Source organism: Schistocerca nitens, chromosome 6, assembly GCF_023898315.1.
Source record: "Schistocerca nitens isolate TAMUIC-IGC-003100 chromosome 6, iqSchNite1.1, whole genome shotgun sequence".
Taxonomy (NCBI): domain Eukaryota; kingdom Metazoa; phylum Arthropoda; class Insecta; order Orthoptera; family Acrididae; genus Schistocerca; species Schistocerca nitens.
In genome coordinates this window covers 131,602,769-131,891,126 of record NC_064619.1, presented here as the reverse complement: position 1 = coordinate 131,891,126, position 288,358 = coordinate 131,602,769, and positions in this window count along the sequence as shown.

The window sequence follows — 288,358 nt, the reverse complement described above, 5'->3', positions numbered from 1 at the left end:
ATTTCTTTTGCGACAGACGATGAGTTGTGTAACAGCTGTTATCACACCATTTGGACTTTTCGAAATTTTGAAGATGCCATTTGGTCTAAGCAATGCAGCACAGGCGCTGCAGCGATTTATTCATAGCATTTTGAATTTTTTGCCCGTTGCACATTCCTATTTAGACGATACTCCTTTTGCTTTAGCATCACGTGAAAAATATATAATGCATGTGTAACTGCTTATTCAATGATTGGATAAGTATCTTAATGAAACTTCCTGGCAGATTAAAACTGCGTGCCGGACCGAGACTCGAACTCGGGACCTTTGCCTTTCGAGGGCAAGAGTTCGAGTCTCGGTCAGGCACACAGTTTTAATCTGCCAGGAAGTTTCATACCAGCGCACACTCCGCTGCAGAGTGAAAATCTCGTTCTGGAAATATCCTAATATTAACGTGGGAAAATGCATTTTGGAGAGAAAGAGATATCATTCTTGAGTTATGTAGTATCACATCTAGGAATTTCGCTATTGAAAATGAAAGTGAAAATAATCAAGGACTTCTCTCCTCCTAAAACAGAAGCAGAACCAAACCATTTTTTACGATCGATGAATTTCTACGTACGAACGCTACCACATACTGCATAAATCGATCAGACTTTGCTTAACGTGTGCAACAACTCCAAGAGGAAGGATAATCACTCTATTATATGGACAAACGAAACAGAGAAATTGTTGAATAAATGGAAAGAAGAACTAGCTATTGTAACTTAGCTTTCTCATCCCTCAACAGATCTTCCCCTAATTTAATGGTTGATGCTTCGGACTATGCTATAGGTGCTTCTTTACACCAACTACGTTCCTGAACCACTTGCGTTTCTATCCAGGTCTCTCATCGATACACAATGTAGCTGTAGTACCTTCTACCATAAATTGTTGGCACCATAAATTGTTGGCAGCATGTTCGGCAGTCAAACATTTTCGTTATCTTTTGGAAGGCAGAGAGTTCACAATATTTACGGATGATAAGCCATTAACACTTCCCCTTAGCAGCGCCCGGACGAAGCAACACTCAGCTAACTACGTCCTCTGGAATTTCTCAGTCAGTTCACCACAGATATTCCGTACCTTCTTGCAGGTGGGAATATTCCTGCTGAAACATGTCCCAGTGTTCGCAGACATCAGGTTAATAGCCAGCATTTCATACAAAGGCACTGCAAAAGCACAAAGCAGTGACCCAGAACTGATCAAAGTGAAGAATTCAGACTCTGGTTACTTAGTTTTTGCAACAATATTGTTTCCCTATGGATCAGAGTTATTTCATGACAGTTTTACAGGTAAACACAGGCCACATATTCCTCCATCCCACCGACAACATGTCTTCCGTACACTACATGACTTGGCTCACCGTGGTATCAACGACACAGTATACTTGATTTGACAGCTTCATTTGATTGAAACACGATATAAAGCTCTGAACAAAAACATGTGTTCGCTGTCAATGAGTAAAAATTTCATAACATACAACCAATGCTTGTGATGCTTTCAGTGAAGCAGACAGTCGCTTGTAGCATTTAAATGTTTATCTGGTGGGACCATTACCTTGCTCTCAAGGCTTCACCTATTTCTTAAAAATGATCGACAGGTTTACACGTTGGCCAGACGCAGTTCCACTGAAAGACATCTCTGCAAAAAGTATTTCCAGCACTCTTTTATTATCATAGATCGCACATTTTGAGGTTCCAGAAATCTTCACCACCGGTGGAGGACGGCAGTTTAAATGTGAATTTTTCAGTTACCTCACAGAGGCCGCAGGAGTATACCACCTCAAAACAAATGCTTGCTAACGATCTTGCCGGATTGGTAATACCGTTTCCCGCCAAATCAACGAAGTTGAGCCCTGTCGGGCTAGCTAGCAGTTCGATGGGTGACCATTCGGTCTGCCGAGCGCTGTCGGCAAGCGGTGTGCACTCAGCCCTTGTGAGGCCAAACTGAGAAATAGCGGCTCCGGTCTCGTAAACTGACATACGGTCGGGAGGGCAGTGTTTGAACACATGACCCTCCATATCCGCATCCAGTGACGTCTGTGGGCTGTAGATGACACGGAGGCCGGTCAGTACCATTTGGCCTTCATGGCCTGTTCGGCCGGAGTTTAGTTTTTAAAACAACTGATACCATACAGCGTCAAACGGGAGAGCTGGACGGTGGTATCATAACATCAACACGTCATTAAGAGCTTGAGTTTCTGATGACTGGGTTGACAACTTGCCAACTTAATGGGTCTCCGTACCTATATGATTGCAGAATATAACACCTTCACTGCAGGAATGGCTTATGGCATGACAACTGAACATCCAGCCGATTTATTTGATTCTATATCAGTGGAATGTTACATTCCAGACTTCATTTTCAACTTGAAGCTGCAATCGGCCTCGATTAATCCAGTTAATTTTCGACATCATGCTACGATGTCTGTCTTCACCCATGCCGATCTCATGACCTCTTCACATGTATTTATAAGACGTGTTTCGTAGAGAAAACCTCTACGACCTATCTATGGTGCACCATATCCGGTACATTCACGCTCTGAAAAACATTTTGTTACTCAAACACCTGATGGTGAGAAGAACAGCTCCATCGACAGACCAAAGCAAGCCTTCCTGCTAAAGGATATTGATTCCGTATAACCTGTGTCAACGCCATGCAAACAACCAGCTCCAGTCATCAAAATTCCTGAGTGTCATCAAACAACCCAACGAGCTACACGACGTACCGCGCACGTCCCATAGAATTCCTCAGCTGTGTCATTGGGGAGGGAGTAATATGTGGCTGTAAGAGACATGCTGAAATGTAAATTCTGTAGCCGGCCGAAGTGGCCGAGCGGCTCTAGGCGCTTCAGTCTGGAACCGCGCGACCGCTATGGTCGCAGGTTCGAATCCTGCCTCGGGCATGGATGTGTGCGATGTCCTTAGGTTAGTTAGGTTTAATTAGTTCTAAGTTCTAGGGGACTGATGACCTCAGATGTTAAGTCCCACAGTGCTCAGAGCCATTTTTAAATTCTGTAAAGTTTATGGATACACATTGGGGTACTTAGTCTTTTCTTTATCTCTTTTTATCGTTTTCATTGCAACGATTACTAAAAATTTAAAAAGCTGTATTATATTTGCATTCTTGGTAGTTTCCTTTGTGTGGTGGGAAATGAATGTTCTTAATAGGGACCACATTAGCTTACTGTTTTAAGACCTGGTGCATTTGGCCTATTTTATATGTTCCAACTCAAGCAAAAAACTTATGGTTCAATTCTTAATTAAGTTCTTAGCAGATTTTTAAGCACGAATCCGTTATTAGTGAAGGAATAAATCTGTACGCCGCAGGGCGTTTAGTTGACCCAATAATGAAAGATGTTTAAATCTGATAGTCATTTTCAAGATAAAACCGCTTTGATTGTAAGTATTTATGAGCACGACCTGTTTCCCATCATTTTAGCTGCATCTTCAGCAGCAATCTGAACAGTGTAATAGACAACAACTCATGTAAGACATGAAACGTGACTAAAAGGAGGAGATATATTGGATGAACATATAAAATCAAGTCACGCTCTGATCAAAAAAGAGAATGGAAATACCCAGTGATCACAATCAGGAAGTTTTCGCTATGTAGCGGAAGTCAATTGTAAAATACCATGAAACAACGTAGAACCCTCCTGTGACACCTAAACAGGATAAAAGCTAAAATAAGAACATCCTACTAACAAACTATCTGGTAAGTAAAATATTATTAAATTGTACTCACCAGGACTACCAGCACATGGTGAGCTAACGGGCCTCCATTTACCGTAAAAGTTATCAAAAACCGGCCGCCTATGGTCATCTATGGTATTATATAACATTAAATAGCACCAGTCGTTCATTTGCCTAAAAAGGATAGAAAAACATACTGGTAAAGACCTACGTTACTAAGTGTTACATTGTAGTTCATTCCACAAAAAAATCCAATATAAAACATTTGAAGCCTAGCACAAAACTGAAATAAGGCTAAACAAGGCTGAATATCGTGTCGTACTCACCTTAATCGGCAGAACGCAACCCATTGCAAAGCTAGATGGCAAAAGGCTCAACTTACAACCGCAAGTGCGCGTTTGAAGCGGCGGAAACGCCGTACAGCGTCATGCAGAGACGGGTCATGCGGATAGCGTATGCGCATCCGCGGACAATTACACTTGTAGAACGATGGTTCGGCTGACTGGAAAGCTGGTCGATCCTATACAATGTGTTAAAACCAACGTAAATTCATAAAAACTATCGTAACTGCGAAAGTTGTTCGTAGAAAAACAGCACACTCATGGTTATAGAATGGTTCAAACATAGTAGACAGTAAAACTTCTAAACTATGTCATACAGCATTAATTTATGCATCAGCTAGGATGTAGACAAGCGTAATGCGCTTTACAGGGATCGTGGTCGATTTAAAATGTAGTACAGGGATGAAAACTCCCATGATGAGGTCATCATATTTTTATAAAATACACTACTGACCATTAAAATTACTACATCACGAAAATGACGTGCTACATACGCAAAATTTAACCGACAAGAAGAAGATGCTGTGATATGCAAATGATTAGCTTTTCAGAGCATCCACACCAGGTTGGCGCCAGTGGCGAAACCTACAACGTGCTGACATGAGGAAAGTTTCCAACCAAATTCTCATACACAAACAGCAGTTGACCGGTATTGCCTAGCGAAACATTGTTGTGGTGCCTCATGTAAGGCGGAGAAATGTGTACCATCACGTTTCCGACTTTGATAAATGTAGGATTGTAGCATATCACGATTGAGGTTTATCGAGTCGCGACATTGCTGATCGCGTTGGTCGAGATCCAATGACTGTTAGCAGAATATGGAATCGTTGGGTTCAGGGGGGTAATATGGAACGCCGTGCTGGATCCCAACGGCCTCGTATCACTAGCAGTCGGGATGACAGGCATCTTATCCGCATGGTTGTAACGGATCGTACAGCCACGTCTCGATCCCTGAGTCAGCAGATGGGGACGTTTGCAAGACAACAACCATCTGCACGAACAGTTCGACGACGTTTGCAGCAGCATGGACTATCAGCTCGGAGACCATGGCTGCGGTTACCCTTGACGCTGCATCAAAGATTGGGGCTCCTGCGATGGTGTACTCAACGACGAACCTGGGTGCACGAATGGCAAAATGTCATTTTTTCGGATGAATCCAGGTTCTGTTTACAGCATCATGATGGTCTCATCCGTGTTTGGCGACATCGCGGTGAACGCACATTGGAAGCGTGTATTCATCATTGCCATATTGGCGTATCACCCGACGTGATGGTAAGAGGTGCTATTGGTTACACGTCTCGGTCACCTCTTGTTCCGCATTGAAGGCACTTTGAACAGTGGACGTTACATTTCAGATGTGTTACGACCCGTGACTCTACCCTTCATTTCTGGATACAGAAAATGTTCGACTGCTGTCCTGGCCAGCACATTCTCCATATCTCTCACCAATTGAAAACGTCTGGTCAATCGTGGCCGAGCAACTGGCATCTCACAATACGCCAGTCACTACTCTTGATGAACTGTGGTATCGTGTTGAAGCTGCATGGGCAGCTGTACCTGTACACGCCATCCAAGCTCTCTTTGACTCAATGCCCAGGCGTATCAAGGTCGTCATTACGGCCAGAGGTGGTTGTTCTGGGTACTGATTTCTCAGGATCTATGCACTCAAATTGCATGAAAATGTAATCACATGTCAGTTCTAGTATAATATATTTGTCCAATGAATACCCGTTTATCATCTGCATTTCTTCTTGGTGTAGCAACTTTAATGGCCAGTAGTGTAGCATCCAAAACGAAACTGGTACAAACAGGTTACTATACACAAAATTATCGTGGGAAGACAATAGCGGCTTTTGGATGAAAGATCAATTCTATCCCCTGAATTATAGAAGCGTCTAAATGGGATGATACATGGTAGTAAAAAACACAGTAGAACATAGAGAAACAGAAACCATCTAACCATTGGCATAAGTAATGTTTAAACGCTGATGCAGTCGAAACTGGCTAATAAACCACGATGTCTAAGTTCTCCCTGCCCTGTCTACTTTTCTCCCTGCCCTGAATACAAGGTTTTCTGCTTACGGTAAATTTGATACGTTATATGGGTAGCTCCCTTGTCTTTCCTGTTCCTCAGATCTACTTTTCGCCGTATTTGTTAATAGTAAGACATAATGGCTCTGAGCATTATGGGACTTAACTGCTGTGGTTCAAATGGCTCTGAGCACTATGGGACGCAACAGCTGTGGTCATAAGTCCCCTAGAACTTAGAACTACTTAAACCTAACTAACCTAAGGACATCACACACATCCATGCCCGAGGCAGGATTCGAACCTGCGACCGCAGCAGTCACGCGGTTCCGGGCTGAGCGCCTAGAACCGCACGGCCACCACGGCCGGCCTTAACTGCTGTGGTCATCAGTCCCCTAGAACTTAGAACTACTTAAACCTAACTAACCTAAGGACGTTACACATATCCATGCCCGAGGCAGGATTCGAAGCTCCGACCGTAGCGGTCACGCGGTTCCAGACTGTAGCGCCTAGAACGGCACGGCCACTCCGGCCGGCTAAGACATAATCCAAGATGTTATATGTGGATGCTGATGAAAAACCTGTAGGTTAACATTTGGCACAGGAGTGAAATTATCAGATACCTTACTACGAAAAGAGGTGCACTTACAAAAGGAGGAAAAATTACAATCTTGTGAGGTTTTATATTACATTTGTAAGTTCACAGCACTAATAAGTCTCCCAGACGAAGTCGGCATTAAATTTACACTATGCATAAATGAAGTTGACTGCATAATATAAGCAGAATTTACATTCGATTTACGGAGTTTAATGCTAGCGGGCAATCACGATAATAAGATGCAAATACTAGATTAGCAGTGCACCGTGCTCAGTCACTTGGCGAGCATTTATTCTGTTTGCGGAGACCGTACTGCACGGTGCAGCTACCAATTACAGCTGAAATGCCAGCCAGCGCGGCTCTCCCGCGGCCGAGTGCTGATTTGAGACGCCGTTTATCCGCTTTGTCGTCCCGACCCACACACGCCAGTCAGCTTAGGTTGCTGCTGACACGTTCCTTTCCGTTACCAACAAAATTAATGCTGTTTATGTTCATGTCCTAACAGTTACTTTCACACTTCAGAACACAGGCATATTCTGCGTGTAAATGCGGACGAAACAATGTCTGGATTGTGCAATAATTTATTAGGCACATGGTAATGAAATTCCACACAGATTTTAGACTAAGGAAAAAGGAACAAAATGAATAAAATGCAAAAAGTTCTGGGAAGAAGAATGCTATGTGATAGAAATCAAAATTAAGGATGACACAAAAGAAGAAATGAAAAAAGAAATATATTTGGTATGGCAAACAACGGAGACATCGGCATTAGAATGATACAGACAAAGTACAGCACCTTTAATAGTGTCCAAAACTGACATGAATTCGAGGACAAGTATCGGAATGTGGAACACAACATTGTCTTAGAATTGTAGTAAACTTGGAAAAGTAGCAAATGGAATTATTTAAGCAGCAGTCGCGAAAGCTGTCGAAAATTGAGTGAATGTGTAAAATGGGAAATGAAAGGCTATTGATCAGTGAAGGAAGGCAGGAATATTAGGTTTTACTTTCCTTTCGTCAACGGGCTTGGATTGGGGAAGAAGGAAGAAGGGTCTTAATTAAGCCCTTTCAAAGTAGTAGCCTGGCATTCACCTTAAGCGCGTTAGTTAGTTGCGGAATTAAAAAAAAAATGATCATGCTGGTTGGACGGTGATTATAACCACCATTCTCACGAGTCAGAGCCGAGTGATTTACTAACAGAGCAGAAGATGGAAGGGAAATAAAGTTAGGATTCGATATTCCGTTAGGATCGTTCGAGTGGGAATACTACCTCGCCTAGATCAAGGAAAGAAGAAGAAAATGTCCCTGTCGAGTCAGAGGGACTGTAGAAAACCACAGAAATGGATATGGACAGAGAGGATTTTGAACCTCACTGGCACCGAATGGAGGTCCTTTGTGATATATGTGACGCTTCACTACTCTGTAGGGCAACATCGGTAGGAACACGAAACGTTTCTGCACATATTCTCCATCAAAAATTCAGACGTAACAGTACAACCTGTTGATGACGAGTAACAATTTATAATTTGCGTGGTAAAAATATTGAAGCATCTGAAGATATGGTCGGACGTCAGTGTAACTTCGTTCACGTACGAACGTAAAATCTGAAGTTATACAAATAATTAGAGCTGCAGTTCTTCGTGATCAGAATCTCAAAAATCTACAAAACTGGTGATCGTTTACAGAAACTCAAAATTTAGGGCGGACTTCAGTGCGAAATGCTTGTAATAGTTTCCACAACGAAACTTTGGCTCGAAACCTGGCATAAAATCCAAAGACAGTTTGGTCGTATGTAAAGTATGCTAGCAGCAACACACAATAAATGCATTCTCTGCGCGATAGCAATGGAAATACATCGACGACAATGATTCTAAAGCAGCGTTACTAAACACAACCTTCTGAAATTCCTTCACCAAAGAAGACGAAGTAAATATTCCAGTGTTCGAATCGATAACAGTTGCCAGTATGAGTAACATAGAAGTAGATATCTTCGGGGCAGTGAAGCAACTTACACTGAAGAATCAAAGGAACAGATTCACATGCCTAATATCGTGTAGGGCCCCCGCGAGCACGAAGTGCCACAACACAACGTGGCATGGACTCGAGTAATGTCTGAAGTAGTGCTGGAAGGAACTGACACCATGAATACTGCCGGGCTGTCCATAAATCCGTTAGAGTATGAGTGGGTGGAAATGTCTTCTGATCAGTACGTTCCAAGGCATTCCAGATATGCTCACCAACGTTCATGTCTGGGCAGTCTGGTGCCCAGCGGAAGTGTTTAAACTCAGGAGAGTTTTCCTGGAGACATTCTGCAGCAATTCTGGACGTGTGAAGTGTCGCATTGTCTTGCTGAAATTGCCCAAGTCAGTCGGAATGCATAATGGACATGAATGGATGCAGGTTATCAGACTGGACGCTTACGTCCGTGTTACCTGTAAGAGTCGTGTTAGACGTATCAGGGGTCCCACATCACTCCAACTGCACACGCCGCACACCATTACAGAGACAGCCTTGCTGACATGCAGGGTCCATGGACTCATGAGGTTGTCTCCATACCCGAACACATCCGTCCGCTTGATACAATTAAGAACGAAACTCGTCCGACCGGGCAACATGTTTCCAGTCATCAACAGTCCAATGTCGGTGTTGACGTGCCCAGGCCAGGCATAAAGTTTTGTGTCGTGCAGTCATCAAGCGTACACGAGTGGGTCTTCGGTTCCGAAAGCCCATACCGATGATGTTTCGGTGAATAGTTCGCACGCTGACACTTGTTGATGGCCCAGCATTCAAATCTGCAGCAATTTGCGGAAGGATTGCACTTCCGTCACGTTGAGCGATTCTCTTCAGACGTCGTTGGATCCGTTGTTGCAGAATCTTTCTTCAGCCGCAGAGATGTCGGAGATTTGATGTTTTACTGGATTCCTGATGTGGACGGCACACTCGTGAAATGGCCGTACGGGAAAATCATCACTTCATCGTTACCTCGGAATTGCTGCGTCCCATCACTCGCGTGCCGGCTATAACACCAAGTTCAAATTCACATAAATCTTGATAATCTGCCATTGTAGCAGCAGTAACCGATCTAACAACTGCGACCGACACTTGCTGTCTTGTTTAGGCGTTGCCGACCGCAGCACCGTACTTTGCCTGTTTACATATTTCTGTACTTGAATATGCATGCCTATAACAGTTTCTTTGGCGTTTCAGTGTAAATCACTTAATAAAAGCAAGTCTTCTATTCCAGACTGTATACCAATTAGGTTTCTTTCAGAGTATGCTGATGCAACAGCACTATACTTAACAATCATATACAGATGCTCGCTCGACGAAAGATCCGCACCAAAAGACTGGAAAGTTGCACAGTTGACACCAATATTCAAGAAAGACTGTACGAGTAATCCACTAAATTACAGGCCCACATCATGAACGTCAATATGCAACAGGATTTTCGAACATCTATTGTTTTCGAACGATATGAATTAACTAAACAAGAACCGTCTATTGACACGGTCAACACGATTGTAGGAAACATCGACCTTCTAAAACACAACTAACTCTTTACTCACAAAAAGTGTTGACTGCTATTGACAAGGGATTTCAGATTTATTCCGTCCCTCTAGATTTCCAGAAGGTTTTCGACACTGTACCTCAAAGGCAGCTTGTAGTCAAGTTACGTGTTTATGGAATATCGTCTCAGTTACGCGACTGGATTCGTGATTTCCTGTCAGAGAGGTCACAGTTCGTAGTAATTGACGGAAAGTCATCGAGTAAAACAGAAATGATTTCTAGCGTTCCCCAAGGTAGTGCTATAGATCCTATGATGTTCCTTACCGGTATAAACGATTTAGGAGACAATCTTAGCAGTCGTCTTAGGTTGTCTGCAGATAATGCTGTCGTTTATCGTCTAGTAAAGTCATCAGAAGATAAAAAAAATTGCAAAACGATTTAGTAAAGATATCTGAATGATGCGAATATTGGCAGTTGACATTAAACAATTAAAAGTGTGAGGTTATCCTCGTGAGCGCTAAAAGGAATCCGTTAAATTTCGGTACACGATAAATCAGGCAAATCGAAAGGCCGTAAATTCAACTAAATACCTAGGAATCGCAATTACAAAACAACTTTAATTGGAAAGAACACTCAGAAAATTTCTGCATCTACATCTACATCCATACTTCGCAAGCCACCTGACGGTGTGTGGCGGAGTATACTTTGAGTACCTCTGTCTGTTCTCCCTTCTATTCCAGTCTCGTATTGTTCGTGGAAAGAAAGATTGTCGGTATGCCTCTGTGTGGGCTCTAATCTCTCTGATTTTATCATCATGGTCTCTTCGCGAGATATACGTAGGAGGGAGCAATATTCTGCTTGACACCTCGGTGAAGGTATGTTTTCGAAAATTGAACAAAAGCCCGTACCGAGCTACTGTGCGTCTCTCCTGCAGACTCTTCCACTGGAGTTTATCTATCATCTCCGTAACGCTTTCGCGATTACTAAATGATCATGTAACGAAGCGCGCTGCTCTCCGTTGGATCATCTCTACCTCTTCTATGATCCCTATTTGGTACGGATCCCACACTGGTGAGCAATATTCAAGTAGTGGGCGAACAGGTGTACTGTAACCTACTTCCTTTGTTTTCGGATTGCATTTCCTTAGGATTCTTCCAATGTATCTCAGTCTGGCATCTGCTTTACCCACGATCAACTTTATATGATCATTCCATTTTAAATCACTCCTGATGGCTACTGGTTCAAATGGCTCTGAGCACTATGGGACTCAACATCTGTGGTCATAAGTCCCCTAGAACTTAGAACTACTTAAACCTAACTAACCTAAGGACATCACACACATCCATGCCCGAGGCAGGATTCGAACCAGATGCCTACTCCCAGATAATTTATGGAATTAATTGCTTCCAGTTGCTGACCTGCTATATTGTAGCAAAATGATAAAGGATCTTTCTATGTACTCGTAGCACATTACACTTGTCTACACTGAGATTCAATTGCCATTCCCTGCACCATGCGTCAATTCATTGCACATCCTCCTGCATTTCAGTACGATTTTCCATTGTTACAACCTCTCGTGCGAACCAAAATTGCGTTTTATTGCCAGAGCACTTATAGGATCCAACTGATCTACTAAAGAAACTGTCTACACTACGCTTGTCCGTCCTCTTTCGGAGTAATGCAATGCGCTCTGGGATCCATACAATGTAGGGTTAACCGAGTAAATCTAGAAAGTTCAAAGAAGAGCAGCACATTTTGTAGTATCGAAAAATAAGGAAGAGAGTGTCACTACCACGATACAAGATTTGGGGTGGGGATCATTAAAACAAAGGTGTTTTTCGTTGTGGCAGAAACTTCTCAAGTAATTTCAATCACCAACTTACTCATTTGAGTGGGAAAATGTTTGTTGCTGCCAGTACTGAGACAAGGCTAGTTCAGGCCCACTCTGAATTGTTGCCAGATGTATCCAACATGGCGGTGATGACGTCAAGCAAGATGGCGGCGTGTGGACTTGGCAACCGTGCATGACATTATTCAAGATGATGGCTATGACGTCATTCAAGATGGCGGATTTTGGTGGGAAGTTTTAATTTGGGAGGGAAGATAGGCCACTTGGACTACCTCCACTAACCTAAGTCACCCGACCGCCACTTCTTCCTATGAACTGGTGCCAAGTTTGAATTTTGGCACCGGCTGTCGTGGCTGAACGGTTCTAGGCGCATCAATCTGGAACCACGCTGCTGCTACAGTCGCATGTTCGAATCCTGCTTTGGTTATGGATGTGTGTGATGTCATTAGGATAGTTAGTTTTAAGTAGTTCTAAGTCTAGGGAACTGATGACCTCAGATGTTAAGTCCCATAGTGCTTAGAGCCATTTGAACCATTTTTTGAATTTTTGTAGTAAGCAAGGGTGCATTTGCGTCTCTCTACTAAGCTAAGAAAATGGCGCGAAAGAAAGGACACTTGTACTAACCTCAGTCACCCAACTGCCACCTCCTCCTAAGGATTTGTAGGAAAAGTACTTGGACATAAGTCTTTATTTAAACAATTTCATGGAGTAGGGCCGTCTTGTGTGCTCACCACGAGGTCTGGACTCCAACTGACTTAGTACACAGCGCCACCACCAGAGGGTCCGAATATTGGCAGTTGGCATTAAACAATTAAAAGCGATGGCGCAAGTACCATTATCCAGTGTGTTCACCACAAGGCCTGGACCTCGTAGCATCAGCAGAGGTCACTGTCATCCGATTCGTGATGTAACCCGAGATGGAGGGGGTAAATGGCGGGGAAACGACTCTGCTGGTGCTGAACATGAGTTTTTATTTTGCAGGCAGTGTCTCCACCACGAGATCTAGACTCCAACTGACCTAGTACACAATACTGCCACCAGAGGATGCTGTCATTCCTCCTGTGATGTAATCCAAGATGGCGAACTGGGGTGGGGGGGGGCGGGATGATGGGAAAACAATTCTCCCTGTGCTGGACATGAGTCTTTATTTTGCAGGAAGTCTCTACACCACAAGATCTAGAGTCCAACTGACACAGTGCACAGTACTGCCACCAGACAGTGCTGTTATCCCTCCTGTGACATAATCCAAGATGACTGTCTGGAGGGGAAAATGACTGAAACTGCTCTGGGCTGCTGGTGAGAGTAAGGAAGGAGTGTACTCTATTTATTTTGGAACATCTTATTGAGGTATCGAGTATATTTATCACACTGATACAAAACATACGCTCTAACATGCTTGGGACCATGTCACACAGCCCACAGACCTGTAAAATACTTCTAAATAACGCTCTCCAGACAAGCAAACAACTCATAAATTAACGAAATAATTTCAGTACACACTCTCAAACTCCTCCTAAATAATGCAGCAACAGTGATGTGTAGACATGCTCAGTACCCGTAAACTGTCCAAATAACGCATAACCCAGCCTACACACCTGCTCACAGAGTAATGCAATCAATGCGTGCAAGCACCCTCTGCGATCCCCGGTCCCGTTGGAAGTGACGCGGCCATTAGATGTCAAACCACACACAGACGCCCGTTTAGGACCGCGCACACTGTCACAACCTCTAGCCTCCCTTGGACGCAAGTGTAGGTTGATTCCATTTCGGAGTATACATTTACTGTCATATACTGACATCACAGAGCTCCAAAGCGCGCTCCTACGAGACGCTTCTGGGCAGCACGTGTCTTTACCGTTGATGACAGAGTAGCACAGGGCGCATTGCTCCCAATGTGACATGAGACGTCATTTAACCCTGCTGAACAGCCCAGTGTGGCTGATGCAATGCCACGAAGTGCACGCTTGTAGCTACAAGCCTTCACAAACGCATTTAACAAGATTCTCAACCTTATACTGATGTCACATCACTATGTAAAAAATAACAGCCAAGTCGACCTCTAGGGAACTGTATAGCATCCCAGAAATAGTTAACGCTGGCTTTCTTGATGTCTCAGCTTGTGTGCACGGAAATTCTTATCCTAACAGAACCTGTTTTCGAAAATTACGCAGAATAACCCAGTCCATCACTTGTTACCTTTCCTGCTTTCGACACACACAAACGTTCCGTCCGCTATGTAGAGGCTCCTGTATCCCAGCACAAACGATGTGAGTGATCAAGCATTATGATTGGCTCTTATCGAATTTACCCGCCGAATTACTGAGGCCGCCGGTATCGAAGCACCATCCACCTTTTCTTTCTGGGACTTTCAGAGGTAAAATTATTTTTGCACGGAGCGCTAAATTGCATTGACAGTTAAACCCGCAAAGTTTTCTATGGAGACTCACAAGAATATTGGAAGCCAGGAAGATATTTACCAGTGTAACTATAATGAAATATTACATTTGCTGCTACAGTCTGGCACCGATCGATGTACAGATAATGTCTCCTCTTGACGACTGTGCTTCTCGAACGAATGTCAGTATCTATAGCGAATATAATTTTCCACATAAAAAATCTCTCTCATACCTTCGCGGTTATCGACGTGCTGAATGTATACCTCCCTCACGATAGGACACAGGGTCATCCTCTCTAGTCATGCCATAACATAAACCATAGTAACTTTACACTGCAATATATACAAATTTTACAAAATGTAAGCCACAGTAAGTTTATAACACAATATATACACATTTTACACAAACAGTGCAGTTGTCTTTTACATCTGCACAGCACCCAAAAAAGTTATCGTATGCCTACACTGACACCGGCTATATGTCACGATGATCCCCAGTCCTAGGGAAGCACCATCAGCCTTTTCTTTCTTTCTACAGACAAAAGACTTTCAACGGCAGTAAACTATTTTTCACTGATCACAATATTGCACCATATATAACGGCAGCAATCCGTCCGAATTCAGTGGCCTGTTGGAGTGTAGGAAAGTATGTGAGTTAACTTTTGCCATCCTCCAGACGACTGAATAGCGAGATAATACTTAGTATGTGTCGGGAGGCATTCGCGATCAAGTGGAAATTTGAGAAGATTGTGTATGGAGGTGCGTTTGCGCTGGACCATTTGTCCCTCCCATGTAAATTGTTCAGTTGACTGCTTCTGCACATTTCGCGCCTTTATTTAGTTGAGTGAAGATCGGATGTGGTGTGTGCATCTAGTATGTGGAAGACACATTTGCCTGTTCTCTAGACGTGGGAAAGACCTTAGTTGGCTTGTAAACTATAGGGATGATTTGGAATCTGTTACATCACCGACTTCGGAATTCGAGAGTGGAAATATCAGTTTCCTCTGCTTGTTTCTAGTTACTCAGTAGTTTGCAGCATGCTGCACCTCACTAAAGTTTGGGGTTTGTAGAGAAATAATTTCCGGTCTATACCTTGGAAATTATGTTGCGCTAGCGATCGGTAGGATGCAGCCTAGTGCTTGATAACGAAAAGTACGGCGAAAATGATATAATATTATGGCGAACCACGCGAAAATTCATGTGTTCTTGTAATTCCCGAGTCTGGAGATGTGCGTAGAAAATCGAGCAAGGAAGCTTCAGAAGGCATTTAATCTCAGATTGCTGTTCCAGGGCTTGCTTAAAAACGTGATCGCTCCATGTTCTGTATGTCTTCTTGCAGCATCGCGCGGTGCACTATTTCAAGAGATACCGGCCACTTAATTCAGATAAAGTGTGAGGTGGCTGGCGACCGTACACAGGACGCGGAGCAAACGGCGCGGGTGCACCAGGGCGGCGCACCTGAACTCGTAACTCGCTGTGCGGCCGGCGGCCGGCGGCCGGCTGCGCCTACGCATGTAGACACGCAGCTTATCGGCGGCCGTGACGGACGACCAGGGGGCTCAGCAAAGTGGGAGCACTCAGCAAGCTGTGAGCGTGCCGGACACGTGTAGCGCGGCCGCCGCTGCCCCCAGAGGGAGGTGCGAGGCTGCCCGCAGATAAGCAGACACCGCCGGGCACACACCGGTACATAGCTCCTCCATTAGGGTCGGCGGGGGTCGATCCAGCCCTCGCTCCGAGCCTGCTGCCGACGTGACCTGCCCCAGGTTTCAGGAGGCAAGAACGGACAAAAATTACAGTCGATAAACACAAAATCCCTCGAGACTCCTCTAGTGTATCTCTACAGCGTGCACAGGGTGAGTCAAAAAGACGCTACAACTTTGGAATGATACAGAAATTTATTGAGGTAATGGTAAAGGAAACAAAAGGACAGTTCGCAGTCGGTATTAAAATCCATGGAGAAGAAATAAAAATTTTGAAGTTCGCCGATGATATTGTAATTCTGTCAGAGACAGCAAAGGACTTGGAAGAGCAGTTGAACGGAATGGACAGTGTCTAGAAAGGAGGGTATAAGATCAACATCAACAAAAGGAAAACGAGGATACTGGAATGTAGTCGAATTAAGTCGGGTGATGCTGAGGGAATTAGATTAGGAAATGAGACACTTAAAGGAGTATATGAGATTTGCTATTTGGTGAGAAAAATAACTGATGATGGTCGAAGTAGTGAGGGTATAAAATGTAGACTGGCAATGGCAAGGAAAGCGTTTCTGAAGAAGAGAAATTTGTTAACATCGAGTATTGATTTAAGTGTTAGGAAGTCGTTTCTGAAAGTATTTGTATGGAGTGTAGCCATTTATGTAACTGAAACGTGGACGATAAATAGTTTAGACAAGAAGAGAATAGAAGCTTTCGAAATGTGGTGCTACAGAAGAATGCTGAAGATTAGATGGGTAGATCATAAAATTAATGAGTAGGTGTTGAATAGAATTGGGGAGAAGAGGAATTTGTGGCACAACTTGACTAGAAGAAGGGATCGGTTGGTAGGACACGTTCTGAGGCATCAAGGGATCACCAATTTAGTACTGGAGGGCAGCGTGGAGGGTAAAAATCGTAGAGGGAGACCAAGAGATGAATACACTAAGCAGATTCAGAAGGATGTAGTTTGCAGTAAGTACTGGGAGATGAAGAAGCTTGCACAGGATAGAGTAGCATGGAGAGCTGCATCAAACCAGTCTCAGGACTGAAGACCACAACAACAACAACGTTATATGTGTCACTTTGTAGCAAACAACCTCAAGTTCCACATAAAATGTCAAGTGTCATTATGGTTCGATGTGAGTACCATTTGTGATGAGGCAAGCATCCCACACGTAATCAGTTTTTTCCCCACACTCGTTGCACCAAATCGGGCGTAACTTGTGCAACGGCAGCGTGGATTCGACTTTTCAGATCGGCTTAATTGTTTGGTAGGGGAGAAACGTACACATGGTCTTCAATGAAGCCAAAGAGGAAAAATGCTGTGGTGTCAAGACTAGGGAGCGAGGCGGCCGTGTGATTGGTCCTTCACGGCTAAGCCAGCGACCTAGTAAGCAGTTATCGAGGAAACCTCGAACTTCAGTGAGGAAATGATGTGGTTCACCGTCTTGCTGGTAGTAAATCATCCCCTCTCCGTCATTTTCATCGATCTGTGGAATTAAAAAGTTTTCAAGCATATCCAGATATACAGTACCAGTAACACTTTTCTCCCTGAAGAAGAAAGGACCGTAAACTTTCAGCTTGCTAAAAGCATAAGTCACATCAACTTTGGGGATGTCACGAACGTGTTCCGTGATTGCACATAGATTTTCTCTGCCCCACATTCCGCAGTTGTGGGTGTTGACCATGCCATGATACGAAATGTTGATTCATACCTGAATATTATTGTGTTCAGGAATGTCTCGTCACATCTAACCGATGCATTTCCACACAAAATTCTCCACGAGAAATCTTATCTGCTTCACTAATGTGCTGTGCTTGTGTGAAACGGTATCGCTTCAAACATAAACGTCTACGTAGAACTCGCCAAACAGTCTTTTGTGGAATGCTTTTTGCGAGACGCTAGCTGCGTTGATTTTTGTGGACTGCGGGAAAATCTCACCCTAACCTGTTCGACATAATGATCAACACGCGGGCGACTTGGTAATTTATCATGCCGCAGTGAACAACCCGTCTCAGCCACAAAGTTCTTGTGCCAAGGGTAAATTTTAGGCCTGCTTTGAAGTTCTTTACCGTATTCGGTGCGAAATTTACGCTGAATAGTTACTGCAGAGTTCGTTTCATAAACCCAAGCGATCACGCTCCACACCAGTGAAAGAAGCCATTTTAACTGTGCACTATTCTGGCGCTCCTGGTGCCGGAATGGTGAACTGATACACTATGTGAATCAAACTTGAGCGTGCTTGCTACAAAATTACACATCTACCGGTTCTGTAAGTTATCTTAACCAATATCTGTATCAAACCAAAGTTGTAAAGTCGTTTTTCACGCACCCTGTACTGTGCGCCATATTTCATACGATATGGTAAAGCTTTAAATTATCACATCGAAAACAAATTTGCATACTAAAGTTTTAGCTTGTTAGCAGGTACATGTCGGCAGTCTTTGTATACAGTGAAATGTCCGCGCCACAGCACCGTAGCACAGTGGTAGAGGAGCCAAAATAAATTTGTGCAGCCCACTGCCAATCTGTAGTATCGTGCGACAGCTCTTTCTCTTCAGCAGTCCATGCTGAGTTAATGGCAGCGACAAGAAATAGAGATAATATTTTAAGGCAAAGAGAACACCATGACGACAGATTTGGGGACTAAGACAGCATCCCCTGTTCTGTCGTGGGTACTGCTCACCTGTGATTAGCTGGTTGACATTCCTGTAGCTATCACCCCCATAACAATTATCAGCGAGACCTTTTAAAGACAGATGAGTTGTGTGCCAGTTTGGAGCAATGGGTTGTGCATCTTGGCTTTTGTGGGGACCAATGGACAGAGATACTGGGGACTTCATCTTGGCCTTTGAAGGGGAGTCCCTGTCTCAAAAGATGAGTGCAATGGTGTATTAATGCGTTGTGAGACCCTACCTTCATCTTCTCATGCTGTCCTTCAAATGAATGAGGTTCATACACATGTCTGTGCATTGTTACGTCAGTCTCATCCGTAGTGGTTGTGGGAGTCAGTTCACATGAGCACCCCTTGTGCCCCTCCCAGCCATCTGTGTCAACTGTGGGGAACATCATTCCCATTGTTCACCAGACTTTACCAGCTTGGAAAGTGAAAAGAAAATTCAATGATATAAGACTCCTACATACATACAAGGTTCAATGAACTATGGTCCCTGCTGTACAGATGCAGTCGTTGGTAACCATCGCTTGAGATCTCAGTCACGTTCGTTCTTTCACCAGTGAGACATTTTTAATCGATAGTGATTCCCTGAACAATCTTCAGGCTATCGACCTATGTGACACCCACTGGTTGTAAGTACCCAGGAGCTCCTTTCCGAGCTCCACCAATGTGGATGGTCGGTCGTCTTCGTCTGGACCACAGGTCACGTTCGGATCCCAGGAAGTGAACGTGCTGACTGGTTGGCCAGGCTGGCTACTATGATGCGGACTTCGGATATAGGTTTACCGGAGATGAACCTTTGGTCGACTCTGCGCCATCACTTGTTGGAAGCTTGGAACACGGATCAATGTGCCCTGTTTCCTCTTGAAAAACCGCGATCAATGAAGGCGATCATGACCACGTGGATTTCTTTCCTTCGCGCTCCTTGCAGGGAATCTACCATTCTCTGTCGGCTTCACATTGGCCACACCTGTCTGACCTATGGCCACTGTCAGTATAGTGTCTTTCTGACCGTGGCCCACATTCTAGTGGACGGCCCCGATTTGGCCACATTACGGCGAAACATTAAATTTACTGACACGCTCCCTCCATTGTTAGCGAACGACGCCAAAGCGGCTTATCTGGTTTTACATTTTACCCGTGAAGGTGGTTTCTATTCCTCTCTGAGGTAGGACAATTGGCCTCGCCAGTCGCTCGAGCCATTGCAGGGGTGTCGCTTTTTTTTTCCTTTCCTGAGATTTCATCAGCCCGTCTGCGTTTTTAGTTTTCTTGCGGATGTAGAAGTTGCATCTTCCATTGCATAACATGTCTTTCTGACGGTGGTCCACATTATAGTGGACTGGCCCAACTTGGCCACCTTACGGCGAAACATTAAACTTGCTGACACGCTCCCTTCGGTGTTATCGGACGACGGCTTATTTGGTTTTACATTTTACACGCTTTATGGGTGGAGCAACTAACTCCCTTTCACTTCATCCTCCTACCCCTCTGTCACTTCTTTTTGCTTTTCTCTCTTGGTTTGATTGATTCTCGGTTACAATCGGGTTCATCAGCATGTATATTCTGTGCCCTTTTTCCCTTTAGGACTTCTTCCAGCTTGACACACATAGGTTGGAGGGTCTGATGACCTCGTAGTTTGGTTCGTTTAACCCCATCATTCCAGTCCAAGTATGCATTTCTCGGGTTTTTCCATATTTTTGTCCAGTCTCTGATTGTGACTATTGGGACTAGTAAAATATTCGGTGTACGTAAGTATTTCCAGTTTGTGAATGCCATGTAGACCTTAAGCACAGTCATGGGCAGCAAATTCTGAATTTACGTAGACTGATTTATGGACTCCGCATCTGGTTGATCACACACATACGTGTAGTGGAACTCAAAATCCAGTTCTAGAAGCCGGATTTCAGTTTCGACAATATGTTTCCGACTCCGTGTAAACGTTCTATCTCATCTGAACCGTGATTAGTTTTGTCAGGTCGTCAGCTACTTTTTTAAATGAGAATGAAGCTGTGTCATCTGGAGTGAAGAAACACAGAAGAACTGGACTGACTATGAAGCTATTAATTTCATTAATTTAGTTGAGAAGAAGAACATTTCCTTCCATTTTAGAACAAGACTGTTGAAGGCAGATATATTGTCACGTCGTAACGAAAACTCTTGGACAGAGAGTTCAAAAATGGCTCTGAGCACTATGGGACTCAACTGCTGTGGTCATCAGTCCCCTAGAACTTAGAACTACTTAAACCTAACTAACCTAAGGACATCACACACATGCATGCCCGAGGCAGGATTCGAACCTGCGACCGCAGCAGTCGCGCGGTTCGGGACTGCAGCGCCTAGAACCGCGTGGCCACCGCGGTCGTCGGACAGAGAGTGCTGCTATTTATACAAACATAGAATATTTCAGAATATACAGCCATTACAAACATAAGATATTTCGAGAACTTCAGAAATATTATACACAAAATAAGAACTGGAGGTCGGGCTTGAACTGGCGCCTGCAGCACGCCAGCCAGCGACGCTAACTACTACGTCACACTGTGTGTACAACAGTTCGGTACAGTATTCACTGAATCAGCAAAATCTGAGTGCTAGGCAACAACACTGTATCTTGCGATGCAGTCAGATTTATAAATTTCTATACAAGGTTTCGGTTTTAGCGGCAAAGGCTCTTGCACGCAGTCCATGGCTGGTGACAGAATACTCGCCGATTCTATGCATTAGCCTAAAAATACGTTTGTAGACATTGTAACCTTCAAAACGTTGGAGCGTAATGATGTTCGACCAGTTATCGCTTCGCGCTTTTTTCACAACTCGCGTGATGTGGGTGGGTCTAATAAAACTTTTCGGGCGCATTAATTTTTTAAACATCTTTTCTCGAAGGTTTTGAAACTCATTTTCCTTAATATACTTTCTACCCCTCCTCCCTGATATCTATACGTTAATCGTACCCTCTTTACATTAAAAATGTTTCAAATGTACTGATATTCACTTCGCGGTGCTCAAGAAGTCGGGGTGGCTGGTTTACAGACACCATTCCTGAAAACAAATGACGCTTGGAAAACTGATACTTGATTGGGATATCAAAATCATTTCCTGTCTTATACGTAAACCGGACAGCGAAAATTGTCTTCCGAAATATCGATTTCTTGTTCCGCAAGTTGTTTTTCACGCAAACGTGGTATCACCAACAGTTTAACAATGAAATTCCAAACGCGGTAGGAAGTCGTGAAATATTGGTGCTTGCACCTTCTGCACGCGGTACACGTGTAGGCTGCTCTCCTGCAATGCGCGCCTCTGCGTCGATGTGGCGTGTAGCTACAGCACTGTACACGAGTACTGGTTTACTACACCTTTCCATAAAGGTATCCTTAGCGTCCGATGTTCTCACGCGACGCTTGCTTGCTAACGTGCTTAACACGAAGACTCTGCCTTTCTCGAAGGCTGCCAATAAAGTGCAGCAACGTTACTGCGGTGTGACTGTTTTCTTCTAGAAAACCGAAGATCGTAGAGTCTCCTATTCAGCCGTTCGCATCACCATAACCCTTTCTCATGTCAGTGAGCTTAAAAATTATTAGTCCACACTGGATACAAAATGCAACGTGTAACAACAACAACGGCTAAGACATACTGAAGGCAAAGAATCAGAACATCTGCTAGCTGCGATGTGACTAGTGTGTGTTGCGTACGAGACCAGTGCACTTCATTCATCCTTATAGGACGTAAACGACGGACTACAAAGAAATTTCTTTCTTGACCAACAAATGATGCGCTGCCTGAGACCTGTGTTCCTCTGAAGTTCACCTGGCCTTATAAGATCCTGTGTATGAGGATTTTGATACCGTTCCTCACAAGCGACTGTTAATCAAATTGCGTGCGTGTGGAGTATCGTCTCAGTTGTGTGGCTGGATTCGTGATTTCCTCTCAGAGAGGTCACAGTTCGTAGTGATGGACGATAAATCATCGAGTAGAACAGAAGTGATACCTGGTGTTCCGGAAGGTAGTGTCATAGGCCCTCTGCTGTTCCTGATTTACATAAATGATCTAGGTGATAATCTGAACAGCCCCCTTAGACTGTTTGCAGATGACACTGTAATTTACCGTCTAGTAAAATCATCAGACGATCAATTCCAATTACAGAATGATCTACAGAGAATTTCTATATGGTGTGAAAAGTGGCAATTGACACTAAACAAAGAAAAGTGCGAGCTCATCCACATGGGTACTAAAGGAAATCCGATAAAGTTTTGGTATACGATAAATCGCACAAATCTAAGGGCTGTCAATTCAGCTAATTACCTAGGAATTACAATTACGAGGAACTTAAATTGGAAAGACCACATAGATAATATTGTGGGGAAGGCGAAACAAAGACTGCGCTTTGTTGGCACAACACTTCGAAAATGCGACAAACCCACTAAGGAGACGGCCTACGTTATACTTGTCCCTCCTCTGTTGGAAAATTGCTGCTGTGTGTACCAGGTAGGATTGATGGAGCGCATCGAAAAAGTGCGAAGAAGGGCAGCTAGTTTGGTGTTATCGCGCAATATGGGTGACAGTGTCACTGATATGATACACGAGTTGGTGTGGCAGTCACTGAAACAAAGGTGGTTTTCTTTGCGGCGACATCTATTTACGAAATTTCAATCACCAGCTTTCTGTTCCGAATGCGAAAGTATTTTGTTGACACCCACCTACATGGGGAGAAATGATCATCATAATAAAACAAGAGAAATCAAAGCTCGAACGGAAAGATTTAGGTGTTCCTTTTCCCCACGCACCATTCGAGAGTGAAATTTTAGAGAAGTAGTATGCAAATGGTTCGCTTAACCCTGTGCCAGGCACTTAAGTGTGAATTGCAGAGTAACCATGTAGATGTAGATGAAGATGTAATTTAGCATACGTTTCAGTCTGATTCTCTTCTAGATTCTTATCAAATGGAAGTGTATCACCTCATGTTTGAACGGTACGATGTCAGAACAATACAATTAGTCAAGAAGTAACTCAGCCTACAGATCAGCATAATTTAAGTACAATCTGAAAGAGCCACTAAATTTTCTGCAGATCAATTCTTGTGTATTCTGATATCCAGCTCTTTGGCATTCCCCAGGCGTACTGCTCGTCCTTCCATGTGACTACATGGATTACATCTCCTTTTCACGAAATAGCTGTCGTATGAGAGTATCGTCAATGGGGATAATTTAATATCATTACCACCAGCACCCTCGTCCCTTCGGTCTCTCTCTCTCTCTCTCTCTCTCTCTCTCTCCACGATGTCCATCTCTTTCACTCAGTGAGTCCTTGTGGCGCTGTGGCTCGATTTTACGAATTTGCGTCTGGCTTGGTGGGTACTGAGATAATTGTGAATAAAAATGACTATACGTGTTATATTAAATGTAGTGCCATTCATCCATACTCCCTGCAGCTAACTCATAAACGTAATTCACCAGTTCGAGTCCCAGTCGTTAAAGAAAATTTCGTAATTAAGGCCCGTCCGCTAAAAGGAGTGTACAATTTCTGAACGTTACAGTCATCAGACTGTGCGCTAAGGCCCTCGCTGACACCCCAAACGTCTCCTCATTGGTCTTGTGAACGAACCTGGGGCTATAGATAGTAATCCATCTGCAGGGGTGGAACTCTGCGGTGTGTTTCTAACTACTTAATTCTATTTTCGTTGGCTATGTCCTATCCTCCCAGTTGAATTGATTTCTATACCCATAAGACCATAAACACAACTCTGCGAAGAACAAACGCTGCTGTATACTCGAGCCAGTAGCATACGTGATAAATTCTTCACAAGCTGATGGAAGAGAAACAATCTACAATAGAATCTTTGCACAGCAACAGTTTCGGAAGCGTCTCTACAGTTCGTCATAGGTGTAAGGGCTAATCTAGTAAATACTGTGTTTCACTACGCTTTGCAGCTATACGTTTTCTAGAATTCCACTCTCATGGCTGACTCTAGCAAGTATGCAATTGGCCCACACAAGCAGGCAGTCAAATTCTGGGAGTTTTCCCAGCATGGTCACAGAGAGAAATCTAAAAGTTACTCGATTTATATCCAATTGAGCATTCAGTAATGCAACAGCGAACGCAGCAATATTATGAAAAATGTTATTTTAGTATTAATAATTATCACTTGATTAATCTAGTGAAAGTGCACGTTTCGTGTACCTCTAGGTACCTACTTACAATCATCGTGCACTGAATGTCTATGATCACTTTCATTTGGTTACATCAGTACGTTGTTCTTCCCGAATAGCAGTTTTGTTTCGAAAGCGCCTGACATAGCTGTACAATCTCTCCATTTCCCTTCTATCCTTCCTAAGGTTTATCCTAACACACATTGTACATCATACATTTTTCATGAATTTGTTCTATTTCAAGTGTCTGGACGGATGCCCATTCTGTAGTTACAGCTGTGATTTAATTTACGGGAGAGAAGTTGTGTCTAGCATCTGCCAGTGAATCGTGTAAATTCTGTTGTGTGTTTTTTGGTATTTTAACTATTTTTGTTTTATTTTCTGAGTCACAAATTGGGTACCACCCACTTATTAGCGTAAATGAGCGTGGAAAATCGTCTAAAACCGTGCTCAGGGTGACCAGTGCGCCAAACTCATATTCATTGACATGCTGCGAAGATTCTATCCTTGTCTGGGTCAACTCTACATCTCGCAACCTGGCACACTGCGCACTAAACTGTATGAGTATGTATCTCACTGTTTTCTTCTCAATACTTTATCACAGCTGTTGTATTCCTGGTATGAAAGAGCAGTTTGTAGTAAGTGAAAATACAGACAACACCGAATAGACTAAAACGAAATCTAACCACCCAACCCGCCACAAGGGTGCTATAACCTGATTTCCCACTGCCATCTACTTGTCCGCCGGGCAACAAGGACCTGGACTGAGTTAGGTAACCTGAATATAATCGTGAACTACTTGCCCATATTTCCAGCACTCTGTAACTAAAAAGAAACTCTTATTTGATACTGTGAGGTAGTGAGCCTGCAGTTACTCAAATCATTTAATTACTTTTTCAAGAGTGAATCCATTAATTTAAATTTACTTTGTATCACATGCAGAAAATAGTAACATTCTATCAAAATTCTCTTCTTTCCTCAGCACCTAGTACAGTTCACAGTCAAAATCCTATTCACAGTTCAAGAAGTTCTGTCTCCAGCAAACGTCAGTTGGGCCTGTCGGGAAAACTGTAAAGTTCAGCCCCGTAGAAGTCATGCGGTTTCTGAATGCGACCGGCACACCTAAACCTTTCTAAATGGAGGTAAATGTTACCGTCTAATATTCAGTCTTGTACAGTGCGAATCAAGTATGGTCAGTTTCTCGCATTAATAATTCAATGTATCTCCGTATATCACGACGCAGTAACAGAGTGACACTTGCTGACCAAATGCAACATGCTGCCCCTAAGTGCTGCTATTGCCCCTGCCGCTGCTCCCCTACCAGGAGGACTTTCTGTGTCCTACATCTACATCTACATCTACATTTATACTCCGCAAGCCACCCAACGGTGTGTGGCGGAGGGCACTTTACGTGCCACTGTCATTACCTCCCTTTCCTGTTCCAGTCGCGTATGGTTCGCGGGAAGAACGACTGTCTGAAAGCCTCCGTGCGCGCTCTAATCTCTCTAATTTTACATTCGTGATCTCCTCGGGAGGTATAAGTAGGGGGAAGCAATATATTCGATACCTCATCCAGAAACGCACCCTCTCGAAACCTGGCGAGCAAGCTACACCGCGATGCAGAGCGCCTCTCTTGCAGAGTCTGCCACTTGAGTTTATTAAACATCTCCGTAACGCTATCACGGTTACCAAATAACCCTGTGACGAAACGCGCCGCTCTTCTTTGGATCTTCTCTATCTCCTCCGTCAACCCGATCTGGTACGGATCCCACACTGATGAGCAATACTCAAGTATAGGTCGAACGAGTGTTTTGTAAGCCACCTCCTTTGTTGATGGACTACATTTTCTAAGCACTCTCCCAATGAATCTCAACCTGGTACCCGCCTTACCAACAATTAATTTTATATGATCATTCCACTTCAAATCGTTTCGCACGCATACTCCCAGATATTTTACAGAAGTAACTGCTACCAGTGTTTGTTCCGCTATCATATAATCATACAATAAAGGATCCTTCTTTCTATGTATTCGCAATACATTACATTTGTCTATGTTAAGGGACAGTTGCCACTCCCTGCACCAAGTGCCTATCCGCTGCAGATCTTCCTGCATTTCGCTACAATTTTCTAATGCTGCAACTTCTCTGTATACTACAGCATCATCCGCGAAAAGCCGCATGGAACTTCCGACACTATCTACTAGGTCATTTATATATATTGTGAAAAGCAATGGTCCCATAACACTCCCCTGTGGCACGCCAGAGGTTACTTTAACGTCTGTAGACGTCTCTCCATTGATAACAACATGCTGTGTTCTGTTTGCTAAAAACTCTTCAATCCAGCCACACAGCTGGTCTGATATTCCGTAGGCTCTTACTTTATCAGGCGACAGTGCGGAACTGTATCGAACGCCTTCCGGAAGTCAAGAAAAATAGCATCTACCTGAGAGCCTGTATCTAATATTTTCTGGGTCTCATGAACAAATAAAGCGAGTTGGGTCTCACACGATCGCTGTTTCCAGAATCCATCTTGATTCCTACAGAGTAGATTCTGGGTTTCCAAAAACGACATGACACTCGAGCAAAAAACATGTTCTAAAATTCTACAACAGATCGACGTCAGAGATATAGGTCTATAGTTTTGCGCATCTGCTCGACGACCCTTCTTGAAGACTGGGACTACCTGTGCTCTTTTCCAATCATTTGGAACCCTCCGTTCCTCTAGAGACTTGCGGTACACGGCTGTTAGAAGGGAGGCAAGTTCTTTCGCGTACTCTGTGTAGAATCGAATTGGTATCCCGTCAGGTCCAGTGGACTTTCCTCTGTTGAGTGATTCCAGTTGCTTTTCTATTCCTTGGACACTTATTTCGATGTCAGCCATTTTTTCGTTTGTGCGAGGATTTAGAGAAGGAACTGCAGTGCGGTCTTCCTCTGTGAAACAGCTTTGGAAAAAGGTGTTTAGTATTTCAGCTTTACGCGTGTCATCCTCTGTTTCAATGCCATCATCATCCCGGAGTGTCTGGATATGCTATTTAGAGCCACTTACTGATTTAACGTAAGACCAGAACTTCCTAGGATTTTCTGTCAAGTCGGTACATAGAATTTTACTTTCGAATTCACTGAACGCTTCACGCATAGCCCTCCTTACGCTAACTTTGACATCGTTTAGCTTCTGTTTGTCTGAGAGGTTTTGGCTACGTTTAAACTTGGAGTGAAGCTCTCTTTGCTTTCGCAGTAGTTTCCTAACTTTGTTGTTGTACCACGGTGGGTTTTTCCCGTCCCTCACAGTTTTACTCGGCACGTACCTGTCTAAAACGCATTTTACGATTGCCTTGAACTTTTCCTGTGTACTGAATTAAAATATCAACTTGGTGGGCTTTGCCTGTTGGATCGAGTGTGTCTGTATTCTTTCTTCCTCACTTGTTCTGGCTGTCCTTACGATATTTTGTGGTTTTCTTTGTCTTCTTCTTTCACCATGTGACTGACACGCCACGTGAACTTGCTTGCGAAAGCGTGTACTTGAACTGTGTGCGAAAATGTTTTTTGACACTTTGCTCCCAGAGTTTTATTCCATTCACAGTGTTTGTCCCTGAGCGCGGTGCTGGAGCTGCTGATGCAGTCCCGGTGCGGACGGCAAACAAAACACTGGCATCTGGTCCGCCAGCGCACTCAACTCTGAGCTTGGAAAGGCCTTTCTTGCCGTATAAATTTCTAATTATTCTCTCAACTGGAATTATAGCTATTTTCTGATTTTGTTCAACTGTAGATAAATGTTTAAGGAATTTCTATTTATTTTCATTCTCTTTTCGAATGTGTATACATGATCGTAATGCGGTGAAACTCACCACTGGCATCTTACTATTCACTGACTAGCAGCCTAAGGAGGGTTACTCACTTTCACTAGCAGGAGTTTCTTTTGATTATTATTATTATTTCTTTTGTCCCAGCCTGCTACGATGGCATATCGTGTCCACATTCACTCTTATTTTTCTTAGGCGACGTAACCTTCTCTGAATAGTTTTTTTCCGTTATTTGAAATACACTCCTGGAAATTGAAATAAGAACACCGTGAATTCATTGTCCCAGGAAGGGGAAACTTTATTGACACATTCCTGGGGTCAGATACATCACATGATCACACTGACAGAACCACAGGCACATAGACACAGGCAACAGAGCATGCACAATGTCGGCACTAGTACAGTGTATATCCACCTTTCGCAGCAATGCAGGCTGCTATTCTCCCATGGAGACGATCGTAGAGATGCTGGATGTAGTCCTGTGGAACGGCTTGCCATGCCATTTCCACCTGGCGCCTCAGTTGGACCAGCGTTCGTGCTGGACGTGCAGACCACGTGGGACGACGCTTCATCCAGTCCCAAACATGCTCAATGGGGGACAGATCCGGAGAACTTGCTGGCCAGGGTAGTTGACTTACACCTTCTAGAGCACGTTGTGTGGCACGGGATACATGCGGACGTGCATTGTCCTGTTGGAACAGCAAGTTGCCTTGCCGGTCTAGGAATGGTAGAACGATGGGTTCGATGACGGTTTGGATGTACCGTGCACTATTCAGTGTCCCCTCGACGATCACCAGTGGTGTACGGCCAGTGTAGGAGATCGCTCCCCACACCATGATGTCGGGTGTTGGCCCTGTGTGCCTCGGTCGTATGCAGTCCTGATTGTGGCGCTCACCTGCACGGCGCCAAACACGCGTACGACCATCATTGGCACCAAGGCAGAAGCGACTCTCATCGCTGAAGACGACACGTCTCCATTCGTCCCTCCATTCACGCCTGTCGCGACACCACTGGAGGCGGGCTGCACGATGTTGGGGCGTGAGCGGAAGACGGCCTAACGGTGTGCGGGACCGTAGCCCAGCTTCATGGAGACGGTTGCGAATGGTCCTCGCCAATACCCCAGGAGCAACAGTGTCCCTAATTTGCTGGGAAGTGGCGGTGCGGTCCCCTACGGCACTGCGTAGGATCCTACGGTCTTGGCGTGCATCCGTGCGTCGCTGCGGTCCGGTCCCAGGTCGACGGGCACGTGCACCTTCCGCCGACCACTGGCGACAACATCGATGTACTGTGGAGACCTCACACCCCACGTGTTGAGCAATTCGGCGGTACGTCCACCCGGCCTCCCGCATGCCCACTATACGCCCTCGCTCAAAGTCCGTCAACTGCACATACGGTTCACGTCCACGCTGTCGCGGCATGCTACCAGTGTTAAAGACTGCGATGGAGCTCCGTATGCCACGGCAAACTGGCTGACACCGACGGCGGCGGTGCACAAATGCTGCGCAGCTAGCGCCATTCGACGGCCAACACCGCGGTTCCTGGTGTGTCCGCTGTGCCGTGCGTGTGATCATTGCTTGTACAGCCCTCTCGCAGTGTCCGGAGCAAGTATGGTGGGTCTGACACACCGGTGTCAATGTGTTCTTTTTTCCATTTCCAGGAGTGTAGATTTAGGCCCATGTAAATTTTTAGGAACCATTCCTTCACTGATTGAATTTATTAAGGTCACAACGGATAACGCTATGGTATTCTATGGGGCAGTCAGAGAAAGCTATGTACCGTTAGCTACACTTGAGCCAAGCAATTTGGATTTTAGGAGCGTAATCAACAATACTACAAATGTGGCTCTATATTTCGCAGGTTAACAGTAATCTTTTTGTATTTAATAGTTGTACAAAACATTCCTGGTACATTTATATATGATCCTATGGCTTTCTCATACGAGAATAACAAGTCACGTTGGCCTCAATCTGTAGAGTCCTGTGGGGTGGGAAATTGTGGTGAGCACGTGGTGACTGTTCATGTTTGTAACACAGACATTCACATGCATTAATTCACACGGCAAACAAAATGTCGACAGCATTTATTAGTGGGAAGAATTGTATGCACTTCGTGGCTGGCTCCGAGCAGAATATTGGTGGCTGCATATCTTTGCGTGAAGCGCTTGGAATCAAATCGATTCATCTTGCCGAATATACGCTCTGTACAGTTTTATAGATAATTTAAAATGTCCCGCACAAATTAAATAATACGACAGACAGTAACCTTTAAGACTTGGGCTGCGCTTTGAATCTATAGACCGCGTGGTCGCGCTTAACGGAAATCACACTATTATGACACTGATTAACTGAATCAAAAATTGTAACCAGAACCTAAATGGTAATTCAAAAATAGCTAGGAAAAGAAATTGTTGAGATTAACAATTTGTTATTGACAGATTCAAATAGTTTTTGTCCCTTGTTCGACACAGACGTTCTGAGGGAACGTCTGGTCGCTTACCTGCCTTCAGAACAACTCAACCTGTAATCTTCGCTCTCTCCGAACCGCCCGATGTGGAGGGGGAGGCCCATGACCAACCTCTGCTAGGAAAACGTTTTGCTTTACTCATCTTTGGTCAAACCCTAATGTTCCTGCTCTCTGCCTCCCACCACACCCTTTATGTTGGTAGAAGATTAAGAAAGCCACCACTTCTCTGGTTCGTCTGCTACTGCATTCAAATCATTGACACTTTACCACACACTTTCAGGAAGGGTGAGAAATGGAAATCAGGACACAGGACGTGAACATAATAATGGAAAAAAGAAATGTGTAGACCCATATTGATTCTAAAGGCATGCAGTTGTTGGGGCTGAGATTAATCAGTTGCGTCGCTCATATTTTTAATCACGTAACGACACCTATTGTGATGTTACAGCGGAAACGGAGTGATTTATCTGACATCCAAAAGGGCACTGCCATTGGCTTTCGCGTCAAGAGTGAAAGAATTTCCGAAATGACTAAGTTTATGAACTGTTAGTGTGTTGCCGTGCCGGCCGGGGTGGCCGAGCGGTTCTAGGCGCTACAGTCTGGAACCGCGCGACCGCTACGGTCGCTGGTTCGAATCCTGCCTTGGGCATGGATGTGTGTGATGCCCTTAGGTTAGTTAGGTTTAAATAGTTCTAAGTTCTAGGGGACTGATGAACTCAGAAGTTAATTCCCATAGTGCTCAGAGCCATTTGAACCATTTTTTGTGTTGCCGTGGTTGAGGAATGCCGTGCATGGCAGAATGGCGCTATCCAAAACCAGTAGTGAGGTAACTGTGGTGCACAGTGGGCAATAGATAACAGGGGTTAAGGACGGCTACGGAGACGCGTATGGGTGAACAGATGTGCAGCTGTTGAGCAACTGACCGCCCGTAAGAACCAAGGGCCACCAACACTGTCTCCTCGCCAACCGTTCAGCGCACAGTGCTGCATGTGGGCCTCTGCCTCAGGTACAAGGTTTGTGCACCCATGCTGACTGACGTTCACCGGTGAAGAAGGCTGGAATTTACACGCCAGTACTGCGTTTAGAAGTCCACTGAGTCGCGAAGGGTGGTCTTTTCAGGTGAATTATGTTACACACTCCATCGGACACATGGTCGTTGGCGTGTACGGCCCTGGAACAATCGTCTGGAGGGTCGAGGCCGGAGTAGGGAGCGTTATGTTCTGGGGAATGTTTTCGTGGCAATCCCTGGGTGATCTCGTCATTCTGAAAGGCACAATGGATGAACAGAAGTATGAATCTGTCCATTGGGACCACGTCCACATCTACATGCAGTTCGTTTTTCCTTGGCATGGTGGCATCTGCCAGCAGGACAATGCAACGTGTCACACAGCCCACAGCGTACGTGTGTGGTTCGAAGAGCACCAGTATGAGTTTACCGTACTCCACTGGCCACCAAACTCCGAGGATCCAAACCCAGTCGTGAATCCGTGGAACCACCTCAATCGGGCTCTTCACGTCTTGGATCCTCTACCATAGATGGTGAAAAAGTAAGTAACTGATTGTAATTTCAAAACTAATAGCCATAACTGTCAATACATTTATCCCGCTGTGAGAAGACGGTCAGTGCCTTAATGAAGAAAACAATTTTTGCATCTGTCTACGGAACCACGATTGGACCCAAGCGTTCACCTCTTTGTCCGAAGTAAGTCGGGCTATTCTGAGTACACTGCAGAAGTGTTCACTTGAAATTGGCTAACCCTTTATCACCTTATAACCAGAATATGGTTCGGTAATATCTAGATCATAGCTTAATTCCAAAGAGTAAGAAATGTCTTACTCTTAGATCCTAAACTTTTCGGATAAGTCTGAAAATATGAAACATAAGTTCCATAAGATGTTGTTATGTAAAAATCATTTATATTACAAGTTTAACTCCGTAGTTTCAAATTTCAGTGGATACGAAATCAGAGAAAAACAAAGTATTTTGTGAAGAATATGCAAAGTGCTTAACTCTACAGAATGTTCTACAGAATATTTTTACACAGAAATCCATATGCTGTTAAAATCTTAACTTCATATCTTCAGATTTCAGCCAATGTAAAACTCGTTTAAAACATTGCTGTTTGATGGAAAATATTGAAAGTAGGAGGTCCAAATTCAAGATTAATGAAATTTACATGTTTCTGACCCATCTCATTATCTAATTAAAAGATTTCCAATTATCAGATTTGTAGTAGGCTGTTGCACGTGACTATGGCTATACGCCCATATAATAGGGCGCGCGCTTGGCTTAGAGAAAAAGGACGAGAAATGGTGTAGTCGAAGCGTCAATTTCAACACCATTTAACGCTCGCAATCTAAACACGTTTTTACAGCTTCTTTTCCATTCGTCTGATTCATAGCTGGAGGTCCAATGTGGCTTCTTTGTATACGTTGAATACGATAGTTCTGTTTACGACGACTTGCTGATAAGTAATGGCTCCAAATTTTTTATGTGAAAACTCTTAAAGCGATTTAAATAAAACAAACGCTATTAACATTTAGCATCTTCATTCTTCATGTCCTGCAGCCCTCTGCCGCTAGAAGGCTCTGAACTGTAGTGTGTAACACGGCGGTGTGCATGAGAAACAGCAGACTGTAATCGAGTTTCGAATTCGAAGAGTTCCTCCACACATTAAGCACCCTCTGCTTCAGCATGACAATACTAAAGCACACACGAGCGCTGCGACGTCTAAAACAATCCGAAGCCTTCGTTCAGCGTCATCGATCATGCTCCATACATTTACATCTACGTCTACATCGATACTCCGCAATCTACCTCATTTCCTTACCTGTCCCACTCGCAGACAGAACGAGGGAAAAAGGACTGTCGTATCTCAGAGGTCTTCACCCGAGATATATATTGGCGGCAACAGAATCTTCTGCAGTCAGCTTCAAATACCTATTCTCTGAATTTTCTAATATTGTTCCTCGACAAATCTGGGCCGGATCCCATTTTCACCCGTTCCAAAACTTAAAGAACACATGCAGGCATTTCCCTTTGATCGTGATAAAGCAGTGCACTCGATTGGAGGTCGTGGCTCCGTCAACAAAGTCAGACATTCTTCAGTGACGATATCAACAAAATGGTATCCAGTTCGGAGAAGTGTGTTCATCACAAGGGGTACTATGTTGATAAATAAATATGGAGACATGAAGAATAAAGATGTAGAATGTTAATAACGTTTGTTTTGTTTAAAATTCTGTAGGAGTTTTCACATAAAAAATTTCGGATGCGTTACTTTTCAGCACCGCCTCGTAGTATGGGCTCGGTGTATTTGAGCGATATTCTAGGATAGCTAGCACGAGAGCACAGGATGAAATCTCCTTTGTACACTGATTCCATTTCCCTAGTATTATATGAATGAACCGATGTCTGCCGCCTGCTTTACCTGCGTTCGAGCCTATGTAGTCATTACAATTCATATCGCTACAAACTGTTACACCAAAGTACGAATTGACCGATTTCAACTGTCGCTCGTTGACACTATAGTCCTACGTTACTACGCTTTTTCCTTTCTTGAAGTACTCAGATATATATTTCTGAACAATTAATCACGTTGCCAGTCTTTGCACAACTTTGTATCCTAATGAGATCTGACTGAAAACTTGTGCAGTGTTTTGCAGACAGTACTTTATTACAGATGACTGCATCGTCTACTAAAAGTTAGAGGTTACTGTTAATATTGTCTGCAAGGTCGTTAATACACAACACAGTTCCCTGGGGAGCAGGTAAGCTTACTTCTGCATCTGACGACAACTCTCCATCCAAAAAATCCTAAACCCAGCCACAAATTTCACTTCATACCCCACATGATCATACTTCCGACTATGAGCGTAGATGGGGTACTGAATGAAATGCTTTTCAGAAATCGAGAAATAGTGCATCTACTTGACGTCCATGATCCACAGCTTTGAGGTTGGCAGGTGAAACAGCGCGAGTAGAGATTCACAAATCGATGTTGTCTGAATGAATCAAGAAGAAGATTGTGTAACATCAGAAATGCTGGTATAGTTTAATCCGAAACATTTTATAATTAAGGTAAGAACAATGTAGGCATGTATGTAGCAGCGACCTGTGCTAAGCTCTTTGCGTAACACTGTTGAGAGAGCACTACGCAGTTTTCCGCAAGCGCTGGGCGTTGAGAAAGTGCGTGCAACGGGAGCAGTAGCCCATGCCCACTGGTGGAAAGGATGGGGGGAGGGGGGGGGGGCGCTGGATCGCCCAATTACTTCTCCATTACCGCCGGAGATCTTAATCTGGCCACGTTCTCTTGCTACCTGCAATCAGCGCCGTCTTATCTCAGGTTTCAGCAGGCGGCTTCGCGCGGCCCGTTTCGTCCTGGAGCTGCTGACAACTCAGGGCTCACCCTGACTGAAGTACCATTTAAGGATCAGCCAGTCACGGCCGCCGTCACGGAGGTCCTTGCGTAAAGCCACGACTGGAGCACGTGTGCGGCCCCTTCACAGCATCTTTAATTTACTCGATGAAACAACAGTAAGCCGCCGCGAAAGTAATTTGCGCTTAGTTATTGGACTATCATGGAAAACATTTAGGTTTTAAGTTCTGTACGTACACTTGTTTATGTTATTTTTATTTTCATTTTTGAGTGGTCCTTATATAAAACTCATCACCGGAAACATATTGTAACACCCTGACCACTCTCTGCGATACGGTTTCAGGTTATTGTGTTGTGTAACTTTTTTTAAAATTCTCTTTCATATGTTCTTTGAACTGATTCGGAGAGATCGTAGGAACCTTTCTTTATAACAGAAGCACGCCTTCTCTCACGTGTTAGCTCCATATAATATTAGTAGAAAAAGCGGCTCAGGGATATAAATACAGCATTCTACAACCAGTTGAATTTAATAGTTAGTGCTAAAAACGACTGACTCATATTTTAAAGACGTAATGGATAACTCAGAAGGATTGTGGCGTACTCAGAGAAAGAAACGTTATAATTTAATTCAATTAGTATTTGGCATTTTGGCTTGGACAGTAACCAGATAATGTTCGTTTGGTACCAGCATAGCCTAATGATCTCTATTCCTTGGATTTTTAATGATTATTTAAGGATTTCCTTTCAGGCATTTTGACGCTGGGATGGTTACTCGACACAATGGGATTTGATGTTAAACGAGAACGTAACTAATTTAACATGGAAAAAGACAAATGACATCATGCATTATCAAAACTTTCTGGCGGCTTACAATATGACCGCTTGTTTTACGCTTGTTATAAACATTCTCGTGTCAGGAATATACAGGTACATGTATATATATGTTACATGAAGCACTCCGTCTTCAGGCCACGAGTGGCGTACCGGGACCATGCGACCGCCGTGTCACCCTCAGTGGAAGATGAGGATAGGAGGGGCGTGGGGTCAGCACACCGCTCCCCCGGTCGTTACGATGGTAGTCTTGACCGAAGCCGCTAATATTCGGTTGAGTAGCTCCTCAGTTGGCATCACGAGGCTGAGTGCACCCCGAAAAATGGCAACCGCGCATGGCGGCCTGGATGGTCACCCATCCAAGTGCCTACCACGCCCGACAGCGCTTAACTTCTGTGATCTCACTGGAACCGGTGTATCCACTGCGGCAAGGCCATTGCCACATATGTTACATAGTTATGATTAAATTAATTTTGACCAAAACTTGGCCACTTCCAGTGCGCTTTCTATTGCTTGTTGAAGGTCATCTTCTATACAAGAGACTGGACACAATCAACACCGAAGCATGTGCTGGACTGTCTGTTCTTCTCCACAGCCACACCGAGTATCATTGGGATCAGTGTATCTCCATTTTGCCAGGTTAACTTTTGATCTTCTAACTCCGGATCTCAGTCTGTTCAGGGACTTCCAAGTTGTCCGTTCCCTGTCATGGCCTGGAGGTAAAGCTTCTACAACTCTTTTCCCACCAGGGGGAAGGTAGGTCGCAGCCCTCCATAGCTCTACCCTAGCTTTTCCAGCAGTGGTTCAAAGTTCATTTGATGTCCTAAGAAAACTCTTCCTTGAATTCAGTCGTACTGGATGCGGTTCTACCCATACAGAGGATGAGTTACTTCGTGTTCCACTGCCTTTCTTTCCTTGTTCGCAGCTACCTCTCTTCGAACAAGTGGTGGTGCTATTCCTGCGAGGTGGTAAAACCATTTGACTGGAGTGGGTTTCAAGCAATCTGATATAAATCTTCAGGTTTCGTTGAGAGCTACATCCACATGTTTGGCATGAGTTGAATTATACCAAACAGGACAAGCATACTCTGCCGTAGAACAGCAAAGTGTGGTAGCAAATGTTCGGATTGTTTCAGGTTGACTACCCCACTGTGATCCTGCCAGTTTCCGTAGGAGATTGTTCCTGGTGGAGACTTTCGACTTGCATTTCATGCAGTGCTTTTTCAAAGAGTGAGGTCTATCAAGTGTCAATCCTAGTTATTTTGGAGTCTCGTAGTGTTCCAGTTCAACCTCCGATCATACTATTTTCAGCCTGCGAGTGGTTTACTTGTTTCTCAAATTAATAGCATACACTTGGGTCTTTGAGGAGTTTGGTTTAAGCTGGTTTGTGTTGTAGTGTTTGGATAGATCTTCAAAGGCATTCGTGAGGTTGTTCTTCACTGATTCAAAATCTGTGCTCTGGGTGGCTAGAGCGAGGTCGTCAGCATATAAGAAGCTCCTGGTGTTTGGGGCTATAGGTTGGTCGTTCGCGTATATGTTAAACAGAATTGTAGCCAAAAAACTTCCTTGCGGGAGGCCATTCTTCTGTAGTCCATTTTACGCTGGTACAATTTACAGTATTAAGACATATTTTCACTCGAAATTAAGTGGACAAAGGGATAGCAAATTGGGGATAGCATGTGGCCTATCGACTCGGACACACAAAGTTTGATACAAGTGCACTACGAAATGGCAACAAAGCAGAGAACTTTAATTAGAAAAACTAGATTGAAGAGATACATCGTCAGGCAACGAACATGATACAACGGCTGTGGTTGTAAGCAAGAAACACTTGAAATGGACCACTGATTTGACTAAAGCTTCCGTTTTCGTGTTCTGTCACGTGCGAGAGAAGGAAACAACTGCACAGTGACAACAGTTCAAAAGGTTTGGAGACTACATACATGTGGGTGAAGCCCATGTTATTACAGTACATCTATCGAAACGAAAATTTGCCAAATCGTTCAATAAACGCAATTCATACCCCGATCAAACACCGCACGAATATAATAATGGTTCACGGCGGAAACCCTGTATTGAACCCAAACATGGAAACATTGTCTGTTAGGCATCCGATTCCGGCCATCTTGTGCCGCGCACCCAATGAAATCCACCAAAATTTCGGACAGATACTTACCGTGGGGCGGCTTCAATGATGCGACGGAATTTATTACGCGTCTAATGACCGTGGTGAAGTCAGATGTGTGAACCACAATTAGACTCGTCGTAATACACAATGCAAGACACGTTGTACATAAAGAAAAGTTCATTAAATCTCCACACATCGGTTTCCAAATTCAGTACGTGATAAATAACATGATTTACACGCGAGTTAATGAAAGAAAGGCACAATCGGATGAATTTACAGAGGAGAAACTACCGCGACTGAACACCACATGGTCTCGCATAACGTAGGTCACATTATATCGTTTGCAGTGTCCCCAATTCAATAACCTGATAAAATTACCAACCCCTTTCCTACTTCATCAACAATAATAAACGTGATAAGGGAGTAAATAATCAGACTTAGCCACTAAACAAGCTATTCCGATACCTTTTATCATATCGTTCGACACAGGCGTTCTGAGGGAACGTCTGGTGACTTAACCGTTTTCTGGAATAGAGTCCAAGATGGCACACACAAAGACCTCTCCCTATCCAGTACATTTGATGGGGCACCCCGAATCACTGTCCCTGACCAACCCTTGCACACCAAACTGTTAACTTTTAGCTCACCTTTGACTTGACCAACGTGTCCCTATTCTTTGCCATGTACAGAGTGAAATTAAGTTGGCACAAGGTTGAGACTCCCTGCATATTCTAGCTTCGTTTGCTGCCGCATTCAAAACCCTTCATACTTTACCATACATTATAGGAAAAGACGAGGAGAGGAAGAAAGGACACCGGGCATGCACAAAAGGAAATAAGAGAAATATATTGAGCCATATTTATTCCACAGTCATGCTGGCGTACTTGCCATAGTCATCTGACAGGGCTGAAATGCCAGAGCACAAGCAGTTAACCACCCGCAAAACTGAATTTACAGCAACAACAACAAGGGAATCTGTGTATACAGCGTAAGAGGTATTAGCATGCCCTTCTCAGCTATGGAATGGCGCCGATTTGCTGTTGGCTGTTTGGTTGGTTTAAAAGGGGAGGGGGGGGGTCATCGGTCCCTGCAATAAGTAATGATATATAAAAAAATCTCTAAAGCTGGGAATTTCAGTGGGAGGTGTGCTCGGAATGTTCAGTTCACCAAGCGTGTATCATGAAAACATCTGGTTATCAAAAACCGGAAAGTTCGTGACTTTCTGCGAAACTATTCGATGGGAGACCACACTGCTTCAACTGAAGATTTCGACTTATTAACGGTGGAGCGTAAAAACAGTTGATCGTTGGCCTAACGTTTTTTATGCTAGTCATGACAGCATCGCCGATTATACAAGACTCTAACGAAAAAAACATGTACTCGTGAATGAAGCGAGAAACTTGTACCAGTGTATCTTGTTGAAGATTCTAATTGTGATAAGATTTATCAAAATGGTTCAAATGGCTCTGAGCACTGTGGGACTTAACTGCCCAGGTCATCAGTCCCCTAGAACTTAGAACTACTTAAACCTAACTAACCTAAGGACATCACACACATCCATGCCCGAGGCAGGATTCGAACCTGCGACCGTAACAGCACCACGGCTCCAGACTGAAGCGCCTAGAACCGCTCGGCTAAGAGTTATCCAAGACAAATATTTGCACGCTATGTTTCCTTATTGCTTTACTGGTAAAAGAAGCAGAAGCGTGTAAGATGAAAGACAAGCGTGATTAACGCACAGATTTGCCAGATGGTGCGATGTGACGCGAGTCAGCACACCGGTGGACAGTCGCGCGAAGGTCGCGTGTTACTACTGACGATACACGCGCTTCTGTCATTGCTGAGACGTACCCGCCATGACGTAATTCGTGTCCGTCAAAAGAACACTAGGTAAATTTCATGGTTACTGCGTGTGGTTTTCACTGACTGAGTGGCTGTCGCAAGGCACTTTGTTAAGTGAGGGGGCAGCCATGGCATAAACTCAAGGGCTGCCAATTATTTCACAGCCGCTGAACGGGTAAAATCAGTACTAATAAATAGGCAATGGAACCATGTGGAAGATAAAAACAAGGTATGATGCACGCTTAAAGATCAGTTGTGTATGGTGAAAATTACCTTAGCTAGAGACGGTGGGAGATGTTATACCTTTTATCTTTAGAAATTAATCAGTTCTGAACGTCTTACCTGGTCTTAACAGTGTCCTCTGATGTTATTTAAAGAGCACTATCGAAAGTAAGTATTAGTACGCTCTGTATAATGAAGCGAAATGTTGAGGGTTTTTTTTTTTTTTTTTTTTTTTTTTTTTTTTTTTTTTTTAGCCGGCCGGAGTGACCGAGCGGTTCTAGGCGCTACAGTCTGGAACCGCGCGACCGCTACGGTCGCAGGTTCGAATCCTGCCTCGGGCATGGATGTGTGTGATGTCCTTAGGTTAGTTAGGTTTAAGTAGTTGTAAGTTCCAGGGGACTGATGACGTCAGAAGTTAAGTCCCATAGTGCTCAGAGCCATTTGAACCATTTTTTTATGAGTTTTATGACTAAACAAATTGGCCAGATCGAAGTAGGGCTCGCGGACTGAGGGCTCGTACAAACTTAATTATGTATACAGGCAGTTCATCAACCCCGTGAATTGAAAATCTCGGCCGTTTTTACCTGTTAGCGGCTTCGATACTGCCAAGGCATCGGTATCAGGGATTTCAAGATTTTCGAGGATGTTTAAATTTCACTCCAGGAATACTACAAAGTCGTGCAGAATGCGGGTGACCATTATAATAATAAGCAGTAGTTTTCCATTCAGACTTACTGGGTCGCAATAATGAAAGTCAAAAATCAGGTGAGGCATGACTTTATTGCTCATGTGACTTGTGTCTGGAACGCATCCATCATCAGATGTCAATGTGCGAATACCCCACGTAGCTCTAACGTTTCAAGTTGTATGTGAAACAAACATTCTCAAATGTTTAGGTTTTATGTTTTGTAGGGGAGGGCTCACCATCATTTCACCCTTCTCCTTTGCACAGGAATGGTACGTGGGAAAAACGAGTGCCGGTATGGCTCTATATGAGCTGAGCTCCCGAGAGAGTTGGCAGAGTAGTAAGACACGGGACTTGCATTCGGAAGGACGCGGGTTCAGTGATAGATTTTCCATAATTTCCCTAACAGATGCAGTAAGTTGGCGTTGTTAAGAGGATACACGTGGAGGACGTCCCAGAAAAGGAACCATCGACGAAAACATCGATTAACAGGGCTATGCGGTGCTGGATGATTGGCATTTTAAGATGAATGAAAGAGATGATGGGATAGGGATAGCAGAAGACAGTGGATGTTAGAATTTATATGGACAAATCATTACGAAGAGCCTATGTGGAAGATTGGTACAACCCAAATCAAAAGCAAAGTTTAAAAAAACCGTGCCGTTTTGTTACCGTGTTTGAGGCGGAGGTCTAGTGTCTCACTTTAGAAACGGAGCAGACGTGAGAACAGTGGATGGCAGGCGGCGGACCTGAACCGGTAGGCGCGATGTGTGTTTCATCTGTTGGAAAGATGTCATTATTTTGTGGGGAATGCGAAGTGATTCTATCTTGTGCTTGTGCTCTCCATAGACCAAAAAAAGGCACAAAATCAAAATTACTGGAAATTCCGGCTATCAGTAAATACTAATCACAGAATCATGACTTAATCTTCGATGATCAAAAAATATTTCCATTGTTCACCCCGTGCTCAAGTAGCAGCAGCCATTTAATATTTTTCCGACCTTAAGTTAATAGGCTTGTTAAAAGTAGTGTACCGTAACTATTCCCTACCCGCTGTCCATTGACTCCTTCCTTTCCTCTTCATCGCATTCGTCTGTTATTTTGTACATATAACATATTAATCTGTGCCAGTACTCACTTGCGTAATATTTTGACCAATACATTCTTAAACTTTTATTCTTCGAGTATAAGATAGCATAACATTTATTTAATCATAGTTTCCTTGAGTATTACCCGGACACCTGTTAGTGGACATTAATATGTGGTATGTCCGCCCTCCGACTTTAATGAGAGCTTGCACTCTGCTCGGGTACTTTCAAAAAAATGGTTCAAATGGCTCTGAGCACTATGGGACTTAACATCTATGGTCATCAGTCCCCTAGAACTTAGAACTACTTAAACCTAACTAACCTAAGGACATCACACAACACCCAGCCATCACGAGGCAGGGAAAATCCCTGACCCCGCCGGGAATCGAACCCGGGAACCCGGGCGTGGGAAGCGAGAACGCTACCGCACGACCACGAGCTGCGGGCTCGGGTACTTTCAGTGAAATGTTTGCGGAGGAACGGCACACATTCCCCCACAACAGCTGAGACCAAGGAAGGTAGTGGAGTTGGATGCTGCGATCTGGTGCGAAGTTTACGTCGTTGTAACTCATCCCACAGATGTTCCATTTGGATCAGGTCGGGACTCTGGGCAGCTTAATCCATTTCACGCATGTTGTTACCCACAAACCATTGGCTCACAGATGATCTCATATGCACAGTTCCTCTACTGTACACAGCATACAATACTGTAAAATGTATTCGTACATTTCAAAAATAGTTCAAACGGCTCTGAGCACTGTGGGACTTAACACCTGAGGTCATCAGTCCCCTAGAACTTAGAACTACTGAAACCTAACTAACCTAAGGACATTACACACATCCATACCGGAGGCAGGATTGAAACCTGCAACCGTAGAAGCAGCTCGGTTCCGGACTGAAGCGCGTAGAATAGCTCGGCCACATCGGCCGGCCATATCTTTCACATTTAAGTATTTTATTAAACACAAAAGGGGTAGTACATCATAACCACCGAGCTATCTTAAAATCACCTCAAGAAAATACACTCAGTTCGGTAGTGGAAGGTAACGGGTACAGATACTCAGGGACAGTCATGTACAATTTTCCATAATTTTATATCATCAAGTAAATCCAACGAAAAAGGGCAATTAAGAAATTCGAGCAACAGAATCAAAGGCTACCACAGATGAACAACTGTATTTCTTTAAACTACGTACAGTTAAACATTAACTCAGATAACAATTTCTTTACGCCTGCAGCATTTTCCAGATGCGTATACAGACTAACTGCCGCATCCAGCAGCCCCAACGTGTTTCCTTCTCGGACAGATACCAATTATTGTACAGAATGAATCGCATTCTTCAGTGATCTAAACTACACAGAAAAGACAGTTATAATAAATGTCTAAAATACAAACAGCAACTAAATCCTTTTACACTCAAAAGAAAGGAACAGTGTTGTGTCGACAAGTGGTGCCGACACAGTGTTTTGAGGGGGCCGAAATGCACGCTAGAAGCGCACGAAGGATGGCGTGAGGTCTGAAACAGGACACGTAATGAATGCTATAAAGAAAAGTACGTAGCTGCGGAAATACTTAACTTTAATCCATCCTTGTGGTACATTGCTCTTGACGATACAAGTGAGACTCGTAAGATACATGCAATGTTACAAATGGCGCCTTGCTAGGTCGTAGCCATTAACTTAGCTGAAGGCTATTCTAACTATCTGCTCTGCAAATGAGCGAGGCTTCGTCAGTGTGCATCGCTAGCGACGTCGTCCGTACAACTGGGGCGAGTCCTAGTACGTCTCTCGAGACCTGCCGTGTGGTGACGCTCGGTCTGATCACTGACAGTGGCGACACGCGGGTCCGACATGTACTAATGGACCGCGGCCGATTTAAAGCTACCACCTAGCAAGTGTGGTGTCTGGTGGTGACACCACAAACAGCTTTCACAAAACACCATTGGTAAAAAAAAAGAAAATAAACAGTGAAAGATTTTTGGTAGTGTAATTTGAAAACTATTCAGCGGTACAACGGTAATAAAACAGACCTTAAATGAGAGGGCTATCATCCGTAATAAGTTTAACCCTTGTCAGTAGCTTCAGTAAACAAGGCTTTACCAATACTTGGCCAAAATACCAGAGCTAAAAAAATTGAATAAAGTTCCCAAAATATGAATTTCCCCTTTCAAAACTGTTTATAATATGTAAAAACATTGGCAAGGTTAAAGCTGCGTAGTCTTACACAGTTTAAAAACACAAACCAGTACCCATCAAAATGGATAATCAAAATGCAGAACGACACTCCGCCAAAATTAAATACTGAAGAGTTCGGTATACAACTTGAACACTAACGCTCCCAAAGGCTTCAGAGTAGTAAACAGTTAATCAGGGGTGTACATTAATACCAGAACTAGACAAGTGTTTGCTTACTAAGCTGTAAAGCTCACCGTTTCAAAAATGGTTCAAATGGCTCTGAGCACTATGGGACTTGACATCTATGGTCATCAGTCCCCTAGAACTTAGAACTACTTAAACCTAACTAACCTAAGGACATCACACAACACCCAGTCATCACGAGGCAGAGAAAAAGCTCACCGTTTATTGGTGTGCGTTTTCCCTTTTTTTTCTTCCTATGGTATTCTATAAACAATACGGCGGAATCCAACCAGATTAACAATTGACACGTGCTTTGCTTGTTGCGACTGTTGACCTTTAGGAAATCCAGACAGCACACTCAACAGCGCAAACACAGCTCGTAACCTCGCCGGAAAACTAGCTGGACCACCAAGCGTAACGCTTTCACCAATGCTCGGTTTATACTGAACACGTAACATGTAAAGCCTCTTTACTTTCGTGTGACACTGCGAATATATGCTACAAATAATGTCGCCGAGTTTCCTACCAAGGTAACACTGTGGCGACCACGCGGCATCTACTCAACATGCGAATAGCTCCCCTGCTATCCGAAAAGAGTCACTAACAGTGTCATTTGCTGTGGATGACAATCCCATTTGGCGGTGCGAGAACTGCCTTTTGTAACCTCATAGCTCGACTCAGCTGCGCCGTGCGGGGCGCCGACGAAAGTGTTGCCTAGAGACGGCGCTTCAGTATTTTTGAATATCGTTGGCGGATCGGCCTAGCCACGTAACACACCCTCGTACCCTAACACCACCCCATGCGCACTTCACTGTTGGCGTTACACGTGATGGCAGGTAAGGTTCTCTAGCCATTCGCCAAACCCAAACCCTTCCGCAGGACTGCCACAGGGCATTGCGTGATTCATCACTCGAAGCCGGTCGTCTCCAGTCATCCAGTGACGTCACTCTTTACCCCACCTCAAGCGTCGCTTAGCACTGGCTAGAGAAATGTGTGGCTTATGAAGAGCTGATAAACCATTGTACCCCACGCCTTTTATCTCTGTGCACAGTCAGTGTCCTATCTGGATTTATGGTAGCAGTTTGGAACTCACGAGTGATTAATTCTGTTGATTTCAGGCCATCTTTTACAAGCACTCTCTGCAATGGTCGATATTCCTCGTCCGTCAGTATATGATATCCACGAGATCTATGTTTATCAGTGGTTGAATTCACAGTCAAATCACCAACGGCCGACTCGGGTAGCTTTAGAGGGTTGAAATGTCCATGATGGGGCTGTTACTCAGGTCACAGCCTATGACTAGTGCTCCCACGATGTCAGTTAGCTGTCATCAACGACCCAGTACGCTGTTACTGCTTCTCTTCTGACTACAAAATGTTCCCCGTCTCTTTTTGTACTGGCAGGTCAACCTCTCATGACACCTAGTGGCAGTGCCACATTACATAGTGGTGTCCGGATACTTTTCATCGGATAATATATGTAGTAGTAAAAGGTCGGATATCTTTGAAAAACGACGTTTGTACAGCTATAAACTCACTCTGATGTGTGGAGTATGTCGTTAGCTTGCCTGAGGGTGGCCTAGAAATCCAAAAGCCGGTTTACAAAGAACTATAAAATCAATATCATTCAGCAACATCAACAGTGTTAATGCATGGTTTCGCGGCGATATGAATTAATAAAATTTTCTCGGGCTTCCGCCCGCGACTTGTGGTTAAAATCCCACGAGCTTTCGACTGAGCTCTCATCAGTCATCGTCAAGTGGTAAGCAGCTAACGCGGCTGGAAGCCCGAAAAAGTGTTTGTTTCAGTTTCTGATACGTCCATGTTCCTCCAAGTACAAACAGAATAGCCCACAAGTTATGTCTTGTAAGACATAGAATAACAACAGGCAGTGTTTTTGCTGTCAGTCTCGACCAAGTGAATGAGAGAAATGTGAGACAAAATCTAAATTGCAAAAACAAAAAAAGTATCTCATCAGGCCAGGCCAACGCATGTGCCCATAGAGGTACTTTGCACCCGAATAAATTGGAACCTGGAAAATGTATTGAATTCAACAAGTTGATCGAGGTGGCGTGTTTTATATCGTAAAGGATTTGCAACCGTTGGGGGGGATAGTGGTGATGACAACGTCCGACCATCTCATTTTATCTGTTCTACGGGTTTCCCCACATCGCTCAAGAAAAATTCCGTGGTGGTTCCTTTGGAAATGACACTATCGGTTTCCTTCTTCATCCTTCCGTCTCTAAGGACCTCGAGCGAGCGAGATGGCGCAGTGGTTAGCACACTGGACCGCATTCAGAAGGAAGACAGTTCAAACCCGCGTCCGGCCATCTTGATTTAGATTTTCCACGATTTCCCTAAATCGCTCCAGGCAAATGCCGGGATAGTTCCTTTGAAACTGCACGGCCGATTTCCTTCCCCATCCCTCCCTAATCCTAGCCTCTAATGACCTCCGCCGCGCGGGATTATCCGAGCGGTCTTAGGCGCTGCAGTCAAAGACTGTGCGGCTGGTCCCGGCGGAGGTTCGAGTCCTCCCTCGGGAATTGGTGTGTTTGTCCTTAGGATAATTTTGGTTAAGTAGTGTGTAATCTTAGCTGTTAAGTCCCATAAGGTTTCACACACATTTGAACATTTTTTTTAATGGCCTCGTTGTCGACGGGACGTTGAACACTGATCTCTTCCTCCACTAATGACCTCGTCGTCGACGGAAAGTTAAGCCCTCATCTTCTTTCTAATGGTTTTTACTGTATTCGAGAGGTTAAGCCCGTCGGAGGTAGATAGTTTGCTTACCTTCCACAACGTATGGAATATACGCACTGGAAAACTGTTGGGCGATTTAGTGGGAAGTACACGGGCATTTTCTACCAAAAAATATAAGTTTTAACAGACAGACCGAAAACTTGTTATGTTCTAGAATGAAATTTTCACTCTACAGCGGAGTGCGCGCTGATATGAAACTTCATGGCAGATTAAAACTGTGTGCCGGACCGAGAATCGAACAGGGGACCTTTGCCTCTCGCGGGCAAGTGCTCTACCAACTGAGCTACCCGAGCACGACTCACGACCCGTCGTCACAGCTTTACTTCTTCCAGTACCTCGCCTCCTGCCTTCCAAACGTTACAGAAGCTCTCCTGCGAACCTTGCAGAACTAGCACTCCTGAAAGAATGGATATTGCGGAGACATGGCTTAGCCACAGCACTTGCCCGCGAGAGGCAAAGGTCCCGAGTTCGAGTCTCGGTCCGGCACACAGTTTTAATTTATTATGTTCTATACGCAAGCGACACCAGCTGTGTTGCGTTTTCTGCTCTTTATCCAGCCAGTACGCAAACCTTGCCCTGCCGCGAGCAGTCTGCTTGGGTGACGTCATAGGGGCCGCAGTGGAGCCGTGCGCGCTCTCCAGAGGTCCGCCGGTGTCGGGCACGTACCATCCTGCGGCCAGACATGCTCCATCACGTGAGCGGCGGGGCCTGCTTGCAGCGCTGGAAAACTGTTATTTGGAAACATTATACGGATGCCCGGCCGCGCTTTCCTAACAGCCGTTTACTAGGCGAGACCAAAGGGGCAGCACCCAGCTCGTACCTGCGGCGTACGTGTTGTTAAGCACGGGTCACCTAGCAGGCGGAGTGTGGGGCTCTCTGTCGAGTCCAGCCACAGACCTGGCAGCGAAGAGAGATAATCAAGTCGTTACACCTGTTTGTACGAAGCGAGCACTTGTCTTCGGCCGCATGTTTAGCTGCCTCCCCTTAGCAGAGGAGCTGTTTTAGAGTGGACTACCGTATGCTCAGCAGGTACCGTCAGAGCTTGGATGATAGTCTACTTCTGGTGTAGCTACCCCCTCACAAAGTCCCTGTAGAAATCACGTATTTTCATGACAGTCGTGGGAAATTTTTCACTTACACAAATCAATATATCTTCTGTACCTTATTATTCCTACCTTAACTAAAGAAAAAAAGGGGCGAACCACGCAACGTAAACTGCAGTTATGGCACTGAATGCAGCAAACGCACTCCTGTGGGATGTGCAGTTCTAGGTTACAAATTCTCGAGAAAATTTGGTAGGGCGTGCCTATACATTTCCATAGTATTTTAAGATACACTCCTGGAAATTGAAATAAGAACACCGTGAATTCATTGTCCCAGGAAGGGGAAACTTTATTGACACATTCCTGGGGTCACATACATCACATGATCACACTGACAGAACCACAGGCACATAGACACAGGCAACAGAGCATGCACAATGTCGGCACTAGTACAGTGTATATCCACCTTTCGCAGCAATGCAGGCTGCTATTCTCCCATGGAGACGATCGTAGAGATGCTGGATGTAGTCCTGTGGAACGGCTTGCCATGCCATTTCCACCTGGCGCCTCAGTTGGACCAGCGTTCGTGCTGGACGTGCAGACCGCGTGAGACGACGCTTCATCCAGTCCCAAACATGCTCAATGGGGGACAGATCCGGAGATCTTGCTGGCCAGGGTAGTTGACTTACACCTTCTAGAGCACGTTGGGTGGCACGGGATACATGCGAACGTGCTTTGTCCTGTTGGAACAGCAAGTTCCCTTGCCGGTCTAGGAATGGTAGAACGATGGGTTCGATGACGGTTTGGATGTACCGTGCACTATTCAGTGTCCCCTCGACGATCACCAGTGGTGCACGGCCAGTGTAGGAGATCGCTCCCCACACCATGATGCCGGATGTTGGCCCTGTGTGCCTCGGTCGTATGCAGTCCTGATTGTGGCGCTCACCTGCACGGCGCCAAACACGCATACTACCATCATTGGCACCAAGGCAGAAGCGACTCTCATCGCTGAAGACGACACGTCTCCATTCGTCCCTCCATTCACGCCTGTCGCGACACCACTGGAGGCGGGCTGCACGATGTTGGGGCGTGAGCGGAAGACGGCCTAACGGTGTGCGGGACCGTAGCCCAGCTTCATGGAGACGGTTGCGAATGGTCCTCGCCGATACCCCAGGAGCAACAGTGTCCCTAATTTGCTGGGAAGTGGCGGTGCGGTCCCCTACGGCACTGCGTAGGATCCTACGGTCTTGGCGTGCATCCGTGCGTCGCTGCGGTCCGGTCCCAGGTCGACGGGCACGTGCACCTTCCGCCGACCACTGGCCACAACATCGATGTACTGTGGAGACCTCACGCCCCACGTGTTGAGCAATTCGGCGGTACGTCCACCCGGCCTCCCGCATGCCCAATATACGCCCTCGCTCAAAGTCCGTCAACTGCACATACGGTTCACGTCCATGCTGTCGCGGCATGCTACCAGTGTTAAAGACTGCGATGGAGCTCCGTATGCCACGGCAAACTGGCTGACACTGACGGCGGTGGTGCACAAATGCTGCGCAGCTAGCGCCATTCGACGGCCAACACCGCGGTTCCTGGTGTGTCCGCTGTGCCGTGCGTGTGATCATTGCTTGTACAGCCCTCTCGCAGTGTCCGGAGCAAGTATGGTGGGTCTGACACACCGGTGCCAATGTGTTCTTTTTTCCATTTCCAGGAGTGTATTTAGAAAGTTCTGTCCTCTACTACTTACTAGAATAGCAGCTCCGAGGCTACTGAAAACTGCGGAAGTGAATTAATAAGTTTAATATAAGAACGTAGTAGATTACATTTTTTATAAAAAACGAAATTTATCACCTTTTTCTCCATACAAGTCAAGGCATTTGGTCCATCGCGGTTCTAGTTAGTTTATTCCCTCACAAAAAACTTGTTTACATCACACCGTAATATTCGTTTGCAACACAGGTTGTCTCTTGATACGATAAAATCTCCTCACAGAGCTCATGTCATTGGGTGCAGTGAGGTTCTACACTACAGGCCATTAAAATTGATACACCAAGAAGAAATGCAGATGATAAACGGGTATTCATTGGACAAATATATAATACTAGAACTGACATGTGATTACATTTTCAAGCAGTTTGGCTGCATAGATCCTGAGAAATCAGCACCCAGAATAACCACCTCTGGCCGTAATAACGGTATCGATACGCCTAGGCATTGAGTCAAACAGAGCTTGGATGGCGGAGCAGGTACAGCTGCCCATGCAGCTTCAAAACGATACCACAGCTCATCAAGAGTAGTGACTGGCGAATTGTGACGAGCCAGTTGCTCAGCCACCATTGGTGAGAGATCTGGAGAATATGCTGGCCAGGACAGCAGTCGAACATTTTCTGTATCCAGAAATGCCCGTACAGGACCTGCAACATGCGGTCGTGCATTATCCTGCTGAAATGTAGGGTTTCGCAGGGATCGAATGGAGGTTAGAGCCACAGGTCGTAACACATCTGAAATGTAACATCCACTATTCAAAGTGCCGTCAATGCGTACAAAAGGTGACCGAGACGCGTAACCAATAGCGCCCCATACCACCACGCCGGGTGATACGCCAGTATGGCGATGACGAATACACCATTCCAATGTGCGTTCACCGCAATGTCGCCAAACACTTATGCGACCATCATGATGCTGTAAACAGAATCTGGATTCATCCGAAAAAATGACGTTTTGTCATTCGTGCACCGAAGTTCGTCGTTGAGTACACCATCGCAGGCGCTCCTGTCTGTGATGTAGCGTCGAGGATAACCGCAGCCATGGTTTCCGAGCTGATAGTCCATGCTGCTGCAAACGTCGTCGAACTGTTCGTGCAGTTGGTTGTTGCCTTGCAAACGTCCGCATCTGTTGACCCAGGGATTGAGACGTGGCTGCACGATCCGTTACAACCATGCGGATAAGATGCTTGTCATCTCGACTGCTAGTGATACGAGGCCGTTGGGATCCAGCGCGGCGTTCCGTATTACCCTCCTGAACCCACCGATTCCATATTCTGCTAGCAGTCATTGGGTCTCGACCAACGCGAGCAGCAATGTCCCGATACGATAAATCGCAATCGCTATAGACTACTATCCGATCTTTATCAAAGTCGGAAGCGTGACAGTACGCATTTCTCCTCCTTACACGAAGCATCACAACGTTTCACCAGGCAACGCCGGTCAACTGCTGTTTGTATATGAGAAATCGGTTTGGAAACTTTCCTCGTGTCAGCACGTTGTGTGAATGCTCTGAAAAGCTAATCATTTGGATATCGCAGCATCTTCTTCCTGTCGGTTAAATTTCGCGTCTGTAGGACGTCATCTTCGTAGTGTAGCAATTTTAATGGCCAGTAGTGTAATTACAAGGTGTCTCGAAAGGCACACTACACCTTCAGTGCGTTGCAGCACCCAAACTATTCACTATTCACACCATGTTTGGCTTATGTGAGGGCCAAATTCAAAAAATTCTGCTAGCGTGTGTTTCAGGTTGTCACGCATGAAGCATAATGACAACTGTTCAAGAAGAAGACTCAATGTGTGGAATGGTTTATTCAGGCCAGGTGGGACAAGCAGGTGCAAAGGAACTGTCAAACACGGTGTAGGAAGCAAGCGTCCTCGCCTTAATCGGTACGCCTGTGGTACAGGAATTTTATGCAGACAGGATGAGTTGATGTGAAGCCGACACATAACGGATGCGGTTGGCTTCTCAACGATCACCTCAGAACTCTATTCGGAGAGTGTAGCAAGAGCTGCATATCCCTAGAGCGACCGGGCACCGAGTCCTACGGAAATGATAACGTATGTATCCACATAGCTTGCAACTGTTGCACGCGTTGAAACCAGACGACAAGCCACAATTTATGCAGTTCGCTGTTGACGTTCTTCACCGTTTATAGCAGGGTGGAAATTTTCTAAACAATCTAGCATTTTCTGATGAAACAACATCCCACGTGTGTGATATAAACACAGTGTTCACATCTGGGGTACAATCAATCCGCATACTGTGTCAGAGGAAGTACATAAGAGCCTGAAAGTGAATGTGTGACGTTGTTCGATAGTGAATTGCATTGTAGAATCATTTTTTTCTCAGAAAAAAGCAAGTAATTTTAACAGTAACGTTGATGTGCTGTCGACGTCTCCAAAAATGGTTCAAATGGCTCTGAGCACTATGGGACTCAACTGCTGAGGTCATAAGTCCCCTAGAACTTAGAACTAGTTAAACCTAACTAACCTAAGGACAACACACACAACCATGCCCGAGGCAGGATTCGAACCTGCGACCGTAGCGGTCGCGCGGTTCCAGACTGTAGCGCCAGAACCGCTCGGCCACCAGCGGCCGGCCCGACGTCTCCGTTATCACAGATGGCTGATCGCCAGATCACAGACGTTTCCCAACGCCCCTCAACCACATCAAAGATTTAAAGAACTGAATCGTTGCTTCCCTTGCCACATATGTTGCAGCTACGTTGTGCTGAGTGTGAATGGAGCAGGAATACAGACCGGATGTCGTGCTTGCCACCAAAGGCGCACATGCTGAAACCGATGGTCTGAATATCGTAATTGGATTGGACGCTGTAACACATTAAAGCTGAACCTTGTCTTTTGCGACACCCTGCGTTTTATTTCCTCAGAAAATATTTGTTTTTTGCACCGCCGCATCATGGTTGTGTGCTGAGGAGCGTCCCTTGATTTGATAAAATTTCCTCACTGCAGGACAATTAATTACAGCGTATATGAGTAATGCCATCAAATGTGGTTAAACGCTGAACACCATATAACACACCTCTGTCGACACTAACTGGACCTGTTATTGACAGTCAAAAATCCATACCACAGCCTCTAACCTCTCCTTCCAAGCTGGGCAAGTTATGGTAGCTGGGGCAGCGCTGGGAAATATTGTTGCTCAAAAACCGTCCACGTGCTCGTCCTATCCCAACGCTAATGTTTAAACAACACATATGGTACAAAAAAAGGGAACACGCCATTTGGTTCCCCTTTCCACAGAGATTAAACGCAATCCTACGACGATGAGAAAGTCGGTCTGGAGTCCATTTAGTTGTCAGTAAGGCCCGAATATTAATGCCAAGTCATATATTTTTCCTAAACATTAGGGTGAATTTTACAACAATTTACGCACGAATTGAGGTATTGTAGTGTAGAAAAACGTATTTTTTATTGCGCATATAAAGTAGTATTAACAACTGTTTCAGTAATAGCTCATATTTCGACCAACGTTTACAATAACAGATCATAGTTTGATCAGTTTTCACCAGAAATTCGTGTATTTGTCGTATCTTTGAGGATAGGAGAATAAAAACATGAAAATGTTGCTCACAGGACAATGATTCAGGTGACATTGTCACAAATAAACTAAACAATCTGTACATAGCTTTATTTTTCAGGATTACAGTAGATAAGCAGCGTAACATATTGTAGTCGGTTCGCTGATGCAAGACATAGCTGCACAGCGTCAACAAAACGTTCTCGTAACCAATAAAGCCAGGTTCATACGTAATAAACTTCGCACATGTGGTCACACTGTTCAGTTTGAATAAAAACTCATTCTGATTCAATATGCCAAAGTAAAGTGCTCCAGCAGCATGATGTTGCGATATTTTGTTCTTCAGCGCTGACAGGAAAATAATATTTTGTAAACTATCTGAAGTTAAAATTAGTGCAGAAAAGCGCTTTAGTGTGCAACAACACTGTAATACCGCCAAACACAGCAGCTGTGTAGAGAAAAGTGCAGAAAATGACAGCAGACATTCTTTAAGGACTCGTTTGAGATGATGCTGATATGCAACATCCCACTAGATAAACTGAAGAATCCACAGTTGATCAGTTCTTGGAGAACTATAACAAATATCCAGTTACAAATGATTATACATTGAGAAGGAACTATTTATCCGTGTGCTACGAGGAGCTACTCAACAAAACACGAATTTTGTAAAATATAATCTTCTGGTTGGAGAAGTATTTATTTCCCCAGATCGCATGAGTTACACATGTGAAACATTAGTTTCGGCACACTTTCATTGCCACCTTAAACTCCGAAAATTTTTTTGGTTATATTTACAATAATTTTTCCACCGATTTCTTGCATTTTGAAGGTCTATGTAGACACATCTCAAAAGGTTTTGCATCACTCCGGTTCCCAGAACTCCTAAAGACAGGCGTTGACAATGGATATTGTATCACAGACACAGTCCCTTTGACTGTTCAGGCATGTCACTAAATCCGCCCAAAGGTGTAAACAACCAGGCATAAGCAGCGCCTATTAGACGGAGAAGGTCCGACAGCCGATCAGTTCCAGTCATTCCACCATGAAGGAGGTGCACGGCTCGTGTTGTCTGTAGTTCAACCATGCCTAGACGGTCAGTGTCTCGGTTCGATCGCGTCCGCATTGTTACTTTGTGGTAGGAAGGGCTCTCAACAAGGGAAGTGTCCAGGCGTCTCGAAGTGAACCAAAGTGATGTTGTTCGGACATGGAGGAGATAGAGAGAGACAGGAACTGTCGATGACATACCTCGATCAGGCCACCCAAGGGCTACTGCTGCAGTGGATAACCGCTACCTACGGATTATGGCTCGGAGGAGCCCTGACAGCAACGCCACCATGTTGAATAACGCTTTTCGTGCAGCCACAGGACGTCATGTTACGGCTCCAACTGAGCACAGTAGGCTGCATGATGCGCAACTTCACTTCCGATTTCAATGGCGAGGTCCATCTTTGCAACCACGACACCTTGCAGCACAGTACAGATTGGCCCAACAACATGCAGAATGGATCGCTCAGGAGTGGCATCACGTTCTCTTCACCGAACAGTGTCGCATATGCCTTCAACCAGACAATCTGTTGTGTTTGGAGGCAACACGGTCAGGCTGAACGCCTTAGACACACTGCTCAGCGAGTGCAGTAAGGAGGAGGTTCCTTGCTCTTTTGGGGTGGCATTATGTGAGGCCGGCGTTCGCTGCTGGTGGTCAAGGAAGGTGCCGTAATGGCTGAACGATACGTGAATGCCATTCTCCGACCGCTAGTGCAACCATATCGGCAGCATATTGGCTAGCCATTCGTCTTCATGGATGACAGTTCGCGCCCCCATCTACATCTACATCTACATCTATACTCCGCGAGCCACCTTACGGTGTGTGGCGGAGGGTAATTAGTGTACCACTATCTGATCCCCCCTTCCCTGTTCCATTCACGAATTGTGCGTGGGAAGAACGACTGCTTGTAAGTCTCCGTATTTGCTCTAATTTCTCGGATCTTTTCGTTGTGATCATTACGCGAGATAATGTGGGCGGTAGTAATATGTTGCTCATCTCTTCCCGGAATGTGCTCTCTCGTAATTTCGATAATAAACCTCTCCGTATTTCGTAACGCCTTTCTTGAAGTGTCCGCCACTGGAGCTTGTTCAGCATCTCCGTAACGCTCTCGCGCTGACTAAATGTCCCCATGACGAATCGCGCTGCTTTTCGCTGGATCATGTCTATCTCTTCTATTAATCCAACCTGGTAAGGGTCCCATACTGATGAGCAATACTCAAGAATCGGACGAACAAGCGTTTTGTAAGCTACTTCTTTCGTCGATGAGTCACATTTTCTTAGAATTCTTCCTATGAATCTCAACCTGGCGCCTGCTTTTCCCACTATTTGTTTTATGTGATCATTCCACTTCAGATCGCTCCGGATAGTAACTCCTAAGTATTTTACGGTCGTTACCGCTTCCATTGATTTACCACCTATGGCATAATCGTACTGGAATGGATTTCTGCCCCTATGTATGCGCATTATATTACATTTATCTACGTTTAGGGAAAGCTGCCAGCTGTCGCACCATTCATTAATCCTCTGCAGGTCTTCCTGGAGTACGTACGAGTCTTCTGATGTTGCTACTTTCTTGTAGACAACCGTGTCATCTGCAAATAGCCTCACGGAGCTACCGATGTTGTCAACTAAGTCATTTATGTATATTGTAAACAATAAAGGTCCTATCACGCTTCCTTGCGGTACTCCCGAAATTACCTCTACATCTGCAGATTTTGAACCGTTAAGAATGACATGTTGTGTTCTTTCTTCTAGGAAATCCTGAATCCAATCACATACCTGGTCCGATATTCCGTAAGCTCGTATTTTTTTCACTAAACGTAAGTGCGGAACCGTATCAAATGCCTTCCTGAAGTCCAGGAATACGGCATCAATCTGCTCGCCAGTGTCTACGGCACTGTGAATTTCTTGGGCAAATAGGGCGAGCTGAGTTTCACATGATCTCTGTTTGCGGAATCCATGTTGGTTATGATGAAGGAGATTTGCATTATCTAAGAACGTCATAATACGAGAACACAAAACATGTTCCATTATTCTACAACAGATTGACGTAAGCGAAATAGGCCTATAATTATTCGCATCTGATTTATGACCCTTCTTGAAAATGGGAACGACCTGCGCTTTCTTCCAGTCGCTAGGTACTTTACGTTCTTCCAGAGATCTACGATAAATTGCTGATAGAAAGGGGGCAAGTTCTTTAGCATAATCACTGTAGAATCTTAAGGGTATCTCGTCTGGTCCGGGTGCTTTTCCGCTACTAAGTGATAGCAGTTGTTTTTCAATTCCGATATCGTTTATTTCAATATTTTCCATTTTGGCGTCCGTGCGACGGCTGAAGTCAGGGACCGTGTTACGATTTTCCGCAGTGAAACAGTTTCGGAACACTGAATTCAGTATTTCTGCCTTTCTTCGGTCGTCCTCTGTTTCGGTGCCATCGTGGTCAACGAGTGACTGAATAGGGGATTTTGATCCGCTTACCGATTTTACATATGACCAAAACTTTTTAGGGTTCTTGTTTAGATTGTTTGCCAGTGTTTTATGTTCGAATTCGTTGAATGCTTTTCTCATTGCTCTCTTTACGCTCTTTTTCGCTTCGTTCAGCTTTTCCTTATCAGATATGATTCGACTACTCTTAAACCTATGATGAAGCTTTCTTTGTTTCCGTAGTACCTTTCGTACATGATTGTTATACCACGGTGGATCTTTCCCCTCGCTTTGGACCTTAGTCGGTACGAACTTATCTAAGGCGTACTGGACGATGTTTCTGAATTTTTTCCATTTTTGTGTCACATCCTCTTCCTCAGAAATGAACGTTTGATGGTGGTCACTCAGATATTCTGCGATTTGTGCCCTATCACTCTTGTTAAGCAAATATATTTTCCTTCCTTTCATGGCATTTCTTATTACACTTGTAGTCATTGATGCAACCACTGACTTATGATCACTGATACCCTCTTCTACATTCACGGAGTCGAAAAGTTCCGGTCTATTTGTTGCTATGAGGTCTAAAACGTTAGCTTCACGAGTTGGTTCTCTAACTATCTGCTCGAAGTAATTCTCGGACAAGGCAGTCAGGATAATGTCACAAGAGTCTCTGTCCCTGGCTCCAGTTCTGATTGTGTGACTATCCCATTCTATACCTGGTAGATTGAAGTCTCCCCCTATTACAATAGTATGATCACGAAACTTCTTCACGACGTTCTGCAGGTTCTCTCTGAGGCGCTCAACTACTACGGTTGCTGATGCAGGTGGTCTATAGAAGCATCCGACTATCATATCTGACCCACCTTTGATACTTAACTTAACCCAGATTATTTCACATTCGCATTCGCTAATAACTTCACTGGATATTATTGAATTCTTTACTGCTATAAATACTCCTCCACCATTGGCGTTTATCCTATCCTTGCGGTATATATTCCATTCTGTGTCTAGGATTTCGTTACTGTTCACTTCCGGTTTTAACCAACTTTCCGTTCCTAATACTATATGCGCACTATTTCCTTCAATAAGAGATACTAATTCAGGAACCTTGCCCTGGATACTCCTGCAGTTTACCAATATTACGTTAACTTTTCCTGTTTTTGGTCTCTGAGGACGGACGTTCTTTATCAACGATGATAATGTTCTCTCTGGTAAGCCGTCAGGTATTTTATCGTTTCGCCCAAGGGGAGGTCCCTCTAACCTAAAAAACCCCCGTGTGCACGCCACACGTACTCTGCTACCCTAGTAGCTGCTTCCGGTGTGTAGTGCACGCCTGACCTGTCTAGGGGGGCCCTACAGTTCTCCACCCAATAACGGAGGTCGATGAATTTGCAACCATTATAGTCGCAGAGTCGTCTGAGCCTCTGGTTTAGACCCTCCACACGGCTCCAAACCAGAGGACCGCGATCGACTCTGGGCACTATGCTGCAGATATTAAGCTCAGCTTGCACTCCGCGTGCGATGCTGGTTGTCTTCACCAAATCAGCCAGCCGCCGGAAGGAACCAAGGATGGCCTCAGAACCCAACCGGCAGGCGTCATTCGTTCAGACATGTGCTACTATCTGCAGCCGGTCACACCCAGTGCGTTCAATAGCTGCCGGAAGGGCCTCCTCCACATTACGGACGAGACCCCCCGGCAAGCACACCGAGTGCACACTGGCATTCTTCCCCGACCTACCCGCTATTTTCCTGAGGGGCTCCATAACCCGCCTAACGTTGGAGCTCCCTATAACTAATAGGCCCGCCCTCTGTGACTGTCGGGACCTTGCCGGAGAATCGGCCACTGGCCCAACAGGCGAGGCATCCTGTGGTGGCTCGGAAACGATGTCATCACCACTAGGAAGCACCCCGTACCTGTTGGAAAGGGGTAAGGCAGCTGCCACGCGGCCAGATCCCACCTTCGCCTTTCGGCCAGGCTCGCGCGAGCCCACCACTGTCCGCCATTCACCCTGGAGTGATGGCTGACCGGTAAGATGCTCACTGCCGGAAGACGCAGCGACATCAGGGGTTCCATGTGATTCCAAGGCCACCGAAGTAGGCATAGGTCTCACCACAGTTGCCCCAACGCCACTACGAGCCGACGCCTGCGCCTCGAGCTCGATGAGCCTAACAGACAGAGCCTCCACCTGCCCCCGAAGAGTGGCCAATTCTCCTTGCGTCCGCTCACAACCACAGTCCCTACACATGACTATGTTTACCCTACTCTATACGGTGACAAATTCCCAAGATAATCTTCTGATGAGCTACTCTGATAATCAAGAAACACTCACTGAAATACGAGACGCGAAAACTACGCTAGGTTTTCCCAGAAAAACTATTTAAAAGCTAAGCGCAGCAAATAAGTACAAAATAAATTTCTCTCCTAACGATCAAGAACTGTTAGTTTCTATGCAGAGCAGATAAACACAAATAGAATCCCTTCCTAAGTGGAAGGTAGTAAACAAAATGCAAAATAAACGCTTTATACAAACAGTACTCGCTGCTGCTGGTGCTCTCGCTCTGGCTGTCACAAGACAACTGCTGATTCAAGTGACTAGTGGCTAACGGCCGCGAAACAAACAAAAGACGGTTTTAGGGCGCTTTCTGTTCTAAACGATCAAGAAAACACTAAGAAATCTAACACGAAAACTACGTAAAGTTTTATCAAGAACTGTTAGTTACTATGCAGAGCAGATAAACACTAATAGAATCCCTTCCTTAGTGGAAGGTCGTAAACAAAATGCAAAATAAACGCTTTATACAAACAGTACTCGCTGCTGCTGGTGCTCTCGCTCTGGCTGTCACAAGACACATCTTGTGAATGACTTCTTTCAGGATAACGACATCGCTCGACTAGAGAGGCAATCATGTTCTCCAGACATGAACCATACCGAACATGCCTGGGATAGATTGAAAAGGGTTGTTTGTGGACGACGTGACCCACCAACCACTCTGAGGGATCTATGCCGAAATCGCCGTTGAGGAGTGGGACAATCTGGATCAAAAGTGCCTTGATGAAATTGTGGATAGTATGTCACGACGAATACAGGCATGCATCAATGCAAGAGGACATGCTACTGGGTATTAGACGTGCCGGTGTTTATAGCAAACTGAACCACCACCTCTGAAGGCTTGGCTGTATGGTGGTCCAATGTGCAATGTGTGGTTTTCGTGAGCAATAAAAACGGCGGAAACGATGTTTATGTTGATCTCTGTTGCAATTTTGTGTGCAGGTTCTGGATCTCTCGGAACCGAGGTGATGAAAAACTTTTTTGGATATGTGTTCATTTAATAGAACGTTTTTCAAGTATATGTGCTTTATATACCGTTAACATACATCTGTTTAGTGCCACTGCATGTGATGCGCTGCCATCCACAGAACACATAGAAATTTAACAGTAATACAAATAAAAATAAAGAGAATTGTGGAACATCCAACGTCAAAAGTATAATCAAACGTATCAGAAGTGGACATATCTCGCTGGAGCAGGTACATTAGTATCACGTCGTACATCAAACGACAAGATCATACACGTGGTGCGCATCCATAATAGCCGGTACTGAAATACATTTGTTATATGAAACACAGCTGACGGCAAACTGCACAGCAACACTCGACCGGACTGTATGGTGTTACGGAATTCAGCCAGATGGCAGCTGGCTCCTACTCAATAACCTGGATATCCTAATAGGTACATGATTCCCATGTTTGTACAATATAGACACTGATGACAGTACTCGCCGCTTGTAAGATCTTTTCTCTTATTAAGAGCAAAAAAATAACCGTTTCAGTTCGTTGCGAATAGGCACACCATTTTAAAAGCAGACAATCTAGGTCACTAACGCCTTTTCGAATCATCGTAAGATACTTTCAACAGATTTCACGACAAAAACCACAAGTGGAGTGAACAACACACGTGATTTTAAGGATGCATTTCGTTTCTGCTCCCAACAGATCATCAATTTACGTTTACGGAACGTTTATAATGTTTGGACTTACATTACCATTATGACAATAAAATACAGGCAGGGTTCGTACTTATTAACAAGTCTGACATACGGAAAAAACCTAAATACTACGGAGTTATACAATGTACGTCCATACCAGTTAACGTACTGAGTAACATGCTTTTAGAATGAGTACGAAAATATTTTCATAAGTAGAAGGTGTACAGGTATTGAGAATGCAATATCTATGGACCGTGCAACAGGTCAAACTATCAACATTGTTGATCAATATAATCCACAGGCAAAAGGGGGAAGGGAAGGGACTGGGAGGAGAGGGCGAGGAACTTGACAGGGAGAAAGAGGACAACGTTGTTAGAGCGTAGGACCGCATTTTGAAACAGCGCATCTCGAACTTAGTGAAAGTACGCAAGAGACCTACGATATGACATGTTGTATCATTTCAAGACATAATCGTTCTCGCTGTGTGCATACCAGCGTTGTCTCTATTAGCATAATCAGGTCTTAAGAACTCCCATGATCTGAAACCGATTCTGATTCAATATTGCAGACGCTTGGTACCCAACTGGACCTTGTACTGTATATTACCTATGTACGTTATGTTGTTCAACGGAGCTCTAATCACAGACTGGGTTTTGTGCAATATTAAATCCCAGCCTAGGTGAAAAAAATTTAATTGGAAGCAATTTAATTGAAAAGGGATTTATAGGTAGTGGCTTAGGTGGTACTGAGAAGTATCTGTCGTGATGAGAGCTGTATGTCCATATGTTATTTATGCAGATCTAGAATCTACTGTTTACAGACTAACCTCAAATCTCCACTCATTTCTACTTTATGCATATGCTCTATTTAAAGAAAGATGAAATGTTTCATCATTATGCCTAAATGGTTGTACACTCCTGGAAATTGAAATAAGAACACCGTGAATTCATTGTCCCAGGAAGGGGAAACTTTATTGACACATTCCTGGGGTCAGATACATCACATGATCACACTGACAGAACCACAGGCACATAGACACAGGCAACAGAGCATGCACAATGTCGGCACTAGTACAGTGTATATCCACCTTTCGCAGCAATGCAGGCTGCTATTCTCCCATGGAGACGATCGTAGAGATGCTGGATGTAGTCCTGTGGAACGGCTTGCCATGCCATTTCCACCTGGCGCCTCAGTTGGACCAGCGTTCGTGCTGGACATGCAGACCGCGTGAGACGACGCTTCATCCAGTCCCAAACATGCTCAATGGGGGACAGATCCGGAGATCTTGCTGGCCAGGGTAGTTGACTTACACCTTCTAGAGCACGTTGGGTGGCACGGGATACATGCGGACGTGCATTGTCCTGTTGGAACAGCAAGTTCCCTTGCCGGTCTAGGAATGGTAGAACGATGGGTTCGATGACGGTTTGGATGTACCGTGCACTATTCAGTGTCCCCTCGACGATCACCAGTGGTGTACGGCCAATGTAGGAGATCGCTCCCCACACCATGATGCCGGGTGTTGGCCCTGTGTGCCTCGGTCGTATGCAGTCCTGATTGTGGCGCTCACCTGCACGGCGCCAAACACGCGTACGACCATCATTGGCACCAAGGCAGAAGCGACTCTCATCGCTGAAGACGACACGTCTCCATTCGTCCCTCCATTCACGCCTGTCGCGACACCACTGGAGGCGGGCTGAACGATGTTGGGGCGTGAGCGGAAGACGGCCTAACGGTGTGCGGGACCGTAGCCCAGGTTCATGGAGACGGTTGCGAATGGTCCTCGCCGATACCCCAGGAGCAACAGTGTCCCTAATTTGCTGGGAAGTGGCGGTGCGGTCCCCTACGGCACTGCGTAGGATCCTACGGTCTTGGCGTGCATCCGTGCGTCGCTGCGGTCCGGTCCCAGGTCGACGGGCACGTGCACCTTCCGCCGACCACTGGCGACAACATCGATGTACTGTGGAGACCTCACGCCCCACGTGTTGAGCAATTCGGCGGTACGTCCACCCGGCCTCCCGCATGCCCACTATACGCCCTCGCTCAAAGTCCGTCAACTGCACATACGGTTCACGTCCACGCTGTCGCGGCATGCTACCAGTGTTAAAGACTGCGATGGAGCTCCGTATGCCACGGCAAACTGGCTGACACTGACGGCGGCGGTGCACAAATGCTGCGCAGCTAGCGCCATTCGACGGCCAACACCGCGGTTCCTGGTGTGTCCGCTGTGCCGTGCGTGTGATCATTGCTTGTACAGCCCTCTCGCAGTGTCCGGAGCAAGTATGGTGGGTCTGACACACCGGTGTCAATGTGTTCTTTTTTCCATTTCCAGGAGTGTATATACAATGCACAACGTTATATACCATAATAGTTTATGGGAAGAAGCGACATTAATCGTATTATGTGGTATTCTTGTGTTGATTTCAAAGTCGATGTTTAGGTTATGACAGGTGCCATTACAGCTTTTTATTGATAGCTGCTAAATTACGTGGGGGCGTCATGCCACTCGTGTCATACGGCAATGTCAGGCTGAGTCTAGCCATTTTCTGTTGCATGATACAGGTTTTAGGCGGCTACTGGTTCACGCTGCCTCAACTGCATTGTGATATTGACATATACTCTTGAATAAATTCAGTAGCTGTTTTTCCTAGCTATAACATATGCAGGACTACTACTACAATATAACGCTTATACAAATAAGGCTTCATTTCCGAAACAAACACCATATCAAACGGCTTGATATGCGTTGGGTATAAGTTATGACTGATAAAACACCAAACTCAATAATAAAAGGACATACATGGGCTCAGATACTTACTAATTATCGTAAAACCAAGGACGCAGAATGCACAATTAACTCCATCGCTACGGATGTGGTGCTTAGCTTTGTATGGTTCAAATGGCTCTGAGCACTATGGGACTTAACTTCTGAGGTCGTCAGTCCCCTAGAACTTAGAACTACTTAAACCTAACTAAACTAAGGACATCACACACATCCATGCCCGAGGCACGATTCGACCCTTCGACCGTAGTGGTCGCGCGGTTCCAGACTGAAGCTTAGCTTTGTAGTATTTAGATTTTCTGTATACGTCAGACATGTCAATAAGCACGAACCTTGTCTGTAACTTACTGTCGTACCGCTAGTATACACTTAGGTGAGGGGAGTCATGGAAATCTTGCTAATATCGTGTCGAACTCCTGTCTGTCCGGCGTTGTGCAGCACCTTGACGTGGCACGGAATCGGCATGTTGTTGGAAGTCCCCTGCAGATACACTGAATGGTGCTGCCTGTATAGCCGTCCGTAATTGCGGAAGTGTTGCCGGTGCAGGATTCTGTGCACGACCTGACCTCTCGATTACGTCCCATAACTGTTAGATGGGATTCGTATCGAGCGATGCAGGTGGCCAAATCATTCGCTCGAACTGTCCGAATGATCTTCAAACCAATCCCGAACAGTTGTGGCCCAATGATATGACATCATTGTTCGGGAACATGAAGTCCATGAATGGCTGCATATGTTCTCTAAGTAGCTGAACATAACCATTGATCGGTTTAGTTGGACCAGAGGACCCACTCCATTCCACCTAAACACAGCCCACACCATTATGACGCCATCACGTGTTTTGCACAGTGCGTTGTTGACAACCTGGGCCGTTAGCTTCACACTCCAAACCTACCAGTAGCTGATCTGACAAGGTATGTTTTCCAGTAGTCTAGGGTCCAACCGATAAGATCATGAGCCCCGGAAAGGCGCCGCAGGCGATGTCATGCTGTTAGAAAAGGCACTCACGTCGGTCGTCTGCTGCCATAGCCGATTAACACCGAATTTCGCTGCACTGTCTTATACGTTCGTCGTTTGTCACGCACCAGTTTCTGCAGTTATTTCACGCAGTTTTGTTTACCTGTTAGCACTGACAACTCTACACAAACGCCGTTGTTCTCGGTCGTTAGGTGAAGCACCTCGGTCATTGCGTTGCCCATGGTGATAGGTGCTGCCTGTAATGTGGTATTCTCGGCACACTCTTGACACTGTGGGTCTCAGAATATTAAGTTGCTTGACGATTTCCGAAGTGGAATGTCCCATACGAACGCGCCTAACTCCAACGACCATTCCTCGTTCAGTGTCTGTTAGTTGCCGTCGTGCGGCCGTAATCACATTGGAAACCCTTGCACGTGAGTCACGTGAGTACAAATGAGTGCTCCGCCAATGCACTACCCGTTGATACATCGTGTATTCTCGGCACACTCTTGACACTGTGTGTCTCAGAATATTAAGTTGCTTGACGATTTCCGAAGTGGAATGTCCCATACGAACGCGCCTAACTCCAACGACCATTCCTCGTTCAGTGTCTGTTAGTTGCCGTCGTGCGGCCGTAATCACATTGGAAACCCTTGCACGTGAGTCACGTGAGTACAAATGAATGCTCCGCCAATGCACTACCCGTTGATACATCGTGTATGCGAGACTACCGCCTTCTGCATATCTGCATATAGCTATTCTGTGACTTCTGTCACCTTAATGCACCGACTTTGTAAAGGTTGTGTAAATGTAAATTAATAGTCTGTTGAGGGCAGACGCGAAACGCCTCCCTAAAAGGCCTTTCCTGTCGGCGTATAGTCATTTCACCTATGATTCTTGAGTTTCTCCCGGCGTATTTGATAATCAAAATATCCACGGGTGTGCTGCCGGTCTATAGTGTCCAACGGGCACAATATTTCGGCGATCATACATGTCGCCATCATCAGGTGAACTGACGGACTGAGCTCCTGTCAACGTGCCGCCACGGAGATCCGTACGCTAAGGCTGCTCAGAGGGAACTGGGTTCGGTCGCGGCGGCGGCCGATTTAAATACCCTCCACCCGCGGCGCGCTCCCTCCGCCGTCCGCGCCCCGCGCCACGGTCGCGCGGTGCAACAGATTGCGACGGCGTCTGAGATGACGTCGGTGTGATGGCTCTGTCCGCCGTGGTCGTCACAACTATACGTTTGCTCGATTTACTCTTGATTAACCCGATCGCTGGTTCCCAAGCCTTGCTAAGATTATAGCCACAGTCACGGTTCACGAGGTCGTCATTGGTGCGAATTTCGATGGCCTCTCTAACAATGCTGTCCCAGTATCTGCACGTCTGTACCAGAATCCTCGTGCGGTCATACTCCATGGCGTGATTTTCCGACAAACAATGTTCAGCGACCGCCGACTTGCTCGGATACATCAGTCGAGTGTGCCTCTGGTGTTCACGGCATCGATCCTCGACGGTACGCATCGTCTGACCAATATACGACTTGCCACATTGACACGGAATCTGGTACACGCCGGCCTTCCTCAAACCGAGGTCATCCTTGGCGCTCCCCACCAGTGCACGAGTTTTATTTGGAGGACAAAACACAGTTCCGACCCGGTATTTCTTCAGAATGCGGGCGATTTTCCCCGAGAGTGCGCCTGTGTATGGAATAAATGCAGTGCCTACCTCCTCCCTCGTGACTTCATCCATCTCAACAAGTTGTGCTGCAGTGGTTGGGCGGAGAGCACGTTGAATCTGCCACTCTGAGTACCCATTTTTTCGAAATACAGTTCTCAGATGTTCCAATTCCTGGGGTAGACTCTCTGCGTCAGAGATAGTGCGCGCCCTATGTACTAGAGTTTTAGAGAGGCCATCGAAATTCGCACCAATGACGACCTCATAAACCGTGACTGTGGCTATAATCTTAGCAAGGCTTGGGAACCAGCGATCGGGTTAATCAAGAGTAAATCGAGCAAACGTATAGTTGTGACGACCACGGCGGACAGAGCCATCACACCGACGTCATCTCAGACGCCGTCGCAATCTGTTCCACCGCGCGACCGTGGCGCGGGGCGCGGACGGCGGAGGGAGCGCGCCGCGGGCGGAGGGTATTTAAATCGGCCGCCGCCGCGACCGAACCCAGTTCCCTCTGAGCAGCCTTAGCGTACGAATCTCCGTGCCGGCACGTTAACAGGAGCTCAGTCCGTCAGTTTACCTGATGATGGCGACATGTATGATCGCCGTAATATTGTGGCCGTTGGACACTATAGACCGGCAGGACACCCGTGGATATTTTGATTTCACCTATGGTTTTCATCGTGCACTCTTGAGAAATTATCTTATGATTTGTCGAAAATGCGTTAGTGACTTGCATTATCTGCTTTTAAATGGTGCAGCAAACTGACACGGCCACACGAATTAGTGTCGCTGACCAGAGTGTCTGGCTTTCTGTAGTGGGTTGGCGTTGTGTTGCAGATGTTGTTGTTGGCGTTGTAAAGGTTGGCGGGTCTGCAGAAATGGTCCGCCTCGCATGTGAATCTCTCTAGAGAGTAAAAAAAATTCGACATATCCCATTTTGTTTGAATCTCTGTGAAGCTACTATGGCCCGATGGGGTGAGCAGAGACTACGTCTTGCTGCTATTAACATATAGTACTTCATACATGCCTTAAGCAGACAGGGACTTCAGATTCTCTACCCCAACACGATCTACGTCATTTGCCTCGTGCATGTGTTACACACAGTTGCAGAAAGCGCGCGATCACATTACCCTGATGTGGCCAAATTAATTTCCTGTGGCAAGAAAATCTATGTAACACTCTGCTGCGGGTGCGGAAATCCAAGGAACTAGCACTTTCACTGCCCCTCCACCCTCTGCCTGTTCTTAAACGATAGGCTTCTCAGCTTAATGCTGCTGAATGTCACAACAAAATAAAGACAGTATTTTGTGAACTTGAAAGCGATGAATCAGGTCTTTACAGATACCTTGTCTGAAAGCTAGGCGTACGTCAACGCCAACTTTTCAGTGGTATCAAAAACAATACACGACTGCAAGCAGCTGGTACTGAAAAGTGTGAATCCTGAATATTGTGCAACATGTGCAGAGTATGTTAGGTCGAGCGCGTGGTCATGTGGCTGACAAGGTTAACAAAAAACTGCAAAGGGTTCTCCAGCGGAATCCTGAATATTCTATAATGTGCAAAATTAGGGTCGGTCTTTGTAGGAACGCCACAACATTTGAACACAATGAACTAAAGCTGGCCTGCAGTGACCTGGCCACCTTCAAATACGCCCCCATGACCTTCTGGGATGTGGAGTGGAGCTTTTCCAGCCACGAAACTATCCTCAGTGACAGTCGCAGATGTTTGAAAATGGAAAACATGAAAATGTACCTTGTGATCCAGTGCAACTCTGCAGAAACTGAAGATTGACAAGTCGTCTTAACTTATATAGAATACTTTAAAAGAGTGGTGTGCAGAAATAGAAACTTGGTTTTATTGTTCGGATGGCTGTTATTGTTTCACTGTACTTTGTGTTTTCTTTAGACACGTGCAGACACTTCAAAAATAAGTGCCAGTTACTTTCAAACACTGTAAATGCATATACTGTACTCACAATTTGTTCATAAGCAATTTTTGTAATACATAAAAGTATAGAAAAAATTATCAATAATGTTTTTAAACAGCCTTATATAAACTCATATTTTATTTTTAAGGTCACATTTATGTAAGTTTTAGGTCATAAACGTCGCATATTTCACTGTTTTTTAGGCCGCGAAAATTCGGGCTCTAGTTACCTGGTTAATAAATCATTGTAAATCTTTCTTATTACTCACCGGTGTCTGTTTCATCGGCAGTAGGCACAAACAGAAAGTGTAACCGCATAGTACTGCTAACATTGAATATTATAGACTCTTGTTAGCGTTATAACTGTATAACAGCCAGTACGTGAAAAGTAACTCATCGATTTTTTGTTGCACTGTGCTGCATGTAAATCTAAGGGAGGATACACTTTCGTCGAGACTTATCTAATGAATAACAGGTTCTGTAGCGCTGACCACCGTCATCATTTGCATCAAATATCATACTTTTCACTTGGCTACATTTATTGAAGATGTGTCTGCAATATTCCTGTCATAAAATGGTTAATGGTGGCCGTTATGGCGCTATAAATCAACAAACATCAGCCGTGGGAAACAGTATAAGCTAAGGAAGACAAAAAGACACACGTGTAAAATAACTTGCGCAACTATGAAAGTCCGTGTTTCAAGGACAGAGACACACAGATAAAATTTTAAAAGGATTAATTACAGAACGCAAAGAGAAGAATATCAAATCTCTCAACCAACAGTTGCGAAGTAATTACAGCCAATGGAAGCGCAGTAGATTCAGTAAAGAAAGTCATAAATAAATTTACACACTATCTAATCTTTTTTGCCGATGCCTCAAGTGAATCTCGTACTTCAGAATACAAATGATGGTAATAACTCTCTATTACTCGTCTGACCTAATTCGCACTTAATGAGAGATTAACAGAAACCGAATACATCGCGGGTGTACTTAAAGTGCTGAAACGAAAATTTCTTTTATTAGCACGTACACATTCATCTGTATATGCAGCTTTACTGTATGGTTAAATGATGATGGCGTCCTCTTGGGTAAGTTAGTCCCCCATTCGAATCTCCGGGCGGGGACTACTCAGGAAAATGTTGTTATCAGGAGAAAGAAAATTGGCGTTCTACGGATCGGAGCGTGGAATGTCAGATCCCTTAATCGGGCAGGTAGGTTAGAAAATTGAAAAAGGGAAATGGATAGGTTAAAGAAGATATAGTGGGAATTAGTGAAGTTCGGTGGCAGGAGGAACACCACTTCTGGTCAGGTGAATACAGGGTTATAAAGACAAAATCAAATAGGGGTAATGCAGGAGTAGCTTTAATAATGAATAAAAAAATAGGAGTCCGGGTAAGCTACTTCAAACAGCATAGTGAACGTACTATTGTGGCTAAGATAGACACGAACCTCACGCCTACTACAGTAGTACAGGTTTCTATGCCAATAGCACTACAGATGACGAAGAAATTGAATAATTGTATGATGAGATAAAAGAAATTATTCAGATAGTGAAGGGAGACGAAAATTTAATAGTTATGGGTGACTGGAATTCGACAGTAGGAAAAGGAAGAGAAGGAAACTTAGTTGGTGAATATGGATTGGGGGTAAGCCGCCTGGTAGAATTTTGTACAGACAGTAACTTAATCATAGCTAACACTTGGTTCAAGAATCATGAAAGAAGGTTGTATACATGGAAGAAGGATGGAGATATTGGAAGGTCTCAGATAGATTATACAATGGTAAGACAGAGATGCAGGAACCAGGTTTAAAATTGTAAGACATTTCCAGGGGCAGTAGTGGACTCTGACCACAATCTATTGGTTGTGAACTGTAGATTAAAACTGAAGAAACTGCAAAAAGGTGGGAATTTCAGGAGATGGGACCTGGATAAACCGACTAAACCAGAGGTTGTAGAGAGCTTCAGAAAGAGCATTAGCGAACGATTGACAAGAATGGGAGAAAGAAATACAGTAGAAAAAGAATGGGTAGCTTTGAGAAATGAAATAGTGAAGGTAGCAGAGGATCAAGTAGGTAAAAAGACCGGGGCTAATAGAAATCCTTGGGTAACAGAAGATATAATGAATTTAATTGATGAAAGGAGGAAATATAAAAATGCAGTAAATGAAGCAGGCAAAAAGGAATGCAAAGTCTCAAAAATGAGATCGACAGGAAGTGCAAAATGGCTAAGCAGGGATGGCTAGAGGACAAATGTAAGGATGTAGAGGCTCATCTCACTAGGGGTAAGATAGATACTGCCTACAGGAAAATGAAAGAGACCTTTGGAGAAAAGAGAATCACTTGTATGAATATCAAGGGCTCAGATGGAAAACCAGTTCTAAGCAAAGAAGGGAAAGCAGAAAGGTGGAAGGAGTATATAGAGGATCTATACAAGGGCGATGTACTTGAGGACAATATTATGGAAATGGAAGAGGATATAGATGAAGATGAAATGAGAGATATGATACTGTGTGAAGAGTTTCACAGGTCACTGAAAGACCTGAGCCGAAACAAGGCCCCGGTAGTAGACAACATTTCATTAGAACTACTGACAGCCTTGGGGGAGCCAGGCCTAACAAAATTCTACCATCTAGTGAGCAAGATGTATGAGACAGGCGAAATTCCCTCAAAGAGGAATATAATAATCCCAATCCCAAAGAAAGCAGGTGTTGAAAGATGTGAAAATTACCGAACTATCGGTTTAATAAGCCATGGCTGCAAAATACTAACACAAGTTCTTTATAGACGAATGGAAAAACTGTTAGAAGCTGACCTCGGGGATGATCAGTTTGGATTCCGTAGAAATGTTGGAACACGTGAGGCAGTACTGACCCTACGACTTATCCTAGAAAATAGATTATAGAAATGCAAACCTACGTTTCTAGCATTTGTAGACTTAGAGAAAGCTTTTGACAATATTAACTGGAATACTCTCTTTCAACTTCTGAAGGTGGCAGGGGTAAAATACAGGGAGTGAAAAGCTATTTACAATTTGTACAGAAGCCAAATGGCAGTTATAAGAGTCGAGGGGCATGAAAGGGAAGCAGTGATTGGGAAGGGAGTGAGACAGGGTTGTAGCCTCTCCCCGATGTTATTCAGGTATTAAAATCCATTGAGAAGAAATAAAAACTTTGAGGTTCGCCGATGACATTGTAATTCTGTCAGAGACGGCAAAGGACCTGGAAGAGCAGCTGAATGGAATGGACAGTGTCTTGAAAGGAGGGTATAAGATGAACATCAACAAAAGCATAACAAGGATAACGGAATGTAGTCGAATTAAATCGGGTGATGCTGAGGGAATTAGATTAGGAAATGAGACGCTTAAACTAGTAAATGAGTTTTGCTATTTGGGGAGCAAAATAGCTGATGATGGTTGAAGTAGAGAAGATATAAAATATAGACTGGCAATGCCAAGGAAAGCGTTTCTGAAGGAGAAAAATTTGTTAACATCGAGTTTAGATTTAAGTGTCAGGAAGTCGTTTCTGAAAGTATTTGTATCGAGGGTAGCCATGTATGGTAGTGAAACGTGGACGATAAATAGTTTGGACAAGAAGAGAACAGAAGCTTTCGAAATGTGGTGCTACAGAAAAAAGCTGAAGATTAGATGGGTAGATCACATAACTAATGAGGAGGTTTTGAATAGAATTGGAGACAAGAGAAATTTGTGGTGCAACTTGATTAGAAGAAGGGATAGGTTGGTAGGGCATATTCTGAGGCATCAAGGGATCACGAATTTAGAACTGGAGGGCAGCGTGGAGGGTAAAAATCGTAGAGGGAGACCGAGAGATGAATACACTAAACAGATTCAGAAGGTTGTAGGTTGCAGTAGGTATTGAGAGTTGAAGAAGTTTGCACAGGATAGAGTAGCATGGAGAGCTGCATCAAACCAGTCTCAGGACTGAAGACCACAACAACAACAACATGCAATTAATCTCATGATCTTTTATTCTCCAACTTTATTGTGTAAAATATCCCTTTCTGTTAATACATCTATTATGACAAACTATGTGATTCCATTCTGTTTTTGGCGAGTGTAAAATACTGTCTAGGTTGTAATTCAAGTAGTATAGCAAGCGAATAGTTTGGAGTGTTAAGGTTCCATGCAACATAAAACATAACACTTAATCAAGAAAAGACTATTTCATAAAAATTATCTGCAAGCGGTTCTTACGCGTTTCTTTTGAGACACGAAATGGACAAATTCATGTAAATGCAAGAAAATTATCAATGAATCTTTAATCGTCATATTTTTCCGTCGTTCCTTAGCTGTTTCAAAATTTCTGGAGGTCTGTTCAATCTTTGCAGCTAAATGAAAGGCGGTTAGTTCTTTGCTACACGCGTTTCTTTTCTTCTATTTATGAAACATCTTCAATAGTGTGTGATATATACCTGTACATGCATTATGAAGTAGTTGCGGGTGTGTTACTATTTTATGTTTTCTCGTGTTATTTTCTTGTTTTTCAAGCTGGAAACAACTTTTGCAGCACAAGTTTTGAGAGATTACATTTTAGTTACGAAAGATAACTTAATCTTGCGAGACTTGTAGTGCTGAAGTTGTTTCTAGCCTGAAAAAAGAGAAAATAACACGATAAAATGTAATATAGGAACATACCAGTAACTACTACATAAAGCATTCACTGTTGTTTTTGTGGTTTTCGTTCCAAAGACGGGTTTGATGTAGCTTTCCATGCATCTCTACCTTTGTAGGCCTCTTCATCTCCAAATAGCTCCTGCAACTTACATCTTTCTGAATCAGCTCACTGTATTCATTTATTGGTCTCCCTCTACGATTTTTACCCCTGACATTTCCCTCCAGTCTCTTGATGTATCAGAATGTGTTCTATCAACCGAACACTTCTTCTAGTCTGGTTGTGCCACAAATTTCTTTTCTCTCCAGTTCTGTTCAGTTCCTCCTTATTAGTTGTATGATCTACCCATCTGTAGTACAATATTTCAAAAGCTTCCATTCTCCTCTTGTTTAAACTGTTTATCGTCCATGTTTCACTTCCATACATGGGAACGTTCCATACGAACACTTTCAGCAAAGGCTTCCTAACATTGAAATCTGTATTCGATGTTAACAAATTTAGCTTCTTTAGAAACTTTTTCTTGCCATCTCTATTCTACATTTTATACCCTCTCTGCTTCGGTCATCACCGGCTACTTTGCTGGTCGAATAGCAAAACTCATCTATTACGTAAAGTGCCTCGTTTTCTAATTTTATTCCCATGCCATCAGATGATTTGATTTGACTATATTCCATTATTCTTGTTTTGCTTTTGTTGACGTTAATCTTGTATCTCCCTTTCAAGAGTCTGTCCATTCTGTTCAACTGCTGTTCCAAGTCTTTTACTCTCTGTGACAGAATTACAGTATCAGCGGCAAACTTAAAGATCCTTACTTCTTCTCCCTGAATTTTAATACCTAGTCAAAATTCTTCGAGATGGTATTTATTCTTTTTTTCCATTTTTCTGTGAAGAATTCGTGCTAGTATTTTGCAGCTATGTCTTATTAAACCGATAGTTTGATAATTTTCATACCTGCCTGAACCTGCTTCCTTTGGAGTTCTCTCGCCTGTATATCATCTACTCCCTGGGCCTTGCTTCGACTTAGGTCTTTCAGCGCTCTATCAAATTCTTCTCGCAGTATCATATCTACCATCGCATTCTCGTCTATGTCCTCTCCCAGTTCTATAGCACTGCCTTCAAGTTCATCTCCCTTGTTTAAGTCCTCTATATACTCCTTGCAGCTTTTAGTTTTCCCCTCTATGCCTAGGATTGGTTTTCCATCTGAGCTCTTGATGTTCATAGAGGTGCTTCTCTTTTCTCCACATGCCACTTTAATTTTACTGCAGACGATATATGTCTCCCAGTGATGCTTCTAAATCCTTCATCTGTTGTATAGTCGTTCCTGCTTATCCATTTTGCACTTCTTACCGCTACGGTCGCAGGTTCGAATCCTGCCTCGGCCATGGATGTGTGTGATGTCCTTACGTTAGTTAGGTTTAAGTAGTTCTAAGTTCTAGGGGACTGATGACCTCAGAAGTTAAGTCCCATAGTGCTCAGAGCCATTTGCATTTCCTATAAACATCATTTTAGACCTTTGTATTCCATTTCGACAGCTTCATTTGCTACATTTTTTATAATTTCCCCTCTGATTAATTAAATTTAATATTTCCAGTGTTATTCGAGGATTTCTACTAGGCCTTGTCTTTTTACCTATTTGATGTATAGCAAAAAAAAACTGCATTACATTTCCAGAATGAAATTTGCACTCTACAGCAGAGTGTGCGCTGATATGAGACTTCCTGGCAGATTAAAACTGTGTGTCGAACCGAGACTCCAACTCGGGACATTTTTCTTTTGCGGGTAAGTGCACTACCAGCTTTTTTTTTAATCCCATTTTCAATTGGCCATCACAGCAACAGGCCTTACATAAATTGCAAAAGTAATATTTGAACTCTTTACTTAAAATACAGATGAGTCAGACTGGTTACGTAAAAGACTGTACGAATAATATTTGAACAACGAAAGTGTCCACAAGGTCTGTACTGAAACAACAAGCGGTAAAATTAACCCCAGTACAAAATTAAATTACACAAAGGCAGCACAAATAGTGATAAATTAAAACCCCGGCTCACACCCTCTTAAAAAGTAAGATTGTACTGTGAACAGAGAGAAATGTTTAGGAATGTAAATTAGCTACCGGAAATTTTTAAAAAAGTAATATCAAATTAACACCGACCTAAGACAAATAACAAAAGGATCACTACGAAACAGCAGATAACGCCGAATGTTCGTTCAGTCTACACACTGCAGTGCTCACCAACCACGTCGAACGGGTGCCAGTGACTACGATTAAGGAATTCCACTCTCTCCGATAATTCTGTAGACATAAATAATCCGAGGGCAGTCCTCTACCAAACCCGAGCAACCTGCTTCTAGGGCGTCGAATAGTGCCGTCCGCTCTCTCGAATTAATATTCAATTACAGCCACTGCTCATAGCGTGCATGTCCCATTTGACTGCCAGCACTGGCCTTTGGAAGGCTGCCCTCCAGCTGCCGGTGGTAAAATATTGAGGACAAGAAGGTGATGGGGACCGGCGTTAAGTCGGCGCGGCAGAGCACGCGCATGCCCCACGGGAGACACGAAACGGGCCGTTGCTTAGCTGTAGGTAAAGAGGTTAATCACGCTTTCAGTCAGCTGAAACAGCGCACAGGTCAGTGATTAAAATATGATCTGAAAACATTATTTTGTATGTAAAGTACTGTGATGGTCCCGTTTGTGACGTATTTCATCAGTGCATAATGTCAAGATTGATTAGAATTTGTTACTGAATTTGGGTTGGCATGTCGGGAGGAGGACGAGCGAATTTTACAGACACACCATGTTTGCATTTTAATTTGATTTGCAGTCCTTGGCATTTTGGTAACAGACCTGAGCTTGGACTGCGACTGGTTTCGGAAGAGATTCTTCAAAGGTATTTTCGTTGTACTTCGCTACGTGAAAACGACGTCGAGGCTGTGGAATAGTACACAGTCCACTCATATTAATGTGATCACCGGCTATCTTCGATGTAAACGTGGAATAACTACTCACAGACGGCAATGACAGCACTACGGTGTATAAAAATGACGGGGGAACGCGGAAACATAGTATGCCGTAATGCGGAAACGGGGCGAGTTATCTGACGTCGGGAAGAGAATGATAACTGGCTTTCGGGCCAAGGTAGGAGGCATTTCTGAAACAGTTAAAATAGTAAACTTTTCTCGTGGCGCCATGGTTAAAGTATACCATGCGTAGCAAAATGGCGCTCTCCGAAATTAGCGCAGAGGTGTGTGTGTGCACCACGGGCCATAGAAGAGAGGAAAGAACGACGGCTGTTGGCTTTCGGGCCAAGGAAGGAAGCATTTCAGAAACGGCTATAACAGTAAACTTTTCGCGTGCCGCCATGGTTAAAGGATACCGTTAAGGGCAAAATGGCGCTCTCCGAAACTGGCGCCGAGTTATGTGTGGTACACCACGGACCATAGAAGAGAGGAAAGAACGACGGCTGTGGAGAGGTCCTCGGCGAATAGAAGTGCAACTGTTGAGCAACCGAGCGCCCGGTCTCCTCAACGGCCACTCAAGTGTGTAAGCCTGTAAGGGCTTCCACAGCAGCCGCCTGCTTCATGCACCCATGCTGACTGCTGCTCATTGACGACAAAGCCTGGAATTTGAACGCCAGTATCGCTGCTGAACATGGACTGAGTGACGACCAGTGACCTTTTCAGATGAATCACGTTTTATTCTCTATCGGACAGATGGCCGTCTGAAAGCTAATACCCTGCAACAAACTTCAAAAGACTCCAGGCCGGAGAAGCGAGCACTAACGTCTCGGGAATGGTTTAGTGGCATTTCCTGGGTCACCTCGTCATTCTGGAAGGCGCTATGGATCAACACAAGTATGAATCCATCCTTGGGGCCATGTCCACCCCTAAACGCAGTTTGTTTACCCTCGGCAAAATGGCATCAACCAGCAGAACAATGCCATGTGTCAACACAGCTAGTAGTGTATATAAGTGATTGGAAGAACACCAGGATCCCTTTGCCGTACTCCACTCCCACAAAACTCCCCGGATGTGAACCCAATCGGGAATCTCGGGGACCACCTCGACAGGGCCGTTCGCGATATGGATCCTCCCTCACGAAACCTAGCGCTTCCTAGAGAGCTACAACACTAGGAAGAATGACTTCTAGACTTTTGGCAAGCTCAATGTGTAGTATTCTTCTCCAAGATCGCCAATGATCACCATTGTCTCTGTTAAACAAAATCATCTCTGTTAATTGTCATTGTCTCTGTCAAACATCATTGCTCCTGTTAATTATCGTAGTTCTCTAACGTAAAGTGGTTATTCAGACTTCTGATAGGCGGTCACATTAATGCGACATAACAGTGTAATTTCGTACGCCGTATTATCAGGCGAATGCAGGGTACTGCTGTGTTAAAACGTCGAATGCATGGTTTTGCAGTGTTAAAACCGAATATTACTAAACAAATTACGCTCGTGGATTTGGAGTGTGTAGGCGCTGGAAGTTTAAAAAGTGAGAAGTCCTAATAAGAAAGGTGAACTATGTCAATTACATGCAGGACTGTATCGAACGGTAATTTGTTCTTCACGGCTGTATTAAGGAAAGACTAAGATTTTAAACATCGACTTTTATGTACGCAGCAGAAGTTCAAACAAACAGAAACTGGCTAATCGTCTGGGCCGTTCGCGCATTTTACCTCTTATTTTTCACTAGCTGACCCGGCGAACTTCGTACCGCCTAACAGTCAATGAATGTCGTGTTACCTTTTAGCTGAACTAATTTAGGCTTTGATGAACGTAATACAATGATACAAAACAATATTAATATAGATAGAAACATAAAAGTATTTTATTTTGATGAATGATGATGAATACATACAGAATGAGAATAAAAATTAAAAAAATAATAATAATTAAGTATTTCAAACACATGTCAGAAAAAAAATCATTGAAAACTATGTTGTGCAGGTTGGGATACACTCTGATTAATTCATTAATCGGATTTTCATTCAAGCACCTTGTGGTAAACGACATTCTTTGTTTTTTGGTCAGGCGCAAGAACAAATAATGCGGATGGTTTGCCGACACGTGAGCATGCCACGTACAATTGACCATGAGAAAAACACGCATTTTTTAGATTGAGGCCACAAATAGTCAAGGATTGGCCCTGTGATTTGTTGATCGTCATGGCGAAGGCAAGACGAATCGGGAATTGAATTCGTTTAAACTCAAAGGGCATATCTGTTGGGATCATCGGAATCCTTGGAATAAGAACTTCCTCATCTTTAAATTTTCCTTTAAGTATCGACGCGTGAATCACACTGCTCATCAGTTTTCTTATCACCAAAAGCGTTCCATTGCACAGCTTTGGTTGGTTTAAATTTCTAAGCATGATGACTACCGAGCCAACCTTCAGATGTAAATTGTGCGGTGGTAAACCAGGCACATCCAAGGAGTTCGAAAATTCAGTTGAATAGTTAGTGGCTTCTTCTTCGTTTGTTACACAGTCGATAGATTTGAATGAATACAGAGTACCTACGATTTGATTCTGAATTATAAAATTGAGGTCATCTACATATTTATTTTTAGCCGCCAAAATTGCTCACTCGCTTAACCATTCAGTATTTTTGTGGTTAGCAATGATATCCGGAAATACTTTGTTGATAAGCTCGTCTTTTGATGAGACGAAATTGCAAAAATTTGGAGGAAATGAAATCAAACCGCTCGATTCGTCAACAGGAACACGGCCATTACCGATAGTCAGCAATTGCTTCGAGAAATCATCAGCAGATAGATCGTTCAACAATGCAACTCTCATATTTACAGACAGTTGAAGTTTGTTTACATATCGCCACAGATTTGATGCTTTGAGGCAAGCGTTTATTTCGTCGGCAGCAGTAGATCTTGGAATTACTGGTAGTGTTTGTCGGAAATCGCCAGATAATAAAATCATTGAACTACCAAAACATCTCGAGTCATTGCGCAGATCTTTTAATGTTCGGTCTAGTGCTTCCAATGCGCGTTTGTGCGCCATTGTGCATTCGTCCCATATGATGATTTTTGATGCTACTAAAACTTTGGCCATTGCGGAGTGTTTCGAAATGTTACATGTCGGTTGTTCAGTAGTTTGAAGGTTTAATGGCAATTTTAACGCTGAGTGAGCCGTACGGCATCCGTCTAACAATGTGGCCGATATTCCAGAAGAAGCAATTGCTACCGCAATTTCGGATCTCGCACGTACAGTGGCCAAAATCAATGACATGAGGAATGTCTTCCCAGTTCCACCGGGGGCATCCAAAAAAAATAAGCCACAATTTCCATCATCAATTGCATTAATCAGTGTATCATAGACTTCCTTCTGCTTAGGATTCAACAGTGGTACATTCGTTTGAACTGATTGGATTAGTTCATGTGGATCATATTCACGTTCACGTTCCAATTCTCTATTAAATGCGTCATTCATTCCGCCATCTGGCGCTGGCATTCCTAACCTAACTAACAAACTGCGGCACATGAGGTAACACATATCTTCGATCAAGAGCAAAGCCTGGTTATGCATCTCCTCATTCGCCTCAAGATCGGGATTTCTTGAGCTGACACGAATTCGATATAAAATGTCTTCTGACATGTTATCTTTGTATTTGTTCCACAGGTCACGTGGGTTCGATGGGAAGCATGTCGAAATGATGATAGCAAATAATGTGCGTATGTGACTTGGAGATGCAGAAATAATTGCTTCAGCGATTGTCGTGTCCCAATGAGTATCGTTTTCAAGCAAATTCAGCTCTTGACATGCTGCACGAAATGTGGGGCACACTATACCATTAACAGTTCGTAGTGATTCAAATGATGTTGGCCCTCGAACATGTACCAGCAACAACCGCAAATAGAAACATTCATCATTCTTCGGATGAACTGTGTAAATACGACCAAGAGCATCAGCAGAACGCATATCTGGATGACCAGGAACTGCATCGCCTTGCTTCCGACGTTGAAATTTCTTCGATGTAGCGTTCCAAGTGTAATAACGTGGCATTTCCGAGTAAAGCAATGTTCGTGCGAACGGATCGTTTTGACAAATCGCAAAGAAACTGGTCAGTGTTGTCGCTGGAGGTGTTTCGGCACGTTGAGCAGCATTCGACGCTTTGAAATATACTCTCTGACCGTTCTCTAGATGCACCCCCAAATGTACAACAGTGGGATAACGTTCGTGAATAGGGAATGACAATATGCGCCAAATTGCTTCATTGCAGTTCACATATCAACCAACTTGATAGCGCGTGATTTCATCGTTGATATTGGATGTTTGGATACCAAAAACCGCCATGTCGCTTCCTTTCGTGACATATTTGCAAATGTATTTATTAGATTTGACCGAATTGCAATACTCAACATTACAATGTGCCTTGAATGTTTTGGAAAGAAGTGGCGAATATGGAACAATCCAACTGTTGTCAACTATGAAATCGTTTCCTTTCACTTTAGTTGTGATAGTTCTACCATTATCATCGGGCGATCGACGCCGATACAATGGATAACCATCGTTGCCTGTAATGGTCTCTGCCGTGAATTTTCGCGGATACCGTTTGGAACACTTGCCGTCGACCATGCACGGTGATTGGCGGTTGATAGTGCCACATGGTCCATGAATCATATTCGTGATTACAACATCATGTAGGTCTGGATCGGTTTCAGGAGCAGGAATCTCCGCACATATGATGTCATCTATTTGATCTGGCCGAATTCTGTTGAGAGGCACCCACTTGCCTTTCTCATACTGTGGCATCAAGCAGTCAGGCCTGCAAGATGGGTGGTTTGCCAAGCGAGTGGATTCTTCCTTAATTTATTGAGCAACATGAATTCTCGTATCTTACTATTTAGTTACAAATTATCCTCCTGCATGAATAATACGCAACGGAAACACGCATCTGACTAGCAGTGATTTATAGAACTCTGACTGCACACTACGCATTGGCAATACCACACTTACTTTTTGTCTTTGATTTAACGGCTTTTATATAAATTCGGGACATTATGATAACATACAATTTAATGAAAAAGGCCACCAATCTCTTTCTATTCACTATTTGATTTATTCCTAAACACACAAATTCTACAACCTAGAACAAAATCACAAGAGAAATTCCGCCCAGTGGGCATGGCTTTACGTTAGTGAATCTCTATACTATGGTCTCGTAATCTATTTGCCCCAACAGTGCACTCCCTGGATCGGATGGTGGATCTTTTATTATACCTCACACTTCGTCTCTCACATTCATCCTCACGAAACTTTCCTCCAGATCGAGCGATACAGAAGGAACAAGCATAACCCACAAATCTTTCGAAACTACCTTGCTACTCCCATGCAAAACACACATACCCAAATTACAAGACATACACATCACAACAATATGAAATATTACACAACGAACGGTTACAACTTCATCACTTTCCGCTTTCCCACTTCAATCAATATCTATCCATGTTTCACACGACACTGCCCCACTTTGTAATTTTACTTTCCTACTGTGAACTCTGGAGATAAACGCACGTCTTCCTGTGCAATGCAAGCCAAGTGGCGTTGCTGGAAAAACGGCCGACTCACCTTGATTCTCTCTCAGCGTTTAAATTTAGTGTCACACGGAATGATATTTCTTAAATACTTCAACTTATGATACACACGCTATTTCTTAAATATTTCAGCTTATTGTACACACGCTATTAATTCTTAAATATTTCAGCTTATTGTACACACGCTAGTATCTCAACTTATAACTACACGTGGTCTCATTGTGACCGTTGGTTTACTACAATTCCCTTAAAATTACCTGCCTCACTTTGTAATTTTCCCCACAAAAGTTCCTAGGAAAGAGAAATGATTAGTTTTAACTACTCTTAAATATTCCACATCCATACCATGCCTCCACACTTTCATTACGGAGCACAACAAAAAACAGGTCTTTACAGCAGAAGGTTCAGCGCCAGAGTGCCGAAACATGGCCGTATTCCGGTTCTCTCGCACCTCTGTCGAAGTGGGAGAAGCACCTTGCTACCTTATTGGTCAGCCCCATTTCAGACGCTCCAAAGCTCTGGTAACTTCCATCTCTTTGATCTCACCAAAGGTAGCCAAAGGATCGACTCAAAGATGATCATATATTCATTCAGTTACACCACACAGATCTCACCAAACTGGATGTAGGGATTTATGTTGAGGAAGTGCACATGTGATCAATTAAATAAATAAATTGTCATTCTTTCCCACACTGGTATCCGGCTTCGCTGTATTAATTGAAATTGAGCTACTTTTACACACAAAATGTGTTGTTCTGACAAGAATTTCGTACCTATTCTCAATGTTGGGCGGTACTGTACCCTTTCATCACCGGCTACCCATGCAGAAAAAATGGCACGGTACTATCCTTGCAATGCGAGGGTAGTTCCGAACATTTTTTTAAGAAAACTGTATTAAAACAAACGTAGCAATTCATCAAAATAACCAGGAGGAGACCTTAGCCCCTGGTGACCTCAAATAGACGACCAAATTATATTGTACTCTCCACAATCCGGAGTAACGTACACATACAAATATATAACAATCCACATGACAAATAAAACATCACATCATAGAAATGAAAAAATAATATTGAGATAAAATTTTGCTTTAGTTACTGGGATCTTCGTTACTTTTATGAGTAATCCAAATTTCAATAATTCTAAAACAAATTAAAAAAAATACTAATTGTACTCATGAAATTTTAAATAGCTCACCGTCCAAACACAGAGCAAGTAATCTGACATTCATAAATTGCACTGTAAAAACCCTTACACAGCAAAGTCTAAATACAAAACAAAATCAAGAAAAGAAAAAAATTTCGTACACTAGTTACACGTAGAATGTCAGGCTCCACACCATTACTCTAAAATATACCTCAAACCTACAGCGAAATAAAAACTGAGAAGAAAAACAATGAAATATACCACAAGTTACCTACTGGTTACGTAATATAGTTCGTCTAAGACATCATGTCATACCTCATTAACTATCATCACCTAAGCAATTGCCACAACTACTCGACAGTGAGTTTAGCCTTATCTTTGTCCATCAGTACAAATACCTGCTGCTGAGCTAGTCAGTTCATCAACTTTGATCAATACACGCAGTAAATAGTTTAGCAATAAGTGCTTGAATCCACCAGTAGCTCTCTTATCTTACTCTACTGTTCATTTCTCTGTTGTCACACATATAGACGACAAGAACTTGCATTTCGACTAGCCTTCGTTACACTTTAATGTGAAATGTCACCACTGTGATAATAAAAAATAAGTGGCTTCAGTCGAAACACCAACAAGATTATTACTATGCACGACATCAAAATACATCAGTTAATTCCGATATTTGTTGTGCAATGCAAACTCTTGTCCCCTGTGACAATCTTACTGATCAATGCTACATGAACCGCTACGTTAGTATTACGCCACTGGCTTATAATTAGAGCATCATTGTACCAAATATTCTAATAAACATGCTACGTGAACTTGATACCCCAGAACAGACAAAAAACAAACACTAACTATTCTAAACACAAATATTAACAAAATACAATTACGCTTGCTGTCCCTTCAGGAATGAAACATATAAAAAAAACATTTACACAATTGCAAATACATTATTCCCTATCTTGTGAGTCACACGGAAACATTTCATTCTGTGATTTTCTTGGGGTCAAAAAGTTGCTGATAGTTTTCCTAGAACCACTGTCTCGGTGTCAAAGCTCTCCCATGGTTACCCGGACGAAAGTCTTTGAGTCACTCAATTCGGCATTTTGAACACGCACTGAACAGTAAACTGTATCTCTCATTAAACACAAATGTCATAGTCACTCTCAGAGTACCATCCACACGAATCTGTTCGTCCAAAAAAGGGCCCTACAACTACTATTACCCACGGTTCTGTCCTTTCAGTTCATGGTGTAATTAAAAGTCGTAAGTTTCAACAAACAGCACTTATTCCCGCGCCAATTCAAGAAATGTCTCCTACTACAGACGCAAATGTCAATGTCCCACTCTAGTTTCTTGCCTTCATACAATAATTGTTCACCATACGACAACTGTCCTCTAAGTATACCAAGTGTCCCACATGCAATTCACAAAGCACACTTAACAAGTCACTGCCAAAAGTTTATGGATCCCACCGTTCAGTGGTCAAGACAAAACAAAACGATCGTCCTGTTTGCTAAAGACAAAATCTTTTCCACCACTCACAACGTGGAAACACCAGTCCTTCAGTTTCCACATTATGGAAAGTCGCAGTCATCTTGTTTCACGGCTCCACAGTCCAGTACAAGTTAATAGCTGCAGGTAAAAAATATGCTCGCCGGGCTCTGCCGCGCCTCGTCCATTCAGCAGTAGCGCCGCTGCGCGCGCCGTTGAGCAGAAGAAACCACCCGCTGTTGCCTCCGCGGGATACCTTCCCCAGTCGTAAGGGTGGCGGAACTCATGAATGGCCAGTGATACGTGCGTGTCGCCCCAGGCCATTGACCTGCTGTAGCGGGCGTGTGGAGTGTACCTCGTCCAACAATGGAGTGGGGAGTGCCGCGGCTGTGTCACCTGTCGCCATGGCGACGTCAGCTCGGCCCGTTAGCGGTATGGGCGTTACGACACCCAATTAGCCAGATCTTCCGTGCATCTCGCAACATTACAGACAAAAGGAAATTCTTACATTAAAATTATACACCCTAGTTTTCTACACATACAACATCAACATTTATCTCTTTTCTATAGACAGCCCACACTCGTGCTATTCATTGTACCTGTCGTCCCTCATACAAAACATGAAAGTGTAAAAAAATAAAGAACAAAATGAATAAGAAACAATCTATACAACTCATAATTACAATACAAAATAGTAAACTACTCTAACATCCTATCACAGTGAAAATATTAGAAACTGTTGATTCTCAAGCTACAATATACAATGAACCTTTGTGCTTGTGACAGACTGAAATTGAAACCCCTTGAAAGTGTTCTAACAAAAAAAAATGAGAAAATAATCTACACAACTCTCAATTACCTACCACAGGTTATTAAATATTAAACTACTTTAACATCCTAACACAATAAACATTTTAGGAACTGGTGACTCTAAATCTACAACATATAATGCACCCTTGTGCTTGTGACAGACTGAAATCAGTATCTCTTCACATATTTTACATTTCATTATATATAGCAACGTTTCTAGGACATGTATGAACCATCCACATGATGTCAGATCCTGACCTGCCATCGAGGTTCATCCCAATCAAACAATACATAATAATGTTTTAGTTACAGATCGGTAGCATCCCCTTTACAGGAGTGTGCGCATTGATCACACTACTCTACGACTCTCACTCACCAGACATCACACTTTCCTTCTCATTCAACCCATTAATACACTAACAGAATAGGTCTAGAAGTCAGCTAACCTTAACACCACCACACTCACGACAACATACCATACCTTTGCTCCCTTATACTCAACCACATAACACATGAAGCTGTTTCGGAGATAGCGTTCCAGTCTCCGAATTCGTCCTTTCACTCTGGCACCTCTTTACATCGGCTTACCTCTGCATTCGCTTTATGCTAAATCTCAACTTAGAATCGCGACATTTCATCTAAGAACAAAAAATACACAAATTAATCAACCTGCAAAATAACTGCACACATTCTTGGTACCGTTTTGATCAGTTATACTGGTACGAGGCTTCAACAACAACAAAAAATATTATTTTTGCCAAATAGCATATTTTATGGTAAGAATTAGATCTACACTTATATTACATCTTACGTCAGTATTTCACAACGTTCACCATCTGGGTCTCATACTCCCTTTACGTCCTTTCACATTGTGCAGTTGTCCTCATCTCTTCATTCGTATTTCGGCTCTCCGTCCGTCCATTACTCCATCATTTCCTGGTCTTCCTTCATCATTGGCATCAATCTCTATTGCAGCATACACAGGCCTCTCTGTAACATACATCTAAGACATCTCCACATTATTCAATTCTACTCACCTTTATTTACCACTGTTTCATCACGTCGAATCTCTCTTTATTAATCACACTGCTTCACGTCGCTTCTCCTCATATACCACCTTTATCCACTACTATTTATCACGTCGCTTCTCTATCTACCATCTTTATTCACTCATTAATCATCACGTCGTTTCTGCTTGATCCTTATTCATACGACAAAAATACGTACATACACCACTCTGTCGACTCCTGTTCATGACTCATTCGACCAGTCTGTTCTGTCATACTTCCTGACATCCCGCCTGAAAATTCTTATGTTCGATTTGACCCTGCACAACGTTACACACCACAATTAAATACACTGACTATCTACCATAAATTGCCTACCTTAGATCTATCCTTAACTTTTCCATAATTTGATGTTAGAAATGTGATGAAGCCCACGAGATTGTTTTCCCTTGATCGTCTCAATCAGTACAGCATTTTCATGTACAATCCGCCTCACTCTGAATGGTCCACTATGCACAATAAAGAATTCGCTAGTTAGGAATCTGTGCTTACACGAAAATTAAATGTGTGCCGAGAATATACAAGCTGGGAGAATTGGGCAGCCCAAGTGTTAGAAACTTAGGTGCTAGTGGCCTCTTTCACTAACACCAGATTCCGAATAACCATACACAGCACTTCATTATAACTGTCACCACGACAATGACATCAGATGGCATCTAATTTAAAAACTTCGATCACAATGTTTACCTCCTACATTACTTGTTTAGTATCTACAATAGTCGAATCACACTAATTCGACTGGACTCATTGGCATTATTACATAACAATTCTTTTACTTTACTGTTCGAAATAAAATTTGCAAATTTTACTGAGATACCAGCCTAATAGATTCCATTACTGGCGTTTTATTCTCTGATCAGAAGTATGGTATTTGCATTCCTACATATTAGTTGAATTTGTCTGCTACATAGACAATTTTCAGTGCCAGCTGCATGTGTTTTAAGAGCAAGATATTAAGGGCTGATATGTTGGATTAGTTTCTCCTATTCTTCAATCTATTACGACATGAAAGAAATGCCCGGATTCCATGCTCTCCTGTCATTCAGATAGTTTCTACCCTCGACACTATCTGACCTGTCTTCGTTCACGATATCGCTCTCATTACCCAAGTGTTGAAATGACGCGGAATCGTCTAAGCCTCTGCCTGCCATCGCTATACCTCTGCTCAATCTCACTGGCAACTTCGTGATACAGATCCTAATGAGCTCCCCAGTTTCGTATGGCACATCCAAATACCTGTTTCGTCTCAGCATTTCCTGATAGCACGACACTGGATCCCTTATACCACCTTCGTTACAATTTGGCATCATCAATATGCTTTGCTTAACCTGGTCCTGCTTACTTTTCGACCAGAATTCATTTAAAAACTTGTCACAAAACATCTTGTAGCTACTACAGTCTTTAATAACCTCCTGCATTTTTGCTCTAGCCTCGTCCCTCAAATGGTTACACACAAACTTCATTTTGAGGAGCGGTCCCCACGATGAAGGTAATGAATCTTGGAATTGAGACAGCCACAGGCATGGATGTTGGTAATTATCAGGATCCGGAAAGCAAGTGTACGTTTGTACCGACACGAAGTGCCTCCTACATTCTTCTTCCGCATCTATGTTTTCCGACCTTGGGCTATACCCAGTTGGGTTTGCCACCTGTTTTATCCGACACAACCGTTCTTCTAACTCTCTGAGTTCGTCTTCCTCTTTCTGCCTATTTTCGTTTTTTGAATTTATGTCACTCTCCCTCTGCAGTCTACCTGGTGGTGTTTCACCTTCGCTTCTGCACGCTAATTGCAACTGTGCTAGTTCTTCCCTATGTTTCCTATTTGTTTCTAATTGTGCCTCTTTAAACTGCAATAGCGATTGTATCTCCTCTTGGTCGGCATAAACCTCTCGCTGCGTACTGTCAGAGCCTGTTTCGCCTCTCATACTGATCTTTTCTACATCTGTGCTAATCGTATTCATTCTGGCCACTACCACCGCAACTTCATCCCTGTGTTTATTTAGCGCCATTTCCTGCCGTGTGACTTGAGCTTCTACGCCGTCTAATGCCCCTTGTTTATCTGCAAGTAAGTCCTCTACTATCTCTTTGATTCGCTCATCCGGCAACACGTCCCCACGTTCGGTAATATCGCTCTCTATTGCACTTACTCGTACCTCCAAATTATTGGTTTTTTCTTTCACAGCATCACATACTTGCTTTACCGCACCCAGATTCTTCTCCCCCTCATCTAACCGATTATTAACTGCGGACAGACGCTCATCGATAACTGTGTGGAGCTTCCTCATTGCCTCTTTATTTCCCTTATCCATTACCTCCAATCTTTCCTTATTTTCCCTATCTCTCTCCTTATTATCTCTATTGATTGCTTCTAATCTTTCGTTATTTGCTTCCAATTTTTCATTTATCGCTTTAGTCTCCCTACTCATTGCTTCCAATCTTTCTTTATTCTCCCTATCTCTCTCCTTATTATCTCTCACCAAACTCTGTAACAACTGTAGCATCATATCGTCATTTGCAACTTTCGACGCGCTCACCTCGTTCGCCTGTGAAACCGTAGCCTCGCTAAGAGTAGCTGCACTTTCACTGCATACCTGTCCTAATCTCGGCTCGCCCGCGTCGTCGGGAAAGGCCCCCGGTTGTGAGCAAAGCCCACCGCACAAAGGATCCCCTTGCAGCGGTCCACTGAACAATACAGCCTCTTCAGAGTGCCTGCCGTCCCCTCTCATTAACTCACGGTCAACACCTACTTCCTGCTGCACTGCTACGTTCACGCCAGAATCGCTATTCTCCATTGTGGCTACGTTTTTCGACTGCGACCTAGTTACTACGGACATTACGCAAAAAAAATTATACCACGATCTTCCAGCCTTGTACGATATGGCAATTAAAAAAAATAAAAGATCCTCACCAATCCAGAAAGAAATTGCAAACAAAAAAAAAATTTTACTTCTTAGCGCTATCACAATACATTCCATAAAAAAAATTTAACAGCAAACCCTAACAACAAAATATCCTAACCAATAAAATAATCCTGGCAACAAATTAAATATCCTGACCAATAAATAATCCTGGCAACAATTATCCTAACAATTAATAATCCTGGCAGGGTCGAAATTAATGAGAGGCACCCACTTGCCTTTCTCATACTGTGGCATCAAGCAGTCAGGCCTGCAAGATGGGTGGTTTGCCAAGCGAGTGGATTCTTCCTTAATTTATTGAGCAACATGAATTCTCGTATCTTACTATTTAGTTACAAATTATCCTCCTGCATGAATAATACGCAACGGAAACACGCATCTGACTAGCAGTGATTTATAGAACTCTGACTGCACACTACGCATTGGCAATACCACACTTACTTTTTGTCTTTGATTTAACGGCTTTTATATAAATTCGGGACATTATGATAACATACAATTTAATGAAAAAGGCCACCAATCTCTTTCTGTTCACTATTTGTTTTAGGCCTAAACACACAAATTCTACAACCTAGAACAAAATCACAAGAGAAATTCCGCCCAGTGGGCATGGCTTTACGTTAGTGAATCTCTATACTATGGTCTCGTAATCTATTTGCCCCAACAGTGCACTCCCTGGATCGGATGGTGGATCTTTTATTATACCTCACACTTCGTCTCTCACATTCATCCTCACGAAACTTTCCTCCAGATCGAGCGATACAGAAGGAACAAGCATAACCCACAAATCTTTCGAAACTACCTTGCTACTCCCATGCAAAACACACATACCCAAATTACAAGACATACACATCACAACAATATGAAATATTACACAACGAACGGTTACAACTTCATCACTTTCCGCTTTCCCACTTCAATCAATATCTATCCCAGTTTCACACGACACTGCCCCACTTTGTAATTTTACTTTCCTACTGTGAACTCTGGAGATAAACGCGCGTCTTCCTGTGCAATGCAAGCCAAGTGGCGTTGCTGGAAAAACGGCCGACTCACCTTGATTCTCTCTCAGAGTTTAAATTTAGTGTCACACGGAATGATATTTCTTAAATACTTCAACTTATGATACACACGCTATTTCTTAAATATTTCAGCTTATTGTACACACGCTATTAATTCTTAAATATTTCAGCTTATTGTACACACGCTAGTATCTCAACTTATAACTACACGTGGTCTCATTGTGACCGTTGGTTTACTACAATTCCCTTAAAATTACCTGCCTCACTTTGTAATTTTCCCCACAAAAGTTCCTAGGAAAGAGAAATGATTAGTTTTAACTACTCTTAAATATTCCACATCCATACCATGCCTCCACACTTTCATTACGGAGCACAACAAAAAACAGGTCTTTACAGCAGAAGGTTCAGCGCCAGAGTGCCGAAACATGGCCGTATTCCGGTTCTCTCGCACCTCTGTCGAAGTGGGAGAAGCACCTTGCTACCTTATTGGTCAGCCCCATTTCAGACGCTCCAAAGCTCTGGTAACTTCCATCTCTTTGATCTCACCAAAGGTAGCCAAAGGATCGACTCAAAGATGATCATATATTCATTCAGTTACACCACACAGATCTCACCAAACTGGATGTAGGGATTTATGTTGAGGAAGTGCACATGTGATCAATTAAATAAATAAATTGTCATTCTTTCCCACACTGGTATCCGGCTTCGCTGTATTAATTGAAATTGAGCTACTTTTACACACAAAATGTGTTGTTCTGACAAGAATTTCGTACCTATTCTCAATGTTGGGCGGTACTGTATCCTTTCACTGTCTACTAACCAAATTAGAATGTGAGCATGCGGTAGACCTCGTTTTTGCCATTCGACTGAATACATCCAGCATCGAGTAATCCCAAAGACGTGTTGCTTAACAATGTAATTTATTAGTGACCGAATTTTTTGCTTGAAAACCCGTGCGGTGATGTCGTGTCGATCACTTGATGTTTGTCCGGGAAGCAGCAATTGAATAATTTCCATCCATTTCGGATTACATGTAAATGTAATGAATAGATCTGGCCGACCATAATGACGAACATATGTCATTGCATCTTGCGCATATTCATGCATATGACGCGGGCTACCTGTGTGTGTCGCTGGTAAAATAGTCAATCGACCAACATTTTCTGAATCTCCTTCTGTGCTTATTGCAACGCGTAAATGAATATACTCTTCCGAACGCAATTTAGCTTGATTCAACCGGATGAAAGTCAGGCGCTCCGTTTCGATTTTAACGTACATATCAACGCAGTACTGTTGAAGGAGTCGACGAAATCGCAACAAATAATTGTCAGAATTTTCACGAATCATCAAACGATATGCGTAATAATTCATCGAACTAACCTTCTTGGTAGTTTCCTCACCTGAAACAAATACAGTAAAAATTGTATTTTAGAACCCCTAATAGGTTAACGACTCTTACAGCTACTCTCTACTAAATTAGGAGTGACAACTTTTTTTGTGTACCAAAAGCAAACAGAATAAAATGTATATCAAGTTAAAATGAAAACAATGATATTGATCTTACCATTCAATGGATTAATCATTTTGATATTAAAGTGATATACATCGTCTCCTTGCCAAAACATCAGCGGGTATTGTAACGTGTCATATGAACGGTGTGTTTCTTCTTTGTAGTTGCCCAGTATTGCGTCGTGTAAGCACAATATCACGTGTTTCCAAGTTTTCACCAACAATCAGGATTGCCACTTCATCGATTGTTGGAGCATTAAATGTGCGTTCATGTGTTCCAGCTGGTCTTTTATCTGCTCTGATTACAACTTTATAGTCATCACTTGGCATGCGCTCTAAAGCAGTCTTGAACAGCCTGACCAATGCATGATGTTCGTGAAGCATTTGCTGCAAATCTTGGAGAATTGCTCTTTTCGTAGCTGTGTTGATCCCTTGACGCCGGTCAAGTTGTTCTTCCATATTGCCCATGAAGTATATTTGCAAGAATTTGTGCTGTGCACCTTCAATAGGTTGCAATGATCCAAAGCGATGGCAAATCTGGCCTTGAATCTGTAAATTCAAAGTCATAGTTATAGTTGGATTTACAAACACTTTTTTTTTCAAATAATAACATACCATTTTTATTTTAGAGACAAATAAGAAATCTAACAAACTACATTCCAAATTTTTTTTACAATCATAGAAAATAAATTTTTTAACGTAAATTACCTTAAATGTCGGATTATATCCGTGTTCTTCGATAATTTCCGCCCCAAATGAAGTCATTTGGAAACAGACATTGTATTTTTGAGTGTTCGCTAGAAAATGTCGTGATTCTAGTGTTTCGCCATAAAGCAGGGAACGCAATGGCTCTGGTGGCGGGACCACTAATGGCAATGTCACTTTACCATTAAGGCAGCACAAACCAGGCGTTTCACCAGCAAACTTCAATGCGCCACAATGCTGGCAAACAACGTCCATTGGACCAATGCAAACTAAACGATGCAAGCTGTAGTCGATGGTACAATCATATCGAAACGCTGCTCGATTCAAATCAATACTTGAACCATTTCTTCTTGCACTTCGAAGATTATTCCTCTGTTCATCTGTACGAGAAGCTCGACGATTTCTCGTTTCTAATCTAGCCGTTTCACGGGCTGCCTCTCTTTGCTCTTGTGTTTGCGAAGCACGAATTAAGGCCCTTCTTTGCTACATCCTAACGCGGCGCTCTTCTCGGGCAATTTCTCGTTCTTCGTCAGATAATTGACTCGCGATATTCCGTTGCCTAATTGCATTACGGCTCCGCTGGGAAAGATTAGATCTTCTAGGACGCGGCATTTTTATTAATAGTAATACTGAATATGCACTCGCACAAAACCACATAAAACAATCGAGACATAGACAATAGCTTATCAAGAAAATATCAAGAAAAATCAAAGACAACCTATGAAAAGATATTTACACTTTTGTTAACTTGTAGAATAAATCTTTAATTAATTTAATAAATAATTTACACAAATTAATGTCTAAAACAAACAAATATAACAGTACCTACCTGAACTTTCGAGACATTTTACACAAAATAAATTTCTGAACGCACACATAAATAGTTGTTACAGTATTTGACAGGATTGGACAACAAATGTTTGACATGTAATAAACAAATGAGCATTTATTGAAATGATTAAGTATTCATTACACATTTCTGAACGCACGCGTAATATTTTTCAATCTTTTTTTAAAAAAAATACATGTAATAGTTTATTCATCCATTTTAAATAGTTTATGAACGCATGCATAAATATCAATCATTACTTACAGATTTTGACAAAAAAATTTGGCAGCTTCGAAACTAAAGAACTTTTAGGGAAAATAACGCATTTTTCAAGTATTCGTCAATTTTTCATTATTTTTAAGATGTATTCTGCTATTCGGATCGGAGACAAATCCAACAAATCAAAAACCATGAAAATTTTTATTCGTCAATTTTTCATTATTTTTAAGATGTATTCTGCTATTCGGGGCGGAGACAAATCCAACAAATCAAAAACCATGAAAATTGGTCCAGCAGATCTCGAGTTATAAGTGTTGTAACAAACCCGACTTTGTTTTATATATATATATATATATAGATATATATTATTATTATTTATTTATTTATTTTGCTTTAGGGAACATTGACCACACAGCCAGTAATAGTTACAGAGGTACGAAGTTATCATAAAAGCTTTGGCTTAAAGTAAATGACAGAGTAATTTTAGTTTAAGGATGACCAATATACTAATGAAATTACATTACCACAGCATGGTTCAAATGGTTCAAATGGCTCTGAACACTATGGGACGTAACTTCTGAGATCATCAGTCCTCTACAACTTAAAACTACTTAAACCTAACTAACCTAAGGACATCACACACATCCATGCCCGAGGCAGGATTCGAACCTGCGACCGTAGCGGTCACGCGGTTCCAGACTGAAGCGCCTAGAACCGCACGCCCACACCGGCCGGCCACAGCATGGTCTATTCTTATGAAATAACTGTACATGCTCTGTTAATATGTGCTTGGAACGTACGTACACTATTACGATACTAACCGTGTGTTGCCCTAAACTAGCACATGTCCGTCATTGATGATTTCAGCACGTTGCAAACTCTTGAAGGTATACCCCCATCTCAGAACTTCATCACTCCCAACTTTGATCTGCTGAATATGGGTATTAAACATTGGAAACACGCCTCTGCAAGGATCTTCCATTTTATCATCGTGTACTAGCGGTCATAAATTTTTTTCCAGCATCAGTGAGTCTTCGTCAGTCAAATGGTTCAAATGGCTCTGAGCACTATGGGACTGAACATCGATGGTCATCAGTCCCCTAGAACTTAGAACTACTTAAACCTAACTAACCTAAGAACATCACACACGTCCATGCCCGAGGCAGGATTCGAACCTGCGACCGTAGCCTCTTCGTCAGTCCTACGTGTGTCTAATCTGATATCTCTCCCGTCTTTGATCAAACTAAGAATCTTCTATGTTAATATGTATTTATGGCTTTGACTTTACAAATACTGAAGCAGAACATGAATCGAAGGTCATGAAAAGGGTTAAAAATGTTACCACTTTTGAGCAGGAATTCATTTACAGTTAAATATAAAAAACAAGGAAAAAATAAGCGATAGCTACGTAATGTAAACAACATACATTTTGGGAAAGCGAGGTATTTGATTGACAACATGGTAACAGCATTTGACAAATCATTCAAACTGAATAGAACTGCATTATCACTTATTTCATGAAGATAACTAAAACGGTAGAAAACAGTTAATGTTCATTAAGTAGTTTTTAAGTTCCAGGTGTTGGACATCTAGCTGAATTACTTCTCGCAGTCGTCTTCCGTATTAAGTCATTATACAAGAAAGCTCCACAAGTGCCTGTGTGAGTAATGAATAGCATTGGTACATTCGTTGGGAACCTACTTTTATGGTAGGAATGGCGATTCGTTACACACGTTATGGTTAATAGTGCAAGCTTTGGTTCATTAGTAATGAATAGCATTGGTACATTCGTTGGGAACCTACTTGGCTAATAGTACAAGCTTTGGTTCATTAGTCATAGCGGCTTAGATGACAAAGCACACTCATTTAGTGATGGGAAGAAATTTCAGTGTTGTAGTGTGCACTTTCTTGCAACGATCTTGACTGAAACTATCTTCCATTACGAACACGCACATTATAGAAACGAGTTCATTTTTAGGACAATTGCGTCTTATCGCTCAGTTCTTTAGTATGTCTATGAAAATGATGATATTTACGCGTATTCTGGAGTGTTTACATCAAATGTCCTAGAGAGAAACATCACGTCATGGGGAACAACTTTCGTTAGAGACAAAATGTTCGCTTAACGCTTCCGAGCGACACTAAATATCCTTCATTTTTCATGGTCCTGCGAGGCGAGATTACACAGAACATACAGAGTCCATAAACCAGGTGTAATACATACTAACCACCCTAGTAAACTGAAAGAGATATTTTCAACAACAAAACCGTAAGAATGAGTCCCTGGCCGAGAAGTGTCATCAAATACTTTTTCGCTAGCAAAATTTGTTCCCCATGACGTGATCTATCGCTCCTAGATGTTTGATGCAAAACTTTGAAACGCTCTTAATGCAAACAGTGTGTTAAAAAAGTATTGTATATTTTAAGAGGTATAGTATGTGCCAAAACAAGGAAGAAATGTTCAGTAAACAAGGGCTTTAAAGTGATACCTTAAGAGCAAGGAGCGCTTTTTCATCTTCACTGCTATGAAACACATTTTTTCTGAAAGCTGTTTGTTTGTTAAATTTTGAGAGGTGGTAGTATGGGCGAAACAATAAAGACATCCAGTGGTCTCCAAGCACTTGCTGAGTGGAAGACATTCGTTTCACATTAAGGAACATGAAAACCTGCTCATAGTTCTTAAGGCATGTATATCAGTGCCAATGATTACTACAAACGTATGTCTTTTTTTGGTTCAAACTATCACCTCTCAAAGTATGGAAAACATTTTTTTAACATTCTGTACATGAGAAAGACATCTCATTTGCTTAGTTCATATAGCCACGTTGCGTGTGATTATATGAAATAGATAATACTGTGGCTCAATAAAAGATCATACAATGATGTTAATGACTTATACGGATTCTCATCCTTCATTATGAAGAGTTAACATATATTCCGCATGGTGATTCTCCTCTTGAAGAATATCGACGTGAAGAATGTCCAAAAACTGCCTTCACTGTAACTGAAAACACCGACATTTTGCAGATCACAGTTCTCGACGAGCGTCACTTTAGGTATATAAAACAAGTGACGTCACATGCTTTTCAGAATAAATCTTGAAGTATATTTTACATGAATAATTAACTATGGCGAACCTTTGTGAAAGATGCTTTCCGTGTATGTTGAATATTCACCAAGGGCATAACCGAAAAACTAATACTCCTGCTACATTCTGACTGCTTCTACAGCGCACTGATAGATCTTGTGTGTTGGTTTATTGCTGTGGGTGATGTGGGACACGCAATAGCCACATTGTGTCACCAGCTACCAGAGTGTTGATTGTACCTTGAAAATCTAAACTGATTTCTTCAGAGTGAACGAAATTCTTCTTACTCATTTCTCGCAAAAGAGAAAACGATGACAGGGCAATGCTTTTCGGATTCGTTGTACCACTGAACGAGTGACGCCCAAGAAAAGAATTATTTGTGGACAGAGCGTGTACTAACAAACGTACGTACCCTCTTACATCCACTAATTTCCAAATGTATATGCATTATTTGCTCATCACGTTTGTACGACGTGTTGCTTGCTCCTCTCAGCGCGTACAGCCTGTGATGGAGATTTTTCTCGATTGTAAATTAGCGTAGTATCTTACTAGTCAAAGAGAGCGATGTTAATACTGTCTTAATGTAATAAGTAATTCACTGATTTTTTTATGTAGCTTCATAAGTCTTAAATTTCTGCATAAATATAAACGAATCCAATGTAATTTTTTAAATATCTGTTTTGCCGTGTTTCATGTAAATTCACATATACGTTCTGTGTAACATCACCTGCAATGAGGAAGTGCTGTGCCCTGACAGGTTAAAATTCTGTCTAATTTATTTAATTAAACATCGAGAAAGGAGACAGTTGACAGTGCGAGTGGGAAGCAAGAAGATGGACAGAGAGGACATGGCAGATGGTTATTGGGGACTGAGTTATGTTTTGCAAAACGGGAGTTGTTTCTTTGTCGTAATGACGTGATGGAAAGTATGGAGAGGAGACTCGAAGTACTCTGAGGGCGAGTAGCAGTTTTCGGAAGTTCAGCGGCGAGTGGAATGAAGAAGTTTCCAGAGATGGGTTATGGATTAATGTTACAGTGAATCACTGAATTTTACGACGAAACATTGAGGTTTTGAAATTTAAAGTGGAGGAGAGGGTTCGACGAGGGGGAGGTGGCGAAGAACAGAAGACTAAACACATATTTAACGACTCAAAAGATTTATCATGAGAGTAGCCTACTCGCGGAAGATCTTCCAGAACAAAGACAACGATACATCGAAAGAACAAGAATTGTGAGGATTTTCGTCTAAGAAATCCGGGGGTGTTGAACAATAGCAGAGCCTGTGCGTGGAGAAAGTAACAGCTTTGTATTTTGACTGAGAGAAGGGAAGAGACAGAGTAGTAAGTGACAATTAGGCGGTCTTTGTGATGGGGAGGAAAATCTTGGAACAGTGTAGTTATTGTCATAGTAACTGCTGTCAGAGCTTAGCAAGTAGCAGTTTTGAGAAGAAAAATGTTGAAATAAATAGACACCACGCCATGTAAATTAATCATTCCATGGACGCCAATTCTTGCAAATAAAACAAGTGTATATTTAGGAGCTCGCCCAACTTCCTGGATCTGTCACACCGTAAATCTTCTATCATTCTCAACGGCGGCCATTGCTACAGAGTCAGAATAGACGAAATACACGTACTCTACATCTCTGGAGCAGCTACGTTTACAACAAAAAAGCCGTGTGTTTAAATGTGAACTTAATAACACGCCACTGACAGTATTTCAATGAAGGTAATAATAATTCACACCAGGACTGCGTTAGCTATTCTCAAATTCAATAATAAAACCTATAGACTTTATGTTCTGTAGGAAAAGTTTTAAAATCAAGGAGCAGGTGCACTCCAGTGAAAAGCAAGTTATTTCTCTCAGCCAGTCACATTGCACTCCTGTATAAATAAAAGTAAATGGTCCCTGTCAAATATTAAAATTTGTGGAAAAGTAGATTTAGGTCGTCGCAGAGAAACAAGGGAAGACTTATGTATCTCGCTTTTTCCTAAAAGCCCCAGTCGGAAGGTAAACCATATTTTTTGACAATGATTTCGGAGTTTTCACTCAACGGAGATATTATCTCCTAAATTAATAGAGTTCTGTTGAACCAGTCATGCTCCAATTTCCCGTCATCCTCCAAGCCATTTTACTTTCTTCTTCTCTTAGTCTGAATTTGAGGTGAGGAAGTGTTCAAGAATGGGCGAGCAAAAAGTTTTTGTGACACAGAGATTATTACCGACAGGGCTTTTGGAATAAAGAGATCTCTATTCGACAGAGAAGTCAGAAAAAAATTTTATGGTGTAAATGCAGAAGATCCGGAATTAATCAGCCTTACACTTTCACAAATTTTGTCATTTGTGCATGCATCTCTCACTTCTTGCAGTGTAAGGAAGATCACTTTCTGCTTATAAGGAAGACCATTTTCCGCATCAAAGTATGTTCCGCCAGACAAATTCATGAGCCTAAATGATGAGAATTATTTAATTATCAGATGGCTTTCAGTGCGGGGAGTCTCAAAGGAGATGATAGATTCGCATTCGACGCAGCTCTTTTCATTGAAGCAGAGGGGTTGCATCTTTTCAGAGTTTAATTTGACGACTTACAAATCATCATTTGCCATAAAAAGAATAGTAACTCATACTCTGTCTCTCCTCAGTTCCATAAAACAAGTGGAAAAAGGGGGAGTCTCTGTTCAGACTTCGTGAAATATAGTCTTTTCAGAAGTTAAAGTATGGTAGCAGCCGTTCCCCACCCAGAAACGACCACCTCTACGATCGAATACCACTCGTTACCACAGGCAGGCCTACCTCCTTCCAGAATTCGAGTAAAATTCTCCAGAATCGCTCCCTTCAGCTCTTCATTTGAAAAGTAGCAGTCTCCACTTGATTCCCATAGCATTCCGCTACTGTCTACTGTTTCACTGGCTGAAGGACGTCCCCACCAAAAATATATCGTTGATAAGCTCTACAGATTTGATTTGCCTCAACTTGACCACTCCCCAGACTAAATTAATGCATTATAACAATGTTTAAATAAGGACATACCATAAACATTTGACACAGGTCGTGAAACAATGACAAGGGTCATTTACAGTATTTATAAATAAACCTTTGTTCATAAATACGAGGCCTGTTCAGAAAGTAAGCTCCGATTGATTGCCAAATTGAAACCACAGTGAACATCAGAAATGTTTTACTTGTAACAATTAGCTACACTTTTCAGCTACTTCTCTACGTAGTCGCCGTTCTGACTTAGACTTTTGTCATAGCGTTGTACCAACTTTTCAATAGCCTCATCATAGAAGGCAGCCGCCAGTGCTTTCCGCCAATTCTCCACGCTGGCCTACACCTCGTTGTCTGTGTCAAAATGTTGTCTTCAAAGACAGCGGTTCATGTGACCAGAGATGAAACTCAGGGGGAGACAATTGCGGACTGTATTGTGGGTAATCTAACATTTCCATTTGAAAACGATGCAGGAGCATCTTCATTGCCCCTGCAGAATGCGGCTGAGAACTGTCTTGAAGAAGAAACAGCACGACAGTTATGTAATGTTAGCTGCATAGCTTCAGGCGAAATTTCTCACCAGGCCCTCGTACTTGGCGGCAGACACTATTTTCTAGACATCTTTACGCACTCACTGCGAGCTCAGAAATGAGAAGAGCGACGTGATGCTAACTGGGGTTATACTAGAGACACTACCCACTACATCTGTGCAAAGCTTTATCGGATTTTCATAGTCGTTTCCATTTCGCGACCGATCGGGGCTTCCTTTCTGAACGCCCCTCGTAAATAAGGCATCATTCTTGAGCAAGTGAAGTCATGATAAACGAGAACAGATGGTCGTTAAATGTTGTTTAAACATCTGTTTATGCCTGCTTGTCAGAAGTGTCTTTTGACAGTTTTCAATAGTGGTGTCAGCTAAAACATGTGACTGACACTTTTTAAATTAACATGACTTTTTAATAGTATTTACGATCATCATTTAAATAAAGTTGCTGGGAAAATAGTGCACTGTTCATTAACTGACAATTATGACAATACGTGAGGTATTCATGTTGTATCATTTGCTGTGTAACAATGAAAAGTACGATTTTCTATCAAATACTTGCATACGAAAAAAGAATTAGAGGACGTCGTATGTCAACAAACAAAACAAAAACACCTGAGTGGTGTTCATGGATGATAGCTATTGTGCAATGCTATTATCTGAAATATCGTTCATTGAAATGGTATAAAGCATTTGAAAGTTGTTAATTCAGAGGTTTATTGAGACAACTTTTAGTCGTTGTGAAATACTAACTTCCGCAGTTTCAAAGGTACTGAAATTATTGTTGTGTCATTGGATGTACTTGTTGTTTTTGAGATCGCAAATGTATTCAAACTTCCTTTAATACTTGTCTGTAAATTATTATGGATTTCCAAAGAGCTGTAAAAAGCCATCTTTCAGCTTGTCTCACGCTCCGCCATTTTCTCTTAATACATTTTGATACATTTTCTCTTAATTCGGCCATAGAGACTGTTAATTGTTCTGGCGTAACCACAAGCGCCGGAACAAAGAGGCGGGACGCAAGAACAGAGAAGTCGGTGATGAAACTTTGGCCAATGGTGAGCGGAATTGTACCGCGCCGCGCCAAGAGCGACACCTGGAAGAGGAGAATATAGGCGCCGCTCCTGCTAACCTCGAGGCTCGGATCGCCTCAGAGTACTGACATTGGTGGAACGTATTTGCGGAGAGTGCTACAAGAACAACTAGTTATGATCCTTGTCAGTTATTTGTCTGGACTTTGACTATAGCAAAGACTATTCCTGTTCGCATGTTACTTTCGACGGCGATGTAACTGAAACGTTAAGAACTGTCGAATGATTTATAGAAACAAAACTACTAATGCTAATTGTCTGAATTGTTGTATAGCATTCTGTGAACGCTGCATCCCTTAGGTTATTAACTATGAGTGGGCAAGACTTCACATTAATGAACTGTTGTCACAGTAAAGTTTAAAGGTAGGGAGTAAATTAGAATCTTCATTTCCATTATTTGTAGTTCGCTTTAACTGACTTTCTTGAAAGATGCCCATTCTAGTCTCTATTTTGTACTGAGCCTGGTAGAGAATAATTACTGTATGTTCACTAAAGGTCTTTTTTATCCCCTACCGGTGCACCTGGGCATGCGTTTGGTATTTAGGGGGTTGATAAAGGTTATAGAGTTGCTATGTTTTGACCTCTCAGCGTTGGATTTTGTTTTGCAATCACGGTCGGCGTTCAGTGCTACCGGACAGTTTAGAGAAGCATCTTGATGTTTGGACACATGCAACAAATGTATTATAATGGTCAGCCGTCACTCCAGGCACCTTGGGCTGCGCGTATTCTGCAAATTAGTATTTTTTGGCAGCCCTGTTGTCATGGCCAAACAAGATGTTAATTGTTTTCCTCATTTAGATGAATTTGTAATTTTACTATTGCTTCTGTGGTTACTTCATTTGTTTGATTCTTGAAGGCTGCTGTTCTCCATGAAATGGTATTTTGATTGTTTAATAGTTTTAATTTATTTTACTGCGGTTTTACCTTGGCCGCAGTTATTGTTTTATGTAATGTCAAGTTGTTTAAATTCGGGGCGAGCTGTGTTCACTTGGACAGTTAGAAGGTTGCTCATGTGGAGCTGCTAAAATTTCAGTCCGCTCACTGTTTTCTCACACACCAAGGAAAAAGAAAATTTTTATCTTTGTTAAAGTCCGAAATGGTTATTGTCAGAACTTTTAAATTGTGAGTGTGAAGTAAAGGTGTCCTTCCTTTCAACGGTGACTGATGTTTCAAATTACTCCAGGTCCAATGCTCCTCCTTCACAGCATTCACCGGCGCCGATTCGATTAAATCACGGGATGTTTCAGCACGTTTCCATCGCCTGAACATGATTGCTTCTTCTTTACATGAATTCGGCAGTGAGGAAGGTGTTAACTAGATTTTCTTTAATTTCGACAAAAAATGTCAAGAAACCACGAACATAATCCAGCGTCGGGTGCCCACTGGCGGTGCAGTGCCAACGAACATAGAAACTCTTTTAGTGTCGGGAGAAATACAAGTGTACAGGTTCCTATACGATTTTATGTAGAAAGAACAAAAAAAAACACATTTTTAAACAGATTCCTCAAATTTTTTAAATTGTATTGTAATTTTCTCATTTTTTAGATTATGATGTAATAAAATGGTAAGTATGATTTTTCATTAAACCTTTGTAACCTCCCCACAGATAAATAAAATAATAATATTCTAATTTAGTGTAACCTCCCAACAGAAAAATTCCTAAACCTCCCAACAGTATAAAATATAATTACATCGTTCATATTCAGTATAACCTACCAACAGGAAAATCAATAATAAAATGTGACTAATCTCTCAATAAAATTGTCGCTCACTTATAACCTTTCAATAATGACTGTGAATTTAAACTGGTAAATTTAGAACGTCAGCAGTGCTGCGTCATGGCCCTCAAAAATCATTCTGAATAAATTGAAAAATCTTACCTCAATTAGGTCGCCGGATAAAGCATATATATCTGCTCCTATAAGAAAATTTTCTGGCACAGCTCAGTGCAATGCTGGCCGATAGATTTGTCTTATATAAAAAGAACAACTTATTTTTCCTTGCAATAATCGGGATGACCATGGATTGGAGAAATTAGTAAATTCTTTAAATCGAAATGAATGATTGCAAAAGTTACTTTTTATGAGAAAGATTATTATTAAGAGATTTTTTTTAACAGTTACTTGGGACTTGATACAACAATACTACATATGCGCGAGGCTGCTTTTACCTTATACAATAACGCTCTGGCTCCGCCATCGTTGCACCACGACCGGCCCAGCCAACTCGATACAACCGACTGCTCGCTAGCAACAACTTACTGCTACTGCTACACAGTTCCTACTGCAGTCAACACTGCTCTTTGGTCTCAGATTCTCTTATAGCTTACATATCGTAGGCAGCGCGTGAGCAATCCATCGAAATTACATCTGCTCGAGTGCACTAGCAAAAAATTCCTTAATCATGGACCTCTTACATAACCCTCCACTGGGGGGGGCAACAATTTGGCAGCGATGGTGAGTCAATTGGACTTGCCATGTGCAACCAATTTTTCTATAATCTGCTTAATTAACTAAGTCTCCAGTCACAGAGTATATACATCATTGATAAGTGCAGAACATATTAAGAAAGACAAAATGTATGTGCAATGAATACAAAATATATTAACAAATGACATAAAGTGCACACACACTGTAAAACTCTTTAGTATTTTTACAACAAATAGACATATCAAGGAGTGAAATAAAGTGCACACGCAGTGTAGGAGTCTTTAGCATTTTTACATAACATATCATGGAGTGAAATAAAGTGCAGACGCACTATAGAAGTCTTTAGCATTCTTACTTAACATATCATGGAGTGAAGTAAAGTGCACACACACTGTAGAAGTCTTTAGCATATTTAGGACAACTAATCTTATTAACAAATGAAATGAAGTGCACACGCACTGTAAAAGTCTTTAGCATATTTGGGGTAACTGATCATATTCACAAATGAAATGAAGTGCACACACACTGTAAAAATCTTTAGGATTTTACAAGAACTGATTACCCTAAGAAATGAAATAAAGTGCACACACACTGTAGAAGTCTTTAGCATATTTAGGACAACTAATCTTATTAACAAATGAAATGAAGTGCACACGCACTGTAAAAGTCTTTAGCATATTTGGGGTAACTGATCATATTCACAAATGAAATGAAGTGCACACACACTGTAAAAATCTTTAGGATTTTACAAGAACTGATTACCCTAAGAAATGAAATAAAGTGCACACACACACTGTAAAAGTCTTAAGCACATTTAGGACAACTGATCTTGTTAACAAATGAAATGAAGTGCACACACACTGTATATGTCTTTATCATTTTACAAGAATTTAAACGCACTGTAGAAGTCTTTACCATTTTACAAGAACTAGGAAAGGAATGGGAAGGATTGCATCATGGTTGTAGCACAGTAGGTTGCACGTAGCTGCACTGAAAGTCCATATCTTTCTACAGAAGCACAACACCAAGTGAGACAATCTGAAGTTCTCTTCCCTGACGTATTAATCAGTGTAGCCAAGACACTGAAATGTTGTATTAATATTCAATGTTATCATTTTGGTAGTACATTAGGTACACCAAACAGTAGGACCATAATAACATCTCCATCGTTCAAGGTGGTGGACAGCTTGATATGTCAACACCATATTGTTGTAGAATCCATACTCTCACATCAACAGAGAATTAGTGCAAAAACCAAATGTAGTGCTCCATGATCATGAGGATGGACAGGACAAACGGATATTGCAGTAATTTCTGGTAATTAGGTCAGAAGGTGAAGGACATTACGTCTTATGCTAGTCATCATAGAATTACACTAGTGTATCAACCGATTTGAATAATTATTGGCATTCATTGGCTATTTACACAGCATTTAAGTAGTATGTATGGAGTATTACAGAACATTATTCATAAGTCATCTCAATATCGTAATTATTGGCACTCATTGGCCAGTTACAAAGCATTGTTTTATGCATTATTCAGAAATCATCATTCACAACAAGAGTTAATTATTGGCATACCATTTATACATAATTCATATAATTATAGTAATCATTGGCATTCATTGGCCAGTTACTAAACATGTAGCAAGTATTGAGTATTACAAAACACTATTCATAACACATCTGATTGCAGTAATCATTGGCACTCACTGGCCATTTACGAAGTATTCATATAGTCTTACAAAACATTATTTAGTATTATTCACAAGTCATCATTCAAAACAAGAGTTAATTATTGGAATAGCATTAATGCATAAGTCATCATTCAATATTACTCAGAACTCATCATTCAAGTGACATAGGACATATTTAAAATGTAACACACTATAACTATTACTCAAGGTCTGTAGTCCAATAATACATAGATATAATGGATTAAATACAATAGAGAAATTTGTATTATATTTAGAACTAGAAATATATCTTAAACTGGTAGCATTATTTGGTTGTATACTGCTAATAGTTGGGACTGGTAATAATTTTTTTTTGTTTTGCTAGCAATGCATTGCTTTGGGATCGATAATTAATTGCTGGGGCATGAAAATATTTGCTTTTGACCTATTGCTGGAAATAAGGATTAATAACGTCATTCGTTAATAACGTCATTCGTCCCCCCATGAACCATGGACCTTGCCGTTGGTGGGGAGGCTTGCGTGCCTCATCGATACAGATAGCCGTACCGTAGGTACAACCATAACGGAGGGGTATCTGTTGAGAGGCCAGACAAACGTGTGGTTCCTGAAGAGGGGCAGCAGCCTTTTCAGTAGCTGCAAGGGCAACAGTCTGGATGATTGACTGATCTGGCCTTGTAACAATAACCAAAACGGCCTTGCTGTGCTGGTACTGCGAACGGCTGAAAGCAAGGGGAAACTACGGCCGTAATTTTCCCGAGGGCATGCAGCTTTACTGTATGATTAAATGATGATGGCGTCCTCTTGGGTAAAATATTCCGGAAGTAAAATAGTCCCCCATTCGGATCTCCGGGCGGGGACTACTCAAGAGGATGTCGTTATCAGGAGAAAGAAAACTGGCGTTCTACGGATCGGAGCGTGGAATGTCAGGTCCCTTAATCGGGCAGGTAGGTTAGAAAATTTGAAAAGGGAAATGGATAGGTTAAAGTTAGATATAGTGGGAATTAGTGAAGTTCGGTGGCAGGAGGAACAAGACTTCTGGTCAGGTGACTACAGGGTTATAAACACAAAGTCAAATAGGGGTAATGCAGGAGTAGGTTTAATAATGAATAGGAAAATAGGAACGCGGGTAAGCTACTACAAACAGCTTAGTGAACGCATTATTGTGGCCAAGATAGATACGAAGCCCACACCTACTACAGTAGTACAAGTTTATATGCCAACTAGCTCTGCAGATGACGAAGAAATTGAAGAAATGTATGATGAAATAAAAGAAATTATTCAGATTGTGAAGGGAGATGAAAATTTAATAGTTATGGGTGACTGGAATTCCAGTGTAGGAAAAGGGAGAGAAGGAAACATAGTAGGTGAATATGGATTGGGGCTAAGAAATGAAAGAGGAAGCCGCCTGGTAGAATTTTGCACAGAGCACAATTTAATCATAGCTAACACTTGGTTTAAGAATCATGATAGAAGGTTGTATACATGGAAGAACCCTGGAGATACTAAAAGGTATCAGATTGATTATATAATGGTAAGACAGAGATTTAGGAACCAGGTTTTAAATTGTAAGACATTTCCAGGGGCAGATGTGGACTCTGACCACAATCTATTGGTTATGACCTGTAGATTAAAACTGAAGAAACTGCAAAAAGGTGGGAATTTAAGGAGATGGGACCTGGATAAACTGAAAGAACCAGAGGTTGTACAGAGTTTCAGGGAGAGCATAAGGGAACAATTGACAGGAATGGGGGAAAGAAATACAGTAGAAGAAGAATGGGTAGCTTTGAGGGATGAAGTAGTGAAGGCAGCAGAGTATCAAGTAGGTAAAAAGACGAGGGCTAGTAGAAATCCTTGGGTAACAGAAGAAATATTGAATTTAATTGATGAAAGGAGAAAATATAAAAATGCAATAAATGAAGCAGGCAAAAAGGAATACAAACGTCTCAAAAATGAGATCGACAGGAAGTGCAAAATGGCTAAGCAGGGATGGCTAGAGGACAAATGTAAGGATGTAGAGGCTTATCTCACTAGGGGTAAGATAGATACTGCCTACAGGAAAATTAAAGAGACCTTTGGAGATAAGAGAACCACTTGTATGAACATCAAGAGCTCAGATGGAAACCCAGTTCTAAGCAAAGAAGGGAAAGCAGAAAGGTGGAAGGAGTATATAGAGGGTCTATACAAGGGCGATGTACTTGAGGACAATATTATGGAAATGGAAGAGGATGTAGATGAAGATGAAATGGGAGATACGATACTGCGTGAAGAGTTTGACAGAGCACTGAAAGACCTGAGTCGAAACAAGGCCCCCGGAGTAGACAACATTCCATTGGAACTACTGACGGCCTTGGGAGAGCCAGTCCTGACAAAACTCTACCATCTGGTGAACAAGATGTATGAAACAGGCGAAATACCCTCAGACTTCAAGAAGAATATAATAATTCCAATCCCAAAGAAAGCAGGTGTTGACAGATGTGAAAATTACCGAACAATCAGTTTAATAAGCCACAGCTGCAAAATACTAACACGAATTCTTTACAGACGAATGGAAAAACTAGTAGAAGCCGATCTCGGGGAAGATCAGTTTGGATTCCGTAGAAATACTGGGACACGTGAGGCAATACTGACCTTACGACTTATCTTAGAAGAAAGATTAAGGAAAGGCAAACCTACGTTTCTAGCATTTGTAGACTTAGAGAAAGCTTTTGACAATGTTGACTGGAATACTCTCTTTCAAATTCTAAAGGTGGCAGGGGTAAAATACAGGGAGCGAAAGGCTATTTACAATTTGTACAGAAACCAGATGGCAGTTATAAGAGTCGAGGGACATGAAAGGGAAGCAGTGGTTGGGAAGGGAGTAAGACAGGGTTGTAGCCTCTCCCCGATGTTACTCAATCTGTATATTGAGCAAGCAGTAAAGGAAACAAAAGAAAAATTCGGAGTAGGTATTAAAATCCATGGAGAAGAAATAAAAACTTTGAGGTTCGCCGATGACATTGTAATTCTGTCAGAGACAGCAAAGGACTTGGAAGAGCAGTTGAATGGAATGGATGGTGTCTTGAAGGGAGGATATAAGATCAACAAAAGCAAAACGAGGATAATGGAATGTAGTCGAATTAAGTCGGGTGATGTTGAGGGTATTAGATTAGGAAATGAGACACTTAAAGTTATTGAAGGAGTTTTGCTATTTGGGGAGCAAAATAACTGATGATGGTCGAAGTAGAGAGGATATAAAATGTTGACTGGCAATGGCAAGGAAAGCGTTTCTGAAGAAGAGAAATTTGTTAACATCGAGTATAGATTTAAGTGTCAGGAAGTCTTTTCTGAAAGTATTTGTATGGAGTGTAGCCATGTATGGAAGTGAAACATGGACGATAAATAGTTTGGACAAGAAGAGAATAGAAGCTTTCGAAATGTGGTGCTACAGAAGAATGCTGAAGATTAGATGGGTAGATCACATAACTAATGAGGAGGTACTGAATAGGATTGGGGAGAAGAGGAGTTTGTGGCACAACTTGACCAGAAGAAGGGATCGGTTGGTAGGACATGTTCTGAGGCATCAAGGGATCACCAATTTAGTATTGGAGGGCAGCGTGGAGGGTAAAAATCGTAGGGGGAGACCAAGAGATGCATTCACTAAGCAGATTCAGAAGGATGTAGGTTGCAGTAGGTACTGGGAGATGAAGAAGCTTGCACAGGATAGAGTAGCATGGAGAGCTGCATCAAACCAGTCTCAGGACTGAAGACCACAACAACAACAACAACGTCATTCGTCATGAGTCAGCTGTAGCAAGGTTATGAAACAAGTACAGTATATGTGATCACATTCATGAATGATACACAACTGGGTAAAGAAAATGCAAGTACTAGAACAGGTTTAATAACTAAGTGTTTATAGCATATTAATATCATGAAAAGCATCTCCTGGAAAAAATACAAAATGGATTATTGAGCTGAAAGAAGAAATGCACATTATGCTGAAAAGTAGTGAACTTCGAATTAACAAGTAATGAAATGTGTACTCAATATGTATGTACTCTAGCTGTCTTTCCCAAAACATTCAGTCATTATACTATGCGACATAAGACATGCTGTCAAAAGGAACTGCAACAAATACTTAAATAACTACATAGCATCTCTTAACTAATAGTAAATATATAAACTTCATCATTATTCTCATCTGCAAAGAAAAACTTCATTATTCATATTATCATAACTTCATCATTATCATCATCTGTCAAGAAAAACTTCATTATTCATATTACCATATTCTTCACACAACTATTCATCATCATTTATTATCATCTGCAAAAAAAATAGACACTTCATTATTCATATTCATATTACCATTTACTTCATACAACTATTCATAGTATAGAGTTTCTTATTTCTAGACTATTTCATCACTAAAATTAACATGTGTAGTTCTGTCTGACAGCTTGCTGAATCACCTCGTATTCTGAAAGAAAAATAATTAGTCAAGATGGCTATCATACGATGTGTACAGTATATTCTGGATAATGCTTGTTAATTCTGATCCCTTTACTCTTCATGACAAGATATTGCATCTTCTTTCGTTCATTCCGATGGTAAAATTTCCATTTCAGAGTAAACCACTGTGGTTTGTTTAATTTATTTCTTGTACACGTTATTGCTTTTTGAAAATGATGAATAAGGATTAATATCTTGCATTTAAATCATATACCCATTAGATAAAAACTAGTTTCTAGGGATACAACTAAGCATACAGTATAGCATGACAGGAAACGTATTATGTCAAAACATAGAGTGTGTTCAGGTGCAAAAAAGTACACACAGTCTCATAATGCAGTAGCCAAAAAAATGTAGAATAGTCAAGATATTGAGATATAAGGAAAAATGTCAGTCATCTGGTGTTTGTTACATCTTAAACATTTCATAGAGCATACAGACAAAAATTCTACTTTTGATAGGAAAACAATCATACATACATAAAAATGGAGAATGTGCACGGTCTGATATATAACGACAAGAAAGGCGACCTGCTAACCTTACCTTGCCGGGTACTTGCCAAGGAAAAATATGATAATCATCAGTAATCTGTCACATAGATAGAATTGCATAAGTGGTCATAAAATATGTAAGTTTATCTGGAAAAATGTGCACTGTCTGATGTGTAACGACAAGAAAAGCGACCTGCTAACCTTACCTTGCCGGGCACTTGCCAAGGAAAAATATGATAATCATCAGCAAGTAGTCACATAGATAGAATTGCATAAGTGGTCATAAAATATGTAAGTTTATCTGGAAAAATGTGCACGGTCTGATGTGTAACGACACGAAAAGCGACCTGCTAACCTTACCTTGCCGGGCACTTGCCGGGAAAAAAATATGATAATCATCAGTAAGTGTTCATATAAATATCTGCAAATGGCATTACAGTGTGATAAATCATAAAGTATGTTCATTCAATAAAGGGTTTAATATTGGAGACATGGTGATTGCCCTTGCTTTTTCTGGTTCTCAAAGTTTCGACGTGTACTACATTGGGGTGAGGAATGCTGCGAATTCTATATGGACCTGTGTATAGAAGTTCAAATTTACTGCATCTACTCTTTCCTCTGTTGGATAAATAGTGTGTGCGTATTAATATCTTCTGTCCTATGTGAAAGTCACGGCGTGTACAAACCTGTTTCTGCTGTCTTCTCCGGCGCTCCGCGGCAAGTTTGATGTTGTTGAGCGCAATGTCAATTATTTCATGGTGTCGTAGTCGATGAGATGTAGGAAAGGAGACTAATTCTTTAATTTTGTTAGGTTGTAAATAGGCTGTTTAGGTTTTCTTATTGGTAACGCCACGTAGCGCTCTGTATGAAAATCACTGGCTGTGCTGTGTGCAGTCTGTGGCTAGTTTGCATTGTTGTCTGCCATTGTAGTGTTGGGCAGCTGGATGTTAACAGCGCGTAGCGTTGCGCAGTTGGAGGTGAGCCGCCAGCAGTGGTGGATGTGGGGAGAGAAATGGCGGAGTTTTGAAATTTGTAAGACTGGATGGCGTGAACTGCTATATATATCATGACTATTAAGGTAAATACATTGTTTGTTCTACATTAAAATCTTTCATTTGCTAACTATGCCTATCAGTAGTTAGTGCCTTCCGTAGTTTGAATCTTTTATTTAGCTGGCAGTAGTGGCGCTCGCTGTATTGCAGTAGTTCGAGTAACGAAGATTTTTGTGAGGTAAGTGATTTGTGAAACGTATATGTTAATTTAGTCAGGGCCATTCTCTTGTAGGGATTACTGAAAGTCAGATTGCGTTGCGCAAAAAAAAAAAAAAAAAAAAAAAAAAAAAAAAAAAAATATTGTGCGTCACTTTAGTGAATGTTTGAGTACGTTCAGTTCTGCTCAGCTGTTTGAAAATCAAATAATGTAAGGGGTTTACCAGCGCAGTAATTCATTAATTTTTTTAAAGGGGATGTTTCAAGGTGGTTCAACATTTTTCAGTATAACAGTCGGAGATAGCATAGTAGATTCATTTGGTATGGAGTTAATTACATCCTGGAATGAGAGTATGTGTGTGTCCCAATCAATATGTTTTTATGGCATTATATTCTACATAGTTTACCAATTTCTTTCATTAGTCGTTCACAAGGGTTCGAAGAAGCGTGATACTATGATATATAGATCGGAGAAATGTTTCTAGCTCGTAACATACGTGTCCATATCGCAGATCGAAACTGTGGTCCATTATCGGAAATTACTTTCGATACATGTCCTACATGCAACAGAAAATGTTTTACAAATGCATTCGAAATAGATTTAGCAGTAGCTTTGCCAACGGAGTGAAGGTTACAAATTTTGAAGTGAGTTCAACAGCGACAGAGATGTAGCAAAAACCTCTGTTAGTTATGGGAATCGGACCAAAAATGTTTACAGCGGCCATGTGTCTCAATTTAATGGGTACAATAGGATGTAACGGAGGAATATGTGAAGTCGTGTCTGATTTAGCTTTCTGGCAGATTTTACATGACGCTAAAACTCGTCGTATACGTTTCTCCATGTTGGTAAAATAACAGTTCTGTCTCAGTATAAGAAAACATTTTCTGGCTCCATAATGTGCGCAACTTAAATGAGTATACCAAATTAAATTGTTAACAAGCTCGTCAGGAATACATAATAATCTATTGTTGCTGTCAGGGTGAGAGCGGCGAAACAGAATATTATTGCGTATAGTATAATTGTTTCTTATGATAACATTATTCTTATCTTCCCAAAGGCGTTTAATTTCTTTCCATACGTTGTCTTTGCTCTGCTCCTGTGCTATGTCTCGTAATGATGCCGAAATAAAATTTTCGAATGCAGCTTGTTGAATATACATGACGCTAGAATTTGCTTGGCAGAATTTGGTTGCGATGTCTTGCTGATTGTTGCTGAGAGAACGGGATAGTGCGTCCCCTACAACATTTTGTGTACTGGGAATGTGAACTATTGTAAAATTAAATTCCTGTAAATAAAGTTTCCATCTGCTTAATCTGTCGTGTGTAAATTTTGCTGAAAGTAAAAACTGGATAGCTCTATGGTCTGTGTAAACGGTAGTATGTCTTCCATAAAGAAAATGCCTAAATCTGGTAAATGCCCATACAACACATAATGTTTCAAGTTCTGTGACAGAATAATTGCGTTCAACAGGTGACAGAATGCGACTTGCAAAAGCGATGTTTTTAATTACTGTATTACCGTCTTCTTCAATTTCCTGAAAAATGTGTACGCCTAAAGCTGTGTTAGAACTGTCGGTGGCAATGGAAAAATTTCTAGTTAGATCTGGGTGTGACAAAAGTGGTGCATTCAACAAAGCATGTTTCAGATTAGCAAATTCAGAATGTGCTTGGCTATCCCAGGACCAAATAGCGTTTTTACCCGTCAGTTGGCATAATCTAGGGGTGTCTAAAGCAGAGTAATGAATAAATTTACGGAAAAAGTTAATTAATCCAAGAAAGCTGCGTAGTTGTTTCTTCGTCGTAGGTACAGTAATGTCACGTAAAGCTTGAAGTTTTTCCGGCTCAGGCGCAATGCCTTCTGCTGAAATTACATGTCCAAGAAATTTTATGGAAGTTTTGCGAAAGTGCGATTTGCTAATATTAACTGTGAGTACTTGTGCACGAAAAGTTTGCAACAGTTGTTCAAGAATCAAATTGTGTTCAGACCAGTTAGCTTCTGCAATAAGGATGTCGTCTACATACGTTGTGATTCTGTCTTTCATGCAAAAGTGTGTATCGGATGTCGTCAAAAGTAATAACATTTTCGTGAACAAGATTCTCTGTGTCAAAAGTATTGCTTGCGTTGCTGGAAGATGCAACCTGTACTGTATCTAGTCAAATTCTTTCCGACGTGCTGTTATTTGCGGGAGGATGCTGTGGCATTTCGACTATTTGTACTGTTCTGTTATTTCGTCCTGACGCATTAGGTTCGGGATGATACCTACTGCCTGGCTCATTCATGATAATCTGTTGTTGCGGATGACTTTGCTACTGGTAAGACCGACTGTTATTAAACGTACGTTGAAAATTGTGCTCATTACTTTTACGTCTGTCATGATAGTCATTTCTATACGGCGCGTTGCGATAGGAGTTGAAATGATGTGTTTTCTGTACATAGTGATTTCCTTGTTGATGTGCGGTACTATTTGATGGAGCCGACACTATACGTGTAGGCGGCGAAACATTAAAGCTTGGTTGACCTTGCACATTACATTGTTGGTTAGGTATGGTAACAGGCTGGTTTTGTTGCTGTTATAGGGAAAAGCGTCTATTGTTGCCAAACTGTCTTTGCTGTTGCTGATAACTATGAGGATACTGATAATTAAAATTTTTTCTGGTATTAAAATTATGCTGTTAGTTCTTCTCATTTCGGGAGTGTCTAATGAAAACTGTCGCTTTCGGTAAAACTTGTCGTATCAGGTTTTCTTTAGTCATTTCTAATCCTAGATAGATCGATAGTGGAAGAGTTGTTTTGATAGATATAAAGGATAGTAAAAGAGAAGGCAGCAGTGCAGAAAACTAAAGATGAAATAGCACTACTACGGCTCGGGGCCCTGTGCAGCTACGGCACATATTCATCGAAGTGTAATGAGGTCTCTTACGTGCTGCAAATAAATTTTAGTTTCTGCGTTACAGGCAATGCCGGTGAAAATTCAAAAGTAAATTGTTGTATCCAGTCCAATTCTAGTTTCTGCGTTACAGGCAATGGCGGTGAAAATTCAAAAACAAATTGTTGTATCCAGTCCAATGATAGTTTCTGCATTACAGGAAATGCCGGTGGAAGTGCGAAAGAAAATTGTTGTATTCAGTCCAAAGCGTGAATCTGTGTTCTGTCATTATTAAGCACTTTAAATTTCCTAACAGATAGAAAGTGTTTGTAATAAAAATTATCGTCTCTGTATGTCTGAGCAGGTTCAGGATTGCATGAGAATCTGTTTGTCTGTGTCTATTCGGATTCTAACTCACGTAGTCTCTGTAAATTACCCAAGTTTTACTGGCTGTGCGAGTGCGAGAAATATTCGGAATGTGGCGTATGCTGTTACGTGCTAGCGACTGAAATATTTTTCATTTCTGTCACTAAAACGTTCTTCAATTTGGCTGTTCTGTTGTTCAAATTTCTTATCGACTTTCACATCCAGAGTGCGTGGAAGTTCTGCTGACATTAATTTAAACTCGTCGCGTAACTGTGTTGCTTTTTCAGAACATTGTTCAGCGACTGCACTACTTTCTTCTCTAAGTAATTTCCTTGTGGCTGCATGCGTATAACGTAACTCTTCGCTATTATTCCTAGCACAAGCCTTAATTTCCTCACGTAATTGTTCTTTAGTATCATTAAAATGCACGGAAATAGCTGTAATCTGTTCATTAAGCTGTTCAATAGGGGTGTCAAGTTTTTCATTAATTTGTTTAAACGAACTGTCATGTTTTTCATCCGACTGTTTGAAACTTTCATCAAGTTGTTTGTTCGATTCATTAAGGTTGTCGTGTTTTTCATTCAACTGTTTGACATTTTCATTAAGTTTTTTTATAATTGTTGTCTTGTTTTTCATTAATTTGTTTGACATTGTTGCTTAGTTTTTCATTCCACTGTTTGAGATTTTCATTACGTTGTTTGAAATAGTTGTCTAGTATTTCACTCTGCTCTTTGAAATTTTCATTAAGTAGTTGTATCAATAATGCCGTAACTCGATCCATGCCAAAATTACCTGCTGTATTCTGTGCTGTGTGATGGTGTATGTGCATTTGTCACATTTTATGTAGAAAGAACCAAAAAACACATTATTAAATAGATTCCTCAAATTTTTTAAATTGTATTGTAATTTTCTCATTTTTTACATTATGATATAATAAAATGGTAAGTATGTTTTTTCATTAAACCTTTGTAACCTCCCCAGAGATAAATAAAATAATAATATTCTAATTTAGTGTAACCTCCCAACAGAAAAATTCCTAAACTTCCCAACAGTAAAAAATATAATCATATTCAGTATAACCCACCAACAGGAAAAGTGCGTAACCTATCAATAATAAAATGTGACTAATCTCTCAATAAAATTGTCGCTCACTTATAACCTTTCAATAATGACTGTGAATTTAAACTGGTAAATTTAGAACGTCAGCAGTGCTGCGTCATGGCCCTGAAAATTCATTCTGAATAAATTGAAAAATCTTACCTCAATTAGGTCGCCGGATAACGCGTATATATCTGCCCCCATAAGAAAATTTCATAATGTAACTGAGATGTAATGATTTATGTGAGCAGTCATTATTTCACCCAGAAGCCAGATATTGCATGGAGATCTGTGTTGAAAATTTACTTTCAGGCCCAAAAAGTAACCCCGATGAACTGGTTTTATTATTATTATTATAATTATTCGTTTAGTTACTGCTTTGATTTCATTATTATTATTATTATTATTACTACCCCAGTGCAGGTAATTGGGGCTTTAGCGGCCACAAGGCAGGAAAAATACCACTGGTTGAACTTAACAAATAGTAGCAAACTGAACGCAATAAATATTAATTAGAAGTCCAGGGAAGCTAACCAGATCCGCCTTCCCCAAGCACTCCACTCGCTGCTCCTCGCCTCGGCGACACTACGAGCAGCAACACGAACCAAGTCACTGGAGAATCGCAGGATCACACAATGGTGGAGGTTTCTCTACTTGAATCGAAATTCACTCAACTTAAAACTTGCAGGATCCGGTTTACGACGCGGTCGTGCACCCTCTTAGCCACCGGCCTTCAATCCGGCAGTCCATGCGCGCCGCCAGTGGCCCTGGTGTGTTCCCGCACTGTGGGGACCTGGCTCCTCCTGAGTCCCCAAACGAATTGCACACTGACACGACCCTGAAGAACCACGATGTCACCCGAAAGACAGGGCCACAGTTACTACATATCGATAACCGCCGCCGCTGCCACGAGCGGACAGGCAACACTTGCGAAAGTAAGTAGCGCCAATCAACACGAGAAGAGGACAAACAACTGCAGCCACGTCAAATAACCGGTATGGTCTGGCCTCCAACAGAGGACTGAAAGCTACAAACGCACCAACGCGAGCCGCAGCACACCTCAACCTCATCCGCATTACAGCTAGCAGCCATTCATCATACCAACAACAAATTTTGTCTAAATCACCTTATACCCTCCTGCATTTTGACACTTTACCGTACACTACAGCATCACAGCAAACAACTGCAGAGTGGTGCCCACCCTGACCTCGAGATCGTTTATTTATACAGATAACAACAGCGGTCCTGTCACTGCCACTCTTGACAATATCCTTGTCTCCGACATTCTGCCTTCTATTACTTCAGAAGTCTTCCAGCTAATAACGTAGCTCCAAACCTATTCCGTGTGCTCGTACTTTCGTTAAGACTCCGCAGTGGACAACATGTCAGATGCTTTTCGGAAATCTTATGTCGTACACTCACATAATATTCACCCGCTTTCTCTGCTGCAAGTGGTTGTTGCTGAACAGAAATGTGCTTTCCGGAGAAATGATTTTGGAATAATTACGGAAACTCACAGGACAAAAATGTGACTGAGCGACGTGACGCTGTGGCTAGCACAATGTACTCGCATTCGGGAGGACAACAGTTAAAACCCGAGTCGGGCCATCCTGATTTAGGTTTTCCTTGAATTCCCTAAATGGCGTCAGGCAAACGACGGGATGGTTTCTTAGACAGCGTACGGCATACATCCTTCGCCATCCTTCCCAAATCCGATGGGACCAGTGATCCCGCTATTTGGTTCCTTCACCCATATCAACCAACCAACAAAAATTTGGAAGGGTATTTTGCGTTTACTCGTCTAAGTTTTCCAGTACTTCACACGAACACTCTTCCACTTCCCGGTCATTAGAAACATCACAAACACACCACCCACCCATAAAAGTTCAACGTTGTTAATGCAGAGGGAATGAGCAAATTACCTTTACTTTCTCTAATGAGGCAATGTGTCACGTATCCGGCAAAGTGAATCGTCATGACGATTGTATAAGGCGTTCACAGCATTCTCATTTTGCACATGAAACGGAAAGAGTCGGGGCAAAGGTCAATGTTTGGTACCAACTGATGCGCAGTTGTATCATTGGTCCCTTCACTTTAATCGATTGTGCCGCAAACAGATGTGTTTACCTAGACTTGTTACAAGAGTTTGCTGTGCCACAATTGTAACACCTGGAACCGGATGTCATATTGCAGCATCATGGGGTCCCACTGGCTATTAAATTATCCGAAGAGGTAGATCAGACGAGATGGTCCAGTTTGATTGCCGCCACGATCCCCTGGCCTCTCACCACTGAACTTATGCCTGGGGGGTTTTGTAAAGTATCTGATGTACCAAACCAAGGACTTGAAGGCACACCTTCGCAATGTATCTGAACATGTCTCGTGGAGATCTTAAATAGTAAGTGGAGAGAAATGGAATTTTGACGGGATATTATCATTCCCACTGCGTGATAGTGCACAAATTGAAATGAATGAATGTCGAAGCAAAACTTCATGAGTAATATTATCACATGATGGAAACCATTTATTAATATCTAGAACAGTTCTCATGCTAATAAAGTTTTGAATTGAAGACTATTTATACAAACCTAGTATTCAAACTTTATCTGTATACTAATATTAACATTATTGTCTATAGCAAACAAGGTTGATACATACGAACATTACGACACTGAACATTTTTCGTCATTACGAACTAATACAAATACAGTATGTGATCTTGTTACTTAATGGTATACATAGTGAGTGACTACGTGCACTCAGTTTCATATTATTTTCGAGGCATATAAATTTCTCGCTCGTAGATATCGTGGGCGTGTCGTTCCTTACTTTCTTATTCACCACGCACTCCGTAAACAGACTGGGTTAATGCAAATTACGCCTCCCTCGTCTCACAGCCAAAGGCATTTCCGTAACAAAACGAAGTAAGTCCTTGCGCTGCGATAGAGGAATTGCGGCTTTGCGTTTACTGTAAACGCGGTTGCTGCTTCGCAAACTGGATAAAGCACAAATTTCAAATGCTGGAGAGTGCTACACAGAAGCAACAAATCACGCAGCTGAGTTTCACAACGTTAAATCTTCTTTTAGGATTGCCATCAAGCAAAGAACCCAATTTGTGCGAGGCACCGATTCGATCAACTTGGCGGCGTCAGTCATTTTTCCACGTTGCTGGAGCGCTCCTGGCAGGTTAACCGAGTGTATTGGGTAACCGGTAGTTTACGGGCGCGTGATCGAGTTCCGCGTAATGCAGTTCGCGGTCAGCAGGTAGGCGGGGCGGCGCCCGTGGCTCACGTTGTTCCGTCGACCGCGTGGGGCGCTGCTGTGCTAATGCGGGCTCCCCATTGCGGCAAGGCGGGCAGCGCGCGTTCGGCCCGCGGGCTTCATTATTCGCGCAGACAATCCCCTTAGCGATTCCCGCCGCTCTCGCCGCATTGATGAGGAATGCCGCGGCTCCGCTGATGGCGCATACATTTCCGCTCCGGCGTCGGCATTCCGGCCCCACCTGCTGTAGTGCTCTGCAGTGCTTCCCCGCAAGGTATGTTCGCGCCGGTAGAGTGCGTCTGCTAGGGAAACGGCCACCGGCGGGCAGAGCGGAACACATCGACTGTGGCTGCTTTACGCAACCGGTAAAATTCCAACTTTGATGTGGGGGGGGGGGGGGGGGGGCGGCACTTCCACTTTAATTCGTAGTTGTAGTATGGATCACGTGTGGTGGCCTGTAAAACGCCATGTAAAGGTTCACAGCAAAAAGAAAATAATAATAATGTTCTGCTACAGCTGACATTTCGGGATAGCGCAGACGGTAACACCTTTCATGTTCTATGAGGCGCTGTTCAATAGTGCGAACAGTCTGGCCGACATACCGGGTGATCAAAAAGTCAGTATAAATTTGAAAACTAAATAAACCTCGGAATAATGTAGATAGAGAGGTAAAAATTGACACACATGCTTGGAATGACATGGGGTTTTATTAGAACAAAAAAAAGAACAAAGTATTGCTAGTCGCGTGAAAGATCTCTTGCGCGCGTCGTTTGGTGATGATCTTGTGCTCAGCCGCCACTTTCGTCATGCTTGGCCTCCCAGGTCCCCAGACCTCAGTCCGTGCGATTATTGGCTTTGGAGTTACCTGAAATCGCAAGTGTATGGTGATCGACCGACATCTCTAAGTATGCCGAAATACAACATCCGACGCCAATGCCTCACGATAACTCCGGACATGCTTTCAGTGCTGTTCACAACATTATTCCTCGACTGCAGCTATTGTTGAGGAATGATGGTGGACATATTGAGCATTTCCTGTAAAGAACATCATCTTTGCTTTGTCTTACTTTGTTATGCTAATTATTGCTATTCTGATCAGATGAAGCGTCATCTGTCGGACATTTTTGGAACTTTAGTATGTTTTGGTTCTAATAAAACCCAATGTTATTCCAAGCATGTGTGTCAATTTGTACCTCTCTATATACATTATTCCGTGATTTATTCAGCTTTCAAATTTATACTGACTTTTTGATCACCCGGTAGACGAAAAGCACAATTCTTACGCTACGATTGCAGTATGGAAGCCTTTGTTATTTCAAGATGACCGCTCTCAATAGTCTTAGGTTGCCATGATTTGACGTAAGGGAAGAACATATATATACTTGAGGGATTGGTGGGGGGGGGGGGGGAGATTACAACTAATTGCTTGTTAGATAATGTACAAAATTTCGTGTACCTTATAGGACTTGTTATAAAAGTTCCTTCTTCCATCACACGAAGTCAAAGTAAAAGCAGCACCCGACACGTATACATATCTTGATAGAAAACACATAGTTGATCAAATGCACACTGTTGATAACATCCTCATAGCATCATGCATATTGGTGTCGGACGTGACTGTCTCAAGCTAACCGCACTGCACTGCGCAGAGGTGGAATGTTAATACAGGCTCTGAGCACTATGGGACTTAACATCTGAGGTCATCAGTCCCCTAGAACTTAGAACTACGTAAACCGAACTAACCTAAGGACATCACACACATCCATGCCCGAGGCATGATTGGAACCTGTGACCGTAGCGGTCGCGCGGTTCCAGACTGAAGCGCCTAGAACCGTTCGGCCACACCGGCCGTCTAACACAGAGGAGCAAATCCGCTAGAGAGTTACTTATCTTGAAGTCCGATGGCATCGGCGTGGGTTAACTATAAATGACCACAAGCTCTGGTTACAAGCAATAAACTGCGGTGCAGCAGAAACGAAGGCGAATTTTTCAAACTGTCCGATATAACTATTTGGAATGCCATCCCACTATGCATTTACCGTTACCACGGTCTTACGCTCCATTCTAAAATCTGTAGTCATACACACTGTTTTTCTATTGTACAGTGTGAGATTACAGTGTTAATAAAAATGTTAAATACTTGTCTACACTACTTTGTATAAAATACTTTTCCATTTGACTGTGTAAGTGACGCCTTGCTCTGAATAAGGCTTGCATGTCAGTTACAGAACATCTGAAGTAAGGCCACCTACACATTGTTTTTACGCTCGGTAACGCTTTTCACGAATGGCTCTTTGCGGGAGCCTCCAGTTCTGGCACGCTCAGTATTCACTCTCTGGTTAGTGCGGTTTTCTCTCTACGTCGCGTTGCCTTCTTAACTAAAGTTATAGGTTGGTTTTAGTTTGATTATTACTGTAATCTCCTCACTCGTCATTGACACCTGTGTTAACACTCCAACTGTAGCACACTGCAGTGTGGCTAGCTTACGGAGTCATACCCGACGCCGAACTACATGGATGGTACGAGGATGTTATCAACTATGTGCGTTTTATCAACCAGGCGCTTTTTTATCTAGATATTTATGCGTATGGAGCGCCCTTTGTAATTTGACCTCGTGTAATGCAACATGAAACTTTTATAAGAAGTTCCATGAGGTATGCACTCGGGCGGACCATCTAGGGCCAATATATGTTTCTATACTTCGGCCGCCTTATAGGCGGGTGTCCTTGAACGGGACTTAGCCGCTGAGCGAGGCTGCTGGGAGCCGCGGGCCCTAGTATTACTAGGCCCGCGGCGGGATAAAATCAAACTTCTGTGAATGGGTTGCGTAACATCCGGCCGGTGATAAGCAGCGCTGGGGTCTGGGCGCGCTTCCTGTTTCTGCGTCAGTCGACTGCAGGCAGCAGCACGCAGCACACAGCCATGCCGTACCGCCGTAGGAGATACTCTAGGAGGAGCAGAATGCCTGTTTACAAGACTGTTTTAAGTTTTGACGAGACACCAAACCCAACGTCTCAACAGGAGATATTAGCTGGGCCAATAACATTTGTTGGCTGTAAGATTACGTTTTCTTGTACTACAAATGAAGTAGTCACAGGCAATTCATGGATGTCTGTTGCTTTGGTGAGAGGTAGTGACAAGCCTTTGCAGGGATTGGAGGCTTACTATGACAGAGACATTATTTGTTATAAAACATTTGCAATTGGTGTTGTTGGAGACAGAAATTATGGTACTTGTGTTGTTACAACTGATAAGCCATTCTGTTTGTATACAAGGAATAGAAGGAAGGTTAACACGAATGAAAGAGTTAATCTGTGGTGTAAAATAAGTGGAACTTTATCCAAATACATTGATGTACAGTGAGTTCTTCATTACCAAACATACAGATCTGTGGTGTAAAATAAGTGGAACTTTATCCAAATACATTGATGTACAGTGAGTTCTTCATTACCAAACATACAGATCGCCCTGCAGTACAACATGTGTACCTTACAAGAGTATACGAGTACTTTCAGTATTCAACGTATTCAACTGAGAGCTGTCTATAAAAGCTAAGTACTAAGAATTGGAGTGAGTGTTCTGCTCAGATAAACCCCATTCACAGAGGTTGATTATAAAACGGAAAAACCAGATTCGAACAGAACGCGCGCACTGTGGATTCCGTACCAACTTAATTATATATACAGATTCCGGGAATCGAGGATCTGGACGACTTCTGCCTGTTACCAACATTGATACTGGCAAGACATAGGTTCCAAGGATTCTAAGACTTTCGACAATGCTTTAATGTCATGTCTGAATTCGGATAAAAACAAATATTTTTGCGGTCTGATCGTTTTACTTCACTTCTTCGGTCAAATCTTCCTTCTTGCCAAATGCCATCGTTCTAGAGCAACGGAAAGTATCCTGCAAGTTTTGATGAGTGAGTTTTGTAGCTGCCTCTCAAGTGAAAGATAAAGTTCATAATGTAACTGAGATGTAATGATTTATGTGAGCAGTCATTATTTCACCCAGAAGCCAGATATTGCATGGAGATCTGTGTTCAAAATTTACTTTCAGGCCCAAAAAGTAACCCCGATTAACTGGTTTTATTATTATTATTATAATTATTCGTTTAATTACTGCTTTGATTTCATTATTATTGTTATTATTATTATTATTATTATTATTATTATTACTATTACTGATCCAAGGAATTAGTTCTTTAGTATTCAGTCTCTCTAAGAAAGGAGTTTAGGTCTTTGAAACGAATAACCAAGCAAACAGATCTCACTAGACGACGTTTACTTTAAGGGGATTGTGCATGGTAGACTAGAGATCTGCTGCTGCTCGCTGACTATGAACTGTACTCGATGTCTCTGCCGGTCTTCGAACTGCATGCTGAATCTGTAGGAATCTTGGTCTGTGTTAACTACGGTCCAATTCTCCTTTCTAAGGATGCCTGCCCGTCGAAGTGGATTTTTTCAAAAGTGTTTAAATTAATGACCGTACACAGTTTGCAGGTATGAGCTTCCACAGTCCAAAGAAATGTTTCGTAGGCATGCAGAAATACTTGAAAGCGTGAAACTATAAGAAGGAGATTAATTTACGCAATACACACCTTGTTTACGCTCCCCGTATATTGGTTCATTGGCTTATTACTCTTGCACAAAATCGGAAAATGCCTCTCAATTAAAGATGGCGGTCTCGCAGAAATGCCTTCTCTCTTAAGCCGTACTGCATTCGTCCATACTGACTAAGATCAAAAGCTAGACTATATCTTTCCAGAATAGTTAACATCGAACCAAAGCTCTCTTAGTTCAAGACACAGAGAGAGCGTCAGCAATAACGATCGTTTCTCGCAGTCAGTTGCGCGCGAATACGCTTTCTGGCGCGGCTTAGTGCAATGCTGGCCAATAGATTTGTCTTATATAAAAAGAACAACTGATTTTTCCTTGCAATAATCGGGACGATCATGGATTGGAGGAATTAGTAAATTCTTTAAATCGAAATGAATGACTGCCAAAAGCTACTTTTTATGAGAAAGATTATTGTTAAGAGATTTTTTTTAAACATTTACTTGGGACTTGATACAACAATACTACATATGCGCGAGGCTGCTTTTACCTTATACGAGGGCTATTCCGAAAGTAAGGTCCGATAGGTCGCGAAATGGAAACCACGGTAAAAATCAAAAATGTTTTATTTGCAACAGTTAGATACACCTTGCAGCTACTTATCTCCATAGTCGCCGACCCGACTTAGACGTGTATCGTAGCGTTGTACCAACTTTCCCATACCCTCGCTATAGAAGGCAGCCGCCAGTGCTCTCCGCCAATTCTCTACGCTGGCCTACGGCTCGTTGTCTTGTGCCGAAATGTTGTCTTCATAACCAGCGGTTCATGTGACCTGAGCTGAAACTCAGAGGGAGACAATTACGGGCTGTATTGTGGGTAATCTCACATTTCCATTTGAAAACGATTCAGGAGCATCTTCATTGCCCCTGCAGAATGCGGCTGAGAATTGTCTTGAAGACGAAACAGCACGACAGTTATGTAATGTTAGCTGCATAGCTTCAGGGGAAATTTCTCACCAGGCCCCCGTACTTGGCGGCAGACACTATTTTCTAGACATCTTTACGCACTCACTGCGAGCTCAGAAATGAGAAGAGCGACGTGATGCTAACTGGGGTTATACTAGAGACACTACCCAACACATCTGTGCAAAGCTTTATCAGATTTTCATAGTCGTTTCCATTTCGTGACCGATCGGACCTTACTTTCGGAATAGCCCTCGTACAATAACGCTCAGGCTCCGCCATCGTTGCACCACGACCGGCCCAGCCAACTCGATACAACCGACTGCTCGCTAGCAACAACTTACTGCTACTGCTACACAGTTCCTACTGCAGTCAACACTGCTCTTTGGTCTCAGATTCTCTTATAGCTTACATATCGCAGGCAGCGCGTGAGCAATCCATCGAAATTACATCTGCTCGAGTGCGCTAGCAACAAATTCCTTGATCATGGACCTCTTACACCTTCTTTTATATTAATCAATGTATTTTAATTTTCTTAGGTCACGGGCTTAATTTCAGATTAAGCGAATGTAACTGATAATTGTTGTTTTTTAACGGTTTCAGTTTGTCACACATTTAAATGTTAAGAAATCTTTCTCAGGCGGACTGCATGGATGAGGTTCAGAAGTTAGTAATAAACTTAAAATAAAACTCATCATGTATTGTTGCAGAGTTAAAATTCATGATGTATTGTTGCAGCGTTGTTTCTCTTCAAATACAGAAAATGAATCATCGCGCGACACTCTGCTTTATGAATGGACTACACCATTCCATTATGGCTTCTCTAGCGGAGTCCGGTGGTACTGTGGTGACGACAAGGGGACATTTATCATTAGAAGAAGACTCGCAGGTAGGACCGTTACTGGTAAATGACTCCACTGCTCGTACAATGGTTCCACGACCAAACGTTTCCCGCCAGGGCAGTTACTGACATCACGAAATAAAGTCAGAGACCCAAGCTGCGAGTGGCTGGTAAATCAGCAACGTATCTCGGCAGGCGGTAATACCTCAGCCATCTCGCCAGGAACCGCCCACAGTGCGCGGCCGTCGCATTAGGCTAATGGGATGGGCGCTGATCGTTAGCACAGCGGTAGACCGCCGGTCCCAGCGGGGTTTTTAGCTGCCTGGTACATTAGGAGGACCCGCGGTTCCTCTTCACTCATGACTCAAATTAACGTGCAAACTGCCTCTCCTCAAATTCATCAGGAAAAAAACAGAGAGAGAGAGAGAGAAAAAGGTACAGCAAATTTTCTACGGTAATTGTAACGAGTGTACAGTTTCCCGGTTTTCGCTGTAACTAATTTGATGTCTCACACTTTCTTTAGTACTTCATTTCTTCTACTAATGAGCCATACACTTTTCTTTGTGTAATTTATCGTACTTACTTGTGAAGCCTAATTTTTCGGTACTTATTACCTTTTGATATTCTCAGTCAATGTAAGTTCGTATGTACTTCAGCTTTTACACTTCACAAGCTACTGTACCCTAAAACTCAAAGACACTTAGTGTACCATTATCACAAGTGCCTCGAGTATTATCGAACACAACGTATTAACGATTTGGTGTTACAAACAATCCGCCATCTTTTGGTTATGCTCTAAATCCCTTAAACATATCCCACTCGAATTCGTTGAGTGTCTATGTCATAGAATAAGCAAAGCCATGACGAGTCTCATAGTTATACTTTGTTATTTTTCTATCTCTTAGGCTGATCCACTTGAGATAGAATCCCAGATTATAAACAATACCAACACCAGCGTCATATAGGAAGTAAGCCAACTGTTTTCGTTCCCAAAGAGTTACCCTTTCTGGGAATAATTCCACCTTACCTGATCATTTCATGTGCTCTAGTCTGGAATTCCATCTCGAATCGTTACCAAATTCAGAATGGTGTGTGGGATGATATCTACTTAACCTCCTAATAACTTAATCAGAGCTTCTGTAAGGACACATTTTCTTTAATAAAAGAAGCTGTAAATTTTATTCGTGTGTTTTTCAGAAGCGGAGAATCTTTGCATAATGCTCGACTGTCATATCTACCAACCTAACTAGTGCATGGGGGCTTAATTAAATGTAATGGAAATAATTTTGATTTTCAGTCGCTGTACTGTCCGATTACGCAGTCTCGTACCGGTTGGCCCTGACTGTTATTATTACGCTATCTGACTGCTTAGAACAACAACAAGGAATGAAATGGAAATTTTCATTAACACAATTAATTAATTAAGTCCCCAGCAACTATAAAACCAACGCAACAACAAGCACAAGAGTAACTGTTCTGTGTGTGGGAGTGTGACTCAACGTACGCATCTGGCACGGTTCTTCTTCAACAACACAAGAATTTTTAAATAACATTTATACTGAATTAATTAAAGGAAATAAAAATACCATAATTACTCAAGAGAACCACAATTACACTCTAATCCAAGAACACAAGCCAGATGCTTTGTTGACTGAACCTGTAATGACGCATTATTTAAAACATGGAAATAATGAAAAATAAATCAAGTTTCGTTACCTTCATATATTGATGACAAGCACTCAAATTATTACAATATATTGTGAGAATTCAAAATCGGTTGTACTTCTTCTCTGATTTCTTTCTTTAATTCATCTTTCATATTTTTGAAACATGTCCCTATTCGTGAGTCTAACCGTGTTTCCATTGTCCCCATCTGTGTTTTTAATTCAGATCTGAACTGTGTTTCCATTGTTCCCATATCAGTTTTTAATTCAGATCCCAAAGTTCCCATCTCGGTTTTTAATTCAGATCCTTGTGAGTCTAACCGTGTTCCTATCTCTGTTTTAATTGTTTCCATTCGTGTTTCCATTGTTCCCATCTGTGTTACCCTTGTTCCCATTTGTGATCCCAGATTTAATATTGCACCCATCAACTGCCCCATAGTAGCCGGTTCGCAATTCTTTTCGCCCCTAACATTTCCCGCAAAACCAGTTTCCTTCGTCATAGCTGTAAAGCTATCTGTGTTCGATACTATTTCAGAATCTTCTATCGTTAATCTCATATTCTGTAAATTTTCTGATTGAGAAAAATTTTGAAATGGTTCCGGACTATTTTCCCGACTTATTACATTGTTTTCCACTTCATTATTCATCACACTGTTTTCCTCTGTTGGCGAGTTCGCCATGTTAACAATTTCGTCATTCTCACTATTCATCATTTTTGCCTTTTTCATTGATCGCGTAATCATTTACAAAATATACAAAACTCGTCACTATATGAAAATTGCACACAATGACACTTTATCTCCAACAATCATTCACTCGAAATGTTTCCCTCAAACACGATTAACGAACAATTGAAATAATTGCACTAAATCGTCAAACGCGTATACAAGGCAATAAAAATTAAATTTTGAAAAATACCATTAGAAGAATGCTAATTACCAAATCTACACATGCAATATAGACTACAATTACTAAACTACAAATTACTACAACAATACTACTGTCTACACAATCAGAAGAATTCCAAGGGACGATCCGAAGCAGCGGTCGCCACGTGCATGGGGGCTTAATTAAATGTAATGAAAATGATTTTGATTTCTTGCTTTAGCAGCTGTCTGTCCGGTTACGAAGTCTCGTAAACGGTTGGCCCTGACTGTTATTATTACGCTATCTGACTGCTTAGAACAACAACAAGGAATGAAATGGAAATTTTCATTAACACAATTAATTAATTAAGTCCCCAGCAACTATAAAACCAACGCAACAACAAGCACAAGAGTAACTGTTCTGTGTGTGGGAGTGTGACTCAACGTACGCATCTGGCACGGTTCTTCTTCAACAACACAAGAATTTTTAAATAACATTTATACTGAATTAATTAAAGGAAATAAAAATACCATAATTACTCAAGAGAACCACAATTACACTCTAATCCAAGAACACAAGCCAGATGCTTTGTTGACTGAACCTGTAATGATGCATTATTTAAAACATGGAAATAATGAAAAATAAATCAAGTTTCGTTACCTTCATATATTGATGACAAGCACTCAAATTATTACAATATATCTCCACACCGACTCGCTATTACAACATCTCAACAAGAATTTTTCAGTATCACATCTCAGCAAGCACTCCCTACTAGCACATCTCAACACGAACTGACTACTACGAGTCCTGGACAAGCACTGCCTTCTAGCACATCTCAATAATGACTGTCAGTGGAGGCGGCGGAACAATGCTCTCTAGCGATCTCTGGCGCTGTGGCTCAGTGTAGCCACCTTTCACTAGTTGTAGCAAAGTCTACATCAAATCACACTACATCTGCAATAAATATTGTAGTGTACTAACTGTTTGCAATGTTGAGGATTTATTACAGTAATAAACAGTTAGGATTTTACTACCGGCACAGATTTTAAAACGCATTTGCTCACAGGAAACACATGTTCCTACAAACTTATGGCTCACATTGCAGCCTTACTTACTTTGCTATACATATGTCGTAGAACCACGACTATATCATAGAAGATACAATTAAGTTTCCTACACACACACACACACTAGTGCATACATTGCAAATGCCAATTTGCCGTGACCAAGCCTTCCAATGACAAATGGATCCTGTCGAATAGCTGTATAGGCGATGTAACGCTGTCCAATTTAGGTCTTTCAGCGCTCTATCGGCTTCTTTCCGTAGTATCATATCTCTAATCTCAGTTTCATCTATTTCCTCTTCAACTTCCTATAATATTATCTTCAAGTCTGTTTCCTTTCTCGTGCCATTCTAAGTATATTCTCCATTTATCAGCCTTCCATTCTTTGATTGTTTCTGGATTGTCATCTGTGCTCTTAATATACACACAGCTGCTACTCTTTTGTCCAAAAGTCTTTTTTTTATTTTGTCTATGCGTGACATTCCTATTTCCCATAGTCATTCATTATTCTACAGTTCTGCGTTTTTCCCTATCCCTCATTGCTTCATTTTTCCACTTTCTGTCAGTTTCATTTTTTCTACTTCCGTATTCTCTTTTGCTTGCTTCGTTTGTGTATTTTTATATTTTCTCCATTAAATTGAATAACAGATTTGTTATCCAAGGATTCTATTGGGCCATCTCTTTTAGCATAGTGGCTCCGCTGTTGAATTCATTGCTCAATCTGTCAAAGTTATTCAGTCATCTTTTATTGTGTTCCGTTCCCGTCCATAATTGTCTAATGCTTTTTAAAATTCTTAACAATCACTGATCCTTACAAATTACCCTAGTTTTCTCTCATTAGTATGTTATTCGCAATTTATTTGTTTTTGATCTGCAGTTCGTAAATAATAAATTACTGTCGAGTTCTACACCAGATCCCGGAAATATTTCACTGTTTAAAACGTGGCTTCTATATCTTTGTTTTACAGTTATATAGCTATTGTGATCTTCCAGTGTCTCCAAGTTTCTTCCTCTTACACAACCTGCTTTCATGATCGTTAGCCAAAGGGTTAGCGATAGTTAAATATTACTCTGGGCAAAATTCTACAAGACAGGTTCACGTTTTAGTCCTTCCTCCAACCACTTTCTTTTAGTGGGGTGGGGGTGGGGGTGGGGGTGGGGGTGGGGGTGGGGGGGAGGGGTTCTTTGGGGGAAGAGAGCAGACTGCATGGTCTTCGTTCTCATCGCATTAGGGAAGGATGGGAAAGGAAATCAGCAGTGCTCTTTCAAAGGAACCATCCCGGCATTTGCCTGGAACGATTTAGGGAAATTACGAAAAACCTAAATGAGGAAGGCCGGACGCGGGATTGTACCACACTTCCTTTTATTAAATTTCCGTCTGTTCCTTTTTCTGCTATCGAATTCCAGTCTCCAATTACAATTTAATTTTCGTCTCCCTTAATTAACTGAATAATTTATCTGATTATACATTCTCTCACTTTTTTCATTATCTGCGTAGCTAGTAGGGATATGTACTTGTGCTACTGCGGTGGGCATTGGTTGTGTGTTCATTAACCATGATGTTGAGAGCAGTTCACTTTTATGTCTATTTTCTTACTCATCGTGAGACCTTCGTTACTAATGTTTTATTTAGTGTCGAAAACTTTGTACTCTCTGTCCAGAAATCCTATTTTTCCTGACACCGCAATTTAATTAATTTCCTTCACATCTCCCGTCAACCTACTTCTCTTCTCACATCCCTAATCAGGCTAAACGATTAAGAGATTCAACATTCGCCGTTCCAGCCCGTAAGCATGAGTATTTTTTCTGATTACACTATCCTCTTGAGTCGTCCCGGTTCTGAGATCCGAATGTGGGACTCTTGTAGCTCCGGAATATTTTACCCAGGAAAATACCATTACCATTAAGCCATAAAGTAGAGCGGTATGACCTTCGGAATCCGTTTGCATTTAGCAGTTTGCAGTACGAACATAGCAACGTCATATTGGCTGATGTTACAAGGCAGACAAGTAAGTCACCCAGACCGGTGCCCCTGCAACTGCAGAAACCGTATGTAAAAGCTTGGGCTCTCCACGGATATGAGACTGGAACTACAGTACGGTATCTGTTTCTCGTCCAGCGCAAGGAGCACGGTGATAGGTGTTCTGCAACTGCAGAATTCATTTTATTCCAAAACTGCCTTATGTGTCGTTCATGGGACTGTTGATCGAAATAAAGCGAACATCACATTCTAGCTGTGGCATGTGGATCACATTTTACGAAACGCCTGCTCTTCAATAACAACAAGCTTTAGGGCATAAATTTGTAAGATCGTGTTGTTTGTTTTTATTCAAGGGATAGCAACCCCTTTTGACCGGCTGTAATTTGTTAAAAATATTTCGACAAACTATATGTGTTATGGGCAATGACTCTGTCGCAGTGGTAACACCGGTTCCCTACAGTTCATCCAAACGTCGGGCTTAGCTAGTACTTTTAGTACTTGGATGGATGACCGTCCGGGTCTGACGAGTTCTGTTGCCAAGCGGGCTGCACTCAGCCCTTGTGAGACGGATAGAGGAGCTACTTGTTTGAGAAGCAGCTGCTCCGGTCACGAAAACAAACAATTGCCGGGAGGGCAAAAGTCCCTCCGAATCAGCATCCAGTGACGCCTATCGACTGGGGATAACACGTCGGTCTGTTGGTACCGTTGGGCCCCCGAGGCCTACTCGGACGGAGTAATTTATCACAACAGTACAGGTGCTCCAAACATTAGGAGAGCTTTTGCTGAAGGCAGTCGTACGGTTAATGTAGCTACATAGAGCATAATGAAAAAAGTATGATGCAGAAAAAAGAAAGAGCGAGAGACACATGCTTGCCAAGATACTTTACGGGAAATGTAACTCATCTAAAAGAGACTGAACGAACTAAGTGCTTACGTGGTCACCATGTCTAATACATACGCTTCGCTGACACAGATATTTCGGATGGTCTCCAGTCCAGCAAGTGAATCTCAAGGTTTAACAGCGTTAGCGCCGGGACGTGTTGGTACGGTTGTACATCCACGTATGTATTCGGCCTGCGATATCACACTGTGTGGTAGAGGGTGCATGGGTTACGGGAATTATTTTCTCCCCGTTCTCGATTAATTAGCGGATGACGTATGTCCACTGCTAACTTTATGTGGTTGTTCCATCTTAATCGGTCAGGTCAATAATTGGTTCGGCGGATACATTGGTTGTGGAAGTCTACGTTTTATCCGTTCAAGTAACATTCCACAGCGAAAATCACTTCCGCGTCATTCTGGAAATGCCCGAAACGCAAAGCATTATTCATACTACGAAGGGAGGAATCGCTGGATACCATGTCACGCGAACAGGTGGGGTGAGGATAAAGTTAATATCCCGAGATGTAGGCTATGTGTCTTGTGCAGAACGAGCTGAGTTGTTGCCGTGGACTATAAACGTCTCCTTGGACAGCTTCTCCCGAAGCTTCGTCTAGACAGCCTCCCGTAACCTTGTCAGGAGGTTTCGGCAGTATGGTCTTCTCCGCAGTTACACTGTTCGAGCGTAATCTGTTAGCACCACATCATGGCCGTCTCATACAATACTCAGGATCCCCTTGCCCGTAGATAGCTGCGTCTTCGTGCTCCTTGGCGGAAATGTATCCACATGTTTCCATTGCTTGCTTCTGTCCTACGTCTCGGTATGATGACGCTCGTCGGAGAAAAGGCGGTTGGCATGGCACAGCTGCTAAAACTCAGCTGCTGCCTTGGGTGGGCGGTTTTTCTCAATGGTTTCGAACAGCCGCGGAACCCAGCGGCTCGGGATACGCCGGTGTACAGTCAACAAGACGTCCTCTATTCTCCAGTTCGCAGTCCTTCGTGGTGAGATAGTCTGAGGCTTCGTTTTTCGTCAAAGATGGGGCATTGTTGTCATACACTTTCATCTACATTGCACGTGTTATTGTAACGTAGTTCTCCATCAAATGCAAAATTGAGTAACCCCACAATATACGCTCTAGCAATGGGGCTGTACGATTTTGTTTTCGGAATTATAATAGTACACTGAGATATTGTGTCCTGGTGACTTTGTGCTTCATGGGACTGTAGGATGTACCTCAAAGAAATTACACAATTTTATTTTTTTGATGTGATATTTTAAACTTTATTGACTTGTCTCATGAAGTGTACTGGCACTCGCTCGTGTTGTAACAATATTCCATTCCGAATATCCCATGGCATATCATCTGCAGCCGTTGTCTAGGAGTAGCGTCCTAGATCAGTAATCAAATCGTCTTTAGTCCAGGATTCGAAACCGACCACGGATTAAATTTTGATTAATAAAAAGCATTTGCGTCCGAAGACTTTCGGTGTAAGAAGTCACCCTCATTCTGCCGACGACCTTGTGGAAGAAGGCGAAGGAGTAGACAGAGGTTCAGGGCGCACTCTTGTCCTTGGGGTGGAAAACTGCCCCTGAAAGCGGAAGAATGAGCTATGATCAACGGCATGAGGATGCAGAAGGCAATGAAAAACACTGCATTAAAGACACATAACGTGCATCCACAGGACGTGTGGCGTATAAATGAAAAAGTATCATGATGATCTCATCCATTCGGATCTACGCTAGGGGACTGCCAACAGGGAGGCGACCATGAGGAAAAGATTGAATAACCAATGAAAGCATAACGTACTAAGAGTAGGGGCGCGGGAAGTCTGAAGAATGAACATGATAGGAAGGCAGAAAATCTGAAGATGGAAATGCTTAATATAGATGTAGTAGGTGTCAGTGAAGTGAATTGGAAAGAAGATAGGGGTTTCCGTTCAGATGAGTCTAACATAATGCCAACAGCGGCAAAAATGGTATAATGAGAGTAGGATTCATTATGAATAGGAAGGCAGGGCAGAGAGTGTGTTATTGTTAACAGTTCAGTGACTGCGTTGTTCTTGCTATAATCAACAGCAAACCAATACTGACAACGACAGCTCAGGTACACAAGCCGACATCGCAAGCTGAAGACGAGGAGTTAGGGAAAGTATATGAGAATACTGAAAGTATAATGCAGAACATAATGGAAGAAAAAAACCTAATAGTCATGGGGAACTGGAATGCAGTTGCAGGGGAAGAAATAGAAGAAATCGTTACAGAAGAATAAGAACCTGGGACAAGAAATGAGAGAGGGAGAAGACTAAATGAGTTCTGTAATACATTTCAACTAGTAATAGCTAATACTCTATGCAAGAATCACAAGAGGGGGAGGTATATTTGGAAAATATCGGGAGACACGGGAAGATTTCAATTAGATCAAACCATCGTCAGGCAGAGATTCCTAAGTCAGAGATTGGACTGTAAGGCGTATTCAGGAACAGATAAAGATACAATTCACAATATAGTAGCAATGACGAGTAGGCTGAAGTTTGAGAGTTTAGTGAGGAAGAATCAATACGCAAAGAAGTGGGGTACAGAAATACTAAGGAATGACGAGATGCACTTGAAGTTCTCTAAGGTTATAGATACAGCAATAAGGAATAGTTCAGTAGGCAGTACAGTTGAAGAGGAATGGACATCTCTAAAAAGGGCAATGACGGAAGTTAGAAAGAAAAGCACAGGTACAAAGAAGATAACTGCGAATATACCACGGGTAACAGAAGAAATACTTCAGGTGATCGATAAAAGAGGGAAGTACAAATATGATCAGGGAAATTCAAGAATACAGAAATACAAGCCACTGAGGAATCAAATAAAAAGGAACTGCAGGTCAGCTCAGACAAAATGGCTGCATGAAAAATGTGAAGAAATCTAAAAAGATATGATTGTCGGAAGGACTGACTCAGCAAACAGGAAAGTCAAAACAACCTTCGGTGAAATTAAAAGCAAGGGAGGAGTACAACGGGAACTCCACTGTTAAATGCAGAGGAGAGATCAGATATGTGAAAAGAGTACATTAAGGGCCTCTATGAGGGGGGAAGATTTGTCTGATGTGGTAGAAGGAGAAACAGGAGTCGATTTAGAAAAGATACCGAATCCAGTACTAGAATCAGAATTAAAAAGAGCAGAAGGCAGAAGAGGTGGATAACATTCTATCAGAATTTCTAAAGTCATTTAGGGAAGTGACAACAAAACGCCTATTCACGTTGGTGCGTAGATAGTATGAGTCTGGCAACATACCATCTGACTTTCGGTAAAATAACATCCTCACAATTCCGAAGACTGCAAGAGCTGTCAAGTGCGAGAATTACCGCACAATCAGCTTAACAACTCAAGCATCCAGATTGCTGACAAGAATAATATATTAAAGAACGGGAATGAAAATTGAGGATGTGTTAGATGAAAATAAATTTGGCTTTAGGAAAGGTAAAGGCAACACGGAAGCAGTTCTGATAGTGCGATTCATAATGGAAGCGAGACTAAAGAAAAACCATGACACGTTCATAGTATTTGTCGACCTGGAAAACACGTTCGACAATGTAAAATGTTGCATGATATTCGAAATGCTGAGAAAAATAGGCGTAAGCTATAGGGAGAGACGGCTTATATACAATACGTACAAGAGCCCAGAGGGAGTAATAAGACTGGACGACCATGTATTAAGTGCTCGGATTAAAAAGGATATAAGACAGGGATGTAATCTTTCTGTTCTATTGTTCAATCTGTATCTCGAAGAAGCAATGATGGAAATAAAAGAAAGGTTCAGGAGCGGGACTAAAATCCAAGGTGAAAGGATATCAATGATACTATACGCTGATGGCATTGTTATTCTGAATGAAAGTGAAGAAGAGTTAGATGTCTGCTGAATGGAAAGAACAGTCTAATGAGTACAGAATATGGACTGAGAATAAATCGTAGAAAGACGAATGTAATGAGAAGTAGTAGAAATGAGAACAGCGAGAAAATATCAGGATGGATGGTCACGAAGTAAACGAAGTTAAGGAATTCTGCTACTTATGCACCAAAACAGCCAAAGACGACCGGAGCAAGGAGGACATCAAACGCAGGCTAGCAATGGGAAAAAGGGCATTCCTGGCCAAGAGAAGTCTACTACTACCAGACATAGGCCTTAATTTGACGAAGAAATTTCTGATAATGTACTTTTAGAGCACAGCATTGTGCGGTAGTGAAACATGGACTGTGGAAAAACAAGAACAGTAGAGAATCGAAGCATTTGAGATATGGTGCTGCAGATGAATGTTGGAAATTAGGTGGACCGGTACGGGAAGGAATGAGGAGATTCCACGCACAATCGGAGAGGCAAGGAATATGTGGAAAAAACTTACTAGGAGAAGGGAGATGGTGATAGGACATCTGTTAAGGGAGCAGGGAATGACTTCCACGATACTACAGGGAGGTGTAGAGGGGAAAAAACTGTAGAGGAAGGCAGAGATTGGAATATATCCAGCAAGTAACTGAGGACGTAGGTTGCAAGCGCTAGTGTGATATGAAGAGGTTGGGAGAGAAGAGGAATTCGTGGCAGGCCGCATCAAAACAAAAAAACAAAAAACAAAAAATCGTCCAAAAATCCTCCGTACCTAAAGACTGGAAAGTTGCGGATTTATCATAAATAGCCAAGAAAGAAAACAGGAGTAACTCTCAGAATTACATCACTGACGTCGATTTGCAGTAGTATTTTGGAACATATATTGTATTCGAATATTCTCAGTTGACTTCAAGAAAGTGATTTATTGACGAACAGCCATTACGGATTCAGAAAATATCGTTCTTGTGAAACACAACTAGCTGTTTATCCTCAGGAAGTCATGAGTACTATCGACAGGGGGTGTCAAATTGATTCTATATTTTTAGGTTTCCAGAAGGCTTTCGACACCGTACCTCACAAGCGACTTGTAATAAAATTGCTTTCCTATGGAGTATAGTCTTAGTTTTGCGACTGGATTCGTGATTTCCTGTTAGGATGATCACAGTTGGTAGTAACTGGCGAAAAACATCGTTTAAAACAGAAAAATGTGTAGCGTTTCCCAAGGAAATATTATAGTTCCTCTGCTGTTCCTGATCTACACAAAAGATTTGGGAGACAATCTGAGTTGCTCTCTAGGACTGTTTGCAGATGATGTTGTCATTTACTGTCCTATAAAGTCATCATATGATCAAAATAAATTGCAAAACTATTTAGACCTGATATCCGCATGTTGTTAACTCTAAATAATGAAAAGTGTGAGGTCGTCCACTTGAGTGCTAAATTGCATCTGCTAAATATGGGTTACAGGATAAAACACACAAATATCAAGACTGTAAAGTCAACTAAATACTTAGGGATTACAGTCACGAAAAACTTGAATTGGAAATATCACGTAGGTAACGTTGTGGAGAAAGCAAACCAAAGACTGCGATTTATTGCCAAACACTTAGAAAATGCAACAGGTCTACTAAAAAGACTGCGTACACCACGCTTGTCTGCTATCTTCTGGAGTATTACTGTGTGGTGCGGGATCAGCCCCAGGTAGAATTGACGGAGAACATCTAACAATTTCAAAGAAGTGTAGATCGTTTTGTATTATCGCAAAATAGGGGAGACAGTGCCACAGATATGATAAGCGGATTAGGGTGGCAATCATTAAAACATAGATGGCAGGGTCTTCTCACGAAATTTTCGTTACTAACTTTGTCCTCAGAGTGTGAAAATATTTTGTTAACTTCCACCTACATAGGGACGAATGATTAACATAATCAAATAAGAGAAATCAGAGCTTGCACGGTAAGACTTAAGTGTTCGTTTCTTCCTCGCCCTGTTCGAGAGTGAAACGATAAAAAATAGCTTGAAGGTTGTTCGATGAACTCTCTGCTAGATAGCTTAATTGTAAACTGCAAAGGAATCACGTCGATCCTAGAGACAGAGTTCTTGTTTCTGGACACTCAGATATCCCTGATACTACATGCACTAATGAAACATCTTAGTTAACTACTAAGGGGCAAATTACGATAGAACTGGCGAAGACATCGTTTGATATAACGTGATTGTATCGTGTGAATACTCGACGTCTGTACCCTACACGACAGAAAGACTACGCAATAAACACAGACACTAAGTCAAGTGTAGAGCTTGTTTTATTTGTAACATGTAACTGGACCATTTCCTTACTTCTTATGCTGACCTTTGCCTTTTAAGTCCCCTATTTAATTGCGTAATATGTGTCATGCATCCCCTGCATGGGACAGCAAGACTGTTACAAACAATGAACACAAAAATAAATCCATGAAATTCTCCGTAATAAACGAAACAAATAATCAGAGAGGGACACAAATTTAGCATATCAACTCTTTTGTAAATGGGCTGTCTATTAAGTATTTTAATTTCTTTATGTTCTTCGAGGATCTTAGGACATGGGTCAACGGAAGGAGCAGTGAATGTAATCTGCTCTAATCAAACTTACGATTGTAAGAAGCAACAGGATATGCTGGAACACTGACTGTGTTTCTCGCTGCAAGTTTAACGTGGTGTGATTTCATGTTCCTCGTTGAAGTATGCGGGCTATTCGGAAACTAAGGAACTATCGGTTGTGGATTGGCAACCACAGTGATAATCCGATGAAACAATGCACACACGTGTTGGTAGTGTCTCTAGTTTGCTCGAAGATACCGTCACATGGCTCTTTTCAGTTCTGGGTGCACAGTGAGCGCTTAAAGATGGTTAGAAAATAATGTTTCCCGCCAAGAATAGGTTCCCGCCGGGAGATTTCGCCTGATTTCATACTACCCCACGTAACGTAACTGTCCTGCAGTTGCTTCTTCATGACAAGTTCTCGGCAGCACAGTGCAGGGACAATGAGGGCGCTACTGTAGGGTTTTCGATGGGAACTGATCACCAACCATACGGCCAGGACTTGGCCCCCTCTGATTTTCATCTCTGCTCAAATGAATCGTTGTCTATGCAGACAACATTTCGGCACAGACAACGAGCTGCAGTCCAGCGTAGAAAATTGTCGGAGAGCAAAGACGGCTCCATTCTATGGTGAGGGTACGGTCAAGTTGGTACAACGCTACGACAGATGTCTCAGTCGGAACGGCGATTATGTAGAGAAATAGCTGGAAGGTGTAGCTAGCTGTTGCAAATAAAACAGTTTTCATTTTCGCTGTGGTTTCCATTTCGTGATGGATCGTTTCTTACTGTCCGGGTAGCCCTCGAGCTCAAGATGGACTGTCGTATTACGAGGACAGTCACTCGCCCCTATTAACATACGCATGGCTTCATCCTCCGCGCTCCACTGGCGCCACTTCAAAACACACATCACACACGCTCTCACCAGTGTTCACTCTTTTATGATGTTCGCTGATGAGCCAAAACGATATGACCACCTGCTTAAGAGAGTCTTGATCCAGATTTGGAAGACAATACATCAACGAATCTACGTCTCATGGATTCGACTAGCTCTTGGTAGTTTTCTGGTGGTATGTGAGTCCAGGCTTGTAAGTCAGACCAAGTAATTACCGTAAACTACGGGTTGATGTTTTGTGGGCCAGGAGCTGAGGCCCGAAGAGTTACAGATGTGTTCAATCGGGTTGAGATCAGGCGTATTGATGGCCAAGAAATCAATCTGATTTCACTGTCATGCACCTCAAACCACTATAGCACGAGTCTGGCATTGTTAAAAAGACAGATATCCCCATGGAAGAGGCCATCGCCATCGGAAAAGCGTGAAGGGATGCAGGTGGTCCGCAAGAATATTTGAGTATTTCACAGATGCATTGGTTCCTTCAGGTGTTACTACAGTTACACTGAAGTCGAGCTGAATGTGCCCCATATCGTAACACTGTCCCCACATGCCTCCGACCGTGGCGCGGTGCATGTTTCGACCAGCCATTCTCCTGGACGACGACCTACGAGAATGGGACCATCGACCTGGTGTACAACGAAACGTCATTCTTCCCATCATTCGACGCGTTCCATTGATTTAAGGTCCCGTGCCCTCTGCACTCTTAATTGGCTATGTCGACAACGATGGGGCAAAAAGGGGACACGTAGGGTGTCTTCGACCGTGGAGCGCAATGTTCAACAATACAAGCTGAACGGTCTACCCTGAAGCACTTGAGTCTACACCAACAATGTACTCTGTTGTCAGATCTCCTACAGATGACCACCTATCCCGGTTTACAGAATGAACAACCCTCCGACCTCTACGTTCTATATAGTGAGGTTTGAACCTCAAACACCTTTTCGCTTACCCGTGGTATCACCGTCCTTTAAGCGCTTTCCGTAGATGCTCACAACGGTAACTTGGCCCATAACAATCGGCCCTCTGTCAAAGTCGTTTATGTCAGTGAATTTCACCACTGTGGTTAGACTGATACCCCATTCGTCTCTGCTGCGCTTACACCATATACTTTCCTTACCGCGTTGCGTGACCGTAACGCCACAATAATGTTAATAACAATTGTAATAATAATAATATGAGTAAAAAAATGGTTCAAATGGCCATGAGCACTACGGGACTTAACATCTATGGTCATCAGTCCCCTAGAACTTAGAACTACTTAAACCTAACTAACCTAAGGACATGACACAACACCCAGTCATCACGAGGCAGAGAAAATCCCTGACCCCGCCGGGAATCGAACCCGGGAACCCGGGCGCGGGAAGCAAGAACGCTACCGCACGACCACGAGCTGCGGACAATAATATGAGTAATGAGCGTATCTTGTAATACTCAGCATTTTGTGACACGCCTTATTTGGCAACAGGAAAACTTTAATCAGTATCTCAAATTTGGCCACACGTATTTGCGACTGCAAGCAATTTATATTGCACTTGGTTTTGTACATTTTATGCCACGGTTACTTAAGCATCTTAATTATCGAGATGGAGAAACTACTCACGAACAAGTCATTATTATTAAAGCCTGTGTATAGACTGCGAGGATTTTCATGAAGGCAGTCTTCTTATTTATTTTAACTTCCACTTCGTGCCTGCGGCTACGAAAGGTATAAATTACATAGTGATTTACGGTTAAAAATTAACCGATGGAAATCTGCATATCGACACATTCAAGGTTAGCTACTCGTAACACCTCCTCGCTCCTCGCTCCTCGAACGGGAACAGGACTACAGTGGAGCCCAAGGCTGAATGTATTGTTGTGCTCTGTGTCTTCTGATACAAGACCTTCCACAGAAGAGCTCTTTAGTTTTGCAAGCAGTCATGTTAATTAAACCACTTAAACCACATACATACGTACTCCAACCAACATCTAATTTATTACTTTATCAATCACTCATACAACAAGTCAGTTTTTTGTTAAGTTGTGGCACATACTTCTGTAAACTTATGTACCATTCAAGTATAAAGAGTGGGAAAATTTGATGATTCTTATATCTGTGTTGTCTCGGCATGACCGCAGCAGTGTACAGTATGTTACTAAGATGTGCAGCCCCCAACATGTTGAAAGAAATCATTCATTATTTTCACATACATATAAGGCTCCAGTATGATGGAACCCCATATCTCAATGCACACCTCGCTTGTGATCACCTTCGTATCTCGTTCTGTGATAAGTGTGGTCGATGATATATAATTTTTCCTGGGGATTCCTAATTTGTCGTCCAGTACACATACTTTATGCATCACCAACTGGCACTCGATCAGTAATAATAAGTTGTTTCACACGGCAACATACACGCCACGGTCCGTGTTGATGATGACGATGATAATGTTTAGTTTGTGGAGCGCCCAACTGCGTGGTCATTAGCGCCCGTACAAAGTCCCAATTTTTACACAATCCAATCTAACACTGTCACCAATGATGATGATGAAATGACGACAACACAAACACCCTGTCATCGGTCAGAGAAAATTCCCAACCCGGCTGGTAATCGAACGCAGGACCCCGTGATCAAGAGGCAGCAACGCTAGGCACTATACCACGAACTGCGGACCCACGCTTTTTCTCTGTTTCCGTTGCTTGACGTTGATTATCAGCGTCCATGCACTCTTCGAAGTATTTCACGTCCGTTGCCTTCACACAGACTGTTAAACGGACGCCATCATCGAAATTCAGCAGAACCTACATTTTTGCCAGGATCAGATTGTCCTGCTGAACATGCGAAACTTTTGTGCACCATTCCACTCTAAAAGCACCGACCATTTCGATATTTTCAAAACTTTTCCTACAGGCTAGAATTCGAAGAACAAGGCAAACAAGTCGCTCCCTATTAAAGGGTTCTGGAGGGCTGTGTGTGCACCCTACAAACTAAGGCTCTGCCCTGCCAATTAAGAGCTGCAAGGTTCTTTAGAGATTAAGTATGGTCAATTTTCTTCTTCTCTTCTTGCAGCGGTCTTCAGTTCATGGCTGGTTCAGGTCGAGTCAAATGACATTTACGACCATATCTGCCCCATAAATGTATCGGTATTCGACTTTATTTTACTTCCTTACTAGTGCTCTTGCGCTGTTGAGCTTCCCTACGGTGGCAAAACTACATTCACAATCTATATTTTAAATTTCATACATATCCACAGAGTTGAACATCTGTGGCATTTTCATCATTTTAAAATATTTGCTGCAGTAGGACTGTTATGCTACTCGTCGTAGATCAGTCTGTTATTCACTATAATATGTTCATAATTAACATACAGCCTTCAAGGACGTAATCAGTTTTTATAAACAGTGGATGAACACTTTGAAAACACATATATCATTGTACCAACAAATAAATATAACAACACTTAAAGTAAGCTAGCCTACGCGAATGCTTCTGAAATGATATATTTCTTTAATTATGAAAGGAATATCGTTAATCTAGATATTGATTCAAAATATAAATTCTTGTTACATTTGGATGCTCACCTTTATTTTGGTGTGTATTTGAACAGCATGGATTGCTCTCAGAAGTGAATATGTATGTTAACTTTCCACTTCCGAATAGTTCCTCCGGTGTAATGTAACGGTGCCCAATCTTGTTGAAATACTACGTACGGTTTAAATCCTGTAATTGGTGTATCCAACCTAAAGTTTCGACGAGTCTCCGTAAACTGGTGCTATGACTGTAGGCTCAGTAAACAAGACCGGTCCACAAGTTCTTTGTACTTTGAGCCACACCACAGATTCATTCTCTGGCTGTATCTGTACCGCGATATATGGGTTCTCCGACCCTGAGGTCCGGGCAGTATGCCTTGAAGCTGCTTGTTCATTTGCACTGCATTTTTTGCTCACAGTATTTTTACTTTTCTTCAATCGCTACTTTACTTTTCAATGTTCTGTGTCCTTCTACTATAGTCAGTTTAGATAAGACAAAAAAGCTATTTTAGCAATCTCCTTGTGTCCCCACTGAAGTATTTCGTATCTTTGAAGGTGGGTTAAGGCCATCACTCAGTAGAAATAGTTCGCTCTTTTTGGAACCACGGGTTACTGTGTATCGAATTTGTATTCTGCTTTCTGGTGCTGATTCTCAAGTTCTGTTGTCTTCAATTTCGATGGTAGTCCAGCTATTTTTGGTGTCAGTGTGAGGTCGCCTGGAGTTTCTACAATGATGAAGAAAATCGGTGAGATAATTTCAACTACTGTGAAACAAATCTGTAGTTTAATTCAGGAATATATTTTAAATATATATCCCTCAACATGGTGAAAGCTCATGACTTTTTCACTTTTCGTTAAATGGAAGCTGAGTGTAGGATCGAATGTTATTTGCTGAATGGGTCGTGCTGAAGATTCAAAATTATCATCTTCTCTCGCCCTGTATAAAAAGTTATTGCCTAGTTAGAATTCGTGTATTGAGACCGTTGCCAGAATTTTATTTGATATGCTACTTTGTGGGTCCATAGTCGCTTTGTAAATGAGTTGTATTCTTTTGAGAACTACATATGTGCATATTTATTACGTTTTTCTCTGAATTACTTTGTCCAGACCAAGTAATTTGATTTATTATCTTTATTTAACGCAGGTACATGATGCTACACTGCCTTATTGTGCACACTTCTTGCCGCTGGCTTAGTCATCTAAAAGATATGAGATATGAACATTTAAAAAAATTAATTTCATTCTACTATTGCAAACCATTAGAAATAAATACTGTGTTTCTTTGCACGGAGCTAGGTTTCAGATAGGGAAAGGTAGGTCGTCGGTATATTAGTGAGATGTACCGTGGAATACGTGAGAGCGAAAAGCTTCCTAATTGCAATATTAGGAGTAGATTATGTTTTTTAGTTGTATTCTGATCTTTGCGGTTCAAGAAAATATTGGTGTGATTATTCCTTCAAGCATAGATCCAGTGAATACAGATAAGAGGGAAGAGTGGCAATCATTAAAGCGAAAGCATTTTTCGTTGCGACGAGATCTTCTCATGAAATTTCAATCAGCAGTTTTGTCCTCCGATTGCGGAAACATTCTGTTGGCACCCACCTACATAGGAAGAAGTGATCATCACGACAAAATAAGAGAAATCAGGGCTCGCACAGAAAAATATAAGTGCTCGTTTTTCCTGCGTGCCGTTCGAGAGTGGAACGGTTGAGAGACAGCTTGAAGGTGGTTCATTGAACCCTCTGCCAGGCACTTTATTGTGAACAGCAGAGTAATCACGTAGATGTAGAAGAGATCCTCATTTGCTCTCTTTGGGACTATGCGCCAAAAGCAAACACACTACATACTTTTTGGACAGTTTATTGATGTAAATTAACTTATTGTTTAACATTTGAACAGTTAACCATAAAAAATCATTTCTGTCATTCCTGAATTAAGTAAGCGTGTGTAAGTGACTATTAAAAATTAATAGCTTTTCCATTTTCTCTACTGAGGCATACAAGCACGTATAGCACAGCATAGTTTAATTGTTCGGGGCTTTACTTAATCGCTCAAGGTAGTAGTTCAGTTTTATCACACACACACACACACACGCGCGCGCGCGCGCGCGAGCGCGCGCTCGCACAACTTCCAACATGAGAAACAAGCTTCATTAACGAAGTCATTGTCTATACCGGTTCGTTGCAGCATGTTCCGGGCCCATCACCATGCTGTAAAATTAGCAGGAGTTGCACTTTGTATGCATGGCAATCCATCCGCTTGTGTAAAATCTTCACCACACAGCTCAGAGGTGTGCCTGTTTCTCTGGAAACGCGACGTTTCAGTTTCTGTGGACTGCAATGAATTGCTGTAAGTGCGGAATCAACAGAGTCGCCGCTCATTCCAGGACAACCAGTTTTTGGCTTACTTCCAGAACTCCCAGTCTCTTTTAAACTTTTCGTATCTTCCTTTAATGCGCTTCACATCTGACGGATGTTGCCCATAGGAAGTTCGGAACAGTCACTGACGTGTAACAGGCGACCAATTTCATGCAACCTCAAAGCACACCGCATTTTCTCCCGCACAAACGCCATTGTGACAGCCGTGCTCCTAAATTACGCTACCTGTAACAAGAGAGAGGGAAAAGAAGTTAGACACTGTCAGAGCTCACGTACAAGTGGGCCCATAAAATTCATGAAATGCGTATTTGACCATCAGTTGTTTTATTGAAAACCTTAAGCATCAACCATTTCCGGTCTTAGATCATCATCAACGGATATCTAGACAAAAGTACCAACACAGTTAAATGTAGTGCACAGAAATAGGTTAATAAATTACAGTAATTAGTAATGATACAGTAATTAGTAGTAATAATAATAGTAATAATAATAATAAATAATAAATAAAAAATGAAAAATTCCACACATTTTTCGCCGATGGTTAGAATAGATGGTTAATCTGGAAGTCTCCCCAGTTCTGTGTGATTTATTATTCAATAAATATTACGTATTTGACATAAATACATAATAAAGCCCTTGTAAACCAACCCCTGGAATTCCAAACGAGCCCTCCTCCTCCTATAGTCAGACTTTCTGCTAATAGTCGTACCTCTGTCGTGAATAGGAGGAGTCACTCTGATAGCCGACAATGAGAGACGAACCCACTGCCTGCCACGTGCCGGAGCTTAATAGTGAGGCGTATCAAAGTGCGTCCATAGACGGAGGACCGAGGCAGGTAAAACATTCTGGCTAATCAGAACAGTGCAAGCGTAACGCCTCCGGGATGCAGCAGGGTAAGTATACGGTGACGGCCAAGGAATGGCCAGTAGAACAATGGTCGCAAAACTGTTGCCGCCGGCGCGTCGGCCGCCGTCCCCCTGCCCCTTCATTAGCGCTGGCTCCGCAACCCGCGGCGCACGCCGCCTGACCTCCACGACCTAGCAGATGGCGGCGCGCGCGCACGCCACGCCGTGTGTAAACACTGGGCCTTAAATGCGCAGACGCAACAGGAGCGTCCAGTCGGCGTCGTAAAGGCGGCAGACGGACGCAGACCGCACCGGCCGGAACGCACAACAAAAGACTCGTCAGAGCGAAATGTGTTGGTTGTAAAGCGAAGGAGGCCAACAGCACGCAGCGCAGCAAATAGAAGACACTGTCATTTTACGCTGCAGTAAACTACTGGTGGAAAAGTGTGACGCAGGTGCACAGCCTAACAAAAGAGTGCGCGGCAATAAGATGCTATTAGCGGGAAAATAAAACCGTTGCCAGTAGTGCTTTGTTCATCGACTTCCTTCTTCCTTCATTTTCTCATGATGATAACTCATAAACAACACTATGCACACTCTTCTGTCAGCAAACAGCACATACTACCTGCACAATGTAGTTAATAACTCACAGATAAGTTCGTTACGGTAACTTCACTCTGTTACAACTATACATTCTTTCTTTAAGTCATACCATGTTCTGTCGACTGTGAAGGTTTCAGTAAAGTCTCAGATTTTTCGCTGATTATGCTGTTGTTTATAGGAAAACGTAGCCGCTCGATGATTGCAATAAAGTACTTAACCCAATATTTCCACTTCATGTTCTTCAAATGTTCAAATGTGTGTGAAATCTTATGGGACTTACTGCTAAGGTCATCAGTCCCTAAGCTTACACACTACTTAACCTAAATTATCCTAAGGACAAACACACTCACCCATGACCGAGGGAGGACTCGAACCTCCGCCGAGACCAGCCGCACAGTCGCGCCTTAGTCCTCTCGGCTAATCCCACGCGGTGCTTCATGTTCTGAATGGCAGCTCCCATTAAATATGAAAAACACGCAAAATAATTCCTTAAACCAGCGAATTAACTCGGTAGCATCCAGTTAACGTGTTAATTGTAAATACACAGTGATTATTAAATGATTTACTTAACTAGGGACGCTAATATGAAGCAATGTGCTTATCGTCTCATTCGAGTTAGCATGAACATCTTTGGCTGGGGGTGGTGACGTTACAAGTAGACCGTTCCGGAAAGGCGTGTCCGGAGTGTAAAGAAATGAGAAAATGGGTGTGTTGTGAGCCGGGGAACAGCGGGCTTTGGCAAGGACTTGTAAACGACTGGCGGGAGGTGTTCCACGGTTGTGCTCTGCCTCACCCACAGCTGCTGCAGGTGGTGGTTGAGCAGCATTGACACTAGACTCAGCATTTCCGCCCAGTGCTGCTTGAATCTAATTTAACCGTGATACCGTTGTGGATTATATGAGCACGACTAAACTTACAGAAGAGGGTCTGTTTCCTTATGGAGCCGTGTCATTACAAGGAATGTTAAATTTATCGATACGTTTCTTTTGTGACCTAATGTGCTTGGTTATGTAAAGTGTACTCGAGTGCAGGTCTTCCCCAGCTGGTGAATTCAATTGTTGCTGTTTGGAGTTCGTTTCTGAACCTTACGTGGCAGTTAAACTAATGTAGGTGGCGCCTCCGCCTCGATACTCGTCATCATTCATGTAACTAGTTGCACAATGAGGCTTGTAGTTACAAATTTGTTGTCACTATGTGTGGTTGGTGGTAATGTAGGAATTCACTAAAACTAAGAAACCAGTGACTTACATAAGTTTATGATTTAATGCTTAGTGTACTTACTGATCTGATAGTACGGACGACAAAAAAGAAGGCCGGGAAGAATTTTATGGTTGTATTTTAAGAAATATTTTATATTTTTTTGTAATCGTTGCTGCCTTGAATATTGTGAGTTGATTTACATTTATTGTGTGGCCGAAATGTTTTATAATTCCTTACGATAGTGGTTTGGTGAAGTATAACCTTAAACTGTCGAGCTATCGGGCTCAATAAATTCTGAACTTTACCATTGTGAGTTAGTACCATAATAGTTCTAGAAACTTGTTGTGCCGGCCGATGTGGCCGTGCGGTTCTAGGCGCTTCAGTCTGGAACCGCGTGACCGCTACGGTCGCAGGTTCGAATCGTGCCTCGGGCATGGATGTGTGTGATGTCCTTAGGTTAGTTAGGTTTAAGTAGTTCTAAGTTCTAGGCGACTGATGGCCACAGATGTTAAGTCCCATAGTGCTCAGAGCCATTTGAACCATTTGAAACTTGTTGTAAACTTCTCATCGTAATTTGAAGCGTGACTTCAAGTGGCACTGGGTTATTATAACTAGAATCGAGGCGGGGCTACAAGGAATATAATACACAGAGGTCGAATTAATCATTTGTTGATAAATGGTAATATTTATTATTTTTCAGATGATCCTTGTTATTTCCTTACGTTACCTGTTAGAATGGCAGAGCTGAAATTTAGCATTGGTGTTGGTATTCTGTGGACCTACCCAGTCTAAGTAGCTTCCAGCGCAAATTGTTCTCATATCTTACTTGTATAAATTTCGTGTTTATTTCTTAGGCAGATCAGCCTGCTTATGTGGAATCGTTAATGCTATGTTTTGACTGAAAGAATTTGGCTTTTTATTTTTGGGCAGATAAACCTCGTTTCAGAAGATTAATGTATTAAACAATTTTGTGTTCTTAATTAATAAATGTTTAAAGCGGTCATCCTGCACTTTATTCACGCAGACCTCTCTGCACAAAACACAGTGGTACAAGAAAATTAAACAGTCATGTGAAGTACGCAGTAGTGAAGACGTTTAAGAGACTTAGACTGAATGAGTCAGTTCTGGTTATCTGCAGTGCCTCTATAGACGGACTCCCTCGCAAGATGCTAGTTCGATATGTTCTACATATTAGGTCACCGTTTACAGCTCTAACAAGTCAGACCGCAGACCGTGAATTATTACGGGAACGTTTTCTTACGTTCGCAACAAAGTCGAAAGTGTAACTTCTCAAGGAATTTATATGTGAATCTTTACAAGAAAAGCGGCACTCTTCCCAGTGGGTTAAGTTTAGAGAACGAGGATTCGAATTAGTTCCCCTACCTATAATCGTGGGAATAAAAGAAGATGGAGTAAAGCTTGCACGATGGCACACTTATAACGGTTTTTGCTTAACTCCATTCTGGAATTGGAGAGGAATGATAATAATGGATCACATTGGTATGAATTAGAACTACCACTATTATCTGTTATCGAAATTTTCCCAACAGCGTTTAATCAAAATAATGTTATCAGGCTTCTAAAGATCCCAAGTTAAAATGGGTGAAAAATTCTATTAGCCGTTCGTAATAACTCCACCTTCGTGATAGTCTAATATAGTGGGTTTTGTCATTCGAACACTCATTTTATCAATTATTACCTATGATGATGTCGTCAACATGACTTAACAGTGGGACACAATGTCCAGCACTTTTCACCTATCTGTAAAGACTGAATTACACCATATGACCAGCATTTACTATCCAACTGTGTTTGACAAGTGATGATTCCTAAAATTCTTTGAGAATTAAAGTATACTCTACGATCGTGTCACAGACAGACACACGTGATAAAAACCAGATTGACCTGCACGCTTTTCTCGTGTGATACGAAAATTCACTGCATGATACAGACTAGCGAAAGGACTAATTTCGCAAACTATTCGTCGTAATGTCTTATAGACACATCTGTTAGGGAGTAGGACTTTTTTGTTAAAAAATGAAGTACGTGGCGCTCAAGGTGTGCACGGACTTCCGGCCTAACTCCTTGTAAGACACAACCTTTCGTTTGCCACTGCACTAGGAGAGAGAGGGCGCGGAGTCGACCTTCATTGTCTCAATTTATCCCTGGTAAAGATCCCCGGTACCCAATTTGACAGCACACTGAGAGGACCTGAGACGGTCCTGGGGGAACTGTAAATAGAAATATCTCCGCTCCTGCTCGTTACGGCGTTCCACAGGTAGTATATTTTCCTGGAGCAACTCCATGCATTACGCACTGCAGTTCCTTTGCTTTGCCTGGGGAGAAGAGACCGTGGCCTCTGCTAATGAGGTGCACGACATTTGCAAAACAATAGACGACCTGCAACAATATTACTACACGGAAAACTGAACTGCAACGTCGAAAGGCCAGGTTATGAATTACCTTTTTTTGTCTGGCACCTCCGACTTGATTTGTTGCTCTACCGCCTGTATGGTGCACAGCGCGTGGTTCGTCAAAATTCTAATGTACTTCGTATTCTAACTTACCGATGCACGATTCCCTTTGTTGTGACCTCCACGACTACGAGCACAAAGCTGCGTACAGTCGCAGACGCTGGAGGTAATAAAACACAGACATTACGTCCAGGATGTGCTCTCCCTTAACCCTGGCATTCTCATAAGTAGTTTTTCTGTTGCTGCCTGCCGCATTTCGATGCGCGTGCAGATTGTGTGCCCCTCCAAAACTAATCGCTTTCGATAAGAGGAAGTTGTCAAATTGCTTCTGGAGACAACTACTGCGAAGGTAGACGTCATTAAAGTATCCTCATTTCTATGGAAATATGCAATAGAGTAAAAAGCGTCGTTAATGTCCGAGCTACGTCATTATCACACCCGTCTTAAAAACCGAGAGTGAGTGTCTCAAAATCGTTCAAATGGCTCTGAGCACTATGGGACTTAACATCTGAGGTCATCAATCCCATAGAGTTTAGAACTACTTAAACCTAACTAACCTAAGGACATCACACATATCCATGCCCGAAGCAGGATTCGAACCTGCGACCGTAGTGGTCGCGCGGTTCCAGACTGAAGCGCCTAGAACCGCTCGGGCACACCGGCCGGCAGTGAGTGTCTATGGCGACCTAGAATCTACTCAATTTTTGTAGTTTATGCAGTATTTGGTGCGATGTGGATAATGTATTTTGTAAATAATGTTTTGTTAGAAATAAATATATTTCATTAGACGTTTTATTGACGCCACAGATCCTATACTCATCTTTTCTAAACCTACAGAGGTTATCTCATTGTGCGTAGCGATGCGTTAGTCTTCAAAAACTATAGTGGCTCATTTCAGGAATTTGTGTGGCAAGCCTTCCTTGTCGACATTCTTAGAGAGTGTTCGATTGTGTCCAGCATCACACCTTCAAGCACAGGTACAATTCGTGCAGGGTTACCCAATCCCACAGGTTGTGCGAAGCTCCCTGTATTTCAGAGGCGTTGATGCACTCTTAAAAACGTTGCATTATTGGAATACCTTCGGTCAGGGTATTCTTCTTGGTACAAGCATGCCGCCTCCCGTGCATTGCCATTAGGCCTACCATGCATGAAATGCATGTTGCTATGTGGCAGGTTTTACCCAAACTGTCATGCAACGCATTTTATAAGGCTGTAGGCACATCCCCATGGTTAATGCAGTCGATCCTTTAACGCTGCGTCATAACTGAAGGCAATGTTTGATAGTATTAGTAACTGTTCAGCTAAATCCATCTTCTCTTGCTTTCCTTTTATTACGGTGGGGGGCCTGTGATTTTTTGCGGCCTTGAAGGGTTCTTTCTAGCTGCTCAGGCGACGTAGTTTACTTGTGGGACTAGGAGGGGTAATAAACGTGTTCAGAGCTGGGAGCTGTCGTTAAGAACAGGCCGGGAACACGGAATTCGCTTCATTTCATCTCAGTGTAGTGGGCGGCTGAGGGGCCAGCTTTCTGCCATAAAACTCCATTGCATGAAAACTAAGGAAATCCTTTTGGGAAGATAATATATTATTATCTCTGTAGAACTAAACATTCCCGAGTGTGCTTACATTTAAGGCCTTCGATAGTCAGTGGACGGAAACATGTCATGGAGCGGGAGAGATTTTCTACTTTCATCCTCAAGCCTGCACATCATTGGCTAACCATGACAATATTCACAACAGTAGGAATTGCTTACAAAATTATTGTTGGCCAAAACTCGCAAGGTCTGTTCCAATTGGCTGGAGAGATTCCTACACTGGCAGAAACAGCCAAGTTTCAGAGTTCTCTGAGAACACTTGCTGCCAGAGGATAGATGGGACAACACTTGCTGCCAGACTATGGATGGGTAAACACTTGCTGGCAGGCAAAAGATGTCTGCATATTAGCACTGAGTACAGAGGGTGAGCAGGTCTCAGAATTAGTCATCTTCCATCTTCCCCCCGTATAAGAGAAGTAAGAATGAGCCAGCGATCCAAGCGCTGAAGCGAGGGGGACGCGAGGTTAGCTTTCATCAGGAATTAATTGCACAGTTCTAACGTTCGCAGCTAGCCAACTGCCTCCGTCGTCATGCGCTCTGGCGGTTCTGATGTTACTGGCAGTTTCAATTTCGGGTTCCTTCTTTAAATGCATAATTTCGTAGCACTTTTGTTTCGCATATTGTTGTTATTATGGTTGCTGGGGGTTTATTTACCGATTGTAATTTTTCATTTGTAGTTTTACTATTTGAGTTGACATATTATCATTTTGTCATTTGGAAATAGTGAGTGGAGCTGTGGACGTTAGAAAATGGAGTGCTAAGTAAAGAAATCGGCACATGTTGCTTGAGGCTTTTCCGACGGACATGTTGTATATATGGTTCTCGGGCGAGACGTCGGATGTCATACTGAAAACTCCACAATATTTCGTCAGCGCAACTGGCCGACATCTTCGGGTGCGACGAACACACTGCTAAGGCAGGACCAGGGCTCCTCATTTATGCCAGTTTTAGGCAGGAAGTGCGCATGCTTGGAGGCGCCAAATTCGATGGCCAATAGCGACGATATCAACTGATAGCTGGAAGGACAGTAACGCCACCTACAGGATGAAGAACCAAATACTTCGGCGCACGCGCGGAGGCTGCCGCCGCTGCTCTGCGCTGCCATCGGCAGCCCCAGCGACCTCTGTCGGAAGCCGCAAGCAGTACTGCGCGTCCACGTAGGCGCCTTGATTATCCTCCCGTTGTCAACAGAATATTTATGTTGCTGGCGAATCGTCGTCCGTCTTATGACCAAAAGTATTCCTCTCTGCTCGAAGCGACTTCAATATGGCCAGTGCTGGATCCCATGCTGAACAACCAGAAAAGTCTGCAGTGGCCGAGCATTGTCTCAGTACAGGCCATTCTATGAATTACCTACATACAAAAATTCTCGCATCGACGAGTTCGTACTGGGACCGTGTTAGTAAGGAAGCAGTGGAAATACGTAGCTCGACGAATCTTGTAAACAGAGACACGGGCTTTCAGCTTAGTTTAGGTGGCGTTACTGTCCTACCAGCTATCAGTTGATATCGTCGCTATTGGCCATCGAATTTGGCGCCTCCACGCATGCGCACTTCCTGCCTAAAACTGGTATAAATGAGGAGCCCTGGTCCTGCCTTAGCAGTGTGTTCGTCGCACCCGATGATGTCGGCCAGTTGCGCTGACGAAATATTGTGGAGTTTTCACTATGACATCCGACGTCTCGCCCGAGAACCATATATACAAATCGGCACATTTCTGACATATTCTTCAGTTTCAGTTCAGTGGAGCTATGATGGCAGCTAAGGCAGCTAGAATCATTTGTACCCTATATGGTGACAATGCCAACTGACAGAGAACCACAGTAAAATAGTTTTTTTTTCGAAATAAGAAGAATTGCTTTGATATGAGTGACTCTATACATTCAGGAAGACTTTCGGGGTTCGATGATAATCGTTTGAAAGCATTAATCCGCAATGATCCTCGTCAGTGTACTCGAGCACTGGTGCATGTGAAGAACTGTGATCATTGCAGTATCGTGCGGCATTTGTATGCAGTGGAGAAGCTTAAAAATGGGTACCGTACCGCATGCTTTAAGCAAAAATCACAAAAATCAGAGGTTGACCGTACGTGCATATCTGCTTGCTCTTCATCAAGTGGCTCGTGAACAACACGGATCATTCCTACCGTGTATCATTACTGGTGACGAGAAGTGGTGTCCTCATTGTAATATCAGGAAAAGAAAGGAATGGTTGAGGCCAAACAAAGCAGCAGCTCCCCGTACTAAGACCAGCGCTCATCCACAAAAGATAATGTTACGCATCTGGTGGAACATCGACGGTGTGGTGTATTACGAACTGCTCCCCGAAGTGTAACGATCACTGCCGACATTTATTGGCAACAACTGAGACGTCTTGCAGACGCAGTCCAAGAACAACGACCAGAAAGACTACGTGAAGTGATGCTAGTCCACGATAACGCCCGCACGCATTCTGATAGACTGACAGAAAAGACTATACAAAAGTTGAGTTTAGAAGTCACTCCGCACCCATCTTGTTCACCTGATTTCGTGCGCTCAGATTTTTACCTTCTCCGCCCTCTATGGAACAACCTTCAAGGAACTTCATTGCCGGATGAAACTGCGCTCCAAACATGGCTCGTCGAGTTCTTCGCAGCAAAACCACTTGATATCTACGCTCGCTGAAGCGAAGATTGTTGGAAACAGTGGAGGTAAACATATTATTAATCAATAAATTGTCCGTTATGAGTATCTGTTGTGTTCGTTAAACTTAAGGGAAAACGTTACGAACCTTAGCACCAACCCAGTACATTGCGTGTATCGCAATTTAGTTTCATGATTACGTTTTATTGTATTCACCCACCTGTGTCAAGGTTAGATTTCTCAGTTAAAATCTCTTGTCGATTTAGTTAATATTCACTTATTTATCTCAGTGGGTGATTCGCATGTTCCATGCTTTATGATAATAAACCAAGCGACCGTCCTTGACATATGCACGTGTGGTGAAGCACCCGTATTTTCCTGCTTGATTGTGCTACACCTAGTAATTTTCCTTCAACAAGACGTTTCAATTACGCAACATCGTTTTTTTTACTTAAACTTGCATGATCTTATCGGATGTCTAAAAATGGCTCTGAGCACTATGGGACTCAACATCTTAGGTCATAAGTCCCCTAGAACTTAGAACTATTTAAACCTAACTAACCTAAGGACATCACACACACCCATGCCCGAGGCAGGATTCGAACGTGCGACCGTAGCAGTCCCGCTGTTATGGGATGTCTAACTTTCTGTGTAGATCACCAGGAAACGGACTTACAGCATGTAAGGGGCGCGCTAAACAGATAAACCAGCACTTTGCAATATTAGCATAGCCATCGTTACTGTAATTTTCCATGCTACCACCAATAATTCGTTCACCACTGCTGAAGCTTCGCAAACAACTGAGGTGAGTAACGCACTCAATGTGTACTCTATTGTCGTATCCATTCCGTTTACAACTCCACGCCTCGAAAATGTAAACAAAGACCACACCATGGTCCGGCATGCGACGTTTACACGCAGTAACGTCAGCACTCGCAATTATCGACAAACGGTTCGTTTGCAGACCCTATGTTTACTTGCTCGTAGTTTCAACTGTGAGCGTTTACGCTATTAATTATGATACACTCCGTATAATCAACGATCACTTTAAACGCGCTGTCTGCCTTAATATCCTGTCTGAAATTTATCGCTTCTTTCTCCTCTCTCATTGATTTGTTAACGCGAAAAATTGCGGCAAGTTGCACCGTGGCTGGTAATACCCTTCAAATATCTGAAGAATGGCAGGGCATTCAAATTCGAAATAGGACCATAGTAGTGAAGTACTAAAGTTTGCGATCATTATTTGTTTTGAGGACAGCCTTGGTTATCCGAAAGTAGTAACCAGTATTTTCGAAGACGTGACGGGGGAAATCATGTCCGAATAAAGGCCGAAGCCGGCTACATAGTGTTACTACCCTAAGTATCTTCACCTGCATATGAGCTCGGAGGTGACGGCATCGTCCGTTTCACTAGAAAGGATGTCACGGATACAAACAATCATAACTGGCAGAATCAGAAGCTTTGATAGTCAAGGCGAAACCATTGTTTACAATCACAGACTTTCAGAAACATGCGATCATCATAAACTTCGACTTATGCACCCTGAAAATGATCAGCTACACAAGTTCATTTTTTAATACATCAAATGAGACGCGTCTTCAATTAGGCCATTCTACATGCTTTTAAACGAAACTGTGAGTCATATTTATGTCTTATTTATTCCAGATTTGAGGGTAATTTTACTTAGGATCCTTGGAAGGCTCATTTTTTATCACCTCTTTCTAAATATGGATACTGTACTTTCAGTTTTATGACATGCTATACATTCTTAGTGTGAATGTATGTAACAAAACACGTATTTTTCTATTTAGCTATAGCGTTTGACTCAGTTTTACACCGACGCTTATTAACGAAATTACGATCACCTCAAATATCAAACGACATTTGTGGCTAGGTGGAGGATCTCTTAGTAGGAATGACGCAACATGCTATCTTTGATGGAGAGTCATCGAGAGAAGAAGAAGTAACGTTAAGCGTACTCCAGCGAAATGCGTTGATACCCTTGTTGTTCATGTTGTATATTAATTATGTGGCAGAGAATATTAATAGCAATCTCGGACTTTTTGGAGATGATGCAGTTACCTGCACTGAAGGGCTGTCTTAGGGAAACTTCGCAAACATCCAGTCAGATCTTGATAATATTCCAAAGTGGTCAGAAATTGGTAATCACAGAATGACAACTTTCTTTAAATGTTCATAAATATAAAATTCTACCCTTCACAATGCCCAAAAATAATGTATCGTGTGACTATGATGCCAATGAACCACAACAGATATTAGTCAATGCAGAAAGGTACCTGAGTGTAGCAGATACCATGCCGAGTACCGTATGCCATGCGACTGTCAGATGTTTATCGAGTATATTTGTGGATGCGGTTTACTTGCTGTATATTGAATCTTTTCATCAAGCCGCTCGCTTGCATGATATGTGAGAGAGACGATATCTTGCTTTTTATGAAAGATATTTTAACGTACAAACGTTCGATTAATTAACGCTGTTCAAATGGTTCAAATGGCCTAGAGCACTATGGGACTTAACTTCTGACGTCATCAGTCCCCTAGAACTTAAAACTACTTAAAACTAACTAACCTAAGGACATCACACACATCCATGCCCGAGGCAGGATTTGAACCTGCGACCGTAGAGCCTAGAACCGCTCGGCCACATCGGCTGGCAATTAACGTTGTCTTATGAAATTTTTACACTAGACAAAATAACAGTTTATTTCTATATAATTTGCCATGGAAGGTTAGTAGATTAATAAGTAACTACGGCTATTACCATCAGTGACTGTTGTGGCTCCGCAAACTTTTCTGGCACAGTAATTAATGATATTCAGATCGGGTCTCCAGCCAGAACATAACGTTATCTTGGCACAATATTTCGGCAGTCCACTTGTACGCCATCTTCAAGTGAGTAAGCCGACGAATTAGTGTGTCGGCTTAGTCACCTGAAGATGGCGGCTAGGAGGACAGCCGAAATATTATGTCAGGATGACGTTATGTTCCGGCAGAAGACCCAATATGAATATCACTTACTGACGGTTAATATCCCTTAAATCTATAGACCGGTCTGTACGTGATGACGTCGGGACAGTAAAACTGTAACCGCTGTACACAGATTATAATCAACAGATAAAGCTGTTGTCACAGCGTGTCCCACCAAGCGCTGCTTTCTTCCTGCGCACAGAGATGCGTTTTACCTGCTGCTCAGTTTCGCAGGAAGACCGCACTTGACGTGGCACGTGTGCCGACTGTGGCAGTCCTTGGTAGCTCACACCTTCATCAAGGCTCAGCAGTCGCAGCTTAAGTGCTTTTCTTGCTCTGCATATCGACTCCTGATCGGCTGGAGAAATTCGAATTCTGATCACGTTTCGCAGCGGAAAATGAAAGTTGCTGCCGTTTGCTATTTATACCTGAAGTACGGCGCTCGCACTGAAAAACAAAAAGGCGCACGCTCTGCTGAGGACATGTACGAAGATAACACGACACAAAAATAGTAAGGCGCGAAAAAAGTGTCATGAATTGTCTCTAATGTTGTTATAATTGGGCTTTCATGTTTTAAAACAAGTTATGAGGTAGCTTTAATCGTAGTAGAACCAGTTGTGCTTCGTTTGTGTATCGACGTGACGCAACGTGTTTACGAAGAATTCGTGTACGGCTGAAATACGCCTCTCTTGTGAGAAGTGAATTAATCGTAACCAGTACCACATTAGTTACCGTCTCTAGCTGTTACTGGTTATTTTCGTGATACGGTCAATGTTCAATTACCTAGATGCATTTAATTAGCCGATTATTACACTTTCTTTCTTCATTTCAGTGGCCAAATTGTCCGTAGTTCCTTTACGGTTCCGAAGGGTATTTTAGTTCTGTCGTTGCAACTACAAGAAAACGCGTATTTCTTTTTTCACCCGACGAGTTTCGCGATATTAAGTTAAAGCATCATTAGTGGTCTATAATTAAGTTATTTACATTTTCAGTTGTTTTTAAGATGGAAAAACAGTTCGTTAACACTAAGTTGGTTTTTACTTTCGGTGATTTTCGCTTGAGAAGTAAAGGAGAGAAATCTTGAAAACAAATCTAAATGTAAGTAACTTAATTATAGATTACTGATGATGCTTTATCTCAATAAAGCGAAACGAGTCTGCTGTAAAAATAAAAGCAGGCAACGACAGAACGAAAATACCCTCAGAAATTATATTTTCGATTTATCGACATAAAATCCATCAAGACACAAGTGTACTCCCAGACACTTAGACCGCATTCTAATGTCTGCCCTAGGAGAAACGAGTAACCTGAAGAACAAATATGTGCCAAATGGATACAACATAACGCGGAGGTGAAGGACTAATTACGTTTACATTTAACAGTATTAATGTTAGATGAAAATAGCGACTGTAGAAACTATGCCGAAATTCTCGAAGAACTATGGTACGTCATTCGCAATAATATTGTAATGGGATGTGCGAATACAGATTTTCCTTGACTTCCCCACAAAAATACGAGGTTAGGTAAAGCTATATACCACATTTCATTGTTCGGTAGTAGCTTCACATGTGACTCAGGAATATTTCAAGCGAGTATGTACCAACTTTTCTACAACTTTCTCTGTCTCTTTTCTAAATGTTTGGTTACTATCGGATAAAAAAATCATTTGTTAATTCAATAAACAGAGTACCCAGCACACATAAATAACTCATTCCTAAATACTACCTAGGCTATCTGAGGGCTTGTAAGTGCATTGGTTGGTTATAAATTCGGAATATAAATAAGCATGTGGAGGCGTTATTTTGCTCCAGTATTTGAATTAAAATGACTTACATCGTGAGAAAGTGATTAGTAAATAAGATTCGTTTCTTTTTCATTGGGCAAGGGGGCAACGGTCATTGTTAATGGTGACGCACTTTCTTCCTACTGCATCAGATATGCATCTAAAAAGCAACCATTGGCTCTTGAAATCTTTACCATTTACGAGCCGTAGTAATTTAACATCACCATCTAGTCTGTGGCGTGATTATTTGACAGAAGCGCGAGAAGATTCACAGTTCAAACGGTTCAAATGGCTCTGAGCACTATGGGACTTAACATCTGTGGTCATCAGTCCCCTAGAACTTAGAACTACTTAAACCTAACTAACCTAAGGACATCACACACATCCCTGCCCGAGGCAGGATTCGAACCTGCGACCGTAGCAGTCGCGCGGTTCCGGACTGAGCGCCAAGAACCGCTAGACCACCGCGGCCGGCGATTCACAGTTCGCAGACAATGGTGATAGCATGCGTATTTTGTCCTTGCTCAAAATTATCGCTGGTCACTGTTAAATGACCGCCAAATAACCTCAGGGACGCGCTGTGGTTATAGCAGAATGAATTCAATGGCAAAACACGAATTGCTCTCTGCACATTGAGTCTCTTTACCAGGATCTTATGAGTTCACGGTTGCAGCTAGCTTTCCTCCAATAAATATTACAAAATCATGTATCATTTAATTTAAAGAAGTGCACGTTCGTCCCAGAAAATCGGTTTTCATTATTTTTATGTTTTAGAAGAGATGACCTTGTTCATGTAATTAATCAATGTTTACAGAACATTGCCCTGATAAAAAATTTCCACTCATTTACTGTGAATACTGACCCATAAAATGGTTTATTTTGATGCTGACCTCTTTTGAAAACAAATTAACGTAGGGATCACTTACTATGCACAACGGTTAATCTGTAGACCTTCCCCCGCCCCTCCCCCCCCCACCCCCCCTCACCCATCGAAATAACCACATGATCCACAAAATGCGTAAATTATCAAATTACAGATAACGTGTGTGCAATAAACAGTCTTTCCTCGCAATTGCTGCTCAAATACTTTTCTACGCACAGACTTAAAATGTTCAAAAATGGCTCTGAGCACTATGGGACTTAACTTCCGAGGTCAGCAGTCCCCTAGAACTTAGAACTACTTAAACCTAACTAACCTAAAGACATCACACACATCCATGCCCGAGGCAGGATTCGAATCTGCGACCGCAGCGGTCGCGCGGTTCCAGACTGTAGCGCCTAGAACCGCTCGGCCACACCGACCGGCACTTAAAATATTGAACGCCAGACTAAACACTGGGTTCCCCTTGTTATATCGTTAGCGGCTTCGAAGATGTCGATGTAGTCTTTCCTCCTGCAACCTGAAAGATTCGTAGGAAAACGCTACAAAGAATCTAGTACCGAATAAATGATGTCGACTGCACAAGCACTGAATGAATACGTTCCATGAAGACTAGTGATTTTGGATGACTGCAAGCTCAGAAGGGCTTGCCATGAAGGGTAACAAAACAGTATGTAGAATATCATCAACTTACCGCCATGTATTAAGGGCGCCGCGGATGACAACCAAAGGACTCCTGCTATGAAATGAAATGGCACCCCAGACCAACAGTGCTGGTTAGCGGTTCGTACGGAGGGCGACATCCAGTTTGGTATCCCACCGCTGTCTGGCGAGCAATTCGCCTATTACCCAAACCGGCTTCTTTGAGCCATCTAAACGTCCTCTCTCAGATGCTGATATCTGCGTATATTCGTCGCGCGCCTGTCTGCGAGGCATAGTTACTTTCCAGCTGAAGACGGAATGAAATTGGCAAAGGGTTTATGCTCTGATGTCGATATGTCCCCTGATTACTATCTTTGACAGCTGAACGGTGAAATTGCGATCAAACGTCACACATTCATCCATCGGCCGCCAAAGGAAAGTCTACAATTTTACATTTTTTGTCAATATCTGTATGGATACATAGCTCCTTCGTGACGCGTCTTCTTATGGTAGTAAGCTGAAACCGGATGAGGTATAACATATGAGCTCAAGACGGACACTTGTAAATAAATCTCGAAACATGATCCCGGTCTTTTTTACAGACTACATGTTTTCAGTGAACAGATTTTAATACAATCGTATGTCTGAAGTGCAGTAACACTTGACTGAATTTAAGTATGGTGTTTTCTTTAGCCTGTAAGTTATTAATTAATATGCGATAAAATTTCCATAGAATTACTTCCTCCCACAAACACCTTGCAAAATGACCACGAGGGGAAAATAAGGGAAATTAGAGTTCATACAGAGGTCTACCTGCAACCGCTCTTTCCACCCGCCACTCGTGAATGGAAAGGGAAAGGGGAAAAATACAGAGATGCCAGAACAAGCCTACGTCTTGCAGAGTAATATGGCTCTGATGAGTACCCGTGTAGGTGTAGGCGACGGTTGCCTTTGTGTTGCACTCGAGACAAGAATAGAGTCAGAAATTTTATCACGTCAGTCGTTCGGAGCCGTGGATTTTAATACCAGTACAACTCATTTCAACTTAAAGCAACTATTTTTACAGTAATATAGAGTTTGTTACCTCCCTCTTACTAATCCGCCTATCCCGCTTGCGATATATGACCGTGGATCGCGTGTATGCCTAATGTATTTTTTCTGTTTGTATAAGGTTTGTATAATTTGTAGAGAAACCAGATGGCAGTTATAAGAGTCGAGGGGCATGAAAGGGAAGCAGTTGTTGGGAAAGGAGTGAGACAGGGTTGTAGCCTCTCCCCGATGTTATTCAATCTGTATATTGAGCAAGCAGTAAAGGAAACAAAAGAAAAATTCGGAGTAGGTATTAAAATTCATGGAGAAGAAGTAAAAACTTTGAGGTTCGCCGATGACATTGTAATTCTGTCAGAGACAGCAAAGGACTTGGAAGAGCTGTTGAACGGAATGGACAGTGTCTTGAAAGGAGAATATAAGAGGAACATCAACAAAAGCAAAACGAGGATAATGGAATGTAGTCAAATTAAATCGGGTGATGCTGAGGGGATTAGGTTAGGAAATGAGATACTTAAAGTAGTAAAGGAGTTTTGCTATTTAGGGAGTAAAATAACTGATGATGGTCGAAGTAGAGAGGATATAAAATGTAGACTGGCAATGGCAAGGAAATCGTTTCTGAAGAAGAGAAATTTGTTAACATCGAGTATAGATTTAAGTGTCAGGAAGTCGTTTCTGAAAGTATTTGTATGGAGTGTAGCCATGTATGGAAGTGAAACATGGACGATAACCAGTTTGAACAAGAAGACAATAGAAGCTTTCGAAATGTGGTGCTACAGAAGAATGCTGAAGATAAGGTGGGTAGATCACGTAACTAATGAGGAGGTACTGAATTGGATTGGGGAGAAGAGAAGTTTGTGGCACAAGTTGACTAGAAGAAGGGATCGGTTGGTACGACATGTTTTGAGGCATCAAGGGTTCACAAATTTAGCATTGGAGGGCAGCGTGGAGGGTAAAAATCGTAGAGGGAGACCAAGAGATGAATACACTAAGCAGATTCAGAAGGATGTAGGTTGCAGTAGGTACTGGGAGATGAAGAAGTTTGCACAGGATAGAGTAGCATGGAGAGCTGCATCAAACCAGTCTCAGGACTGAAGACCACCATAACAACAACAACAACAAGGCTATCTTTCCCGAAGAAGTGATACCGATAAGTAGCAGGAATGTGTACAACCGACACTTCTGATGGAAAGTCTACTAAAAATAAAAGTAATTAAACCGCACAGGGCTATAATTTGGAAAATGAAAGTTATTTTGTGCATTCACGCACGAAGAACACTGGACAGGTACCACTGATCGTAAATCCGAAAGTTACACTATTGAACGAAAAGGAAGTAACTGAAAGTTGCCACGTTTTACTTTTCTTATTTATTTTTTTGACATTAATTTTAAGTCAGTGTGTAATGATAAAGAAAACTGAGAAGTCACTCTTACGTAATGTTTGGCATTAAATTTTGAAAAAGGTAATCAAGTAATGATTTGAAAATATGTAATTAAACTGTATGTTAGTACTGAACTTCGTTACGTGAACAATGACTTTCAGTGACCTCAGCATAGCGTCATCAAAGAAATTTAAAGAAAAGCAAGCACTTTTCATTTTGCCGTTACTTATTTTGCAAATTGGATTTCATATTATTGTCTGAACAACAGAGACTTTTTTACTGACTTGAACAGAATGAAATACTGGAATACATACCAAACCAAACAGCCATGTGCTCCAAGCTATATGTGAAATTAATAAAACTTCCGCACTCTATTTGTGCATTTATTTAGATTTGGATTTTTCCAGTGATTGATTCTCAAACTATAAAAATGAAATTGCTTTACTTTCGTCATATACTGAAGCCTCTGTTGTACAACAGTTAATTGAAAATACACTGAGGCTAAAATTCTTATAAGAGAAATCATTCATTAAAAACTCGCTGTAACTATTCAATTTGTTTCTTATGATGCTCAGCATTTTAGGGAAAAAAGGAACAAGGATTCTGCTTGGTAACAATGTCTGGGGGCAATGAGGACACAATCGCCCTGAGTTTAACCGATTATTATTTAAATAAACCTTAGCAATCAAATCTCATTCAGTTCTGCTGCTGGGTTAGCCGTTAATACTTTCTACCAATGATCAGTCTTACCTCAGTGCTGTGCGTGCGACGAAACTCGGAGCCGACGACGAAACTGTGTTGCTGGAACTGCTGCTATTGTTGAACCAGACTAATTATAGGAACGGGCAGTCGTAATTAATACAGCCTCTTCCGCCCGTCCACTGCCCGTACACCTGCTCTAGACATCAGGCCGGTGCGCGTACATGATGCCGCCGAAAATGGTACTCTCTCCTGCGAGAGCGTTAACACCACACTTCCGCACACTACAAGCGTTGAAACCCGTCTCCCTCTCTCCGCGCGCTCTGCGCAACAACTCCCTACCCAAAGATTTCACAATGCACAAGCACTGCTACTATCGTTGCTAGTCGATGTAAATAACAATTCCTTTGGCTTTTTCCCAGAGCTTATAAGTTTCACAATAAAACACAGATAAATATAATGAAATGTCAACAGAATTCTACCTAAATGTACACATACAGTGAAGCAATGTCCTTATTTACTAAAAGAAAGCATTTAAATTACAAATATTCACAGACAAGTCCAAAAAAAGTTCTGTATCGCTAGCAGGTGCCATGCATCCTGCATTTTCAGTGTTACACGTTGACTGGTAAGATGCGTTCCTCTGTATGAAAGAGGACGCGTTTTGCGCAAGGAAGGTAGCTGGCGTTTCGAACAGTCAGGTGAGGGCAATCCTTGAAACCTGTAGAGTTTCCTCAGCACTCTCATGCAGATATGACATGTGTTTTTTTTTTATTCTTAGATATTTATGGACCTAATAGGCAACAGTTTAAACCACGATAGAATGTTGTTTCGTTGCAGGAATCTAGTCTTTAAACAGGATCCAGCAGCATGAATCAGCGTCGAGTTAGACACGTAGCATCGGAGTCAAATAGTCAAGATCCACCAAAAGCGGCCTTCTGATAGACACTGTGTCGGCGAAAGTCTTGTACAGGCAGTAGGCGCAGTCAGAGGAATAGTAAGCGCATAGCTACGCTCGTAGTTCGCGTGGTGTGTCAGAATTGCGATTTAAGTGATCAAAAGATGACGCGTTCGGCCGCAGTCTGCATGACGCCACTTTATGGGCTAGTTAACACTCCACCCTCTGTCTATTCACTGCTTGCAGTTCTAATCTCTCTCTCAAGTGCCTTTCCAAATTTGGGAAGATATTAATTATTTAAAATTTCCTAAACATTTTTGTTAAGCAGTGAAACATGGAAATCAATACTAGCATACTCTTTTCCTCTTATTACAGTACAAAAGCCGGCCGAAGTGGCCGTGCGGTTAAAGGCGCTGCAGTCTGGAACCGCGAGACCGCTACGGTCGCAGGTTCGAATCCTGCCTCGGGCATGGATGTTTGTGATGTCCATAGGTTAGTTAGGTTTAACTAGTTCTAAGTTCTAGGGGACTAATGACCTCAGCAGTTGAGTCCCATAGTGCTCAGAGCCACAGTACAAAATATTTGTGGCCAGAGTGCATGTGATAATAATACATCTATCATTTCACATGATGATTTCACATTATGTCTTCTTTCAAATGGTTCTGACGTTCTGACCTCACTCACAGTGCGTCAAGTGAAGCATTATCAAATAATTTGTATACAACGTGTGCAGTGTTTTGCTGTGATTGGTACTGAGAAATGAACGAAAAGCATATAATTAGCCGTTTATATTAATAACTAACTGGTATTTAAAACCGTTTTGTAAACTAGGGATGAACCGATTGAGGAGACATTGTTTTGAACTGACTGCCTTTGTATTTGGGAGGGTGGAGGTTCCAGTCTTCATGCGTCCCTAAATCGCTTTGATGTTTCCTACTATATGGCCAGGGTCGGCTACCTGCTACTTCTTCCACTACAAATGCATGTAAATCTTTGATTCACAATGTATTCCAATTATTCGACCATATTTTGGCCTTTCGCTGATATGACTGTAGTACGGCTCTTCAACCTCTCCCATATCCCCTTGATGAACATTAGTTAATAAGTGGAGCAGTGACACCGCCGCGCAAGATCGTGTAGGATGCTTTTAGGGTTACAAAGAACGTAACTTTTTTTTGTTGGGTATAGCTTCTTAGAGAAACTGTTGGAGCAGGCTGTATCTACCGCATCTACTGCCCAAGTAGTAGTAGTAGTAGTAGTTCTCTTGAAAACAGTTGAACAAATCCTACAGTATAATCCTTGGCTTTCATCCGGAATTCTTGTGATGGAATCTAACTGCAGTGTTTATTTATGTAATTTTTTTCTTTCTTCTATTACCAATTAATATCATCTGTGATACATGACAAGAAAAGCCTGGCATAAAAAATACTGTACATTTTCTACTGGATGAATTCTGTGCCCAGAATCAGAGGAACAGACAATTATAGGAAGGAGGAGAGAGAAGAGAGAGAGAATAATAGTGTGAAATTTTCTGAACCTCGAATCTATGAAAATGAGAATTTGAACGATTCAGGTACTAACAGAGAGAAATCTGTAAGCAGCTGGGCCGAGGAACGTCAGATTTCAAGTGATTGAAACTGTTAAGGTTTCGCAAGCAGTTCGTGAGAACAGAGAAGCTGATGTGTGAGCTATAAATGACGGAAGAAAGTAAGTTACAGTAAGGAACGATTGATAGCTTAACACAGTCCTGTAATTACTATATGCATTTTTTCTGTTTAATAAAGTATAAGATGGCAGAATAAATGAAGGTCACATTCGCACCTTACATGAGAGCTTTATACATTGCAACAGGAAGGTGAATATGACACGTAACTTAATTCGGCAGTAATGAGCAAATTTGCCTAGCAGTATCTAATGGAAAAAGGGATGACACTCAATCGATGGTAATTAACAGACCTTTCCTATAATGCATGTTTGAGTGGAAGGTGAAAAAAGCAGTGAGAGGCGTTTCAGTTTGGAATTCAGAGGGATGAGGGCAGAGGCAAGGCCGCGCTACAGGGGGTACCATGGAAACCACTTATAGGGGTGTCAGCGACTGACAGCGACAGCGACTGACCAGGTGACTCAGGTGGGGAGAGTGAGTGTAAAGGCTCATCTGAGGGAGGACAAGAAAGAAAGATTTTAGGAAACTGCGTTTTGGAATTCCAAATGGATACGAAACAGCACTAGTGACGCGTTTTCGATCACATGCCCAGCTAGTGGTACACACGTGAGAGAGCCAATGTACGCATTTAGGCGTCTGGAATGGGCACAGTACGTCCGATTAGCGGAATTGCGCTAGGAAGGAGAAAAGAGCCAAAGTTTCGGAACAATGTAACGGTAGGGACCTTGCGATTGATAGAGAGTCTTCACAAGATAAGAGGAACGCTCCTATTGGTCGAAAAAAGCCGTGATGTGAAGAACGAAAGAACCCAGGTGGGGAGACAGTGCAGCTGTGAGTAAGACAAGAGGAAAATTTTCGGGGACTCATCTCTGAACTGACGTCAAGTGCAGAACGGAACGCGTAACACTTTGTACGACATAGAGGAGTAATTTGTGTGAACTCTGCGTTCACAGCGGCTGATAACCAGCTAGAAATTAGCTGTAGCATCGTTTAGCTCCAACTGTGGAGAAACGAACGAGCCAATTAGTTAATTGTTCATGCGAGAACAGAGAGGGCATTATAATATGCACACTGCTCCAACCATGCGTATATATATAGCCACATTGTAAGACTAGGCATGAGTACTTATCCTCTCGCATGACGAGAAACATAAGGAAAGTTTCTACTGGAAAATTCAGCAAAGGTGTAATTAGTTTTATAGGAATTTCAGCGAAATAGAGCACCCTAGCAGACGACTGCTAATGGCAGCGTTAGGTAAATACCGCGTGCAGAGGTGTAAACTTGTTGGTTCACCAGCTTGCGTCCACTGTAAGCTTGAGCAACCTTGGGGAATCTTTTGCTCAATTTGTCACATAACTAACCATCCACCATAGACTTGACTGTCATCCTAAAAATAGTACTGAACTTTGAAACGGAATTGGAAGATTTTCGTAGTACTGACCAACATCATAACCTAAGTGTAGGAACAGTTTTGTAAAGAAACTTCTAGTTTACCTTTAATATTGTCATGTTTAGGATAATTTAACCTTCTGAGAGTTAATATGTAATGTTGTTGGGTTTAGGATTATTTCACTTTTTCATGCAGACGAGATGCGTTATCCTGACAGCTGTTTCTTGCTGTCACACTGAAAACTATTTAAAAGCGTGTATTTTTGTGCTAATATTGCGACATTAAACATGTCATTTCAAGTTACACAGTTGTCTTCAATCCTAGAATAGGTAAACCAAAAATATTGCACCTTACAAATGAACGCGACCCTGCAGTTATTTATTCAACATGGCTAACAAATGTGATTGAAAACTGCCGACTGGTAGTAAATTGAGAATAATAGTCCCACCTTGATGCTTCTTCATATCCTTATGTTGCTCCAAGTTTATTTGTAATTTTCAGAAAACCTGTATGATTCAAACCAGTTTGTCTCCAAAGAGCATCAATAATTATTTTAGTGTATATTCGGGTAAAGTCAAGAAAGGTTCCACACAATTTTAGCAAAATCAGCATTACTTACCCTCGACAAGTAACAATGCGGGAGAGATGGGAGACTTCTTTGCTTAAGTACTCTGGACATCGAAAAACACTGACAGCAATTAATAAAACAAACAGTGTGACTTGTGGATAGTAAAATCACAGCAGAATTAGCTGGACATTTGATATATTTATTTGGCTTTTCTAGAGCATAGGTGTCCAATAAGTAACAATGAGAACTGACAACTGACAAGATATATTTTGGAATCAATAATGTACTAATTATGGTATACAATATTACAACTATTGTAGTTAGAAAAATATAACATTTTTATCGAAGATCTATGTCGCATATAGGGAAAACGTAAGAAAATACCACCCACTAAGTCAACGTGGACGAAAGTGTGAGTTGAGTGACTGTGACGGACTGTCATTGAAGAACAGAGTGAAAAAAAATTAGAGGACAGCTGAAAAAGTTACTGCTGAACTAAATGTCCATTCGCGAACTCTGTTAGCACCAAAACTACACGGAAGGAGCTCCAGAATCAGGGAACTGCAGGGTGAAATGGAATCCCAAAACCACTCATAAGTAATACAAATGCCTGTAACAGGAAAACTTGATGCCGAAGCCATAAAATCTCATCTGTGGAGGAATTGAAGAAAGTCATGTGGTCGGATGTGTCGTGTCTCACACTGTTTCCAACTTATTGCCTGGTTTACGTCTCAAGAGTGAAACATGGCGGGGTTCTATGATGATTCGGGAAGCGATCTCGTGATGTTCCAGGAGCCCCACGGTTTCTATGCGAGGTTGCATTCAAGTATTATGTGACCATTTCGGCTGATCCGGTTCATTCCATGGTACAACGTTTGTTCTACAATCGTGATGCGTCGCCCCAAGACGACAGCGTCCGCTCTTCATACACATCACATCGCCCAGGACTGGTTTCGTGAGCACAGTGATAAACTCTCATGTCCCCCGGGCCATCAAAGTCACCAGTTCTCAATATTTAATGAGACTTTGTGGTCTAATTTGGAAAGATGGATGCGTGACCGCTACCATTTCCATCACCGTTGCTTGAACTTGTCATTGTTTTGTAGGAAGAATAGATTCCCTTGATAACCATGCAGGACCTGGGTTTATCCATTCCAAGACTACTGGAAAATGTTTTTAATGCAAACAATTTTCCTACATCGTACTAGTGTGGTAAGGTTTTGTGTTTCTGATGTTTCTATATTTCCCTCTGCCGTTATTAGAGGTTCAGGGACATGTGACGGGTTTTTAGGAGATTGAAATTCGACATACAGCAGTAGACACAGACAGAAAAAGTTTGTTGCTCATTTTATCACACGTAGTGTCCTGTATTGGGCACAATATTAAACAAAAAGGCTTCGCTAGTGTTTTGTTCTTGGACAGACGTTTAAGATTACTTTTCGGGATGTTAGGAAACGTTGTGGGATCCCTTCTGCATCCGAGCTGACCACCTGAGGCGCCTTCTCAAAACAATAAGTGCTGTCGGACGCGGCCACTAACGAGCGACAGCGCAGGAAGAATAATCTCTCGGGCTGCTGATGACTTTGCGTTAATAGCCGAGTCACTCTCTCTTAAGATGAGAGCGTCGTTGTTCTTGGGACAAGCGCAACCACGTCTTTCTCTCATCAAAAATCAACCATTAACGAGCTTGCTTGCTACACCTCTCTTATAACATCGCCGGTGCCTCTTCCTGGCAAATAACATTTTTTAGCTCATTTAGAAGCACTGCGCTGCCAACTGCCTTTCTGTTTGCGTTACTCACCTTCTAAAGTTAAACTGACACACACACAGTACGCCTGTCCATCTTTTAGAAGTATTACACGCCACTACTGCACTCCATTAACTACTTGATTGATTAATTCTGAAATAAGTAGACCACTGTGAGAGTCATTTCAATCTCATATTTCTAATGAAAATTAAATTATAAAGTGACGAAGTTCTCCGACTAGCAGCCTATCTACTCGTATAAACAATGCCACGAGTTTGCAAGTAATTAAAAACGTGGCTAGCATATGGAACTTTTACCAGACATTTCCATGAAGTTACTACCATTTTACTTTTAGAAATAGCTACCATAAATGAGAATATTTCCTTATATTAAGGAGAATAACTTATGAAACTTTATCTTTAGGTGACAGGAAAGTAAATTACTGAACTGTAATTTCTAACTACATGCAAAATAAGATTCCTGTTATAAACCATGACATTTGGAATAATTTAATTAAGATTACCTAATATCGTCTGCAGAGTGCTTAATTTTTGTAGGTTTATTGCATCACAACATTCAGCGTACCTACGTAAAAAAGAAGGCGATGAAAATGGACAACTTTAAAAAATTATGTACACAGTAAAATATTTAACGGAAAGCTACAAGGGAGGAGAGACGTCAGTGGAGTACCTTTATAGGCAGGAGAGAGATATTCATGGGATATCGTGCAAGGCAACGAATAGGTTTCTTGATACTGGAAGTAAAGCGAACTAGAAAAATTATGAGGAATGACAAAGATCGGAAGATGTGAATCTAATTACGTCTTTGTCGAATTTCTTTTGTATTAGCTTTTTGAGATTAAAAATTGGTAAGAGTTCACCAAAATTGTGAAACAGTTATAAAGTTTCACTTAGAACGAAAATTCTGCAAGAAAGCGCCAGAATTATCCCTTTTGGTTATAGTCTGCTACTGTTGAACATGAAGAAAGAAGTGAACGATTTTCAAACCTGTAATGAGTTATAACACACAGTCAAATGATAATTTTTGATGCAATCCCTCTCCTTAAAACTTAAGTTTTGTAACATGTTTCTATGGAGTGGTTTTAAATTACTTTGTATACCATAAGATTCCTTACCTTTTCTTCTTTCCTTTTAATTTTACGAAATGACCTGACTGTGCGTAGTCTTTAGGAATTTACAACAGACTCCATGTGCATTAAAGGGACCGTAAATTACCCGTAAAATAAGCAACGTAAAAACCACATGATGAAAAATAAAGCTTCGGTTTACACGGAGCTGACCGTATGTCTTCGTGGACACCGTCTAAGAATGAAATAGTAAACGGCAATGGATAAATATTGCTGGTACGCATTATGCCCTTACCAGCACATCTGCCGAAATAATAATGTGAAACTCCTTCTGTGAAAAGCTTCATTACACAATTACATTAGCTGTACTGAGCTCCTAAGTTAAGATCCTGACAACATGGCCCCAAAATTCCTTCAATATCGGCTGTCGTGTTGCTGTTATGGCCTCGTGTCCAGTCTGCAGACTTCTCTGAAGCAGCTCTCTGCTACCAAACTTGTGATGCCTTGTTGTATCAGGAAGTGTCCCATCAACCTATCCCTTCTTTTAGTCAAGTTGTACAGTAAATTTATTTTCTCCGCAGTTCTATTCAGTTGCTCTTTATTAGCTGTCCCATCTAGTCAGCTAATCTTACATCTGACTTTAAAAGTGTTTGATAAGGACTCCAAACGCTGGAAGAATAATATGGAATAGATCATACTCACATCTGGTGAGTTGTTTTACGGATAATCTGGATTACCAAAAAGTCCTCATAACAAAACTCTTCCTTACTACTGTTTTGATCCATTCATTCCATTTGATATTGCTTCTTAGTATTACTCTAACACTATAACATAGCATAACAGGCTCCAGAACATTACACTAATCTTGTAATCGGATAATTGTGTATCTCCAGGCATTCAAACGAGCTGCTGTTTACATTTCATTAATAGTATTTCCTCAGGTAATATGAATCGTGCTGCCATGTGTAGAACGTCTTGTAGGCAGTGTTCGAGACAAATTAGGTCTCCGAAAACCGGGCATATACCAGATTCCAGATGAATGTGGAATGTCTTACTTGAAGCAGACTGAGCAGAGATGCAAGGAACATCAGTGACCCAATGGACTAAAAGACACATGTAAATGAGCTATCATCGAGCACCGACTTGGATATAATCGTCAAATTAAACATGATGATACCAGTAAGGTGGAGTAAACGTCATGTTTCTGGTATAGCTTAATTAAGGAGTCTACCGAATTTAAGATATCGGATACGACAACAAACAAGGACGGAGGCTTCAATTCAAACAAGGTTTTGGGTCCAGCCCCCATTTGACTAAGATCTCGCCGGCTATGACATACCATCGGAGCTGGGAAACGCTGAGGGACTGTGCCTTTCCCGAAATACCACCGAAAAACCGAAAAATCATCAAAGGGCGCCTAGGGTGACGGGAGTCAAACTGAGCTACTTATAAGGCACGAGACGAAGAATAGTTTAGTCTAGTTAGAGTCTAGACAGCGAGTACACATAACAGCAAAACTTGCAGCTCCTGAAGAAGACGAAATATTGTGCATAAAATGATACCAGTTCGTCTGAACACCCGAAAGTACTCTATAAATCAATAGCGACTAGAGAAACCGAGAGGGCTCATCAGTTGTAATCGGATACTTTGTCATGAGCTTCATCTTCCTCAGAGATAAATCACTCAACACAGCTCTGCATGTCAGGGCAAGTACCGATCGACTCTCCACTGGCTCATTAACCACTTTACTTTGTGTGCGTGCTCTTGCATCAATAGTATTCACTCACAACTTAACATCGCTCGTTGCTGATCAGTCGTGTGCTCTCTACATTGAGGAACACTTTACTTATGATAATCATGAGTTTTACTCTGTAAGGGAACAAACTTCTATAGCTGTCGATTAAAAATGTTAACAACTATTATGTAAAATATCTGTATAGTACGTCAAGTACCATAAAACTTAAGATGTTTCACTGTGTTGCACAATACACTGGCGCTGCAGGGGTGCCTGCACACGTTGCTTTGCACTCATCATCGTCAGTTTTCTGCTGTATTAGCAGCTACTTTGTGTCTCCGTTTCCTGCGATCTATTGCTTCCTTCTTAATGTTCCTGTATATGCTGCCGTCCATTACATCAACCAGGACTGAAATATCTTTCTCTCTAGCCTCCTCTTCCTTCCATATACCCCTCTTTCCTTCTTGACACATATCCAGTACAGCCTCTTTTTCTTATTTTATTACGTTCAGCTATTGCATTTGCTCTCCCACTATTCACAGTATCTCTTCATTTTCACTCTAGCCATCCAAATGAATCTTCCCATCCTCTGCCATATCCATATTTCAAAAGCCTACAGCCTTGCTGTATCTTTCTTTCCCATTGCCCATGTTTCAGCTCCACACAGAAGGACACTCCATACAAAATATTTCATTAGACTTTTCCTCAAATCATTGTCTATGTTACTGCAGAAAACTCTGTTTTTCTTACGAAATGCTTCTTTCGCTATTGATGTTCTGCTTTTAAATTATATGCTGCTCTTCTAGTCCCTTGCTATCATGGCTACTAGGTATTTAAAACACTGTGCATGTTCTACTATTTGTCTATTCAGCATTAACTTTACCATTTTATTTCCCCCTATTGATATTAATTTTGTTATCTTTGTACTGATTTACGTTCTGCAAATCTTGCTTTTAGCTGAAAGGTCTCCTCTGCATCCAGTAATTCTTTTCATCAGTTGCTAGTAGGACAGTGTCGTCTCCAAACTTCGAGCGCTATATTGTTCTTTCTCCAATTCTTACCCCCATGTCATCTAGTGCGCAGTAAGCAGTCACACTATGGTTGAAAAGACTGAAAAGGGTGGAAGACGGACAGCAGTCCTATCTTACTTTTTTCCCTAGTTCTATCAAGTTGGTAATTTCTGCTCGCCACTTTCTCTGACGCTTTATAACTAGTCTGGGTTTTCAGTACACTACTTTTCCTCTCATTACACTTATAAGCTTATCCGAAGTCACATAATGAAATGCTTTTTCCAGGTCCATGACATACATGCATACACAAGTATCTTCCCTTTTCAGTAACCCTCTCTTCCAAAATTCGCAAGATTCTTTTTGCACTTAGCCTGTATTCCATCTAAAACCAAATTGCTCCTCAACGAAGTTTTTCTCCACTACCTTCTTCAGTCTTTTATTAATCAGTCTCAGCATAACTTCAGCTTAATCCGAAACGAGACTAATCATCGTGAGCTCACACCATTTCTTGGTTCCTTGTTTATTTGGTGATGGAATCATTACTGTTGTCAAGGAGTTTTGGCCATTCGCGACTGTTACATGTTTTGTTACATAACCTTTTCTCACAGGTAGGAAAACTAGGTCCTTGAAAGTGAGGTGTAAATGAATAATATGTACTTGGTAGCAGCTTCTGAGGTAAGATGGCATAGTATCAGAGAACTGTAGTCAGATGAAAACATATGTACCACTCAGGAGGACAAGTAAAAGGAACGACCGGAGTAGGAGAGAATGTGGCTAAGGAATTGGCCAAATGTGTGGAAAATTCAAGTAACATGAATTTGGTGTAAAGCTGGAAGGAATACAAAAAGATAATTGATTATCCATGTGTACATAGCAACTTGAGAACATGATGACCAATTTGAGGATGTAGGATACATAACAACACAGAAAATACAACGGGAAATTTGAATGACAGTTTAAGAGATGGGAAAGAGGGAACCATAGCAGGCAGTCCTGGTCATGAAAGGGGGAATATCAGAGGTGAATGGATAATTAACTTCTGTAGGGCCAACACATGATTTGAAAGTCACATGAGGAGGCTCTAAACATGGAAATCACGAGGAAATAGGTATAGAGACCAAACTCATTTTATACTGGTGGAAGATAGGCACAGAAATTGTATCAAGAAGATGCACATATTACTAGGTGCAGAAGTGAGACCTAGAAAAGATAAGATCGAGGAAAGAAAGAATTACGGAAACGCTATCACTTGAGCTTACTAATACTTTAGGAGACAAAGAACCACTAGATAATATCGAGTATTGGAATAAGCTGAAAGAAGGAACCATAAAAGCAGGCCAAAATGTATAGGGTACGTAAACGGGGGAAAGGGAAAAGCAGGCAAGGGGTTGCACATGAAATGCTTTCGAAGATGGAAGGAAGAATAAAATTAAGAAACAAGAACAACGAAGTCGCAAGAAAAATATACGGGAGGCTGAACAGCAAACTGCATGCAGAAACAGAGCAGGCTAGGAAAAATGGCTAAAAAAGGGATGCGAGAAGTAAAGAGCAAAGGAAAATATGGCTTACTGAACAATATAATATAGACTGCAACATGGGATCAGAATAGACCAAGAAGTGCTGGTGTGGAAATTCTTAGTAAAGACGAAAATGTAGTGCACAGATATCGTGAAGGTGTCCTTCAGAAATGGGAAGGCTATTTGAGTTACATGATACGGATCACAAACTGTCAACTCTGAAACTTCAATTCTTGTACAGCATGGATGATGATGACAAAGATCCAACAATCGTATAGAAGAAGTAAAGAGTGCACTAGCTGCAACGGAAAATGGGGAAGTATTAGGTACAGATACGATGCCAGGAAAAATGCTTAAACGTTTGAACGAAGAAGGAGCAAGAGAAAAATATTTTTTGAAAGAACGAACCGCCCTGATATTATTGTATTTATCTTCTATACTATGTAGATTTAGGCTATCATGCCATTATCAAGTAGTCCAAAGCAGGTAAACATGACACACATCTTGAAAGACTAAGGTGCTATTTGACTATGCAATACTGTATTTATTTTCTGTACTATCTAGATTTCGATTTTTATGCGATTATCAAGTAAAATGCTAGAAGTTCTTAGGTTAGCTTGACAGGTATGACATGTTAATGGTCTAAGAAATTTTAGCATTGTACTTGATAATGGCATAAAATCCCAAATCTAGATAGCACAGAAGATAAATAAAGTAATACACAGTCAAATGGCGGTTTATTCTATCAATAACAAAAAAAAGAGAGAAGCACTGACACTTTATTTGTAAATATCCGTCTTCATCGCACATATTTTACAATTCACTGTTACCAGTTTCGGCTACTGCCATCTTCAGATCAGAAAGTATCCTGATGTAGGTATCAACGTCAAAATTTATACATGTAGGTACATACATATTAAGTACATAGTAAGTTGAGCACTTACTACGTATCTACATGTATAAATTTTGACGTTGATGCCTACATCAGAATATTTTATGATCTGAAGATGGTAGTAGACGAAACCGGTAATAGTGCTATAAAATATGTGTGATCAAGATGGACCTTTACGAGGTGCATTCAAGTTCTAAGGCCTCCGATTTTTTTTTTCTAATTAACTACTCACCCGAAATCGATTAAACTGGCGTTAGTTCTCGACGTAATCGCCCTGCAGACGTACACATTTTTCACAACGCTGTCGCCATGATTCAATGGCAGCGGCGAAGGCTTCTTTAGGAGTCTGTTTTGACTACTGGAAAATCGATGAGGTAATAGCAGCACAGCTGGTGAATGTGCGGCCACGGAGAGTGTCTTTCATTGTTGGATAAAGTCACTAGGAGCCAGGTCAGGTGAGTAGGGGGCATGAGGAATCACTTCAAAGTTGTTATCACGAAGAAACTGTTGCGTAACGTTAGCTCGATGTGCGGGTGCGTTGTCTTGGTGAAACAGCACACGCGCAGCCCTTCCCGGACGTTTTTGTAGCAGTGCAGGAAGGAATTTGTTCTTCAAAACATTTTCGGAGGATGCACCTGTTACCATAGTGCCCTTTGGAACGCAATGGGTAAGGATTACGCCCTCGGTGTCCCAGAACATGGACACCATCATTTTTTCAGCACTGGCGGTAACCCGAAATTTTTTTGGTGGTGGTGAATCTGTGTGCTTCCATTGACCTGACTGGTGCTTTGTTTCTGGATGGAAAAATGGCATCCACGTCTCATCCATTGTCACAACCGACGAAAAGAAAGTCCCATTCATGCTATCATTGCACTTCAACATTGCTTGGCAACATGCCACACGGGCAGCCATGTGGTCGTCCGTCAGCATTCGTGGCACCCACCTGGATGACACTTTTCGCATTTTCAGGTCGTAATGCAGGATTGTGTGCAACTCTCCACTTTCTCGATCATGTCGTCAGACCGGATTGTGCGAGCCCGAGGTTGTTTCGGTTTGTTGTCACACGATGTTCTGCCTTCATTAAACTGTCGCACCCATGAACGCACTTTCGACACATCCATAACTCCATCACCACATGTCTCCTTCAACTGTCGATGAATTTCAATTGGTTTCACACAACGCAAATTCAAAAAACCAATGATTGCACGCTGTTCAAGTAAGGAAAACGTCGCCATTTTAAGTATTTAAAACAGTTCTCATTCACGCCGCTGGCGGTAAAATTCCATGTGCCGTACGGTGCTGCCATCTCTGGGACGTATTGACAATGAACGCGGCCTCATTTTAAAAGAATGCGCATGTTTCTATCTCTTTCCAGTGCGGAGGAAAAAAATCGGAGGCCTTAGAACTTGAATGCACCTCGTATAAACAAAGTGCCACAGTATGATCTCGAACTCATCTGCAATCCTCACGTCTTCCATTGAGAATTATTGAGTTCTCGCTGCAAAGCTTTATAAAAAGAAAAACCTGTATGTACTGTAATTTCGCTGCTGTTGGCAACAGAGTATTCAGTGGCCTTTTAAACCAACAGTTCGCACTGCTACACCAGTTGACATTGTTTTAGAACCAAAGCGTTTAATCAAACTGTAAATCTATTCAGATAAAATTCCGCGCGCTCTTATACGTGCGTCGACGGTGCCTCCTGGACGCTGTCCAGTCCAAAGTGGCCTGGCCGTGGGAAGTGCCGAGCAGGTAATTAGCGATCGCACGCAGCGCCACGCCAGACCGGACCGGACCTAGGTACGCCAGCGCTGCTGTATCATTAGGCACGCCACCACGCCCACCCACTCTAATTTGCTTGCAAATTAGCACGCGCGTCGCGCCGACGCCGCGCCGATTACGCACTTACCGCGTGAATTAATTGCGATTTAATTACCGAAATGTAATGATTTGTTGTCGAGGGCAGCTGCCGGACACTGTCGTTAATGACCCCTCGCGTCGTCCGCGGCGGCTGCAGGAGAAAGGCGGAGCCGACTCATCAAGCAGGAGGTAACCGGCTCCCCCGGTGGCCATCAGAAGCGGCGCGCTGCCTTTGGAGCGTGTCTTAATGTTGCGCTCAACACACAGATGCGCGAATCCGATGAACTGCCATTCTATTGTCAACTGGTCAACTGGTCGATGATCACGAAGAAACACTGAAGCAAAAGGCACGGAGAAACAATGAAGATACGGCTACTATCTCGCTCTTCCTCTAATACTGGTTTCTCTACCACTTGATCCCTTCTCCCAAATGTATCTAGAAACTTCGTAAAAATTATAGTTACATGGCATAATGCGCTACACCAAATAGCTATAATTTTACTATCAGTTGAGAGTTTTGTGTCAGTTCCAATGTCTGTAATTTTTATATCGTTAAACGTTACCTTCTTACGAAGTATTTTATATTACGAAAACATTTAGCTCGTTATCTGATTGGTGCGAGAAGTGGCAGTTTACCTTAAATAACGAAAAGTGTGAGGCCATCATGACGGGAACATTTAGCTCGGTATCTGAATGGTGCGAAAAGTGGCAGTTGACCCGAAATAACGAAAAGTGTGAGGTCATCCACATGAGTGCTAAAAGGAACTCGTTAAACTTCGGTTACACGATAAATCAGTCTAATCTAAAAGTCGTAAATTTAACTAAATACATAAGTGGTGGCGTCTGTACTCTAGTGGAGCGGCCTACCAAAGGCGTCTGTACCCCATGTCAGGGGCGGCCTGGAAATTATATCGCCAATCCGTTCTGAAGCAAGCGTGGCGATTATGCTTCTCACCTTCGAGTTATGTTGTGTGACATTAATGTTAAATTTTACGGAGTAATAGCCCCACATTCGGATCTCCGGGTGGGAGCAACTTTGATGTCCCAAACACCAAGTGGTGCTGAGAAGAAGATACAGACTCTTCAAGTCTGTACATATAACTGTCGCTCTCTAATAGGCAACGACAGACTAGAAGAGATCGAGAAAGAGCTTACAAAAATCAACTGGAGTATTGTTGGTTTAAGCGAAGTACGCCGAAAAGGGGAAGACTGTCTCCGTTTGCGCTCTGGCAACTTGTTTTACTTTTGTGGCGACCCAGAAGGAAAACTCAATGGAGTTGGGTTCTTAATCAACAAAAATATTGCTGATTGAGTATCTGTCTTAGAAGGAACTTCCAGCAGGGCAGCTCGAATGGTCCTGAAGGTGTCGAATAGGTATAAAATACAGATTGTTCAGGTGTACGCTCCCACCTCAAGTCACCCTGACGAAGAAATTGAATCCTTTTATGAAAGTCTGGATAACACCTCCAAAAAAGGTAGCGATTGTCACTTCCAGATGGTCATTGGCGATTTCAATGGAAAAGTTGGCACCAAGCAACAAGGCGACACAGTGGTGGGCAACTATGGGAATGACGACCGAAACGATAGAGGTGAGAGATTAGTCCAGTTCGTTGAGTATACCAGTATGTCCATCATGAATAAGTTCTTTAAGAAGCACCCTGACCGAAAATGGACTTGGAGGAGCCCAAATTTCAGTGTCAAAAATGAAATAGACTTTATTCTGTCAAATATTCCGCAGATTGTAAAAGACGTATCAGTGCTAAATCAATTCAACACTGGCAGTGATCACCGTCTTGTGAGAGCAAGGGTCGAACTCAATGTAAGAAATGAAAGGAGTAAACTTATGAAAGGGAAGAGAAGGGTAATCAACCTCAAAAACCTGGAAGAACATTCCTCGAAATTCCAAGAAGTCTTCCAAAGCAAGTTCCACGTAACTAAAGATTGTGATTTGGCGGAAATGCTTGTTTCAAGTGCACAAGAAGTCGGTGGCCTATGCCAAAAAAATAAACAACCAAAGAAATTCCGTGCCAAAACTGAAACCCTTTTACAACAGAGGAGAGAAATGAAAATCCAAACCGATCGTGACATGGTTGCGTATTCAGAACTATGTAAGGCAGTGCGAAGAGAAATGAAAACTGACATACAGAAATTCACTGAAGACACCTTACGAGCAAGCTTGGAGAACAAGACAAGTTTAAAGTCAGCCAAACGCAAACTCACAATCGGTAAAAAGCAGATTATCGCACTCGATGGAAATGACAGTCGAATCACTGAAAAGGAGGCGGTTTTGAAGTTCATCGGAGACTTTTATAGCAATTTGTATAGCAATCCAGGGGAAAATTTTAGTGTATCTAATTTAAATGATACACCTAGTGTTCCATATATACTCCCATCGGAAGTTAAGTGTGCTCTAGATAGCATGAAGAAGGGAACAGTGCCGGGTGATGATGAGCTCAGCGTTGACATCCTCAAACTGGCAGGAGAGGTAACAATAAGTCACTTGGCAAAAGTATTTACTTCCTGCCTGCACTATGCTTCAATCCCACTATCGTGGAACAAGGCTAAGATTATTTTGATACACAAGAAAGGAAGTATTCACAATATTAAAAACTACCGTCCTATCAGCTTGCTCTCAATTTTGTACAATATTTTCACAAAGATCTTGCTAAACCGAATTAGTTCCACCCTAGACTCAGCCCAATCTATAGAACAAGCTGGATTCCGAAACAATCTTAGCACTATTGACCACATTCTGACCGTTAGTGAAGTGATAAGCAGAGCGAATGAATACCAACTGCCTCTCTGCATTGCCTTTGTTGACTTTGAAAAGGCATTTGACTACGTTAGCCATGCAGCTGTCCTCCAAGCTTTGAGTGAGCAAGGAGTTGGAGCAGCATACATTGAAGTGCTCAGGAAAATCTACGAGAATTCTTCAGCTTATGTTAAAATCGGTGAATCAACTCAAGAATTCCGCATCATGAGGGGTGTCAAGCAAGGCGATCCCATCTCCCCAAAAATGTTCTCTGCTGTATTGGAAATGGCTATGTCAAAGCTGAGCTGGGAGGGTAAGGGAATTAGAATTAATGGAAGAAGGCTTACCAACTTGAGATTTGCTGATGACATTGCCTTACTGGCGAAAGACTTCGCAGAGCTCCAAAACTTAGTTACAGATCTTGCATCGGAATGTCAGCTGGTTGGCTTGAACATGAACCTTTCCAAAACAAAAGTAATATCCACAAATGGGTCCCAGCTGGAGATGTGAAAGTCAAGGACAGTCTACTAGAAGAGGTCAGTGAATAGGTCTACCTTGGCCAGATTATAAATATGAAGGGAGACATAAGGCCAGAAATCTATCGACGCATCAAGCTTGGCTGGCAAGCATTTGGGAAGAATTCAAAAGTATTCAGATCAAAAATGCCAGTAAATCTGAAGAAAGCAGTATTTGATCAAAGCATTCTTCCTGTGATGACGTATGGCTGCGAGACATGGACACTGAACTCATTCACAAAAGGGAAACTTAGGACAGCACAGAGGGCCATGGAGAGATCAATGCTGGGCTATACAAGAAAGGACAGGAAAAGGGCGGATGACATCCGGTCTGTGACGAAGGTTAATGACATCTTAGAGAGAGTAGGTTCCTTGAAATGGCAGTGGGCTGGCCACGTTGCAAGAAGAAAAGACAACAGATGGACGAAGCTAGTACTGGAGTGGAGTCCGAGAGAGCAGCGGAGGCCTAGAGGAAGACCACCAGACAGATGGGACAAAGACATCAAGAAGATCGCTGGTAACACCTGACAGAGAACTGCCCAAGACCGTCCCACTTGGAGAAGACTTCTGAAAGCCGACCTGAATCCACGACTCGAAGAGGCCACATCATCTAATGATTGAGTTGGCTGATGATGATGATGATGATGACATAAGTATTACAATTGCGAACAACTTAATTTGGAAGGAAATATTGGCAGAACACTTAGAAATGTAACAGACCTACTAAGGAGACTGCCTACACTACGATTGTCCGTCCTCCACTGCAGCGTGGTGTGGGATCCTTACCAGATAGGAATGACGGAGTACATCGAAAAAGTTCAAAGAAATGCTGCATGTTTTGTATTATCACGAAACATGGGAGAGAGTGTCACAGAAATGATACGGGAATTGGTCTGGACATCATCAAAAGAAAGGCGTTTTTCCTTGCGACGGAATCTTCTCACGAGATTCCAATCACCAACTTTCTCCTCCGAATGCGAAAATATTTTGTTGACACCGACCTACATAGGGAGGAACGATCACCGCGATAAAATAAGGGAAATCAGAGCTTGTAAGGAAACATATATTCTTTCCGCGCGCTATAAAGTGGCTCGATGAACCCTCTGCGAGGCACTTAAATGCGATTTGCAAACTATCATTGTAGATGTAGATGTAACTATCTTCATCTGTTACTGCATGTAACTGCTTGGTGTTTCTGATGAAGACACCCATAGTCGGTGTCGAAACCATGTGAAAGTAATATCTTGTTGCAACCGGTTGACTGTGTTACACAAATAACAATCCTGTACGGTTGCTGTACCACAACCATGTTTAAAATTGTGTAAGACGTATATAAAAGTGGCACGTACCTCCAAGTTTCTATACGTAATACGCGCTGTGACTTAGTTACGGAGACCGCTACGGTCGCAGGTTCGAATCCTGCCTCGGGCATGGATGTGTGTGATGTCCTGAGGTTAGTTAAGTTTAAGTAGTTCTAAGTTCTAGGGGACTGATGACCTCAGATGTTGAGTCCCATAGTACTCAGAGCCATTGGAACCACTTTTGAACTTAGTTACGGAGCGCACGAGTAGGAGGCAGGTGTGTCAGAACTCGCAGACAAATCGTCAGTTCCGTGTTGTCAAATGGAATTCCTTTCAGAGTATGCAGATGCATTAGCTCCATACTTAACAATCATATCAACCGCTTGCTCGACGAATGACCCGTATCCGAGGACTGGAAAGTCGTGCAGGTCACACCAATATTCAACAAAGGCAATAGGAGTTTCGCTAAATTACAGGCCCATATAATTAACTACTCTTTACTCACATGAAGTGTTGAGTGCTATTGACAAGGGATTTCAAACTGATATCCAGAAGGCTTCTGATATTGTACGTGCTGCCTATAATCAAATTGTGTACTTATGTCGTATCGTCTCAGTTATGCGACTGGATTCGTGATTTCGTAGTAATTGATGGATTTGTAGTAACTGACAGAAAGTCATCGAGTAAAACAGAAATGAAAACAGAAATGATTTCCGGCGTTCCCCAAGATAGTGCTACAGGCCATCTGCTGTGACGTATCTATATAAACGATTTAGGAAACAATCTGACCATCCGTCTTAGGTTGTCTGCCGAGGATGCTGTCGTTTGTTGTTTGGTAAAGTCGTCTAGTAAAGTCATCATGGTACAAAAATTGGCAGTTGACCCTAAATAATGAAAAAGAATCCGTTAATCTTCGATTACGAGATAAATCAATCAAAGGCCGCAAATTCAACTAAATACCTAGGAATTGCATTTACGAACAATTTAATTTGGAAAGAACTCATAGAACATTTTGTGGGTAAGTCGAACCGAAGGCTGCAATTTATTGGCAGGACAATTAGAAAATGTAACAGATCTTCCAAAGAGACTGAGTACACTACGCTTATCCGTTCTCTTTTGGAGTACTGCTGCGGGGTCTAGGATCCTTACCAGATAGAATTAACGGAGTATATCGAGAAAGTTCAAAGAAGAGCAGCACGTTTTATATTGTAGAGAAATAGGGGAGAGAGTGTCACAGACATGACACAGGATTTTGGGCGGACATAATTAAAACAAAGACGTTTCTCGTTACGGCGGGATTCTCTCACCAAATTTAAATCACCAAATTTGTCCTCTGAATGCGAAAATAATTTGTTAACACCCTACTACGAAGGGAGATACGATCATAATGAAATAAGTGAAATCAGAGCTCGCACGGAGAGATATACGTTTTCGCTTTTTCAGCAAGCTGTTCAAGAGTGGAATAATAGAGAATATTGTGAAGGCGGTTCGATGAATCGTCTGGCACGCACTTAAGTGTCACTTGCAGAGTACCCATGTAGATGTAGATGAGTTAGCACAAGCCTGTAGATAGGCAACGCAATGAACAGATTCCCGAACCAGGCCGCTGTCATGACTTTTTGGAGTGAGACTGCAGTTAATTTTACACACACACATATTGATGTTCGCCGCATTACCCACGGATCCCATATTGAGCACCTGTAATGTGAATTGAAAGCATGGTGAGGTGTTCTTCCCAAAACAAGGAAGAAGTAAACGCAAGCCGAGGCACACATCTAGTGAAAGTCAATAAGCGCACTGCTGTCAGCGCATCGCACACTGGCTCTCTCTGTTTGTAAACAGGGAAGGACACTGGTCTCAAGTTCTGTTTTACAAATACTTTCCTTAACATGTTACTGCACTTAGTGTTAAAAGTCTTTGGCTGGATCACTAGTCACTCGCAAGAGAAATCGCTGCCGTTCGCAGCTGATGTCAGCCGGGGCTGCCTACACAGGCCACTTGCGTGAGCGTCTGAACTGTACGGCATTAGCTGCCAATAGGATACGTCCTGCCTCGACAGATACGTACGAAATCTTATTTCCATGTGCGCTTGACAGTAACACAGATGAGGAGAAGAACTAAAATTACTTCTTGTTCGCTCAATAATATCAATTATAGTATTATAAATGCGAAAGTGTGTTTCTCTATTAACTTTTCACCCCTAAACCGCCGAACCGATTTTAATAAAATTTTATATGAAATTAGCTCTTGAACACTGAGGAAGAACATAGGCTTTAGAAAGTATGCAGTAAAATATATTTATTGGCGTGATTAATACGAGGCGTATTCGGAAAGTAAGGTCCGATTAGGCGCGAAATGGAAACCAATGTGAAAATGCGATGGGACTTTGGACAGATGTGTTGGGCAGTGTCTTTAGTGTTCCTGTCGATCTTTTCACGCCGCTCTTTTCAGTTCAGAGCCCGAAGTGATTAAACAGAAATGCTTAAAAGAACAGTGTGTCCCGCCAAGTAAGTGGATCTAGTGAGAGATTTCGTCTGAAGGTGTAAAGCCCACTTAACATAATTGTGACGTGTTTCATTGTTCAAGACAATTTTCAGTCGCATTCTGCAGGGGTAATGAAGACGCTCCTGCAGCGTTTACCATGGGAAGTGTTTGATCACCCACAATACAGCCCTTAATTGGCTCCCTCCGCTGCTCATCTCTGCTCGAGTGAACCGCTGCCTACGAAGACAACATTTGGGCACAAACAACGAAAGTCAGACCAGCGTAGAGAATTGGCGGGGAGCGCAGGCGGCCGCTTTCTGTGACGAGAGTACTGGAAAGTCTGTACAACGCCTCGACAGATGTCTAAGTCGGAGAGGCGACTATTTGGAGAGGTAGCTGCAAGGTGTGGCTAGCTATCGCCAATAAAATTTTTTGAGTTTCACAATGGTTTTCATTTCGCAACCGATCGGACCTTACTTTCCGAACAGCACTCGTATAACGCCAATTCGAGAGACATACTTGCTCTTTGAAAAACCTATTTGCTCTTTGACTTTTGAACTTTATCATTTTTAAGAAAATACTATTATTTGTTGAAATGTTCTACCTATACTATTCAGCGTAACGTGTACAATGCTTATACAATCCTCAATATGTGTGAACCATACTTCCATACTATCATTATAAATGCGGAAGTATCTTTGTTACGTTTTCAGGACTAAACCGTTGAACCAATCCAGATGAAATGCTGAGGAAGAACATAGGTTACTTTAGAAGAAAAAAAAATACTACCCTAGTGTGTGAAGTAGGGAATAGAACATCAGTGAGCTCAAATCATGTTAGCAAATAATTAAATTTGCTGTATAATGTACATGTTGTATAATAGGAGGGTTGTCCAGAAAGTAAGTTCCGATCGATCGCGAAATGGAAACCACAGTGAAAACCAGAAACGTTTTATTTGCAACAGTTAGGTACACCTTCCACCTGCTTCTCTACATAGTCGCCGCTCCAACTTCGAGTTTGTCGTAGTGTTGTACCAACTTTCCAACATCGTCGTAGAAAGCAGCCGCCTGTGCTTTCGGCCAGTTGTCTGCACTGGTCTGCAGCTCGTTGTCTGTGAAAAAATTTTGTCTTCATAGCCAGTGGTTCTTGTGAGCAGAGATCAGATCCAGTGGGATCCAATGCCGGACTGTATTGTGGGTGATCAAACACTTCTCATCGGAAACGCTGCAGGGGCGTCTTCATTGCCCCTGCAGTGTGTGGCCGAGAATTGGCATGAAGAAGGAACTTCTCTACACTCGTGTTATGTGGGCTGCATGACATAGGCGAAATCTCCAACCAGGCCCTCATACGTGGCGGGAGACGTTATTCCCTACGCATCTCTAGGCGCTACAATCTGGAACCGTGCGACCGCTACGGTCGCAGGTTCGAATCCTGCTTTGGGCATGGATGTGTGTGATGTCTTTAGGTTAGTTAGGTTTAAGTAGTTCTAAGTTCTAGGGGACTGATGACCTCAGATGTTAAGTCCCATAGTGCTCAGAGCCACAGTTGTGGGGAACGGCTACTAAGAAATAAAAGGTATGTTAATACTGCGATTGACTTTACTTAGACGAGAATGTGTATCATCTATCCATATACTTCACTAATAGCGTATACATCATAACAGAGTTACGTTGTTCCTCAGACACAGAAATAAAGAAAAAAACGCGAGTAAACCACGAATTTCAAGGTCGCGTTACAGCACTATGGAGTGGATGTCTCACATCTGTATAATTACACCGTTATTTACCAAAACCATTTGTAAACGCAAGTTACTTTTACATACCAATTTTACTCTTCACTTTTTTGTCGTACAGAGAACGTTAAGGAAAAAAATGGTTCAAATGGCTCTAAGAACTATGGGACCTTACATCGGAGGTCATCAGTTCCCTAGAACTTAGGAACTAATTAAACCTAACAAACCCAAGGACATCACACACATCCGTGCCCGAGACAGGATTCGAACCTGCGACCGTAGCGGTCGCGCGGTTCCAGACTGAAGCGCCTAGAAGCGCTCGGCCACTGCGGCCGGTAGAGAACGTTAAGACAAACAAACATTTTATTCCTTTGTAACATGAGATACAGTATTACAGCAATGGTACGGTTATCCTTCTTGTACAGTGGTTACTTCAGCAAAAGATTATACTTCACGTATGCAAAAATTGCTCCGTATCACGTGCAAGAGTGCTACACAGCTCCTCATTTTCCCAAAGGTGGAGGTGGAGGAGCCAGACACTACACTGGCAGTCGGTAAGAGCGGGTTTACGTATTACACGGTTTTGGTAAGTTACTACAGCGACAGCAGAGATGACAAAAATAATTAGTGTTATGTGTGCAACGACATCGTCAAGTGCAGGGTGTTAAACCCTAACATCCCTTGCTTTTTGCATTTATCTTTTCTCATGTTTGTATTTTGTTCTCTAAGTTTATACAACCCACACACTACGTATCTCCGCAGCATCTTGTTCTCATCATTTTATATCCGTTTCTTACAGTATTGATTTTTCAACAAACGACTTGGTTGTGTAATCAGACTCATTTACTGCGAGGCAACGCTTTTGTTGGTCATTCTGGTTGTTAGCTCACAAACAGACAGTAACTTTCTTCGCAGACTTCACACCATTGTCAAACGAAATTCACTATTCATACCTCACGAAGTTCTGAGAAGAGAACAAATGATGAAGTAACAAGATAACAATGTGGTTCATGCTGAGCCAACGGCTGTTCCCCGAAATGATGACTGTGAAAAGTTCTACGTTTCCTGCTCATCAAACCACACACACAGCAGTCGCCGTGAGTGGACAGAAAGCCACGGCTGTTACACGCTCAAGTATAGTCTGACCCCTGTCCCATTTATTTCGTGACGCAGCAACAAAAATTCATCGCATGGTAATAAGTAGTAGTCGGTGACGTAATACCCCACTGAGGACGATGCACACGTGTTTCCCTTCGTTCGAGAAGACTCCAGAAGGGAAACACCGGTCGCCAATTAGTTAGATCATTCCCTTCTTAACGTTTCGACGTATATACCGCTAAGAAGAACAATTTAAACTGGTTACTTCATCTCGCTAGTTTTTGGTCTTCTTCCCCCGGTAAAAATTAACTAAATGCTCCTAATCTCATTTTCGCGATGTATGAGCCGAGGCACACATTTTAATCTTCGGATTCGATTGCAAGCCTCTTGAGCCTGCACAGCTACCGCGCCTGCCAAGTATCACTCAAGTAATGTACAATGTAGAACCACACTCTTTGCACCTGCTGTTACCCGTTTGCAGAAGACACCGTAGCTGAAGCAACTGTACGTGGTGCGCTGGTACTGTCAGCATCGCGGACCCTACAAACTGCATGCTGAGGAAGTCAAATCGGATGGTGTCACACTGAGGCTTGCTCGTATAAGATACTCAGAGGCCGCGGAGCCACCGATCTCACATAAATAAAACCTTACTGATGACACAACTGCCATCTCACACTCAGAGAAAAAAGACAGTTTTCTACTGAAATACACTCCTGGAAATTGAAATAAGAACACCGTGAATTCATTGTCCCAGGAAGGGGAAACTTTATTGACACATTCCTGGGGTCAGATACATCACATGATCACACTGGCAGAACCATAGGCACATAGTCACAGGCAACAGAGCATGCACAATGTCGGCACTAGTACAGTGTATATCCACCTTTCGCAGTAATGCAGGCTGCTATTCTCCCATGGAGACGATCGTAGAGATGCTGGATGTAGTCCTGTGGAACGGCTTGCCATGCCATTTCCACCTGGCGCCTCAGTTGGACCAGCGTTCGTGCTGGACGTGCAGACCGCGTGAGACGACGCTTCATCCAGTCCCAAACATGCTCAACGGGGGACAGATCCGGAGATCTTGCTGGCCAGGGTAGTTGACTTACACCTTCTAGAGCACGTTGGGTGGCACGGGATACATGCGGACGTGCATTGTCCTGTTGGAACAGCAAGTTCCCTTGCCGGTCTAGGAATGGTAGAACGATGGGTTCGATGACGGTTTGGATGTACCGTGCACTATTCAGTGTCCCCTCGACGATCATCAGTGGTGTACGGCCAGTGTAGGAGATCGCTCCCCACACCATGATGCCGGGTGTTGGCCCTGTGTGCCTCGGTCGTATGCAGTCCTGATTGTGGCGCTCACCTGCACGGCGCCAAACACGCATACGACCATCATTGGCACCAAGGCAGAAGCGACTCTCATCGCTGAAGACGACACGTCTCCATTCGTCCCTCCATTCACGCCTGTCGCGACACCACTGGAGGCGGGCTGCACGATGTTGGGGCGTGAGCGGAAGACGGCCTAACGGTGTGCGGGACCGTAGCCCAGCTTCATGGAGACGGTTGCGAATGGTCCTCGCCGATACCCGAGGAGCAACAGTGTCCCTAATTTGCTGGGAAGTGGCGGTGCGGTCCCCTACGGCACTGCGTAGGATCCTACGGTCTTGGCGTGCATCCTTGCGTCGCTGCGGTCCGGTCCCAGGTCGACGGGCACGTGCACCTTCCGCCGACCACTGGCGACAACATCGATGTACTGTGGAGACCTCACGCCCCACGTGTTGAGCAATTCGGCGGTACGTCCACCCGGCCTCCCGCATGCCCACTATACGCTCTCGCTCAAAGTCCGTCAACTGCACATACGGTTCACGTCCACGCTGTCGCGGCATGCTACCAGTGTTAAAGACTGCGATGGAGCTCCGTATGCCACGGCAAACTGGCTGACACTGACGGCGGCGGTGCACAAATGCTGTGCAGCTAGCGCCATTCGACGGCCAACACCGCGGTTCCTGGTGTGTCCGCTGTGCCGTGCGTGTGATCATTGCTTGTACAGCCCTCTCGCAGTGTCCGGAGCAAGTATGGTGGGTCTGACACACCGGTGTCAATGTGTTCTTTTTTCCATTTCCAGGAGTGTATGTCCATAAGCAAAGAGAGATTTTCTATAAATGTAAACTTATCCAAAGGCTGGCATACAAACAAGAGCTGAAGGAAACCAAAAATACCATAAGGAGAGCCATGCTTGAAGCGATCAACGACAGAAAATCCTAAGAAGATTTGGTCACATGATAAATCAGTAAGCAGATCGAAGCAATATGTCCAGATACTGTGTGGCTATAATGTTATCGAAACAGAAGGACAAAGAGCAGGGCGAAATAATAAACTCTTGTTCCGTACACTACTTTACTCAGAAAGACTGTACTGCCTTTCGCTTCTTTAAGTCGTACCATAAACGTCAAAACAACAGAAAATCAATTGAAATCGTTCAACAGAGGAAAGGCCACTAGACATAAGGGAATACCAGTAAATTTACACATAGCGTATGTGAAAGAACTTGCCCTCATCTAGCAGTAGTGAACAGCAGGTCGCTGGAGGCGAGAAACGTTAATGGTGATTGAAAGAAAGGATATTCCCTTTTTCAAGAAAGGTCGTCAAACAGACTTACAAAGCTATAAGCCTGCATCGCTGACTTCAGTCTACTGTAGAATTTTAGGATATGTTTAATGCTGACACGTTGTGGCAAATCTACATACTGCAGGAATAAACAAGGATTTCGAACACAACGCCCGTGAGAAACGCAGCTCGCTCTGTTCGTCACAAGACCCAGAAAGCAGCAGACTTCCAGAAGTCGTCAGATGTAGTTTACTACTACTGCTTAAGGAACAAAATACGAACGTTCAAAACATCGAATCAGCTTTTTGATTGGACTGAAGAGTTCCCAGCAAGCATAACACATCATGTCATTTTTAACGGAGAGATATGTTCAGACATAAAGTTAATTTGGGGCTCACCACAAGGAATTATATAAGACCATTATTTTTCACAATATATGTAAACATTTCCAGGGGCAGATGTGGATTCTGACCACAATCTATTGGTTATGAACTGCAGATTGAAACTGAAGAAACTGCAAAAAGGTGGGAATTTAAGGAGTGGGACCTGGATAAACTGAAAGAACCAGAGGTTGTACAGAGTTTCAGGGAGAGCATAAGGGAACAATTGACAGGAATGGGGGAAAGAAATACAGTAGAAGAAGAATGGGTAGCTTTGAGGGATGAAGTAGTGAAGGCAGCAGAGGATCAAGTAGGTAAAAAGACGAGGGCTAGTAGAAATCCTTGGGTAACAGAAGAAATATTGAATTTAATTGATGAAAGGAGAAAATATAAAAATGCAGTAAATGAAGCAGGCAAAAAGGAATACACACGTCTCAAAAATGAGATCGACAGGAAGTGCAAAATGGCTAAGCAGGGATGGCTAGAGGACAAATGTAAAGATGTAGAGGCTTATCTCACTAGGGGTAAGACAGATACTGCCTACAGGAAAATTAAAGAGACCGTTGGAGAGAAGAGAACCACTTGTATGAATATCAAGAGCTCAGATGGCAACCCAGTTCTAAGCAAAGAAGGGAAGGCAGAAAGGTGGAAGTAGTATATAGAGGGTTTATACAACGGCGATGTACTTGAGGACAGTATTATGGAAATGGAAGAGGATGTAGATGAAGATAAAATGGGAGATAAGATACTGCGTGAAGAGTTTGACAGAGCACTGAAAGACCTGAGTCAAAACAAGGCCCCGGGAGTAGACAACATTCCATTAGAACTACTGATGCCCTTGGGAGAGCCAGTCATGACAAAACTCTACCATCTGGTGAGCAAGATGTATGAGACAGGCGAAATACCCACAGACTTCAAGAAGAATATAATAATTCCAATACCAAAGGAAGCAGGTGTTGACAGATGTGAAAATTACCGAACTATCAGTTTAATAAGTCACAGCTGCAAAATACTAACGCGAATTCTTTACGACGAATGGAAAAACTGGTAGAAGCGGACCTCGGGGAAGATCAGTTTGGATTCCGTAGAAATGTTGGAACACGTGAGGCAATACTAACCTTACGACTTATCTTAGAAGAAAGATTAAGAAAAGGCAAACCTACGTTTCTAGCATTTGTAGACTTAGAGAAAGCTTTTGACAACGTTAACTGGAATACTCTCTTTCAAATTCTGAAGGTGGCAGGGGTAAAATACAGGGAGCGAAAGGCTATTTACAATTTGTACAGAAACCAGATGGCAGTTATAAGAGTCGAGGGGCATGAAAGGGAAGCAGTGGTTGGGAAGGAGTGAGACAGGGTTGTAGCCTCTCCCCGATGTTATTCAATCTGTATATTGAGCAGGCAGTAAAGGAAACAAAAGAAAAATTCGGAGTAGGTATTAAAATTCATGGAGAAGAAGTAAAAACTTTGAGGGTCGCCGATGACATTGTAATTCTGTCAGAGACAGCAAAGGACTTGGAAGAGCAGTTCAACGGAATGGACAGTGTCTTGAAAGGAGGATATAAGATGAATATCAACGAAAGCAGAACGAGGATAATGGAATATAGTCGAATTAAGTCGGGCGATCTTTAGGGAAATAGATTAGGAAATGAGACACTTAAAGTAGTAAAAGAATTTTGCTATTTTGGGAGTAAAATAACTGATGATGGTCGAAGTAGAGAGGATATAAAATGTCGATTGGCAATGGCAAGCAAATCGTTTCTGAAGAAGAGAAATTTGTTAACATCGAGTATAGATTTAAGTGTCAGGAAGTCGTTTCTGAAAGTATTTGTATGGAGTGTAGCCATGTATGGAAGTGAAACATGGACGATAACCAGTTTGGACAAGAAGAGAATAGAAGCTTTCGAAATGTGGTGCTACAGAAGAATGCTGAAGATAAGGTGGGTAGATCACGTAACTAATGAGGAGGTATTGAATAGGATTGGGGAGAAGAGAAGTTTGTGGCACAACTTGACTAGAAGAAGGGATCGGTTGGTAGGACATGTTTTGAGGCATCAAGGGATCACAAATTTAGCATTGGAGGGCAGCGTGGAGGGTAAAAATCGTAGAGGGAGACCAAGAGATCAATACACTAAGCAGATTCAGAAGGATGTAGGTTGCAGTAGGTACTGGGAGATGAAGAAGCTTGCACAGGATAGAGTAGCATGGAGAGCTGCATCAAACCAGTCTCAGGACTGAAGACCACAACAACAACGTGTAAACGACCTTATGAGTAACATCGGAAGTTCCATGAAGTTTCCGGTAACGATCCGATTGTATACAGAGAAATTGCAGTACTGAAAAAATGCAGCAAAATCCAGGAAAACCTGTAGAGGATGTATACTTGGTATCAGTATTGGCAGTTGACCTTCAGCACAAGCAGATGTAATGTGCCGCACATAAATAGTTCGAAAGATCCATTATGGTATGTGCTACAGTCTATAAAAGCTTCTTTGAAAAAAAAATGAATTTGTTTACTACTACTACTACTAGGCTAGCCGGCCGTAGTGGCCGTGCGGTTCTGGGCGCTACAGTCTGGAGCCGAGCGACCGCTACGGTCGCAGGTTCGAATCCTGCCTCGGGCATGGATGTGTGTGATGTCCTTAGGTTAGTTAGGTTTAATTAGTTCTAAGTTCTAGGCGACTGATGACCTCAGAAGTTAAGTCGCATAGTGCTCAGAGCCATTTGAACTACTAGGCTAATTACCGTTTAGCTCTACAGGACCTTTATACTGAAATGTTTCCCACACCACCTTGTATTGTCTTTCTATGTGTGTGAGTAACTGTATGTTCACTGTTGTGGGTAAGTACATACAGCGTATACAGGGCGATGTGTGAAACTCATAGCGATTACACGCTTCCGCTGTTGTAGAAATCTGCTCCAGTGCTGCAGATACCGTGCTGAGCTGAAAGTGGTAACCAAAGTACGGAGAAATATTCTTCGAGCTCTGTTGCATAGCAATCAGATTGCTTTCAGTTCTGAGAAATGTCCAGCTACTATTGTGGATTTGAATGATCCATGAAGTGACTTCTTTTCCGAAGAAATCATCGAACTATTTCACTAGAACTGAACGCTCCCGTCGGAACTGTTCTCAACCTGGTATTTATTATTAAATCACAATAGAAGTATGCGCTGGTTGTAGAGTAACACGTACCTTCTTGAAATTAACAATATTTTATTGTTTTATTAATTGATTTCCTTCCATATACACATATATTTTACAATGTGAATCAGAAATCTCGCAATGGCGTCGATTTTTACAAGAGTGGCTCTCCTCTAGTAAAATTACTCTTAACAAGAACAAAAGCTCTATATCCTAAGAATAATTATGTGAGCGCTGACCGCCACAGAGTAATAAACAATATCTTTGTCCTTCACTCCCTCCCGCACTGACACAGCAAGTTACGCTGCATGATACATCATAATCCTAAACATCGTGGTGCCTCAACAAAGTCGGCAACGCACATCGATACTACAGACATTAGTGATGTCTCGCTGCAGCCCACAACGATGAATAGGAGAAGCTGAAGAAGACACGCCCTCTCTCTCAGTTTGTCAGCGCCCTCGCACGAGAGTCAATATAGAGCCAAACCTAGAAGCGTTCTGCCCCAGTTTCTGACGTCAGCTGAGGCAGTCAACATCATTGGACTAAAGGGTTATTCAAGTCTTAGATGGAAATGTAGTATTGTAAACGTTGAACGTTAGTTCATTATTACATTAAGTGATGCTTTAATAGTCAGTGAAGCTGTAGATTATCAGGTACATGTAATCAGGTACATGTAATAAAGTGGAGTAATGTTTCGTACGTTGTAGTTACAATAAGCCATTTCCCAGAGAAATCAAAGACCCTACTGTCATGGTCAGGTGACTGTGGTCTGGTCATAACATGGTATGAATGATTGCAGAACAATCACTGTAAGTGTACAAATCCATTAAATATCGAGTAGTACGATTACGCAGCGATGTAATGTGGAAGGATCACATAAAAATAACAGTAGATAAGTCAGATGACAGACTAAGATTCATTGGAAGAATCCACAGGGAGTTTAGTCCGCCCTTGAAAGTGGTAGTTTAGAAAACTCTCGTCGGATCAGTACTTTAATTCAATCGTTAGTAACTGATATGGTTGAAAAAATAGAAAAGAGCAAACGATGAGTAGTGCGTTTCGTTACATGTTCATTTTGTAAGCACGGAAGCATCACTGGGATTCTCAGGCAGGTCCAGTGGCAGACGCTACAAGAGATGTATTCTGCGTCACAATGTGGTCTACTGTAAAAATCCCGAGAGTGTACGTCCCTGTAAGAGTCAGCCAACAGTTTCCTCATATGCATATCTCGCGAAAAGACCTGGAAGGCAAAATGAAAGATTCGACCTCACACGGAGATTTACCAACATTTGTTTTGTCCACGAAACATTCACCACTGGAACAGAAAAGGGGGGAAGTGACAATAGTACACAAACTACAAGAGTAGATGTGGATCTACTTTCATTTTCAGTGAACTGTGTGATGCAATTGTTGTTCTGGTCTTCAGTCCAGAGACTGGTTTGATGCAGCTCTCCATGCTACTCTATCCTGTGCAAGCTTCTTCATCTCCCAGTACCTACTGCAGATTACATCCTTCTGAATCTGCTTAGTGTATTCATCTCTTGGTCTACCTCTACGATTTTTACCCTCCACGCTGCCCTCCAATACCAAATTGGTGATGCCTTGACGCGTCAGAACTTGTCGTACCAACCGATCCCTTTTTCTAGTCACGTTGTGCCACAAACTCCTCTTCTCCCCAATCCTATTCAATACCCCCTCATTAGTTATGTGATCTACCCATCTAATCTTCAGCATTCTTCTGTAGCACCACATTTCGAAAGCTTCTATTCTCTTCTTGTCCAAACTATTTATCGTCCATGTTTCACTTCCATACATGCCTACACTCCATACAAATAATTTCAGAAACGACTTCCTGACGCTTAAATCTATACTCGATGTTAACCAATTCCTCTTCTTCAGAAACGCTTTCCTTGCCATTGCCAGTCCATATTTTATATCCTCTCTGCTCCGACCATCATGAGTTATTTTGCTCCCCAAATAGCAAAACTCCTTTACTACTTTAAGTGTCTCATTTCCTAATCTAATTCCCCCAGCATCGCCCGACTTAATTCGACTACATACCATTATCCTCGTTTTGCTTTTGTTGATGTTCATCTTATATCCTCCTTTCAAGACACTGTCCATTCCGTTCAACTGCTCTTCCAAGTCCGTTCCTGTCTCTGACAGAATTACAATGTCATCGGCGAACCAAAAAAGTTTTTATTTCTTCTCCATGTTTTTTAATACCTACTCCGAATTTTTTTTGTTTCCTTTGCTGCTTGCTCAATATACAGATTGAATAAAATCAGGGAAAGGCTACAACCCTGTCTCACTCCCTTCCCAACCACTGCTTCCCTTTCATGCCCCTCGACTCTTATAACTGCCATCTGGTTTCCGTACAAATTGTAAATAGCCTTTCGCTCCCTGTATTTTACCCCTGCCACCTTTAGAATTTGAAAGAGAGTATTCCCGTCAACTTTCATTTTCAGTTTGATGCAACACGTTGCAAGAAAATTCGAAAGTAATCTCTTTGTTTAAGTAGTCTGCAGCTGTAGTTAGTGGTGACACTATGCCATCTTTAAAAGCTTTAGTACTAAATCCGCATGAATTGATACGTGATATATGATATTAAATTAGTTACTCTACATGAATATGATATAATATGTAGTGTTAAGGAATTATCGAATGGTTTCTTAAGTTACATTATCCTTCTATACAGAACTTGAACACAGATTAACTCATTATTTCGATTATTGTTAGATTACAATTGTTATTATGCAGTCTAAATTGCGCAGTGAGATTACAGATTAACACGGAAACAACAACAAACAAACAAAAAAGAACTAACTAAATACCGGCATTGTTTACTGTAGTTGAGAGCGAGTGATGTATTTAGACCTGGCCTGTCTGTGTAAGTTTAAGTCACCCCCTTACATTGCACAAGACATCTTACTGTTTACAGATACGTTTACATGAAAATTGAACAAAAAATATCAAATAATATACTCTGCAGTAACTGTTTTGTTGTATTATAATGTGTATCTTAATTTGTTTTAGTCAGGTCTTCTGACTGGTTCGTTGCTGCCATTTACGAATTACTCTAACCTCTTCATCATGGAGCAGCACTTGCAACCTACGTCCTCAATTATTTGCTGTGTGTATTCCAGTCTCTGTCTGCCTCTACAGTTTTTACCCTCTACTGCACCCATTAGTGCAACTGAAGTTATTCCCTTGTGTCTTAACGCATGTCATATCATCCTATCTCTTGTTCTGTCAGTGTATTCCATGTATTCCTTTCCTAGCCAGTTCTGCGAAGGACGTCCTCTTTTCTAACCTCATTCGTCCATCTAGTTTACAACACTCTTCTCTAGCACCACACCCCAAGTGATTCGATTCTCTTCCGTTCCTGTTTTCTCACAGTCCATGTTTCACTACCATACAACGCCGAGCTCCAACCGCACACTCTTAGAAATTTCATCCTCGAATTAAGGCCTATGTTTGATACTAGTAGACTTCTCTTTTCCAGGAATACCCTTTGGCCAGTACTAGTTTGCTTTTTATGTCCTCCTTGTTCCGTCCGTCATGGGTTATTTCACTGCCTGTGTAGCGGAGGTCCTTTAGATTCATCTGCTTCGTTATCACCAATTCTGATGTTAAGTTTCTCGCTGTCCTCTTTTCTGGTACTTCGCATTATTTTCGCCTTTTTTCGATTGACTCACAATTTATGTTCTGTACTCATTACACTGTTCATTCTGCTCGACAGATCTTATAATTCTTCACTTTCACTGAAGACAGAAATGTCATCAGTGAATATTATCATTGATATCATTTCACCTTGAATTTTAATCTCACTCTCGAACCTTTCTTTCATTTCTGTCATTGCTTCTTCGACCTACGGATTGAACACTAGAGGCAAAAGACTACATTCCTGTTTTACATCCTTTTTAATTTGAACACATCATTCTTGGTCTTCCGCACTTATTATTCCGTCTTGGTTCTTGTACGTATTGTATATTGCCCTATCTTACTTTTGGGAGTTACAATGCAACAGAAACGTAGAAAAAAATAATTACAGGAAAAATGGAAGTTTGTGAGAGAGGAAGAAAGGATTTAAATGTATCAAACTCTTTGGTTTATAATACTAAGACTGCAGAGGATAGGGTGTATGAACTCATAGATTATTCGAGAGCTACCATTTTTTCAATAGTTACACCGTTGGCTTGTTTTTGAAACAGTGAATGCGTGTAAATTTTCTGATGTATCAGACAGAATTTTCATTAGTGGTGAGCTTGGAATATAGAAGGACACATTTTACGAGGAGAAACTGAAAGTAATTCAATATGAGGTTCTAGTGACTCATAAATGTCGTTGGTGTACGCATGCTACATTCAAGCATAGACGCTTGGGTTTGTTACTGTGAAGGAATCGGTTGAGCAAACAATGCATGCACCAATCGCTTCTCTGACTGCACGTACCGAGGATATTTTTGATAAGGAAGGCGTAATGTGGTCTAAATTCGTGCACCTGCAATGTTTTTCACACTGTAGTGTACTGAGAGTTGAGGCCCCGGAAGTTTTCACTGTTTAGACCTTGTTGTGCGACGCCGCCGTGATCGAAGAGTGACAAAACCAGCTCCTGAACGGATTTCCTTTCGGTGTTTCTGGCGAGTTTTGGATTTGGCCCCTCAAAATGAATAATAATTAGGCGGTTAGCTATACATATATGAATCTGCTTAGTACTATACATTCTACTTCGAAAACTATAGAAATATAAGCAGACATGATATAAGAGTCGCTCATGGTTTATTCTAACGCCATACACGTAAGTCTGGGTTCTTCTGACAAGTTTCGCTACGGACAACTTTGAAAGTAGCCAAAGTCGCAGGATTTTGGAAGGAAGGGTAGCTTCCGCCCTCCCTCGTCGGCTAAGAAGAAAAAAGTACCTTTGCAAACTGATCTCGCATCCTGTCATGCTTCACATACAGACGACTTAATTCAGTGCCATAGTGAAATCTCAAAATTATTTCGCGTTTCACCTATGTTTTAGTTACAGCTCAAAAATGGCTCTGGGTACTACAAACATACATTAACGTTCTACCTTAAATAATGGATATTTTTTTCCCGCATTACCACCCAACGTTAAAACTAGAAATGTGAGTACGAGTGTATGAAGTAGTTACACAACGTGTATAAAATTCCTCTGTAAATGTATGGCGGTTGTAAAATGACAGCGTGTAAAGCTACTGCGCTGTGGAGCGATAGCGGCTATCATCATTTTTCATCATCAACGTCCCATTATATAACTGCAGTACATTTTTTATATTTGTATAAATGAGAAACAGAATGTGTAAACAATAAAAAACCATCACGTAGCTGACTCAAAACAATGGTATGTAATGCATGGAATTAAAAGTAAACGGGATGTCACATAGGCTGCCAGTCCTATAATTTACGATTTCCTGCTCCAGATTATCGTGCTTTACAGACTGGACTTCCGGTAGACAGGATACCGGACATGCGAAACAAGGATCCCCTCTGTCAGAGAAACTTCACCAGTGGGCCCAGACGACATGCTTTTTCGTGTGGCTCAACATTAGGTAGTTTCTTCTTTTAAAAAATTCATATTATTTTCATTTGTGTGATATCTAAATCAGCAAGTCGCACTGTGGAAGTCTAAGGAAACTGTATCACCATTCTTCTACCAGAATAAGAAAATGGAAAAATTACACGTTCATGATGGCCTTTTAAAGACATTGTAATCTCTATATATGTGTGGAGAAATTCAGTACTAAAGACCGAGCGAGGTTTTGCTGTGGTTAGCCTACTGGATTCGCATTCGGGAGGACGACGGCTAAATCCCCGGCCAGGCATCCAAATCTGGGTTTTCCGTGATTTCCCTAAATCGCTCCGGGCGCACAGCCGATTTACTTCCCCTTCCTTCCGTGCTCCGAGATCCGAGCTTTTGCTCCGTCTCTAATGACCGTATTGTCGACGGAACGTTAAAATCTAATCTTCCATCCTTCCATCAGTCGTATACCCTGATCTGTATGGGGATGCAGGTTTTCTCGGTGAATTTCGTTGATGAAACCTTCTCGGGTTATCAATCGAGTCGTGTTTTCGTGTTGTCGCAACGTTTCAACGAGTTTCCCAATCATTATCTACAGGTTGTACTGAAGTGCCATGAGATAGTGCCCGATCTACGTATTGCTTAATAGTTACCGTATGGAAGCCACGTTATAACTGGAAAATAATACTGCAGTAACAATTTGAAGTTATTGGGTTCTACGGTGATTCATCATTTATTTTCCTCAGAAAGCTTAACTATTGTATTTGTTATCCGTTTTCGTTAGGTGTTTTTCTGATCTGTTATTAGCTCTGTATATTGTTACACATACATGATTTACATCTTACGTAATATGGTGAGGGCCGAATAGTATATGCACCAAACGCCAATAAATAAATAAAAACTGAATGGTGGATCAGTCAGTCACGTTATTAATGATGTTGGGAATAAAACGAGCGATTCAATGAAGCCACAGGCAGAATTGTTGCATACTTCATTTTCACCGAAAGAATTTTATTTCTCATGTCAATAGTTGTATTATTGTGTTAAACACCTGTTATAATGTATTTACATTTTACAAACAAACAGATGTTATTACATACCTATTGAAAACACTAAAATGTTTGTTTCTCCGTCTCACTCAAAGTTGTCCTTATTATGACCTTGCACTTTCTGAAACATCACGAACGCCCCACCGTGTAAGGATGTCTATTGGAAAATGGATTTCAAAGTATGGTACTAAATGGAATCTATCGAGACTATATAATGCGAGAGATGTTCCTTTCTAGAAATCATAGTGAGCTTCCATTTATTCTCATTGGTTTATATAAATCAAGTAAGCCCTTAGAGTCATCGTAATGAGGCAAAATCTGTTGTTGAGACACGTAACATTAAAGAAAAAATGTGAATGAGGAAAAAACTCATGACAAGTATCTGCTCCAGCAGAAAAAACGTGGATCTTCCCTGCGAAAAAGTATTTTGCTCTTAACATCAGATAAACAAGAAATATACTGAGTATTTTTGTTGCGACCGTTGTGGTATTTCGTCGAAGACATGACACTACCAAAGAAGCGTGTAGACAAATTCCACATGTCCTAGATAAAAGATGTGCAGTAAGTTATCGAAATGATCTGCCAAATACAGCCGCAAAGAAACAAGAGTGCTCCAAAAGAAGACAAGCGGGTGAACTGACCTGAACGGGACATATTTGATAATGTGGTAGCGAGACGGCTGTCCGAAGGAAGGGCAGCAGAGAAGTGATCAGCCATTGGGTGGATGGCGTACATGAAATGATACGAACGAATTGACTGACAGATAACATTTATATACGTCGGTAGACGTCAATACCAACTGTAATTCGACATTTGCTTCTGTGATTTTTCTTCTGTTTAATGGCACTGCATACAGATCCGTCAATTATAAATCTAGTTCACAGAAAGCTTGACAGTCGATTAGTTGTGCGGAAAATGCCAAGCGGTTGTCCAGCACTTGTTTCACTTAACCTATGAGAGGCGAAAGCAAAGTGTAGGCATCCAGTGCCTGCTCACCTCTTAGGCTACCTACTACCTTCTATATGTATTTTTTTGTTTTCTCATTTACATTTTTAGTGTGGCTTGTTCATTATATGAATAACTATGAAGTTGCAAAACTAAAGATCCGAGTTCAGTCAGGGAATCATCCTGAACTTTTTCTGTCAATGTGGCGTCCGCATCAGGCAATGTTTTGTGTACATGAAAAATCAAATGACAGAGTCATTCGTAAGCCACGTTTAACTACTGATCCTTGTCCGTTGAGCAGGTTTATAGGTGGATGAAGGTAATGGTAGATAAGTTGCAGTGGGACCATACTTACTGAGACCTTGTTTCACTCAAAAGTGTTTTTCGGTTGAGGACGTAACGTACCGTTCAAGACTATTTGAGATTACAGAATCCCTATAGAACGCGGGATGATTAGTCTAAACTGAGTTCAGCTTAGTAGAGGTAACGTTCTTCATCTTTTAGTAGCTAATAAATGCCTTTTTTTCCCTGGTCAAGAATACTCTCTGCAGTTGAAACAAATTATCTGCCCCCCCCCCCCCCCCCCGCCTGCCACCTCCCTAGATTAAGAACATCTGCGATGACGTTAGGTATAGCCATATTATCTTCACATCATATTGTCATTTTAGGTCGTTCAACACCTTGGCCACTACAACATCTATAGAAGATAACCCTACAGAAAGTTTCTGCATTAGTAATTTCAGTATATTTCTATTTTCTTTTGTCTATTGTAACTATGAGATACAGTTAAATATTCATGGCAGTTCGAGGACGTAATAATAACTTCTTCGTGTTTTCGTCAAGCACAACCCTTGCTGCACCTTTTAGTACACTGATATAACTGTTCCTGCTTATATCGTACCCCTTGCGTTTAATTTTCATATGTGACATTATAAACATATTTGTATAAAACGCATGTTTGATCATCAGCTGCTTTTATTTTAACCCAAATATCGACCGGTTTCAGGCAAACACCATCTTCACAGATTAGGTTTACAAAAGTTTCAGCCACAAAATCACATCTGTCATTACTTAAACAATGGCCACGTCTCATGTGGAGAGCATGACAGGAATTCCAGTATACGACACAGGAATTCATGACATGCTCCACACATGAGACGTAGTCGTTGTTTAAGTAATGACAGATACGATGTTGTGAGTTAACCTGTTTTAGCCCGCATCTCGTGGTCGTGCGGTAGCGTTCTCGCTTCCCACGCCCGGGTTCCCGGGTTCGATTCCCGGCGGGGTCAGGGATTTTCTCTGCCTCGTGATGGCTGGGTGTTGTGTGCTGTCATTAGGTTAGTTAGGTTTACGTAGTTCTAAGTTGTAGGGGACTGATGACCGTAGATCTTAAGTCCCATAGTGCTCAGAGCCATTTGAACCATTTAAACTGTTTTAACCCTAATCTGTGTAGATGGTTTGTGGCTGAATAGGTCGATATTTGGGTTTAAAATAAAAACAGCTGATGATCAGACATGCGTTTTATACATTACATGACGGCTGTTAGTGAACATCTCCCAAAAATGTATAAACATGTTTACGATTTTTTACACCAAACATTTACGCACAGAGTAAGGCGAAGAAAATTATTTGAAAGCGTTTTGTTAGCAAACTTAGATAACTACATTATAAAAGTCAATGTATTGGTTACATAATATTTTATTAGAGTCGGCAGCCGGTTGCGGCTTTCCAGCGATCGTCATGTTCTGGCTTTCCAGCCATCGTCACTACAAATGTAAATGAGAAGACAAAAAATACAAATTGACAGGAAATATACCAGCAGAAAAATGCTCTTATCGGAGCACAAAAAGGCGAATATGTTCCTATTTGAAAGAATGAAAAGTGGTGTACCAGCTGCCTCGTTCTACCTTCTTCAGCACATTTAAAACCTTTCCCAAAAATTTTGGCAGGCGGACATACTTACGCTTTTTTTTAACATGCAGCTCATCTCATACTCTCACTAGCTCCCCTAACTGCAACTCGCTCACTTTCACTAGTCCATTGCTGCAAGTCGCTATTACCCATCCATCAGCACTTTCCCATTTCTCACTCATTCATTCACCCTAGCTCGTGGTCATCATCTCTTTGTGCCTCTTTAACTGTCACTGTCTCTTGTCTCACAGCCACAGTCTCCTGCGTTCTGTCCTACTACTATTATTATTTTCCCCATTGACTGTCACTGTCCCCCTCTTGCTCTCTTACTGCTACTATCTCATTCATATGTTCCCACTGTTGTGATCTCTTCTCACTGTCACTATCTCTCTCTTCCTCGCTGTCGTTGTCATAGACTCACTCTCACATTATTGCTGACTCTCACCCACTTCCTCTTTCTCCTTCTGTTTTTTCCTCTCTCACCGGCATTGTCTGTCTCCATTCTTTTCCTTGCACTGTTCTGTCACTATCACCTAAGTTTTACTGCCACTGTGTCCCGCCCTTTCTGTTCCCGTTGTTTGCTTAGCTCTTTCTATACCACAACCACTGTCTACAAACTTCTAGTGTTTATTAATGTTAAAAAATATATCGGCTCAACCACTTGTTTATAGTGTAAAACACTGAGATTGACGCGTTTCGGAAGTAAAGCTTCCATCATCAGAACAAGAAAAAGTAAAAGAACCTGTTAAAACTTGCTAAAATGGAACATGCACCAGGCACAAAAAATTGATAATAAAATTAAAATATCGTGGCTACTTCCCTTGTTGCAGCCGTGTTTTCCCAGTTGCATCTCCACATAGTCGTCAAAATATAAAAAAACTGTAAAATGGTGTCGCCTGTGGTGTTCAACATCTAACCACATGGCTCTCTCCTCTATCGTCGTAAACCGCCCGTCCGTCTTCGTTGATACCACACACCACGAAGCCAAACACGACACTGAAACGCGAGTGAGCTCACGCGCAAGTAAACAAGAAAGTCACAGAGATGTCTATATAAACAGATGTCTACATGTTCTAAGGACCTCATGAATGATGGTATCCTGCCAATTGCTAAAAATGTTGTTACTAAAAGAAACCAGTGAAATCGTAATTTCTAGCTATTCTAGTAGATCCAGCTTTTTGCCTTTGTCCTGTCTATGTAAAATAACGAGATCCTGATCTATTCTCAACATGGGGTGTCCCGTTTCCCAAATATGCGTGGCTACAGCTGACTTTTTGAAATTATTAAGCCGGAAAGCATCGCTATGTGTGCAAACCGGGTGTGTCTGAAACTCTTTATCTCGGCAAAGGATAAATATATCAATAAAATTTTCAAGTTTGTCAGAGATCTGGACCTTACAAAAATATCGTAAAAATTACAACCATTTGCTGTACATAGCCGTCTTTGATTCTGCGGCTCGGCTTCAGTATCCAAGAGCCGTTTTTTTGAGGTGGAGATGGTACTTCTAGAGAAATGCCTAGAGAATATACCATTAAAATTTGTTGTGGTTAGTCATTTAGAAATCCCCTGTTTATGGCGAAAAAATGATGAAATAAGCTTCTTTCGGATTTTCTCAGGAACTGCCTTAAGGCACACCGTGGGCCACATCTAATGCAAAAGGAACCAACTGAGTTGGTCCATTTGCCTAAGCCGGAGCAACTGTGTAGCATTCAAACTTTGACCCTGTACTGCAGGATACTTACAGCAAGATATCCCATCTATTGTGTATAAAAATGGTCTGTACCCCCAAAGGCTGTCCAAAACACTTGATCCTGCATTTCTCACCTACAGAACCCGATGTATCAGCCGTGGAAAAGTCCCGTTTAAATACGCGGCGTTTTGGAACGTATTGTGTAGCGTATGCTGTCGCAAGCGTACCGATTAGCCTGCAAGCTCGATGTATATTATGGTTTCAGCCAATGTTCCCGCCGGCCGAAGTGGCCGTGCGGTTCTAGGCGCTGCAGTCTGGAGCCGCGTGACCGCTACGGTCGCAGGTTCGAATCCTGCCTCGGGCATGGATGCTTGTGATGTCCTTAGGTTAGTTAGGTTTCAGTAGTTCTAAGTTCTAGGGGACTGATGACCACAGCAGTTAAGTCCCATAGTGCTCAGAGCCATTTGAACCAATGTTCCCACCACGTGCATCATACTTTACTGTGGTGCAATGGCGAAGTCAATGTGGCAGACCACATGTCTAAGGAAATCTTGTTCTGTCCCTAGTAGTGGCTGACATTTTCTGCAATTACTTGTATGTGGAAAACGCTAACTTGAGACTGCCTACACTATGCTTGTCCGTCCTCTTTTAGAATACTGCTGCGCGGTGTGGGATCCTTACCAAATAGGACTGACGGAGTACATCGAAAAAGTTCAATGAATGGCAGCACGTTTTGTGTTATCGCGAAATATGGGAGAGAGTGTCACAGAAATGATACAGGATTTGGGTTGGAAATCATTAAAAGAAAGGCGTTTTTACTTGCGACCGAATCTTCTCACAAAATTCTGATCACCAACTTTCTCCTCCGAATGCAAAATTATTTTGTTGACACCGACCTACATAGGGAGGAACGAAAACCACGATAAAATAAGGTAAATCAGAGCTCGTACTGAAAGATATAGGTGTTCATTCCTTCCGCGTGCTATACGATATTGGAATAATAGAGAATTGTGAAGGTGGTTCAATGAACCCTCTCCCAGGCAGTTAAATGTGATTTGCAAAGTATCCATGTAGATGTAGATGTAGATGCAACGTGGTTGGTGATCCGCTTTAATTGACTAAGTTTGTCATGTCAACGATCGAAGGTGAGACCATAACACTTCCAGTATTCCCATGCCCAGTAAATCACTGTCATGTTGAAGCTTTCCTCTATTTGAGGACAGTTTTACGCAAAGGACGTTACTCTTTCGTCATTAGAGTGAGATGGCTGTGGTGTGTGGAAGAATATAGTAGTTGATGGTAGTTCTAAGCTCTGAAATTGTCCCAGCATCGTAGGTGGCAACCAGCCAGAAATGAGATTTACTTCCTGTAAACTCTTGGTCTCGCTAATGTACCATTAACACAACAGATAGCTCGACAGTATGCAAGAATTTTTGAAATTAAATTGTTTCTGTTTAATTTTTTGTTAGGATACGTTGATAATGTAAAAATTACTTTCTCACACTTAGTTCGATTCAGAAAAGCCGCGTGCAATCTAAATGACCAAGGTAGGAAAAAGATTTAACTCCGAATCTTCCAACGTTTCTCGGTTTGTTCATTTGTGACGAACTAAAACTGTGTGCTAAGCATATACACTAGCCTTGCGAGAGCAGCAATGTAACTGCAAGAAATTAGTATGTTACTAACGAAGCGATTATACACCTTTAAAAACAAATACGTTACAGACTACCTTGCGAGCACACACACACGCGCGCTTTCGCACTCACACACACACACATACACACACACACACACACACACACACACGCACTAATGCACGCACTCAGCTCCATACACGAAGTGGAGAGAGATCAGCCAGACTCCACTGGCTGTTTGGCGAATCATGCACGGAATGAAGCAACAGAGACCCATTTACTGGGACGTAATTCGGCTGTTACCCGCCATTACCACAAGCTCCAGAAAGGCCGAGGCACGCACTTTCCATCCCATCATATGTCGTCAGGCAAGTGCGCTAACGGGAGACGAGCGGCAGCGCTGCGGTGAAACGCAGGGAACAAAGAATGCTTTCCGAAACAGGCGCACGCTGATTGTCGGCGTGATCGGCAAGAAATTGGAAAACCTCGAGGTTAATGGAAAAGCAGTTTAAGCATTGTGTGTGGCTACAAGGCCAGCCATCACAAGTGACCTAACGTGAACAACGCGTTTCCGGAAACTAGGCGCTCGGCGAGTCTACAAAGTGCCGTACCTCTAACATTCCTCGCCGATAGCAGTTGTGATCTTCTGCTGGTAAAAAGCCCCTTCTCAGATATTTCCCTTGTTCAGCGACCTTCACGTACCTGTCATAGAGGAGGAATCCAACCGCATTGCATCCACGAGCCGACAGAAATGCCGGTGTTGGTGCAATGTCACACACACTTCTTGGTACCATATACTGTATTTGTTATCCTCGCTATACTTCTCCAGGCGTAACATTTAGCTGCTGCTACGTATTACTTCCTCTGGAGCTGGGCCTATCAGTTAGTGTCTTCTATCAAGTAGGAAGTCGTTCCCAAAAGTACTGGGAATATACGCTATTAACGACCAGAAAATGTTTTTTTCTTCTTTTTTCCCGTATCCTGCATCAAATGTCGATAACTAAAGAGTTAAGCTTGTTTACATCTAGCATGTAGAAGTGTGTGCAATCACAAATACCCAAGAAAATTCACAGTCTCTCTATACATCTTTTCATATAAATTTTGAGAGAGTAATGAACTTAAGAGATATTAACCTCTTGTATTATCAATGGATACTGAGGCCCTCATAGTTCTTGTTAACATTTAGGGCTGACAAATTATGATCATCTGATCTTCTGTGATTTGTTCAAGGCATTAAACTGTGTAGATTTGTACTTCTTCAAATTCTTGCTCTCTTTTTTCCCAGTGGGAAGTAAATTTTATGTATCAGATTGAATTATCTCTTTAACTATGTTATGAGAAAGGTTAATGTTGATGATACCTCTCTTTCACCAAACAGGCAGCATTACATTTGTATTCGAAGATTTTAACAATCCCACTTTTTTCTGTGTCTATATCTTTACAAATTATAGAAAAAACAATTCGATTCACTAGAATAAATTTCTTCGCCCTTGATATGAAATTGTCATAACGATGCTACAAAATTTTGTTTTCCTCCTCTTTTATAATTTTCTTTTCTTAATTGATAATAAATTAAAAGTACAATACACAAAACATAGTTTAGAGGATTTTTTCTGTCTTATACTTTACCTGGTAATTTTGTTTGCATGGAATTTATTTATAATTTCATTTTAACACGACATTAATTTTGTAAATCGTTAAAAACATTATGCAAGCTGTTCCATTAAGTGTCCGTTATTTTTTCCTACCATTCTATAAGCGCTATAAACAGGTTCACTAGTTTTATTATTATCCTACAGGTATATTCTCTTTCTACGAAAGCTATAGCGCTATATTAGATAAATAGAGCGTTATCTTTTTGTAATACCGCTGGATACTTTCTGTTCAGTATTCCTACATTTTTATGACTCTCCTTATTCAATTCTTTGGGTCACGTGATAAATAAGTAAAAGACATTTTTAGGCGTTACAATGTAGTCCTATGAGGACGACATCAATGTATCTTGAACGTGTCGATCTTCAACAGCAAGTAATACTGTAAATCAGTAACATCTTCTTAATGAAGATCAACTGAAGCTTGGAATTTCTGTAACCACTCACTGAATACAGTAATTTGTAGGTTCAATTGATATTCACAACGTTCAGGGCAAGCACATTTAAAATTTTAAAATACGACTTAATTATAACAATGAAGTTACCAATTTCTATTTGACAAATCATCAACCAATCGATTCATACACTCATTAACTTCCAGTTAGCACGTTGGCCAGGAGGACCACACTTCACGTTTCTGGGGCCGTTTTCGATGATAGTCCTCTATACATATATATCTGAGACTGTTGTCTTTACCAAGCCTCCCTACAAGATATAAAGCCTCCACCTTCACTCAAATATGCGTTTCCTTTTATTAGAAATTTTGTTGGTGAGGATGTCCATTTAACCGGACATGGGGCTGTCGTCAGAAGGGTGCTACTGCCAATCTGTTTATTCCTGGTTCTAATTTCTAAGCTGTCGCCTTTCCTCGTTCTGCCTACAAAATATCGGCGATAAAAAATAGTTCCACGTAGAGGGCTCAAACCGTCTACGTCCGAGACAAGTGCTGCTGCATCAGCGTGCAAAAACCTCTCTAAGCTATGCACACCCAGCCATGCTCCTCCATCCTCCCGTAGATTCCCGGCTTCTTACTACCACCAACTCAATCTGACACGCAGAAAAGAAGGTAAGCAAACAGCTATGGCACGTCTGCACATTTCGAAGCATTTAACCATTGTGCTCATGATATATCACTGCCTCATTTTCACTGACCGAACAGTTTAGTTGTACCGTATATGGTAAACAGACAGCGAAACAAAAACTTTCGGTGACTGTAAAGATGTAAGGTGTGCTTTGACAAATGGTGAACTATTGCCATGAGCAGTGAACAGAGGAGCCCAGAATTTGGAAACTGCATACATTCTGAACTTTTAAGCCCCAGAATGTAATTGGAAACGCACTCTGATCCACAATTATTAACAGAATAGTCACCCAAACACACACACACACACACACACACACACACACAAACACACACACACACACACACACACACACACACACAAACACACACACACAAGCACACTTACATAATTTGACAACAACGGAAACTGGGTTACCATTCTGCTTCTAATCATTGACTCTTAGCATAAAAAATTGGTCAAATTCAACACATAAATTGTTCATATGATTTCCATCTAGTACCTCAGTAAATTGCCAGATTACTTCCCAGCCCATTTAGTAAAAACCGATCACTAGGACTGCAGTCGTCGACCTACCTTTCTGGATATGAAGCCTAAATTCGTACTAAGAGAGAATAATTATTTCTAACGTTGTGCACTTGCAACGTCAATTCAATGCGTGGTCTCTGATGTATCAGAATATCCACGGGCCATGATCAGAATCGATAAGTTATAAGAAATATTGCGGGAATAGTAGCATGGCACGGTATCAAAAGCAAGTGTCAAAGAAATATCAGGTTTTTGGTAGAAACAATTCGGAAAGAAGTTCATTAATATGTGTTGGTTCAAACGGCTCTGAGCACTATGGGACTTAACATCTGAGGTCATCAGTCCCCTAGAACTTAGAACTACTTAAACCTAACTAACCTAAAGACGTCACACACATCCATGACCGAGGCAGGATTCGAACCTGACCGTAGCGGTCGCGCGATTCCAGACTGAAGCGCCATTAATACACTGTTACTGAAACAACGTTATTAACTTATAAACTCTTATGGGTCCTGAAGCAAGGTAAACATGCCCAGATAGTAAGTTCTCCGCACATAACGTTTGACAAGACAGTAACGCTATTATTAATTCAGGAGAGAGTGATACCTTCGGAACACTTAGACAAAATGGAGCAACCTATGCGGTTCCATATCGCCCTGCAGAAGAATACTGCTGCACCTCTGACCGCGGAGTAATCGTAAGTCAGCTGCTCAGTATTTAGCAATCATTTCTGAAATAACGTACCCAAATGCTTCTACGCTGCGCCACAGCAAGCAAATGAAGAAAATCTCACCAGATATCTTCATTATTATGGCTTCTCCAGACCAGATCAGATCGACAGCAGACCAGGCTCTCTCCATCTTAGCGCAAACCTCTCTCCAGTCAGCACAGAACACCGACCAGTAAAAGAAAAAGAACCAGAATGAGAACAGAACACAGAATGGTGAAAGCCCGTTCAAACCGGTGAATGATTCCCCTTGGCTAATAGACAAACCGGCTTTCAAAGATCCGGAAGTGTCTCAGTCGCCACGCAAAGAGATTGCTCATAGGGCTTGTTTCGATCATTCGGAGTACAGTAGAGATACATAGAGTATTACAATGATGACTGTCGCGATGTACTGAAAGAAAAAAAAATATAGTGGGTAAAAAACGAAATTACTGAACAAACAGGCAAACTTTCAGTTTTGATGACTTGATCCACAACCTTAGGGTTATTACTGAATGCAGACATTCAGCAAGTCGGTTCATTTTTAGTACATGATGTGTTAGTTATTATTAGATGTACGAGTGCTTATATTATTTATTCTCAGTTTACATTCTTGAATTTATTTGTTTATTTCTTTTACATTCATGTATACGTCTGTTACATATGTCCTTTGGGGACTCCACATGCTGTGTGCTTTTAATCTCACACGCTTTGGATGTTTACATCTTTGTCATTTTACTGCCAGTGCAACTCATCCACCACGTTCGCTACACGAGCGTTGTATTTCGGTGCGTATGGTGGATAGTGATTTTGCTTTCATGTTAGCTGTTCGCTGCAGTTGTGTCAGCTATATGTTGTGTTCTCACATGGTGTGTGGAACAGCAGGTAGATTTACACCTCCATATGCGTCTGCTTCAGACTGTTTGGAACTACACTGATGGGAAAAACATCCCAACACAAAAAATAATTAATGTAGTGAAATTTCGGAAATAGATTACTCTAGGTAACATACTTAATTGAGTAACACTGCAAGTTCACAAGCTAATGTAAGAGTGAGATAAGCCACTGCAAATTTGAAATGCTGGTACAATAGCAACGAGTGTAACCGCCAGAATGTTGAATGAAAACATGCAAATGTGCTTGCATTGCATTGTACAAGTGCTGGATGTCAGTTTGTGGGGTGGAGTTCCATGTGTGTTGCACTCGGTCGGTCAATACAGAGACGGTTAACTATGATTGTGGATGACGCTGGTGTTGTCGTCTGATGACGTCCCATATGTGCCTGATTGGAGAAAGACATGGTGATCGAAAAAGCCAAGGCAACATGTACACACTCTGTACAGCATGTTCGGTAGCAACAACGGTCTGTGGGCAAGAGTTATCCTCTTGGAAAACACTACGTGGAATGCTGTTCATGGTCCGCAGCTCATGGTCGTGCGGTAGCGTTCTCGCTTCCCGCGCCCGGGTTCCCGGGTTCGATTCCTGGTGGGGTCAGGGATTTTCTCTGCCTCGTGATGACTGGGTGTTGTGTGACGTCCTTAGGTTAGTTAGGTTTAAGTAGTCCTAAGTTATAGGGGACTGATGACTATAGCTGTTAAGTCCCATAGTGCTCGGAGCCTTTTGAACCATTTGTTTTTTTGTTTCTTTTTTTTTAACAATGCTGTTCATGAATAACGGCGCAACAAGTCGAATCATTGCAGTCAGAGAGCACGGGGTAACAACGAGAGTATACCTGCTCTCCTACGAAATCACATCCCAGATGATAACTTCAGGTGTAGGTCCAGTGTGTCTAGCGTCCAGACAGGTTGGTTGCAGGCCCTCAACTAGCAACTGGTTCAAATGGCTCTGAGCACTATGGGACTTAACATCTGAGGTCATCAGTCCCCTAGAACTTAGAACTACTTAAACCTAACTAACCTAAAGACATCACACACATCCATGCCCGAAGCAGGATTCGAACCTGCGACCGTAGCGGTCGCACGGTTCCAGACTGTAGCGCCTAGAGCCGCTCTGCCACCGCTGCCGGCCCTCAACTGGCATCTTTCTAAACAACACACGGCCATGACTGGCACCGAGGCAGAACCAGCTATCATCAGAAAACACAACAGACCCTGTCCTCTTGTGAACGCCCGCTTGACACCACTGACGTAGCAAATGGCGGTGGTTTGGGGTCAGTGGAATGCACGGTACAGGGCATCTGGCTCGGATTTGACCTTGAAGCAAACTATTTGTTAAAGCTCGTTGTGTCACTGTGGTGCCAACTACCGAAACGGCTGCTGCAGACGCAGCACGATGCGTCAGGGCCATAAGCCGAACACAATGGTCTTCCCTCTGGGTGGTGTCATGTGGCTGTCCGGAGGACGGTCTTCTTGCTATCGTACTTTCTCGTGACCACCGCCGCCAGCAGCTATGTACAGTGATTACACCCCTGCCAAATCGTTCTGTAATATCGCAGAAGGAACATCCGGCTTCTCGTATCCCTACTATACGACCTCACCCAAACTCAGTGAGGACTTAACAACGGTATTCTTGACTAATGTCAAGTCCAATCTCAAAGGTAACTGGCGCTCACGACAATTACAGTATGCATTTAAAGGAAATCTGATTTGTTCCTCGTAGTGGAACTACTAGCTTGACTTTATTTGACTGGCGCGAAATTTTGATCGACATAATCCCTCAGGTGAAGAAACATGTCTGCCAACTTTCATGTATGTCGCATAATTCCTTCTGTGTTGCAATTTTTTCCGTCAGTGTATGTTCCGGCATATCTCAATGTTGTAGAGTGGGTTTCAACATGCTACGTAAGTACTCTTATGTATTCAGTTTAATAGGTCTGCTACCCAATTTTTAAGCCTAGAATATTTTATGTGGTGTCTGCTTTCAGTACGCTTGGTAATGAGTTCCGAAACTTTAGTCGCAATGAATAAAAAACTTTAAATAGTGAAATGTGGAATGGTTGGTTGGTTGGTTGGTTTTGGGGAAGGAGACCAGACAGCGTGGTCATCGGTCTCATCGGATTAGGGAAGGATGGGGAAGGAAGTCGGCCGTGCCCTTTCAGAGGAACCATCCCGGCATTTGCCTGGAGTGATTTAGGGAAATCACGGAAAACCTAAATCAGGATGGCCGGACGCGGGATTGAACCGTCGTCCTCCCGAATGCGAGTCCAGTGTCTAACCACTGCGCCACCTCGCTCGGTAATGTGGAATGTTTGCATTCAAGAACTTTCAAAGTATTTTTTGATTTAAACCACGCTTTACTCTTCCGTCTCGGTTACGTGAAGTAGATACTGTAGGGACACCATTCATACATCGAGAATCAAATAAAACCTACGAGGCAGTAGACAGTACCACCACGTTTTTCTCAATGATACCTTCATTGTGCCCCTCCGTAGCTCATTAGTCCCGATGACAACGTTGATCGAGGGTGACTAGGTGGTCGGTCGGTCCCGAGTGGTCCAATAGAACCACAACGCTGCGCTTTGCTTCACTTTGCTGCTTTATTTTGCCGGCTCAGTCGAGGCTAGTTAACAAATTCTGATGCCTTTCCCGGTCGTCGTTCTGAACAGCGTTACGTCATTTACACCCTATAAACATAAGCTGAATGTCTCTTTTTCATCCTTCCTTAAACTATAAAATCGCCAATTTGGGCTGTTATGGGTTATGATCAGACGAGATAACTGCTCTGTTTGGTATGCTACTCTCGTCCGTGTTTGCCTTATTTATACAGTCTTTTTAGCAAAGAGATCGTGCACGCGCCGTTTCCAGGAAGTCTTTCATCTGGCTAACCAGACGCACAGAAATATTAGACACTTTGTCGGCACTTACCAGCCAGAAAAGTGGACGAAATGCGGCGTGCCTGTTGTAATCTTAAACTCGTTACCTGGACAATCTCGCTTGACCCCGCTGTTTGGAAGAGCGGCAGTCTCGCACCTGAGATCGCTAAACCACCGTTTGGAGCCCCATAATCTGTAAATACTTGCGTGCTGACGCAGAGCGAGAAAATATGGTGCAACAGCTCGGCGGGGAGTTTATTGCATACCGCTCGAAACGTGAAGCCGCTATGTCGAGATGCGCCGCAGCTCTTTAGCATAGGGGGCAGATAAGAGGCGCTGTTTCCAGTCTGGCCGAGTGGTGGGTGTCGAAAGCAGGGTCATGGAAGAGCCGTGCGACCGTCGCTTCGCCGACGCGGCGCGCTGGAGAATCTGGCAGCTGGAAAGGCGGTGCCTCACCCTAGGAAACCACAACAGGCCACACGAACGCCTCGGAACTGGTCGTTTTACTTAAGTAGAAAAAAAGTCCCCTTACAGAAATCTGCTTTTACTTACGTACAGCCTGCTACTGACCATGTTTATACATCTGCAGCTGTCTGTTCGTAGTGTCGCATCTGTAAGCTCACGACAGTTTTACTGACTGTAATAAATATAAAGAAGAAGAGATAGAGAAAGTACATGAGGATTTTGAACGGGTAATTCAGTAAATAAAGGGAGATGAAAATCTAATAGTCATGGGGAATAGGAGTGCTGTTGTTGGAGGAGGAGTGGAAGAAAGGGTTACAGGACAATATGGCCTTGGTACTAGGAATGAGAGAGGAGAAAGACTAATTGAGTTCTGTAATAAATACCACCAAGTAACAGCGAATGCTCTGTTCAAGCATCACAAGAGGAGGAGATATACTTGGAAAATATCGGGCTCTAAGGCGTAGTCAGATATAGACTCAGATCACAATTTAGTAGTGATGAGGAGTAGGCTGAAGTTTAAGAGCCTAATTAGGAAGAAGCAATACGCAAGGAACTGGGATACTGAGATACTAAGGAATAAAGAGTGGAATCTGGTTTCGCAGTACAGAGCGGATCAGGTTAAGGTTGTAGAAAGGAGCCGAGATCAGTTACTGTTAGTTACACAAGAACACACAACTTTATTCCTCCAAAACACAATGCACAGTTTCCTCTTTAAAACAACAAGGATCATTTCACGGCTGAGGGCACAAGTAACTTCTCACTAATAAGGTTTAAATAATTCCTTTTAAAAGACAAGGATTTAGAGAAACGGCTGAAGGCTTTACTTAAGTAAAATTAAAATGTCTTCTCGGCTGAAGGCCTGAATAATATTTCAGATCAACAAAGGAAATTCTTTAAAAGGCAAGCATTTACCAATTTCGGCTAAAAGCCATATTAAGGAAAATTTGAATTAATTCCTCGGCTGAAAGCCCAATAATATTTCAACATAATAAAAAGCAACCTCTAAAGACAAGCATTTACACAGTACAACAGAAAACCATCTTAAGAAAACTTGAAATATCTTGACGGTTGAAGGCCCAAACAATTATTCAAAATAATTAACGATGAACCTTAAGATAAGCATTTATACAGTACGGCTGAAAGCCATTTTAAGAATTCAAAATAATTAAAGAGAAACCTTGCACATTACGGCTGAAAGCCACAAATTTTAAAACAAACGCTGCTGGAGGTCTAAATACAGAGCAAACAAGAATTTTAAATAAAACACGGCTGAAGGCCTAATCTTAAAGTACTTCGCAAGAGGTTCGGCTGAAGGCCATATACTGAACACGGAACAGACAAAATTAATACACGGCTAAAGGCCTGGCACAGTACTTGCGACAAAAGAAAATCACAATCACAAACAACAGAAAGTGATGCTCAGGTCGGCCTGGGGAGGAAACTCTAACCACAGTTTAGGTGAGACAGGCACCCAAGAGTAACAATAAATAATCGGGTGGCAGCACGACCTAGGGAGGGCTGAAGAACCAACCAACAACCTAACTAATTCCCTTCCACCCACATAACGGCACGACAGCCGAAAATATCAGCGAGGACGAAGATCGCAGCAGCACTATGTCTTGTAAATTGGCATCTAAACACAGTCAACACACACTCTATCGCAACCGACAGACTGGCTACTCCAGAACGCAGAAAGCATTCGTCTGCTCACCGGAAATCACAGAAGCTACACACACTTCCACGTAAACGCACCAAGAACTCCTACAATCCTAAAACCAATCACCGTGGAACAAGAAAGAGAAATGATAAGTCGACACACACAAGTTGGCGACCAAATACACGACGTCCGATAAGACGACCGACCGAACGACCAACCAAGGTCGTCCCCACTCAAATTATGAGTGTCGGCAACGGTCGGGCGAGTCTTGGCTGTCCGGAGCTCACTGCAGCTCCAACCCGACTCAACTCGATGTCCGTTCGGAACTTGGAGACACAGCGACGCGGACACACTGGCTCGGACCCAACCATGCAGAGGTAACACTTCCCCATTGGCCACGATATCTCTGCACAAGGAAGGAACCGACCCACGTCTGGCAAGATGACCAACTGACGAGGCTCAGAAACGGTCAAAAGACCAAATACACGTCGACCGATGAGACGACCGACCGAACGACCAACCAATGTCGTTCCCACTCCAGTCTCCTTCCGCCGGACAGTGCATGTGTGTCGCCACCGGTCGGCGAGTACTGGCTGTCCCCACCTCACTGGCGCTCCGTCCCCGATTGCACTGTTGATCCGTCCCCCGAGTGACTCCACTGCTGGTCCGTTCGCAACTGAACTCCAGACACGACCACTCGGAAACACTATCGGTTCAAATGGCTCTGAGCACTATGGGACGTAACATCTTAGGTCATCAGTCCCCTAGAACTTAGAACTACTTAAACCTATCTAACCTAAGGACATCACACACATCCATGCCCGAGGCAGGTTTCGACCCTGCGACCGTAGTAGTCCCGCGGTTCCGGACTTCAGGGCCTAGAACCACACGGCCACCGCGGCCGGCAACACTATCGGCTGCTCCAGAGATGGTGCGACAGTGCACTTTTCGATAAGCGCAGCTGCTGCCACTCACGGGCAGGCAAGGCAGAAAGTTTAGCGACGCCACTAAATTGGATAAGAAAACGAGGCGGCACTACCGTAAGAGAAGACGACAAACAAATAAAATGAGCCGCGCACGGCTCAAAGAGATACGCTAACGTTTCAGCAAGATGTTTCGCACCCGCACACAGCGAGAATTTCTACTGCGATATGGAATAGGTCAGTAGGCAGTTCAGTTGAAGGGCAACGGACGTCTCTAAAAAGGGCAATCACAGAAATTGGAAATAAAAACATAGCTACAAAGAAGGTAACTGCGAAGAAACCGTGGGTAACAGAAGAAATACTTCAGTTGATCGATGAGAGAAGAAAGTGCAAAAAAACTTTTCAGGAAAGCAGAAATACAAGTTGTTTAGGAATGAAACAAATAGGAAGTACAGGGAAGCAAGGCGAAACGTCTGCATGAAAAATGTGAAGAAATCGTAAAAGAAATTAATGTCGGAAGGACAGACCCAGCTTATAGAAAAGTCAAAACAAACTTCGATGAAAATAAAAACAAGGGTGATAAAATTAAGAGTGCAACTGGAATTCCACTATTAAATGCAGAGGAGACAGCGGATAGGTGGAAAGAGTACATTGAAGGCCTCTGTGTGGGAGAAGACTTGTTTGATTGGAAGGAGAAACAGCATTGGTCTTATTTGTTGTTTTATGCGGATAATAAAACAAAAAAATACGACCAATGCTGTTTCTCGTTCCAATTATATCCATTATCTGGTCGTGTTGCACAGAACACTCCATGGAGTCGCCAATCAATAAGACTTGTCTGATATGATAAAAAAAAACAGGAGTCGATAGTGAAGCGGTAGGGGATCCAATATTAGAATCAGAATTTAAAAGAGTTTTGGAAGATTTAAGATCAAATAAGGCAAAAATACGACCAATGCTGTTTCTCGTTCCAATTATATCCATTATCTGGTCGTGGTGCACAGAACACTCCATGGAGTCACCAGTCAATAAGACTTGTCTGACATGATAAAAAAAAAACAGGAGTCGATAGTGAAGCGGTAGGGGATCCAATATTAGAATCAGAATTTAAAAGAGTTTTGTAAGATTTAAGATCAAATAAGGCATTAGAGATAGATAAAATTCCTTCAGAATATCTAAAATCATTGGGGGAAGTGGCAGCAAAAAGACTATTCACTTTGGTGTGTAGAATGTATGAGTCCGGCGATATACCATGCGACTTTCGGAAAAATATCATCTACATAAATACGAAGATTGCAAGAGCTGATAACTGCTACAATTATCGTACCATCAGCTTAACAGCTCATGCATCCAAATTGCTCACAACAATAATATACAGAAGAATGGAGAGGAAAACTGAGGATGTGTTAGGTGACGATCAGTTTGGCCTTAGCAAAGGTAAAGTCTCCAGAGAGAGAATTCTGAAACCTGAGCGTTGGCATCGTGGGAGGAATGCTTTGGACTCTTTACCTGTTGCCGGACAAGTTGAATGTGCCCCTGTGTCGTACGTTTGTCTGCATCACTTTGCCTGACGCATTAGAAAACGTTCGATTTACTGTTCAGCAACAGCAATGGTTTCAGAATGATGGTGCACCGCACCGCACCACATTTTCAACATTTTTATTTTTGGAGATATTTAAAGGAACAAGTTTATAGTACTAATAGATTGCACGCATGCCACTTCGGCAATGGTGGATGCAAGTGTATTGCGTAGTGTCCAACAAACTATGAGTCAGCGAGTAGCGAAGTGTTTACACATGCAAAGTATCCGCTGTGAACATTTCCTCTGAAGTGAATTTTGTTCGTACGTGTACGTACCGGGTCTGTGAAGATAAGACTGGAGGTCAAACGTACACAATGTAATTACTGTGTGTAGCATAATGTGTTTTTTGTACCCCACTGAACACAGACTATATTACTGTATGCTCTATTATTTTATATTGGCTTTATTTGTGTCATGGACGAATCAAAGTGGTCGTTTAGGTTTGTAAGACGTTCATGTTGTGACCTAATGTTTACATAAAGTTACAAGTAACAGAAAACCGAGCGAGGTGGCGCAGTGGTTAGCACACTGGACTCGCATTCGGGAGGACGACGGTTCAATCCCGTCTCCGGCCATCCTGATTTAGGTTTTCCGTGATTTACCTAAATCGTTTCAGGCAAATGCCGGGATGGTTCCTTTGAAAGGACACGGCCGATTTCCTTCTCAATCCTTCCCTAACCCGAGCTTGCGCTCCGTCTCTAATGACCTCGTTGTCGACGGGACGTTAAACACTAACCACCACCACCACCAGTAACAGAAAGAAATACACAAGATACCGCATTGTGGAGATGTAAAATGGATACTGTTTGATGCTTCAACTGAAATGTTTGATGCTTTAACTGAAAAAAGTTCGGGGTGAACACGACTCGAATGCCGGAGAGTTTGCATATTGTTCCGCAAGGCACTGCTTCGTCTCACTTTTTCTTAATTTTTGTCTTTTTCCTTTCTTTTTTTCTTTAAATATCTTTATCTTATATTTTTAAACATCTTTCTTTTTAATTGCTTTTACATCGTTGCCAGAGCTTCGGTTTTTAAATTGTATTTATCTTAACCCTATTGGCGGGACTAGGTTTCGCTCGATACCCTTTTGTCTTCAACTAGGTTGAGGAATCCCAAGCTGACCACCAAATGCAGCATTTTTATCTTGTCTATATATATGTTAGTTATAGAAGCAACAACCAACAATATAAACATTACTGGACATTCTACTAACAATATGCACTTACTTACATCGTAGTGTGGACTTAGCAGTGACATATTACATAACTAGCCGGCCGAAGTGGCCGTGCGGTTAAAGGCGCTGCAGTCTGGAACCGCAAGACCGCTACGGTCGCAGGTTCGAATCCTGCCTCGGGCATGGATGTTTGTGATGTCCTTAGGTTAGTTAGGTTTAACTAGTTCTAAGTTCTAGGGGACTAATGACCTCAGCAGTTGAGTCCCATAGTGCTCAGAGCCATTTGAGCCATTACATAACTGATAGCCATTAAAACTGTAACACCAAAAAGGATTTGCAGATAATAAAGAATTAGAATACTTTGAAGAATACATTATTAAATTTCCGATTTGGGGGTAGGTCTAAACACAGGGTGCGTAATCTAGTACACAGGCGCTGCTACCTCACACTAATGACTTTATTCCCGCTGGGATCGAGTCGAATTCCACTCGGATGACAGATGCTGGTAAGTTATTCCACGCTACATCAGTGCTGTGCCAGAGTTGGTCTATCATTGTGGCTGGCGGGTAGCGGAGTGCCAGTTCTCGGATGCACATCACAGGCTGCTTTCAATGTGTGAGAGTCCTCGACTTTCTGCAGTGAGTCAACGAGTCAAAATGCCTGATGAAAAATCTAATGAATCGAATACCTAGAATGTTTGAGGATACATTATGACATATGTCGTTACTGGACAACGTCGTTGACGGAAGGTGGAAAGAAAGAATAGTAGAGGTGTAGATATGAGTAAATAAGGCAGATCATTCATGATGTGGCAGTTACTAAGCAGCTCTAATCTACAGTAATGAAGTACTGCATCAAAGAAATCTAAGGACGACTACCGAACAGCATTGTATTCGTGGAAACGGCCTGTTTCCATTGTAAAGCGATAACAAAATCGCCCGTCTTTCTTAAGTATCTTTTTAATCCTGTGGCTGTTCCTTTACAAACCTGAATGTTTCTATTTAATAGTTTTTTGGTAGCCTCTACTCCCGAGAATTAATGCTCACTGTAAATGAAAATTTGTTGCTATAATTTGACGCGGGTAATCATAGCATTAGGGCCGAGAATAAATATCCCTTTGGAAATTTACTTTTACTAGTATGAAATCATAGCTACGGTTCTAGACCAGCACCTGACTACAACAAATATGTTACGCCGCTACTGGCGAAGATAAGAAAACGAGTGGAGAAAAAATAGTGGCCGAGCGGTTCTAGGCGCTACAGTCTGGAACCGCGCGACCGCTACGGTCGCAGGTTCGAATCCTGCCTCGGACATGGATGTGTGTGATGTCCTTAGGTTAGTTAGGTTTAAGTAGTTCTAAGTTCTAGGGGACTGATGACCTCAGAAGTTGAGTCACATAGTGCTCAGAGCCATTTGAACAATTTTTGGATAAACAGTATGAATCCACGGGACAAATACTTGTCGTGGCTTAGAAAAACGATATAAAAACTGTCCACGACTCAAATAGACTCAAGACTAAATATACATACCTTCTAATCAGTATACTTTACAAAATATACACACGCATCAAAAAAAGTTTTGCATCACCTCGGTTCAGACAGCTCCGGAATCTGTACATAAAATTGGAATAGATATCAACATAAACATCTTTTCCGCCATTTTTATTGCCCATCAAAACCACACACTGCATGTTGTACCACCATACAGCGAGACCTTCAGAGGTGGTGGTCCAGATTGCTGTACGCACCGGAACCTCTAATACCCAGTAGCACGTCCTCTTGCGTTGATGCAAGCCTGTATTTGTCGTGGCATACTATCCACAAGTTCATCAAGACACTGTTGGTCCAGATCGCCCCACTCCTCAACGGCGATTCGGCGTAGATCACTCAGAGTGGTTGGTGAGTCACGTCGTCCATAAACAGCCCTTTTCAATCTATCCCAGGCATGTTTGATAGGGTTTATGTCTGGAGAACATCCTGGTCACTCTAGTCGAGCGATGTCGTTATCCTGAAGGAAGTCATTCACAAGATGTGCACGATGGGAGCGCGAATTGTCATCCATGAAGACGAATGCGTCGCCAATATGCTTCCGATATGGTTGCACTAAAGGTCGGAGGATAGCATTACGTATCTTACAGCCGTTACGGCGCCTTCCATGACCACCATCGGCGTACGTCGGCCCCACACAATGCCACCCCAAAACAGCAGGGGACATCCACCTTGCTGCACTCGCTGGACAGTGTGTCTAAGGCGTTCAGCCCGACTGGGTTGCCTCCAAACACGTCTCCGATGAAAACACGATGCCAATCCTGAGCGGTCCATTCGGCATGCTTTCCCTTCTGTATCATGCTGTATGGTGTCTTGGTTGCAAAGATGGATCTCGCCATGGACGTCGGGAATAAAGTTTCGCACCATGCAGCCTATTGCGCACGATCTGAGAGGTAACACGACGTTCTGTGGCTGCACGAAAAGCATTATTCAACATTGTGGCGTTGCTGTCAGGGTTCCTCCGAGCCATAATCCGTAGATAGCAGTCGTCTACTGCAGGAGTAGCCCTTGGGCGGACTGAGCGAGGCATGTCATCGACAGATCCTGTCTCTCTGCATCTCCTCCATGTCTGAAAGATACCGCTTTATTCACTCCGAGACGCCTGGACACTTCCCCAAAGTAACAATGTGGACGCGGTATAACCGCGGTATTGACAGTCTAGAGATGGTTGAACTACAGACAACACGAGCCGTATACCTTTTCCTGGTGGAATGACTGTAACTGATCGGCTGTCGGACCGCCTCCGTCTAATAGGCGCTGCTCATTCATGGTTATTTACATCTTTGGGCGGGTTTAGTAACATCTATAAACAGTCAAAGGCACTGAGTCTGTGATACAATATCCACAATCAACGGCTGTCTTCAGGAGTTCTGGGAACCGGGTGATGCAAAACATTTTTGATGTGTGTGTAATAAATCATCGATTTAAGAACATAATTTGTTCTCCAAGTAGAACTACAGGCACTGCTTCTCGTAGAACATATCTTTTTGACCTCTTGCCTGGCTGATACAAAATAAGAACTCACCATATTACGATTAGAGCTTAATAATTTCCTCTTACAAAAACACCCGCTGATGAGGTATGTAGTGGCTCTTGCTCCATGGCGACTGTTGCGGTCCTACACTGCTCCCACGTTTCTTTCTTGCGTACTCCATTCGACACCCCAAAACGCGATCCTTCGTAGCGGCTCGAACATTCTGTGCAGAAGTCGCCATTTGGGTTTATACAGGACTGCAATCAAAAGGATTTTTTTCATCTTTACCCCTTGCACCCATCACTCAGCAATTATACACTACCGGCCGTTAAAATTGCTACACCACGAAGATGACGTGCTACATATGCGACATTTAACCAACAGGAAGAAGATGCTGTGATATGCAAATGATTAGTTTTTCAGAGCATTCACACAAGGTTGGCGCAGGTGGCGACACCTACAATGTGCTGACATGAGGAAAGTTTCCAACGGATTTCTCATACACAAACAGCAGTTGACCGACGTTGCCTGGTGAAACGTTGTTGTGATGCCTCGTGTAAGGAGGAGAAATGCCTACCATCACGTTTCCGACTTTGATAAAGGTCGGATTGTAGCCTATCGCGATTGCGGTTTATCGTATCGCGACATTGCTGCTCGCGTTGGTCGATATCCAACGACTGTTAGCAGAATATGGAATCGGTGGGTTCAGGATGGTAATACGGAACGCCGTGCTGGATCCCAACGGCCTCGTATCACTAGCAGTCGAGATGACAGGCATCTTATCCGCATGGCTGTAACGGATCTTGCAGCCACGTGTCGATCCCTGAATCAACAGATAGGGACGTTTGCAAGATAACAACCATCTGCACGAACAGTTCGACGACGTTTGCAGCAGCATGGACTATCAGCTCGGAGGCCATGGTTGTGGTTTCCCTTGAAGCTGCATCACAGACAGAAGCATCTGCGACGTTGTACTCAACACCGAACCTGGGTGCACGAACGGCAAAACGTCATTTTTTCGGATGAATCCAGGTTCTGTTTACAGCATCATGATGGTCGTATCCGTGTTTGGCGACATCGCGGTGAACGCACATTGGAAGCGTGTATTCGGTCATCACCATACTGGCATATCACCCGGCGTGATGGTATGGGGCGCCATTGGTTACACGTCTCGGTCACTTCTTGTTCGCATTGACGGCCCTTTGAACAGTGGACATTACATTTCAGATGTGTTACGACCCGTGGCTCTACCCTTCATTCGATCCCTGCGAAACCCTATATTTCAGCAGGATAATGCACGACTGCATGTTGTAGGTCCTGTACGGGCCTTTCTGGATACAGAAAATGTTCGGCTGCTGCCTTGGCCAGCACATTCTCCAGATCTCTCATCAACTGGAAACGTCTGGTCAATGGTGGTCGAGCGACTGGCTCGTCACAATACGCTAGTCACTACTCTTGAATAACTGTGGTATCGTGTTGAAGCTGCATGGGAAGTTGTACCTGTACACGCTATCCAAGCTCTGTTTGACTCAATGCCCAGGCGTATCAAGGCCGTTATTATGGCCAAAGGTGGTTGTTCTGGGTAATGATTTCTCAGGATCTATGTACCCAAATTGTGTGAAACTGTATAATCACATGTCAGTTCTAGTATAATATATTTGTCCAGTGAATACCCGTTTATCATCTGCATGTCTTCTTGGTGTAGCAATTTTAATGGCCAGTAGTGTACAACGTTCATTAAATTCCCTTGAGCATGCAAATTTAATTATTAAGGGGTTAATAGAAAACATATTTAACAGGACCGTTAAATAATTCGTTTTTCACGCAATTCTACTGTAAAGCACAATACAAAAGAGGAACGTATTCCCAGACGACCTATTGGAAAGAGGGAAATAACACGCTTATTACCTAGCGCAATAATACTTGTAGACAATCAGTGTTTTGTGAAAAGGCTTGCGGGAATAAACTTAATGTAATCCGTGTGAACAGAAACAATTTAAACATGAATTTTACACTACGCCGTACCATATTTTGCGGACTGTAAGGCGCACTTTTTTCTTTGAAAAACTGCCTGCAAAATTCTAGTGAGTCTTACACTCTAAATTAATATAAAAATGTCTTAAAAATGGCCATATATTCGATGCCGCGGGAAACTTATCCCTATCTGGCAACACGATACGATGAAAGTGAGTTGCAAGGATTGACAAGGTTGCTAACACTGTCTCCCTCTCACCCTGCCATCACAAACCCATAAGACTGTCTAACCTTACATGTGTCACCGCAGACTGCGGTGCCAATGAACTTGAACTGAAAGTAATTTGTGTTACCGGTAACAGTACAACACTTTTGTTAGTAGCTAGTTTCGTAATGGAAAAAAATTAAAGGCATTAATGTGATGTGGACTATAAATTGAAAGTAACGGGATATACAGAATAATATGAAAACAGAGCAGCTGAGTGGCATTGCTGCCTTCCCCAACAGAAGAAGCCATTAGCTATTGGCGGGCTAGTAAAGAAGAACTGAGAGAAATGAGGAAGACTAAGCGAGCAAATAGAAGTCTGAAGGAAAAATGGCCGAAACGATAAGACAACGCAATGAAATAGATTCAAGGACACCGCCAAAATGTCATTGGCATTAATACAAAAATGATTCAAATACACGCTCGTAAGCTAGAGCTAAAGTGGAACTTAACAGACTTTAAGGCTGGAGTTGGTTGGTGCCACAAGTTGGTGAAGCATTATGAACTTAGCACGTGAACCAAAACCAAAATATCTCAGAAAATACCACAGGAGTATGATGAGGAAATATTATCTTTGCATCACTTTATTATTCAGCATCGAAAGAAAAGCAGTCTGGAACTAAGCCAAATAGACATTTGATGTGCCGAGTAACAGAACCGTTACGTTGGAAAATGCTAAAACTGCAACTATAAAAACAAATGGACATGAAAAACGCATAACACTGTTGTCCTTTCATGTAGTGCTTAGGATACTAAACATAATCCAATAATCGTTTTCAGGCGCAAAACAATGCCAAAACCTTCTGAAATACCCCCCGCATAAGGGACGGATGTACAAGAAATTATTGATCAACAGACTGTGGAAGAGAAGGGAATGTGCTTTATTGAAGAACAGTTCTCTACTTGTATTAGATCAGCTTAGTAGTCATTCGAAAAATTCTGTGCAAGAGAAATTCGGACATGGAAATAAAGAGCTTGCTGTTACTCTGGGATGAATTACTTCGGAACCGAAACCTGTTGATGTCCCGATAAATAAACCATTTAAAGTGTATATGAGAGAGGAGTGGAATAAATGGATGATGGATGAAACGCAACATGAATTTACACCGGAGGGAGCTTTAAAATGATCTCCAATTAAACAAGTATGTCAATGGATAAAACAGTCGTGGTCTAGAGTGACAGAAGACATTGCTGTTAAATTATTCGAGAAGTGCGGCGTGCGGCGTAAGTAAAGCTCTCGATGGCAGTGAAAACCATCTTACACATGATGAGGGCAACGATGGCGACGAAGAAGAAGAAGATCATTTTTAGTGATTTTGCACGTCACTTCGGTTTTATAAACTAAGAATGTTTTTTTTTTGGTCTGGCTTTGCAATATAATAATAAAAATGGTAAAAACGATATTTTTTGAAAAATATGCTAACAAATTAAGGTGTACCTTATAGTCAGTAGCATGTTATGGTCCGTAAAATACGATATGTGCACAGTAAGTAAAATTTCATTATTTACTGTTTTCCTTGGGGTTGTGATTTTAACGGCCAGTGGTCTATAATTTTTTTGGTGTGTGTGTGTGTGTGTTTGTGTGTGTGGTCGTGCTGAAATGCTCCCAAGTTTGTGGCTGGGCTTCCTGTGTGGTTAAGTAGAAAGACAAGGAAGGCTTCTTTATTTGACTCTTCATAATGACTGGGCTCATGGTCCTTTTGCCCTTGTGAAGTGTTGGTTCTTCCGATTTTTATTTACTGTGGGATCTCGAAGATTGCTCTTGTACCCCCAATCGGTGCCAGCGTTGTGGTGCGACGAATGCTATGTATTCAAGGCGTCGTGACTTATTTTTTGCGTAGCTTGGATAATTCATTCTCGAATCACAGGTTGGTTAAGCTCCTGATGTATGTTCCGCGTACCCATCTGGGGGCTCCAAGTATCAGACGTAAGCACCTGTTTTGCAGTGTTTGTATCAGTTTCAAGTCAGAGTTTATAGCTGTTCCCTACGTAGATCAATCGTATAGGATAGCCTGAAGGTCGGTTGCTCTGTATAATTTGAGTTTCGTTCTTTCGTGCAAGTGGGAGCTTGCTAGTGGAGGGTATAGCTGTGCTATTAGGAGAAGGATCTTCACCCTCTTGTCCCGTATGTGCTCCACGAATAATAGTTTATTATCCAGAATAACTCCATGATACTTAACGTGGTCGCTCCAAGTAATTTCCGTGTCATGAAGGATCTGTCGGTTATGCAGATAAGGGCGTCGGCGAGTAAACATAACTGCACGTATTTTTTCAGCTCTAAGGGTAGTAGTTTTTTTCGTTCCCTACTGCTCAGTCAGAATAATTTCGCGTTGCAGACGCCCGATGACGGAGTTCACCTTCCGGTTGCTGGTTAAGAGTGCGGAGTCATCCGTAAACTGAGCCAGGACGACACATGGCAGAACCAGAAGATGGTTCACGTATATTACGGAATACGGATTATTGAAGAATGGTATCTGTGAATGGTTTAAGGTCTATAATCATAAGGAACTGAACTAGACATAGAAGCCTTAGGCCATTATATTCACCAGGCATGACATCATTATACTGAACGCAACATCTCGATCAGCTGACTAGTGGGGCCACCCGTCTACCGGCAACTTCTGAAATATAGTCCTTCTTTATCTTTACAACAGTATTTTGAGTGAAGTTTACGTTAGCACAATGGTGAAAAAATACGCGGCTTTTCAGCGTTTGGTTCCACCGAACGTTATATAAAGGTATTTCGTTCGCAGAAAAATTGCACACACAATTTTAGAGATTAAGGGAGTAACTTTACACGCTAAAGCTAAGGAATGATATGGTTTACTAGTAAATGCGCATGGCGTTCTGTTTAAGAGTATTTATTTGTGCCTCAGTGTTATGAAAATACTTTGGTTCCCAAGACTAAAACTGAACGAATGTCGATGATTTTGAGGCGGGGTGGTGTTTATATCGAACTCATCACAAGATTTTTCTCTGTGATCTACGCTCACTGATATATTGTGCTTCTTATCCTGAAACTGTCGCGCTATCTGTACACCTATAGCCTACAACTAAGCAAAATGTCATAATACATAAACACTCGCCAAATTATGCAATAAACAGCAGAGGGCAATCAAATTTTCAGTTATAATTTCTTTATTATTTGATGACTAGTTCCAAACTTAAGCTCATTATGAAATCGTCCAATAACCTGTGCAGTCACTTACATTACGACTGCCACCGTGACTGATTATTCTAGTTAAACACATTTTGTAAAGCAGTGCGGGGCGGAACTTCATTCACCTGACTGGGACACCAAAGTGTGGAAGGTATTATGCACACTAGTTTCAATTACCTTCTGTACTATATTGTTGCAGTTATTTCCACGTATATTTCAAATTTCTTCGGGCTAGGGTATTTGGCATCCGAAGTTCCTTTAGTCCTTACGTTTTGCACGCCAGTGAAGGTAGGGGGCCTTGAAATGTTGCTTTTTGAATAGCTAACAAAATGTGCCCCAAACGTTTAGTTAATGCTAAAAGACATAAAGAATAAATTTGCTCTGTGTAAATAAATATGTAATTTAAGGAGAAAAGGTCATAATTTAATATGAAAATGAATTTTTACTGTTCATATAAAAATGTTCCAGAGAAATGTTTATATATCAGTGCTTTATAAAAAAACACTCTGTAAATCATGTTGAAGGCTCCTGGTAGGTCTCTCTCATCTGTTATTAACTGCTGTCTCATGCGATGCAAGTTTCACTCTCGTATCTGTAACTTTTGGTTAAATAATCACGTTAATTTAATGGTAACAGCGGTATTTGAATTAAGAAACGTACTTTCGTTTTCCATTAATGCCACGTCTCAATTTATTACGTTGCATTTTAGAACTTTTTCAGGCTACAGCGAAGGAGAGTTTCCGACGAATTGTTTGGTGGCCAAAGCCGAACGCTAGTAGTGTTCAATTGGCATTTACTTTATCAAACCCTTACTGTATTTTAGCGTCCCTGAGATCTCTTTTACCGATCTCTTCTATCAGTATCCGGGCAAGGTAATTACGCAAACTGCGTAATTTTGCGATCGGTCACTGGCCTCTAGACAATGCGGTCGGTCAACGCTCTCATCGGTGTGATGAAAATCTGATACCGGATGGCGGAATGCAAATCAGTTAACAAGGAAGTAAAATTTTCTATGTACCCTTTTCTATTTCAGGAACTTTGCCACCAGCAGACGTGATTAAACGTTTTATAATATTTCTTTTAACAGTTTAACAATCAGCAAATGTCTTTTGGGGATTATTAATTTAAATCAGGAATATTTAAAGAAGATACCAGAAATTAACTTCCACACGTAATACTAAACTCAGTTTCAAATTAACTACCCATCTCCAAAAAAATCGTAATATGATAATTTCATATAAGTAATATTATAACTACTCAAATACGCATGAATTTTTTGTGTCAAATGAGTCATCCTCGCTTTGCCGCAGTTGTTAGGCCCCAAATGTGGAAGGTATGGTGTGGAATGACCTAATTTCTAACACAAGGGCATGTGGTGTTAATGAAATTGGGAGAGTAACCTCTCTGCCTGGAGCGGCAGCCTTCTTCTTTCTCCTAAATACTGACGTGGCAAAGTGTTCTCAAAAATTACTGATACGTGAAACTCGATTAACAGTTATCATGTGCATCGAGGGTACAGTGTGGTCGCATAATTGTACCAAACGATAAATCAGTAATTGGAGCGCAACGGATTAGGAAGGAAGGGGCAGAGCTTGTACAATAATGTGACATCCGCGAGAGGATGAAGCACTGTAAGGCCGTAAACGATGGAATGCGATTTCGTTCTCACAATAGCCATAGAGCGCTCGAGATGGCTGTATTCAGATGAGCAAACAGTGCCTGATTTCAATACCGGTTAAGATGGTAATCACAAATCTCTTACATCATGGAGTCAAATCTCTCTTGTCATATTGCTCAAGTTCGAGACCGAACTGAAATGTCTTCTGCTCCTCGCCTTCAAAGGATGTTGGCATCAGGAGGTAAATAATTCATCCTCTCTCGCTCCTACGTCATTTGTCGACACACATTCTCTTTCCTTCACTTTATTGCAACAGCCTAAGTGACTGGCGATTCTCCATCTTACCGCAATTACATGCGGATCGTAACGAGCGTATGTAATGCGAAAACCACTCACGACTTGGATTACCAGTTCTCGCAATCGTTACTGCTCTCGCCAGTCCTGCGCTGACAGCGATGATAAAGGGCGTGGGAGTTACGATCATAACGCGGCCAAAAAATGGTTCAAATGGCTCTGAGCACTTTGGGACTCAACATCTGTGCTCATCAGTCCCCTACAACTTAGAACTACTTAAACCTAACTAACCTAAGGACATCAAACACATCCACGCCCGAGGCAGGATTCGAACCTGCGACCGTAGCAGTCGCGCGGTTCCTGACTGAGCGCCTAGAACCGCTAGACCTCCGCGGCCGGCCTAACGCGGCCAAAATGTGGTTCCCATGTGCATCAGAAAACTGTCTAGTTGTCGGTGCAATCGTGCACCATTAAATATATTTTACAGTGTTCAATCATGGACCGACTATAGCTTCTCACATACTGTAGTGAATTCATAAGAGATAAGCAATTGGTGTACATTAGGCGCCAAAACGCTGTTAATTAAGTTCAGAAAGGATAAATAAGGTCCCATGCTGGGAGATAAAATGTAATTAATTGGAATACATCTGAAAATGTGCTCACAGAGGAAAAAGATGGTTCAAGAAGTAATACAACGAACTATTTACATGTATTATTGAATCAACAGTACGAATATAAACTCTGAACCGATTTGACTGGCACTGACGTGGCACCAGGAGGGATGGGTCACTTCATCTCTCCACTGGACAGAGTCAGCTTTAAATGCAAGTATGTGCTGTAGGTATGACGTTGGTGCGACTCATCGGTCACCCATTCTCATATGTGCGGCTGTGGGTTGACCGTCGGCAGCTTTCATCTTCCATGTTCTGCAGCTTTGAAATGACCCCTTAGATGGCTTAACGCGTTCCTTTTTCCTCAACAGCTGACTTAATTCCTTCAGGTAGAGCACTTCCCCAGCGTCCAATGAGATTTTATTGAGCTAGCTGTGGTCATCTGTTGTCAGCAGTGATTATCTCGTAGGGACAAAGCAGCGTAGTATTTGGAAACTGTGATTAGACAAGAGAGTACAGTCGGATGCTTAAACATTCAAGCATGAGACAGCAAGGAAAATCCACCCGAAATGGAACAGAAAGCGAGTATGCTGTTAAGTGATGATAGACATTGGAATGGAGCAGGCATCTGACTCAGTCAGAAGACTCAGTTAAGTATCGGTTGACGTGCCTCCAGAAGACTATCTCACTGTTTCTCTCCTTCTGTCCGTTGCCTCACCGGCTCATCACTGCCTGCCGGATCCATGTGATTCATTGGTCTCTGACAATAGCAGTCTGAATGTGCAATCCCACCCAATGAATAATCGATGCTGCATAATCACGCCTCCTAGTTTTCCTGTAGCGTCCGAATATTTCCCATTTTGTGGCGGCTGGCATGTAACCTGGATACTCCCACGTCGCGCTTCGAAGTTCCCCGTTAGGGCACCTCCCAGCCCTGGATGCTGGGTCTACAGTGTGTTGTACACCGCCAGGAATTTCTTCAAATGTTTGTCTCCTCTCCATTCCTGAGTTATCAAGAAAGCAGTGACTCAACAAAAAAATGGTTCAAATGACTCTGAGCACTACGGGACTTAACATCTACGGTCATCAGTCCCCTAGAACTAAGAACTACTTAAACCTAACTAACCTAAGGACATCACACACATCCATGTCCGAGGCAGGATTCGAACCTGCGACCGTAGCAGTCGCGCAGCTCCGGACTGAGCGCCTAGAACCGCTAGACCACCGCGGCCGAAAGTGAATCAACACAAACCTATTTCTTTGTAATGGGAATGTTTGTGCTTTGCTCAAGTGTCCCCAGGTGTCTGTGATGAGTGGTACCCCTCTTGCGGTCTGTCAGGATTTATATGAGGCGACCCTCTCAGAAAAAAGTAAACACTTCAGTTAAATCGTAACTCTCTGGTTGAAAGTTTCACGTGAATGTTGTGGCTTGAGTGTCACCTCCTGTCCGGAGAATCTGGAAGAACCTGATGGTTTAAAATCTTTCCATTTAACACGCATCAAGGAGGACTTATTTATTAAATAATGTCAGTATTTTAATCAGTCTGAAAAGACACATAGTAACACTCGAAATCATAAATATAATGTATAACAGAATTATTGACTCTTTTTCAGTAAATGGTCTCTCTCGTAACTTACATAGAGAATACCAAAACATGAAAGGATATAAACCAATCAAAAAATAATGCGTGATTACTACAGAACATTAAAATTTTAGGACTACGTATTGCTGAGTGAAATGACTGAAAAACAAATTTGTTTGTTATTATACTTGCCTTGGTACATAATATTGCCGCAAGTTTTGGTGCCACCAGTGTGGTACAGTAATTAGGGGCGCAGCGTTAGGCTATGCGGGTAGTTGGTTCAGACCCGACCACCAGCAATTATTTGTTATTTCGTATTTATCATTTCTGGAAGGATCTTTAAATGTGTTTTTTTAATGCTCATATATCTTCAGTATTCAACAGTTGTATGAATATGAACTTTCTGGAACATTCGACGTTCGTATAAACAACTTTACTGTCTGTGCAGGAGTTCAGTTCTGCTCTAGTTGTACGTTGGTGTCAGTAATAAACGTGCTTTCAGTTGTAAGTACTACGCTTCACTGATGACCTAACCTTCGTATTTCGACTTGATTGTGGGTTCGACGTGACATTGCTTGATTGAGGTACTGGGTATCGTCATGACATTTACATCACCATTGCTCCTGCTAAAAAATATATGTGCTCGAGTAAATGGAGAAAGTGAAAGGCCATACTATAATTTTGATTTGATTGCGTTAGAACGGATGTGGGCAAAAGTTCAAATGGTTAAAATGGCTCTAAGCACTATGGGACATCTGAATCATCAGTCCCCTAGACTTAGAACTACTTAAACCTAACTAACCTAACACAACACACACATCCATTCCCGAGGCAGGATTCGAACCTGTGACCGTAGCAGCCGCGCGGTTCCGGACTGAAGCGCCTATAATCGCTCGGTCACAGAGGCCAGCTTGGGCAAAAGTGATACGGTTGTTCGGGCAGCGTAACATTTCAGGGGATGTGTACAAAGAAGATCTGTTAAAGATTGCAAGTGAATCCCTTTTGTCAGTTGATTACTGGGAAGTTTCCTGCAGGGAGATCCTACAATTGGAAGAAGATTGCTATAGGTTCGATGACGTCGTCTAGCTCGCAGTACACGAAATCATTATTAATGCTGATTAATTGGTCAGTAGCGACGGTAATGAGTCATACATATATGAGGAACGAAATGAGACTGATTCTGAGTGATTTATGTGTACCTCCAGTTCGGCGTTACAACCGCACATACTGGGTGTTCAAAGAGTCTCTCCGCAGTGCCGTATGATTGTTAGCCGCGCGTGCTGTATGCCGTTCAGTGAATGTACCGAACTGAAACTCACTGCAGTATCGTTGTGCGTTTATTGTTTCGCTGAAAATTTGGGACCCACAATCCGACGTCTAAAAATTGCAATCCAAACTCCTATTTTCACAGTATGAAGTTGTTCCTCATGAATACACAATGTATTTGTAGTACTTCACATACGAAAATTTTGCGAGTTCATGAACCCAGATAAATGAAACCATGCCTCATCAGTGAAAAACGTTTCATTAAGAATATACCCTCCATTTTGTTGAACGAAATTTTTGAACCATTGACAATAATGCAGTTTCTTGCCACGATCAGTACTTTTCAGTTCTTGCACACCTGTCACTTTGTATGGGAAAAGTTCTAATTGTTTCCTTACAGCTGTGTGGGCCGTTCCGACACTAACATCGATTTCCTGGGCGAGTTTTCTTACTGACTTGTTCGGACTCATGGACATTTTATCGAAAATATCGAGCAGTTTATCCTCAGACAAAACGCTAGGACGACCACTTCTCGGTGCACCTGCCACTGAACCCGTACTTCGAAATTTGTTAATCAAATCTGCACATTATCGCGATGTGGGAGTGTTGTCTACGGGAAAACTGAATTAAATGTCTGACGAACTGAAACTGTGTATTTACCGTCAGCTTTGAGCACTTGTTCGACTAAAAACACACGTTCCGTAATGGTTAGTATTTAAACACTGACAAAAACGTAACAAATTAACAAAGGAACTAAACTTAATCGTTGACGTCAACACGTAACGACACACACCAACGATGCTTCTGACGCTGGCTGAGATAAACGTATCAGTGGAATGTTGGGAGAGTCCACTTGAAGAGGAGTAATCCTGGCAGTATAACAATCATACGGCACGCGCGGCTAACAATCTTTACGGCACTCCGGAGAGACTTTTTGAACACCCCGTACTGTAAAATGATTGTATGTATGCACCACTGGAGCGATTTCAACCAAACTTGGTACAAATATAACAGACGAATGGCCTGAGAGAACGCCTTAATAAAGTTGGCAAGTACTATCAAACTGTACGCTGCTGTGGAAAGACTGGGATACCATATTGCCCGTTATGAAATTCGGATACAACACAGCGAAGCAAGACACTATAGGCTTCAGACTGTTCTTTCTGCTCGGCGGTCACGACGTCGAAAAGACAATGGATACACTGGTCCCGTTCCAACAATGTGCTACTCAGGATGACAGCGTAAAACACCTCATCACCAGAACCGAACAAGCATAGCAGCAGTATCGCATATGGATTCTGGACACCCAGGAGAAATACCGAGAGCGGTGTAACACCAAGCAGCGGCCAGTAAGATACCAACCGGGAGACGTTGGATGAGGTTTTACGCCTGCGCTATAAGTTGGACTATTGGAGAAGCTACTCTGGGGCGTATCGCATCGTAAGTCGCCTGACGGACGCCACATATGAAGTCGAGGATTATCGTCAAGAAGACGAAAATGCAGTGACGTCGTCCATGTCCTCCATATCAAGCCCTTCTGCAGTCCACAAGCGTAGATCGACGATGGGAGTTTCGAGGAAACTGATGACCCACTCGACGATTTCCAGGCTTTGACGCGAGGTTCTATCTTCGTTACTCGCTTTACTGAAGAGCATGTAAGAACACGACCAGAAAGTGAGGATCTAGGAGCGCCGCCATGGGAGGAGGAGTGACAAGATCTAGATCCACGGTGGTGCAGTTGGCTCCTGTAAGACCTTCTCGTACCTATCATTTCTTAACTATGTAATGTTTGTGTATCTGAATTATTCGATGCTTGTATAAATACTAGCTTTCTGTAACATTGGACAATTGTATAAATAGCTGCACTCTCTCTCCAGTTAATCCGCTCTGTTCTGCCTGTACTTTGGTGACAGTAGGGATCGTGCTTTCAGTTCTAAGTGTTGCGTTTCATTGACGACCCTGTCTTCGGATTTCGATTTGATTGAAGATTGGAGGTGACAGCATGAAAGCAAGTTGTGTGAACAAACAGCGTAGTAAGTGTAGTATCGATACCACCCCACTGACGTTCTACAGTTAACGGAACTGCAAGTCTCGTTTCTGACGTCGTGTGGGATCTGGCGGACCCAGTGATGCATACTCGCTGACCCACGCCTCCAGCGGCTGCAGACTATGAGCGCCCTCTGCCGCCACGGTGTAGGGTGGCCGGTGACAACCATTCGACTCACTTGCACTTGGAACCTCATCGGTACGACAGCGGCGTTCGTGCTTAGTACACTAGTCTCGTCTAGTTGCTACTGTATGATTTGGCCTCTATTTCTTGTTGTAGTATTTGTAATGAATCTTCGAAAGTTTGGAGAAATACAAGTTAAGTAAGTCACCACTAAGTCGGCGATTTCTGTGCAAACACTGTCTCCACGTACTCTATCTAGCACGCAAACATTTTTGGGGCTACACTCGTCTGGTATGCGACGTACCCTGGCGGAGAGGGGGGGGGGGGGAGGGGAGAGGTCCACTGGGGGCTGAACTGCACAATAACCCTGAGTTCGGTGTGGGGCGCCGGTGGGATAGGTGGACTTCTGTGGCCTCTTGTGGGGTTGTGAAACACTGAGGGCTACAGCGGGACGAAGCCTCTCCGTCGTTTCTAGGCCCCCAGTTCAATACACAATACACAGCAAGTAAATCATCTGTTTATTGTGATAACTTGATCGCTAATAATTTCTGCCCCTGTCCGGCTTCCCTACGATGACAGCGGCCTCACCATTCTGTCTGCCACATCTCCTTACCATTCTGCACAAACTCGTGCACAATAGTAGAGTAACTGATATTTCTTATTACAGTTGAGCATCGTCCTATGGAGGTCTATCCAGGAGTAAAAGTCATCTTCGAAAAATAATGTTTTATTCTGCAAGACGGCACTGTAGGGATAACAAGCTGATCTTATCAATAATTCGAAAATTGATTACACAGTCTTTATAGCGTCTCAGGATGTCTCCCGCTTTTGAGGATGTAATGTTGGGCGGATATAGGTGCCTCAGGTCACCTCTCAATGCCCACTGAAGCAATATCACCAAGTATATAAAAAGAGTCCTATAAAACCTGCATTCCGTACGATCAGAGGCATCAGTGTAAAGATGAGAGGAGAAAATTTAAAATTTTGAAATCAACAAGGAAGAAGAGAGCCTGTTTATTTAGTTTTCTCACGTTCCTGCTACAATGCAGAAACATCTCGTCAACACTGAGCTTTCTCAGAATGAAGAGAAACTTGGTGCACCAGCTGCGCATCTGATGTACGATCGCTCTGCTCCCACAGCCCATTCTTAACACACACCCAGGCACCCTGTCCCCTGTGTTCTGTGCGAGTACGTTAATGGGGCTACACATTTTCCTCGGTAATAGGTTGTTTTGTCATATTTGGGACAAGACCAACAGTTCAGTGTACGAAGCTATGGAAGCAGATTCTGCAATAACAACCCATAATCAGAAACACAAGAAGAGATTGTGACTGTCCACCTGCAGGTATGGATCATAGAGTTATTAATAGATGAAACAAAATTCAGTCTAAGAACGAAGTAGCCTTTCTTGTGAAAGGAGGAAACTACGTGGCTGTAGAAAATGTCTTACAGAAAACTGTTTAAAGACTAAAGTAATTCAACTATAGCAGCACTGGTCTTATACTCCGTCGTGAAGTGTGTAGTAAATTTCCAACTGCAGATAAACACTAATATCGATGTTCAGAATTACATCTCTACATGAAAAATTTTCAGTATTAAGGAGAGTACGTACGTCCTATACCCACAGTGTTAAATTTGCAATATTAATGACCCATTATCTCAGAACCTGTGACAGATAGAGATCTGAAATTTTTGGGATGTTTAGTATCACTCCTTTTCTGATTACTGAACCAGAATCAAAATGTACAGAGAAAAAAATAGCTAGTTATGATTTTAAAAGAAAACATTGAACGACATTTTTATGTCGTTCAATGTTTTCTTTTAAAAGTCCACTTTTTCTTCCGTAAGTAAAAAACCGTTAGATATAGAGATGTTTTGGGATGTTCAGTAGCTGCAGTATACTAAGTGGTAACATATTGTAAAATCAGAGATATGTATCTGTAATAGTTCCTGAGATAATAGGACAAATAATTTTAAAAATGTCATTTGCGGCAAATCAAGTTCAAACATTTTATTTAATATTAACTTACACATGGAGGCATGCCAACTTCTAGATACAGCCAGGCCCATAATCAGCATTATCTGGATCCTGTTCTTGACTATCCTGCAAACCTAGAAGCTTCCTTCTTTTCCTGCCTCTTGCTTCTTTAGTCATTTCCTCTGCTGCACGCTGGGCTTTCATGATCCTAAGTCGATCCATTCAATGAAAGGCTTGCAGTGTGTTGGCACCTGGAGTGGTACCAAGGTCCTCTATTACCTCAATTCTTCCATTTATAGCATCATTGAACGTTATCACAGCATCACAAACACCCAAGCATAGAGTTTTCCTTCCTACATAGATATTTTTTGGTATGCGGGTCCAAATTACATTATTGAAAGACTGATTCGGGTTTTGTGTTTGACCATGGAGACATTTGGAAAGAAGGTCAGGTTGAGCTAATTCTCTGTATATTGGTTTAATAGCTTCCATCACTGCAGATGGTATGCTATTTTTGTGCCTAGATTGTTCCTCGCCACCCGCAGCCTGAGCTTTGCGATACTTTCACCATGAATCAGCACCAGGTGGGCAAAGACCATGTATAGGTGTATCATCAGTGGAAGATTTGTGGAAGAATGTGCTCGTTTCATCCCTTGTAGGTCATGTGTATTGTTTCTTATTGCCATTCCATAATAATGCTGGAGTTCATCAATGTTTTTGTCTGTAAGTCTTCCTTTACCCTTTAGAGCCTTTCCATCTGATAACTTCTCTTTTCCTTTTGTCTGCTTCAATTTTCGGAGACGTGTTCCCATCCGTTTTTGAACGTGGCACACACATTCAATCTTAACAATCTGCTTATTATCATAAGGTTGGCTTTCCACTACTGATTTGTAAGCTTTTGAATCACAATCCCCCAAGTACTCCGTGTAACACACATCTCTCTCCTGTAGTGAACGTCTGAACATAGAAACAACTGCAGTAGCCTCCATACCCTCCCTAGTTACCTCATAATTCTTAGCACAATTTAATGGCTTTCACTTGTTTCATCAACTGATTTACACTGATGACAGTATTTAGTTAGCATTTCTATGTCTAAAACGTTACCTGTGTCAACACTAGTGACAGTTGCAACTGCATTTTTTTATGTGTGACCTCTCTTCTGCCATGTGCCATCAACTGCCACAGATAAGTCTGTTGTGTTATTTAATTCTACTGCTTCTTTAGCAGCAGCTTTTATAGAAGCAACAGCAACAGATTTGACACATTCACCCATTACTTCTGTGTTTTTACTTGATCTGGTTTGTGGTTTCGGCATATTCAGTGTTGCACATAATACTTCAGCTGCAGTCAATCCTTTCCCAATGCACCTCATTCCATACAGGAATCTAAAATTGCTCTCAAACAAGTAATTCCTGCACTTTTCAGAAGTCCAAAATGATGTCGAGAGCCTGCAAACTTCGCACTGAATATCAAGTTTGTTAGCCAGTCCAGTCCTTGCAGATGAGTCCTCAGAGATGCTAATTTGCCCACCACAAACCTTACATGACACAGTATCTTCCTGTGTTCGGAATTTATGATGATAAGTAGGGTAGACCTAGTTTCAAAATGTTACTAATGATGCAAGTGTAGAACATCGTCCTCAAAAGCAAAGAAGATACTTACTTCTCATTTACTCCTGCCAGTGATATACAGCAAACGTTAACGTATGTATCTGGCGGATATCTGCAACTGAGAGTGGTATTAAGACGAGATGAAACATGCACTAGAACAAAATCTTCAATAAAAGAGGACAACTGGTATCACATGCCGATACGAAAATGTGGTAGTGTCCGCAGCTCGTGGTCTTGCGGTAGCGTTCTCGCTTCCCGCGCACGGGGTCCCGGGTTCGATTCCCCGCGGGGTCAGGGATTTTCTCTGCCTCGTGATGACTGGGTGTTGTGTGTCTTTCATCATCATTTCATCTTCATTGACTCGCAAGTCGCCGAAGTGGCGTCAACTAAAAAGGACTTGCAATTCGGCGGTCGAACTTCCCCACATGGGGCCTCCCGGCCAACAATGCCATACGATCATTTCATTTTCAATGTGGTAGTATTTTCTGAGGGTGTAAGTCTAGATATAGTTGTATGCGAGTGGACCTCCGGAAAATTCGGAGATGATACACAAGTTTATTTGCAGCTCACACTGTTAGACTTGCGGGCCTGCTGCTGTGTTTCTAGATGCTTACTGAGAAACGTACGTCGACAAACACATTGCGTTCTCAGATAAGAACCATTAGGGAAACTCCACGAAAAAAAAAATTGTGTTGGGCAGATGGTCACGCGATGAACAGCGCTCGGTGGTGCCGCGGGCAGCAGAAAACAGGGCTTTCGCCGTAGGCGTGACTTGCCGGAGGACGATGACGAGCTTCCTCCCGGAAAGGAAGGGCCGCGGCGACATCCAGCGTGAGCTGACGTCCGGAGTGAGGCGGCGCAGCAGTCGCGTCAGCGTAAATCCCTCGCGAGGCGTCGTTCGGCTCCAGGGTCATGCACATGACGCACGCAGCAGCCACTGCCTTACTGGTATAAATATGCGTGGGCACATCGGTACAGCGTTTAGCTTTGTAGCCAAAAGTGAAAGTAAAAGACGGTCACGATTATTTGCGTTAGTTGATCACTAATTTTCTGCGTGTCTGTTTAGTTCATACCACATGTATATAAAAATTTCGCAGACTCATTGGGAGACTGTTGACGGCTCAGCAGAGTCTCATACGTCGGGGACCACACATAGAGCATTTTCTGGTATTGTTAATCTGTACTTATGTTATGCTGATAATCGTTTAATAAAGGTTAGAAGTTTATAAACATTGCGTGAATCAGTGAATTTGTCATCAAATGAAATTATTGGTTTACTTTGTACGTTTATTATATGCTTTCACGGGAGTACGGCTAGAGGAATTGGTAACAAAGGCATATTAACCTAACCAAAAATTCAGTTTGTTCAGAAACGGAGTCCCATTATAGCTCTAGTCAAAAACAAGAATTTACGTGTAAAATATGAGCCAATGAATAATCAGAATCGCATTCCTGCACAGATCTTCAACTTTAACTGCAAAGAAACAATAAAAGAATTAAAATTGACCATCGGAAGGGATGTGCAAAAGGGGCATATATTAATGCTTTGGTTCACAGACACTACAGTCCTGCTGGCAAATGGACAGCACACTTAGTCGAAATCTGGTCAAAGTATAAATAAAACAAAGACGAAGGTGACGATTGGTAGAAGCAAGGAGGTTAACTACTTGCTTAACATCAAAATCGGCAACAAAATAATACAGGATGACCATAGCGAAGAAGCGAATCGCGGGTGAAGAAAGTACGAAGGCACAAAGAAGTGCAGTGCGGGTGTTGAAAGTCCGAGGGCACGAAGAAGCGCAGAACGGGTGAAGAAAGTATGAGGCACGAAGAAGCACAAAGCGGGTGAAGAAAGTACGAGGGCACAAAGAAGCACAGTGTGGATGAAGAAAGTACGAGGGCGCGAAGAAGCACAGTGCAGGTGAAGAAAGTACGAGGGCACAAATAACGCAGTGTGGGTGAAGAAAGTATGGGGACACGAAGAAGCGCAGTGCGTGTGAAGAAGGTATGAGGGCGCAAAGAAGCACAGTGTGGATGAAGAAAGTACGAGGGCGCGAAGAAGGACAGTGCAGGTGAAGAAAGTATGAGCGCATGAAGAAGCAAAGCGCATGTGAAGAAAGTACGAGGGCACGAATAAGCACAGCACAGGTGAAGAAAGCATGAGGGCATGAAGAAGTGCAGCGTGGGTCAAGAAGGTACAAGGGCACAAAGAAGCGCAGCACGTGTGAAGGAAGTACGAGGGCACGAAGAAGCACAACATGCATGAAGAAAGTACGAGGGCACAAAGAAGTGCAATGCGGGCGAAGAAAGTATGAGGGCGTGCTGAAAAGCAATGCATCAGAAATTTTGATGTGAAAACTCTTAGCCTAAATCTTTTTAAGCAAAACAAACGTTATTAACGTTATGCGCCTTTATTCTTTATGTCTACATATTTGAAGCCCTCTGCCGCTAGAGGACTCCCAACTGTAGCGAGGAACATCGCGGTGTGTAACTTAGCTATGTGGGTGCGTGAGAAACAGCGTGCTGTAATCGAATTTCGAATTTGGAGAGTACGCCACACATGGAGCTCCCTCTTGTTCAGCTCGACAATGCCAGAGCACACACGAGCGCTGCGACATCAGCAAGAATCCGACGCCTTGGGTTCAATGTCATTAGTCATCTTCCATATGGTCCTTACTAGGCCTTTCAGATTTTCACTTGTTTCCTAAATTGAAAAGGAAAAAAAAACTCGAGGACTTCACGTCAACAGTGATGAAGCGGTGCAACCAGGGGTGCGGCTGTGGCTTCGTCAACAAAGTCAAACATTCTACAGCGACCGTGTCAACAAACTGGTCTCTCGTTGAGAGAAGTGTGTTCGTCACCAGGGTGACTGCGTTGAGAAAGAAATATGTAGACGTGAATAATAAATACGCAGAATGTTAATAATATTTGTTTATCTAAAAAGCTTTAACAGTTTCCACATAAAAATATTCGGGGGCATTACTTTTCAGGACGCCATCGTAGTCTTCAATAAAAGAGGACAACGTGTGTCACCTACATATACAAAAACGTGGCAATATTTTCTAAGTGCGTATGTCTAGGCATAGTCGTATGCAAGTGGAACTTCGAAAAAATTCGGAGAAGATTAAACTCGAAGCAAGTAAAATGAGCTGATATCGAAGAACGTAAACGACGAAATAGGCAGAAAACGTACTAAATGAATACGCACGACAAATAGAAACTGTGAAGTATGGCTACCAGGAGAAGAGCGAGGATAACGGAACATTTTCTAAAGCATCCATAAAATTGGAGCTGGAAGGATCAGTAAAGGGTAGAAGACAGTTGGGACAGACATACTGCATAGCAGAATATGTAAAGCTGATTATAGAGGATAATGAGTATCGTTGTTAGATAGAAATGAAAATATTAACACAGGAAAGAAAATGACAGAGGAAAGCACGAAACCAGGCGAATGACTGATGACTAAAGAAATAAAATCTTAAATATATTCTTTACAGTACCTGAAAAGATAGGAGCTACGTTATTCATCGACAACAATATCGCGTCCGCCGAGGTGCGGCGGTTGTGGTCGACGGTTGTTGACCTGCAGGTCACGTGTTTGATTACTGTCTCTTGCAGTTATTTATCATTTAACATTTCTGAAATGTCTGACAGTTACTTGCAAATAAAATACTGGTATCTGTTGAAGTATTCTATGTGGGTACAAATAGCAGCAGCCTCTGTTGAGGAGGGCAGCTATCCTGTTCTGTACTTTTGTGTGACCTCAGTAAACGTACTGTACGTGAGAAATGTTACGTATTGTTGACAGCCTTTCTCTCGTAACTGGTACTTTTTTCTAAACTCCACATAACAATATTGCAATGGATTGTATATTTGGTTTAGAACAGCAAAATAATAAATATCTCACATCCACATTCGAAGATGTATTTGCGAATTGGCCGGTAAGTAATGAGGATGGCAACGCATGTGCATGCTAGGAACGAAAAGGACGGCATGAATACAATTCGAATGATGTCACTGTCATTGCTTGAGAAATTATGGCCACACTTTAAGTCACAATGTATGCCCACTTATTAATAGACAAGCACGCCATCATTCTATACGACTCTAAATCTGTTGTCGAATTGCCAAAAAATTTGAGAAATGGACACCCAAATTGTTCAGTAGCCTGTTTGATAGCGATCAATATGCGTCATCTGACTAGTAAGGTACACCACGTAGCAATTTGTTCGATACAAGCGAGTATCAACAAGTTGTTGTTGTGGCTACAGTCCGAAGACTGGTTTGACACACCCTAGTGTATAAAGTGACAACCTCTTCATCTCTATATAAGCAGCGCAACCTAAATTTGAACCTGCTTACTGTATTTATCCTTTGGTCTCACTCTACATTTTCTATCCCTCACATTTTCCTCCACCACTACGTCGACAATTCCTTGATGCTCCAGCGTGTGTCCTATCATTTCTTTTGGTCAAGTTGTAACATAAACTTCCGTTCGATTCAGTATCTTCTCGCTAGTTACGCGATCTACTATCCAATCTTCCACGTTCTTCTACAATACCACATTTCAAAAGCTTCTGTTGTTTTCTTGTCTGAATTGCATATTATCCGAGTTTCACAACAGTACAAACACCTTACGAAAACATTTCCTAACACTAAAATTGATATTAGAAGTAAGAAAATTCCTGTGTTTCAAAAATACTCTTATTCCTATAGCCAGTCTGCTTTTTATGTCCTCTCTACTTCGGCCATCAGTTATTTTGCTGACAAATTGCCAAACTCATGTACAGCCTTCAGTGTCTCTTGCCTAATCTAATTTCCTCAGAACCCCTTGATTTTATTCGACCTCTTTTCGAGACACTGTCCACTCCATTCAACTACTTGTAGCGTGGAATTAAGGTGGATGGGTTCGGGCTGGGGCATCTGCAGACATGAGGCTCAATTTAACAATTATTTTGTTTACCGTCAAAAACTTGCATTAACAGAACATAAACCACTTACTATACACTGAATATAAATCACTGTAGCTGGAAAGGACTTAAATAAGACTAAAATAATGAAGCACAAAATATCCTTATGAAGACATCAAAACACGTTTAAATATAGAACAAATTAAGTCTGGTGATGCAATGGGCAACACATACACTTTACAATGTCTTGCTCTCTGCCGCAATCAGCACTGTTACTACCGATACCCAAGAATTGAGACTAACAACCAACAACCCTATCAAGCTGTAAGTTAACATCAAAAGATTCCAGTAGATCTATAAATGCTATACATGAAGGTTTGCCTTTCTGCAGTCTGTGTTCTAAGTCGTAGGGCCAAATTCATTTGGGTGTTCCTAAACTTCTCCAGAGCCCAAACTGATCCTCACTGAGATCACGTTCCACCTTCCGTCTCAGTATTTTGCAGTTATGATTTATCAAACTGATGGTTCGCTGATATTCGCACCAGTCAGGGGAATTCCTCTTTGAGATTGGATTATTACATCAAAGTTTATGTTCCAGGTGGAACAACTTTGCTTGGTATCTTCTTCCTAGCGTCTGAGGAAATGTTGTCAGCTCCAGGGGACTTGTTTGACGCCGGTCTTTCAATGCTCCGTCTAATTATTTTTGCAGTACAGCGTCTCCAGTCACACTTTGATCTAGTACCTCTTCCCTTTCCGCTTTCCAATCTTTCCTTTCTTATTTAGTACTGTCTTGTGGGGCGTTCCTGAAAAATCAGTCAAACGCAACTGAGTATGAATAAGAGGCAGACATCAATGCGAGGGCAATTCTCTCCTCTGAGCTATCACGTACGTCAACTGTCTTCACTTGCACTGGAGTTACAGGACGAATAAGGGACCACGTTGTGACTTGTTGTGTCAAAACAAAAAACGTAACTTCAAAAATATCCATCAACCCAGCGTCTTCCAGTGACGTTGTCGTCCCAGCGTGGAAGTAGCACGTAGAGCTTCAGTCCGCAACTTTTGCTGTGAGACTTTAATGAAATTACAGAGTTTCTCTTTTACTGAAATAATAATTTCACAGTATATAAGTATGCTAGCTATTATCTCCTACCCTCATTTCTTCAGGTAAAGTAACAGGTTGAACAATGGTGATGTGTGGTTACGCGTACGCCTTCACAAATCACGCCAAGTTTACTAGTCATTCTTATGAATCAAAATACATTTCTTTCTCACTTTTCAACAGAATAGGAAACATTGTTAACATTTCACAATCTAAATTGCACTTTCCTAAACTCAGTTATAATCCGCATTGCTTCCAGATTTACAATCTTAGGTGCTCGCGGCAGAGCATCAAACTTAAGTTTTCGTCCTCTTAACTAACACTGAACACTTGGCTTGAACCATTTCGTTAGTTGGTCAGTCAAGACGATGCTGATTACACTCTTTCTAGTTATTCAGAATAGCAGCTTTCTAAAAATAGATAATATAATAATTTTTACATATTAAGAGGTTTAAATAATAATAGTGCAGTATTAAGAGGTTCTCCCATATTATTATGAACAAGGACTGAACATTAAGGAAGCAATAATTAATAAACGAAAATATGAGTTTTTGCGTTCAGAGCAGAATGTCATAGACCCACCATATATTACGACGACCAATCAGAGCACAAGTCGGTTCAGTTGGCGCAGTTTCCCACCGTTGAAGTGACCGGTAGTACCAGCTATTGTTTCCACTCCACTTCATAATGTCGAGCGTCAGCTACTGTACCTTCGTTCCACTGGGATTTGAGATATGGGAATAAAGCTGTGGCTCCAAGAGACGCGCTGATTGTCTTCTCCGTAGTGATGTTTGTTTAAACACTTCGCATTTTTCCTCTGGACAGTCCATGTTGCACGTTATGTCAGTCTCATGCTTGAGTTTTTCCTTTCATTTAAATTCAGTGTCTCTTGTATTATTCAAGGATTTCCATTCAACCTTGACTTTTCGCCTGTACGATCCTCTGCAGCTTTCAGTATACGATATCTCAAAGCTACCATAAATTCCTATTAATGAATGCATACAAGAAAAGTTCAGTTCCTTGTAAATTTTGCTCACACCACATGCAGAAGTACATTGGTGTGCACAACGTAAGGATGTTAAACACTTTCGGATGACGTGTCACTGCCAGTAACGTATCTCGATAAAATTTGGACCATATACAGAAAGAACTAGTACAGTAAAGTGCAGGACGCAACTGAAAGAGAGACACAATAAGATCAGGAGTAACGATACTTTTATTCAAAGACAATAATTACAAGCGATTCATGATAGTCCCCTGGACAAACGGTGCGACATGATTCGTGATAAGGTGTGTGATCACCGCGGATGGCAATACATGCTCTGCAACGCGCTTCCATCCTGGCCGCTAGGTTGGAAACGAATTCTTGTGGTAGGTCGCTGCATTCCTCAACCAGCGCGGTTGAGAAATGTTGGATAATTGTTGCTGTACGTGCTGAAATACGTCTCCACGATACGTACGTGTGTTAGATGAGATTTAAGTCACGGGAAGACCAGGCGAGTCCGCAGCTCGTGGTCGTGCGGTAGCGTTCTCGCTTCCCGCGCCCGGGTTCCCGGGTTCGATTCCCGGGGGGTCAGGGATTTTCTCTGCCTCGTGATGACTGGGTGTTGAGTGCGGTCCTTAGGTTAGTTACGTTTAAGTAGTTCTAAGTTCTAGGCGACTGATGACCATAGATGTTAAGTCCCATATTGCTCAGAGCCATTTGAGACCAGGCGACTCCATTCGCCCAATATCCTCTCGTCCCATTATCTCGTTCACCTGTGCTGCTCGATGCGGTTTCGCACTGTTACCCACATAAATGAAGTCAGGGCCGTATGAATTATTGAAGATACGCTCATGGGGCAGGAGAACAATTGACATGTGAGTGAATTGTGTTCAACGTCTTTGGGATCAGTACGTCCGTGCAACAATATGCCTTCCCACACAGTAACACCTGGACAACCAAAACGATGACATTTTGTTTATTTATAGACACAATCATAACCGGTTTCGGCCATACAATGACCATCTTCAGGTGCTGAAACAATACAAAAGACAATTTATATTAAAACCTAAAAAATAAGTGCAATATTTAAACACGCTAATTAGTAATCTAACTGAATTTATGCGAAATAGACGCAATAGACGCATATTTCAACATTTACGACGATCTGTTCATCTGAGCGAATCGTTTTTACTACATTCGTGCTTCAGCTGAGGATGGAGCCTGCCGGCGGTCGAGTATCGCACTGTGTAGTGCGGGCAGCAGCAGATGTCGACAACCTCTAAGGCGGAGGAGCGTGCCATCCACCTGCAGCACAGCACTGCACTCGTCGTCCTGCCCGTGTCGTCAAATGGTTCAAATGGCTCTGAGCACTATGGGACTTAACATCTGAGGTAATCAGTCCCCTAGAACTTAGAACTACTTAAAATTAACTAACCTAAGGACATCACACAGATCCATGCCCGGGGCAGGATTCGAACCTGCGACCGTAGCAGCAGCGTGGTTCCAGACTGTAGTGCCTAGAACCGCTCGGTGACCGCGGCCGGCCCGTGTCGTCCCTGTCGTATCAATGAACAACGGCATAAACAGGCAATAGCCGGAAATCAGAGCCATCAGGCGTCAGAAATACACTCTACAAGTGCTACAACTCTTTTCATCTATAGCAATGTTTTCTCCTGGTTCTGAAATGTTATTTCACAGATTTAACGAGCTGTTCTGTAATCTTAAATTTTATGCACATTTGACCTAAATATTAGTAGTAAATTTCTATATTTTAGGGTTTTGAAAAATTATGACTGTCTTATAGAGGACGCGCGAATGTAGTACAAAGACGGTGAACAATATCTAACAAATTTTTGTATCTGTGTAAGACCAGTGTTTTACATTTTATAGCTAGTTTGACAACGCATGAACATGTGTTCAGTGTGTGCCGCCTTTAGGTATGAACTATATGTATTTCGCATAAATTCAGTTAGATTACTAATAAGCGTGGTTAAATATTGCACTTATTTTTTAGGTTTCAATATAAATTTTCTTTTGTATTGTTTTAGCATCTGAAGATGGTCATTGTATGGCTGAAACCGGTTATGACTCTGTCATAAACATGTGATTGTGTCTATAAATGAACAAAAAAATTTTACAAGAGAATCAACCACGATCATATTCGACAATTCATGACGTACACTTATACGGCGACAGGTGGCTGCAGGTAATGGACCCAGGAAAACAGTGAAACGTGATAGCTTTGGAGATCCCGATGTTATGGTGTGGGGATGTATAATGGGGCATGGGCGTACTGACCTCCAGGTTTTTGAACAAGGTATACTCACTGGTCAACATTATTGTGACACTGTGCTTCTTCCCCATGTGCGTGTTTTCAGGGCAGCATTTGTTGCTGGATTCGTCTTTATGATAAGGTGCGACCACATCGAGCACCGCAGGTGGAAGAGTTCTTGGAACGAAAAGATATTCTGCGAATGGACTGGCCTGCCGTTCCCCAGGTATAAACCTATGGAGCACGTGCGGGATTCTTGTAACTTTCAGGGGATCATGAATAATCGCAGTTACTACAGCGTAATTACTATGTTTGAATAAAAGTGTCATTTATGTTCGTCTCATTGCGTACTTATTTCATTTATCTTCTGTGCTATACTGCAGCAGTTCCTTTAATGTATTATCAATGTTTCTTCGAGACATGATACTTGCCAGTGAAATATCATGACGAAAGACCGTCCATTAAGTTTGCACTCTAGCGAATACAAAACTTTTTTAGTTGTGTCGATGAGATTACATGCAACTATCAGTATGCTATTTTCAAGTCGTTTAAGACTTGTAAAGGCGTTACTTCGTTTTCGAATGGTTGTTCGCTAACATAGGTGAAATGGGGAATGATCTATATATTGATAGCCCGAATCTCGTGGTCGTGCGGTAGCGTTCTCGCTTCCCACGCCCGGGTTCCCGGGTTCGATTCCCGGCGGGGTCAGGGATTTTCTCTGCCTCGTGATGGCTGGGTGTTGTGTGCTGTCCTTAGGTTAGTTAGGTTTAAGTAGTTCTAAGTTCTAGGGGACTGATGACCATAGATGTTAAGTCCCATAGTGCTCAGAGCCATTTGAACCATTTTTTTTATATATTGATAGCTGCTATACAGAATACGTATTTTGATGACAAATACGCTATTCTACTTCAGTTTCGGGACGAATCCGGGATTTATTAAAGACTTGTACCGGTAACAGTCGTCTGAGTACAGTTGTATCTCAAATAATTTTGGCGTTGAGTACCTTTGAAATGCAGCGTGCATAGTACTTGAACTGCACACAGAGCACCGTTTAAACGCCGGAGAACACTGAACTGAAAAGTAGGGAATCATGTCGAGTAATCGTTTTGCTGGTCGAACCTAGTGCAACAGAAAATGCAAGTTCTCTTTATCCATTACACATTTTTTGTGGAAATGCCGGTGACTCGAAGAATACAAGGTATTTTCACACGAAGAAAACCAATTTGTGCTACCAGTCACTTATTGAATACTGTTTACCTTTTATAAGCATTACGCGTTGTGAGAATTTATTATTATTTTTTGATGCTTGTTCTTTTATATTTTATTATATATTTGGCTTTCCAGTTGTGTGCTATTCCTAGCAAGGTGCTGCTTTTTATGCTCTGTTCCCTCTGGGAACAAGTCTAAAAATAAACCTTAGTTTGCAATTTAAAAACATTAAATTTGCAAATTCGCTCTGGTAGTATTTAGTTACTGTATAACAAGTGTTTGGTACTGCAGTAGCTCTTACCGGTACACTGTCTTCACACACTGTAAAATATTTACAGAAAAGATCATACTTTTCTATAGGACAAAACATATATACGTCAGACATGAAACACTTTTTGCGTGAGTTACTTACATTAATACAGATACAACTTGCACCAATGGCAACATTAATTTAACAGAGATGGAAAGATAAATCTTTTTTACACTATTTAAAAAATGGGTGAACTTTTTTATTATTTTTCTATCCTTTAATTCAATACATTATTTCCTGTTTCTTTTTATAGTGCTAAAATATCTCGAACTCTTAAAACCACATTTCAAAACCTGAAAGAAGTCTTTATTCTTATGTTTTAGTTTGTTTTATGGTTCAACTGGCTCTGAGCACTATGGGACCTAACTAACCTAAGGACATTACACACATCCATGCCCGAGGCAGGATTCGAACCTGCAACCGTAGCGGTCACGCGGTTCTAGACTGTAGCGCCTAGAATCGCTCGGCCACTCCGGCCGGCAAATTGTTTTATGTCCGTAGCCGATGAATGTATGACGAATTTCATAGTACGAGCATGTCCTCACACTCTATATACAGTTATTAGAAACACTTAGAGAAAACATTTGCGTTTACTGTTCACAGCGACAGTAGCCAATGATGCATTAAGAGAGAAAACATTTTCCTTGTGTGCGATTCCAGCGAACAATGACGCAACTTCACTGAATACAATACCTCACTGGTAAAAGCTTCCACAACTTACAGAAATGTATGACGTGTCCTGCTGAGAGCGATCCAAATGTGTGAACTAGGCTTTAGGGTGTGCTGGTCACAAAACGCCTGTTATTGCGATCATCAGTTGGAAGACTATCTCGCTCAAGTCTCATCTGCTCAAGATTACATCAAGTTGAACTTACGTATCACAGTCGAACATTTACCTCTCTCTATAGTTTTTACTCTTAATAATTCGATCCGTTACCAAATTAACTATTCCGTGATGGCTCGTGTCTGTCCTATCTAGATATTGCTTCTTTCAGTCAAATTGTGCCATAAAGACCTTTCGTCTTCTGCTAGATTCAGCATTTCTTCATTGGTCTCAACCCACCACCTAATGCTCCGTTTTCTTCTGCAAGAAGTTTCAAAAGCTTTGATTTCTTCAAAATGGTTCAAATGGCTCTAAGCACTATTGGACGGTCCCCCAGAACTTATAACTACTTAAACGTAACTAACCTAAGGACATCACACACATCCATGCCCGAGGCAGGATTCGAACCTGCGACGGCCGCAGCAGCTCGGTTTCGAACTGAAGCGGCTAGAACCGCTAGGCCACAGCGGCTGGCCTCCGATTTCTTATCTGCATCAAAATGATAACACAACGTAAGTATGAAAGTTAAGATGCTTATGGGTCCGAGAGTGAAAACACACTGAATAGTTCAGTATTTTATCCATCTTCAGCAACTGTAGCAGTACATGCCGCAATAATGAGCAACCAGTAGCGTAAAAGAAATTTAACTTCTCACCCTGTTTCAAGCGTTTAGTGCTCTCAATTTATTAACCAACTTCAGGCATTTAGTGACCTTCTTTAGAAGTCTGTAACGATTGCATTATTTGCGAGTGTCAACAATAAGATACTCGCAGCACGTTGCTGTCATGTGGCTCACAGTGCCTGTATAAAAATGGTGTACAGAAGCTAGTCAACAAGTGCAGACGTCATTCCAGAACTGGAGCTAATCAGCTAATAAGCTCATGCGATCATGGCAGCTGTGAATAGGAAAGTATTTTCCAAATGTTTCATTTTGATACGGTCAAATTTCATTGGATGCATGCGTCATATGTTTTTCAGAAGCTGTAGAAAACGTGGAACGCAAGAATTAGCTGAGTGGTGCCAGTTGTGGCACGATGTCGTGCACCTGTTGTTTGGCTGCTTTAAACCACTTTTGTACAGGCGCTACAAACCACATGATCACAACAACAAGATGCATGTATCTTACTGTTGAGACTCGCAAATAATGCAATACTTATAACCATCTCAAGGAGCTCAGTAAGTAACCGGAAGTAGTTAAGAAATTAAATTTCTTTCGTGTTACTTGCTCCTTATTACTTTGACACACTACTGTCCATTAAAATCTCTATACCACGAAGATGACGTGCTACAGACGCGAAATTTAACCGACAGGAAGAAGATGCTGTGATTTGCAAATGATTAGCTTTTCAGAGCATTCACTCAAGGTTGGCGCCAGTGGCGACACCTACAAGTGCTGACATGAGAAAAGTTTCCAACCGATTTCTCATACACAAACAGCAGTTGACCGGCGTTGCCTGGTGAAACGTTGTTGTGATGCCTCGTGTAAGGAGGACAAATGCGTACCATCACGTTTCCGACTTTGATAAAGGTCGGATTGTAGCCTATCGCGATTGCGGTTTGTCGCATCGCGACGTTGGTGGTCGCGTTGGTCGTGGTCCAACGACTGTCAGCAGAATATGGAATCAATGAAATCAGGAGGGTAAGGCGGAACGCCGTGCTGGATCCCAACGACCTCGTATCACTAGCAGTCGAGATGACATGCATCTTACCCGCATGGCTGTTACGGATCGTGCAGCCACGTCTCGATCCCTGAGTCAGCAGATGGGGACGTTTGCAAGACAACAACCATCTGCATGAACAGTTCGACGACGTTTGCATCAACATGGACTATCAGCTCGGAGACCATGGCTGCGGTTACCCTTGACGCTGCACCACAGACAGGAGCGCCTGCGATGGTGTACTCAACGACGAACCTGGGTGCACAAATGGCAAAACATCATTTTTTCGGATGAATCCAGGTTTGTTTACAGCATCACGATGGTCTCATCCGTGTTTGGCGACATCGCGGTGAACGCACATTGGAAGAGTGTATTCGTCATCCCCATACTGGCGTATCACCCGGCGTGATGGTATGGGGTGCCATTGGTTACACATCTCGGTCACCTCTTGTTCGCATTGACGGCACTTTGAACAGTGGACGTTACATTTCAGATGTGTTACGACCTGTGGCTCTACCCTTCATTCGATCCCTGCGAAACCCTACATTTCAGCTGGATAATGCACGACCGCATGTTATAGATCCTGTACGGGCATTTCTGGATACAGAAAATGTTCGACTGCTGCCCTGGCTAGCACATTCTCCAGATCTCTCACCAACTGAAAACGTCTGGTCAATAGTGGCCGAGCAACTGGCTCGTCACAATACGCCAGTCACTACTCTTGATGAACTGTGGTACCGTGTTGAAGCTGCATGGGCAGCTGTACCTGTACACGCCATCCAAGCTCTCTTTGACTCAAAGCCCAGGCGTATTAAGGCCGTTATTACGGCCAGAAGTGGTTGTTGTGGGTACTGATATCTCAGGATCTATGAACCCAAATTGCGTGAATATGTAATCACGTGTCAGTTCTAGTACAATATATTTGCCCAATGAATACCCGTTTATCATCTGCATTTCTTCTTGGTGTAGCAACTCTAATGGCCAGTAGTTTATATACGGAATAGTTTTTTATATGTATAGACGCTAATATACATTTGTCTGTCCTATACTGGAAAATACCGATGGTATCTAACATGGTTATTTAAGAAGGTTAGGCAGAGAAATCTCCGCTATTCCGCAGTTCAATGCCGAATCCAAACGCGCATCTATGATTTGTGACCCCGCGCGCGTCCCTCTGCGTCGTGAGGGCAGGAGCTTCGATAGCGAGCCCCTCGTGATTGAGGGACGACTTGCCGTGGTGCGGTCCTGCGGCGGTAAGGCACGCCGCCGGGACGCCGGGGCAGGGGGGCCTCGACTTTCACTCGCCGCCGGCCAGCCCAGGGGCTTTCACCGATTCGGAAACAGACCCACGCCAGCGCCGGCGGCTGTGAGCCATTAGCAAAAGAGGGGCGGGAGGAGGGGAGGCAAGGGGCCGCGGGGGCGGCCGGTTGCGTCACGGCCGCCGGCCGACTTTCTCCCGCGCTTGCACAAACGCCTCGCTTCTCCTCTCCGCTACGCTCCTCCCTACTGACACGAGGTCACCGGTTCGAGTCCCGCCTGGGGCGGGCCGGCTCGGCAAATTAGCTTGTGAAACGCGAGGATCCTGCCCCTGAGGCTGGCTCGCGGCTGAATGCACGGAGCACAGGTCGGCGTTGCTCACGACGAATCCGCGCTCGATGCCTGTGTGGTAAGCGGCGCTCTGTGTGCGAGCGTACTGTGAGCTGTCCGAATTCTTCCAGTGGTGCAAAATTCTTGCATTGCACGTCTTCTGAAGTTTCTCAGGCCTGCACACTGAGGTGACAAAATTCACGGGATAGCGATATGCATATACACAGATGGCGGAAGTATTGCGTAGACAAGATATAAAAGGGCAGTGCATTAGGGTAGCTGTCACTTTTACTCAGATGAATCATGTGAAAAGGTTTGCGACGTGATTATATCCGCACGACTGGAATTAACAATCTTTGAAAGCAGAATCGTAGCTGGAGCTTGACTCTTGGAACATACCCATTTCGGAAATCGTTCGGAATTCAGCGTTCCTGTATCTACAATGTCAAGAGTAATGTGAGAATATCAGATTCCAGGCGTTACCTCTCACCACAGACAACTCAGTGGCCGACAGCATTCACATAACGACCGAGCGCAGCGGCGTTTGCTTTGAGTTGTCACTGCTAACAGACAAGCAACAATGCGCGAAATAACCGCATAAATTAAAGTCGGACGACGAAAGTTAGGAAGTGCGCCGAAATTTGGTTCAAGAAATGGCTCTAAGCACTTAACATCTGATATCATCAGTCTCCTAGACTTAGAACTACTCAAACCTAACTAACCTAAGAACATCACACACATCCGTGCCAGAGGCAGGATTCGAACCTGCAACCGCAGCAGCAGCGCGGTTTCGGACTGAAGCTCCTAGAACCGCTCTGCCTCAGCGGCCGGCGAGAAATTTGGCATTAATGGGGTATGGCAGCAGACAACCGACGGAAGTGCCTTTGCTGACAACACGACTTCGCCTGCAGCGCCTCTCCTGGGCTCGTGACCACATAGGCTTGACCCTAGACAACTGGAAAACCGTGGCCTGGTCAGAGGAGTGCCTGTTTCAGTAGGAAAGAGTGTGGTGAAGAGCACTCGAAGCCATAGACCCAAGTTGTCAACAACGCACTGTGCAAGCTGATGGTGGCTCCATAATGGTGTGTGCTGTGTTTACGTGGAAAGGAGTGAGTCCTCTGCTCCAACTAAACCGGTCAATGACTGGAAATGTTTATTTTCGGCTACTTGGAGACCATTTGTAGCAATGCATGGACGTCATGTTGCCATATAACGATGGCATTCTTATGGATGACAATGCACTATGTTACCGGACCACACTTGTTCGCGATTGGTTTGAAGAACATTCTAGACAATTCTAGCGAATGATATGGCCACCCGGATCGCCCGACATGAATCCGATCGAGCATTTATGGGACATAATGTTGATGTCAGTTCGTGCACAAAATCCTGCACCGGCAACACTTCAGCAATTAAGGACGGCTATATAGGCAGCATATCTGAATATTTCTGCAGGGGACTTCTAACGACTTACTGAGTCCGTGCCACGTAAGGTTGCTGCACTATGCAGTGCAAAAGGAGGTCCGTCACGATGTTAGGAAGTATGCCACGAATTTTGTCGTCTCAGTGTGTAAAGCAAGTATCCAGTGAAGTTTGATGGTATCAAATTGGAATATGGACTATATTTTGGAAAATACTTTCCTATCCACACAGTTGGCATGATCGCATGGGACTTACTACAGCTTACGGGTTTCAACTTTTATGAACCATCATCAGAACTACTGTCTCGTCACACATGTAACACGTCGAACAGCCATCCAGTAACCACGCCCTAGTTTCACATCAACTCTACACTGTTTGAATACCAATGTCAAGTGACAGAGGTGGGTGTTAGGTAACAGTTCGACATATTGATTTTGTAACAAGACACTTGTTCTGGTGGTGACTCAGAACAGTGGAAGTCGGTGACTTGTTGTTAATTACATCCAGTGCGAACAAGGCAACTGTGAACAGAAAAGTATCCTTACAAGCTGCAGACAAACTCTCATCTATACGTAGATAAACTTGCAGCCGCGTTGCTACGATTCCCGCTCAACAAGAAACACAAAAAAAATAAAAATAAAGATTTTATAGGTATTTGACAAATAATGAAGTAAAAAACTTCGCAATTACGTTTTAAAATCAAACATTTACCATACATCACCCATGTGGCAAAGATAGCAGTGTGGTCGAAAATTCTGCCACACTACAAGTTTCGGAAACCTGACAGGTGATTGTTTACAGACCAATTCGTCCACAAGTATTTACACAGCTAATCATGTAGTGCGTATAAGAACGCTTTTCCTGAAGCACGTGGAAAAAGCGGTTGTCTAAAGATAAACCGTCAGAAGGAAATAACTTTTTTGGCTGCAACTTTCATTTGGAAACAGACTGACAAGTTCACGTTCTAAGACAGTACTTGAACACACTTATTGCAGCTGTCACATTGTTTCAAGAATATCGTAATGACATTTTCAGGCCCAAACTGATATTCATCACGTATTTCTTGATGGTGCCAATTAAGATGTATCACACAAGGAACTTTAACTGAAGGAAATGCTGCAACCAGGCTCAAGCTTTTTGAATTGATTTTCTTGTACCGTTACTAGTTTCGGGCCAGAGCCTTCATTAAATGGTGCCGCTAATTTCTTTGTAAGTTTCACGTCTGCGCCTTCTTGAATCATCCTCCTTTCTTTATTATAAGATAGAGGTTTGAATTTCTTTTACAATCCATACTGACCAATGAACTGAAGGAAATACAATTCAGTTCACTGATCATTGTATTTACTTCAGTTCATTGATCAGTGTGGATTGTAAAAGAAAATCAAACCTCTGTCTTATAATATACAAAGGAGCGCTATTCAGGAAGAAAGAGACGTAAAACTTATAAAGAAGTCAATGGCATTATCTGATGAAGAAAATCAATTAGAAGTGAGTTGTGGCTTGTTGCAGTATTTCCTACAACGTAATCAACGAAGACGACTGCGGTGTTCTCCAACCAAAGTGGATAAAATAATATAAAGAACTTCTCGGAAAGGTTTCGTTTGTCATGAAGATGACGAATCGTATTTTTCTTCATGGGTGGATGGATTACTATAATAATAATAATATTGTTATTGCTATTATTAATGCTGTTATTATTATTGCAGTATAGCAATGCAGAACATACACAAATAGTTAGGAAGCACAATGTGAGTGCAAATAAATGTTAGAATTTGGCAGCAGTTGCCAGGACACGGCATCCTTCAGTGACGTCTTTCACAGCACGATGAAATGCGTGGACTAGCATTTCTCAGTAATATATTTAATATTTGTTTCTCGCTTTACAGTCACGTGCAGCACTGTCGCAGTAAGCGTGGCGGCCCCCGCCCCAAATTTTTCAAGATGTGGCCACATATCACTTGTGCCGTTCAGATTCTGCTGAGTCTCGATTATGCTCAACGATGAAGATCAAACTCTACAAGCGTTTTCGTTGGTTTTTAAATAAGATAGACACTGGTCGGTCCTCGTTGATTCTAGCGTTCCTTTGACATCTCGGTGATATCATTAACATCTGTCACTAGAACATCGATACGGCATGTTTTCTGTTACTTTAGGTGTATGGTTGGTATATTCTGGAAAGTGCTGCTTAGAACTTTCTTATTGACTTCTTGAGAATTTAAATCTTGGCTACTCTTCTGAGATCAGGAGAAGCACAATTGGATGAAAAAAGCTACCACTGAATGGTAATTCATCTGTGAGCATCAGAGAGGTCTTCAGGCCTCATTAAAGCAAATGTCAGTGTTGTGTGTATGTGCTCTGTTTGCCATGGTGTGGGATATCCGTCTGCCGAATACACAAGTGGAGCTGCAGCACTGCATATTGTTTCTTAATTTTCTCTCCAGATATCTTCGGATGTTTCGCGGAGTAGACTCACTACTGAGGTGAGCTTCTTCAACAGGTTCGTGCAGCGCTACTTAAATGACAGTGTATGATACAGGATGGTGACCAGATATTTAGGGAAGTAGTGATGGGAAACTTTAATCAGCATGCGTCTTTACTACGGAGGTAGACTGCTGCAACTTTGATTTACATGGATTATGTTGGAGTCTCCATTTGCAGAAGAACTTATCCAATTTGTTACTGTTATTTGAAACTATAGTTTCACAATACGTCATATGTAAGCAGATAGGTTTGCACAGGGAGAGTCAGCTGACATTAATTTCTTCCGGATGTGGTGTCTCGTCATAGTATTCAGTGACATATTTATTTTCCAGTAGGGCTTGGCACCAGGAAGGTATTATATCAAGTAAGTGCTATCTTTGTCGAGACATACTAAAGCCAGGTCATCTTCTTACTGGTTACTCTTGGGATTGGTGTCAGGCATGCCGTGCACATACCAATTAAGTAGGATAGGAGGCAGAGCAGGCAATTGTTCAGGTTTCTTCGTCTCCTGACTTATCCATTCAGCAAAACTGAAACACGTCTGTTGGTGAGCGCGTTGTTGAGTAAAATAACTTGGTGACATGGGTTACATGAACAATCTTGAAAATCGCCCGCATCTCGTGGTCGTGCGGTAGCGTTCTCGCTTCTCACGCCCGGGTTCCCGAGTTCGATTCCCGGCGGGGTCAGGGATTTTCTCTGCCTCGTGATGGCTGGGTGTTGTGTGCTGTCCTTAGGTTAGTTAGGTTTAAGTAGTTCTAAGTTCTAGGGGACTTATGACCACAGCAGTTGAGTCCCATAGTGCTCAGAGCCATTTGAGCCAATCTTGAAAATCAATATCGTAAACTGCAGTCATGACCACGAAACGTGCCGTCGATTTGAAGTCACTCTGAAGTCCAGATTTCATCCAAATTTTAAGTGTTATTGCATAACTGCAGAAACTTTGGTATATTTTCTAAAGCCCCACTAACTCGGCTGAGATTAACATGTGGCATCTTGCGTATGATCGAGAATCAGCTTCCCCCCTTATTTATAAGTCTTGCTGGATAGACAGACATAATATTTCGACGGATAGTAACCTCCGTTCCCTTTTCACCTACAGTTGGGGTTGGGTTGGGTTGTTTTGGGGAAGGAGACCAGACAGCGAGGTCATCGGTCTCATCGGATTAGGGAAGGACGGGGAAGGAAGTCGGCCGTGCCCTTTGAAAGGAACCATCCCGGCATTTGCCTGGAGCGATTTAGGGAAATCACGGAAAACCTAAATCAGGATGGCCGGACGCGGGATTGAACCGTCGTCCTCCCGAATGCGAGTCCAGTGTTTAACCACTGCGCCACCTCACTCGGTTTTCACCTACAGTCAAAGTATTCCTTGTCACCTTAGTAAAACTTCATTGGAGGACTGGAGGTGGTCTGCGAACACAAGTAGTCGTTCTCGGGACCAATTAGACACAGTATGTGTCTCGGTTAACTTTGGCTACAGCGTAGAAATCTGTGGATTAGTTATGCTTCATGTTGTGAGGAAACAACTTTTTAAATTTTAAAATAAAATTTTTTTTGCATTTGTGACCGCATTGCCAATGAATATAAAACTACCGACGTTTCGGTCCCTGTTGCAAGCGACCTTCTTCAGGGCGTTTTTATTTCTGTAAACAACAGGTACTATTTACTGTAAACAAAAACACCCTGAAGAAGGTCGCTTGCAACAGGGACCGAAACGTTAGTAGTTTTATATACACTCCTGGAAATGGAAAAAAGAACACATTGACACCGGTGTGTCAGACCCACCATACTTGCTCCGGACACTGCGAGAGGGCTGTACAAGCAATGATCACACGCACGGCACAGCGGACACACCAGGAACCGCGGTGTTGGCCGTCGAATGGCGCTAGCTGCGCAGCATTTGTGCACCGCCGCCGTCAGTGTCAGCCAGTTTGCCGTGGCATACGGAGCTCCATCGCAGTCTTTAACACTGGTAGCATGCCGCGACAGCGTGGACGTGAACCGTATGTGCAGTTGATGGACTTTGAGCGAGGGCGTATAGTGGGCATGCGGGAGGCCGGGTGGACGTACCGCCGAATTGCTCAACACGTGGGGCGTGAGGTCTCCACAGTACATCGATGTTGTCGCCAGTGGTCGGCGGAAGGTGCACGTGACCGTCGACCTGGGACCGGACCGCAGCGACGCACGGATGCACGCCAAGACCGTAGGATCCTACGCAGTGCCGTAGGGGACCGCACCGCCACTTCCCAGCAAATTAGGGACACTGTTGCTCCTGGGGTATCGGCGAGGACCATTCGCAACCGTCTCCATGAAGCTGGGCTACGGTCCCGCACACCGTTAGGCCGTCTTCCGCTCACGCCCCAACATCGTGCAGCCCGCCTCCAGTGGTGTCGCGACAGGCGTGAATGGAGGGACGAATGGAGACGTGTCGTCTTCAGCGATGAGAGTCGCGTCTGCCTTGGTGCCAATGATGGTCGTATGCGTGTTTGGCGCCGTGCAGGTGAGCGCCACAATCAGGACTGCATACGACCGAGGCACACAGGGCCAACACCCGGCATCATGGTGTGGGGAGCGATCTCCTACACTGGCCGTACACCACTGGTGATCGTCGAGGGGACACTGAATAGTGCACGGTACATCCAAACCGTCATCGAACCCATCGTTCTACCATTCCTAGACCGGCAAGGGAACTTGCTATTCCAACAGGACAATGCACGTCCGCATGTATCCCGTGCCACCCAACGTGCTCTAGAAGGTGTAAGTCAACTACCCTGGCCAGCAAGATCTCCGGATCTGTCCCCCACTGAGCATGTTTGGGACTGGATGAAGCGTCGTCTCACGCGGTCTGCACGTCCAGCACGAGCGCTGGTCCAGCTGAGGCGCCAGGTGGAAATGGCATGGCAAGCCGTTCCACAGGACTACATCCAGCATCTCTACGATCGTCTCCATGGGAGAATAGCAGCCTCCATTGCTGCGAAAGGTGGATATACACTGTACTAGTGCCGACATTGTGCATGCTCTGTTGCCTGTGTCTATGTGCCTGTGGTTCTGTCAGTGTGATCATGTGATGTATCTGACCCCAGGAATGTGTCAATAAAGTTTCCCCTTTCTGGGACAATGAATTCACGGTGTTCTTATTTCCATTTCCAGGAGTGTATATTCACAATGCGGTCACAAACCCAGAAAAATTTTATTGAATGGAACAATGGCCGCGGAAGCCTACGTTTAAACTTTTTAAATGTTTCAGTATATTCGTGGCAAAGAGGAGAGACAATATAAGCTAGTCGTTCAATACACAAGTTAAATGGTAAAAATCACATAAAGTCGCCAGTAATAGAAATCTCTCTCGAAAAGTTTGATGGAAGGACGATTACCAGGATCGTAGTGTAAATTTCAGCAATGGTGCTTTTTCATCGTAGGATGAACGGAAACTAATTAGGTAAATGGCAATGAACGCAATACGCAGTTTGCGACAAGACGGAAGTCTAAGTGCTTTCAGCATGATGATAATGAGTATGACTATATTACTGAGCCGGGCGGGAAGGCGTGCCGGTCCTCGGCACGAATCCGCCCGGTGGATTAGTGTCGAGGTCCGGTGTGCCGGCCAGTCTGTGGATAGTTTTTAAGGCGGTTTTCCATGTGCCTCGGAAATGCGGGCTGGTTTCCCTTATTCCCCCTCAGTTACTCTATGTCGGCGATTGCTGCGCAAACACAGTCTCCACGTACACGTACACCATAATTACTCTACCACGCAAGCATTGCGGTTACACTCGTCTGGTGTAAGACGTTCCCGGAGAGGTCCACTAGCGGCCGAACCGCACAATAACTATGGGTTCGGTGTGGGGCGGCGGTGGGGTGAGTGGACTGCTGTAGCCTGTTGTGGGGTTGTGTACCACTGAGGGCTACGGCGGGGACGAAGTCTCTCCGTCGTTTCTAGGTCCCCAGTTCCATACAATACAATGCATTATTACTGAGAATTTGCCTTAGCTGGCTGTATTTCGCGATGTTAGAATGACTGTTCTAAGCTGTTTCGCACTTTCTAAATACCCAGATTGTCTACCGATTATATAAGTACCACCATTTGTTAATCTGCTGTAACTTCAAAAGATTGCATGTAGTGTTGGTTAGACGAAGGTTATGTTGTATAAGAAACAGTACACCAGTGAATAATTCATAGAGTGTTTCTTTTTAAGTCTATTGATATTTTTTTTATTTTTCTTACCTTCGTTAATCAATTTAAAGAGATCCGCTTCACTTGTATTAATTATTTGCTCAGACGAACAGTGCACGTATGAAAAATGGTAAAAGAATACTGACAACCTACGAAAACACAAGGGCCGGATGGGAGAGAGGTTTGGGCAATTCCTTTCACAGCTTTATCAATAATCCTCGTTGACGCTGAAGTCAATTCAGTGCTCGTGATCAGCTTGTACACACTAGCGCGGTGACGTGATTGGCGTTCGTAGCGTGCGGCTGACGGACGTTACGTTTTTAGGTCCGTTTGATTATTAGACCCTTTTCTTTTTTTCTAGTTCCACCAAAATGCAGTGATTTGGAGCCATTGCACTGACTAGCCAGACGGCATGTTAAGCTGCTCTTCTGTTTTTTTTTTACAGATATGTTACATTATATTTCTTCCCCCTCTCCTTTGTTTGTTACGGTTTCATACACCTGAAATAGGATTTCGCTATCTCGAAACCGATCGTGGTTTGAATAAATAATTAGTACAAATGAAGCCGATCTCTTTAAACAAGTTAATCCACCCCGCAGTTGCAGATGTCCTAGATACCAGATCTTCCTGTCATTGTACTGCTTAATTACGTTTTCCATTGCAGTTTCAGCACGTAGTACGACAAAAGAGCCATCTTTTCAAATGGCTCTGAGCACTATGGGACTTAACATCTATGGTCATCAGGCCCCTAGAACTTAGAACTACTTAAACCTAACTAACCTAAGGACAGCACACAACACCCAGTCATGACGAGGCAGAGAAAATCCCTGACCCCGCCGGGAATCGAACCCGGGAACCCGGGCGTGGGAAGCGAGAACGCTACCGCACGACCACGAGCTGCGGACAGAGCCATCTGTAGTGCAGTAAAAAAATCTTATCTTCGTGACCCGTTTATTCCATAAAACTAGTACCACCATTCCCCAAATGTAGCAAGTAGTTCATTGTCTTCTTCGACAAGGTGTAAATCTGTATTATTTCTTAACAACGTGGCAGAAATACTACGCAGTGTGCTCTCGTGATAATGCGCACACGATATCTGATTGTTTCTGCACAGCGGGATGGATACGCAGCCACTGCACTTAAATGATAACCAAAAACGTAGCAAGACAGTAATGTCTTCAGCTGACTCACAGCCAGCTATTGGACTCGAGCTAGATCGCTCCTGCTTGTGGCATAGGAGCATCGACCACTAAGTGGATGCAGGCAATGTTTGTGGCATTAGCACAAAATGACAGACGTCAGCCAACTCGCGGCAGTAGACGGGAGAAAACTCAGAGGCGAGAGGAGACAGTCTCCTCGTACCGGGCTGGGTTTCCCTCGGCAGTGGAGCGCGCAGCGACCTGTCAGACACTGACAGATAGCGTCATTAGCCATTTGGTTATGAAATGATGCTTAGCCGGCGCAAAACGCCGACGAACACGAAGAAACCCAGCCGCTGAGATGTCCGCGCCGTCGGTGAATTACGGACGTCGACAGTGGCGAAAGTTTTTACGGTCTCAGCTTTGTGTTGGTACACTCAGGTGCAGTAACACTGCGACATGAAGCACCTGAGGCACTGGAAAGAAGAAGTTGGACAGCATGGCGTAATATAAACAGTACATTTCTCTAAGTCAACACAGCTCGTCCTTTCTCTTATCACATGTAGCAGATGCGATGCGCTTTAGTAGCACACTGGTGTCTACAGGTGGGTGCGTAACTATATTAAAGAAGTTTGTAAATCGTTATTGGTAGCAGAATAAAATCTAAAAAATCTGACAAATGTCCGCCTGCAGCCACAAATAGCACCCCGAGCTTACCCCGAGCTTCATCGTTAGCACTTACATTAATTTTTGTTTTATGAATGTTTCTACCAATATGCTCTGGTCCTATGACAGAAGAAATTAGTACCAAACTTAGTGGAAAACAACAGACATTGCATTGCAATGTTTTTGCACATTACTCTGTTTTTCTCAGACATTTTAAACTTTTGAGTCACTGTCTGCCACACAGTGAACTCTGTTAAACTGAATTTGTTCGCTTGATGTGTAAGGTGTTAGCGGCACTTCATTCAATACAAGAATAAAAAAGTATTTCCTTTGGAGGTTAGAAAGGAACTCGTAGACTCACTAATACTCCTGATACTTGTCCGTGGTGATGCTAATCGCCAAGGACTTTCGTTCCAAAGCTCACGCCGGCTAGAACTGGCGATAAATGCTCGTGGACCATACATATCTGACGTACGCTATTTCGAGAGTATCAGTCCTGCCTACAAGCAATTACAGCAGCTAAGTATCTGTAAGCGTACAGATTATCATACTCGAAGTTTGCTCTATCGTTTTCTCAATCATTGCATTCCCCCTTATTTATCTTAAACTCTTACATCACTATCTGAACAGCGCATCAGAAATATTAGTTCTCGTCAAAGTAAAACGCTCTCTGTGCCATTATAAACACAGAAATGTTCCCTAAATCATTTTCTGTATCAGGACTCTGGCTTTGGAACAATATTCTGCAAGACATGAGAGAAACGAAATTTACTTCACATTTAAAGTAACAGCTGTTGGTTCACCTATCACAATAGTCATCTCTTCTACAGCTCACTCTCGTCATTCTCCACTCCCCACAACTTTTCCCTTCTCCTTGCCCACAGAGTTCTCTGTTTAAGTTCTGTTCTGTTCTAACAGCCACTGCTCTGTTCTAACAGTAACTGTCCTGTTTCTTTATCCCTTCGTCTTATGATAACACTAAACATGGCTTCAACTCTGCTAAACTAATCTACGTCATTTTTAATCCTCTTTATTGTTATTGTTTTTGTGATTATTATCAATGTTATTATTGTGAATGTTTTGTAATATCTTTGGAATGTATGTTCCTTGTCAGATTAAGAGATGGTCTTAAGGTCCTAATCTGGTCAGGCTAAATAAACAACGTATAAATAAATAAATGTTTTCTGGAAATGTTACCTTGTCTGAAAGTATTTTATTTCGCTTAAACAATAGGAATTCTTGAATAAATTGTCATGAAAGCGGTTCAATACGTGTTCGTTTGGGGACATATTGTAAGGTATCGTTGTTTCTTTCTTATAATACCTGGATAATCGGTCAAGCATTAACACGTGTGTCCCAGCGCTTTTTGAAATTTCTTCCGAAGTTTACAAAGAAGAAAAAAAGTAAATTGTGCACTTTAATTTATACAGTAATCTGTGCATTGTCATGGGGGCGTTGTGATTCTGCATGAGGCAGCTTATGAGCTTGCTCTGGTTGCCTCTAGAGGAGATTAGGTTTTTCGTTATTATTATTAAATAAAGTGACAATCTTTAACCACACTGTTCCCGCGTAAGGTAAGTCTCTATATATCCATGCTGTGTCTTTATTGCTACATGTTTTTCTGTTATATTCAAGTGGATATATGTTCTACTAATTTTCTTGAGTTTCAGTTGTGTTGGTAACAAGCGTGCGTTTTGGCCTTAGAGCTCGGTATCCATCGAGTAATTTGAGAAAAATCACGATCTGAGAATGAAGATGGACTACCATTCCATATTTTTGTATGCATTTTCAGACATCACGGACATACGATCATAGTAGGCAGCGACCATTTCACACACACTCTTGGCTAAAGGTCTACTCCAGATATGTGTCCTTCAGCTATGTTCTTCCTTTTCTTTTTCGCGGCTTTTATTCCTCATCTTCATGAGGTTGGCATGTTAATATGTACGTGACAATGTCAACAGTAGAAGGAGGCCGAATATCCTTCCTGTCGCCTCGGTGCCATGCCCAGGACGTAAATTGCATACCCCTATCTGTTTGCGCCTAGTGTAATCCACGTGAAAGTGCGAGAATATTTTACAAATGTTTGCGAATCCTGTAACTAACTTGGGAAGGGGGCACTACCCTGGATGAAGAAAACCCCCTAAAAGCAACATCATTATTGAACGGCATAATGACGCTCGTCGTTAAGCTGCCAAATACACTCCTGGAAATGGAAAAAAGAACACATTGACACCGGTGTGTCAGACCCACCATACTTGCTCCGGACACTGCGAGAGGGCTGTACAAGCAATGATCACACGCACGGCACAGCGGACACACCAGGAACCGCGGTGTTGGCCGTCGAATGGCGCTAGCTGCGCAGCATTTGTGCACCGCCGCCGTCAGTGTCAGCCAGTTTGCCGTGGCATACGGAGCTCCATCGCAGTCTTTAACACTGGTAGCATGCCGCGACAGCGTGGACGTGAACCGTATGTGCAGTTGACGGACTTTGAGCGAGGGCGTATAGTGGGCATGCGGGAGGCCGGGTGGACGTACCGCCGAATTGCTCAACACGTGGGGCGTGAGGTCTCCACAGTACATCGATGTTGTCGCCAGTGGTCGGCGGAAGGTGCACGTGCCCGTCGACCTGGCACCGGACCGCAGCGACGCACGGATGCACGCCAAGACCGTAGGATCCTACGCAGTGCCGTAGGGGAACGCACCGCCACTTCCCAGCAAATTAGGGACACTGTTGCTCCTGGGGTATCGGCGAGGACCATTCGCAACCGTCTCCATGAAGCTGGGCTACGGTCCCGCACACCGTTACGCCGTCTTCCGCTCACGCCCCAACATCGTGCAGCCCGCCTCCAGTGGTGTCGCGACAGGCGTGAATGGAGGGACGAATGGAGACGTGTCGTCTTCAGCGATGAGAGTCGCTTCTGCCTTGGTGCCAATGATGGTCGTATGCGTGTTTGGCGCCGTGCAGGTGAGCGCCACAATCAGGACTGCATACGACCGAGGCACACAGGGCCAACACCCGGCATCATGGTGTGGGGAGCGATCTCCTACACTGGCCGTACACCACTGGTGATCGTCGAGGGGACACTGAATAGTGCACGGTACATCCAAACCGTCATCGAACCCATCGTTCTACCATTCCTAGACCGGCAAGGGAACTTGCTGTTCCAACAGGACAATGCACGTCCGCATGTATCCCGTGCCACCCAACGTGCTCTAGAAGGTGTAAGTCAACTACCCTGGCCAGCAAGATCTCCGGATCTGTGCCCCATTGAGCATGTTTGGGACTGGATGAAGCGTCGTCTCACGCGGTCTGCACGTCCAGCACGAACGCTGGTCCAACTGAGGCGCCAGGTGGAAATGGCATGGCAAGCCGTTCCACAGGACTACATCCAGCATCTCTACGATCGTCTCCATGGGAGAATAGCAGCCTGCATTGCTGCGAAAGGTGGATATACACTGTACTAGTGTCGACATTGTGCATGCTCTGTTGCCTGTGTCTATGTGCCTGTGGTTCTGTCAGTGTGATCATGTGATGTATCTGACCCCAGGAATGTGTCAATAAAGTTTCCCCTTCCTGGGACAATGAATTCACGGTGTTCTTATTTCAATTTCCAGGAGTGTAGATTCGATTCGCAGCCTGCGATCCTCCCTGAAACGCGCGCAGCTCTCTGGTGAATTCTGCCCTTCTCTATACGAATATATATCAAAGCTGCATGCTTTGTAATGTCATGCATCCAGGGTATCGGTCCCCATAACGTTTCTATCGTGCTCCTCAAACCATCAAAGCACGATTCTGGTTATGTGACACGGACAGTTGTCAAACTGGAAGGTGTCAAATATGAAAGGATGCAGGTGGTTTGTAATAATGTTCACGTTGTCAACAGCTGTTATATTGACTTCTACCACTACTACATGTCCCGTGGAAGTCTAAGGGAATGTCGCCAACAATATAACATAGTCCTCACCCACTGGCATCCATTGTTCTGTGTATGTTTCGAGTAGCTGTCCGGCAGAACGATGACGTATCCGGAAACAACCCTTTTCTCGGCTTAACAAGAAACGTAGCTCATACCATCAAAGGACACATTTCCAATGCTCTACGATCCAATACTAGATCCTGTACCAACTGCATTCCTCGTAGACGATGTGGTGGGTTCAACGAGAAAACATGTAGTGGGTGCCTGCTGTAGACACAGGGAAGAAAATCAGACTTGCCCTATTCGACAGGTGCCTCCTGGCACATTCATTTTAAAGCAATCACTTCTGAAGTTTTCCAATGTGAAATGGAGCGATACGTTTACTAAGCAGATCGTTATGACCATTAACGTGGAAATGATCCTATCTGCATTATGTCGATACAAATGATTATATCGCTAGTGGTTAATCGTAGTAATGAGAAAAACTTCTCTTTTCCAGTCTCAGATTAAATAAACAGCTTTCCTGGTGGTCTCCGTTGCATAAATAATTCGCAATGATTTCACTCCTATTCCCCCAAATAATTGATGGACCACCTTCAGCAATTGGGTGTCCATGAAAATTGCATCCGAAGTACACAAGATGGTCATTTATACAGGAATATTGTAAGGTCGAAGCATGAATTTCAGGATCCATGATTGGCGATATGTAAGTACGTTGTCTCAACTTTGTGTCGTGAACACCTGGTTATCCTCAGTCACTTACTTCCTTTTCCTAAAATATTGCGAGTGTTTCCGAATCGAGTGAAATACAGCATGGGTATAATTTAAAATATATATTAAATTTCGTACAGTAATAATTTTCTTAATTGATTACTTAATTTCTCCTCCACGTGGTTATCAAAGTGTCGATGATAAAGTACAGTAAATGAAGTGTTTAAAGTAAATTAAGTGTTTAAAGGTGCGTAACTGAAGTGGCTAATTTAAATTATTATTAATAACTTATTTGCAGTCATGAGAAAAATTTCTCTTTTACAGGCTCAGATTAAATAGCTTTCTTCGTGTCTCCGCTGCATAAACAGTTTGTAAAGATTTCACTCCGATTGTCCCACAGAAGACGTGAGTTAAAACCGCATCACGCGTTCATACCATACGACGCCACCTTGTATTGCACGGGTGCATACCTAGCAGCTATCAGGCGTCGCCGTATCGACGCAGCAAAGTGTGATGACGTACGTGGAAACTCAAGAGCCGCAGGGTGGAGCCGGTGTTGGCGACGTTATTCACACGTCCTGTGTCACGGCAGCTGTCTGCCGCCACACCGGTCACCCTGACTGGCGTGCTGCAAGCTGCAGCTGGACATCTGAGGCCGCCCGCCTGCATGTGCGGAAAAAAAAGAAGTTACGAGAAGCTCGGCCTCCGAAAGGGCCGCGTCAAAATAAGTTGCGGATGTTGACAGCGCGTATCGCGGGGCACATTCATCACGGCAGCCCGGTCTGGCCTGTGCTGGCGGTGTTTGCTCGGCAATAAATCTGGGAGGCGGCCGAAAGCGCCGCTCGCCCCTGTCTCACGCGGCGCAACGACGCCGGCACGTCCGCCGCTATCTGTCAGGGGGCGGGTGAGTACTGCGCGTGCTGCAGCTCAGTCAGGCTCACGCTCTCGTGCAGAACGTAATAACGTGTAGGCTGTAGCAGGCCGAAGCGTGTAGAGCGTAACAGCCAGTGCTGTAGACTATTAGTTGGGGCTGGCCTTCGTGGAGTAACATGCAGTATCTAATTACCCGTCCGGGGTGATTTTATTTTTAGGCAGTTTGCTTCATCCGAAGCGCCGAAGGACGTGATGAAATCTCCTTCTTTCAGTGTTAACTTATAAATGACGAAATCATTAAACTGCATTTAACAAAGGTTAGAAAGTTTAACTTGAGTTTTTTAAAAAATTTTGCTTATAATGTAGGTGCGATGTGGATAAATACGAACACATTAAATATACCAACACATAACAAATACGCTGAACATTTCCTAGCCAAATCGTACTTAAAGGAGGCTCTGAGCTATCCTAGCAGATCATTGTATGGAACTTGGTCATTCAATGGCTTACAATAACACCAAGATGTGACAAAGACCTCAAGATTTTGGGACAGTGTCATTAAAGAAGCCATCGAGATTAAGGTCACAGACAATCTAATCATCCGTGACTCGGGATACCAAATCAGCACTGCCTGGAATCCAGCGCTTGAGCTTGTGAAAACTCAACGCAGGACACTCCGGGATTCTACAAGAAATAGAAGTGGAGACCGAGAGAACAGCCGTGAGACAAGGTGTCGGACATTAGAGACCAGATTTGACCCACCCCAGATCATGAACTCGACTTCAGAAGACGGCCAGGCCGGGCGCGGTTGGTGGTCGGAACACCGGCGACCAGAGAAGGTCAATGTAGCCGCGCCTGGCGGGTTCAGAGCGCAGACGGAACACACGACGCGGCGCGGACCGATTATGGAGCGCCCAGCACGAAACAGAAGTGGAAATCATAGTAACAGTCATGAGACAGAGTACCCAACATCTCAGATCGGGTCTGACACACCTCTGATGACGACCACAACCGTTGAGGGCGGCCAAAACGGGCGCGGACGGCAGTCGGAACATCCGCGGCTGGAGGGGTCCATTGAAGCCGAATCTGGCGGTCGCGGACCAGAGACTGAACACTCGACGCGGCGCGGACCGATTAGGCAACGCCCAACTCCGTCCAGGCATAAATACTGGATTCGATAGACCCTAGGACCAGTCTCAGGTAGCACCTAAAGAAGACAGCGCGGCACGCTGTTGAAATATCGTACGAGAACGACGCGAACATCCGGCTGGATTCCCGAGTATCCAAGATGTCAACAGATCGCCGGGAAAGCATGAAGAGTTATATCCTAAAGTAGTTTGATAATGTCCTTATACTTCAACGCATGTATCTAACTATCAGGCGGATAAAACCTGTTGCCCTATAGGTCTGTTTACAGGTGATGCAGTCCTGCACAGAGAGGTGACACCGCTAGAGACTTAACTGGAAGTGCAAGGAGACACCCACACGATCGATGCCATATAAAAAGGTTGGCAGCTGACCATCAACTTAAGTAAACACAGAGTGCCATACATATACGAAACGAACCCTGTCGTTTGACTTCGGGATCGGCGATAAGATACTGCAATCAGTCACGTCCGTCGAACATGTGAGAATTTCTATCTGGCGTGATTTATGATGGAATTGACAGAAATTTAACCGAGCGAAAGACGTATGTCAGATTCACATTTATTGCGAGAATCATGAGGAACTATAATGCACGCACGAAAAGGTCTCTCGGAAAACATTTGTCCTATCAAGTTCTTGAGAAGTGTTGGTCGCTCTGGGACCATTCCCAAGTAGTATTAGCAAAAGAGAGAGAGACGAATTGTCATGTCTTTGTGTAATCATCGTGAGTGCAACATGTTAAAATTTGGCTTCACATGCAACATCAGTGAACGGAATAGAAAAGATGAAAATGATAATGATTCACTGGCTACAATCAGCGACTTACCGTACGGTGCCGGCATCCGGAATTCAGACATAGATGTAGATGAAGACATACCACCACAGAAGTGAGTAATATTGAATTTGACGCAAGCTATCCATTAACGTTAGGGAAAAAAAGCAGTGAAAGACACTTCTGACGAGGGAAACAGTAAAGATTAAAACAACCGCTGCCCCTTACAGCGGGAATGACCAGCCGATCAGCATAATTAGTCTCTCTCACATCAGTTACACCTTACTCTTGGTCTTTCAAAAAATTTTCACAATTTTCTGATGCTGTGTAACACAGTTTTGAGTGGGAGCGAAAGAAGTTTGTATCATACAGATGATCACATGCTTCTACAGAAGTAAGATATTCAGATTTTTAGACGCTAACTTTAAATAAGCTGTTATTTACTTCCGCTTACGTCATGAAGAGATCAACTATCAGACGTAATTCTATGCTATAATTTTTATTAATTTGAAATGATTGTTTAGTCTTCCTTAGTTAACGACTAATTATTTGTGTTAATAGAATAAAAGTGTTATTAATTACTTCCTGTTTCCTCCTCTTAAGTTTGCCAGCGGTTTTGATCTATTTCTTTGAACTCAATTCATAGTTTTTTATACCTGACTAGAGGCTATTCCGGTTTTTATGAAAAAAGTATTAACTTTTGCAAGTCCACGTCAACGCTGAATGCTTGCTTCTGCAGAAATAGGTATCGAATTATTTTTAAGAGAAGATCACAAGAACACATTCGTTAATTTATATTTTATTCCAAGAAGATATCTATTTATTCTTTTCGTTGCTGCTTCCACGGAGAATCCTCTCATTTTTCTATATTTTCACTATACTTCTTTTTCAGCGTCCTTCTGCTTCCTGACAAATCAGACGGTTGGATTTCCCTTTCCTTTCCCCAGGGTCCATTATTCACTTTCGTTGGATCCTTATATTTTCAAAAAAATAAAATCTTGAATTTAGGCCTATGTTGAGACTAACACATTTATTTTTACTGCAAATCGTCCATTTGCCTGCGTCATTCTGCTTGCTTTAGCCTGTACTCTCTGCTTTGCTCGTCATGCATTATTTTCTTTACAAGGTAGCAAAACTCCTTTACGTTGTCTCCTGTAAGGTCTCCAGTTTTCATGCGACGTGTGTCACTAATCTTGGATCTGCTGCTCTTTAAGTCGTTCGAACATCTTTGATTTTGCCACCGTTCGTATTCTGTGTTCATTAAATGGATCATTCCATTCGGTATTCGTCCTTCCTCTCGTAGATGGTAGCTCTGTCATCAGGGAATTTTTTCCCCTTGAATTTCTGGTTTCCTTCATTTCCTATACAGATTCTTCAATACGCAGTTTGAACAGAGAAAGAGTTTATATTTACTTGGTTCATGTACATGTTGTATATCACCTGTGATTTGCTGCAGCGTATGCAAATCCTGATGGGGACTTCAAAAGTCTGTCACCATTTTACAATGTCGACTACTTCTTATACGTCGACAAATCCTATGGAAATGTCTTTCGTCTTTTAAGTAATGCTTGCATTATCAAGAGTAAAGTCAGAACAGCGTCTAGCGAATTTAATAGGTCTATAAGCTGAGCTATCACAATAGAGAAGACCCCTCAAAGACAACGCGTTTTCCAGAGTGCATTAAATGCATTAAGCTGCTTAACACAATTACATCTTAATCAGAGTATATGGTGCCAACACTTAAAGTAGTAAAGGAGTTTTGCTATTTGGGGAGCAAAATAACTGATGATGGTCGAAGTAGAGAGGATATAAAATGTAGACTGGCAATGGCAAGGAAAGCGTTTCTGAAGAAGAGAAATTTGTTAACATCGAGTATAGATTTAAGTGTCAGGAAGTCTTTTCTGAAAGTATTTGTATGGAGTGTAGCCATGTATGGAAGTGAAACATGGACGATAACTAGTTTGGACAAGAAGAGAATAGAAGCTTTCGAAATGTGGTGCTACAGAAGAATGCTGAAGATTAGATGGGTAGATCACATAACTAATGAGGAGGTACTGAATAGGATTGGGGAGAAGAGGAGTTTGTGCCACAACTTGACCAGAAGAAGGGATCGGTTGGTGGGACATGTTCTGAGGCATCAAGGGATCACCAATTTAGTATTGGAGGGCAGCGTGGAGGGTAAAAATCGTAGGGGGAGACCAAGAGATGCATACACTAAGCAGATTCAGAAGGATGTAGGTTGCAGTGGGTACTGGGAGATGAGGAGGCTTGCACAGGATAGAGTAGCATGGAGAGCTGCATCAAACCAGTCTCAGGACTGAAGACCACAACAACAACACATGGTGCCAACTCTTCCAATTATCACATTACTACTAATTACCATTTATTCATTTTCTTAATTATACCAGACGATATTTTCTTTCCAGGTGTTGGACAGTTACCATATGCAGTCGACATGTATGACCATTTCACTCATTGTGGGATATACACTAAAATGACGAACGTAATGGTATACTTCCTAATATCGTGTCGCACCTCCATTTGCCACCGTAGTGCAAGAACTAGACGTGGCATAGACTCAACAAGTCATTAGAAGTCTCGTGCAGAAATATTGAGCCAAGATAACTCTGTAGCTGCCCATAACTGCGAAAGTGTTGTACCCGAACTCGCCTTTCGCTTATGTCCCATAAATGTTCGACGGGATTCATATCAGGCGATCTGGGTAGCCAAATAATTCGCTCGAATTGCCCACAACGTTCTTCAAACCAGTCGCGAACAACTGCGGCTCGGTGACGTGGCGCAATGTCATTCACAAAAAATCCATCGTTGTCTGGGAACATGAAGTATATCAATGGCTGTAGATGGTCTCCAAGCAGGCAAACATAACCATTTCCAGACAAACGTCGTTTCAGCTGTACCAGAAAACCTACTCCATTTCATTTAAATACACCCCACACCTTTATCGAGCCACTATCAGCTTGCACAGTGCCTTGTTGACAACTCGGGTCTAGGGCTTCGTGTGATCTGCGCCACGTTGGAACCCTGCCATCAGCTCTTACCAACTGAAATCGGGGCTTACCTGAGCAGGCCACGGTTTTCCAGTCGTCTAGGGTCCAACTGATATGGCCATCAGCCCAGGAGAGGCGCAGCAGGCGATGTCGTGCTATTAGCGAAGGCATCGCGTCGGTCGTCTGCTGCCATAGCCCATTGACGCCACATTTCGCCGCAGTGTCTTAACGAATATGTTCGTCGTACGTCTCACATTGATTTATGCGATATTTCGCGCAATTTTGCTTGTCTGCTAGCACTGACAAATATACGCAAACGCCGCTACTCTCAGTCGTTGAGTGAAGGCCACCGCATTGTCCGTTGTGAGAAGTAAAGCCTGAAATTTGCTATTCTCGGCACACTCTTCACATTTTGAATCACAAAATATTAAATTCCTTAACGATTTCCGAAATGAAATGTCCCATGCGTCTGGCTTCAACTACCATAGCAGTTTTTGCGGTTGTCGTTAGTGAATATGACGTCAAAATGACGAAACGTTAGCAGGAAGTCTTGTGAAATGATTGTTCATCCTCACGTATTGTCCACGTAATCCCAGATCGATGTAGAAGTATCAGAATAACTATTATCAAAATGAATCAGTATAATTTCTTGTTCTATTCGATGCATTTAAACAGTTAGTGGATGTTGAGATTCTATCTGATTAACTACGATGTGAAAGAGATAATTGTTAATAAAAGTTTAACGTTGAGTGAAAGTCGGAGGTTAAAATAAGGGGAGATGGCGCCACAGAATTACACCGTACGTTGATTTGAAGGGGGCGCCGCCATATTAGAGGCCCAAAACATTAACCGACTTTGGTTTACATGACGATTGTTTACGACAGCTTCTTGTTCATTATATTCTGTTTGCTCATGAGACAACTGTTTGAAATAATAAATATTACAATGCTTACGCTAGTAACATGAGGTCAGGAAGGCTTTTGCAAACGTTTTTCTGGTCTTAAATCCGTATCTGTAACTTTCTTTTTGTTTATACATTTCAAACAACCAAGAATAAAAATATGTGACGAGAAAAGGATGTTTTTATTAATTACGGTGCTTGAATATTCTTTACTTTTGATAAAGCTAGAACTCCGAAGCAATACTTGTTTACTTGCTGGTGCTGATTCTTACTCGTTACGTTTCCACCTTTCAAATCTTATGCACAAATTATTTAATGTTCATGTTTGCAAAATATTTACCTACGGCTTGTTAGCCCATGAATGTATGCAGTGAGGAAAGAAGGAAGCAAGGTATGCTGTTCAAAAATGGTTCAAATGGCTCTGAGCGCTATGACTTAACTTCTGAGGTCATCAGTCCCCAATAACTTACAACTACTTAAACCTAACTAACCTAAGGACATCACACACATCCATACCCGAGGCAGGATTCGAATCTGCGACCATAGCGGTCGCGCCTAGAAAGGTATGCTGTCATGACTTGTGAATGTCAATAAAATGAAAGATTCTTGAAAAGTCTATGGAACAGAAATGCATATTTACTTGAGAAAAACGATCAAGGTCTACTCGGTGCTGAGTTAGAACGATCAAGATCGATTTTCTACTTTGAGCTTTCTCTTCTCCTTTGGTGTTTCAGTTTATAAAGCTGTAGCTTCGTGTTACTCAAAAATGGTTCAAATGGCTCTGAGCACTATGGGACTCAACATCGGAGGTCATAAGTCCCCTAGAACTTAGAACTACTTAAACCTAACTAACCTAAGGACATCACACACACCCATGCCCGAGGCAGGATTCGAACCTGCGACCGTAGCAGTCCCGCGGTTCCGGACTGCAGCGCCAGAACCGCTAGACCACCGCGGCCGGCTTCGTGTTACTGGCTTTCCAACAATGCTTGACAGTCACTCACACATTTTAAACCAAGTTAGCACTGTGGCATCGTTTAGAAATAAAGCAAAGACCGATACAAAACCGCGTCATAACATCCTCCCAAAGAGGGCTGGAAGAGAAATTTTTTTTGGTAAGTTGAACGAAATCCACACGTCTAACTGTTACCGAGATAGTACATGAAATTTCTTCAGCGGAATGAAGGCATCAGAAATGGCGCCGTATTTACGATTCTTCAAAAACGTTATGACCCCTTGAGTCACGTTACAGGTGACGACTGTAAGTGATTACGACTGAGATATTTTCAGAATGATCCATTTATACAAAAGGAATATAGTGATGAAGGAATTCAGTCAAATAGCTTCCTATGACACACAAAACTCGCCTGACTGGAGTTACCAGTGTAATCCTGTGACGCGTAGAAGACCAAGGAAAATTCGAAATGAAGCTGCATGTCATTTGTTTTTTCTATGTATACGAGGTGCGTACTAATAGAGATGGAAAAATACGGGATGTTCAGGTCAGTCACCCAGTATTTTCTCAATCTACTAGACTGTTAGTTCTCGAAACTACTACATGACAACCAGTACATTTGGCTCGTAGTTCCTCACTTTGCTCGACTGAGTTTCACCCTACTTCTTAGTTCCTGACACGTACACTGCTGAATTTTATGACTTACCACTAGCACGTCAATCGAAGAAGCCCTTCAGTTGCCTCGACTAGTGTCACAGAGCGAGGCGATATCTCTGACACTGCGAGGAACTGAAATGCCAACTTGGCGGCCGTCTTCTTGCTTGTCAGTGAGCTGTCTTCCCGACAGGCAAGGCTTCACGCCATTCAGAGGTCAGCAACCAGTTCCTAAATAAAAGAATAAATGCCGGCAGCAACCAAGCAGACGTGATATGTATCTCAAACGTCAGCATTCTAATTAAAGACGCACCAAAACTATCAGACTGTGCACACTGCGAAGGTCGTTTCTTTGCTTTGTAATAATATACGTAGGTAACAGGCTAGAAAGAAACCTTAAGCGTTATATTCAGTTCTGTTTTGTCAAAATGTGAATTAAAAACTTAGAGATGTCGTGCAAAGCGTCGGGTAAGCATTGCCTTGAGACACGGACTGACGAACCACATCTAGATCGAATTCGCTTCTCTCATTAACGAAAGTATTTTTGGCACGTTGGGCACCCAGAACGTAGTTCCCTCATACTGATCCAGACGTGTTCAGGGGGATACAGCATAAATGCTTCATTAACTGCGGAGGTGCGCAGTACGGAAATACTGAACACATGAAAGCAAGCTGCGCGCTTTGAAGACAGATAACTTACACGGCATTCAATCCTCGGCAGGTTGAGGCGAGATTATGCCTGCGAACGGATGTGCAACCACAAAAACAAGAGGCTAATAGTGGGTTAACAAACATCACTCACAATTTTCTTCTTTAATTCCAATCGATGATCACAAACAAATCCATTATCGAGGGGGAAGACCATCGTGTTCGGTGTACGGCTATGGCTCATTGTACTGGAGCTGCAACAGCAATTTTAATAGTAGTTGGCATCACAGCGACACAATGAGCTGTTACACATGGTTACTTCAAAGCCAGCCCCGGGCCAGATTCCCTGGACAGTGCATTCGACTGACCCTAAACCACCGCCATTTGCGACTTCAGTGGTGTTTTGCTAGATCTCACTGGAGAGCGGGGTGGAGGTCTGTTTACTGATAAAAAATTGGTGCTGCCTCGGTGCCAGGGGTGACCACGTGTGGGTTGAATGGAGGCCGGTTGAGGGCCCGCAACCAACCCGTCTGTGTGCTGTACAAACTTCTTGGTTATCCCACGCACCCTGACTCGTTGTGCTGCCATTCATGAACCGCACTACAGAGCGTGTTTTCCAACAGAATAACTCTCGCTCACATACCGCTGTTGTAACCCAACGAGCTCTACAGAATGTCGACGTATTGCCCTGGCCTGCTGGATCACCAGATCTCTCTCCAGTAGAGCACATGTCGGACATCACAGGACGGCCATTCCAGCATCATCCACAACCACGATAATCGTCCCTGTACTGACCGACTAAATGCAACAGGCATGGAAATCCACCCCACAAATTGACATCCGGTACCTTTACAGCACAATGCAAGTGAGTTTGCATGCTTGCATTGCTTTTCATGTCATATTTGCGACGGCTTATTTCGCACTTACATTAACCTGTGATCTTGCAGCGTTAATCAGTTAAATTGTTACCTACGCAGATGTGTTCCCGAAATTTCGCTACTGTAAATTAATTGTTTTTTGGTGCTGCGGTTTTTTTCCGTCAGTATATTTCCAATGCCAAACTCAATTTTGTGCATAATTTGTCAGAATACGTAACCTACGGCCACAAAAAAATTAATTAACACTTCGTTTCCAGTTATCCGTAACATTTTCACGAAGTATGACGAAAAATCTATGTTTATTCAAAACAATATTTTGTATAGTTTACACTTTGCCACCAATTTTAGAATAAAGTTTCCCAATTTAATTACTTTTGCCTACATACTTCAGCGTGGAATATCGTCCTTCGAGAGACAGTACGTGTAATGTTAAGTGCAGTGTTTACCAGCCTCATGTGTCAGGCCGCGGTCACGACCGTATAAAGCAAACCCGCTTAAATAAATATCATCCAGATAAGAGCGCCCCCACTAATTGCCAAAGGACAGCCCGGTGCGGCCCCATGCTGCTCGCGAGCCACGCAGAATAAATCAGCGAGAACGAATTATGCTGATCTCGGACGATAATCGCCTCCTTATGCAGAAAAGATTTATTCAATGACCTCGAAGAACGCCTATGAAAAATTCCGATGACAATTTTTTTTCTGCTTTGGGATTACGGTGAATTACAGCGAGAACACGTTTGCTGGCCAGGGCAACGGTCCACACGGCTCGTTTGAAGTCACGTCGCATTTACATGAAATCCGTAACGAGTTTTGCCACCTAAGGAGGCGGGTGTCATTGACGGTTGCTGCCGACTGCGCCTCCCATTCATATTCATTCACACAAATCAGGCGAGGATCTACTACGGTAGCTGCGAGGAAATTGCTGCGAACGCGACGTTTAGCGAGTTGCTGTGTTTCGTATGCAGGCTGGGCGCCTGTCAGAATGAGTAATCAGGCTACAACTGATACAACGCATACATGTGTTCCCCTACATCTGTTTCGCCGGCAACGAAATCACTTGATCTCGCCGAGAAGAGATTCTGCATCAAGAGGCACACGTCAATGCAACTACTGCGAAAAGAGGTGGAATATTCTGGGTATATATCGCCTTTGTTGTTCTTGTTATGATATGTCAAGTTGTGAAATGATGGATGACGGCTCTCCATGGACCCCTGGGTGTTGTTTTGGTCTCCACATCTTCAAGGGTCATTCCAGTGTTATCTTTCTGGTCCTCTACCCACCTTATCCTTGGTTTCCGAGAACGTTTTTCACGTTCTGTCCTTCAGAGCATTATAGCGTTTTCTTGTCACTCTTCTGCCCAAAGCACTCTGATTTCATCCGGAGTGTTTTGGCTTTCAAAGATAACATAGTTTCTTTTTTATTATTCTGTTTTTCAATTTTTCTGTCTGTGAGATCCTCAGGTTTCTTCTCCAAACCCCGTTTCATTTATATAGCCAAACAATTTGAGTGCGACAGCTGTAGACATCTTTTTCTTTTTGCAGAACTTAGTATTGACTCATACTTTTCTATGTAGTGCACAGACTTTTTAGTATTCCCTGGTCTGTTAACGATGTTTGCAACTCGTTTCTTTTTCTGACACGCAACTTTTTTTAATTTAATATAAGTTATGCTTCTTCCAATATCTGACATTAATTAATAATTGCAAGCAAACTTGTACTGGAGAGAGTTATTTGCATACATCAGTTTTAGTGAAATTTTACTGCAGGTTTTTCGATAGACATTGAGTGCTATGTACAGGGTGGTTGTAATTAAACTTTCGATGCTTAAGCCATTGTGGACGGAAAACTGTGTACCACACCGTACCAGACTGTGCTCTGCACGACTAGCGTTATTAGCACGCAGATCTAAAAGCTGCTAATTCATCTAAAAACTTAGGGATTATAAAATTCAGTTAAATACTTAGGGATTACATTTACGAATAACTTAAATTACAACGATAACATAGAAAATGTTCTGAGGAAAGCAACCAAAGACTGCGATTTAGTAGAAGAACACCCATAAAATGCAACAGGCCTACTGAGGAGACTACACTAGACGTGGACATCGAAAAAGTTCGAAGAATGGCAACTCTCTATGCATTATCACGAAATAGGGGAGAGATTGCCACGGATATCATGTACGAGTCGGCGTGGCAATCATTAAAACAAAGGCGTTTTTCTTTGCACCAAGATCTCCTCAAGAAATTTCAATTACCAACTTCCTCCTCAGCGTGTGGAAATATATTGTTGGTGTCCATCGACATAGGGAGAAATGGTCATCATAACAGTATTAGAGCCATCACATCTCGCATGGAAAGATTGAAGTATTCGTTTTTCTTGTGCTCTGTTACAGACTGGAAAGGTAGAGAAATAGCTTGAAGGCACTTTGATGAAACCTTTGCCAGGCACACGATTGTGAATTGCAGACTAATCACGAAGGTGTAGATGTAGATGTAGGTGTTAGTAGTGTTGACGTCATGAGTCGCCGCTAGTTGCCGCTACTGATACGGTGACGTAGGGTTGAAAGAAAGACATCAGTTTACGTTATAGTTGTAGACAGTCTGCATGGGCCAGAACAAGGTGAACGGAGCTCTACTCGTAAAGCTGTTTTATCAAAATAACAGCAACAGTGCTGCTGCTCTCTGCAAATATCGACGCATTAAGGGAATACGGAGAGGTCCTCTATCCGCACGTATTTGAAGAATGTGATTCGGAACTTCGAATTCACTGGCGATTTGGGAATTGCTCTCGGGAGAGGTCGACGGCCAATTGCACCACAAATTGTTGAAGGAATTAATGTCGCCTTGATTGAGAATACTGGACGCAGGGTGCGATCTTCAAGCGGTGCACTAGGTGTATCACATGAGCTGAATATTGCATGGTCCACCGTTGTTTCGGGAAACACTACAGCAATCTCTAGTCAGAGTCCAGGCTGTCGTGGGTGTACGTGGTCGTCACATTGAGCAACGTTTGTAGCCAAGAACGTAACTTGGTACGCAATTAACAAATGTTACTCTCTCATGGCCGGCCGGAGTGGCCGTGCGGTTCTAGGCGCTACAGTCTGGAGCCGAGCGACCGCTACGGTAGCAGGTTCGAATCCTGCCTCGGGCATGGATGTGTGTGATGTCCTCAGGTTAGTTAGGTTTAATTAGTTCTAAATTCTAGGCGACTGATGACCTCAGAAGTTAAGTCGCATAATGCTCAGAGCCAACTTTCTCATGTGGAAATTAAAATGTGTTTGTTTCAGTGCGTTATTCTTTATTTCTCTTCTGAATGTACTTAGAAATGTTTCCACAAAGTTTCATTGTCCTAAGTCCATTTCATTGTCCTAAGTCTTTCATGGGAACCCTCTCAAGTAGCGAAATGTCAGTTATAGCTACGCTGTATCTACAAGTACTGCTGTGCTCCACATATCAACGAAGGGAGCGTGGTGTGGTTTTGTGATGCCTCAAAATTACTTTCCTCTTCCTTTTCGATATGTTGTTGGTACGCTGGATGACAGATTATCGGTTCGAGTCTGCACACTGTATAATTTCTCTAATTTTTCGCTCCTAGTCTTTTGAGAAATTAGACTGTTTCCTGTCTGGTATCAGAATGAAGGCCCTCGGAATTCAAAGAATGAAAGCTCAGTAATATTTAGAGTGCCTTCGTCCTAGTTTCCCCCTTGGCACTTTGTTGAGCACATCTGTAACGCTCTTGTGCTGACTAAACACGCGAAATGCGCAGCTCGTATTTGAATGTTCTCTGTGTCTGCCAGTAACACAAACTGTCAGTCCGACAGACATGTCTGAAGAACGCGACGAAAGGGAGTTTTTAAAGCGACAGCCTCCGTAGATAAGCTTCAGAGTCCAAGGATTCCTTCGAGACCGAGGTGAAAAGTTCTCATTGTGGCAGCGAAACACTACTTTTTTTAAGTGAAAAATTATTCTTCGATATATAACGTACTTTGGTCAAGCTTCCTGCGGTGAATAGGTACCGTTCCCCGAAAGAAATTCTGGAAAGTCAACAAAGTCATACAACGTTTGTGGAAATTACAAAAACCAGAAATAATGATATAAATGAATTCAAACTCGAATGGAGGGAAGAACACTGTATGAGGAATAAGAAACTGGGATTGCACATCAAGAGCTGTCCGAAGTCTGCAAAACGTGAAATAAAGTGCAAGTTCGCCCTTTCGGCTATACAGAACGCAATATCAGTACTGTATTTCGACAGGGATGGACTTGCCTGTGACGCTCAAGCGGAGCCAATGACGAAAGGACAGAAGTACAAATAAAATATTCCGTTCTGCTCTTTGTTACCACTTAGCTTTAAGCAGTTCGAGGTACATATCGATTGCCGATGGAATCAATGTTTACAGGATCTATGTTTCCTGAGGCGTTAATTACTTCATCTGAGAAACCTTATAAAAAAATTCCCAAGGTGTGGCAAACACTACTGCGACTTAACTTTTGTCAGTATCGGGATTAGTGAGACGGTCTCGCTTTCTCACAGTACAACTTATAAATTAGAAAGCTGTGCGGTATTGCGATTCATTTTTTCGCATATTCTTAGTGACGCTGCGGCACACGACCGTGATGCCCCGTCCACGACAAGGCCGTGCTGCTAGGCTGCTCGTCCCGGCAGCTCGGCTCCTTGTAGGAATGCCACGCCCAGACGAGACGCGGTAATTGCGAGCCGCGACTCCCCTAATTGCCACCCACTGCACTGCATTCTTACCGCGCTGCGCCCGTTGCTCTTAACAAACAGCTGCCGATATCGCTCTCATTATACCATTAGGCAAGCTCACTGAAAAAGGAACAAAGAAAATAAAATGGAAGAAGTAATCGAAGCCCGGCACGCATTACCCGTGGAACGCAGTGCGACCGACGGCTGCCCGCTTGATTATTACTGCGCAGGAGCTTTAAATGTATCCTTATCCTTATTAATAGGACCATCAGCCTGAACGATTCATTGTGTCTTGCGTACCATGAAAAAAAAAGTCCGATATACTTAACCTAGGTGAAAGCGGTCATTGCGCCTGACGTAGGCCGTTACGCAACTTCTTCTCGGACCCCGCAATGAGACCTGCGTGACCAGTGAATATAATACGACGCACAATTCTCTATCAGCTGTAATGACGTCCTCTGAACTGGTAGGCGGGTCCTGTAATTACTGTCTCGGTTAATATCTCTGCAGATCGTATCGCGCCAGTAATCTGGGTTATTAGGAAGTCATCTAACGCCCCCTAGGCCGTTCGCAAGTGTCTGCAGAATTTAGGCAACAACACACAAGGTTGAGTATGTTTTGTAATGCAACTGCTCCTGAGCGAAGTATAATAAGAGAGAATTTGTAACAACACGTATACGTGTGCTCATGTCACCCCGTACAATGCAGTGCTGACGGTACTCATCGATATTAGATGTTGCTCCTTCTCACGTGCGTCTTGTGCGGAAACTGAAGGCTAACGCCTTTATTATACGCACAGTCACCACAATCTCTGACGATGGAAGCCATAGACTTATTAGTTACCTATTGTACTTTCTATTACACGGGGGACCTTCAGCAGCTAATGTAACACACGCTTCTTCACGGCCAGTTTTGGTCGAAAAAATGTGGAATTCGATGGTTCAAATGGCTCTAAGCTCTATGGGACTTAACAGCTGAAGTCATCAGCCATCTAGACTTAGAACTACTTAAACCCAACTAACCTAAGGACATCACACTCATCCATGCCCGAGGCAGGATTCGAACCTGCGACCGTAGCAGCCGCGGGGTTCGGGACTGAAGCGCCTAGAATTTCTCGACCACAGCGGCTGCCGTGGAATTTGATGTGTGACATTTAGCCCCTATAGTTTCATGAAGTTCCGATACGTAGCGGCACTATATATGGCCCTTCAAAATGCCGTGTGCAAGGTAGGTGCATTCCAGGTAGAGAGCTGTCATTGGGTTTCTTTAGGCGGAAAACAACAACATCGCAGGTATTCATTGCCGTTTGCGGAATGTCTGCGGAGACGTCGCGGTGAACAAAAGCACGGTGAGTCGTTAGGCGAGGCATCTGTCATCATCGCAACAGGGTTCAGCAAACCGGTCCAACGTCCCACATTCCGACCGGCCGCACACATCTGTGACTCCTACAATGTTGAAGCGTGCGGACACTCTCATTCGAGGTGATCGACGGATCACAAACGAACTTCTCCTTCTCCATGACAAAGTAATGTCTTACACAAGCCTGCGCATCAGAGAGGAGCTCATAAAACTTCATCGGACTGTTCTTCCTCATCCAACCTACACTTGATTTCGCAACTTTCGACTTGCATCTGTTTCGCCCAAAGACGGATTCACTCCGCGGGAAGCGGTACGCGGATGAGGGGGGAGGTTACTGATGGAGTAAGACGTTGGCTCTGATTGCGACCAGTAGAGTGGTACTGTGCTGCCACGCAGGCCCTCCCAGTAAGGTGGCGTAAAGCCGTCGCACTTAACTGAGATTATGTTGAAAAATATGATTTTGTAGCCAAATGAGTGGGGAGTAATGTGGCGTACTGGAATCCTGAGTAAAACCAACCTGTTTTAAGAAAAATGTGTTGCATTACTCTTAATGAACGCCCGTCGTACCTAATGGTATTACATTTTCGAACAACTGTTTGTGTGTGGCCGAGGGAAGAGCAGTCAGAACATGCCGTGATGTCAGTTCGCAAACATCGTATAGATTGCTCTCCGAGCATTTCTGAAAGCTAATTCTGCTAGTCCTATGCTTGCTCATTGTCATGAGATTCGGCTTGATAATATCGACTTACTAAAAGTGAAGCCGAGAATTAATTCAATGAATGATAGGGAAACAAATTAATGTTATTTCAATGAAACTTCCTTGTTTCATTGTAAACAAAGACATGCACTGCTTTATAGAATCCATTGATAATGGTTTCCAGATGATTGGATTTTAAAATCAGACGTGAAGGACTTCCTTGTGACTAATTCCCCTTATTCTGCACAGGAGTCCCTTACACTAGTTTAACGCTTTTCGATGCAATTTCTTACTTGTTTGTAAGTTAAAACTGCCCTAATCGTAACGATATTTTCAACACAACAATGCTTTGCTAGCCATGGCACAATTGAATGTGGTGTGTGCTTGCATTCCTCCAATCTTCGAACTGATTTACACGACTATTTACGGAAGGGATGCTGGGTGACGTTACAATTTAACGTGGAGCTCAAACCATGATGGCACTTTTCATTTCCAGAGATGCAAAAGCTGTAAGCGACAGAAAATTCTAGGACAGACAGAGGATTCAACCCGAACCTTTGGATTTGAAGCACGATACTTATCCAGAAACCAAACCTTCCACTCTGTGTACAACGTTTCTACCTTTTTGCGTTTTTAATCAGAACTCTGTTAATGATATTGTTAGTATCGCATTCTATAAGCTTAGAAACTTTCGATTATTTTCAGGTAGATTTGAACAGAGTAATCATCTAATGATATTCCTGGATGTACCACAAAATATAAGGTTAATAAGGAACCTGTCACAGTAAAGTTTTGAGTGCTCCCCTACTTCGCGATCAGTTACAATTTTCCCAGAACTTCATTGGTAAACTAAAGTACTCCAGATGTCTTCCATCCGAATTTGACCTATTCGGTCTACATTTTGATCACAGTTGTCACGTGTTTCTTTGGAATAAGCGATAATGCAAAGATGTATGATAAATAATTAAATGCAGTTCCTTGAACTTCCCGACATAATCCTTCCCTCTGCAATGACACTTCTTGACGGACTAAAATTTTGTGCCCGGTCAGGGACACGGTTCCGTAGCTATACCCTTCAAACAAAGCCTAGCATGCATGAAAGGCAGATGTCTGGCTTAAATCTCCGTAGCGCCATAACGCCACGGAGACTCTCCCACATATTTCAATGGTCGAATAGTGCTTGCGAAAGTTATAACACACTGATGGAATATCGGTCTAGTAAACAACTTTGATGTATGAGTGAACTTCGATTTTGAGGTTCTTCACCTACTGAAAAGGACTGCCTTGTATTCATTACAATTTTAGACACGTTGTCATTCTGTCAGATGTTTTTAAATACCTATTGTCTGTATGCGAGTTGGTACGACTTTAAATGAACGCGCGTCCAATTGTATCTTTACACGATTAACTGTGATTTCGTTGGTCGATATACGTCACACAGTAGATATTTATTCTGACGAAAGGGTAGTGGTTTCGTCCTACAAGACGTCAATATTCAGCGATAAAGGGGTCGTCTCGTGCAAATATCTACTTCACTCCTCCATCTAAAACTAAACATTTAAGCGTAGTAGATAGGAAGTTTGATGTCTGGACTCGAATCTCCAGATCGTTGCTAGAAGTCTTCCTGCTACCTGTTTCCTGTGCCTCAGACGTCAATAACACTAACAGCTCTACAGCGGGAGTGGCATTCCTCCTGTATATTTGCAACACACATTCACATATCACTGCATGTGCAGTAAGGCTTGTTGCGTTGTTAACATCCTTCAATGATGATATTTTTCTGTCTCTAAGACACTCATACAGTCTGAGCACTCGAAATGAGGCCTTGTTTCAAAAAATGTTTTGTCTTTTTACGCGTCGTCTCAGCGGCTGCAGCAATCGGATAATTTATGACGGAAAGAGATTAATTCCACCGCAGCATAGATACATGTAACAAACAGGTGCACAATTAAAGTAGAAAATAACCGAGTGATGGCCAATCATCGTAAGCAAAACCGCAGCAGTTCCGAAGGACTGTCCAAAGCGAGTTTCTGAAATAGACACGTAACGGTATATGTGAGAGGCGTTCAGTAAGTAATGCAACACAATTTTTTTTTCCTCGGCCAGTTTCAGTTGAAAAATGTGGAATTTGTTGTGGGACACTGTGGAATATTTCCGTTTCAGACACTACAGTCTCATGAATTTACTATA